The sequence below is a fragment of the Thamnophis elegans genome, chromosome 2, assembly GCF_009769535.1.
Source record: "Thamnophis elegans isolate rThaEle1 chromosome 2, rThaEle1.pri, whole genome shotgun sequence".
Taxonomy (NCBI): Eukaryota; Metazoa; Chordata; class Lepidosauria; order Squamata; family Colubridae; genus Thamnophis; species Thamnophis elegans.
Genome location: NC_045542.1, coordinates 35,951,254 through 36,164,394, shown reverse-complemented (window position 1 = coordinate 36,164,394; position 213,141 = coordinate 35,951,254). Strand labels below are relative to the sequence as shown.

The 213,141-nt window shown below is 43.8% G+C and overlaps 3 protein-coding genes across 9 annotated transcripts; all 3 read right to left on the bottom strand.

Annotated features, from left to right (window-relative positions):
- Positions 1–2,636: 2,636 nt before the first annotated feature.
- KMT2D (lysine methyltransferase 2D) lies at positions 2,637–147,771 on the bottom strand. 7 transcript variants are annotated; one of them, XM_032210729.1, is made up of 55 exons: positions 147,311–147,771; positions 118,107–118,171; positions 115,797–115,929; positions 115,080–115,297; positions 113,868–113,977; positions 108,737–108,899; positions 108,310–108,475; positions 108,095–108,209; positions 105,711–105,859; positions 102,464–102,630; positions 100,368–100,499; positions 98,434–99,341; positions 98,130–98,243; positions 96,619–96,729; positions 95,580–95,684; positions 94,011–94,192; positions 92,380–92,544; positions 90,998–91,107; positions 89,281–89,328; positions 88,946–89,185; positions 84,158–84,304; positions 83,940–84,056; positions 83,026–83,162; positions 81,431–81,614; positions 80,930–81,010; positions 77,454–77,570; positions 76,973–77,134; positions 76,163–76,250; positions 75,808–76,043; positions 68,159–68,232; positions 63,975–64,025; positions 61,604–63,334; positions 61,172–61,348; positions 59,463–59,611; positions 56,491–58,640; positions 53,989–54,112; positions 51,581–51,671; positions 50,762–50,825; positions 49,957–50,189; positions 45,684–48,722; positions 43,830–43,973; positions 33,926–34,090; positions 30,150–30,240; positions 26,899–26,980; positions 25,439–25,611; positions 23,730–23,857; positions 23,094–23,220; positions 22,867–22,991; positions 20,487–21,630; positions 16,844–16,980; positions 15,443–15,573; positions 13,690–13,975; positions 11,312–11,385; positions 8,845–8,953; positions 2,637–5,856 (listed from the first exon to the last, which is right to left on the bottom strand). In XM_032210729.1, exons 2-55 carry the CDS (start codon positions 118,153–118,155, stop codon positions 5,764–5,766), a joined length of 15,546 nt encoding a protein of 5,181 aa, XP_032066620.1. In that variant the 5' UTR covers positions 118,156–118,171; positions 147,311–147,771; the 3' UTR covers positions 2,637–5,763. The 7 variants fall into 7 exon arrangements, with proteins under 7 accessions (XP_032066620.1, XP_032066617.1, XP_032066621.1 ...); XM_032210726.1 differs by having other exon boundaries at positions 30,150–30,306; positions 147,311–147,770; XM_032210730.1 differs by having other exon boundaries at positions 30,150–30,306; positions 77,526–77,570; positions 147,311–147,770.
- Positions 147,772–162,827: 15,056 nt separating this feature from the next.
- RHEBL1 (RHEB like 1) lies at positions 162,828–182,200 on the bottom strand. Its single transcript, XM_032211116.1, has 8 exons — positions 182,120–182,200; positions 177,213–177,284; positions 172,193–172,260; positions 171,589–171,671; positions 170,387–170,443; positions 168,954–169,001; positions 167,151–167,235; positions 162,828–165,864 (listed from the first exon to the last, which is right to left on the bottom strand). Exons 1-8 carry the CDS (start codon positions 182,169–182,171, stop codon positions 165,775–165,777), a joined length of 555 nt encoding a protein of 184 aa, XP_032067007.1. The 5' UTR covers positions 182,172–182,200; the 3' UTR covers positions 162,828–165,774.
- A 9,668-nt stretch (positions 182,201–191,868) lies between these two features.
- On the bottom strand, positions 191,869–211,816 carry DHH (desert hedgehog signaling molecule). Its single transcript, XM_032210954.1, has 3 exons — positions 211,153–211,816; positions 194,788–195,049; positions 191,869–193,586 (listed from the first exon to the last, which is right to left on the bottom strand). Exons 1-3 carry the CDS (start codon positions 211,465–211,467, stop codon positions 192,919–192,921), a joined length of 1,245 nt encoding a protein of 414 aa, XP_032066845.1. The 5' UTR covers positions 211,468–211,816; the 3' UTR covers positions 191,869–192,918.
- Positions 211,817–213,141: the final 1,325 nt, after the last annotated feature.

The following is a 213,141-nucleotide window of genomic DNA, read 5'->3' as shown; positions in this document are numbered from 1 at the left end:
GGACTTCAACTCCCAGAGTTCCTCAGCCAGAGTTGAAGTCCACAGGTCTTAAAGTTGCCAAGGTTGGAGACCACTGCTCTAAAGCATACCAAAGCTATAGCACTCCCATTCTGCAATGCTCCAATGGGATTCTCTCTCTGATAACATTTTCCTAACTACAAAACCAGATGTTGGATGGCCAATTCCTGTTTCATTGGAGCCACTCCCAATGCCTCTTTTCGACACAGCCATTGTTATGGTGAATAGCTTTAAGTGGGGCTTTCCCAAATGTCCCTCTACTAGGGCGGTGTCCACAGAATCTAGGGGGAGCGAGAGGGACCTTTTAGTTGTACATTATTACAATAAATCCATCTTTTCCAAAACTTCATTGTATTGTTTCCATTGTTCATTTTGGTGTTATTTTCTGGGAGGTACTAGGTACTACCATGTTTCTCCAAAAACCGGACCCACCCCAATAATAAACCCAACCCTAATTTTTTGGGCAGTGGGCCTAATATTACCTCTACCACAAAAATAAGCCAGCAAAAGTGGCAGGGCGGGTGGGATAGCTGTCCGGCTGCAGCCCGCTGGCCCCTTGGGGCAGCGCAAATACCATTTTTTTTTCTGGGTGAGCGCTTCTGCTTGTTGGGCCACTTCCCCGAAGCTGGCAGCTCCATGACCAGCTGCTTTGTCCCCCCCCCCTTTTTGGGAGGTTCACGGGAGGCTTTTTGGCATTCATATATACTGATTTTATGAACCCATGATTCTCACGGGATCAATTTGGGGAAGTTATCGCTGCCTGATTCAGTACTACTGACTGCTATTGCACCCAGCGTTTTGATTTTCATTGTTCTGTGAGATTGAATTTTGATTTTCAATGTTTTGTGACAGTTTCCCAGTCAGTCTCACAATCCCTTGCTCTTTTCCCCACCCAAGCAGCAACAACCATCAAGCAGTAAACAATAGCCTAATCAAAGAACCACTAAGGAGAATACAGCCCCATCAATACTGACAGGGCAAGCTATTGTTTATAAACAGAGAGCAAACCCCTCCCCTTTCTAATATCAAAGACTTACCTAGTTAGATAACCAAACATCTGCAACCAACCAACCAAGTTCAGAGAGTACCAAGTACTCCAGAAATCTTAATCCATGTACATCTGGTTATTCTGGCTCTAAAGAAATCTTTGCACAGCTAGCTTAAATTCCCCCCATCCAAAAAGTACTTGTGGTGATAAAACTATTTTATACAAGAAAATAGTGCTAGAAATGCACAAAACTATTTCAAAGGTGATCACCAAAGAGAGCTGCCCTATAAAGATGAGGCTGAAGGACATTTCTATTTTAATTTCCTGCTTGTCCTTAAGCGTTAGTCTTACTAATCTCTTACTAATAGGGGCAGTGTCAATTAACCCAGAAGTGACCACTGTTACAGCAGATGATAGGCATTGGCAGCCCACCAGAAAAATTAAAATAAAATTAAACATTAAACCATTCATGGTGGCTCTCATTCAATTGCCATCCCAGGGTTGTTTTTACACCAAATAGGAAATAACGAGAAGTATCCACTGACTGGCCACCAAAATAAGGTACTGTATTTTTCGCACTACAAAACGTTCTGGACTATAACACACATTAGCTTTAGAGGAGGAAAACAAGGGGGGGGGGGGAATCTGCCTCTTCCTCCCATCATCCATCCCGAATTAATCTGCCTAACATCCTTGAAGCAAACAGCAAACAGAATGGTCAGCTTCAGAACGTTATCGCAGCCCCAGCAGGTGGATTGTCAAGGCTCCACCCTGTTGCAACCACCACCGGTCAACTGAGCTGAGCTGCTGCTGCCGCCAGGAAACACTAGAGCCTTCGCTGCTGACTGGAAGTTGGATTAGCCACCCTGAATACCTCCAATCAGCTGTTCTAGGTGGCGGGGATCGCTGCCATTTGCCACTGAGCGCCATGTGGCGATCTGAGATAAATGGTGGCGGTGTTTGGCAGCGATGGTGACCCACCTAGAACAGCTGATTGGCAGCATTCTGGGAGGCTGATCCAACCGCTAATCAGTTGCTTGGCAGCAAAGGCTTCTGTGTTCCCCAGTGGCGGGGAACCAACTCCTCCCCCCAAAAAAAATATTCACTCTATAAGATGCATAGCCATTTACACTCACTTTTGGAGCGGGGGGAGTGCATCTTATAGTGTGAAAAATACGGTAACTCAGATGTTGTTCCAAATATATGATTATTGGCAAATCAGGCCTGGTCTTGATGTGCTCTCCTGACTGAAAGAGAATTAGTAAGAAAATAACTTACCTGCATTTAACATCAGATGTGAGTCTATTTTCTATCGGCATATGTTAAGCATAAAGAAATCAGACTTGTCACTTAGCATTTTTAAATCTCTTGATTTACAAAGCCTTCCTCAGAAAAGCAATCATGATAATTTTTTTTTCATTTTGAACCCAAATTATATCTATTTTAAAGCTATATCAAATACACAACATAGCAGGAGCAAAAATGGGATTTGATTTTTGATTTTTTTTTTGCTTTTATTTATGCTTTTTAAGGAATACGTCTATTTTGTTTTCAGTTCTTTCATTATGACTAACTTTGCTATACAGAACTCACACACACAAAGTAACAAAATCCCCAACACGAAATATTATTCCTCACAAAGTCCACACTTTATTTTTAAAAAAGTGATTATTTGGGTTCATAAAAGGGTTAAAACTTAATATATATAATATGTGCAACTGTAAACAGATGTATGGGACAAGGCGTCAAATGCGGTTATACAGGCAGAGAACTTTAAAAAATTTTTAGCTTCAAGACCAGGTTATAGTTTATATAAAAATTAAAAATCGTATAGTCTTTTTCTTCATCAGCTAAAATCTACAGAATTATCTTAAACTCTAACCGTCATCCCAAAAAATCTTGACAATCTATTATATTCAGTCATTTTATCATCTTTAAAATCTCTCTCAAGCTTTTAAACCTTTGTATCAATTCTTTAAAATTTTTTTTTTTTTACATCTTTACAGCCTTCCAAATTAATGGAAAGACACACAAAAAACAAAATCCAAAGAGACAAAAATGTATACTGGCTTTAACTCAAACCTTTATTTTAAAACAACGTCCAGTGGTTTTGTAAATGATAAAAATTCCCCCCTTCTCTACACAAATGTCATCTTATATACAGTTTTAATTACTTTAATAATCTATCATTACCTCCTACTGTTTTGTAACCGTCATAGCTTAGATCGGTTTTGCAGAAGCAGCTTTTGCACTCAAGAACATGGTTCTCATCTTGCCACACTTTTTTTTATTTATTTAAAAAAGACACTTTTGCATGCTAACCCTGATTTTAATACCCCCCTCTTGTCCTTCTTCTGACTTCGACTATGCACACGTTCCCCTCTGCACTGTCTGATCGATCATCTGTGAACTGTGGTCGGTTAGATGCCACTCTTATGGGCATATTGGAGGATGTGTGTGTGTTTAGAAACCGGAGAAGGAAAGTGGTGCAGTTGTGCGTTAAATGATCTGAGCGGTAAGAAAGCCTTCTCCATCAAGACCCTCTGACGTTTGCTCCTCTCGTGTGTCAACTTCAGTTCAAGGGTTACAGCAGTCTTCCAGAGTTTCATTCAGCAGCAGGGAGAACGTGTATCATATTTTAAATGGTGAAAACACATTTCTGACGGTCTCACCTGTATAATGCCCATAGTTTGCCTTCGGTTCATAAGAAATTTCCCTATTTGGGGGGGGGAGAGGAGGGAGATGCTGCTGGGCAGATGGCTCTTTAGATACTGGTTATAAACTGATTTTTTTTCTTATTTTTTTAAAAAAGGAAAATATATATGTATATACAGAGGAAGCATAGAAACAAGCTCTTTACACGCTTCCCACCCAAAATTCTGCAAATAAACAAGTTTCTCTCTCTCTCTCTCTTTCTCTCTCTCTCCCGTAGTTCCCGTGCCCCGCCCCCCCCCAATGGAGTGGGAGGCGGGGGAGGTTCTGCAGAGATCCACCCAGCAGTCCAGAAAAACCCTGCAGGCAGGGTGTTCCTCCCCATGCTATTTCAAATATATACACAATATATTTATATATTTATATATATATTTATATATTTATTTATTTATATAAATAGATAAATAATCCCAAACTCTGCAATGTGCCCACATCTCTCAATCTCCTCCGTTTATATATATATATATATACAGACATAATTATACATCCACACTCACACGCATCCACACTGTGAGCCTTCAGAGCAGCAAGTTGATCAGGGGAGAGGAGAGAGGGAACCGGACTGCCTCTTTTACTGGAGGGGGACATGAGTCTTACTGGGAACCAGCTCTCTCCCATCTGACACTGTCAAGAGTTCACCAGTGCTAACCCTTTCCTTCTTCATCCCATGAACATTTCCCTTTTCTGGCCCATGGGCACAAAGATATCTCGCCTCTGGTTCTATCGACCAAGCAGCTCTGCTGGGTATGGCCTCAGGAGACCTGATGTTCTCTCTCCTCCTGGCATAATCAAGCCACCTCTTGCTTTGCAGTGCATCTGGCTCTTCTGCTGACGGATGGGGATTCCCAGCGCTCTGCGGTTCAGCCTCCCAAGAGGTCAAGGAGACTGAGGGCTACCTGGGATTGAAGGGAGACCGGGGAGAGAAGAGGAAAAAAGGCAAAGGACAAGTCCAGAAGAAGACATTTCTCACCTCACCTCCGAGTAATTTCCCATGGATGACAGGGCAACTGTGGCTCTCCTGGGGCTCAAGGGGCTCACATTAGAGAGAAGCGGGGGGGAGAGAGAAAGACACCAAAATCTAACGCTTCAAATGAGGTAGGTTCAAGTGCAGATGCTCCTCGCACATGGAAGATTTCGGGGGTGGGGTGGGGTAGGGCCAGAGACGGGGACGTTCTGTTTCCAATTCCTGCAAGGCAGTGCCTGCTTTCTCTCGGAAACAGACCGATTCCAAAAAGCACACATATGTACACCCGCACTCACACACAGTTTTAAATCCAACACCCAAAAGTAAAGAAAATCCAGAGGGAGGCGCTCTGGAAGGTGGATTGTCAAGCTAAAACAAGTCTCTTTGAAGTCTCTTGTTACCTTGGTAGATTAGCAAGCAATAGAGATTAGGGTTGTTGTGTTTTTTAATTCTTCTTGTGTCCAACACGCACACACACAGAGGGGGTGGGTGGGAGGAAACCCTACAAATTCTTCCCTGGGGCTTCCGTAGCCATGCTGCAGCCCTCTTTCCCCAGCTCTGCTAGACAGAATGCCCCAGGGCTCTCCCCACCCCACCACAGTATATTTCTGATAGTCCATTATATACAGGTGCACAGGGGTAGAAGAATCCCCATTTTGCCCGCAAAAGAAAAATACTAAAAAGAAAACCCTGAGTTCCAGTTTATCCGTTTTCCCACCCCGGGTGGAGTTGCTAGCGATGGCTGACTTTCATCGGGGGGGGGGGGAACGTCGGTTTGCCTTTGTCAAGAAGCAGGAGGCAACCGAACCCAACTGCCAAAAGAACCAACTCGATGTAAACCACCAACGATATTGGCTTGCAGGGGCAGGTAGTTCTGACATCGCCCCCTTTTAAATCTGGGTCCCGGCTACCCCACAAGCATGTTGGGATGGCAAGTTCCAATCATGCTTTCCCTGGGTGGCTCTTGACCACACTGGCTGGTTGGGAGAGTTGGCAGAAAAGGCCTCTCTCGCCCAGCCGAGGGCACCATGTGTGCCAGGCTATCAGGTTGGCCTCTGCCTCGTCAAAGAGCCCCTTGGGGCTAATTCATCCACTTCCTGCAGTTCCAGGCTCCACAATGGCACGGGATTTTGTGCTGATCGTCTTCAAAGTCAAACTGGTAATCATATGTCAGCTGCAGGAGAAAGAAACGAGAACAGAGTAATTCAGGCTTAATTCAGTTTTTTTTTTTCTGGCACCCTTATAATGCAAGGTAGCCCTCGACTTAGGACCATAATTGAGCCCCCAATTTCTGTTGCTAAGCAAAACATTTGCTAAGTGAATTATGCTCCATTTGATGAGCTTTCTTGCCACAGCTGTTAAGTCGATCGCTACAGTTGTTCAGTGAGTAACATGGCTGTTAAGTGAATTTGGCTTCCCCCACTGACTTTGCTTGTCAGAAGGTCATAAAAGGGGATCCCATGATCCCGGAACTCTGCAGCCATCATAATAAATATGAATCTGTTGCCAAATGTCTGAATTTTGATCATATGTCCATGGGGAGGCTGCTATGGTGAGAAGTGTGAAAAATGGTCATGGGTCATTTTTCCTCCAGTGCCGTTGTAACGTTGAATGGTCACTAAATGAACCGTTGTTAAGTCAGCCATTTTTTAAGCGTTCCAAATTTACAACAGCACTGAAAAAAGTGACTTGAGGCTGTTTTTCACACTTACGATTGTCGTAGCATCCGTGTGGGTCGGGTGTTCAAAATTCAGACATGCTCGGCAACCAGCCTGTGCTTATGACAGATGCACTGGATCATGGGATCCCCGTGTATAAACCTTCCCAGCCGGCTTCCATCAAACAAAGTCAGTGGGGGAATGGCTTTGCAGCACGGCTGCTGGCCATGGCACAGGGCTTGAAGTGGCCCCTCCCTTGTGGTGATGGCCCTGGGGCTGAGGTGTGGGATCAATGGTGGCCAGTTGAGGCTGCTGAAGGCGTAAGACTTCTCCTTCAGCCCCAACACCCCACCACGAAGTACTGCTATGTAGGGTGGTGAAAAAGTCAGGTGTGGAGAGGGGAGGTGATACCGCATTTTTCTGAGTATAAGACGCACTGGAGTATAAGACGCACCAAGGTTTTGAAGAGGCAAATAAAAAAAATAACGGGCCCGGTTTTGACAAAAAAAAAAAAAAAATGCATGCATAGCCTTTAGGAGGTTTATAGAGTACTCCTGGGGGCTGGGGCGGGGGGGGGTTGAGCAAAAAACAGTCTGTTTTTCACTCATTTCTGCCCTCCCCAGCCCCCAGGAGCTCTCTGAAAGCCTCCTACAGGCCCTGCAGGGCCATTTTGGTGAAGGGGCGGGGTTTTGGAGGCAAAAATTGCTGTATTCAGTGTATAAGACACACCCAGATTTTCAGCCTCTTTTTTAAGGGAAAACAATATGGTAGGTGGTTGGGCGGTAGTCGAAACACCCCTCAGCCATAAGGGCTTGCATGCTGCCGACACCCAAATTTTGATCACATGACCACAGGGTTGCTGCAACAGCTGTAACTTCGGGAATTGGGTGTAAGCTGGTTTTGTTCAGTGTGACGGTAACTTTGAACGGTTGCTGAATGAATGGTCATAACTCGAGGAATACCTAGATGTTGAAAAAAGTCCAAACATTTCAATGGGTGTTCCCCCCCCACACACACTATAAACATCTGTCAGACAGGCAAGGAAAGGAATGAATGCAAGCACATAAAATGAGGTATTCATAGCTCCATTGTCTGGAATAAGCAAGCCAAATAAAGCCTTTGTGGAGCATTAAAACCAAAATGAAATAAGGTGTAACTTTTTTTAAAAAAATGTGTAACTCTCTTACTCATTTAGGATACCTATGGGACATACCATTTTAAAGCAATGTATTCATTATGGGAGAAAGACAGAAAACTTTCTCTAAAGGATAATATTAAGGGAATATAATGTTGAAATCTTGTTGAAACTTAACAGATCAGTTTTGTCAATATATAAGTGAGAGATCACTGGAAGTGTGTATGTTCTAGATTGAGTTGAAGAAGAATTAATGAAAAATAGAATGCTCTAAGTAAATAAGCTCAGTGTACTAGAATATGAAATCTCCCGTTATCATCAAACAGGCATTTTCTTTGTAACATTTTAAGGGAAATTATGCACCATATAGACAGTCCTCAACTTACAATGGCAATTGAGACAGGCATTTCCATCACTAAGTCATGTAGTTGTAAAGTATAACTGTATCGCTTAGTGATGACAATTCCTGCGATCCTGGTTGCCATTGTTAACTGAATTCCACAAAAGTTTGATGAGGCAACTTCCAGAGGCAGTGGGGAAGCCAGCTGGAAGTCCATGGGCCAATAAGTGGTTGCTGCCGGTTGAGGGAGAGTACAAAGGGGGTGTGTGAGTGCAGGGAAGGGTGAGGGAGAGTATACAAGAGGCACCACATCGGTCAGGGAGGCTGTGGTAGACACAGGGAGAGTTGGGGAGGGTGAGGGAATGTGTGCAAGGGTGTGCCTGAGAGGAGTTGCACAGGTGGGGAAGGTGCAAGTAGGTATGCATGAGAGGTGCAGCCTGGGTTGGTTTGTCAGGAAGGGTGTGGAAAGGTGTGAGAGGTGTCACGCGGGTTGGGGAGTATGCAAAGGGATGGCCAAAAGATGTGAGGGGGTGCATGAGGGGGTGCATGAGAAGTGTGGCGCAGGTCAGGGAAGAGTTCACAGCAGCATGTGAGAGTTGCAGCGCAAATCAGGGAGAGTGCCTGGGGTGTGTGTTAATAGCTGGTGCGGCATGAGTGCAGAAGGGCTATGCAGCAGATGGAATGAGCAGATGGGGGAGGCTTACCCCAGGAACATGTGACCTTCCCTGCCAGCATCTCCATTGACTTCTAGAGAAGTCAGCAGGAAAGGTTGCAAATGGTAATCATGTATTTGGGAGACGCTTGGCAACCAGTTGTACTTGTGAATTGATGACCAAACATCCAAATTGCCTTCCCATGACACGTGGGTGTTGGGATAGCTGGAACTCCGAGGACCAGTTGTAAACAGCATTTCTTCAATGCTGCCATAATTTTGAACGATTGCTGACTGAATCGGTTGCTGTCATAGGGCAGCACGTTCCTGCACATTCATTGTTGTGCTGTCTGTGTGTACAATAATCCAATATTCACCTCCTCTCCTTTGGGTATTCGGCGACTTGAGATGATGATGATCTTGTCTTCCTTGTCGAAAGTCACAACCTCAGCCACACAATTCGGTGCACAGGAATGATTAATGTACCTTGGAGGGGAAGAAGAAGAAAAATCATGCAAGCGGGCCCTGGGTTCTTGTTTTTGTTTTGTTTTTTGTTTTATTAGACATTTATAGGCCGCCCTTTTCCCTGAGGGGACTCAGGGCGGCTTACAGTCAAAAGGGAAGGGAGTGTCAGACAATACAAAAAGAAATGTGCACAAAAGTAAATTAAATAGTAAAACTCAACATTCACTCAACATTCGGGAGGGGCAAAAGTAAACTTATCCCCAGGCCTGACGGGCTAGCCAGTTCTTGAGGGCTGTGCAGAAGGCCTGGACGGTGGTGAGGGTACGAATCTCCACGGGGAGATTGTTCCATAGTGTCGGAGCCGCAACAGAGAAGGCTCTCCTCCGAGTAGTCACCAGTCGGCACTGACTGGCGGATGGAATACGGAGGAGGCCAACTCTATGCGATCTGATGGGACGCAGGGAGGTAATTGGCAGAAGGCGGTCTCTCAAATAGCCAGATCCACTACCATGGAGCGCTTTATAGGTGGTGAGTAGAACCTTGAAGTGCACCCGGAGATCGACAGGTAGCCAGTGCAGCTCACGGAGGATCGGTGTTATGTGGGCGAACCGTGGTGCGCCCACAATCACTCGCGCGGCCGCATTCTGGACTAGCTGAAGTCTCCGGATGCTCTTCAAGGGCAGCCCCATGTAGAGCACATTACAGTATTCCAGCCTGGAGATCACAAGGGCTCGAGTGACTGTTGTGAGGGCCTCCCGATTCAGGTAGGGCCGCAACTGGCGCACCAGGCGAACCTGGGCAAATGCCCCCCTGGTCACAGCTGAGAGATGGTGGTCAAAAGTCAGCTGTGGGTCCAGGAGGACTCCCAAGTTGCGGGCCCTTTCTGAGGGGTGTAAGTTTTGTCCCCCCAGCCTGAGTGATGGTATGTTGGTCAAATTTTTGGGAGGAAAACACAACAGCCACTCGGTCTTGTCTGGGTTGAGTATCAGCTTGTTTGCTCTCATCCGGTCTTTAACGGCTTCTAGACCCCGGTTCATCACATCCACCGCTTCATTGAGTTGGCACGGGGCGGACAGATACAACTGTGTATCGTCCGCATATTGGTGGTATTTTATCCCGTGCCTTCGGATGATCTCGCCCAGCGGTTTCATGTAAATGTTAAATAGTAGGGGGGATAGGACCGATCCCTGCGGCACCCCATAAGTTAGGGGCCTCAGGGACGATCTCTGCCCCCCCACCAACACCGACTGCGACCTGTCCGAGAGATAGGAGGAGAACCACTGCAAAACAGTGCCGCCTTCCTTCTTCACCGAGGAGACCCATTCCATGAAAGATCAAAAGAGCTCAGCATGGAATTTTTCAGAACATTCTTGAAACTCTGGAATGGTGCTTGTTTAGGCTCGTTGTTCCAGGATTCTGGCATTCTGAGCTGCGGTAGCACAGTGGTTAGAATGCGGAATTACAGGCTGCTTCTACAGACTGCCGGCTGCCAGCAGTTCGAGTGTTACCAGGCTCAGGGTTGACTTAGCCTTCCATCCTTCCAAGGTCGGTAAAATGAAGACCCAGATTATTGGGGGTAATATGTTGACTTTGTAAACTGCTTAGAGAAGGCTGTAAAGCACTATGAAGCGGTATATAAGTCTAAATGCTAAGTGCTGTTGCTATTGAAATTTTAACATTAATAGGACTGTGGGTTTATGAAACCAAGAGCTTATGCAAAAATATGTAGTTATTAAGAACCCTTTGCTCTGTGAAGGAACTACCTGGGGAAGGATTTAATAATGATTGCTTAGATTACCTTTATTTTATTATTCTTACTGTTACTATCACCTTGCTTACTTAATGCTTTCTATCTTGGCTTTTATGTTTGGTTTTTCTGTTTTAATTGATTTGCACGCTATTTTATTTGTATAAAATACAATAAAATTAATTAATTTTAATTATCAATAAGGCCAATGAATAAATGAAAATATCAACAATTGCATTTTTAAAAAAGTTTTAAGGAAAGAATAGCTTTTTATTTGAGAGGAACAAAATATGACAATTGGTATTCAGTTGTGAAGCCATGAATTAACTGGCCAATAAGCTATGAAACTCTTAGCTACAGGAGTTCTGAAGTACTTAATGACAGATTTCTTCTTACTGAAATAAATGTTGTAACTAGTAATGAATAAACAGCATTGACCAATAATGAAAAACACAACCAGCATATTGAAATCAATTAACTTTACCTAAGTTGCTTTCCCTATATTTCAAATGAGAACTTGAGAAGTCAAGAAACTATTCTGGTTTAAAATCAATGAAGTCTTTGAATTGGGTCGACAAAGCTAATAACTTTTAATTTTGCAAACGAATACTTATGAATTCAAATTCACTCACCTGGCAGGGCCACCTGTTAAGGTGGCATCGATCACATGCTCATTATTGATACGGAACATGTAGATGCCTCGGTTCTGGAAAAACATGAAGAGAGAAATTATACAGCCTGTTTCATGTTTCCTTCATGCTTCACAGATTTACCATCAATTTCAGCTGAATTTAGATTAACTGCTTTGATAGCACAAATGCTAGGGAACAAGCATGGGATCACTCTCTTTTGAAAAACTCTTAGCCTGACTTCATCCACATCCAGCACCAAAATATTTAGACTGAAATCTATTCATCCTTTGGCTGAAGAAACATCAATGTATGTTTAATGTGTACATGAAACTTGTGGTTGTAATCCACACTATCATATAACCACATCACTTAACGGTGGCACTCCCCATTGTCATAATTAAGCAAGGATTGTAGGTCATTGAATCAGTTCCAGGTGTCTTGCAAGACCCAGGTAGGTTCAGTACATGGTGGGTTGGGAGTGGCTGTTTGATAACTGTGGTAAGAAAGATTGTAAAATGGGGCAAAATTAACTTAACAAGTGTTTCACTTAGCAACAAAAATTGAGGTTGCAAATCAAGGACTACCCGTATGTGACTGCATGGGTACTGTGACAACTGGAACTTCAAGGACTGGTTCCAAGTGTCCTTGTTCAGCACCGTCGTAATTTCAAATGGTTGCTGAAAGAATCACTACTGTGTTTCCCTGAAAATAAGACTGGGTCTTATATTAATTTTTGCTTCAAAAGATGAATTAGGGCTTATTTTTTGTTTAGGTTTTGTTTTGGGGGAATGCATCCGTCTGGTTGACGATCTTAACTGGGGCTTATTGGCGGGGGTAGGGCTTATATTACGGACATCCTGAAAAATCATGCTAGGGGTTATTTTCCAGTTGGGTTTTATTTTGAAAGTAAGCAAGGACTATCTGTGTTTACTTTTACCATATAAATGTGGGAAAAACTAGAACAGATTTAGTAGATAAGCACATGGAAATGTACACAGGCAGAAACTGACTGGTTTCCTCACCTTCAGAAAGCATTGCACTGTGCATTTCTTCACAAGCCAAATATGAGTTCAGTGAAAACAGAATCTGGGTAAGCTAACTCAAAGAGTTAGCACCCACATCAAAACTTTGCTTAGCTTAAAATTGCATATGTTACAATGAAAGCATATAGAAAATCTTCAAAAGAAATGGCATATGAAAAAATGCAGTGACTTCTTTTTTGTAAAATTAGTGAATCTACAGAATGGTAGATATAGGGCAGTGATGGCTAACCTTTTTTGGCTCCCGTGCCAAAAGCGGGTGGGGTGGGGTGGGCGCAGGTGGATCATGTGTGGGCGTGCCACATCCATAATGCTATGCAACACCACCACCACCAACACATTTGGTGTGTTTTTTTCACCCTCCCCAGGCTCCAGAGGCTTTCTAGGAGCCTGGGAAGGGCAAAACAGCACCCCCTGGCCCCCACGGAGGCCCTCCGGAGGCTTCAGGAGCTCCTCTGAAGCCTCCGGGGAGCGAAAAAAAGACCTACAGGGAACCCGGAAGTTCGGGAATGGTGACTTCTGGTTTGTTGTAGGGCCGATTTCCAACCTCCAGAGACTTCAGGGGGCTTTCCTGGAGGCTTTCCTGAAGGCTCTGGAGGGCAAAAAACGGCCCTACGAGCAAACTGGAAGTCTGTTCCTGAATTTCTGGTTTGACCGTAGGGCTGGTTTTTCACGCTCTGGAGGGCAAAAAACAGCCTCAAAAGAAGGCCAAAGTCAGCTTGCCAAAGTGCATTCACGCTAGAGCTGACAGGGCAACACCTAGCGTGCACTAACAAATGGCTCGGCGTGTCACCTGTGTCACACGTGCCATAGGTTTGCCATCACGGGTATAGGGTTTTGATGGTGTGGACCGATGCCACTCATGTGATAATGGCTTATACAACTGTATTATAAACTATTCTTCCCCAATTAAAGGACAGAACAGAATTCAGGGAGAGAACCATTCAAGTTTGCTGTCAATCGAAGATCTATAAATACCAAATATCCAATCAGAATCCAATTCTGATTGAAGACTCTTCATAATCAATAGTTAAGCCAAGTAACTTTCACACTTTAAATGTTAGCCTGGAATACCCTTTATAACAAGGTTTCCCCACCTTGGCAACTTTAAGATGTGTGAGCTTCAACTCCCAGGATTCCCCAGTCATCCGTTCTAGATGGGGAATTCTGGGACTTCAAGTCCACATGTCTTTAATGTTGCCAGGGTTGGGAAATCCTTTTCTACAAAGACCTACTACCCAAGCGAAGGCCACCCATCCTTCCTGTAATTAGAAGTGGATGTTTCTGTTTCCTTAGCACAACTATATTCCAGTACAGAGTCCTTATTCCATGCCTTACCTGCTCCTCGTAGATCTTTTCCCGCCTGTTAGCAACCTCGTTCCGGATGATGGTGCCAATGTATTCAATAACCATTGTGTGCTTCTCAAGATCCTTGGCAGCATAAAGCCCTAGTCCCTGGATGCGGGACCGGGCCAGGTACACATTGTTTTTCCATTCAGTCTTGAGACGGCGGTACTGTGAGGACTTGGAGTGCACAAACTGCTTGCTATAGGGTGTGTTTGTTTCACCTGTGAACGTACTCTGGTAAGCTTTGGACATGCTGGTGCTGTTCAGTGTGTGGGGCCTTCAAAATACATAGGGGGAGAGGGGAGAAAAACAAATTATATGAAGCCCATCCGTAAGTGTAGTGAAGACATAGGATAAAATACAGAGGTTTTGAGAGACAATTGGGACCATGTTGGATATGATATCAGCTTCATCTGATCCCAATTGCTGAAATCCACTGACAAAGGTTCTTTGCTGTTTCAAAGTGGAAAAAAGACTTTTAAACCGTAAACTGTAAAATAAGTTTAAAAGAATAACTTGTTCCCTAACTTGTCTGACAGTTATCAGCTGTCTTCGGAGTCAGACATCAGTGAGGCAGATGAACAGCTGGAGCCTATTTCCAGTGTGCACATGCACAGAGTTGCTAGACGAAGGGAACAGCTACGGAACAAGGGTTGACTTGGGAGCAAGGCCACAGATGGACAGTAAATGGCTCCTCCCATAGGGAATAAGGGGAGCAAAAGGGGAGGGGTGTTTGCAGGAGACAATTAATTCATTCCTACATTCTTGCCAAGTATTGGGGCGTCTGAAAGATATCGGCCTGGCCACTCTCCAAGCTGATAAAGGTTGGTAATTGTGAACTATATGGAAAGTATAAAGTCCTGTGGGCCGGGACTTTGCTGGAGAAAAATTCACTGTAAATTAAATAAAAGGTGTTTATCAGGATGAGGACTTGGCTTCGTGCTGCTGGGGAAGCCTAGGTCAGAACAGGCATCAGCGACCAGTTCTGTAGAAAGAGTGCTCTCCGCAAACCGGAGAGGGCTTCACATGCTGCCTGCATCCCACAGATAGGGCCTTACTTGTTTATGCTGAGCGGTTTCTGACAGGCTGCGGATTGGTGCCAGTCCACAGACCAGGGGTTTGGGGACCCCTGATGTAAGTTAGAGTCACTCACCATATCTTGGGCCGATGAATTCCACAATTTAATTTTGCACTAGCTACCCTCTTTCACTCTAAATCTCCTAATTAGTTTCACTATTGGTATTAATATTGGTATTTTCCTCTATGTCATCCAGGATTTTGTACACAGTATGTCACTTCTTCCTAACCCGAACAGTCCTGCTGTTCTAGCTTTTTTTTTTAATGAAGGAAATCTTTGCTTCCTTTAAACATTTTGGTTGCTCTCTTTTACAGCTGTATTACATCCTTTTCAAAGGTGGTGATCAGAACTGAACATGGTATTTTAGATGTGGTTGTATCCCAGATTTGGAAGAAAAGGTAAGAAATACCAGGTTCATTCTTTGCTTTACAAAGCTTCTCAAGTGGCTCCTCTTGCCTAGGTTCTCCTGGCATTAACATCAGGGCCACAACACAGGAAGCTCCCTTGTTTGAAATCACAAGTGGCTGGTTGTGGTCTTTCCTATCAAATGTGTTTTCTGTCCCAGAATCTTCTGCATACATTTTACTCTCTCAACTTGGTATCTCAATGCAGGTTCTTCACTGAAGATCAGCAATCAAAGGAGCAACATAAATGCTGTTCACTCACCGTTTGTAGTGTGTAAGGATTTTGGGTTCTGATCGAGCACAACCAGTGGGATTGATCATGAGTGGCAGCTCCATGAGTGGATGACGTCCATAGCGAAACAGGTAATTCTGACAGCTCTCTACACCAGGCAGCTGGGAAGAGAAAAGGATTGGGGGGAGGGTGGTGTTGTCACTTAAAAGGCGTTAATGCTTAGAATGGTCAGTGATAAAAGAAAAGGCACAGTGGCTAGACACCAAACCCAGGCAGAACATAAAACAACTGACAGAAGCTATCTAAGATTGGGGATTGTGGAGTGAGTGGATTCATAGAATCTCTGAGATTGAATGGATGGCATTGTCAATATTTCTATTGCATGAGCAGTCCTTTCTCCTGATGCTGATTAAGACAAGTCTACCCTTAATTAGAGTGGCTGAGTGGGTAACTATTTGAATCTCACTGTCACCTTAATCTATCCCACAGGGTTGTCAGCATGGAAAAATAATAGAGGAGTGTTATGCAATCCTACCAGGGTTCCTGGAAAAACCATAGTATGAATGGAGAATAAGCCAGATTGTATTTCTGGGGCTGTGGGACTTTCTATGAGCTGTGGATCAACCCAGACACAAGAATGAGAGCATCTCTCAGAGAATGTAAAGTCCCTTTTGTGAGAACTAAAATAACACCAAAATTACATATTGTGTGGACTCCTCTGAAAAATGGGTAAAATAAGGTTTAAGGGGATAAAATCTGCCTTAGTTTTAAGGCATCTTCAGTTTGCTACTGTCAAGAAAACATATAGTTTATTCAAAATTAATATTGTCCGCTTTACACTAATCCAAGTATGTTTTGTTAAATAAGACCATGTGTCTTGGTAGGCTTGTAATGGGAAGTTAGTCAATTTTGCTACCAAGTTCTCTGTTAATAGAGACTGGAGGACTTATGAATGAAGTTACTATGGTCCATAAAGACTATCAATCTTGCTAGTTATTTTTTCTTAGGGTTAGAATCTGAGCGGCCTATATCTAGTGATGGGTCACAGAGATAAATTTCAGAAGCTGCTAATCTACCACCTACTCTTACTTCACAGCTTTATTCCTGAAAAATGGCCAGAAAAATCCTAGAGGTGGTAGTTGTAGTCTGGGGGGGGGGGGGTGAGAGTGCTTCAATATCCATGCCAAAATTGTTGTTAGCTTGGCATTTCATGGTCTCTACGACAGTTATGGGAACTTCCCTATTCATCATTCTGCCCACACAGAAGGCAGGATACATCCTCAATCTGATTTAGTTGCTAGATTTGAGCCGGTCATAAAAAGAGTTGAATGATCCCTTTAGGATTAGATCATTTCCTGTCAAGATTTGGGCTGCTGGCACCAACTGTTACTTCCCGACTCAGGGTTCCTATTTCTTGCATTTGGTACATACGGATTCCGCGATGCGCAGAACAGCATGCACTGTCAAGCCAAAGAGCTCTTCTCCTTTTAGATACTCGGGGAAAAGTCGCAGCATGTCAGCTTCCTTGCGCATCATAGCCACCGGTTCGATGATGCGGTTCCAGACAGCTGTTGGAACAGAGGAAAAAGGAAGAAGAATTGAAAACGAGACTTGTTCATTCATCTCAGGCAGCTAAGTACACATTTGCTTAGGGGCAGAATCAGAAACCAGACTCCAAATATAACGAAATGCTTGGCTATAGGACAATCCTCTATGGCCGTGATGGCAAACCTATGGCACGTATGCCGGAAATGGCACACAGAGCCATGTCTTTGGGCACACCAGCTGTTGCCTGTTGCTCTTATGGGTTCCGGTGCGTCAGCTGGTCTTCGCGCACACAGGAGTGCCAAAAACTGGAAGAGTAGCTCCCTGACACGCATGCACACGCTGGGAAGCTGAGCTTCCATTTTCTGGTCCTCATGCATGCATGTGCACCAGAAACCGGAAGACCAGGTGACTGGCACACATGTGCACACCAGAAACTGATTTTCCCAGTGTGCGCATGCGCACTGGGAAGCTGCTCTTCTGGTTTCCGGTGCACCCCCATGCACTGCCATCACTGCTCTATGGTTTCAGACACATGTTCAGTAATTCACGCATAAAAGTACAAAAACTAGAGATGGCACAAATGTGCATTAGGCAACCTTCATCAATTGCTATGTAGAGTCATGCAGCTAGCTTTCTAAAAACTGACTGACCAGAGGGCAGAATTGGGCAAAAAGGCTCTTGTCTCATAATGTCCATGCTGAAAGCCATCCACTCTATATTTGTTTCACCAAGACAATTGGTTCTACTTATTACCTGTTTCCTTTATCTAAATATTAAAGCTCCATCTAATATAAAGAGTACGGGTAGTCCTTCAGTTAACAATGGTAAATTGGGACTGGAATTTCCATTGCTAAGTGAGGCGGCTGGAAAGCACAATATCAAATGACTTCATCGCTGAGTGAAAGCAATCTCTGCACTCCCCCTTAAAGGAGTCCCAAGTGATTCATAAGCAGGCCAAAAGGGAGGGAGGTGGCTGCAGCTGGGTAGGGGAGTGGGTGCAGGTGCTGGTGAGGCACAACAGGAGCTTAGGTGGGTTGGCTGTTGCCAGGTGAGGGAAAGTGCAGGCGATTTACCAGAGCTACTTGCAACCTTCCCTTCCAGCTTCCCAGTTGACTTTGCTTATGGGAAGCGGGCATGGAAGATCACAAATGGTGATCATATAACCCTTGGATACCCTTGCAACCGTGGAAAGGGTGAGTCGGTTGCTAGGCACCCAGATTTGATCACATGACTGCAGGGGGGTTGGGACAGCCAGAACTTCGAAACTGGTCATTAGGTAAAGGTTCCCCTCGCACATATGTGCTAGTAGTTCCTGACTCTAGAGGGCGGTGCTCATCTCCATTTCAAAGCCGAAGAGTCAGTGCTGTCTGAAGACGGCTCTGTGGTCGTGTGGCCGACATGACTAAACGGCAAAGGAGCACGGAATGCTGTTACCTTCCCACCAAAGGTGGTCCCTATTTTTCTTCTTGCATTTTTACATGCTTTCGAACTGCTAGGTTGGCAGAAGCTGGGGCAAGTCACAGGAGCTCACTCCGTTACACAGCACTAGGGATTCAAACTGCCAAACTGTTGACCTTTCTGATTGACAAGCTCAGCGCCTTAGCCACTGAGCCAGCCACCACATCCCTGTAACTGGTCATTAGTACCATTCATATAGTGCGGTTGTAATTTTGAATAAATGAGCCATCATTGAACAAGAACTATCTGGATGCTGATAGAACTGCAGACATGGAGTAGGTACTATTTTCTGACATGAACAAGACCAAAAATTTGAACTTAAGTGAAAGTTGTTTTACTTTTAAGGAAACCTGTTCTCTGGGAAATGAAATTGACCCCAAAAGGGAATGACGTTTTGGTATGTATGAATATACAGCTATGCTTCTCAACTAGTAGTATGTTCCATTCTGGTGGGGAAGCGACTCTTCTTCTCAATTAAGATGAAGAGATGAAGAGAAAGCATATGCAATAGCAATAGCAGTTAGACTTATATACCGCTTCACAGTTCTCTCTAAGCAGTTTACAGAGTCAGCCTATTGCCTCCAACAATCTGGGTCCTCATTTTACCCCCCTCGGAAGGATGGAAGGCTGAGTCAACCTTGAGCTTGGTGGGATTCAATCTGCCAAACTGCTGGCAGCCGGTGCTCACCAGAAGTAGCCTGCAGTACTGCACACTAACCAGTGAACTACCTCGGCTCTCTACGCACTAGTTACCTCTCTTTTAATCTGGATGGGGACTGTTTGTTTGCTTGTTTAGGCTTGGGGAAAAGATTGCTCCCGTTTGAAGTTATAATGCCCCTGAAAAGAAGTGACTTGTCCATTTTTCACACTTCCAACTGTTGCAGCATCCCTGTAGTCATGGGATAAAAATTCGGACACTTGGCAACTGGCATGTGTTTATGACGGTTGCAGTGTCCTGGGGTCATGTGATCACTTTTTGCGAAGTTCTGACAAGCAAAGTCACTGAGGAAGCCAGATTCAATTAACAACCGTGTTACTGACTTAACAACTGCAGTGATCCACTTAACAACAATGGCAAGAAAGAAAGTAAAATGGGGGCAAAATTCACGTAACAGTTGGTTTGCTTAGCAACAGAAATCCTGGGCTCAATTGTGGTCGTACATTGAGGACTACTTGTACTGTTTCAGCCTCAGCAAACTCTCAGTCTCCCTGTCCCCACCTAAGTTCCTTCAGGGAGCCTGCCATGCCCATATCCTCTTGTCAGAAGGCTGAAGGTGCGTATACACAGGCCTCAGGCCTGGGCCAAAGAAATGATGGCACAGATTGTTATTTCCCTATTTACTTTACAAAGAAATGGTCACTCTAGTCTGTACTGGCTCTATATGCCAATGTGTTCCCCCCCCTCCCCCAAATCTTCCTGATCTTGAACAACTAATCTCCCTTCTTCTCCCTATGGACTTTTTAGACCAAAAACGTAGAAATAGCACCCCCCCTTAGCCACTTTAAATACTGGTTGTCTGAAAAGCATGTTTTACAATGTAGCAACTATCTTAAAGTGTTATTAATTTTACATGCACCCAAGAGGGCATCTTTGGAGGTCTTTGCTGAGCTATGCAAGGTCCAAGAGTCTTCCTCCTACTTTCAAACATGGAATAAGCTCAGTGCTTCAGAAAACAGACTGATCTTAACATACCCCTAAACTGCTGTGCTTTTTCAAACAATTAATTCTGGACAGAGGATTCTCTCAAGTCAATCCTGCATAATATTAAGACACTCGGGATCCTACCCTGTTTCCCTGAAAATAAGGCCTCCCCGGATAATAAGCCTAATTGGGCTTTTGAGCGCATGTCCTAAAATAAGCCCTCCCTGAAAATATTGCAACACAGCAGCAGCCACGAGGTGATCACACTTACTGCCTCCTGCACCTCAAAAATAATAAGACCTCCCTGAAAATAAGGCCAAGACACTGTCTTATTTTGGGGGAAACACAGTAGAGGAAGAATTCTGGCCCTGCTCTAAAACCCTCAACCAGCAAACTTATGACAACGATGCCCAAGCTGATCCCTACCCTGTGGTGAGGAATCTGTGAAGACCAAATCCTCCAAACCATGTTCCATCACTTGAACCACAAACTCTGGCCGGCCGTTGTTCTCGCAAATGGTGCAACGGTAGCAGCAACGCCGGTTGTTGGTCCGCAAACTCCAGTAGATGCGGGTCGCCTCATAGCCCACAGGGTAGAGTGCTGTGGCGCTGTGGAAGTCTGCCATTTGATGGGGCAAGAGCTGCCCTATGGCGTGGAAGACCAGGCCTCCCACTCGGAACATGTGGAGGCGCTCCCCGCGCTGGATGATGCTGGCAATCTGCTTGACCTCGTCCCGCTCGATGTAAACCCGCCGGAAGACAGTAAAGGTGCTGAGCTCTTGGTCGCAGGGACCCTTGAGCTTGTGCATTGGGCACAGCATTGTCTTGTCCTTGAAGAACATGCACTTGGCACGGATAGCACAAGCAAAGTGATAGACGTTGGGGCAGCGGATACGGTTGCAGCTGTTAGTGGCACCGGTCTTCTGGCAAAGTGAGCATTTGGTGAGCAGGCCCCGGTGCAGTGCTACTTCCACGTTAATGAGGGCCCCACCCTGAGTCTCGTAAACCTCCGTGGACCAGAGGGCGCAGTTGAGGTGCACCCACAAGTCCAGATCAAGATTAAGGAGGCGGGCTGGACCATCCGTGGCCCCGTCTCCTTCCTCATGGCAAAAGCAGCACTTCCGTAAATCACGTGGCACTTTCTCGGGCCGAAGAGTGGTGGCCAAGCGCTCAATGAACTCCGCAATTTCCCTCTCCCCATCACGCTTGGTGCCACCCTTCTGAATGGTAATGAGGAAGCGCAATCGTTTCCATCGCACCCCTTTCCACTTTTTTAGCCTTGGCTTGCTCTCCTCACTCTCTTCCAGGGGCCTGGAGCGAGGCTTGGCCTTAGGGGGAGACTGAGGGGCTTCTTCTTTAGGGGATGGGGGTGGAGGGGAGGTCACAGGTGGAGGTGGTGCTTCTGGCTCAGGGGGCGGCTCAGGAATCTTGGGTGGGCTTGGTGGAGAGGGTGCAAATGGGGACAGAGGAGGAGACGGTTCTTCAGGAAGCGTTAAGAGTTGCCGGACATCCAGATTGGCAACGTTGTTGATGTAGCAGTGTTGAGCAGCTTTTTCTGGAACTGAAGTCTCCTAAAGGGTGGCGGGGGGGGGGGGGGGGGGGGGGGGGGGAGGAAGAAACTTGTCAGGTACTAAGAACCAGAACAATTCTATGAGCTGATCAGAGTTGCTTCTTTATTAAAAGGTAAAGTTTCTCTTTGCATATATGTGTTAGTTGTTCCTGACCCTAGGGAGCAGTGCTCATCTCTGTTTCAAAGCTGCAGAGCCAGCACCGTCCGAAGACTTCTCTGTGGTCATGTGGCCGGCATGACTAAATGGCAAAGGTACACGGAACGCTGTTACCTCCCCACCAAAGGTGGTCCCTATTTCTCTACTTGCATTTTTAACGTGCTTTTGAACTGCTTCTTTATTGCTGCTTGACTATTTACAAGAATCTCCCCAGACTGACTACAATCTCTTGAGAAGCATCAGATAAAGGCTTCAGGAATTCTAGAGGAGGGAAATGGGAGGTGGAGTCTGGCCTCTGTGGCTTCCTTCCCTGCAAGGACTCCAAGCTTGATAGGTTTTTTTCACTTTTCCTCCCATTCTAGCTAGAGATTCTAATACAAACATCTCTGAAAAAGAAGCAGACCCAAGTAAGACTACCAGCCAATTTGCTTGATAGTAGACATCCTACCAGCACAACATATGCTTTTAATATGAGCACTATTCCATCACACCAAAGCCTGTTGGCTATCAGAAATTTGATTTTCCCTTCTTTTTCTTCAGAATTTGGTTAAGAGAGATTGGCTAGGGGAACTGACTGAGTGTCATGAAAAAAGAGCGTGGGTATCCTCAGACAGGAAATAGGAGTTCCACCCTGAAAGCAACAAAGTCTGAGAAAGATCATAAGTGCTACTTAAGGTAATCAACATCTTTTCTCAATGGGGTTCTTCTGCAAAAGATGAAATGGGGGGAATGTGGCTCTATTGTAAAGTATCATCTTCTTTCAAGATCTTTTTTTTTCTAATTTGAACAAAATACATATCAAAATATGAGGCTATGGTGATAATCTGTAATCTATTCTTACATGAAAAAGGAAGAAGAATTACAGCAAAAACATGAACAGAAGATGTTGGATAACCATTTGTTTGAAATGTTGTAGGGTTTCCTGTCCAGGCAGGGGATTGGACTAGAAGACCTCCAAGGTCCCTTCCAACTCTGTTATTATATTCTATTCTTTCAAATAAGCTTATTGCAAGTAGTTAAAAACTATTCAATAACAAATTAGATTTTTTTTTTAAAAAAAAGTCCTAGCTCCTCTTTTACCTGTTTCAGCAAAGTTAAGATGTCCAGTTCATTCTTGAGACTGTAGCCAGGCAACATGGCATCAAACTGTTTCAGCCACTCTGGTCCTCCTTCAGGGCCCTTTGAAACTACTGGCTTCTCTTTGCCTAAGGAGGTTGGGACAGAGAAACAGGGACCAATAAAAGACAGACTGGAAAAAATCAGGAAAAGATGTACTACCAAGAGGCTATCTTGACTGGAATACTCACTTTGTGCATCAGTTTCACCTTTCCTGGGTTCACCGGTGACATTTCGCTCTGGAAACAACACTTCATAAGAACTGGGAATCTTCATGCTCAAAAGCTCTGCCACCGCCACCATGACACCGTTCAGGTTCTGGAGAAGACAATGGGAATGGTCAGGAAAGTATTTTTCAGCAGATTGAGAAAGGGAACCCCCAAACCCTTTAGTGTAGTCTAATCACCAAATAAATGTTGTTTGACGTATCCACAGTGCAGGTCATGGGACAGAAGAATGTCAGCACATTCTTGTCGATGTGGGGGACACATCAACCTGAACACCTACCAAGTGCTTGACAGCGGTTTAGTAATGAGACCCAGAAAAGTAGCAACAATAAAAGATGCTCAGACTCAAGATAAGCTGTCAGAATAGGTGATGGCTATGGCACAAAGCAAAACTAGAGATTTCTTGCATTTCTACCAAATAACGGTACCCCAGTTGATAGGGCTCTGAGACAAACAAGGCAGATAAGTCATGTCCACTTCATGAGGACTTTATCCTGCCTAAAATATCTATACAGCAACTCTTGCCAACTCACAGCCTTCAAATATCTTGGACTTTAATTCCCAAGGCTCAAAAGATGACTTTTGGTGCTCACTCCATACCTTGGCAGCAGCTGCAGACACGGTGAGCATGACGGATACCTCACTCCCTTTGGCTCTCTCCCAGGAAGTGCCAGGTGTCTCCTTTCCCACTGGCTCCACAGTCCCATAGGATTTGGAATCTGGGAAAACTGAAGGGAAAAATGCAAAGGAAAAATAAAAAAGCTGTCAGAAGCTGCCACTCAAGCTCCTATTCCAGAAATTCAAACCACTTATCTAAAGTTAGGGTAATTCAGCGCTCAATCCGGAATCGTGTACCTGAATAGACTTGTCACAGATCAACCAATATAAATGCCGGCATTTTCCTGAAGGCATGGCTCCCAGTGTCAGACTGGGACATTAGAAATTATGCAAAGCAGAAGGTCAGAGATGAAGTGGGGGATAACGACAGCAATGAGCAAGGGGAACTCAATATCTAGGAGACTTCATTCATCATGATCTCATTCACTTCATGTATTACACTTTACATGGGGCTGCCCTTGAAGACAACCTAGAAACTTCAACTAGCATACGATGCCTACAGAGTTGTTGCTTTACTATCATTTAACACTATCTTGCTGCTGTAAGAGCTGCACTTATTGCTAGTATGCTTCTAGTTACAATTCAAAACATTGATTATTCCTTACCCTGTCAAGGGCCTGGCTCAGTGGTGAAATTCAAATTTTTTTACCACCATTCTGTGGGCATGGCTTAGTGAGTGTGCCAGCAAAATCTCCATTCCCTCCCCACTCCTGTGGGAAGGATATTGCAAAATCTCCATTCCTAACCCTCTCTGGGACCAGACAGAGGTGGCATTTGCCGGTTCTCCGAACTACTCAAAATTTCTGCTACTGGTTCTCCAGAACCTGTCAAAACCTGCTGAATTTCATCCCTGGATTGGCTGTCTAACATACTGTTTTTCCCAGATAGATTCTGCCTATCCATCTGAGCAACCATAGAATGCCTGCTGAAGTTCTCCATCTATAATGGATATTGTGGGAAGGATCACAGAAGTCCTTATCCTCTAGAACAGCGGTCCCCAAGCTTTCTGGCTCCATGGGCTGGCAGCAGCAGTGGCGATGGGTAGGGGATGGTTTCGTGCATGCAACATAGATCCTGCGCATGCACAAATGAAACTGCGCACTCACCTGCCATGTACGCAACCTGGTTCCCAATGGGCCAGAGATTGGTACCTGTCTGATTGGGGATCCCTGGTCTAGAATACCTTGTTGTCTGCCATCCCCAGGTGGCACCCATTTTCATAATCTACTGAAGACCTGGCTATTTTGAGAGGTCTGAGTTTATGTCTCATGCCAAACTGGAATTGTTATTGTTACATTTATAGCGTGTATAATGCAGCAGTTTATTATTGTTATTACAGACATTGGTATGTTGTTATCATTGCTCAGGTATGTAACATTTAGAATCTTTTTAGGTCAAAAGAGTTTGGATTATAGGGTACTTTTCATCTGGGAAATGCAGATGCAACAAGGATTAAAGATTATTCTAGCTCAGTGGTTCTCCATTTTTTTCACCACAGACCCCCTTTTAACTTTTGTGGTCACGGAACCCCAAGATTTAACTCAAGATTTATAACATTTCTTCAAGCCTTCCCAGACCCTCTGTGACATTGCAGTCCCCGCCCCCCTCCCAGGGCTTCACAGACCACAGATTGAGAACCACGGTTCTAGCTCATGGGTTATCTTCCCTACAAGGCATTGCTTTTCACGAACCTGGGATGCTGGCCTTTGGAATTATGGGGATGACAGGGGACATGGGGCACTCCTCCACTTCAGAGGCTCCAACCAGCAATGGGAAGCGTGGTATCTCTTCTCCCAAGACACTTTCTGGAGACGATGCTGGGACAATGGTGTCAGGGCAGTCACTCTCCTCATCACTCTCCATCCTGCAGAGATATTGGAGAACGGTTATACAATTTAGAAAGCATCTGCTCTCACCTGGTTTTTGTGAAAGTGATTTAGGGGCATTATGGGAGTGCTGGTGAATATCAACAAATCTTGCCATTTCCAGAATTAAGAGATGGGCAGGATGTAAATCTGGGAATTGGATGAAATGCAGCAAATCAGCAAGGGATTCCAATTACACCCAGACAAGAAAGGACTCATCTCTGGGGGGAATGAGTCTGCCTATCGAGATGAGGTAGACGGGTTGCTTTCATGGTGTGGAGACAATAACCTGGTCCTCAACACCAATAAGACCAAGGAGCTTATAGTGACTATAGTAGGAATAGATCAGACATCCAGCCCTTGCTTATCAATGGAGACCGAGTGGAGCAAGTGGCCAGTTTTGCATTTCTGGGTGTTATCCTAAAAGAGGACCAGACCTGGGGCACTCACATTGCAGCACTGGTCAAAAGGGCCCAGCAGAGATTATACTACCTGAAATGTCTCAGGAAACAACAACTAAATGAAAAATTGCTGGTGACCTTCTACCGCTGCACCATAGAGAGTATTTTAACTTGCTGCACCTGTGTCTGGTTTGCCAATTGCACAGTGGCAGATAGGACAGCACTCCAGAGGGTCAACGTCATTGCCCAGAGGATCATTGGTTGCCCTCTCCCCTCTTTGGAAGAGCTTTATAGCTCCTGCTGCAGTAAGAAAATTCAAAACATTCTTAAAGAGCCATCTCATCCTGGGCACCCTTTTTTTGAACTATTGCCATCTGGCAGACAGTACAGGACAATAAAAAAAAGGACAAATAGGCTGAAAAACATCTTCTATCCCAGGGCAATAACTATATTGAATTCTACTTTATAGTGCAATATTAATGCAGTATCAGGGGTTTCCAATTCAATTGTATAGCATGTGAACGAAGTGTGTTTGTGTTTTTATTTTCATAGTTATAATGTACACTGAAGATGGCGTTTAATTTCATTGTATGATGTGCAGTGACAATAAAGTAAAGTAACTAAATAGTAAACTACTTTATATGTTCCAAGTTCAAAAGATTATGCATGAGGCCTAATTTGCTTCCTATAAACTAAGCAATATCTCCCAATTACATACCATCCAGATCTATGGACTTTGTTATATTAGTTAGGGTGGAGTGAATTAATGATTAACACAGCTGAAGGAAACTGGGTGGGGGAAGATTTTGGATGGCACACTGATAAATGGCTTTTCTTTTCCAGTTTGTCTTTTGTGTTTCTGCTCAATCAGGCTTCTAGTCTCACCTGACGTCCTCAGTCTGGTTGTGTGGTGGGGTAGGCAGAGCTGCAAGCAGATCTAAGCTTTTCACTTCCACAGAGGGAGCATCTGCACACATAGAATAAGAAAGAAAGGATCAAATATCAATGCTCCAGGAGTGCCATTAACCATGCCTATAGCATGAGAATTCACAGCCTGTGGTTCTGCACCAATATACACCGGGAGGCTTTTTTCCCTATAAATTCTCCCAATTCTTGGCAAAGAAGAGGTCAATGGCAAACAAGGATAAGGCCTTTTCAGTGATACCGCAGTACCTTGCAAAATGCCATTCTGTAACCAGGAAGAGATAAACCATCGTTTATGTTTCAGAAATTTGCAATCATTTCCTATTATCCTCTTGGCCACCCTTTATAATTTTTTTATTTCCTTTTTAAATTTATTATAAAATATAAATAAAACAATAAGTGAAGGATCCCCAGAAGAAGGGAATAAACGGTATAAAAAATTGTAACAGTAATTTGTACCATATTTTTTGGACTATAAGAGGCACCATGATTTTGAAGAGGTAAATTAAAAAAAAAGTTTTTGCATTCTGCAGGCCTCCCAAGACATCATTTTTTCCAAAAAAAAGGGGGGGGAGGGGGCATGCAGAGCTTTGGGAGGCTTGTGGAATGCTCCTGGGGGCTGGCAGAGGGGCAAAAATGAGCAAAAAACTGTTTCGCAAAAACGGACCATTTTTTATTTTTAAAAAAGGGCATGCAGAAGGCTTGCAGAGGCAAAAACAGTCCATTTTTTGCTCATTTTTGCCCTCCCCAGCCCCCAGGAGCACTCTGGAAGCCTCCCAAAGGCTCTGAACGTCCATTTTTGCAAAGGGGGTGGGGTTTTGATAGGCCAAAAATGCTGTATTCAATGTATACTGCTCAAAAAAATAAAGGGAACACTTAACACAATGTAACTCCAAGTCAATCACACTTCTGTGAAATCAAACTGTCCACTTAGGTATCAACACTGATTGACAATCAATTTCACATGCTGTTGTGCAAATGGAATAGACAACAGGTGGAAAGCATAGGCAGTTAGCAAAACATCCCCAATAAAGGAGTGGATCTGCAGGTGGTGACCACAGTCCACTTCTCAGTTCCTATGCTTTCTGGCTGATGGTTTGGTCACTTTTGAATGCTGGCGGTGCTTTCACTCTAGTGGTAGCATGAGACGGAGTCTACAACCCACACAAGTGGCTCAGATAGTGCAGCTCATCCAGGATGGCACATCAATGCGAGCTGTGGCAAGAAGGTTTGCTGTGTCTGTCAGCGTCGTGTCCAGAGGCGCTACCAGGAGACAGGCCAGTACATCAGGAGACGAGGAGGCCGTAGGAGGGCAACAACCCAGCATCAGGACCTTTGTGCAAGGAGGAGCAGGAGGAGCACTGCCAGAGCCCTGCAAAATGACCTCCAGCGGGCCACAAATGTGCATGTGGCTGCTCAAACGGTCAGAAACAGACTCCATGAGGGTGGTATGAGGGCCCGACATCCACAGGTGGGGGTTGTGCTTACAGCCCAACACCATGCAAGATGTTTGGCATTTGCAAGAGAACACCAAGATTGGCAACTTCGCCAATGGCGCCCTGTGCTCTTCACAGATGAAAGCAGGTTCATACTGAGCACATGTGACAGATAAGATAGGGTCTGGAGATGCCGTGGAGAACGTTCTGCTGCCTGCAACATCCTCCAGCATGACCGGTTTGGCAGTGGGTCAGTAATGGTGTGGGGTGGCATTTCTTTAGGGGGCCGCACAGCCCTCCATGTGCTCGCCAGAGGTAGCCTGACTGCCATTAGGTACCGAGATGAGCTCCTCAGACCCCTTGTGAGACCATATGCTGGTCCCTCCCAATGCAAGACAATGCTAGACCTCATGTGGCTGGAGTGTGTCAGCAGTTCCTGCAAGACAAAGCCATTGATGCTATAGACTGGCCTGCCCGTTCCCCAGACCTGAATCCAATTGAGCACATCTGGGACATCATGTCTCGCTCCATCCACCAACGCCACCTTGCACCACAGACTGTCCAGGAGTTGGGGGATGCTTTAGTCCAGGTGCGAGAGGAGATCCCTCGGGAGACCATCTGCCACCTCATCAGCAGCATGCCCAGGCATTATAGGGAGGTCATACAGGCACATGGAGACCACACACACTACTGAGCCTCATTGTGACTTGTTTTAAGGACATTACATCAAAGTTGGATCAGCCTGTAGTGTTGTTTTCCACTTTAATTTTGAGTGTAACTCCAAATCCAGACCTCTATGGGTTGCTAAATTTGATTTCCATTGATAATTTTTGTGTGATTTTGTTGTCAGCACATTCAACTATGTAATGAACAAAGTATTTCATAAGAATATTTCATTCATTCAGATCTAGGATGTCTTATTTTTGTGTTCCCTTTATTTTTTTGAGCAGTGTATAAGACTCACCCATATTTTCACCCTCTTCTTTGGGGGAAAAAGATGCGTCTTATACTCCAAAACATATGGTATGCATTCTAGATTTGGCACTTTTCTCAGGGCTCAATGCATACGAAATCATTTTCAGAGACCTCCTCAAAGCTCTTCCTCTTTGCCTTTTCCATACCTGCAACCTTTGCCGTAAATGTTTGTTGTACAGGTAGTCCTCGACATACAACCATTTGTTTAGTGACCCTTTGAAGTTATAAAGGCACTGAAAAAAGTGGCTTGCGATCAGTTTTCATATATATATATATATGACTGTTGCAGCATTCCCATGATCAGGTGATCCAAATTCGAATGCTTGGCACCTGGCATGTATTTATGACAGTTGCCGTGTCCCAGGACTGTGTGGTCACTTTTTACAACCTTCTGATGGGCAAAATTAATGGGGAAAGCCAGATTCACTTAACAACTGTGTTACTAACTTAACAACTGCAGTGATTCACTGGCAAGAAAACTCATAAAATGGGGTAAGAGTCACTTAACAAATGTCTTGCTTGGCAACGGAAATTTTAGGCTCAATTGTGGTCGTAAGTCAAGGATCACCTGCATTGCTCATAATGCATTTCATTGCTAAGATCACAGCACTTTCTTCTATTGGACCAATTTGTTCCCTATTCTCCTCCACTTACAAGCATTAAAACCAGACTCTTCCGGTTTTATCCTACCAGATACAGAACAGAACACATGCTGAATATCCACCATGCTGCAGCATTCAAGTGCCTCCCTGAGTATCTTAGAGCGTAACCTTAACCCCCATGCTCAGCAATCGCTCTTACCCTTCTGTCCTTCTGGCTCATGGGGTAGCTCTGGCTCTTTGGACTGCCCGGTCAGCTCTTCAGAAGACAGGACGCCATTCACCAGCTTCTGCTGCACAGAGGGTGGGGGTGTGGGGGGCAGTGAGGAAGGTGGTGTTGGAGGGTTGCTCAAGTTGTTCTAGACAGAGAACACAGGAATCAACAACCACCACAGTCCCCTGCCTGTTCCCCCTCCCCCCGCTTTCATTTCCAAGGCTGCAGAAATCTGACAGGCTACTCCGCCACATGCTGCATTTGCATTCTTCCTTTTACCGTTTGAGCTGCCCCCAAATTATATTAGGCAAAGAAATGAACACATTTTTAACGCAATGAAGTGTTAAGAGGGATCTTTGTGGTCATGGAGACTTGGCTACAACTGTTCTCTGTAGGCCTGGTCTACCGCTCTACCCCCTGCCTTGAAAAAAAAAAAATTTCTACTCAATTGTATTACATTTACCCCTGAATGGAAACACATGCAAGCCTTCTCTGCACTGACTTATTCAAGCATAGCACAACAAAAATACTACAGTGTTTCTTTCTTTCCTTTGACCTTCCTTAGAAGTTTAGGAAAGAACTAAACTGTAGCCTATGAAAAAAGATGCTAGTGACTTCAGTGTGACACATCTGAAAGAGTACCAATCTTCCTTTATTGACAAACAGGAAGAATCTTGGGTTATAGGGCAGATCAAACACCTATTCAAAGTTCATAATTATTAAGCAGAACTAGTTTGTAGTTTTAATTTGTATTATTAAAAAATCATTAAAGATTGTTTTGCTAACTGTGTGTCTATATAAACTTACCGTATTTTTCGGAGTATAAAACGCACCAAGATTTTGAAGAGGGAAATTTTTAAAAAGTTTTTGCACTCTGCAGACCTCCCAAAAGCGACCCGTTTTTCGTCAAAAAAGGACATGCATAGCCTTTAGGAGGCTTATAGAATGTTCCTGGGACCTGGGGAGGGGGCAAAAAATGAGCACAAAAACGGCCCATTTTCCATTCATTTCTGCCCTCCCCAGCCCCTAGGAGCACTATGGAAGCCTCCTAAAGGCTATGAACGGCCATTTTTGCAAAGGGGGCAGGGTTTCAGGAGGCCAAAAATGCTGTATTCAGTGTATAAGATGCACCCAGATATTCACCCTCTTTTTTTAAGGGAAAAAGGTATGTCTTATACTCCAAAAAATACGGTAATTAAATAGTTTTTAAAATTACGGAGCCAGCAAGTGCAGCATACAGCAAATGCTACTAATTGCTATTTAAATATTTTTATATTTTACTTTGGATATTATATATCCAAAGTCGAGGTGGCGCAGTGGGTAGAGTGCAGTACTGCAGGCCACTTCAGCTGACTGCTAGATCAGCAGTTCAGCGGTTCAAATCTCACCGGCTCAGGGTTGACTCAGCCTTCCATCCTTCCGAGGTGGGTAAAATGAGGACCCGGATTGTTGTTGGGGGCAATATGCTGACTCTGTAAACCGCTTAGAGAGGGCTGAAAGCCCTATGAAGCGGTATATAAAAATCTGCTATTGCTATTGCTATTGCTATATTTTGATTTTTGTTTGAAGATGTTTCGCTTCCCATCCAAGAAGTTTCTTTAGCTCTGACTGGATGGTGGGGAACCCCATCCAGTCAGAGCTGAAGAAGCCTCTTGGGTGAGAAGCAAAATGTCTTCAAAGAAAAACCAGAAAGTCCAGTTGACTCTTGAAAAAGCGCCTTTGAGACAACCATGAGCCATGACTGAGAATCTCTATAGACATTTGGATATTATAGTATTACTAATTTCTGTTTAGATTATTTTGTTGCTGTTGGGTGTTATTATTTAAACAGTGCTTTTTCTTTAAAAATCATATACTGTTTCTTAGCTTGCCATGCTATGTGATATATTGTATATGAGAGCACTTTCTGCTTAAATTTGGTTAATTTCTGCTGTGAATGTAGCTATTTTTTTTCTCCATTGCCACGTAATTCTTCAATTTTAGTCTCCCAATCCTATGTTGATGTTTCTTTTCCAATGTTGCTCCAGATTGATTCTTGCTGCTATCAGCATATATCTTAGTACATTCTGATACATTTCATTTATATTCTCTGAGATCACATCAATAATATTGGTAGTTTTAATTTAAATTGTATTTTCAGATTGTTTTGATGTACTTCTTTCCAATACTTTTGGGTTTTCTTTACACAACCATCATATATAGATGTAAAAACTTCGGAATGGAACAGCATGCTGCCACTCACCACAGCCAGCTTGCTGTGGCCAACTTGCCACAGGATACCTCCACATGCCCAACTTGCCATGAGGACAACTCACCATGGACAGCCGGAGGAGGGCAAGTGGAGCGGGCAGAGCGCGCAGGGTGTTGTGGCAGATAAGCAAATGGTGGGCAGAGAAGACAGGGTGCAGTAAGAGGATGGACCATAGGTGGGGGAGTGAGTGGGTGGACAGAGCGTGTGGGTGCAGAGAATGGGTTGCATGGGTGGCCAGAGGGGGAGCTGGGTGGGTGGCAATGGGGACATTATTCAGAACATGTCTTCTCAGCAACTCAACTTGAAGAGCCGAGGTGGCGCAGTGATTAGAGTGCAGTACTGCAGGCTACTTCAGCTGACTGCTAGTTCAGCAGTTCGGCGGTTCAAATCTCACCGGCTCAGGGTTGACTCAGCCTTCCATCCTTCCGAGGTGGGTAAAATGAGGACCCGGATAGTTGGGGGCAATATGCTGACTCTGTAAACCGCTTAGAGAGGGCTGAAAGCCCTATGAAGCGGTATAAAAGTCTAACTGCTATTGCTATTGCTAACTTCTTGCCAACATAAAATTTGGAAACGAAGCATCCATGGCATCTTACAAGCTAATCTACTGTGACACTAAGTTTGAGGGTTCCTCTTTCCCAGAATGGTTGTTTTACAATGGATGCATACACACACACACACCCCGCCACCCCCGACTGCTGCCACCACCACCGTCCCCAGCCTCTTCCACTTGGACTCCGGTGCAGTGACTCTGCCCACTCGTTCACTTGCCTGCTTGGCTCTCCCATGCGATCCAACATCTTGTTGCAGCCTACATGTTCTGCCTACCCACTTGCTTGCCACACTTTGCGCACTGCCCTCCTACTTGTTCACCCACTGCATCCCGTGTGCTCTTCCCACCTGCTCGCTCTCCTGCCACACCTCACTCGCTCTGCCCATGAGCTTGCTCACATGCCACACCCTGAATGCTCTGCCCACCCGCTCACTTGCCTGCCCAACCCTCCCTCTGGCCACCTCCAGAAAGTTGTCCCCGCAGCTAGTTCGGTATGTGGAAGTATCTGGCGGCAACTTTGTGGTGTCATGGTGGCTGTGGTGAATTGTCCTAGGCTCTAAAAACATTCCTTCTTTGTGGTGGCATTTCCAACATTTATTGTTATAGGATTTAGCCATCTTAGCAATTGTTGGTGGAATTATATGCCATCTGTAGAACATTTTGTACCAGTTTTTCCTCAGATCATAGCTTGGTGTAAATTTTGATTCCCCCGTCCCCCCATGAATCTTCCCATTGATCCACTGTTCTTGCTTCTTTAAACTTTTGTATCCATTTTATAATCTAGCTTTATTTGTTCTGTCTCCATGAAACATACAATGTATTTATAAATGGGTGAAACATGAGTGCTTTTCTTTTTTTACCCCCAGCTTTTTCCCTCTTTCATAATTTAACTTTTTTTTTCTTTTTTTTTCTATATCCAGTTAGCTAAAGAAGAAGAAAATGCCACAGGGCTGGCCTTACTTTGGTGAGCAGCTGTGAGTAGTAATCCGGAATGCTGTCCAAGGCTGCATTGCCAAACGTGCCTTTCAACTGGCTCTTGCCATTGATCGGGCTGCTTCCAAAGGGGGGAAAGAGGTTGAAATTGGCTGTGATTACCGGTTCCATCAAAGGCAGCAAAGAGAGTTCCTGAGGAGAAAAGAACTGAATCAGACCAAGGCTTCTTCATATGCCAACACATCCTGCAAATCATATTAGAGGAATCCTCTGAGATAAAAAAAAGAGAACAATATGAATTCACAGGCCCCGAAGGTCTAATGGACTCCTTTTTGGGCCTATTCTCCCATTACTTTAGTGGGAAAATCTTAAGGTTACAAAGCTCCTCCATGATTTTTGAAAATATATTTCTCTGAATCTACAGTATCCACAGCTGGTGGGATTTTGCTGAAGGCAAGAAGAAGCTACATTACACCAGGGGTGTTGAACTCAAGGCCTGCAGGCCGGAGCCAGCCCAGGGGGTACTTAGATCTGGCCTGCGGGGCTGCCCTGGAAACAGCAAAGGACCAGCCTGTGGTGCCTCTGGCAGCGAAAATGGGCTCTCAATCTCTGTTTTTGGCTGGGATGGAGATTTCACTGGCAGAGTGTTGCAGGAGGCTGTCTCAGCCGAAAATATATTGGGAGCCCGTTTTCGCTGGTGGAGCATTCAGGCCGCCACAGGTGCCCCTGACATGAATGATGTCAAGCTGGCCACGCCTACTCTGGCCACACCTACTCCAACCCCCACCCACCCCCCAGGTCAAACACAACCCTGAAATGAAATGAATAATCACAGCCCTCAATGAAATTGAGTTTGACACTCCTGCATTAGACCAATCCCAACCAGCTCAGGTCTTTCCCTAAGACAGTGTATATTAATGCAGTTGAATTAGGACTTGTTGGGCTGCTTCTGAATTCCTAATATGATACCTGAAAAGGATACCAAATCTATTTTATTGAGATAGGGAAGATTCAAGGTTATGAATGAGCACCAATAGGTCATCTGGTAACAAAACAACTTGTGTCACTTTCTAGTATATTATCTGCACAAATAGACAGAAAATGAGAGCTTCTTGTTGCAGAACATTCTTCTACAAATAAGGTTGAAACATAACAAGAATATAAAATTATGGGCCGTACTTAGAAATCTGTATGAAAAGAAAATCTGGAATGAATGAAAAATGCGTATCGATCTATTTTAAGTCAAAAGCACTGTAAATCTGATGCACAGAATTATCAACTCATTGTACATGACAAATAAATCCTGGTTTAACAGAATTACCGCTACTTTTGGAATTAATTGATTAATTAATTAGAAAGAATCTGCATACCAGTTTGATTCTGCAATAAGCCCAAAATTTATGGAATTTTTCTGAGTTTAAAATTTACAATAATATAGTTTTTTAAAAAAAAAAAAACAAATTGGAACATTCAAACACTTGGTGTGATAAAATTTTACGCAGTTAAGAGCAATTTATCTACTTATATTATTCTACAAGAAAATAATCTGGCCCCGAAACTCTACTGATTTACAATTTATTTGCTTGTACATATTTGTGCATAGCCTACTCTAACAAAAAGCAATTTATGCTGAGTACTTTGTAATTCCGCAAAAGAAATCTGGGGAGGAATGAGCATAAGCTTCCATTTCCTGTTTCGTTCCTCATCTTGCAAATGCCCTTTTATTTTTCATATGTCCTGTATATGCTATCCATTCAATAATATCATGAGGATTTTAATGAGTATTTAAAATGAATATCTTTACATTCATTTTATAAATTGCAATATTATATATTGAAGCATATAATCATTTGCTTAAAAAAATTATACTACTATAATTTCAGAATGCATCTGAACACTAAGTATTCTTTAAGAAAAGTTTCCATCTAAGGTAGCCCTTGCTTAAGCGATCACAATTGGTACCTGCAACTCTGTGACTAAGTGATGCAGTCACTAAGCAAATATCATGTGACTGTAGTGGGCTTAAGTCACTTCTCATTAGGTGGTTAAGTGAATCACCTCAGGTTAGCAAGTGCTCAGATGACTGTGACTTGCAATTTTACTTCCAGCTTATACACTGACTCTGCTTATTTGTAAAATGGCTACAACTGTATCGGTCCATTTATTTTTGCTTTCTGACCAACCAAAAATAAAACCCCAAATGAAAAGATAAAAAAATAATTGACGTTTCACTAGATTCATAAATTGGATTAAAAAGGTGAGGAAAATTGGAGGCGTGCATGAGTTTAGAATAGGTCCACTCTGTACAAAAAAAAAAAGGGGGGGGAGATAACATTCCTAATTTTTATAAATCAATTATTCTCAGGAATAACAACTGTTGACTTACCTGAACGGTCCTTCTATGTGTGCTGTGAGGGGAATCCAAACATGGGTTAACTTTGTCCATTAGCCTAGAAACTGAGTTATGTAATTGTTGACCATGCCTCCTCTGACTGGGATAGTTCAGTTTTGTACGAAGTCTTAGCTGATCCAAGAGATGTAATAGAACCGGCTGGGAATGGGAAGAGGATTAATCAGGTAACCAGAACAATGTGTCCAATGCCCAGATTAGCCGAAGCCGAGGGTGGGTTTGGATTCCCCTCGCAGCGCACTTAGAAGGACCATTCAGGTAAGTCAACCGTTCTTCTCCTGTGCGCTGCTTGAGGAATCCAAGCATGTGACATGCCAAAACAATGAGTCTCAAGGGCAGGAGCTAGGCTGGTCAGGGGCCCTAGGTGGTAATAGAACCCTCTGTAAGACTCGCCGCCCAAAGGAAGCCTCCACCGAGGCATACATGTCCACTTTATAATGTCTGATAAAGGGCGATGGAGATGACCAAGTCGCTGCCCTGCAAATGTTCTCTACCGAGGCTTGCGTCACCCAGGCTGCTGTGGTGGCCACACTCCTGATAGAGTCGGGGGTGATGCGCCTGGGAACTGGTCTTGTCATAAACGAGGGCAATACACACTTTCAACCAGCGTCTGATGGTATTCGATGACACCTTCTGTACCATGGATGCTGGCTGAAAAGATACAAATAGTGCCTCTGACCTTCTGAATGATGCAGTACGTTTCACTTAGTGATGGAGTGTCCTTCGAACGTTGAGGTGGTGCCATCGTCGCTCTTGTGGATGCGAGGGCTGCGGACAGAAGTCCGGGAGGATAAGTTCCTGGGCCCTGTGGAACCATGAATTAATTTTCAGGAGGAATGCCTGGTCTAACCTCAGGATGACTATGTTCGGATGGAAAATACAGAGATCCTCGCGGACCGCCAGCGCCGCCAGCTCCGACACCCTCCTAGCTGATGTAATAGCTACCAAAAAGATGGTTTTTAGGGTCAACAATCTAATGCTGATTGTGTGGATGGGCTCGAATGGTTCCGCCGTGAGAGCCCTAAGTACCAGGGATAAGTCCCATGTGGGGTAATGATGGATTACCAGTGGCCTGATGTTCAAGGCACCTTTTAGGAATGACCAAACCCTTGGATGTTGAGCCAAGGAGCGGCCCTGCCCGCCCCCAACAACAATCGATAGGGCTGCAATCTGGCGGTGGAGGGTGCTGGGTGTCAGCCCCTTGTCCATGCCCATCTGCAAGAAATCTAGTACTTGTGGTACGGATGCCGTGAGTGGGTCAACTCCGGTCTTGCGGCCTCACCTGCAGAAGGCCTGCCAAGTGGCCTCATAGATGTGTGTTGTGGACAGATGTCGTGCCACTTGGATTGTGTCAATGACTTTGTCAGTGGATCGCTGTCGAGTCAAGATAGCCCGCTCATGTGCCACACAGTTAACTGTAATAGTTGGGGGTTCGGATGAATGAGAGCCCCCTGGGAGAGATGTATCTGATTGTCTGGAATTCTCCATGGGCGTGAGATGGACAGATGGACAAGGTCAGCATACCAAGGGCGACGGGACCATATTGGTGCGAACAGGAGAACTTCCACCTGTTCTGCTAGAATCTTTTGGATGACAAGCGGAATGAATGGGAGAGGCAGGAAAGTGTAAAGGAGGCATTCCGGCCAAGGACTATAAAGCGTGTCGGTGCTCTCTGCACCCGGTACGTGAAACCTGGTATAAAACCTTGGCAGGTGTGAATTGTGAGGTTGTGCAAAGAGGTCCACTTCGGGTTGACCGAACCTGCGAGACATTTCCTGGAACAGGGCTGGATGTAGCCGCCACTCCGTCTGGTCCACCATGGCCCTGCTCAACCAATTCACCTGTGCCCGATATGTGTTCTGCCTGAATCGATAGCAAACGGTTCTCTGCCCAATGGTGGAGCCTCTCCGCTTCCAGCATCAGGGACTTGGACCATGTGCCTCCTTGGCGGTTGATGTGAGCCTTGGAGGCCAAGTTATTGGTGAGGACCAACACGTGGTCAGCCATCATCAAGTTCCGAAACTCGGGGAGGGCTAGCCGAATGGCCCACAGCTTTAACCAGTTGATGTTGTCCGTAGTTCCTGGGCAGTCCAGCGTCCCTGCACTACTCGGTTCATGGCGTAGGCTCCCCCTGCCCCGAACGGGCTCGCATCTGTCGTCACTACGATGCAGTCTGGCTCCTTGAAGAGACATTCCTTGAGTAGTTTGGAGGATGTCCACCACTGGAGCGACTGTAACACCTTGGGTGATACTTGTACCCTGGTTTGTGAGTGACTGGTGTGGACTCTCTGGAAGGGGAGTAGGAACCACTGGAGCAGTCATGTGTGGAACCGTGCCCAGGGAAAATGTCTATAATGAGACCATTTTCCCAAGAAGCTGGGAAAGAACTGCCAGTGGAATCGACCTCTGTGATAGTACATGACTCACCAGGGTCTGCAGGCTTTGTCGTCTCTCCTGAGATAGTGACACCTCGCACAACTCCGAATTGATGATGGTCCCAAGGTATAAGAGAGACGTGATTGGGTGCAGGTGACTCTTTGGAAAGTTCAGGACGAAGTCATGGCACTGCAGAGTGTCCATCCATTGGTGAGCAAAGGCTGTTAAACGTCCACCAATAGGCCCCACCCCATGCGAGTCACTGGTATCTATGAAAGGACCAGCTGTTGGCGCCATGAAATGGCCGCCAGGCCTGAGACTGTTGCTGGTTCTGTTGACGGTCTCTATCCCTGGCATTGGCATGGTCCTGGGCCCTGTCCTGTGTCTGTGTATAAGACCTGTTATACTGGGGAATATATGGAACTGTATTATACCCAGAGTCCCCAGCACAAAAGGACTGCCATCTATTGTAAGGTTGTTGTCTCCTGTCTGTGCGTCTGTTGGTCAACGGGAGCACCTTACGTTTGTCCCTAGTCTCGATTAAGATAGGGTCCAACGCGGCACCAAACAGAGTCCCGCCCTTGAAGGGGGTGGATGCTAGGCGCCATTTGGAGTGTAAGTCCGCCTGCCAATGACGTAGCCAAAGGAGGAGGTGGGATGCCACATTGGATGCTACTGCTTGAGACGCGAACTTGGCCGCGTTGAGAGTAGCATCAGAAGAAAACTCTAATGCCACCACCAGTTTGTTGACATCCTGGTGGAGGCACATGTCATCAGGGGCAAGCCTGGCCTGTAGCTGCCTGAGCCAAACCAATTAAGTCCTATTGAAAAATGAGGCCGCTGTAGCGGCTCGCAATGCCCAGACAGCCGCATGGTGCACTTTATGTATGACCAATTTGGCCTTACGGTCCTCAGCCTTAAGACCCTCCGAAATTTTGGACAGAATCAAAGCTGGGGAGGCCAAGGCCGTTACTGGAAGGTCTACTGTAGGGAATTGAAGGATTCCATCTAGTTCTGATGTGGAAGTATAGAGCTTCCTATCACCGTTACTAGGTGGAGGGACAGCAGTTGGTTGCGTCCATTGCTTTTGGACAACGTCCAGGAACAGTTTCGGAAAGGGAATAACATCCTGGACCTGCACCTGTTCAGCAAATAGACGTTCCGTAGAGTCAAGCCCCACCGCAGTACTACCCTGGGTGGTAGCGCCCCCCCCCCCCTTATTGGTAGTAGCCTTAGCCTTGTATAAAAGTGATTTAAATAAGGCCGGACAACAAACCGGAAAAGGTAGGCTTGTCCTGCACTACGCCCTCATCATCTGAAAATTCTTGGTCAGCCACCTCTTCCTCCTCCCCAGCACTGAACCCTCTCTGTAGACCGAAATCCAGCAAAAGCTGACGAAGTCGGGGCGGCTCCAAAACGGAAGGATATGGAAAGAAAAAGTGTTTACAGCTGGTGAGGAACTTTTACTTATAAAAAACTTAAAATTAATTTAAATTGGAGAACAGAAGAATCAAGCGACGGAATTAAATTTGGAATGGTTTTGGACAGTGGTTATCTTACTTTTTAAACGCTATCTTCGTGGATGGAATTTATGCAAGCCTTTTGAAGCGGATGGATTAAGCTTTCTTCTTCTATTTTTTCTTTTATTGTTCTCTGTAACCTATGGGCTAAAGTTTTCCTCTTTCATTGCTGTGGGTGTTTTTCTAATTCATTTAAAGATTGGACTCTTTTTTAAAAACTTGGAATACAAAAACGATACAAAAGAAATAATATTTGTAACGGTAACACTCCTGCTCGGAGGGTTTGTTTATTGGAGTATGTGTATTGGAAATGGAACTTTTTTTTCCCTTTGCTGATTGTTTTGGCTTGGCACTGTAAGGTCTTACTGTTTGGTTATAGAGTGTGATAAGAAGGGAAGCACACAGATGTCCCTTTCAAGTATATCTCTAACCAGAGAAAAGTGTAAACAAATGTTTTTGTGAATCTGTTTAATTTTTTTTAACCTTCCAAGCTAGAGCAGCTGTGTTGCTTAGCTGGAAAGAATGGCACAATTTCAAAAGCAAATAGAAACCTTGAGCTTGCAAAAAATATTTTCAGAAATACAGAAATTATCAAATACATATGAGAAGATAGACAAGAAGTTGGAAGACTTAGAGCACATAACAATAAAATATGATGAAGTTGAAGATGTTTATCAAATGCAAAATGTGGTGATTAAAACTCAAAAAACCAAAGTGGAAAATGAATATAAAGAGATTAAATTTGCTGATATTTATGGTGATTGGCCGGTCTCTGAAAATGGAAAGAGTGGAATACTGAAAGAGGATTTAAAGGGAGGGGAAATTTATCCCATAGGGCAAGTGACAGAAGAAGAAAAAAACAAAGAATTTATGGATTTAAAGAGAGAAATCTCATTAGCAATAGCAGGGATAACACTACTGATAATCAAAGATAAGCTGATTAAGGAGACAGAAGAAGGGCATCAAGATTACATGAGAGATCTTATAAGCAAGGAGTTGCAAAGAGGAGTCCATACAAAGTAGATCAAGGAGATGATTAAAGGACTGGCACCACAAATGGCAAAATATATGAGACTGTTTTGCTATTGGAAAGATACAACTAGTTAAACTTAGTGAAATTTATTGATAATAGACATAGTTCAAATAAATAATTGATAATGTTATTAATGTATACAATGTGTAGTATTATGATTAGTATAATTGGATATGAATATGGAATGGTACCCATGTAAGGAAGATTAGAAATCCCTTTGGATTATATATAAAGGTTAATAAAAAAAATAAAAAAGGGAACCAACTTAGATGCAGCTAAAGTTTCGATTATTAGGGGGAAAATGTTATGATACAGGATCTAGTCAAATAAAGGAGGGATAAGAATAACAACGTATATATATAGAAATGGATATAATATAGAAACTGGATGTAAATTTTAAACAGTGATTTGGAAAGGAAGATTAGAAAACTTTGTTATTAAATATTATGGATGTTTAACTAGAATAGGACATAAGGATTTAGTTAGTGGAGGATGTTAGAAATAGTTACATAAAGGCCAGCATGTGGTTATGTATTAAACTTTAGTATATTTTATGATGAAGGACGCTTAAACAATTATAGTCAAATGAAAATGGAGATATGATGATGGTGACATGTTTAAATATTTGAGTTAAAATTCTCGAGTTAATATGAAGTATGTTTGTTGACTGTGGAAGAGATGTACCAAAGTCTTTTTGTAACCAACTGATACACTTTCTACAGCATGTAAAGAAGGATTGTGTTTGTTTTAAATTAAAAATAAAAAAAATTAAAAAGAAAGGCCAGGGGGAGATTGGGTCCCCAATCTGGGGACCAACCCTGGATCCCTGGCAAATGCAGGGAAGAAGCAGGAGAAGGGCCTTCAGCCAATAATGTAGGAGGAGACCTGCTGGTAACTATAGGTGCCTTGGCCAATGATTTGGTCTTGTCCTTGCACTTAGCGGCCCTATCCGGGAGAGGGAGAGGGAGAGAGGGAGAGGGAGGGAGAGGGAGAGAGAGGGAGAGAGGGAGAGAGAGAGAGAGAGAGAGAGAGAGAGAGAGAGAGAGAGAGAGAGAGAGAGAGAGAGAGAGAGAGACTCAAGCTCACATCCAAATATCAGAGTGAATATGTTGCTCAGAATAGCAAAGCTGGCTCAGGCTGCTGAGACTGAAAGGACAACCGAGTGTGCTGAAGCGGAATAACGGCGAACCGACCTCCTCAAACACAGAAAAGGGCCGTTGATGCATCACCGCAAATTGGGCACGAGCTGTAAGTCGCGCCTCTTCCAGCTGCTTTTTTGGTGTGAAAGCCAAACACCTCCCAAAATGGCCGCCGCCAGCAAGAATGGCGTGAAATTCAAATTCGGCTCCAAAATGGTCATCGCTCCTCGCCAGAGACCTTCAGCGATCCTTGTTATCGTGGCAGTAACGTAGCAGCAATGAGAGCAGTGTGGCAGTGGCAAAGCGACAAAACCACTCTGGGACAGATCATGCTACATTAAGCGGATCGCATCCACCCCAGCCGATGCGAGAGTGGTGAACCGACTCTTAACCGTGGCCACAAGCGAAAGGGAGAGCTGCGGACCTACTCTCATCCACAACATGAACACAAGTCAAACCGCGTGGCTGCGATCCTCTCCAGACGATAGCTCCCCTGGCCGTGAAAGCCTCAAGGGGGCTTGCTGAAAGTTTCCAATGAGGTCGAGGCGAACAGCAAACTGCCGCCCGCCAAAACAGTCAGACAACACGAATTTCAACAAATAATTCAGTCAAACATAGTGAGGAATCCAAAGTTGAAGAAATGAGTTAATTTTGTCTATTATCCTAAAGCAAATTATTTTATGTCTCTTTAGGCTGGACTGAGTTAAAAAACTGAACTATCCCAGTCAGAGGAGGCATGCTCAACAATTACATAACTCAGTCTCTAGCTAATGGACAAATTTAATCCATGCTTGGATTCCCCAAGCAGCGCACAGGAGAATAGAGTAGGAAATGTTTAGTGTTGTATATTGAGCTAGTTGATAACCCAGCGTTGCTCGAGTATTTATTTATAGGGGGGAAATGTCCACACCAAATATAATTTCTAATGTTGGATTTTCCCCCTTACAAGAGGGAGCCCCCTTGTGGAGTACGTGAAGCCATTACCATGACAACTCCACTGAGCTGTACAGTAGTATCCATTTTACAATAGTACAGTAGAAGCCATTTTAAGGCACAACAGGCCATATCTAAACAAAACACCCACTCCCCCAGGGATGTTAGAGGTGTCTTACCCCCCACAGTATTTGTTTCCAGAGAGTAAGTCATCTGTGTACCAAGTCTGGTTGAAATTGCTCATGGGGTTCCAGAGTTATGACACACAGCCATTTTTATATATATATAGAAGAAGATAGATAGATAGGTAGGTAGGTGGGTAGGTAGGTAGGTAGGTAGATGTATTCAAATATTAATGATTACACAAATACTTGCAAAAAAAAAACCCCACGTGACCATGGTCAGAAAAATAAAAGCCCTATTTATCTAGTTAAGACTGTCATGGTCTTTTTCATGCAACACACAAACACACTTGATTATGACTCAGCCTTCCAGCCAGACAAATCCAAAAGAGTTGTACCTGCTTCAGTTGTTTCATGAGGGCTTCATTGGACTTCACTCCATCCTCCTTGCGCAATTTCTTGCGGGAATTGACAAGTCGCTCCCCAGCTTTCTGAGATCGCTTTGGCTTCGGTGGGGGGAGTTTCTTTGCTGCGAGGACATCCTGGTGAAGAGAGGCAGGCAGTAGTCCCTTTCTCTCCTCAGAAAACTGGAGTCATTTTATGGAGCTATTAAAGCTCACCACTCAACCCTCCCTGCCCCAGACGGGCTAAGTGAGTGACAAGCAAAAGTACCAAGAAGCCCGAGCAGGAGGGACAGAATTATGGGCAGCCCTATTTTACACTGCAGAGGAAGAGAAGGTGTTTTAAATATGGCTTCCTCGTATGTCCAGCGGCAACCCCCGGCAGATGGCTATGCCAAACCTCTCATCTTTGCTTTTACTAGAGAATCTACACATTCAACCACATTTGGGGAAGGGGCTTTTTTATTTAAAAAAATGGGATAGAGAGGTATGTTCTTCTTTTAGACTCCTCATTTCAATGGTTGTAGCAGGAGAAGGGCAGAAATCAGTTAGCATTACAGGTAGTCCTCAATTTACGGCCACAATGGAGCCACAAATTTCCGTTCTTACGTGAGTTTTATCCCATTTTACGATCTTCCCTGCCTCAGTTGTTAAGAGAATCACTGCAGTTGCTAAGTTAGTAACCCAGTTGTTAAGTGAACCTGGCTTCCCCATTGACTCTGCTTGTCAGAAGGTCACAAAACGGGAATCACATGACCCCAGAACAGTGCAACTGTCATAAATTTGATCCAGTTGCCAAGCATCTGAATTTTGATCACATGACCATGGGGGTGCTGCAAAGGTCATAACTGTGAAAAATGATGTCACATTTTTTTCGGTGCCGTTATAACTTTGAAGAGTTACTAAATGAACTGTTGTAAGTCGAGGACTACCTGTATAAGGGACAGAAATAAGTTATTTCAAAACCTGAATGAAAGGCAATGTCATCCCAAAACTGCTTCTCCAAAAGGCAACTGGACTTTTTTCCCCCTTGAAAACATTTTGCTTCTCTTCCAAGAAGCTTGAGAACCGAAACATTTTCAAGGGGAAAAAAAAAAACCCAAGAAAGTCCAGTTGCCTTTTGGAAAAGCACCTTTGGGACGGCCATGATGTGGATGACTGAGAATCTCCATTAGACATTTGAAGCCTGTCAAAAAGGCAGAAGGAGGCCCTGCAGCCTCATGTGAGCATCTAGGATTTGCAGAAATTGTACGACCAAGTTGGGTCAGCCCCCCCCCCCCACCTCTCAGCCCAACTCACCTTACAGGCTTGTTGTTATGGGGAAAACGGGAAGAGGGTGATACATTGGGTTTGTTTGCCGCTTTGAAATTATTTGTAAAAATCGTAAAGGCAGGATATAAATAAATAAGTAAATAAAATGAAAAATTTCCTTCTGGGTTATTTTGGGGTGGGGGGACTCTGGACATTCTGACTCAAGCCCCTTTTAGTGACATTATCCCTCTCCCAACTGTGATTGCTAACCACTCCATAATAAAAGGGTGGCCCAAGCTAGCCAGTGGCAGAGAAACAATGCCCATCAAAAGCTGAGGATGGCACTACCTCGTGGCCCTCTTCTTTTATAAAGGATATCCTTCTCCCAAAAGGAGACCTTTTCCAATCGATTCTTCGTGAAATCCATTCCACAATGCCAAAAATACCTTCTCTGCCATTGGGTAGATAGGACTGGCTTTCAGATATAGTTTTCAATTTGGGTATTCATTAACCCCCAAGATATCACAGGAGAAGGTGGGCTCAAAAAGCAGGGGTTTCTGCAACTGCAGCCACCACTGTTCCCTTTCCCTTTATGCTCACCTCCCGAACATCTGGTGTCATCTGCAATCGGCCCTCCGTCCCAGCAAATTTGCCGTCTACGTGCCCGTTGACATCACCCGAGCGCTGAGTCCCCAGCGTGACGTTCTTGGCGCGTAGCAATTTCTGTAGCAAGAGGTGGCCGGCTTCAGTGCGGCTGAGGCTGTTAGTGGGCACCGTAACAGCAGCCGCCACAGTGGCTGCTTGCGAGACGGGCTCCCCGTTTGCTTCCCGCTTGACTGGCTGGGGGCCACTCATCAGTGCACACTGGGCTACCTCTTCCCTGGGTTCCTGTTTGATACAAACAAGGGGAGGGTCTCCCAATTGGGGCAAAGCTTTCCCCACAGCCAAGGAAGCCAATTCCCTCGTCTGCCCGTTGACCGCTGCTGTCTCCATGGGCACTTTGGTGGGGGACACTGAGTCTCTGAAGCTCCCGGGGCCAAGAGCCATTTCCTTTGTGTTTGGAGCGAAAAGCGCTGGGTTAGGTGAGAGCAGGGGACTGGGAGTGGTCGGCTGGTGTTTCTGGCTGGGAGCCGGCTGCTGTTCAGGGCTTTTAGCCAGGAGCAATGGGGATGGTCTCTTTGGCTCTGAAGGGCTGAGATGCTGAGGTGGTAGAGAGGCCACGCCAGCAACGCTCAAGGGAACGGAGGGAGTCTGAGGAGTCGGAAGCCTTGGTGCCCCCTGCTGGTGAGGACTGGGGGCCACCTGCTGGTTCACTGGGACCTTCTGGTGCTCGGCGGATGCAGCAAATCCCTGCTCGGGACGAAACTGGAATACAGCAAGAGGGGGCTGCCTTGGGATCTGCTGCCCCATGGGGCCGGGGAGGGGAAGCTGGGGAGCAGCTGGCCGGCCCTGGTCCAATGACACCTGGGCCTGCCCTGGATAAGGGCTGCCTTGCCGCAATGCTTGGTTCTGCTGCAGCAAATTCTGCTGATGCCGCTGCATGAGCAGAGCTTGCAGTTGCTGCTGCTGTTGAGGAGTGAGGTTCCGGAGCTGTGGGTTTTTAGAGATGACTCCCTGAAGCTGAGCCCGGATCTGACCCATTACAGGGCTGGCCAGGAAGCTCTGGCCTTGGGCTGATGACTGTGGAACCATCATACTTTGCTGCTGCTGCTGCTGCTGCTGCTGCTGCTGCTGCTGCTGCTGCTGCAATGACATTATCAACCCAGGGTTTTTGGAAGTTCCCGCTGGGCTTTGAAGGCGCTGCTGCTGCTGCTGCTGTTGTTGTGCAAGTTGGCCCGGTAAGCCTTTGGAAGCTTGTTCCAGGTTTTGGCCCACCATCCTCTGCTGTGGAGCCATGGGGTTCTGCCCTTGGCTTTGCTGCTCCATCTGCTGACCGAGCAAATGGGGAGGCTGAGGGGCCTCCCGGTGCTGATGGTGGTGGTGCGGCGGTTGCTGGGGAGACACCTCTTGCTGCAAGATGCTGTCCATTGCCGGGTGAGTCCGCAAGGGCTGCTGCAGATGGCTGCCTTGCTGCTGCAGGTTACTGTTTGGCTGCGGCTGCTGCATCTGCATCTGCATCGGGCCCATCAGGCTCTTCTGCTGAGAGTCCAGGTGAAGCTGCTGTGCTTGGCCCAGATCGGCCGGCTGCTGCTGCTGCTGCTTCTGTGGTTCCCCATGCTGCTGGAGCATCAGCTGAGGGGGCTGCTCTTGCAAAGGGGCTCCGTGGCCAGGCATCCCTTGCTGGTCAGGGGGATTCATCTGCCCTCCCAGCTCCTGACCTCCTAAATGAGGCCGAAGCTGTTGCTGCTGCAGGACTGCTCCCTCCTGGGGAAGGACACTGGAGCCTTCCGGCCCTCCCTGCTGTTCCTTGACAGCCAAGCCCTGCTGCTGCTGCGGCTGCTGCTGCTGTGCTGGCAGGGCTGGCTGCATTCCCTGACTTGAGTGCAGGGGCTGGTTCAAAGACCCCTGCTGCGCAAAGTGCTGGATAGGCTCGGGGGCTATGCCCTGCCCTTGGCTAAGGGCACTTGGTGGAGGGGCTTGGGACAACATTCCTGCCTGCGTGCCCTGCCCCTGGCTGAGGAGGGCCTGGTGCTGGGCTAGGGAATTCTGTTGCTGCTGCTGCTGCTGCTGGCCTAGCAGCCTCTGCTGGCCAAGGAGCCCTGCCTGGTGTGGTGTTAGTGGCGGTGGGGGCGGCTGTTGCTGCTGCTGCTGTTGAGGAGACAAAAGAAGCCGGTGCCCCATCATCCCCTGAGTCTGCTGGGCCAGCTGCTGAGGACAACTCAGGGCCCGATGTTGCTGAGGAGTCAACAGCATTGGCCTCTGGGCAGCCTGGTGGCTTAACACACCCTGATGCTGCTGCAGCATGGAGTGCCCGAGGATGACTTGTTGCTGCTGCTGCTGCTGCTGCGGAGAGAGTTGCTGGATCACAGCTCCTGGCTGGCTGTTCAGCAGCCCTTGTGGCTTAGGGAGCAGGTTCTGATTTGGCTGTGGAGTGGGTGGGGGTGGCGGTGGCGGCTGACCCATCAAACCAGATTGGACGATTGTGCTTTGTTGTTGTTGTTGCTGCTGCACGGATACCTGTCCCATCAAGTTTTGCTGCTGAAGCTGAAGCTGCTGTTGCTGCTGCTGCTGCTGTTGCACAGACATCTGTCCCATCATGCCTTGCTGCTGCTGCTGCTGCTGCATGGTCATTTGTCCCATGAAGTTCTGCTGCTGCAGCTTCTGAGCCAGCTGCAGCCTATGCTGCTGCAGCTGTCTCTCCTGTAACAGGCGGTTGCCAGGAAAGAAATTGCCAGCGGGGGTGGCCCCGGATGGGGGTGGCAACGGTGACTGTTGCTGACTCATGAACGGTAAGCCCTGTTGCACGGCCATGGGCGCAGCCTGAGGGAGGCGCAGGCCCCCCGGGACCTGACCAGGCAGGCCTTGTGTCCCCTGCTGGAGGCCGTGTGTAGAAAGCAACTGGCCGGGAAGCTTGTTCATGAGACGAGGGCTCTGGGAGGGGCTGAGGGCCATGACCGTGGAGGATTGTTGCTGGTGCTGCTGCTGCTTGTTGCGGTACTCAGCCATGAGGTTGGTATGTTCCTTCTGTTGTTTCCGCACCTGTGGAGTGGGAAAGAGAACATCAGAAGCAACTCCCCGGCTTATCTCCTTTTCTCTTCCCCAGGAGAGGGCAACTCTCTTTGCTCTGAAGGGTCAAAGATAGAACTCTAATCTCCCCACTGAAAATATACTATCTCCACCTGCTCTTCCGCCTAGCAATTGCCCCAATTCACTAGGCAATTCAATTCCCTCCTCCTCCTCATTCTCATTGGACATCTCAATCTGCAACCTGGAATTAAGGAGAAACTTCCTAACAGCGAGAACAATTAACCAATGGAACGGCTCGCCTTCAGACGTTGTTGTAGTGCTCCCATCACTGCAGGTTTTTAAGAAAAGACTGGACAGCCACCTGTCTGAAAAAGTATAGGGCAGTGTTGGTGAACCTTTTCGGCACGGAGTGCGCGCCAGGGAGCTGCTCTTCCGGTTTCTAGCGCTTCGGTATGTGCGAAGACCAGCAGGCTGGCGCGCACATGCATGCTGGAACCCAAAAGAGCAATAGGTGATGGCTGGCGTGCCCAGAGATGGCTCTGCATGCCACTTCCGGCATGCGTCCCATAGGTTCGCCATCACTGGTGTAGGGTCTCCTTCTTGAGCAGGGGGCTGGACTAGAACAGTGGTTCTCAACCTGTGAGTTGAGACCCTTTGGGGGTCGAACAACCCTTTCACAGGGGTCGCCTAAGACCATCGGAAAACACATATTTTCGATGGTGTTAGGAAATGAGACACCAATTTTATGGTTAGGGGTCACCACAACATGAGGAACTGTATTAAAGGGTCGCGGCATTGGGAAGGTTGAGAACCACTGGGCTAGAAGATCTCCAAGGTCCCTCCCAACTCTATTCTGATTGACTGATCTTTACCTTAACTTGTTCCAACTCTCATTCGTCTTCCTCTGTTGGCACCCCTCACTCCAGAGGAAACAACAAATCTCTTGTTCTTATATTAGTTGTTATTCTTATTTCATTTATTCTATTTGTGTGTGCTGCCCATCTCACCCATTCTTACGTTATTTTGGTTCTGTTTCCATAGGTGGTGATGATCTTTGAGGATCTTTCAGCCACAGTTGAAACCGCACAAACAGCTCTCAGTTACCGGGTGAATTAAACTATCAATGAATAAATAACCTAGGGCCTGCTAATGTTGTGCACGTATGCACAGAAACACAGGGAGGTGTGCCACTTTCTTGGTCAAATCAGGAACCGGGCGTAGAGAGAGCCCCGATACGGGAACATACCTGATCCAGCTGCTTTTGGATCTTGCTCTGTTGCTCAGTTACAAGCTTCAGCTTTTCAGCGTCAGCCTCCGGGAACTCACGGCCGGCCTTTTTAGCCGTCCGCTGCTTGGCACACAGGGCCTTGCGGGACTTGCGGTGCACCCCGATTTGCTCCTCCAGCACCTTCAGCTGCATCTGGAGAAGCTGCTGGGTGTGGAAAAGCCACTCTTCATACTGACGCTGATCAGCCTCATCTGGAGATGGAAACAGAAGAGGAGGATTTGGGTAGCTGGAGAGCCACACCTATGAATCATGCCTTGCATAGGAAAAACAAAAACCGCTAACAACTGCAGCAAGTCAAGACCGAACACTGCAGGAAGCAGCACAGGATAGGTACATACAGTGCAACTCCACTGCACTGTACAAAAGAAGCCATTTTACGGCAGTAGAAGCCATTTGAAGGCACAACAGGCTGTATTGTAACAGAACACACATCCCAAGGAGTCTTAGGGGTGTCTTACCCCTACAGTATTTGTTTCCAGAGAGTAAATCATCTGTGTACCAAGTTTGGTTTTAACACAACAAACCAATACAAATAAGAATTACATTGCTAGCCTTTTGTGTCAACCTTCCACACGTTCATGAACAGAAATATTTTTATGCAGCACAGAAATTGTACTTGGAACCAGAAAGCAATAGCTATTCCAAATTAAGCAATCCAAAATGATCTCCGCAAATAACTGTATTGTATGTAAGATGAGCTAAGAAGAGACTTTAAAGAAAAGCACTACCCAGCAGAACCCAGTCTAGGCGGCCAGCTACTCACTGATGACACCTTGAGCAAAGGTTGGAGGGTTTGGACGAGCCTGTGCTGGATCATTGTTGCGCTCCTGCAAGGAAGTTTAAATTATAATAACTATAAGCAGCCTTATCTTTTTAAAAATATTTTACAATAGCCATTTCATTTATGCACAAAATACCTCAAAATGGATTTTTGAAAAAAAAACCTCCCCCTCCTATACTTTATTCCTTGAGATAACTTCAAAGTAACTTAATAAACTTTTATGGTTAAAATCAGTGGTGAAATTCAATTGTACTACTGGTTCTGTGGGCGTGGTTTGGTGAGCGTGGCAGAGCAATGATACTGCAAAATCTCCATTCCCATCACACTCTGGGGTCAGCCAGAGGTGGCATTTGCCAGTTCTCCAAACTACTCAAAATTTCCACTATCAGAACCTGCTGGATTTCACCCCTGGTTAAAATGAATCTCCACCTACTATTCTCTCTGTAGCATCTCTTATTCTCCACTGCCAATTGTGCAGAAACATTCAGCTTGGCAGGGATGAGGGATCAAGTACATAGTCAGCCTAGAATTGCTGCGCAACAGCAAAAGGGCTATGACCAACACCTCCCCCCCCCGCCCCCCCCCCTGCCTCAAGGTTCCTTGGCAGGGCCTTATGTAATAGCTCCCAGGAGAAAACTGCCAGGCTTGGGGAAGATTCCTGTATTATAGGCAGAATAAAGTAATTTGCTTGAACTCTGCACATGTGGGTTTGGTTGTTGCACCTGACAACAACTGAATCACCTCACCTCCCCCCAAACCCACCAACAGAAAATGTCACATGGCCTGCCGATCACTGCTCACCTGCCCTCCAGTTACAGGTAAAATGTGATTTGTCACTTCAGATGAAGATGAAGCTCCAGATAACCTCTGAGCCAGCAAGGAGACTTGTTGCCTAGAAGGAGGAAGGATGCAAGACAGAGAGTGATTGGAAGATACCATATAAATATAATGGATACAGCTAGTATTAGTCTAGGATTGGATGGGCAACATCTGGATCTCCATTAAGCTTTTGGACTGCAATTTCCATCTCCCTTCATTTAATGACCACATTGTCTGAGACTGATAGCACTAGATAATTCAACAATTTTTGGTAGTGATCTCAATTATGCCTTTGATTTTATTATGGAGCATCCTACCTAAAATGTACTTTGTAATCGGAATTAGAAAATGTTTTATGCTTGTTTCCATGCATTTAATTCTGTATATTTGTCATAAACTTTATCTCACTATAATCCCACTAGGAATTATACATTTACTTCTCATGCCACAAATTTTTTGTGAATATTTTTTTATTTTGTCTTCTATTAGATTGTGTTTTAGATTCTAAGGCTGTTGCATCAGATGAAGCTTCAATCATAGAAACACCAATTTAAAAATGTTAGTTCATGGTAGAATTTTAATACATCTGTGATAATGTAATAATGTAATAATTTTCCTACTTATATTAGACAGCAAATATTATCATTTAAAAAAATGTAATCCAACTAATATTCAGATAATTTGGGATGCATGTAAGGTGAATGGAAGGACCTGGATCATTATTTATGTTGCTTGGTGAGGGAAATTTTAAAATCTTCAGTATCAACAGGAATTAAAGAAAGTTTAATTCAGTCAATGCAAAAAAAAAAACAAAAACCTACCAAACAAACTTACAATGCTTTTATGTTAGCCAACATGGAGCTAGCTGATTTCTATGCTGAGCAGGTTAAACTGCTTTGAGGAGAATTAAAGTTAAATTATTGGGAATCTGCAAAAATGCTGGTAAGTTGTTGGCAATCAACCAAACCAAGAGCGAACAAAATATTTGTTTCCAACTGATACTAGCCTTGGTACACAGGGCCTGTGGAGATGTCTGGGGTGCAGGTGCAACCTCTTGGCCCCAAGGAAGCAAACAAGGTGTGAGTTTAGTCACCTTTTTATTCGATTCATGACCTTCCAGGTTGGTGAAAGTTTCCGAGGAGGCGCATGCAGTGCTGTGCAGAAGCAGAAGGGACTGCTTTGTCAGGCAGCTGCATGATGTGATTCAGAAGCAGCCGTCATTTCCCAAGTGGCCGCATTCAATTTTGATCACTTGGAAAATGGTAGCTGCTTCTGGAAACGTGCCATGAGGTCACTCAAGTTACCCAGCACTGCAGAAACCTCCAGAGCGCCAAAGGTTTTCAAAGTGTGCCATCAGTGACAGAGGGTGGGTGGGAGGAGTCCCAAGCTCTGCAGGGATCTAATGGGGGAGAAAAAGGCTGTGGAGACCCCACTGATGGTGAGGAAAGGCCTAAGTGCAGGGGTGAAATGCCTCTGAAATCTGCTACTGGTTTGCTTCGTGCGCACATGCGCACCACAGGTGCTAAAAAGCATTTTCTAAGTCTGCAAAGGTAAGTAGAACAGCGGGGGGGGGGGGGAAACAGCTGTGCCGCACGATTTAGATTATATATAATAAAATCATGGGGCACAGCTGGTTGTTGCATAACTGATCAACAGAACTTTTTTTTTTTTTTTTTTACTTTTTCTTTTTTTACTACCAGTTCAGGCAAACCGTAGCATTTTTACTATCAGCCTGAACCAGTAGCATTTCACCCCTGCCTGAGTGGACCCAAGGGAGGGGGGGGGAGAGTAGATGTGGGAACACTGCAACATTTCTGTGGTCAGTTGTAGCGACAAACAACCATGGGAGTGGTGCAACAACTGTGATTTTGGGACTGGGTCATAAGTAGCTTTTGAGGGGTCTGCCAGAACCGTAACAACCATTAAGCGATTTTGCTTAACAACTATGCAACTGGTTGTTAAACAAGAACTTCCTTCAAAAGACAGGAAGGGACAAATGGCCTTTTAAAGTTTTTATTATTGCAATGTAAGTATCTCATCAGGAGCCATAATTAGAAAGCCACTGCTTCCAGAATATTCATGTAATATTAATGATTGTCTTCTCAATAATCAAATGAAAATTAAAGACACTCTGCCATGTAAGCTAGAGTAGCCCTTCTCTACTTACTCTGGAGCACAGGCCCCAGTTCAGTAGGCACCAGACTACTATATTAACTCAGGCAGGGAGGCTGGTTCAAATAATCATTTATCTTTTACTTACAAAACTCGCTATTTGAATTTAAATAAAATGAGGAAGAAGTTCAAATTCTGTCGAACAACTGCTGCTATTGTTACATGGGCATCCTGCCTTAAAACCTTCTGCTCCATCAACGGTCCAGTTTTCTGCTTACCTGTTCATGCCCGGAGCAACCCCAATGCTGCCTTGTGCCATGACCTTCTTGATACCCTTTAGAGCTACCATCTTGGCTTTGGCAATGGGATCCATTATGTCCTCAGTAGCAAATTTATCTAGATCTTTACAAGCACATGGGCGACAGGAGGTGGGAGGTACAAACAAGAGAGAAAAGAGACCAACATATGAGGAGGCTATGCATTGCTGATATCTCAACATTAAAAGCACTTGTGATCTAATGCATAATTCACTAAAACAAACAGTTAGTTGACCAGAAAATCACCCCTTGCTGAAGACTTGCTGGAAATATTAAACTCCAATTCTCTGCTGCCATTTAATGATCACCTGGATTTCTATTGCTTGCATATAGGAAACTCAAACAAACATCACCACCAATCTACAGCAGCTTCAGGCTACTATTTCTAATATGGGAGTGAATTGAGCTCACCATATGACAGCTCTAAACTCACAGAGAACTAATTCTTTAGAGCTCTTCTTCATATGTATAAATCTCACCTGACTGATATGGTATCCTCCCTGTACGCACAGTTACATATAGATATGCCCTATGGAATTTTGATGCGTTTTTCAGATGTGCTGCTACACAGCTTCCAGTTGGCTGAAGCTATTTAAGTCAGTAGATAGAAATGATAAGATGAAAATAAAGGCTAGGTGTGATCTAGGCTGATTCGCTCAGATCACCTTGAAAACAGAATGTACACACAGACACACACATACTGTATATTGCACTTGGATATTTGTTATTCATGTTAAACTATGTGCTTTTCTTAGCAGATTAAGAAAAGACTGCCTTTGAATTTAGATCAGGTTTGGCATTGAAAATGCCATGGGATTCAATTCTCCACATATTTCCTTTTCTGTTAGCCCCTTTAATTAGTTATAATAGCAAATTTTAACTTGCAATTAAAGCAGGACTTGCATAATGGCAATTAAGAACTCTACATATCCTGGCCAAAATGAAATAAATAGGCTGATATACAGGGAATCCTGAAGTTATGAATGTAATTGAGCCTGCCCATTCCATTTGTACCTCGAGGATTTGTGAGAGTGAATCTCGTACCTTGAATGAGATCACTCCCTGCTTTCGTGCATGCATTCGCTATTTTAATGTGTAGGTGAATGCATAGTTCATTAAGTGCACATGAGGTATCTCAGGGTGGGGAAGACCGGGGGGGGGGAATAGTGATGGAGCAGGCCCCCAAGGCCTCCCCAACTCACTAAGATACCTCATACTTCCCACTCCTTGCTGCGCTGCACTCACTTATCTTGCAAAGATCTGTCTCCTCTCTGACGATTCTTTTTTTCGCTCTGAGGGAGAGAAGAGTCGAAGGAAGCTCCTGGGCACGAAAAGTGTTTGCGGTGCCTGTCACCTACTCATCCCCCACCTCCTTTCCACCACCACCGGGACATTTTTCATCCAGATGGAGACCTGATGGAGACTGGATGCTTCATCTGTGTGCAACTGTGTGGGGCCTTTGAAAACAGAGGGATTTGCTCCGTATTGAAATGACCCATAGGCACCTATGAGGCCTTTGAAAATCGATGGATTTGCTTCATTTTGAAACGCCCCAGAAATATCTATGAGGCCTTTGAAAATGGAGCGATTTGCTCCATTTTCAAAGGCCTCATAGGCGTCTATGGCGTGTTTCAAAAAAACGCCATTCAAAAAAAGTGAATCCCTCCATTTTAAAAGGTCTCGTAGATGTCTATGGGGCATTTCAAAAGGGAGAGAATTCCTCAGTGAAGCAGCTTTCAATCTCCGTCTCAGCAAAAAGTATCCTGGTGGCAGCAGAAAGAAGTTGGGGAGGAGAAGCAGAAGGCAGGCACTGCAAACAGTTTTCGTGCCAAGAATGAATGTTTCTGTGGTCTGTGATCTTGCATGAGTTCAGGCACCCAGTCACTGCAAAATAGGTGCCTGAACTCGCACAATATTACGACACCCAAGAGCTTCCATCAACTCTCCTGTCCTTCAAAAGCAAGTAACCATGGCAGAGAGGAGACCGATCTTGTAAGGTGAGTCGAGCCCCAGGCAGAATGGGAGGGGAAGCAGCTATGGGGAGCGGGGGAAATAGGGTGAATGTTGCTGGCCTGCAGTCTTTCGTAAGGGTGAACGCTGTGGTGCTGCAACATTTGTAATTTTGGGACTTGCTCGTAAACACTAGGAGGTGCTTATCTCATAACTTCGAATGGGCGCTGGGTGCTAAATGAACCCTCGTAACCCGGGGATTAGCTGTAATTCCCATCATGTAAGAGAAATAATAGCAGAATCTGGCAGTGGAGTCAAAAGAGGAATTAGCCTAGAGTCTCTATATAGTCACAAATGGACCAAATCCAACCCTCTTGAATTCCATTGATCCTTATCTAATGTCAAGTTAGTGCTAACCATTAGCTGAGTAGATGCTTATATATAGGTATAATTAGTAATAAAGTTTAACTGGAATTTCGCATGTGGTCCTGATCTTTTACACCTGATACATACCAGTATCAGGGAAGAAACTGTTAGCCAACTGCTGCTGCTGCTGCTGCTGTTGCTGCTGCTGCTGCATCACAATTTGCTGAGGCTTAAGTCCCATCATTTGCTGCTGCTGCTGGACACCTGGCATATTCTTCTGGGCTAAGAGCTGCTGTTGGGTCTGTTGGCTGTGAGCTGCCTGCATGCCATGCTGGGGGGTAAGCAGTTGAGATTGGTTCTGAGGCACTGCCAGGTGTGGTGCTAGCCCTTGGTTTTGCTGGGGACCAGCCAGACGTTGTTGTTGCTGCTGCTGCTGCATCAGTTGCTGGTTGCCCACCATGCCCTGTGGTCTGGCCACAATGCTCAACTGAAGTTGTTGCTGAGGACTTACTAGCTGCCCATCATGAGGTTGGGGAGGGGGAGCAGAATGTGCCAATACAGTGTGGGGCTGGAGGTGTTGGGAACCCCCTGGCATTTGGGCAGACATCTGCTGTTTCTTCTGCAGTTCCTTCTTTTCATGTTCCAGCAGATCTTCAATCAGGAGAGGGAGCTCACTGGCCACCAAGGAACTTTCCATTTTGTCTAGTTCATCAGCTGGAGAATGCTGTTGACTGCTACTCAAACTCAAGGGTCCTCCATCTAGCTCAAACTTTTCCAGGATGGAATTAGTGTTGTTCGGCATTGAGACAGGAATAAGCGATGGACGAGTTTGGGTGCTGTAGAGGACTTTATCTGATATGGGAGGGTGATTGTTGCTGTGGAACTGAGTCATGCCAAGTTGCACTCCACCAGGACTCATAAGATTCTGGTTGGTTTTGATGTTGACTCCTAAAGTAGCAATCATTTTCTCTGCTCCTTCAGATTTCACAGGAGGCTTCTCTACAGTGCTAGTGTTAAACTGGCAGGGCGAGGATTTTAAACACCCTTCTTCTATCTTGGGTTTGATATCAGCTGGCAGGCTAGGCATTTTGCTGTCCAGCAGGTCACTTTGGGCCTTGAAGGTTGCAAGGATGGGGGATGGAGACACCCTTGCAGAAGATGAACAGGGAACCTGAAGAAGACCAAGTCCCTCTTTCACTTTGGGAACATCATCTCTGGGAATTAATGGTGCCTTCTGTTCATCTGGCTTGCCAACACCAGCAGAAGGAGCATCCTTGAGGTAGGGACTTACGGAGGGTTCTTTTTTAAGCCGATCCTCACGTTCAGCCTTTTCGTTGGCAGATTCCACCAACCGCAGATGCTCATTGAAGATATCCTTCTTATCTCCAGTATCCAGCTCTGGGTCTGTATATGCCAGCAAATCAAACTCATCACCATTTAATAGATCATCGAGGTGAGGGTCATTGGTTTCCAGGTTATCTAGGTTGTCAAGATCATCATCACCCTTGGCAACGTCTGGATCAAGGCTTAAGTTGGCCAAGTCATCGTCATCTTCAACAAGATCCTTGTGAGAATCAAACTCATCATCCAAATCGGGTTCCACAGGGACCTCGCAAGGTAATGGCCTACTGACCAGACTTAGCTGATTCTTGCCAGCGGCTGGGGTAGAATCAATGTTAGTTGAGGTGAGGGGTACATCTTTAGGGACAGATGAAGAGGATGTCCGAGCTGCGATGTGTCGCACCTCCATGTTGCCAGGGGGCAATATCAACTGGGGAATGGCCTTGGCATGAGAGTGATGATTATTGCTCATCTCTGAATCCTGAAGAGAGGATGAAATAGGGATTTTCTGTGATTGTAGGCCTTGGTTTCCCAGGACAGGGGCCTGCACAGGCATAACAGAAGCTTTCAAAGCCTGATTGGTGCTATCGTTCCCAGGCAGGAAGAATCTGGGTCGAGCCTGAAGATTCTGTTGGATGAAGGGAGGGCCAGCTCCACTTCCTAGCACTCCCTTTGGGATGTGGTGCCGCAACTCAATGAACTGGGCTCCCAGTGGGCCAGAGGAAGTCTGAAATTGTTCACCAGGACTGGGCAGGCGTGGCGCCAGGCCTCCCAAAGTTTGTCGACTTAGGTCTTGGGTGGGGGGCTGGGGGAAACGTGAAGAGATTGGGAGACGCATGGATGCTGCTTGTTGTTGTTGCTGCTGCTGCTGCTGTTGCCACATCTGTTGCTGTGTAGGTGGCGTTTGGAAGACACTGCGGGGATAAAAGGGCTGGGAAGCTGCTGTCACCGATGGCCTGAAAAAGGAGACATTTTTTAAAAAATGGGTTGGGTAACCTAAATGGCTTTCTGAAGTCGGTCCAAACAGCGAGATGGGAAATTTACAAATTTGATAGATGAATATCTTTCATAACTCCCCCCTCCTCCCAGGTAATATAAAGGTGCCGGTATGAAGAAATCCTCAAAAATAGGGGTCAGTTTCCCTACTAGGTGGCAGTTGTGACTAGTATCTGTTTTTATCCAGTTTTACTATTCTGCCATCTCTATCCTTTTGTTTGCAACTTTCCCCCCGTTTAAATCATTTGTAAACCACAGTTGCCAAGAATTGGGCAGCAATATAAATTTAATAAATGAATAATATGCACAGCTTACTTCTGCTACTCCATATCATCGTTTTATCACTGAATTTCTGTGGCACAATAGCAATAGCACTTAGACTTATATACCACTTGGCAGTGCCCTCTGTAAGTGGTTTTCAGGGTCAGCCTATTGCTCCCAACAATCTGGGTCCTCAACTTACTGACCTCTGAAGGATAGAAGGCTATGTCAACCTTCAGCCTGGTGAGATTTGAACTGCCAAATTGCAGGCAGTTGGTAGTCAGCAGAATTAGCCTGCAGTACTGCATTCAAACCACTGCGCCACTGCGACTTAATTCTAGAATGCTTTGCGGGGGGGGGGGGGGGGGGTGCATAAATGTGGGTGGAGTGAGTCACAAACAAGCAAGATACCTCCTGTTGGCTAGAAAGTGAGACCTACTGATCAATGATTTGCCTCCTTCCTTCAGTCCATCTTGCTATTGTGACTGGATTGGCTTTTCTAACACCAGCTAGAGTTTTACCTGCCATTGATATCCATGGCAGAGGGTGTTGCTGCTGGAGGTGGCCGGGCGCCTCGGTCCTCCTGTATATAGGATGACTGTACCATCACACCACTGGGCAGCTTGCTGCCTCCTGGAGCGCTCCCCAGGCTGCCAAGTAGTCCCTTGTCCTACAGAAAGGAAGAATCAACATTCAAAACTATTACTGCTTGACAGAACAGTTTGAGTTCTTGGGGTCGTTTGTGTCTCTGAGCTTGGTTGTTTTCTTGCCCGTGTTTTATTTCCAGCTAGGTAACATCAACATACTAGCAGTTTTCAGGAGGCAACTGGACTTTGTTTTTTCTTGTGAAGATGTTTCACTTCTCCTCCAAGATGTCTCATCCAGACTTTTAGCACTGTTGATGTTACGTTGTTGGGTAATGAAACACAGGCAAGAAAACAATCACGTTCAGAGAGCACCAAGAACCCCACAGTTCAACCCTGAGCTACAACTATTGTCTTCTGTTAGTATGAGTTCTATATAGAGTAAAACGCTTTCCAGAAAGTCATAATGTAAAGTCACCTTATAGGGGAGATGGGCGGCATAAAAACTTAATGAATAAATAAAAAATACCGTATTTTTCAGAATATAAGATGCACCTTTTTCCCTCAAAAAAGAGGCTGAAAATCTAGGTGCGTCTTATATACTGAATACAGCATTTTTTGCCTCCTGAAACTTTGCCCCTTCACCAAAATGGCCGTGCATATCCTGTAGAAGGCTTTCATAGAGCTCCTGGGGGCCGGGGAGGGCAGAAATGAGCGAAAAATGGCCAATTCTTTGCCCCCCTCTTAAACCCCAGCACTCTATAAGCTTCCTAAAGGCTATCCGTGCCCTTTTTGAGAGAAAAAACTGACCTGTTTTTGTGAAAAATGGGCCATTTATTGCTCGTTTTGGGGGGGGGCACCCCCTAGGAGCACTCTACATACCCCTAAGGGCCCTTTTTTGGGGGGGGAAACGAGCCCATTTTTGTGAAAAATGGGCAATTTTTGGGAGGTTTGCAGAGTGCAAAAATTTTTTTTTAAAATTTTCCTCTTCAGAACCTTGCTGCATCTTATACTCAGGTGCGTCTTATACTCCAAAAAATACAGTAAATAAAATAAATAATGTACAAAGTTTAGCGCACTCAGAGCATCACCCAATTATATTCATTTGAACATTTATCTCACTAGATTTAACACAATTTAGCATTATAGATTTAACACTACACATTTAACCCACCAGGGCGGTATCAATTTTTTAAAACACTGGACCCAGCAGCATGTGTAAAAAGTTATGCATACAACAGATAGAGCAGATTTCGACCCTGGTAATGTCTCTGTTCCAGAATGTAAGAAAGAGCATCTCTTTCAGATTCTGAATGGAATCTGTAGGAGAAGGAATGGCAGAACCTGAGGGCAGGGTGAAAAGGGACATCAGCCCAGAATCCCTACATAGCTACAAGCGAATTAAGTCCAACCCTCTCTTCGGTGCTGTTGACCCATATCTAACTCTTCCCAGATGCTGACAACTAGTTGAGAAGATGCCTTACCAATACCAGTAAATCGGTTTCATTGGTCCTTCGAACACGGACCCTATCTTTCGTGCCTGACAGAATCCTTTGGGGGATATATCAAAAACAGTATGGAAAGCCAGATTCCACAATTCACAGTGCAGTTGGATCCAGGTCTCCGTCTGGGGCTACAGTCCCTACCTGTGCCGATGGGTAAGGAGTCATGCTGCGGTTGATCTGCTCGAAGCCTGGTCCGGTGCCCTCGGTGTTCCAAGAGGACTGAACACCGGTGGCTGCGGCTGCTGCGCTCTCTTTTTCTTGCCTCAAGTTGTTCCTCTGGATCTGCTGACGGATAAGCAACTCCCGGAGTCTCTGACGCTAGTAGAGGAGCAAAGGAACAGGGCAGAGAGAGTGATGAGTACCTTGTGCTCAGAAGCCCTTTAAGCAAATCTGCCTTTCTTGCCTCCTTCAAGACACAGATAATTCTTCATTACCATCCTTCACTTCATTGCTACACGCTCAGGTAGCTGGACTGGAAAAAGGCCATTAAGGCATTTCCTGTCTCTTGGTCCATCTGCTCTGGTTCCCATAAAGCTGAAATCCAACTTCCCTGGCCCAATGTAATCCACTAACCTGACGCTGTTTTTCCATCTCTGTCTGGGTAGCGTTGTTGCCAACGGCCCCCTCCTGGCCAGACGTCAGTTCTTGCAGCTCCCTGCTGGGGGGTCCTATTGCCCCCTCCTCTCTCTTGTCACTTGAAGGCATGCCTCCTCGTGGCAGAAAGGACATGGCTCCATCTTGCTGTGAAGGGGGCTGCTGGGGCAGCACCGACGGAGGTCGCAACGGGGAGATCGTATACGGATCTGGGGTATTCTTGCTTGGGCCCAGAGGGCTCCCAGCCTGGTGGAAGCCCGGTGAAGAAACGTAGCTTGTGCTTTGAGGTTTGCCAGGAGCAAAATGGCTGTTGACCCCTTGTGAAGGAGAGTTCTTGATGGGCTCATTGGGAGGGAAGGTGAACCGCATCTGCGGCTGAGCACTGGGAAAGACACTGGCGCCAGGAGAGCGGATAAACTGAGACTGCTGGTTGGTCTTTGGGTGGGACTCAGAAGGGGGTGGCACCGCTGAGAAATTCCCAACTGCCAGGGTATTGTGGGAGACAGGCATCGGCTTGAAGCCAACATCTGGCATTTGAGCCCGAGGGGGCTTGTGCAGGGGGGCAAAGGGGTCCCGGGACTGGGGCCGGGAGGGTGGCCGGGAGTAGGGGTCAGGAGACTGAAAGCGAGGAGTGACGGGAGACTGGCAGAAGGCTTCAGTGGAGAGGGGACGGGGAGTGAGAGGGGACTGGGAGCTTGACTGAGACTGTGGGCTGGCAGGTATGCGTGAAAAGGGGTCCGAAGGCAACGAGCGGGGAGGCAAAACGCAGCAGGGCTCTGGGGGTTGGGGCTGAGGCCTTGGGGTCAGTGGGGGCTGGGCATAGGGATCTGGGTAAGGCGACTGCCTGTAGAGATCAGCCTGGCTGGGTGGGGAAGCAGCCAGAGGGTGGGAATCTGGGGGACGATGCCCTAAACCTGGGCTTTGTGGCTCCACCTGAGACTGGCGTGGGGTGAGAGGGGCTTTAAAAACGTCCGGGGCCTTCATTTCATTGGATGGGAGAGCACTGGAAGGGGAGTTGCTATAGCTGCAGCTGTAACTAGGAGAGCCGATCCCGCGACCGGAATCTTCCTTCTTGATATCCAATCCCTTTTTTTGCTGCTCCCCAAAGGGTGGTGGGGAAAGCAGAAGCGCAGCTCGCTGAGGGCTTCCAGGCACAGTCAAGTTTTCCAAGGATCCAGTGGGGCAGCGTGGCTTAAGGAAAGGGTCCGGCGTGGAGGGCTGATGCCTTGGGGTTCCAGGTGGGGTGGGCTGCAACTCTCCAGCTTGCGGGGACGGACGAAGGTTTGGTAGGAGCGGAGATTGTCCAGAGGAGGCAGAAGAGGAAGAGACAAAGCCGCTAGGCACTGTAGGACTCTGGCCCACCAAGGAGGGGGAAGGAAAACCTGGATCTGGTGGGGGGCAAGCAGAGGCCATGCCGTAGGGCTCGTGCAAAGGCACTTGCACAGGGGGCTGGGCACTGGTGGCAGAAGAGGGAAGCTTAAGGAAGAGCTCACTGGGCGACTCAATACCCGGCCCACTTGGCAGAGCTGCAGTGTGATTAATGTAGAGGGACTGTCCCGAGGCTGAAGCAGTAGAGGAAGAAGGTGGCAACGGCTGAGGGGCACCAGGCAGCACCCCCGGCTGAGATGGTATGCGCAGATGAAGCGTGGGGCGGTCAGGCCTTCGCAGCACCTCCACTTTGGTTTGTTTGCTGATCTGGCTCTCAGCTTGCTGTGGAAAAGGGAGAAGAAAGTGCCCCAGAGGGACAAAGGCATTGTCAATGCCAGAAGAGCAGACGCAAAGGCAAAATACGAAGAGTTTAAAGTTTTAAGAGACGTGGGAAGCCAGATATTCCTGGGAAGGCAGGAGAAGAAGAGTATCTAAGTGACCTTTGAAAAACCCTGAGGCACCATCAATGGTCTCTGTCTGTCTCTCTCTAAATTTGATTAATGTGTACTGAAAAATACCGTTTCCCAAAACATAAGACAGTGTCTTATTTTCTTTTGACCCCTGAAATAAGCGCTTGGCCTTATTTTCGGGGAGGTCTTTTTATTTTTGAGGTGCAGGAGGCAGTGAGCACTGTCACCTCATGACTGCTGCTGTGTTGCAATATTTTCAGGGAGGGCTTATTTTCGGGGGAGGGCTTATTTTAGTGCATGTGCTCAAAAGCCCGAAAAAGATCTTCTTTTCAGGGGAACGGGTTAGGGGTCAAAATCCAACACAGGATTCAGCTTTTTGCGGCACAGAATTACATACAACCTTGGTAAGAATATATTCCATACGGGTACCACGGCATGTCAGCGCCGAGTTTCCCCAAATTTCCCTGTTCTGGTTTCAACCAATCCCGTTTCATATCTATTGTCTTACCTACCTTCTGCACCTTGTTGATGCGATGGGCTGCCCGGTTATCTTTGGCCTTTTGCTGTCAGAGAAATAAGAGTAAGGTGAGAGAAGGCAAACAAAATCCCTCCCATACAACCCCTCTCCAGTCACTCAATGCTATTGAACAAGTCACATAATTTGTTATTTCCAAATCATCAAAATATACAGTATGTTAATATTATGAAAGATAGTTTGGGCTGGGGGTTAAGGCTAGAAAAAGCAGGAGACTGTGAGTTCTAATCCAGCCTTAGCCATGAAAGCTGACTGGGTGACTCTGGGCCCATCACTCTCTCTCTCTCTCTCTCTCTCTCTCTCTCTCTCTCTCTCTCTCTGTTCAACCTGCCTCACAATATGAAATAATTGACTATTGCTAATGGCTATCAATTCAAAACACTTCAAAAAAGAAAAAGATAAAATATTTTGTCTCAAAACTTTCATTTCTCTAGCAATAGCATTAGACTTATATACTGCTTCACAGTGCTTTAATGCCCTCTCTAAGCAGTTTACATAATCAGCATATTGCCCCCAACAATCTGGGTCCTCATTTTACCGACCTTGAAAGGATGGAAGGCTGAGTCAATCTTCAGCCGGTCAGGACTGAACTCCTGGCAGTTGGCAAAATTCACTTGCAATACTGCATTCTAACCACTGCACCAGCATGGCTCATAATACATAGTCACTCTAAGTCATATACTGTTAAGTATATAACATCCTTTTGGGATCAAAATCACTTATCCAAAGCACGGTGTAATGTTTTAAAAATCAGATATCTGTCTGCGTTTACAGAAAGCCAGACAAATCCGAGTAAGTATTTGTAGAAGAAGGTGGGAAATAGGGACTCTTTCCTTTAACCCCACTTTCAAACATTCAACAAGGGGGAAAAAGGGATTCCTGAGCAGTTGTTGTCCAGTGGAGCAAATGACAGGGGCTGCAGCTGTCCTCAGAATGGAAGAAAAGAAAGGAAATAAGGTGATAACCCAAAACTATTCTGTTCTGGGTATGCAGAAGCAGGGGAGTATCCAAGAAATATTAGATTACTGCCCAAAATACCGAACAAGATAGAACAGGAGAAGTCCTGCTATTCCCACAGAGCTGGCTAGCTTTGGCTGCATCAGAACAGAAGAAAGGCTTACTAGGAATTTCTTTCGGCAGGCCAAATGGGCTTGAAAGACCCTTGGATCACAGGATTATTACAGAGTACAGAATAACAGAGTTGGAAGGAACATTGGAGGCCTTCTAGTCCAACTCTCTACTCCATCAGGAGAACCTATACCACCCTGGAAAAATGGCTGTCCAGTCGCTTCTCAAAAACACCCAGTGATGGAGCATCTACAACTTCTGGAGGCAACTCATTCCACTGATTAATTAATCTGTCTGGAAATTCCTCCTTAGTTGGTTCTCTCCTTGATTAGTTTCCACCCATTGCTTCTTCTCCTGCCTTCAGGTGCTTTGGAGAACAAGCCCATCCCACCCTCTCCCCGACAGCCCCTCAAACACTGGAAGACTGCTATCAGGTCACCCCAGTCCTTCTCTTCCATAGACATCTAGACTAGATTCGTTAGACTACACTATACTGAACTAGCAAACCTTACATTTATTTAGAATTTTTAAATAGAATCAAAATATAAAAGAGAAGAAAGAGAAAAAGGAAGGAGGAATAGAATTATGACTTCTGCCTTTCTTTTGGTTGAGTAGTTGCCATCTTGCTCTTTCTCCTCCCTCTTTTCTCCCCTCTTAGTTAGTAATTGTTTTCCCCATACCTTTTAATCTTTTCTAGTCCCCAAACAAGTGATCCATCTGTTAAACTACTGAAGTTTGCAGATGATATAACAGTGATTGGTCTCATTCGAGACGATGAAACTGCATACAGACAGGAGGTTGAACAACTAGTGACCGGAACGATCTGGAACTGAACACACTCAAAACCGTAGAAATGGTGGTAGACCATACCACCCTCCCATACTACCACCTCTTACAATACAAGACAACACAGTATCAACAATAGAAACCTTCAAATTTCTAGGCTCTATCATATCCCAAGACCTAAAAGAGACACCTAACATCAAAAACGTCATCAAAAAACCACAACAAGAAATGTTCTTTCTGCGCCAACTCAGAAAGCTCAAACTGCCCAAGGAGCTGCTGATTCAGTTCTATAAAGGAATCATTGAGTCTGTCATCTGCACCTCTATAACTGTCTGGTTTGGCTCTACAGCCCAACAAGACATAGACTTCAGAGATAATTAGAACTGCAGAAAAAACAATTACTGTCAACTTGCCTTCCATTGAGGACTGTACACTGCACAAGTCAAAAAGAGGGTTGTGAAAATATTTACAGACCCCTCACATCCTGGACGTAAATTGTTTCAACTCCTACCCTCAAAATGACACTATAGAGCACGGCACATCAAGACAACTAGACACAAGAACAGTTTTTCCCCGAACACCATCCCTCTGCTAAACAAATAATTCCCTCAACAGTGTCAAACTATTCACTAAGGCTGCATTACTATGACTATTAGTCTTCTCATTGTTCCTATCGCCCATCTCCTCCCACTTATGACTGCAGGACTGTAACTCTGTTACTTGTATCCTTACGATTTATATTGATATTGTTTCCTAATTGCTTATTCGTACACTATGACTATCATAAAGTGTTGTACCTTATGATTCTTGACGAATGTATATTGTCCTTTTATGTACACTGAGAGCCTATGCACCAAAGACAAATCCCTTGTGTGTCCAATCACACTTGGACAATAAAGAATTCTATTCTATTCTACTCTTCTATTCTAGATGATTATAATTTGACAGAAACCCTCTTTGGTTCAAATTCTTCATGTTAATGGATATCCGGCTACTCTGAGTGAAAAACCATTGCCAGGATTTATATTTTGCCTGTTATTCTCTTAATTTATTCATAGAGAACCCTGGAACTTGATGTGTCCCACTCCTAAAACAGTTCAAAGACCGGCACAAGTGCTTTACACATCTACCGTATTTTTCGGAGTATAAGACGCACCAAGGTTTTGAAGAGGCAAATTAAAAAAAAAGTTTTTGCACTCTGCAAACCTCCCCAAAACGGCCCATTTTTTTGTGAAAACAGGCCTGTTCCCCCCCCCCCAAAGGGCATGAATAACCTTTAGGAGGATTGTAGAGTGTTCTGGGGGGGGGGGGGGGGGAATGATCAAAAAGGGCCCATTTTTTGTCAAAAAAAAAAAAAGGACATTAGAAAGCTTATAGAGTGCTCCTGGGGGCTGCGGGGGGGGGGGGGCAAAAGTGAGCAAAAAATGGCCCATTTTTCACTCATTTTTGCCCTCCCCAGCCCCCAGCAGCTCTCTGAAAACCTTCTACAAGCTATGCATGGTCATTTTGGTGAAGGGGCAGGGTTTCAGGAGGCAAAAAAAATGCTGTATTCAGTGTGTAAGATGCACCCAGATTTTCAGCCTCTTTTTTGAGGGAAAAAGGTATATCTTATACTCCGAAAAATACAATATTTGTGAGAGAAATGCAACAGACTTTCAGAACAAATGATTGTTTTCCCCCTCACAAGTTCATAATAGCAATCTATTTTTCCAAGTGTGGATTTCTGCACAATCTGCTTACAAGCAACAGTGGCACTGGTTCAGGTCATTCAGTCTGGAGAAGTATCTATATATCTATATATCTATATATCTATATATCTATATATCTATATATCTATATATCTATATATCTATATATCTATATATCTATATATCTATATATCTATATATCTATATATCTATATCTATATCTATCTATCTATCTATCTATCTATCTATCTATCTATCTATCTATCTATCTATCTATCTATCTATCTATCTATCTATTACCAAATATATATATAAACATTAAAGAGGAAACCCTCCAAAAAGAAAGCTTGGGGTAGGATGAAAATTAGGAGAAAATGAAATAGGGTGTATTGAAGAGTGGCTGTCTGAACACAAATTCTCTACATACAGTACAACATTCTGTAGTAATTGTGCTAAGAACATAGGAGTTGCACTGATATAAGGATACCGAGAATGTACAAACCTCCCCGTGAGAAACCTAAATAAATTCTATTAAATATAAGAGAAAAAATAAAGTCAGTTTTTTAAAAAGCTTCACAAAACATCCAATTCAAAACTCGTATTTACATGGCCCACTTACCAAATATGGGGCTTTGTCTGGAGCTGGCACCTTTCGCCAAAGCTTCATAATCTGCTTGCAACGGCTAGACCAGTCTGGAGGCAGAATGACAAGAATAAAATTGAAATGAAAGGGAAACTCTCATATGCCAAGGCCAGTTAATTTTGTCCAGGGAGTCTACAAAAACATTTTATCGTAAAGCCAGCGTAGGAGTCTACTTAGGGAAAGGTTCACTTTATTCCACTCAGCTAGCAGAATTCTAATCTTATTGCAACACATCTGCCTAGTTTCCCAGTCAGTATCTGCATGATCTCTGCTTATTCCATTCCTATATTTTTAAACAGTTTTGTTAAACGCATCTCAGAAAACGAAAACAGTCAACCCAAGAATGCTACAGGATAAAGCATCGCCTCATCATTGGCCATACTCAGCAACATCTAGAGAACGTTGGTCTTACCTGAACGTATCTTTTAAGAGGAAGGGAGGGAGTGGTCATTTGTGGGTATTCTCAAAGCCTGATTGGTCCAAAGACTGAGAGAAAACTCTTAAATACTGGTGCCTTCCAATCCCGGCCCAGTTTCTCGAAGGCGAACGGTAGAACTGAAACAACAAAACAACAACACCCCCCCCCCCACCAGGAACCACCCGGGTCCTCCCCTGGGCCCCAACAAGGAAACCTCAGGACGGGTCGTGACCACTCCCTCCCTTTCTCTTAAAAGACACGTTCAGGTAAGACCAACATTCTTTTTCCAGAGGAAGGGAGGGAGTGGTCACGTATGGGACATACCCAAGCTTCTAGTCCCAGGGAGGGAGAACAATAGACCCCTAAGCCCCAAGGGGAGCATCAGCCGCCACCCTCTGCAAGACCCTCCGACCAAAAGATGTGTCTGCCGAAGCAAAGGCATCCAGGCGATAATGTTGGATGAAAGACGTCGGAGAAGCCCAAGTGGCCGCCTGACAAATGTCCTCAAAGGGGGCTCTCGTGGCCCACGCCACCGTGGTCGCAGCACTTCTAGTAGAGTGGGCCGTAATGCCCGACGGGGCTGGACGACCAGCCGCTCCATAGGCCTCCGCAATGGCCTGACGCAGCCAACGGCCAATGGTGGCCGAGGACACCCTAGACCCTAACGTTCCCGGCTGGAAGAAAACAAACAAGGCCTCTGACCTATGGACCCCCTTGGTCCGCTGGAGGTAGATCCGCAGAGCGCGGCGCACGCCCAACTGATGCCAGAGCCTCTCCCTATCATTGGACGGGCCCGGGCAAAAGTCGGGCAGGACGATCTCCTGAGCCCTATGAAAAGAAGTGTTCATCTTCAGGATGAAGGTAGGATCAAGGCGAAGCACCACCCTGTCCTGGTGAAAATGGCAAAGGTCGTCCCTGGAAGACAGGGCTTCCAGTTCCGAAATACATCGGGTGAAGGTAACCGCCACCAGGAAAGCCACTTTCAGAGACAAGAACTGAAGATGAACAGACCGGAGAGGTTCAAAAGGGGCCCCCGTCAAAGCCCTGAGAACCAGGGGAAGATCCCACGTGGGGAACCTGTGGACAGGGTGAGGCCTAAGATTAGCCACCCCCTTCAGAAAACGCTTGATCAGGGGAACATGGGAGAAGGAAGAAGACCCCACACCCCCTAGGACCAAAGACAAAGCCGCCACCTGGCAGCGCAACGTATTCTGCGAAAGCCCGTCGTCAAGGCCCTTCTGCAGGAAATCCAAGACATTGGGAATAGTGGCCCTGTCGGGAGAGATGCCAAGAGGAGAACATCACAGGACAAAGGCCACCCAGGTGGAATTGTAGATGCGGGTTGTTGATGGACGCCGAGACACCTCGATGGTACGAATGAACCCAGAGGACAGGTTATCCCCCCTCAGTAGCCGCCGTTCAAGAGCCAGGCAGTCAAATGGAGCCACTGGGGCTCCGGGTGAAGCAGGACCCCCTGCTGCAAGACCACCTCCTCCGTGGAATCCTCCACGGAGGGGCCACCGACAGCTGAACTAGGTCTGCGAACCAAGGCCTTCTGGGCCAATAAGGGGCCACCACAATGACCAGGGCTTTCTCCACCACCACCTTCGTGATGGTCCCCGGAACGAGGGGGATGGGAGGAAATGCATACAGAAGGCCTGAGGCCCACCTGCTCCTGAGGGCGTCCGTGCCCTCCGCAGACCTGGGCTGGAAATGGGTGAAAAAACGGGGAAGTTGTGAATTTGCGGGCGAGGCGAACAGATCCACCAGAGGAGTGCCGAACCTCTAACAGATCCTCCGAAACAACGATGGATGGAGTTGCCACTCGCCATTGTCCAGTCGCCCGACTCAGCCAATGCGCCTGGACGTTGGAGAGCCCAGATATGTGCTCTGACACCAAGAACAACAGGTGCCTCTCTGCCCAGCCTCAGAGCCTCTAGCCAGAGAGCCCCAGAGTGGGTCCCCCCTTGACAACTGATGTGGGCCTTGGTGGCCACATTGTCCGTCAGAAGGAGCACATGACGCCCCTCCACCGAGGCCTGAAAGTGTCGCAGAGCCAGGCGGGCCGCCTTCAGCTCCAACCAATTTATGTTGTGGTGGAGATCCGAGGCCGTCCACCTGCCCTGAGCCATCCGGGAACCCACCAGGGCCCCCCACCCGAACAGACTTGCGTCCGTGGTGACGGTCACCCTGTCCAGCTCCCAGAAGCAGCAGCCCCGCTGAATGGCCAGGGAAAGCCACCACCCCAGTGAGGCCCGGACTCCCGCCGGGAGGCGGAGAGTGCGAAGAGAATTGCTCAATCGCCGCCTCTGAAAGGGGATGAGCTCCCACTGGAGAGGCCGAAGGTGAAGTCTGGCCCACGGGACAATCCCGATGCAAGAGACCATCTTGCCCAATAACTGTGACAGAGTGAGGATTGAAACTAACCGACTTCCACGAACGCTTTCTGCCAGTTGACGTAGGCTGCTCTGGCGCTCCTGGGACAGACGCACCACCCCCGACACGGAGTATATGACCGTCCCCAGGTGAAGAAGTGCGTGGAGGGGGAAAGGTGGCTCTTGGGGAAGTTCACCGAAAAACCTAGGCTCTGAAGACTCCAGGTGGTGAGTTGAAGGTCCGAAATGGCCTGAGGAAAAGACCCTGCCTGAACTAAGACATCATCTAAATAACATTGGAGCTGTACCGGGATGGAGCACAGATGAGCTGCCAAGACCTTTGTGAAGGTCCGGGGGGCCGAGGCCAGCCCGAAGGGAAGAGCTCTGTATTGGTAGTGGTGTTCCCCGTGCGAGAACCTCAGGAACCTGCGATGACCGGGTAGAATAGGGATGTGAAGTTAGGCCTCCGTGAGGTCCACGGAAGCCAAGAAGTCCCCTTTCCTTTTGCCCTGAAGGATAAATTTGAGGGAGGACATTTTGAACCGCCTGTACACCAGGAAATGGTTCAGGTGCTTGAGGTCCAGAATCGCCCTCCAGCCCCCCGAGCTCTTCGGAACCACAAACAGGTTGGAGTAGTGGTCCAGGCCCCGTTCCTCTAGAGGAACTACCTCCACCGCCTGAATGTCGAGAAGGTGGGCGATAGCATGATCCATTAGGCAGCGGTGCTCCAGACTCCGGGACGGAGGGAACGACCTGAAGAGATTCGGCGGGGTGGAGAGAAATTCTAACCTGAGACCGTGACGAACCGTGGCTCGGACCCAAGCGTCCGACGTGATCTCGTCCCATTGATCCGCAAAGAGGGAAAGGCGGCTGCCAATGGGACGACTCGGGTTCAAGTCACTTCCCCCTGCGGTAGGGACGGACGCCTCCTCCACGAAAGGGCCATCTGGACTGGTGCTGGAAATGGTTTCTGTCCTGAAAGGACGACCTGGGAAACTGCCTGTCAGAGTGGAAGGAAGAAAAATGCTGGCTATAGTTGTAATCTGTAGCCCTATACTGCTGCCTACGGTAAGGATGATACCTAGCCTTAGCGTTAGATGGCAGAACTTTCTTTTTTTCTTTATTATCGACCAGAATGGGGTTGAGGGCCTCCCCAAAAAGATTAGACCCCTTGAACGGAGCGGCTACCAAATTCCACTTGGCCTTGTTATCCATCTTCCAGTGGCGCAGCCATAAGAGCCTGCGAGACGTGACAGAAGTGGCCAAAGCACTGGATGCAAACTTACCATGTCCAGGGTCGCATCAGCGGAAAACTGGGAGGCCGCCATGATCTTGATTAGATCCTGGTGGAGCCGCTCATCCTGGATGGAAATGCGCTCCTGGAGCTGCTTAAGCCACATGACCATGGCCCGGTTGAAATAGGAGGCCGAGGCCGCAGACTTGATAGCCCATGCAGTGGCATTAAAATTCTTTCTCAAGGTAAGCTCAGTGCACTTATCCTCCAGCTTCATTTTATCTGCCGCATTGCCCGATACCACCGGAGAGGAGGAGACCAGGGCGGCCACCGGAGTGTCAATGGCCGGTAACTGAATGTCCTGAGCAAAGGTCTGCTCCACATTATAGTGCCGGCGGTCATTACTCCCAGGAGTCGAGAAATTGGAGGGACGCACCCACTGGTTGGTCAGTATCTCCATAAACAAGGGAGGAGCCGGAATCTCCTCCTTGTTTGTGGCCGTGGCAGAAAACATGGCCATGTCAGGATCCCTAGGTGGAGGCACCGAAGGGTCCCCAGTCCCCACCTTGGTGGTTTTCCTAGCCTTGCCCAAGAGAATCTTGAACATGGCTGGGACAAAGAGGCCCGAAGAAGAGGGCTCATCTGAGGAGGCAGCATCCTTGTCCTCCGAGAAACCCATGTCCTGGAGATTTTCCTTTCCCATGACCGAGGCTTCGCTAACCATGGAAGGAGAGGAAGCACGATACTGGGTCCAGCCCAGACCCCCATGTCTGGAAGAAAAAGAGCTCTTATCCCGCTGGGCAATGCCACACGAAATGGCTGCAGAAATAAGTCTTTTAATACCTTCAGGGAGTTGATCCAAATCCTCTATATCGCCGTAAGCAGAACTAGGCCCCTGGGGAGCCAACCTGCACAAAGTGCAGGGTCCCCTAGACGTACCCTCCAAAGGATCACCTGAGGGAGAGGGGGATCCCCTCCTCCTGGAATAGGCATGAGGCCTGTCGGGAGAGACCGAGGGAGAAGAAGGGCTAAACCCCCTAGGGGAAGAACAGCTAGAAATAGGCCCGAGAGGAGATCGAGACCTGTCTTGGGATGAGGGCCCGGCTGACTTGGCCTGCCTCTCTGCCCTTGCAAATGTTTTTTCAATTGCCCTGTGCTACCTGGCCTCCTCCCTGATGGAGGACCGAGATGGGCGCTGGGCAGCCAAAGAACCCGGGGTGGGGGGAACCCTTGTCCCATCCCCTGCTCAAGGTCCTCTCCACTCCTGATCGGGCCCATCACCTGGCCCTGGGGAATCTCCGCACCCTCTTCCATAGCCTACTCAAGTGCCAGCCGCTTAAATAAGGGTTCCAAGGCTCTGTAGGCCCCACCGGGACCTGGGCCTGTTGTCTGCTGTGAAAGGATGAGGCCTGAGCTGCCGCAGGTCGAAGCGCGCTCCTCGCGCACGTGGCGGCAATTCAAAATGGCCGCCGGAAGCCTCTGCACAAGCCTGGCGGCCGAAATTACACTCAGCGTCTCAGCCGGGCTTCTAAACACCCGTGCCACTGCCAGCAACGTCAGGGGAGGCCACACGGCACCCAGGCTCGCACCTCCCTCCCCCAAAAGCCACGCACAGTTCACAAAGGCTGCTAGGAGCTCGAAAACTGCTCCTAGCAATCACTGGCACCGCGAACAGCTCGTGCGCGCCTTGTGGTGCCGCCGCCGGTTGCCGCAATCAAAATAGCAAGCGAAGCTGCCGATTCAGCAGCTGAGAGAGGAGCTGGCAGCCCCGCAATCCTGCGGATAGGGCTGAGGCTCCGGGCCCGCGGGGAGGAGGCAGAATGCCCCACAGGGCCCTCCCCCAACCGCCCAAGGCAGAAAACTGTCCCTTGGGGCCGCAGCTGTACAATTTAGAATTTAGGGGAAAACTTTTAAAGTGCCCAATTAAACCAAATGAGAGATCAGATTGAAACAAATAGAAATCCTACCAGGAATATTCTCACAGTACTTGGACCAAGAAAGACTGAGAGGAAACTGGGCCAAGATTGGAAGGCACCAGTATTTAAGAGTTTGCTCTCAGTCTTTGGACCAATCAGGCTTTGCGAAAACCCACACGTGACCACTCCCTCCCTTCCTATGGTAAACAATAGATTCTGTATCCTGCTACAAGCAGATAATAGACTGCCAATTTTTCTCAATCAGTGGCTTCTAGGTGTGTTGGATTTTTAACTCATAATGGTACTAAAAGCTCCACATCTCTGGAAAGCAACAGATGAGAGAAGAATGCCTAAGAAAATACAATGCAAAACACAAATCAGGGTTTAGAACCGCCATCTCTTTGGAGCAATCACAAAGGTAACACAAGGCTTCAAGCCATGACTCAAACAGTAGAATTTGTTTCACAGATTACGAGAAGCACTAGCATTGTGCATGAAATGGGAAATCTCCTGCTTTGAACCTGGAAACCGATGTTGCATCAACTGAAACCCAGAACACTTTGATTCAGATTTTTAGAAAAACCAAATCTGAACAGGACTAGATTGCTGCATGTCACACAGCTGCTGCCCACTCCACTACTCCAGGTCTGCCTTATTGAGCTTTCTTGAGCCCTCCCTCAGCTGCTATCACCAATATCCCAGAACACCATAGCCCACAGGCCTACGACCTCCCCAATCTTCCCAGCACGTTCCCTATCCTCCTTCCCTACCCCTGAGTCTGCACAGCCATCAAGGCTTCTTCCCAAACTTCACTGCTCCTTCAACCATTTCTGAAAAAATATCCATAACCAGCTCTTCTGAGCACATTGCTACAAATAACCATGGACAACTCCTAGGACTGGCTTTTTAACCACTGGGATAAAACTAAGATGGAATAGTGTCTGGACAGTCTCCTTCATAAATAACCACATTGCAGAAAACTCGGTATTCATGAAAAATACTCTGAGACCAACACCATCATTAATTCTAAAGTTGCTCACAGATCATCTCCTAGAGATCTGCTTAATAGAAAATATATAGACAGTAACTGGGAAAGTGAGGAAACAAATTTGGGATACGATGAACTAAGCAGAGATTTATTTTCCATCTGATGATGAAACCATCACATGAAACTGGTTCAATCAAGGATTTCTTTCGTGACAACATTAATAGTTCCATATATAAGCTAGGAGAACATAGAGCTTAAAGACAGCTGATTCAGACTGACAAACATAGATCTGTGGCTGGTCAGGAATTTTGGGAGTTCAAGTCCACAGGTTGTAAACGGGCCATAACACAATTGAATGAAATGCATTAGCATTTGGCAACAGCGGGTCACACAATGATAATACACAACAATAATACCGATAATGGAAACAGAGGACTCCCAAAGTAAGGATATGGCATTGTAATGCTCTTCAGATTCATTTGATCCTAGCGGCATTACTTGGATTCTTTGAATCACACAATATTTGGTTTCTTGAAGAAAATGATTGGGATTCTTGAGCCGCTGACTTCTGTTGCACAGCAGGCCCACCGCAAAAAGGGAAGCATATTGTTTCCATCTCCACAGATCTGACTGAGAGGTCATTAAAAGGACCTCAAACACAAAGGAAGAAAGGGGAGAAAGATAAGTAACTAACCTGGGTAATCCTGCTTCAGGCTGGGGAAATTCATGTTGGCATAAAGGACAGGTGAAATGGTGGAAAGCTCTCCCAGTTCTTCATCCTTCTCCCAACGTTGCAAGCTCCGCTGGTTATACGAGAGTCCGTCACTTTCCCCCTCTGTGGTGGGAGTAGTTGGTGTGGAAGCTGCAGAGCTGCTGGCCCAAGGACTCTCTGGTTCACACTGCTCAGGGCTGAAGAAGCCACTCCTCTCCCTACACGGAGGTAAGGGAAGACAAGAAAACACATTCACAGTAGGGTGTAATGGGGGGAACTGTCAAGGAAGGAGGCTGGGCTGAGCCCAGAGATCATGTTGTACAGGTAGGTGACTTACTTATTATCAAGGAATGGGGACTGGCAAACTCCAGAATAAGTCTCCATGGGCACAGCAGGCTGCAGGGGCCCAAGAGATGTACCACCACCTATAAATGAGTCGAGACATTGCAGAAATGGAATCAAAAAGAGCTCGCATACATAAAGCACCATCCAGATATTCTGGCAGATATCACCTAAAGCAAGAAGGTGTGAACTTGAGAAGGTGAGGTCTGAAGTAATCTTAAAAAGTCCAAAAAATACATGAGTGTGCAGAAATGGGCGAACCCACATTAAAGGGGTTAAAGGGAAATGATGGTTTGGAATGCTATGCGGTATGGGAGAAATGGTATGAATGGATAGACAATAGAAATAAGAAATGGAAATGTACATAGGGTGAGAACGTTTGGAAATAGAAAGTATATAATGTATTCAATATTGATTCCAGTTGTATGGATAATGTCACAGATCTGTTAAACGTGTGATAGAGATATGTATGGAAAAAATGTGCAATAAAAATATTTATTTTTAAAAAGTTAAAAGTTAATGGATCAAGGGTAAAAGAAGACATAAATATGTACTGTGTACAAAATAGATAATGGCTTTTTGTTTTTATTAAGGGGGAAGTATATCTATTTGGCCAACTGTCCCAGTGAGCACTTATCAGCCAGTATTAATGCACTGATTTTCTGACTGAGTTCTAGCGAAGCACAAGGGATTTAGCCATGATCTAATCCAAACATAGGTACCCTTTTTTAATTGTAGAAAAGCCAAAGTATCTCATTCAGGTAAAGAATCTGCAGAATGCCCCATCTCAGTATTCACAGCTCACCTTGAAGAAAAGGCCTTTGGGCCAGCTGGGAGCAGTTTGGATCACGCAGGCCTCTGGCCTCAGCATCCACCCCAACAGAATTAAGCTGCTGTTCTCGTTCAGCAGAACCCAGGACATCTTTGAAGAGCTGCTGAACATCCTTGCTCTCCATTTTCGGCAACTCTGTTTAAAAAGGGGGGGAAAGTCCCGATGAAATCACAAGTCCATTTGGAGCAAGCTCAGTAATGTAGGGAATCTGAGAGTCTCCCATAACAGCAGGCTGAATTACAAGGGAAGTGAGACATGAATGGGGAATGAGGAGAGCCAAAAACAAGAAACATGGGAAACGAGAACACCTGAGACCGATTTTTTTAAGCCTTTCGCTAGCAGTCAGAAGGGAAGCCAGGAGAGAAACCTAGCTTTCCTTCTTGGCTGCTCTCCACAGAGCAGACACTTGGCAGGGGGATGGGGACAGTAGGGTCTGTTCAAAGACCCGCCTGACCTTCAGTGGGGATTTTGTCAAGGTCGGAGCTGAGCACCCCCTCCCCCGGGGGTGTGGCTGGGTTCTCGGCACCTGTAGGTTCTGGAGAGGTCTTGGGCACCATCTGCTCTTCTGTCCCTGTAGAGAGCAAGCATACCATGTCAATCAGCACACGGCATCACTTACAGTACGAAGTGGCCAGACTGTGGGCAAGAGGTCTAACCTCTGTGCCTTGGAAGGATGGCTTACTCCTTAAAAGGAAAGGTTAAGCCCCCTCCCTTAGCTGGCTGCATTCTTATGGAAACAAGGTGAGTTTGTCCAAGAGGCGTATCCCAAATCTCCTATAGCTAGCTAGGTATTTAGAAAGCAAGGCTTTTAGAAGGAATGACTCTGGGCATCTAGAAAGACAGCCAGGGTCACTTTGGATGCGGAAACAGGCAGCATGTAAATTTAATAAATAAAAATGGCTCTTTATATTTAAAAAAAAATGCTAGAGTAAACGTCTATGGAGATTCTCAGTCATCCAGGTCATGGTTGTCACAAAAGTGCTTTTTCAAGAAGCAACTGGATTTTCTGTTTTATCTTTGAACAGGTTTCGCTTCTCATCCAAGAGGCTTCTTCAGCTCTGACAGGATGGTGGGAAATGAAAGAATTTATATTCTTTGCAGACAGCTGGTCATTTACATTCGTTTAGAGCAGGCATGTCAAACTGGGGGGAGGGGAGACCATGCCCATGCCAGCTCCATCGTATCACCATACGTCACATGACAGCAACATGACACCACAAATTTGGAGATAGATGGTGTCATATCCTTCCCCCTCTGTTTAAAGATAGCAAAGTCCACATTTTGGATAGAGAGGACTGCTGGTTTGAAAGAGGGGTCAAAGAGACCATCTATGCCAAAATTGGACAGCCCTCCCTCAACAGAGGGGGAAGGATACAACACCATCTATCTCCAGTCTACTACACAGTCCTTTCAACAGCTCCAAAAAAGCTCTACAACTATTTGCACCACTCTGGTGTCCCTGAGGACACAGATAAACCTCCAGGTGACCATAACGACCAGCTAAAAGGATGCAAATGACCAGCTGTCTGCAAGGAGTAAAAATTCTTCCCTTCCTCACCATTCAGTCAGAGCTGAAGAAGCTTCTTGGATGAAAAGTGAAAACATTTTCAAAGAAAACCCAGAAAATCCTGTTGATAAAAGCACCTCTGGTACTTGAGTAAATGTTTATATCAGGTGTTCTACAGTAGGGCTACCCCAGGTGTTGCATTTGTGTGTCTTTTTTTTCCCCTTTCACCCTCAGCTGAATATTCTGTTCAATGGAACTTGAAAGGCACCTGCATCTCTCAGCAGTAGAGGGAAGACAAAGACTAAACATAAAGAACAGGGACCAGTGACTGTAATGACAAGGAATGCTTTTTGCTACCTTGTCTCAGAAGGCTGGCTACAGCTACCCTTAGAAAGGAGTTAGCTGAACTACAGATCTGTGCACTGGCAAGACTTAAATTATAAATCTTGATGCCTGCTTCCTATGCCACCATAGACTGCTTTGATGCTCCCTCTAGTTACTGTAGATCAAGGGACCCCAAACCCCCCACCCCCACTCCGTGGACTGGCAGTGGTGTGCAACATGCCAGAAACCAGGCCGCACAAACAAGTGAAGCCCCATCTGCAGGATGCCTGCACCACACAAAACCCCTCCAGTCCATGGGAAAATCTTTCTCCATGAAACCAGTCCCTGCTGCCCCAAAGGTTGGGGGCTGCTGAGGTTGATAGTGCAAATGTTACAATAAAGTTCTTGTGTTTTACGTTTAGGCACTGCCAACTAATATATTGCTGAAAAATGTACATTGGATGTTAAACTGCCACTGGGGCTGGTTTAAGAGTTTTGATGGTAATAATTGTGATAGGAAAAAATTCTTAAAAAGAACGGCCCAGCCGCTATGAATAGCTATTACCTCAGAAATAAAACAAGTGCTGTTCATTATAATTCAGATACTTGCTGGGGAGAGTTTTTTTTAATCTTTCTTAAGCATTTTAGTGGGTGTTGGCTTATATGGACAATGTGATTTTATCGTTCAGCACTGCAGAGATGTTAGGCATTATTTATCCTTTTAAAAGGAACAGTTATGCCTTCCCCCTTAATCATCGGCCAAACCTTTTATAGAAAATGGCCTCCTAGTTGGATTTCTTGACAAAGTGACACTCATTGTGACCATCCTGTAGCCACCCTCAAAAGCTTCCATCTTATTAAAATCTTATTCACTGGCAGACAAAGTGGGAGCCTCTCATTCCATTCCCAAGCCCTTGGGACAAACTGTCAGGAAGGAGCAGGAGCAGCAACAACCAATCAATTTTCTTTCATCTTACATGTCAAAGAAATCCATTTTGTGCTATCTTTCCATTAATGGGAGCCAATGCTGCTGCTACAACTAACAAGCACCAACTGTATGAGCTACAACTGTACTCACAAACTTTCAAATATAACTACAACAGGTATTGGATGTAAGTAAGACTATAAGGAACTATTCTATGTCCTAAGCATCTTGAGTGCATGTCAATATATTCTATAATTGGTGAGCTGCAGGCTTTTAAGCTGTAATGTTTGATTGCAAACTAATCTCTAGATTTGACAACTTAGCTTCCATAGAAGAGAGTGACCGTGCTTGGGGGTAAAACGGGTTTTGAAAATTCTAGTGGCCTAGATGTGCCCCAACTAACCACCCCCATACTAACCTCTAGCAAGGGATGCCGCATGTGGCACCAGTATGACTAAGACCGGTAATCTAAACTTCACAGAATTACTAAAAAGTGTTATTTGAAAACTCTAATAGATCGAAATCACAATAGGAAGGAGTGATCAATACATATAGGTCCGTCTACCGATTTCCATAATATAAGAAAACTGCCATTTAGAATGGAACAGGAATAAAGAGCAGGAAAAAAGATCAATTGAAAAAAAGAGAAAAAAGATATGCTATGTTTTGGTGAAATTAGCTGAAAAGGAAAGTAGGTAACAGATCAGAATAAAAGTAATCTGATCCTGAATAGCAGAGCTGATGAAAAAACAAGCAAATTGTGGTTGGATGGATTTGATGAGTTCTACAACAAGAAAGAGCTAAGACATTTATAAAGAACAAACAACAATATGTGCCATGGTGTTTAGAAGTAAACTAATTTTAGCTGTGTTTTTCTGTCTTCTTATGTCTTCAGATTTTTCGGCTTACTAATTCTTAACTGATTTTTGCGCACATCACATAAAACTTTCCCAGTTCCCCAAAAGAAAGACGTTTGGGTATGTAGCTATAAGAAATTATGTAGATTAATATGCAGCAAATATGTTCAAGGCAATAGAAACAATCACTTCAAGTATTCTAGAGCACCATGCTATCATACATAGGTGGAATGTTATCCCCCCCCCACAAAGTAACATGGAAATATATCCTGAGGACCAAAAGCCTCCTATGTGGTTTTAAAAATCCTGATACTCACCAGTATTCTCAGTCTTGGCATCAGCTGCTTTCAAGTTGCTTTCAGGAGCTGCTGCTTCCCTGCTACTAAGGCATTCATCCCCTAGAGATGGGAAGACAGGAAGCTGATCTGTTAGAACAGATAGCTAAATGTCCTAATACTGGCTCTAAAAAGGATTCCCGGCTTCTGAGGGCCAACTATTTATTTCTGCACGGAACAAATTTCACTTCATAGCTTGCCTCCACCTACGAGCCTGAGGACATTTTATTTGGCCAATGCTTCTTCAAAATCAAATTAATTTTTTTTCCTAAATTCCCAAGCAAATGTATTTAGAATATAAACATTTTGCCCTTCCTTCCTTCCTTCCTTCCTTCCTTCCTTCCTTCTTTCCTTCCTTCCTTCCTTCCTTCCTTCCTTCCTTCCTTCCCTCCCTCCCTCCCTCAGGAGCCAAATCAAAGTCTGATCCCCAAATCCCACCATTTCTCCTCTAATCCCGCTATTTCTCCTCAGCCTTTCACTTACCTTTGGACTGAACTGGAGCTGCCTTTCCATCCTCTGGCCCTTTTTGGAGCCTGCTGGAATCCACCTTGGGCCTGGGAGCTCCCTGACCGACGGGAGGATGGGCAGTTCCATCTCCACCCACACCACCAGCAGCCAACAGAGCCTGTCTACTCAGGTCTAGGAGTGCTTTGCCAAAAAATGCTTCCTGTCAAAGAGGATGAAGAAAGGGGGGGACGGACATGATAAAGGCCCAGATGAATGAATGAACGAATTTCTGGCAACTCCCTCGTTCCAAGTGCATGGGGTAGTGATGAAATTCAATTTTATCTTTACTACTGATTCTGTGAGTGTGGCTTGGTGGGTGTGGCAGGGGAAGGATACTGCAAAATCTCAATTCCCTCCTCACTCCAGGGGCCAGCCAAAGCTGGTATTTGCCGGTTCTCCAAACTACTCAAAATTTCCACTATCGGTTCTCCAGAACCTGTCAGAACCTGCTGAATTTCATCCCTGGTATGGGGGCTATTGCTTTAACTAACAATATACATAGAATCATAGGGCTGGAAGGGACCTTGGAGGTCTTCTAGTTTAACTCCCTATCCAGGGCAGGAGTCCTTATATCATCCCAGATAAATGAATGTCTAATCTTTTCTTGAAAACCTCCAGGATGGAGTACCCACAACTCTAGGAGACAGTTAAGAACAATTCATCTCTGTCCCATAGATTAATTGTTCTCAGGAAATTTCTCCTTAGTTCTAGGTAGGATCTCTCTTTGAGGAGCTTTCACTTATTGCTTTGCTGTCCTGCCCTGAGGTGCTTTGCAGAATAAGTCTGTATCTCTCCCCTCATCTCTGTGATTGCCCCTCAAGTACCCGAAGACAGCTATCATGTCACCATTTAAGCCTTCTCTTCATATGCTAAACATACTTAGCTCTCTTAGGCATACATCATACAATTTAGCCTCCAGACTCCTTATCATCGCTGTTGCCATTCTCTGCAGTCTTCCTAGGGCCTCAGTATCTTTTTTATCATGGCAAGTAGAACTGGACACAGTATTCCAAGTGTGGCTTCATTAGTGCAGTATAGAGCATTACTAACACTTCACACGGTCCTGACTGTATCCCTCTATTGATGCAGCCCAGGAGTGTGTTGGCTTTTCTGGCAGCTGCAGAAGTGGTGATCCACCAGGACACCTAGATCTCTTTCACAGGCAGGGTACTGCCTATCCTGCACCTGTGCATCTGGTTTTTCCTGTCATCTTCCGAGCTATCCAACCCCACCCCCCACAGATTTCATTTTTAATAGTCCATGTAGAGATCTACTTTTTTTTACTTGAAACAGCATCATTGTTTCTTCCACCTTGAGCCATGAGATCAACATCCCTTTTCTCTGCCCTTCCTCAATGCTACTGAAACAAGAACTGGACTCATGGAAACTTGGTAATCCTTGCCCAGAGACATTTATTCCCCACTAAGCTAGCCCTCACCTGGGCTTGCTTTTCTCAGGTGCGTGGGACTAAATCTCACATTATCAACAGCTAAACCAAGCATTTGGGTAACAAGGTTCTGAATCACAACAGAAATGGGAGGTTGGGAAGCACTACACTAAAACACTCTTACCTGAAGATAGGCAGGGAACATGTCTTCTAGCTTGCTCTTCTTCCGACCCCGCCGTTTCTTCTTTTCATCAGCTTCAGCCACTCCCTGTTCAGCCAAGGTCTCAGCGGGGTTTTCAGCAGGTGGGTTAGGTTGCACCCCTGATAAAGAGAGAAAATTGAGTTTAGCATGGCCCTGTATGAACTAACCAAGGCTAGGAATGTAAAGTCATTTACTGACTTTGCTGCTGTAACTTTCAGGGTCAGCAGCAAGTTAGGAAAGGAAAGGAGAGGACGTGCATAGGACACTGATGATTACTGCTCCTTAATAATCTTTCTCCCAGCAGCAAGTTCTGGGGCAAGAAACCTCATCCACTGAGACCAAAAGTCACAGATGATAATCATTCAGCCCAACAACATCTGGAGGGCCAAAGGTTCCCTCTTCCTGCCTTGGATTCCATCATTTATTTTTCTCCTAGTTGTTGACACTCCTTTCTCCCTCTCTCCCCCCCCCCCATTCCAAATTTGAGAATGCAGGTCTGTAAGTCAGAATATGCACTGCAATTTAAAGCAAAAACTTTAAACGGAACACTGATGGAAATGACTCACCCAACAAACTGAGGCATGAGCTCCTTGGTGCTCTCTGAGCTTGTCTCGTACTTGAAGACATTTCATTACCCAACTAGGTAACATCATCAGTCCCAAAAGACCCTTGCTGGAAACCCTTGCTCTACAATTCAATCCTGAACTACAAATAATCTCTTCTACTGTATCTGAGAAGTGGCAATCCTCTTTCTTTTTAAAAAAAAAAAAAAAAAAAAAAGATTATGGCCATTTGGGGAGTTTTAAGAGCCTTCCCAGATTTGCAACCTTACACATTTATTCAAACTATTAGGATGAAGCAAAGGAGAAATACAACTACAAGTAAGTAGCACTTACCTTCTTCCGGTTGCCCTTCCGTAGTTGTCAGCTCCCGAGAGACTTCGGCCAAGACTAGTGAGCCCTTTTTCAAGCGTGTGTGTGATTTCCGCTGTCGCACCATAAAACCTCCAATACCTATTCCAAGGCAGAGGAGAAACAAGCTAAGAGCTAGAAAATGGATCGGTGTGGGAAGAATACAGGCTTTTTGGTGGGTGGCCAAAGGGAGGAGCACTTACCTGGGCGATAGGGCTTCCTTTTCCGCTTCTTGACCTCCTCAGAGTCTTCCAGAAGGCCTTTTCCCGCTTCAGCCTCAGCTGCAGCTTCCCTTTCCGGAGTCGGTGGGGCTTCCAATTTGATCTCACACTCCATGTGTTCAACGCTAACTGCAATGGGAGCAAAAACAAAAACAAGCCGTTCCAAGTCTCCCATTGATAGGGAAAGGTATGCAATTTGTTTAAAAATAAAAATAAAAACCACATAAATTTACAGATAGGTGGTCCTCAGTTAATGACCACTCAGTCAGTGTTCATCTTACAAGAGCGCTAAACGAGGGATGGTTACGGCTCGTCCACAAGGCTCTGGCCATCCCAGCCCCATCAGTCATGTAATCAAGGTCTGGCTGCTGGGCAACCAGCTTGCACTTATGATGTTGTGGCATCCTACGGTCACAGGATGGCAATTTGCAATCTTCCCCATCAGCTTCCCTCAAGCAAAATCAATGGGGAAGCAGGCACGGAAGGTTGCAAGTTGCTTGGGTAAGTCTCTCTCCCGCTCCCCCAGACCCTCTTTGCTCGTGCCAGACCACACCAGCTACCTGCACATCCTGGTACACAACTGTCCTTTACACACGAGGCCTGCTGAATGGCAGTCTACAAAATGAGGTATACATGTGCACTCATAGCTACCGTATTTTTCAGACTATATGATGCACTGGTGTATAAAACGCACCAAGATTTCGAAGAGGTAAATAAGAAAAAAAAGGAGTTTGTCCTCCCTGGCCCCGAGGAGCACTCTGCAAGCTTCAGCAGGGCTGGGGGATGACAAAAATGCCCTTTTTGTGAAAAATGGGCTGTTTTTCACAAAAACAGGGGCATTTCTGCCTTCCCCCATCCCTGCTGAAGCCTGCAGAGTGCTTCTGGGGGCTGGGGGGAGGCAACAACGCCTCAGTTTTTGCAAAAAATGGCCCGTTTGTCGCAAAAATGGGCTGTGGAGGCGGGGCTTCGGGAGGCCAAAAATGGTTGTATTCGGTGTATAAGACGTACCAACATTTCCACGCTCTTTTACGGGAGAAAAAGGTGTGTCTTATACTCCAAAAATATGGTAATTTGGGGGTAGGGGAGGTATAGGGTTGCGGGTCCCAGTTTTCCTTCTACCACAACTCCATTAGGATTAAAACTGTAACTGTAACAATCCTTTATCGAGAAATCAGACTACGTTTGGAAACAAATGAACTGGTCCTAGAGTCCTAAACACTCAAAAACACAGGGTTAGTAGAAACTGTACTGTAGGCCATCTAGCCAAACTCTTGCTCAGGACAGGAATCCAAATTAAAACATTCTGGACAAATGCCTATCCGGCCTCTGCTTGAAATAGCAAGCCTTAAGCTCACTACTCAGAATTAACCACTTGGGGGGAAAAATATTTCTCCATCGCACAAAAAGAAAAGGAAAAACGGATCCGGGGGGAGGAGCCTGTCGCCGAGGAGGGCTCAACCGAGCTCCTCTCAGAGATCTGGTCTGTATATCTAAATAAGATCATAGATATCACCCCTTTTTGGCATAAAGGGGCAGGGAGTAGCTCTGTGTGCTAGGGTCTATTCGTAATTCACAGCCTTTCTCTTTTTTTTTTGGCTGTGGACAGAGATTAGATCCAGCGTGAGCGGAGCTTTTATCTCCAGCCAGTTCTTCTCAGCTGCCTTTTTTTTGCAGCCCTAGACAGGCGACCCCCCCCCCCAGGACAAAGCAAAGTTGTTTGAAGCTAAGATTAATACGGGCGGGTCCCACCCCTGTGAGATTTATGCTTTTATTACTATCGTAAATACCAGCACCATTTGTCTTAGAGGCTTCTTTGTTTAAACGGACTTCAAAATGGCGATTTCTCTCCGTTGGTGACTGATAGGGGATGTACGTAGCCGGTTCTAACTTCCTGCAGACCGCTCCTTAACAAAATAATTTTTTGTTTTTTTGTTTTTTTGGAAACAGAGGGGAGCGAAAGCGCTGTTTATTTGTTTATTTATAATGGCACCCAGGTCAAAATCGAAGCGTCTCTCTACAAATGTGCCTAAAGAATCTGTGAATGAACTTAAAGAATTTACACTGGCATCGCAGCCCTTGTCTCCTACGCCCTCTACTGGAGAATTCTTAACACAGGAATTTTTTTTTCAAATGTTTAATGATTTTAAACAAGAAATTAAGGAATTTGTATTGGAGCTATATGGTGATTTAAAGTCTAAAATTGACCAAATGAAGGCGAATACGTTTGCAGCCGTGTCTGCCCTGTCAGATTATACCGCTGAAATAGAGAATAAATTAGAAAGTTTGGAAGAGGCTAATTCTAATTTGACTACTAATATTCAAATATTACAACAAAAAATTAGAGACACTCAAGAACAGCTCGTTATGATAAACTTTAATAAGAAGGCATTCGCAATAAGAGTCAGAGGATTCCGCGAAAAGGAGCGAGAGAATCTGAAACAGACCTTTGTTGAAGCCCTCAGCCATGCGGTGGGAAGCCCGGGACTTAACTTTGATTGGCAGATTCGGAAAATTTATCGCCAGAATTCGTTGGTAGCGGAACAGCGACAGCTCCCGAGGGACATAATTATATATTTCTCCACAAAAGAATCCAGAAACGCGATCATGCAAAAATTTTACAATAATAGTTTGAGAGTTGATGGCCAGAACTTGATTGTCTTCAAAGAAATACCTTTCCAGATGTTAAAGGCAAGAAGGGACTATACCTTTTTAACTAAAGAGCTTAGAAATCATCAGATTCAATATAAATGGGAGGCCCCAGCCGGCATTACGGTCACATTTGAGAATCAAAGACTTCGTCTCAACTCTGTTTCGGAGGCTCGAGATTTCTATTACAAGACTTTGAAGGCGGGACTTCCTGATTCACTTGGAAAAGAGGAGAGACAAGCCGAAGGAGAAGGCAAGCAACAGACCACATGGCTGCAAGATGGAGGGGGTAGCTCCCCCTCCCTTGGAGAAGCAGAAAAGCGGAGTTTGAGGATTTAGACATTCTAAAATATTCACTAAAGTTGTGGATTGAATGGGGGTTTGCGACCTCTCTCCGGCAGAAAAAGCGGAATTTATTGGTGGGGTGATATTGAATGTATATATGTAAAATGCATGCAGAATGATTTACGCTGTTTAAATCTTGTTAGAAGGGAAAGTTTGAAGAGATTATTTTAAAATAGAAGGTAAACTGATTCTTGCTGAAACTATTATTTGAATATGTGGAATGATCTATGCTATTTAATTTTTATTAGAAGGGAAAGCTTGGTGAAATTATTTTGAGCTAGATTTTAAACTAATGTTTGCATAAATTTGATAGTGGCAAATATTTGAGAAGCAAGGGATGAGGGTAAAATGCATGCGGAATGATTTACGTATATTGGTGGGGTGATACTGAATGTATATACTGAATGATTTACGTTGTTTAAATCCTATTAGAAGGGAAAGCTGGTCGGGATCATTTCAAGATAGAATGCAAACTGATTTTTGTGTAAAGTAATACTTGATCCACGCTGCTTAAATTTTACTAAGAAGGGAAAGTTTGGTCAGATTATTTTGAATTATTGTTTGAAATTAAGGTTAAGAAAGGGAAAGTTTGATTATTCTTCTGTAAAGTAATATTTGAATATGTGGAATGATCCACGCTGCTTAAATTTTACTAGAAGGGATTATGTTTGAGTTAGATTGCATATTGATGTCTATACAAATTTGGATAAATGTTTATCTGAATACAAGGTTAAGGAAGAGGAATGGGAGAGTCTACAGGAGGTCGGGGTAAATAACAAAGAAGCAAGAGACGAGAATAAAATATAGATAGAATGACTTATACTATTTAAGCATAGATAAAGATGGGGGGCTGAGCTTAACACAAAGAGTTTCTTTTTTTTTTTCTTTGTTCTTTTCTTTTTTTTTCTTTTTTTTGGGGGGTTTTTTTTTTCCTTTAATATATTACTTTTATTTTTAATCCATACGAACATAAGATACTTTAGATAGAAGGCAGTGCCAGGTGTGGGCCCTGGGAAGTCGGGAGGAGTAGGGATGGGGATTTATGGGGGGTGGGTGGGTGGGTGTTAACATAGTCGCAATAAGAACAAGAATGCACTTATATACGGTTGTTCTTTTTTTCTCCTTTTTTTCTCTTTTCTTTCTTTATATTTTTTTTCCCTTGGTTTATTTTACTTTTTATCAGATTATAATAAACAACACTTGAATAAAGGAATACACCAAGGAGGGAGGTAGAGGGAAAGAGGAGGGAGGAGTAAGGAAGGAGTAAGGGGAATGCAAGGAGGGTGTGTTGGGAGTAAGGGGAGAAGGAAGGTTTGAGGGGAAAGGGAAGTAGGAGGGGAGCGTTAGAGGGAGGAAAGGAAAGTTGGAGGGGGTAGATGGGGTGTATGGAGGATGGAAGTGTCAGGTGGGGTTGTGAATGATGAGTTGTGTTTTCTTTTTTATTTTTTTTTATTTTTTTTTATCTATTTTTTTCTTTTATAGCAAATACCCTGTATATAAGTGATTGTAAAATGGAATGTGAAAATGAATAAAATAGATTTAAAAAAAAAAAAAAGAAAAAAAAGAAAAGGAAAAACAAGTTTTTCTACTTTGCAACCGTCCAATTGCATCCTAGCTTCTACTGCCTCGCAGAGTCAGGTGACTAGACTAACAGGGTCCGATTTCTCAAGAATTCAAGTATGAAGCTGCGACATGTAATCTCAATCGGTATTACATTACAGAGACAATGGGGCTATTCTACTACTTTCCCAAGGAACTAGTAGTAGGATAAACACGAACCTTCAGCTTTCAGGATCTCATCTGCCTCCACGTCTCCGTCCTTTTTTTCATCTGCACCCAGAGAGCCAAGGCAATCCAGTCCACCTTCACCATTAAGAATGCCTGGCCGCGCCATCATTGGTGTCATTGGTGTGTTTTTGCGCGGCCGACGCTTGTGCAATGGTGACAAAGACAAGTTACGTAGCACCGCCATGCCTGTCTCCGTTAACCAAACACCTTCAAAGCGAAAATACTGGGGCTCTGCATGGACAGGATAAAAGGAAAAGCTTGCTGGTACCTACCTGACTGCAAAGTAGATACATGCAATTTAAGGTATTTAAATTAAAGCAATTTACCTGGTTCCTTGATCTTCACTGGGATAATTTCTGGAGGGGGAACTGGAACTTGGAAGAAAGCAAAAGGCAAATCATTGCTGGGGGCAGTAAATCAATTTATTAAAATGATTTGTGTCCCTCTAGATTGGGGAGGGGGAACACTATGGCCCTTTTATGACATGTGGACTTCAACTCCCAGAATTCCTCAGCCAGCCATGCATTCTGGGGGTTGAAGTCCACAAAGACCATAAAAGGGCCATAGATCCCCACCTCTGTCCTAGATAAATGTAATAAACTCAGACATCCCATTTTAAGTATTTTAAGAGCATACCTCATACCCAGCCTCTCCCCTGTTCTGCTCCCACACACTATTCTGTATCAGTGACATCCAACCACATTCTATTCAGCGTTGCCCTATTATACATGTGTTTTTATTCAATGCATGCCCTCAAAATGTTCTCCCCAAATAATATTTCTGAAGCCATCATGTTCTGCTTCTTTCCCTCCTGTGCCCCAATCTCTTCAAGCCATTTTTTTTAATAAATTTTTATTTTAAACACATAAGCACATCAACAGAAACAAACACATGACTTAAAAACAACATAGGAACAATAAGTTCCATCGTATATCATACAGCAGTTCCGAATCGGTTTCTTTGCAGTTAGTGTTTTCCCTTCTATACATTTCTATCTTGCGTTCATAATCTCCTTATTCGTTATCCATTTTTATGTACAATTCTTTATTTATTTATACTTAGCTACTTATGACCAAATATTATTTACCTATATTGTGCTTTATATTTTTACTGTCATTTATTCTCTTACATACAGTTATAGGTATACATTCACATAGTTATTCTTTTTCTTTGCCATTCTTATATTATTATTATTCAATTTAAAAGGCTATAAGGTATAGTTTGGAATGCTTTGTTTACCATCCTTCGCACCTGCTATGACACCACCTTATTTTCTCTTTCTTTTCTTTTCTCCCTCCCTTCCTTCTCTACTTCCTTCCTTCCTCCTCTCCTTGCCCTTCTTCCTTCCCTTACCTCTCCCCTACTCCTACCCTCTTTCTTCTCCTTCCTACCCTCTCTCCTTCTCTTTCTCTCTCTTCCTCCCTCCTCTCCTTCTCTTTCTCTCCCTTCCACCCACCTCTCCTTACCTCTTTCTTCTTCCTCTTCAAGCCATTTAAAATTAACAATTATCTAGAGAACATCAGTAGCCCTTATTCCTGCATCTGAAACATCTGTCTTAAAGAAGACTTTGCAGAAGTGACAGTAGCTGGCAATCATCTAGATGGGGGTTATACTGTACGTGAAATAGATCCATTCTGCCAAGTCTCTTTCTTAGGATGGTTCCAGGTTCAAGAGAACTTTAATAAAGCATCCCCTCAAAATGGTCCATGGCGGGCTTAGTATGTAGTAGGGAATCTGACAGCTATGAGCACATCAGGCTTCTAGAGCAGCATTCTTAATTGCTTGCAAATATTTCAAAAATATTTATTTATATTATGGGAATCATTCCTAGATTCAGCCTCCAGGCAGTCTTCAAAGTACAATAACAACAATAACAAAAACACAGGGTAAGGCAAGGATCTGTTTATGCTTGCCAGAATACCAGTACACAAGCGTCTTAAAAAGGATGTTATAGAGATCTCATCTCCAGTCCTCTGTCCAATAGATGCTGCCCCTCCCTTTGGAAAAAAGGATCAAAAGGTTCACACCCGTTGCAGTACTCACCAACAGGCTTGACTACATATGGCTGGCATGAAGTGCAATCAAAGCCCTCGTCTGCTGCCTGTTCTACTTCATCCTCGCTGAAAAGGTTGTCACATACAGCATGCATCCACCTGAGAAACAGACAGTTAGAGAGCAGTAGCACCTGCACTCCTGTTTTTTGTGGATGTTGCTAATGTTAAATGCTAAACATAGGTGCTTAAATTTTGTCCTTCTAGGAGTTAGACTGTTCCTGCCATAAATCTTTTTGAAAGCGCAAGGCAAAAAGGAAAGGGCAAAGGGAAACACATATATGCACTTCAAGCATCCTAGTACATTTTAAGAGAGAAGGGAGGAAGCTAAAACATTTGAATCATTGTTGCCAGTCCACACACTGCCACTCACATCTTTCATTATTCAGGTTACATCTCGCTCTGTTCTTCAAGAATAAGACTAAGTCCTCAAAGGACAAATAGACTGTAAAGGAAATGTTCTACAGATGTTTCCCAGAATGACCTCATCTACTGCCAGACAGGGGGACACTATGATGGGATTAGAATTAATCCAGAATTAGAAGCCACGTCAGGACACACTATAGCATGAACCTGTGGTTTCTCCAGGAAATAAACCTGAGGAGTTGTCCTCAGAGAAGAGAGGCAGCCAGGGAGAACTGAATCGTTAAGTGCGATAAATTTTGATCAAATGATTATGGGACCCTATAATGCCTGTAATTTGGGGAACCGGTCATAATTAGCATATTAGTGAAGAGCTATAGATCAATCTTCCCTTTATTGGCAATTGCAATTCTCCAATATATCTTATGTATTGGATAAAAGCTCAGACATATACCATTTCACAGTGCTTTCCAGCCCTCTCTAAGCAGTTTATAGAGTCAGCATATTGCCCTCAACAATCTGGGTCCTTATTTTACTGACCTCAGAAGAAGGAAAGGCTGAATCAACTTTGAGCCAGTCAGGATCGAACTCCTGGAGTAAGCAACGAGTTATCCTGCAGTACTGCATTCTAACCACTGCACCACCATAGCTCTTACATCATCCTTGCTCACATAAATGCCACACACTAAACTTTCTAGAGGGTATTTCCCTTTTTTCTCATTTTCATGGCTTCAATACACCTTCTCATCTGTGTCACTCACCAATGCAATAATGCCAACAAGAATTTGTAATGAATAATGAAAAAGAAATAAAGGAAAATTCTAAGCTATATTAGCATCCTTGAACTTTATCCTTTTGCAAGTTGAAATGTCCATGAGTATAGCAATAAACAAACTACCCTAAAAGAATGTTCCAGGAAACAAAACCGATGCCAGGATCCAAAAGTATTTCCATAAATTTAATACCACGATAAAATGGTAATACCAGGTGGGTCAAGGGATTAAGGCTTACCGTTCACAATGCTGACACTGGATTAAGAGGTCATCCTCAACATACTTCACGTGGCAGATGGGGCAAGTGACAAGACTGGCACAGGGAGCACAATGGGTGTAATTGCTCTGCCATTCACAGTGGAAGCCAGGTGAAACTGCTCCACACTGCACACAGCACACGCACCTGATAAAAGAGAGATGAGTGAATGATTACTGCTGCCTGTGAGATTCAATTTATTGCCCTCCTCGTCTCTCAGAAAAGAAAGCCAGAAATACTTTACAGTGGCAAAAAGAGCTCAGGAATTTTCTCTTCTACATTACAGGTGCCTGACTTCCAATTCTACTGGATGGGAACTACCATAATGCCCAGTCAGTAGAGCTGTCAGACTCCTGAATGCAAAATACTGTGTTTTTTGGAGTATAAGATGCACCAAGATTTTGAAGAGGCAAGTTTTTTAAAAAAGTTTTTGCACTCTGCAGATTTCCCCAAAACAGGCCATTTTTTGTCCCCAAAAAGGGCATGCTTAGCCTTTAGGAGGTTTATAGAGTGCTCCTAGGGGCGGGGGGGGGGGGGGGCAAAAATGGCTTGTTTTTCACTAATTTTTGCCCTCCCCAGCCCCCAGGAGCACTATGGAAGCCTCCTAAAGGCTATGCACTGCCATTTTTACAAAGGGGACGGGGTTTCGGGAGGCCAAAAATGCTGTATTCAGTGTATAAGACGCACCCAGACTTTCACCTTCTTTTTTGAGGGAAAAAGGTGCGTCTTATACTCCGAAAAATACAGTTACATCATAATTACATAGTATGATGGACTAGCAGCGCCAGCACAACATATAACGTGTTCACACTGGTGCAATAGGACTGGGTATTTGTTAATATGATTTATTGGGTTAGGGATTTTCTGTCTTCACTATGAGTTGTATTATGTTGGGGGTGCACTTGAGGGAGCTCAATCAATCTCATTGTACATATGTACAACAAACAAATACATAAATAATTTTAATTCATTCAGTACATTTCATAGTTGTGAGGATGGGTATTTATAAGAGTTGTAAATGCAGAATATCTGGAGGACATTAGATTGTGGAAATCTGGTTTTTCATTACAGTTTGCCACTACAAATTGTGCAACTATATATCAGAATGGTTTTTTAAAAAATTTTAATGGTCCTAGTAAATAAATAATGCATGGAGGTAATATTCTGTTTTTAGAAAATTGGAAGCATGTTATTGGAAAATATATATCTCATATTACTTTATAATGCAATTTGAAACATTTGATTTTATGTAGCTGAAAATGTACTTAACCAGGAGTTAGGTACATTTTCAGCTAACCTAACCAATCAGAATTCCTAATAAGATTCTTATGGAAAATTCAGTGTATCATTCAAGCACAAGAGCAAAGATTGGGAGAGGAAAAAAGGGTTTCATTATATTTAATTTCCACTTTATTTGCAGCAAAATATATCAGATGAGTTTGCATAAAATGTTAATGAAATACTATTAAAGCATGATTCAGGAAATAATCCAAAGCATTGTTCTTGCATATGCTAAGACAACAACCCAAACAAATCCTATGATGTGTTAACATACACACAGTGTAATCTAAGCCCTTTGGAGCACCCTACAGAAATGTTGATCTGTCGCTCACCATTTACATTTCCAGCCACCCTTGGGCACAGTGTTGAGAGGTGGATCCAAGCAGTATGTGTGGTAGCTGATGTCACAATCATCGCAGAGCAGCAGGCGGGAGGGATCAGATGCTTTGCCACACACTTCACACACAATGCATTCCACGCAACGCCAACCCTTCAGCAACATCACCTTTGTAATCTTAACACAGAAAGAGAGGCAGACATGGAGAAAGGGAGGCCTACACATAGTCGAAAGACTGGTGGGTCCTGGAGGGAGAGGTTATTGAGAGCATACAGTGTTGCTTAACTAGGACCCAAGGCATATGGACTGCAGAACATCTGGCACTCCTCTGTGTCAATGGTTCTCAGCCTTGCCTGCTAATAAGGTAAAGGTAAAGGTTCCCCTGGCACATACTGTATGTGCTAGTCCTTCCTGACTCTAGGGGGCAGTGATCATCTCAGTTTCAAAGCCGGAGAGCCAGTGCTGTCCAAAGATATCTCCCTGGTCATGTGGCCGGCATGTTACCTTCCCACCAAAGGTGGTTCCTATTTTTCTACTTGCATTTTTACGTGGTTTCGAACTGCTAGGTTGGCAGAAACTGGGACAAGTAATGGGAGCTCACTCCGTTACGCAACACTATGAATTCAAATCACTGAACTGTTGAACTTTCTGATCGACAAGCTCAGCATCTTAGCTACTAAGCCACCGTGTCCTTTTGCCTACTAATAGTGTAGGACAAAGGATCTATCAGCCTGTGAGTGAGGAGGGTGGAAACTGCAGTGCAATAACAACGGGATGGGGTGTTTGAGACCCACTGCTTGTAAATTTGTTGCATGACTACTCTCCCATAGGGTTTACTACACTATAGATTAGCATAGATAAGCTCTTGAAGTTTGCTAACTGTGCAAGAAATAGAAAACAGGGCAAAAAAAAATCACTTATTTATAAATTTAATTCATCACCCATTTTTAAAAAAAAGTTATTTCCTAATCAATTCCAATGACACAATAGATCGTTCAAATTCTAGGGATGTAATGGCACTTCCACAGGCCAGGATGATAAGTTGACAGGTACCCACAGTTTCCTTAAAAAAAAAAAATCCCCATTCCAATGTGGGATCCTTGGGGCTTCCTGAGCTTGGTGCCGATGATGTTACCTAATGTGATAATGAAATGAAATGAAAACAACCAAGCTCAGAGAGTCTCAAGGACCCCACAGTTCAATCCTTAGCTACAAAAATTCTCTATTCTATTGGTATCCCAACCCAATCTTTCCTGCATACTATTAGTTCTCTCCAAACACCCCAGTCCCCAAACCCATGAGAAACCAAATGATAACTACTTCACTTCAGAAGTAGAATCCTATTTTTCAAAACTTCCCTCCTCTGATATCCTCCAGATTGCTGGATTCTAATCCTCATCCTTGGTTTGCCACTTTAGTTATGGAAGAAGGATGATGTAGTCCACCGTATATTTAGACAAATGGGCAGATCTGATTGCATTGCCTAACTAGGGATGTGTTGGGTAGCATTTTGGGGAGGGGGGAGGAATTTTGGGGAAGAAAAGTAGCTAAAATCAGGTCTTACCTTGCTGTTTACACAATAAGGATGGTAACACTGAGAACATTGAGAACAAGCCAGGAGATGGCCCTCTGCGCCACGGCCAAAACTACCACACACTACGCACATATCCTATCCAGGAAAGGAGAAAAATCAGGATGAGAACAATCAGATCTCCCCAAGCCTAGGGAAAGCGTCTACATATCTACCCTCACTTTTCAGTTATTCTGCCTACTCTATTGATGGTAGGTACTGTGTTTCCCCCCAAAAAAGACAGGGTCTTATTTTCTTTTGACCCCTGAAATAAGCGCTTGGCCTTATTTTTGGGCAGGTCTTATTATTTTTGAGGTGCAGGAAGCAGCGAGCATGGTGACCTCATGGCTACTGCTGTGTTACAATATTTTCGGGGGAGGGCTTATTTTAGCACAAGCGCTCAAAAGCCCGATTGGGCTTATTATCCGGGGAGGTCTTATTTTGGGGAAAAAAGGGTATGTATGTTATTATCACCCCTTCCCATAAACACACTGATAGTTGGCCATAAAAAGCAAATACTACATTGCATTCTGGCTTTTAACTGGTTAAATCATAATATCCAAGTGTATAACATTATTCTAACTGGAAAACTAAATGGAATCTGCCCTTTGCCACTAGAATGCAAAAGCTTGTTTCCTAACAAAGCAGATCGCTCCAAGAATGGAACATAGACACAATTATATAGTGACAAGCTGAATATGTCTCAATAACTTTGAAGGCTATCAGATCTATGTGCAATCTAAGTTTAAAAAGAACGATACTGACTTCAATTGGGTGTTATCAGTCAGCTACAGGATGTCTTATATGAAACAGAAGGAGCCTCATCCTGCAAGGCAGCATCTTCCCTCTTTAAAGCAGTGAGCATGTTCTGGAGCTTTGCATGGTATAAGGTTTATAGTTTTAAAAAATTGCTCTTCTTTGAGCCCTCTTATGCATCCCACTCACACAAACAAAAGAAATCAATCTGGGTAAATCTTTCCTTCCACTGAGGTAATTAATGCAATCGGAAACCAACTGAAGTTAGCCGACTCACCTGCATTAGCACAAACTTGTCTGTGTTGGAGAAGAGCACCACTGTGTTTTGCATTGTGTCGTCATCATCATCTTCCTCCTCTTTGCTTGGGGAGCTGTCAATATCGGCCAGCTTGTAAAAGAGAGTGCAGAAGCACAAAGTAAGGATTGAAAAGCATTTAGAACTGGTGTGCCAAAAGTGTGGCCTGCATCCCATTTCCAGAACAGGGGAGGGGGGGGGCAATTTTTTCAGGGTTTCTTTTTTTTTTGTCCATAGTGGAACTGATTAAAATGGGGTTTGAAGTACCCATTTTATTTCTTGCTCCCAAAATGTATTGTATTTCAGGAATGTGGCCCTAGGCATGCCGCATGGAACCTGCTCTGGCCTTCAACTGACTCCTCCTCAAGATGGCTGCTGAAGCGAGAGGCTTTCTTTCTCTTATTCACGATCTACTGTGTTTGCTGCCAGAGCTGGTCCTTTGGCAGGCCTTCCCCCCCCCCCCCCCCGATTTGAATGGGGGCACTTAGGAATGACCCAAGACTCCGGAAGAACTTATATGCTGCTACTTTAGTAAGCACTCATAGCTGAGGGCACACGGGACAGGTAGCTTCAGCCTGCTCGTGATGCACCAGAGAGTCCTGTCCATACTACAGAAGAGGAGGCCGACCAACTACTCAAACTATCTGTCTTCTTCTCTCACAGTGCAAGATGCCTCGGTAGGATGTCCCTGTTCCCAAGCCTACCCTTGAAAGAGCACAAGAGGAAGGCAATTTCAACAAGTAGAGCTTCTCCATCTCCTTACAATGCACTCCTCCAAAAGGGGAGAAACCCTATCATAGCTAGAAGACAACCAACCGAGGAAGACTCCCCTAGAAAACCTATTTAAAATCAGGAAGGGAGATGAGAAAACTCAGACCACTGGCTCCAGTCATTGCAGGAAGGGCTACAGGACCAGCCAACTGTAGGCAGATCGATAATGCTTCGCGACCTGCCTCTCCATCCGAGCCACACAAAGAATTAAAATGGAGGCCCTTACAGCTAGTCTTTTGACTTATAACCCTTTCATTTTGTGATTGTTTGAAGATACGATGGCACTGAAAAAGGTGACTTACGCCCGTTTTTCATACTCAAAACAGTTACAGCATCCCCATGGTCACATGAACAAAATTTGGATGCTTGGCAACTGGTTCAATATTTGTGATGGTTGCAGTGTCCCCGGACTCATGCGATCACCTTTGGCAAACTTCTGACAAACGAAGTCAATTCACTTACCAACCGTGTTACTAACAACTGAAGTGATTCGCTTAACAACCGTGGCAAGAAAAGTCGTAAAACGGGGCAAGTCTCCCTTAACAACCGTCTCACTTCGTAACAGAAAGCTTGGGCTCAATTTTGGTTGTAAGCCCGTGCTTGCTCTCTGTATTAGCTAATCTCTCATTTCTGGGAACTGTAAGGTGTCTTAGACTGGATCCCACTCATCCCATCCGATCCCAGTCCCAAATATTGTCCTGCCTTCTAAAAGCTGCCCCTACCGCCAGTGTCTCGATGGAAGAAGTGGTGGATTTCAAACGTGATCGGCCCCGCCCTCGGCCCGTGTGAGACCCTCCCCGAGGCCGTCTCCTCCCAGGAAAACTGCTGCTGCGACCCTATGACCAAAAGAAAAAAAAAGGGAGGGAGAATAATGGCTGGAGATATAGGGGAGTTATAGACATCCTCTATTTCACCACCCTTCCTCCAGGACTCCCCTACATGCAGGTGGGGAGGGGGGATTTCAATAGTGTATGAAGGAGACAGCAAACAACATTCAAAATCAGCCGGCCCAAGGCATCCGCTTACCTGCTTGATACGAGAGCGGGCTGGGGAGCTACGCCGCCGTCCCTTCTCACATTCGCCTTTTACATCAAATAGCAGAGAGTCCTCCATTTCCCCCAGAGGCAAAGAGGCTCCGTCTTCCCTCTGCAGACTGACGTCTGTGGAGGTTAAGCCACCCATCTCTAGGGAAAGCGAGCCTCCGCCTTCGTGGTACGGGGAGGCAAAGGGGAGCTCTGAGCCTGGGAAGCTGCTGGCACTGGCGTCCCCCTGACTCAAGTTAGAGATCTCATTCACAATATCTGACTTCACTAGGTGGTGAGGCCTTGGGGACGGGGATGGTGGCCCTAGTTCCTCCTCTCCAACAGCCCCTCCTTCAAGTGGGATGGCAGATCCATAAGCTTCCATTGGAAGAGACGTTCTGTCCAGCAATTCCACCTCTACGGGGGAAGGAGAGCGCTTGGACTCATTGGCAAAGCTGAGGTGAATCCCACTGGGTTCTGGTTCAGCGGTGGCATGCCCTTCATCTAATCCCTCCTCTTCACTCAGCTGCGGGGAGAATCTCTGTTCATGTTCCATCTTAGGTGCTGCTGTCCCCTCTGCCTCTTCCTCCACCTCCTCCTCCTCCTCTTCCTCCACCTCCTCCTCTTGGTTGGGCTGGATTCTATTCCTGTCAGCGCTGTCAAGACCCGAGGCTTCCACCTCTGTGTCCATGGGCTCTTCGCTGGGCTCTCCTTCTTCGACTGTTTCTGAAGAGCCACCCTGGAGCACACCAAGTGGAGGAGGACTCCTTGGAGAGGATGCTGCTTCCTGGGCCAAGAGTGAAGATGGAAGGTGACTCTCTGGGGGCTCTGGCTCTGCGGGCAGCAATTCAAAGGCAGGATGCTCTTTGGCACCAAGTGGGGACTCCTCTGTGTGAGCAGAAAACACTGGATCTGAAGGATGGAAGGATATAAGAAGAAAGATGAGAGGAAGATAAGGAACCCCGAGGAGAAAGGAGCCAAACGCACACAGGGAAGAAGCATAATTTAGAAGATTATGTTTATTTATAAAATTTATTTAGAAGTTTTACATGGCTGCCCAAAGTCACTCTCAGCTTACAAGGTAAAGGTCATTCCCAACTCTAGGGGGCGGTGCTCATCTCCGTTTCAAAGCCAAAGAAACAGTGCTGTCCGAAGACATCTCTGTGGTCATGTGGCCAGCATGACTAAACACCGAACACGGAACACTGTTACCTTCCCACCAAAGGTGGTTCCTATTTTTCTACTTGCATTTTTACATGCTTTCAAACTGCTAGGTTGGCAGAAGCTGGGGCAAGTAACAGGAGCTGACTCCATTATGTGGCACTAGGGATTCGAACCACTGAACAGCTGAACTTTCTGATCGACAAGCTCAGCGTCTTAGCCCTTGAGCCACCGTGTCTCTTCTCTCAGTTTGCATAACAATAAAAACCCCAATATACAAACAATAAAAACAATAACTCCTACACCCTTGGCAACAACCATCAATCAGATAAGCCACTTGATGGGCTCCATCCCACCCTGGATTCCCCAGGCATCCTGTAGTAGAACCAGATCTTCAGCGCCCTGCAAATTGGGGGCCAGTCTAATCTCTGCAGGGATGATGTTCCTGGATGATGGCGGTGGAGAGAACCACCACGGAGAAGGCTCTTCTTTTGGGTCCTGCCAGATGTACCTCCTTAGGAGACCAGACCCACAACACTCTTTGCCTCCTGACTCTAGTGGGTCAGCTAGATGAGACCAGGAAAAGATGGTCTTTCAAATTAACCTGGTTCCAAGCCATGAAGGGCTTTAAAGGCCAAGAGCCAGCAACTTGAATCCCACTAACAGAATCAAAACAAGGAACTAAATCTGTCCTCACCATCTCTAAAAATACTGGACTGTAGGGTGAGGCTTTTTGTGTTCTAGAATTTAGCGCTCTATCCAAGATATGCAACTCACCTGGTGGTACTGGGGGAGGGGGTGGTGGGGAGGGGGCTTTTTCAGGCTCTAATGCCGTTTCCACTTCCATTTGCTCCTGCCCTACAGTGGCCTCCAACTCCACACTGGACAGTTCTAAAGGTCTGTCTGCATCTGGAACAGAAACATGCATCTTGTTTAAAAGAATCTGCACAGAGATCAAATCTAACTCCCTGTCTAGTTCTTCACAAAACAACACTTCAAGGTTTCTTCTGACCTATATAACTCCTGGGTAGATGAATGCAGGAGATAAAACAGGATAGTAGCCAGGTTTTCTTGCTCTAGAGTTGTTCCATGATTTCTGAGCCTATCCACGCAACAGTTTGGCATGTAGCCGCCAAGGCCACAAACAAAAAGCCAAGTAAGATCTGTACTGAACCTCATGTATAATTCTGGCACATGTCATTTGTTTCAGCCTAGCCAACTGCTGTAAAAACATGAACACGTGATGGCTCTTCTCAGATTCAATGTAGCCTACCGTGTTTCCCCGAAAATACAACACGGTCTTATTTTCTTTTTACCCACAAAATATGGCTTGGGCCTTATTATGAGGGGTTTATTGTTTTGGGGTTGCCGGGCGGCTGCTCTCTTGCAAGCGGGCTCCCAAAGAGCCAGGCACAGCCTCATGGGCGAATGGCTGTGTTGTGCTGTCGCAGCAGTGCAACACAACAGCCATGAAGCGACCACGCTCACGAGCAGCCACCCGGAAAACCCCCTTTTCCAGCTACGCACAGTGCCATTCACTGACCTAGGGGTATCGCCAAATCACGTGAGTGCTTGTTCACTGCCGCCCAGCTCCTGCAGCTTGGTGCCTTCCAAATGCCAGTGAAAGGCGCTCTGCACGGCTTGAGGGGGGGGGGGGTACGCGAGCAGCTGTTGCACTCTCGCTCACGCACCTCCCAGCCTCACGATGTCCTGGCCCAGCTCTGCCTGCTGAGCCAGGCACCTCCGCTGCCGCCGCTGCCATCCCAGCATGGTTTTTTCCGCAGCTTCCAAACTGAGTCTTCCAACAGTGGCCGCTCTGGGCATATGCTCTATGGTTGTATGCTCTGCCGGCAGCTGGCACACAACCATAGAGTGTACGCCCAGAGCAGCCACTACCGGAAGACTCGGTTTGGAAGCCGCCGAAAAAGCCATGTTAGGATGGTGGCAGTGCTGGCATTGGAGATGCTCTGGTTCTGGTGGGGAGAGCTGGGCCAGGGCATTGTGAGGCTGGGAGGTGCGCGAGCGTAACTGCCGCTCGCGCAACCACCCTCACCTTAGAGCCAAGGTGGCGCGGTGGTTAAATGCAGCACTGCAGGCTGCACTGCTAGATCAACAGTTCAGCGGTTCAAATCTCACCGGCTCAGGGTTGACTCAGCCTTCCATCCTTCCGAGGTGGGTAAAATGAGGACCCAGATTGTTGTTGGGGGCAATATGCTGACTCTGTAAACCGCTTAGAGAGGGCTGAAAGCCCTATGAAGCGGTATATAAGTCTACTGTTATTGCTATTATTGCTATTATTGCTCTCCAGCCGTGCAGAGCACCTTTCACTGGCATTTCGAAGGCACCAAGCCGAGAGAGCCAGGCGTCAGCGAACAGGCGCTCACGTAACCCCTAGGTCAGTGTATGGCACTATGCCCGGCTGGAAAGGGGGTTTGCCAGGTGGCTGCTCGTGAGCGTGGGCGCTTCATGGCTGTTGTGTTGCGCAGTTGTGACAGCGCAACACAACCATTCGCCCATGAGGCTGTGCCCGGCTCTTTGGGAGCCCACTTGCAAGAGAGCATCCGCCCGGCAACCCCTCTCTTCAGCTGGTCACAACGCTGCTCACCAACCTAGCGGTATCCCGAAGACGCCAAGCAACGCAATTACCTTTGCCTCCCCACCCTGGTTCCCACGGCTTGGCACCTTCAGGATACTGCTAGGTTGGTGAGCGGCGCTCTGCCTGGCTGGAGGTGGGGGATTGTCCAGGGGGCTTATTTGCGGGGGAGGGCTTATATTTTTGCCCACCAGAAAAATGTGGCATGGCCTTATTATCAGGACATGTCGTATTTTCAGGGAAACATGGTACTTCCAAAAGTATAAAGGTGGTGACTCACCAAGGGGCTGCTGGCCAGTCTCCAGTGGCACTTGTTCTTCTTGTTGCATGCTTACAGGGCTGACGTGACCTTCTAGTTGTCCCTGACTGGCCACATCAACTTCCTCTGGGGATTGAGGGGAAATCACCTCGTCGGTTGTGGGGATGCTGCTTGCTGGGGGAATATGCCTGAGTGTTCAAAAGGAAGCATTTGAAATGAATTGTTTGAGGCTAGAAGTTGCATTCACCAGAGTTTTCTCTATAAATATTCCTTATAATAATCCCATGAAGCATGCCTTTATAATTACTTCTCTTATAGCTTTAGAGAAGTGTTTCTCAACCTGTGCGTCGGGACCCCCTTGGGGGGGGGGGGTGTCGAACGACTCTTTCACAGGGGTCACCTAAGACCATCGGAAAACACATATTTTTGAAAAAATACAGAAAACATAAAATAATTTTACGGTTGGCGGTCACCGCAAGATGAGACCCACTGCTTTAGTGGGAGGGAGAGTGGTAGCCTAAGGCTACTTCGTGAATATTGTGGTAGACATAATGACTGTTTATAATGCAGCCTTGTAAGCTATTGCCAAATTTTCTCTCACCAGTCGCTCTCAGTTTGCCATCTTGATGTCAATTTTTAATAACCACATATAGGTTTTTTTCCAGCTTGATCTGTCCCAAACCAGGACCTTCAATTCTTCCTGGTGCACCCAAGTCCAGCCATCATCACTTTAATGGAGTAGTGTATTTTTCAGAGTATAAGACGCACCTTTCTCCCTCAAAAGAGAGGCTAAAAATCTGGGTGCGTCTTATACACTGAATACAGCATTTTTGGCCTCCCGAAACCCCGCCCCTTTACCAAAATAGCCATGCATAGCCTTTAGGAGGCTTCCAGAGTGCTCCTAGGGGCTGGGGAGGGTAGAAATGAGTGAAAAGGGAGCTGTTTTTTGCTCATTTTTGGCACACAAACACACACCAGCCCCCAGGAGCACTCTACAAGCCTCCTAAAGGCTATGCATGCCCTTTTTTGACAAAAAATGGGCCATTTTGGGGAGGTCTGCATAATGCAAAAACTTTTTTTAAAATTTGTCTCTTCAAAATCTTGGTGTGTCTTATACTCCGGTGCATCTTATACTCTAAAAAATATGGTACAGCCACTTCGCTCTTGGTTGCCCTCTTCTTCCCTTTCATTGCATCTTTTCCAGCATTATCTCCTTCTCAAGGGAGCTGCCTAATGTGTCAAAAGGATGATCTCGACAGTCATATTTGGAGGTCAAGGAAAGCAGAGATTTAATCTCTCCCCATTCGTATTGGTGTATTATTTATCGAACGGCATTGGTAATTTGCTCTAACTTGGAGCAAAGAGTGAACTGACTAATATCCAACAAATCTATGTCAATATGAATAGGGGAAACTAAATTTCTGCTTTCCTTGATCTTGTAAAATCTGATGTTTCATCTAAAAGAGTGAAATGTTCCATTCTCCCAAAATCCCTTCAGTCTAAAGTGAAAACCTGAACTTATCATCAATGTCTTTTGTACTCATAAAGCATAGGAAATTCAATTGCAATATGAGAGCTCCTATAGCCAATGGAAGAAGAATTATAAGCTTCCACCAGGGGGAGATACTCTCTCAATTTTAATAGTAATCCAGGTGGAAAAATCAAACCTATAAACTGAGAACATGTGAAAACATAACTTCTGCCAGAAGCATCTGGATGCCCAGTTCCATATGGGCCAAAGGAACCATTATCAGACCATCACTGCTTACACAGAAGATTAAAAGACATCCCTTTACAGCAGAAGTCTCCATGACTTGCTGGCTATGCTGGCTGGAGAATTCTGGGAGTTGAAGTCCACAAGTCTTAAAATTGCCAAGTTTAGGGACCCCTTTACAGGATGTTCAAGTAGCAGATACTTAATCAACCTTGGCAGAATTGGAGTGCCTCTCACTCAGCTGCACAAATAATGGCAATTCTCTCCACATCAGTTAAGCATAGGTTTTTATAATATCTAATGAAATATTTGTGGACGAATATACAAAGAAATCACATGCCATGTTGCCTTTTTATAGGTACCGCAGTGGACGCCACAACATCAGCTGCAAACCCACAATGACTGACCATGAATCTTAAACTGTTCAATGCAACAGTGAACATGGATCTGAAAATTTTATATATCGAAGTGGGCATATTTGACAGGGAAAATAGAGCAAGTAGTTACAAGTTAAAAAATACACTGTGAAAAGAAAAAAGGTAGAATGTTTCATAAATATGTGAGTGCTGTAAATACAGCTAGAAAGTAGTGGAAATCGTATGGTATGTTGTGAAGAGTGAATGTTTGTCAAAAGAACTAAAAACAGTTGGGTATAAAAGTATGTGTCTGCTCCCTCTGTTATACAGTGAGGAAAACAAAAGTACGTTGAATGCTCAGTAGTAGGAATGAAGTACTTAAGTATGGGTGGTAAAACAGGGCAAGAGTTAAGGTCAAGAATAAGGTGGTTAAGAGAATACGGATCAAATATGAAATTCAAATTAAGATACAGGTAGTCCTTGACGTATAACAGTTCATTTAGTGATCATTCGGAGATACAACAGCACTGATAAAAGTCACTTATGAGCATTTTTCACACTTATGACTGCTGCAGCATCCCCATGGTCACGTGATTTACGTTTGGATGCTTAACTACCGACTCACCTTTATGATGGTTGCATGTGATCCCCTTTTGCAACCTTCTGCCAAGCCAAGCCAATGGGGAAGCCAGATTCACTTAACAACCATGTTACTAATTAAACAACTGCAGCAATTCACTTAACAAATGTGGCAAGAAAAGTCATAAAATAGGACCACACTTGGTTAAGAAATGTCTCACTTAACAAGATAAATTTTGGGCTCAAGGGTGATTGTTATTTGAAGACTAGCTGTAGTTTGGACTCAAATACAAAGGACAAATGTATACCAAATCGCAAAACCAATACATGAAGGAAGAGTGAACGGTTGAGAAGGCGGCTTGGACAGAATTGATGAAATCAAGAAAAAGTCTAAAAGCCTAAAAGATAAAACGATCCCATATGACATGATGCATGAATGTGGTGAATGCCAAGGACAGGCGGCCCTGTAACTTATTATATGAGGCTTCGGATTTATTTTCAGTGCAAACATGTCTTGCAATCACCCTCAGCAGCAGAAAACAAGGTAAGCCATCAGTGCAGACAAGCCATTCAACTGAGGCCAAAGACATGGGGATTTAGTTCAGCTGAAGGAACTCACTCCGGACTGTGCTGCACAGTCTCTGTACTGTTTGCTTTGTTGCAGCGCTGCTCGCGACATCCTTCACACAGAGAGTAGTTCTCGTACCACTGAATGCTGGACTCCAATGAGGATGGGCGGAAGCCGCAGTCAGAACAAACACGGCAGCTCTGGAAGAGAAATACAGGCATTCAGAACGGGAAAAGAGCATGGGGGCCAGAGGGGGGGGGGGGCATCTTTAGCAGACAGCCTGATTGCATTGGATTTTGCTAAAAACTGTGACTAATAAACTAGGAGAGAGTCAGGTGTATTTTGATAGTGCAAGTAAATAGACCCCGCTAAAGCACCAAAAAAGAAACGTAGGTTTACTTTGTGTGTGTGTGTGTGTGTGTGTGTGTGTGTGTGTGTCTGTCTGTCTTTCATTCATTGGGGCAATCGATTCCATTTGACTGGATGGGAAAGACTACCCTTAGTATATGGGACTTTTTATTATGTAAGCATTGTAGAATTCATGTAAATTGATCCATGGTTAGGTGATATACAGTAGTTTGGGAATTCTAATATAAAATACTTTAGATATGCTTATGAGAGGAAACAAATTCCCTAGCCTAATCATAATAAAATGGGCTTCCTTCCCCACAAACCAAGAGATTAATTTATCTAAATGTCTTCAATCTACAGAGGCAATAGAAATTTGAGGTTTGCCAAATTTCCAAGAACCCAGCCATGTAAAGAATAGCAGTCTCACTCTTTGAAAACCAATATGCTCTTGAAATGTTTTCTAGAATACCTCTGCCACAGTAAAAGGACAGGAACTTACTTAAAAATACAATTAGAATCTCAAAATTCTGTTCTCCCTACCAACTCTTTCAAAGATTCCAAAAGTTCTATGGGCTTGTCAACATTTTCCAATGCTTCAACAGCAAAATCAATTCTGCTCAGGCTGAAGATAAGAATTCTTAAAGTAAGGAATCACAGCCAAACATAGTGTACTGCCTTACATTAAGCAATGATCTGGGCTCTGGACAATCTTTTAGACCCCAAACCAGGTTGATCACCAGAATAATCTTTTAAGACCATTGAAAATTGTAACATTCACAGCTTGTTTTTATGAAAAGAGAATTTCTGAATGTTTACAGACAGTTCTCTTTGCCACTATAGTCGTATTACTTAAAATCCCAGTGCAACAGACCTATACAACATTCCTTCAGCGTTTTCCTTTATACACACATTCATTCATTCATTCATTCATTCATTCAATGTATATGTCACCATCTCACTACCCAAAGCAAAATACCCAAATACAACCCATGAAAGCCCCAGCCTTGCATTTACACCCCCCATACCCTTGCAAACATGTCATGAAAAAGAAACTAGAAGGATTTGCTGTACACTCTAAACTAAGCAGAGTTTATCATTGTAATAACGCCAGTTAGTTTTAACAATAGGGCATTGTAAGAGCCAGGACTGTAATCCATTTTGTTCCTGGCTTCTTTGAATAAATTTTAACCAATATTAAGCAATGCCTCCTCTTTCTGAATGGAATCCTGAGCATTTAGTTACTTAAAACCTGGACCCAAATGCTACAATCACCTTTTGCAGCCGTGTCAGGAGGGAGGGGGCAGGAAGGAGATGATGGCTTGTTCACACTGGACTATTGTTTAGTGTCATATCCAAAACAGATCAATGGCTATAAACATGACAGGAGCTTAAAGACTGTAATTTACATGAAGTGTATTTAGTTAAGGGAGAAATTCACAGCAGTATAAGAACATGGTTTCTAATCCTTAGGCCAGCAAACATATAGATACATTATGGGATTCCCTCCAGATATCCACTGGGCAGAAAAAATGAGAAGCATTACCACTGATCTCCTCAAACACAGATAATCCTTGACTTACAACAGTTCATTTAGTGACCATTCAAAGTTGTAACGGCATTGAAAAAAGTGACTTATGACCGTTTTTCACACAACCGCTGCAGCATCCCTGTGGCCCGTGATCAAAATTGGGATGTTTGGCAACAGGTTCAATGTTTATGAATGGCTGCAGTGTCCCGGGGACACACGATCATCCTTTGCGTTCTGACCAGCACAAAGTCAACAGGGAAGCCAGCTTCACCTAACAACCGTGTTATGAATTAAATTGCAACAATTCACTTAACAACTGGGGCAAAAAAGGTTGTAAAATGGGGCAAAACTCGCTTAACAAATGTCCCACTTAGCAACAATTTGGGCTCAATTGTGGTCACACATCAAGGACTACCTGCACTTGCCCTGAACAAAATCAGCAAATATGCACATTTCTTTGCCTAACTGGCTGAGATGGGGAGATTCAGGATTAAGGAGAGAAACGTGGTCACCTCGGGGGTTTTTTTGCTTATCTGCTCGAAAAGGCATGGCTTACTTTGCACTTCCAGAAGTCTGTGGGGAGGCTCTCAATAGCAGGATTCAAGCAGTAGGTGTGGTAGCATTTTTCACAGGCTTCGCACACTAGCATCTTGCTGTCCTCACCAGACAGCCTGAAAGGAAGAGACATCACACATCCCAGTCAAACCAATGGGTCCTCATCCTCAGTCCTTCCTGAGGTACTCGGCACATGCCGAGGGCCTTCACACGCACCTGCAGGTTTGGCAAACCTTGCATTCATGACACTGCCAGCCCGAGCGTTTCCGCGGCGTTACCGTGATCTCCAAGCAGGTGCCATGATAGTGCAAGCCACAGCTAGTGCAGAAGAGCAGGTCGCGAAGTTCCCCTGGGGCATCACACACCATGCAGCGTGAATCCTCTGCAGAAAGAAAAGAAGTCGGACTGAAAAAACCACTTTAAAAAAAAGATATGGGGTGAATTCCTTCTCCATTAATCCAAACCCTCTCCTTAGAGCCAAATCCAGAAACACCCCATTCACACTCTGGACTTCTCTTGTTCTAATCCTTTTGTGTCAACTGTACCCATTAAAGTGACTTCTATTTGGCTCTAGACAATTCAAAAGGTAGATTCTGTCATAATCCCAGGAAACTGCTCTTGCCACAATCCTGCAAAGACTTACCCATCTGTACAGCCTGGTCAAGATGCTCTGGACACAGAAGTTTCAAACTCTTCATGGATTGGAAGCAGCCACTAGCCGCGGCACAGGGGAAGTGATAGTGGCGCTGGCACCCTTCTGCGTGGCATGGAATAGTAGCACCCTGCCTTTTACAGTGTTCACATTTCTGAAAAAAGCAAGGCAAGGTTATAGCTAGCAGGACAAAAGCACTATTCCTGCATAGAAAAGTAGCAAAAAAAGAGAGGCAGAAATGTGTCCCATACCCAGTGATGAAATCACTGTGGCCAGGTTGTGCTTAAGGAAGAATGAGTTGTAAATATAATTTAGAATAATACTATTATTATTTCACTTTAGCCACGGCTTATAAAATGTGAACTAAAGACATTCTGCAGACTGGGGATTAGAACACATTACCAATCTTCTCATTGGCGTTTATTAATTGAATACAAAAAGGAAACACATGAACAAAAATTAAAAAGATTATAGCATTTTAAAAAAAGATGGGCCAAAACATATCTCTACAAGTATGTATGCTACATATGCATTTTAATGAATGATAACCATATTCCATCATTATCATACATAGCTAATCTACATTGGTAAGGGGTTTATTCATAAGTTATTAATGAGATCAACTCAGCAGACCATAGTGTAGTTTCCAACGCAGAATAAATAGTGCATGGAGAATCCAGTTTATTTGCCCAGATGGCAATTTCTACGCAGTAGGAATATGAATATCTGAAAATTAAATCTTGCCTCAAAGATGAATTACATGTAACAACTTCCTCCAAAAATGGAACAATTACAGGATATTGGATGTATATTTGAATTAAACAACATATCTTACTACATTTCCAACCTAATGATTTATATAGCTTTTTCTATATAAACACTGGAGACCTGTGGAATCTAATAAATTTCAAATATTATTATTGGTTGCAGAAATATAACCCAATATCTTTTTGAATGATGTTAAGGTTGTTTGGTGTTAACACTGCAAAGAAAGGAATGTCAGTTCTTTATTCTAAATTGGTTTACTACAACAGAATTTTATAAAGAATAATTGCAGGAGAGTAATAAATGTTCGTAGTCGAATGGGTATTTCCAAGGCCAAAAATGCTGCAGGTGCAAACAGGAATGTGGGCAGATGTTGTAAATATTGCCACTGAATCATATTGGGCAGATAATATTTGTTCTTTAAATAGAACATGATAATTCAATTCATCATTTTCATCTAATTAACCTATAACATAAAATGTTAGCCCCAATCCAAATTTTCTGCATGATTGAGATATTTTTTTAAATTAATTTCAAAACCTCAATTATTCAGTCATAACCTAGGATGAATAAAAGCATCCAAAGGTCATTTTCTATAAATAATGTAGCAGAATCTTCAAATTGATGTAATAATAAGAGAAACTATTTTATATCTATTATATTTATATCCTAGAGCATTCCAATTAAGTAAGGGTATAATATACGAATATTATAGGAACACAAGGAGAATTTCCACCAGGGGGAGCCATCCAAAACTTGAGGTTAGCTAAGAGAAATGCAAGATGCAGTTCAAGATTTGGAAAATCAAATCCCTCCTTTTTAATTATCTATTTATCATCTATCTATCTATCTATCTATCTATCATCTATCATCTATCATCTATCTATCTATCTATCATCTATCATCTATCTATCTTGATCTATTATCTGAAATTGAAAGATTCCTCCCTTAAAAATTTATAAAGCAGTATCTCAAAAAAAATATTTCAGGGACAATATAGTAATTCTATGCAAAATGTATAATATTCTAAGAAATACATTCATTTCTAGAGTGTAGTCTTGTTCAAAGGATAAAATTTAGATCCTGTCATCTATCAAGTTCTAAAGATATTTATTTATATTTTTTATTTGTGTTTATGAGCAAAATATCACATGGAGTAAGAACTCTGATAGTTTATATATTTATTTGTTGGTTCAAATTATGTAAGTTATCAAGTTGAAACGGAGTCAATATAGTTATTGGAAAATGAAACTGATCAAATTAACAAAGAGATTTAGCATCAATTCCAACCTGGACCAGTTAACTACCATGTTTTTCGGAGTATAAGATGCACCTTTTTCCCCAAAAAAGAGGGTAAAAATCTCGGTGGGTCTTATAGACTGAATACAGCATTTTTGGTCCCCTGAAACCCCACCCCGCACATCCCATTTTTTGCAAAAATGGACGTGCAGAGGGTTTGGAAGGCCTGTAGAGTGCTCCTGGGGGCTGGGGAGGGCAAAAACGAGTGAAAGGAGGCCCATTTTTCCACAAACAACAGGGGTGTTTTTGCCCTCTCAAGCCCCCAGGAGCACTCTGCAGGCCTCCCAAACCCTCTCCATACCCCAAACCCCCACGCATTGCGTTTTTGCCCTCCCTGGCCCCCAGGAGCACTTTTTGGCCTCCCAAACTCTCTGCATGCCCCATTTTTCACAAAAAAATGGGGCATGCAGAGAGTTTGGGAGGCCTGCAGAGTGCTCCTGGGGGCTGGGGAGGGTAAAAATGTTTTTTTTTTAATTTACCTCTTCAAAATCTTGGTGTGTCTTATACGAAAAAGAAAGTAGGTATTCTGCTATTTCCCCATACACATTTATTAAATATTAATAATTTAATAATTAGGCTAGAATTGAGGTTTGTGATACAGATATAAATAATAAAACATCACAATACAACATTAATTTATATTCTAAGGAATTATTATATAAACCATAAATACTGTAATGTCTAACAGAACTAAGGGTTTGAAACAAGTATTTAAAGTTAAAGGAGAAAGATGTTCTTATCTCTTCCCTTTGAACTCGATGAAAAAAAATCCATTAACTTTCACTCAAAATATAGGAGTAGCAGAATCCAGATTAAATTTATAAATTCTTTACACAATCCAAATTTAGCTAGTTGAAATGTTAGCTGAAAATACAATGGCTGTAACTTTTAAGAGACCTTTCTAGCCCCCAATGATACAGCTGCAACTCTACCCTATCCCGATTTTAAAATTACTAACTATTTCAGCCTATGCCATCACAATACATTGCATGAAAATTCTCAATACAAGCTGCAAGATTCCAGTCTACCTAAAAATATTACCCCAAAAATCTCAAAAACCAGGAAGATACCAGATGCCCGACTTCTGATTTGGTATAGGTTAGTTCATCTAAAATTCATCTGCAGTACTAAGATACTACCCAAAGCTGATAAATGGCTTATTGCCACCTTATCTGTTTTCCAGGCTGCATGAAATAAAAAAAGTATGGATGTTCATCCTAATTATTCTTCAAACAATTCCCAGAATCTGGCATTTTCAGATCTTTTTGCTTCAAAAGAGAATAACACTCTTTTGATGAAAGCTTGGAAGCATTAAAAAAATCCAGGATATTGTTATTATAACAAGTGAACTTGCATACATTAAACAAAATCTAGTTCCAAGTTCAGTTTCATTTTGGAAAGGGTGAACATGTAAGGACACAATTTGCTGGGGCAAGATTGTTTGCGGGAAGAGTTGAAAAGTTAAGAGAACGAGCAATTCTACTTGATTTGTTCACCTGATTCCGATATTGCAATCACTCCTCCTTTAGTAACTATCTCAACCTTAGTGACCATTCGCAAATACGTTAATTTTAAAAAATATATCATTTTCTGACTAATGTGCATTTATGATAAAATTTTATGTGCCTGAAACAATGCATGCTGGAGTAAAAAACAATACTGGAAAATCTGCACAACAAGCCTTTATATGAATGAGATGGTAGCAACCAATGATCTTCATAGCATCTCTCTCTCTCGCACATATTCTGGCTTACATGTTCACTTTGCAACCATTTTGCCTAATGATCTGGTCACTGGAATGGAACCAAGTTGCTAAATCAGGGGTGACAAACTTGATTTCATTGAGGGCCGCATCAGGGTTGTGTTTGACCTGGGGGGGGGGAGCATGGCCAGCTCAACATCACTTGTGTCGGGGGCACCTGTGGTGACCGCGAGCTCCATTTTCACTGGCAGAGGCACCAAGGGCCAGTCCATTGCTGTTCTCAGGGAGGCTCTGCAAGCCAGATCTAAGCACCCACTGGTCTGGATCTGGGTCCTGAGCCTTGAGTTTGACACCCCTGGGATAAATGAAGAATGGGTATATTCCTTTCAAGTCTTCATTTTTAGACAGCACAGCGAATTCAGTTGAATTTAAAGAGGATTTGTATTTGAAGAGAAGAATGTTATATTATAAGACAAATTTAATTATCATAGAACGTAGCAACATGTGGTAGGAAAAAAGGAACCCATTCTGATTTTGATCCCTTCCTTAATGGCAAATGTTAAAAACCACCTAAAGTCCTGATTCCCAGTATAACCTAACCCTAACCTAAAAAAATTGGAAGTTTTTTTAGAAGAGATTGGACAACCATTTGTCTGAAGTGGTATAGGTTTTGCTGCCTGACAGGGGGTTGGACTAGAAGACCTCCAAGGTCCCTTCCAACTCTATTATTCTATTCTATTCTATTCTATTCTATTCTATTCTATTCTATTCTATTCTACTCTGTGTATAAAGACATGTCTGAGGATTACATTATGCATTTCAGAGGAGTATATCTATTTCTTGTTTCTTTGAGTTGAAATACAGGTACTCACAACTTATAAGCATTCGTTTAACGACCATTCAAAGTTACAATGATGCTGAGCATACAACTAGTCCTCACGTTTAGGACTGTTACAATATCCCTGAAGTCACATGATCAAAATTCGGACACCTGGCAACTGACGTGTATTTATGATAGCATTGTAAATGGGGTCATGTGATCACCATTAGCAACCTTCCCAGGGGGCTTCTGACAAGGAGAGCAATGGGGGAAGCCAGATTTGCTTAAACAACTACATGATTTGCTGAAGAATCATGACAATTTGCTTAGCAATCATGCATGACTTACATAATGACTGGATTGCTTTGCGACAGCTATTCCAGCCCCAATTATGGTCACACATTAAGGACTACCTGTACTGATGGTACATGATACTGCATCCTGTGGAACCCCTTTAACGAAGAGTCTGCAAAGCTCTTTCCTTGTTCACTCGCAATTAGCAAGAACCCTCCCTCCCTCCCTCCACCAGGACAGACCTGTGCAATCCCTGAGATGACAGCTTTGTTCACAAGGCTCAGCCATGACCCTTCTGCACGTACAACTCCAGCTGACCACACCACACACCAATGATGAGCCCAGAAGTGCCCTGGAAAAGAAAGGCAAATAGAACAATAGGTAAATGCAAAGATTAACCTTCCCTTGTGATATTAAGAAATTCATCCAAGGAGAGGGACCTATGGTTTGAGGTACCTGATAAGCAGAGGTGGTATTTAGCTGGTTCGGATTGGTTCGAGCGAACTAGTAGTGGAAATTTTGAGTACTTCTGAGAACCGGCAATATCACTTCCGGTTGGCCCCGCCCTCCTGTCCCCCTCCCAATGTTCCCTGTCCTATATTCCCTTGGTTTTTAGCTCAGCTGATTCGCGTGGCAGAGCAGATTGCCGCGCCTTAGCTGAGCTAAAAAAACAGCTCAACTCCCCAGCGCTGACACCAAGGGTGGTCTTTGAGTACTGCATGTGCATGAAGCGCAAGCGCGCTCTGATAGAAGCAGTAGGAAAAGATTTGGAATCCCACCACTGTTGATAAGGTAGACAATTTGGAAGGAACAAGAGAGATATAATTGAAGAGGAGGAATGTGTTATTCCAAGATCTGCTGCTACACTATACAACCAATTTCATTGTATTTAAGTACAATGACAATAAAGATTATACTTATACACTTCCATTCAGGAATTACCGTTTCAAATCCAGAGTTATTCAGAAACAGCTGCCGTTCCCAAACCTTTTCCCCCAAACTATTGACGGGAACACAGGTGAGGGGAGAAATTTAGAAGCAGTTTTATGAAAGTATTGAAAGCTTGGTTCTGGCGTGGGAAAGAAGGCTCCTGGGACTGAGTATATTCTGCTTCTTTAGACATGGTTCCAAGTCCATTATTTGCCATCCGAGTTCAGTATGGAGGCCATGGATTCCACTTAATTGGAAGCTGACACTGTCAGGCATCCCTCTCCTTACCTGACTTACCTACACACACACACACACACACACACACACACACACGAAGTAGGAAAAGGAGAGAGGGAGGGAGAAAATAAAAGTTAAGAAGCTGCAAGAACTGCCATTCCGTTTTACTGATAGCATTTTACACATAGAGACAAGACGGGAGTTTTCAATGGATAATAAGGAGCCTCCTGTGTTACAACTGAACTGCTTCACAGCGAATAGACGAACCAACCACACCTACCACTCACCTGTTGGCTCAAACACCTCCCTTGCTGACACACTGTCTGCAAAGCCAATCAGGGTGAGATCATCATTTCCAGCTTCTGTAGAGGCAGGCTGCTTCCCTTCTGGCAAATCAGAAAGGTCCGCTGTCCAACCAGGTGCAGGATCAAATCGCAGCAGTTCTCGCTGTCCGTGCAAACTCCACTTGCTGCAGTTACAGAACGCACAGCGTTTGGGTGGGAGGCTGCGGGAGGCAAGCAGAGAAGAAGGAGGGGGGGAAAACTCTCATCACTGAGAAGGAATGAAAATCTCTCCCATTCCATAAGCAACCAAAACACCAAGCCTTCTTAAGAGGAGCCATCCAGATCAAAATATCTATGGGATCCCACCAACTCCCATAACACAAAAAACACTCCAGGCTTCTATTATCCCTGGTACAGCTTTGTATAACTTTAGTGCTCTCTGAGCTTGGTGCCTTTCTTGCAGGCGTTTAATTACATCTGCAAAACAAAAAAACAAAAAGAAATCACCCCACCAAGCTTGGAGAGCACCAAGAACTCTGTAGTTCAATCCTGAACTAGAAATGGCCTCTGCTGACAGAACCATTCAGTGCTATAGTGCAAGCAAGGTCCTACAAACCTCAGGTTGAACCTCTGGCATTCATCCAGGCTAATCTACCTCCTAGGTTCAGAGTTAATCAATGAGCCAAAAACTACACTGCTTGGTTTTAAACAACTTCTCACCTGCAAGTCTGGAGTAATTCCTCTTTAACATCCACCGTGTCCAATACTTCTCTCACAAGGCCTTCTTCTGGCGGCTTCAGAGGATCAGCTTCCACACTGCCCTGCTCTTCTGTGGACACAATTCCATCTGCTGCTGCAAAAGGACATCTGTTAAGACTCTGATGTGGCACCCTGATATAAGACTCATGATTTCTGCCACGTTGCTCTGAAGATGTCAAAGCATATGGGGATCTTCCTCCAAATCAGCAAGTTCAGTATCTATTTCAATGTATCTTGACAAATAATGATGGGCATTCCCTTACTTCAGGGTTGAGTTCAGGGTTCAGTTTCACTGCGGGCCGCATCAAGGTTCTGTTTTGACCTCCAGGGGGTCGGGATAGGCATGGGCAACTCGATGTCACTCATGGCGGCCCAAGAGCTCTGCCAATGAAAACGGAGCGGTCCTCGCAAACTCCCTTTTCAGCTGCGTCAGTGAAAACGAAGCTCAGGAAGGCCGCATGCAGCCCTCCCTAGCTGACTTAGATCAAAGGTCTACTTTTTGCAGACTTGGAACATCTAAACCTTTTGACATTTTACTTCTGAAAGAGAACAGCCATCCCTGAAAATTCTAACATGAACAGCACCCTTCTATTAAAGTAGACATAGACCAGGGGTGTCAAACTCAAAGCCCGTGGGCTGCATTGGGGCCGTGGGGTGCTTAGATCTGGCCCATGGGGCCGGTCTGGAAATAGCAAAGAACCAGCCCACAGTGCCTCTGCTAGCAAAAATGGGGTGCAGGCAGGGCACCACCACCACCCCTGCAACCGCTTTTGGCCTCCAGAATGATCCAGGAGGCATTCCAGGCCCAAAACAAGGCCTCCAGAGTGATGCAGAAGGTCGTCCAGGTCTAAAACGGGGCCTCCAGAGTAGTCCAGGAGGCTGTCCAGGCCTAAAACAGGGCCTCTGGAGTCCTTCCAGGCCCAAAACAGGGCCTCCGGAATGGCCCAGGAGGCATTCCAGACTGGTCCAGGAGGCCATCCAGGCCTAAAATGGGGCCTCTGGAGTCCTTCCAGGCCCAAAATGGGGCCTCCAGGGTACTGCAGGAGGCCGTCCTTGACTCAGGTTATAAAAGGGAGGAGAAGTAAAATATTTTATCTTTCAGGCTTGCAGGATTTTGCTACAAGCCCATTGCAATAATTTATAGTTGTAGTCTTCCTATGGAGTCAATTTCTTGAGTTGGTCTCTCTTTCATAAGGTGATCAAGTAGATCAAGTAAGTATTAAAAAACAAAAACACAGAAATGTACACCTCCCTTCTTTTAGAATTTTATAAAACCATGTCTGCGGAGGTGCAGTCCATGTCACGTCCACTATGGCCACGCCCACCCCACACACTCACCCAGCCCTCCAAGGTCAAACCCAATCCTAATATGGCCCTCAATAAAATTGAGTTTCACATCCGACATAGACAATCTCAAGCTGATAGACACAACCCAACCAACCCATCACCCCAGTTTGACACTACTGGCACCTCCAAGAACATTTTGCTGATACCCAGCAGCAAATTATCAAATAAAATTATTTCTGTAATTTCCCGGTGGAAATTAAGGGAGAAATAAAGTTTGCTAACCTCTGATAAGCTGAATGCCCCTTGGGAAAAACAACAGGTAGTAAGTAGCCTAAACGGCCTGTCCCTGTACAAAAGCATATTAAGAACCTACTCATCAGAACTGGTCTGGAGGTGAAACTAACTGAATTCTATTCAAGCCAGTCAAATAATTTGAGAATAACTGTTAATCACTGCAGTTTACTCTTAACAGGGGAAAAGCATACATCATTTTCAACTGTCATTTTTTCAGTATCGAAGTATAAAGCAGGTTGTTTATTTTCTTCGGCCTAAAATATGCCCCCCTCACCATGTCATCTCCCAACTATTTGGCTATGCTAGAAAACGGATTAACTGTAGTCCAAGAGATACGTAAATGTACCCTCTTCATAAGCACAAAATTGTTGCTGACAGCCGAGTGAGCTCAGGTATTAGTCAGAGCGAAGTGGTCATTTCTGTTGGACAGCAAATCTTGGCCCCATAACCTACCCTCTAAACTAGCCTGTGGTCCTCAGGTATGATACATGCTTCTGCCATTTTGCCAGCATCAAAGAAAATTTCTGACTAGCCACTGTAGGTGTAATTTGGAGGAGGATGTCATTTGTTCTATAACTGCGGCTGGTATGTTTTCTAAATACTACTATCCACCCACCTTCATGCTGTGTGATGTAATATATCTGCCTAAAACTGCTCATCAAGAGAAAAGACCAAAATGGGCATACCTACCTGGTGTATCAGAGCATTTGTCCTCACCAGGTGGTTTCTGATCATCCATCCTGTCTCAAAGAGACCTAGAAAACAGAAAAAAAACAGCTCATTTCACTTTCTTTCATCAATTCCATTAAGAAGCTGTTTTAATTTACGCTACACACTTTGTGCTGCTATTGGATGGAGCGTTAATGCAGCAAGGCGGATGTTTCAAATCATTTTTCCTTACACTGTGTAGATCGCTGGGAGCTGTTTAGTTGCATTAAGGTGGTATAATAAATACATTCATATAATAGGGCTATGTTAACACAGGCACATGGTTGTGTCAGGCATTTTATAGCCACTTGTTTTCTAGTCGACTGTCTGAATGAGGAAGTAAAGATACGAAACAAAGATTGGCATGAGCTTGGGACTAGGGTAGCATTCCTTGACCTGGAGTTCTTGTTAGTTGTGATAACTACAACCCCCTTGTTCGCTGGCATGCTTGGCTGCCATATTCAGGAATTGCAGTCTCGCACATCTAGAGGGTATCAGATTGAGGAAGGCCGGGCAACAGCATAAGTAGTGTGACAAAGAACAACAACTCTGGGGGAACAAATAGGAAGATCAGGTCACTGACCTCTCTGATATTGAAAACCCCGATCAATGACATCTAAGCATACCTGGGTGCACATTACCAAAAATAGTACCAATTTCCAGGACTTTTGCCAGGGTTCCCCCCTCCCCTAATAATTCAAAAGGGGTAAACGTCTGTTCTAAATCAAAGAACAATTGGATCAGAGTTGCCTGGGATTAAGAACGCTGGAAGAGAATGTTCTCCTTTCAATAATTAAGGCTTGCCCTAATATGCAGCTGTAGTTGATACAAATGGTGGACTACAAACTCAGTACGGATAGTGCTCGATTTACAACAGTTAGTTTAGTGACTGTTCAAAGTTACAACGGCATTGAAAAAAGTGATTTATGACCATTGCAGCATCCCAGTGGTCATGTGATTTACGTTCAGATGTTTGACAACTGATTCATATTTATGACAGTTGCAATGTCGCCCAGGGTCATGGGATCACCTTTTGTGACCGTCTGACAAGCCAAGTCAATGGGGAAGCCAGGTTCACTTAACAGCCGTGTTACTAATATAACAACTGCAGAGATTCGCTTAACAAATGTGACAAAAAAACTTGTAAAATGGGGCAAAACTCACTTAACAAATTTCCCACTTAGCAACATAAATTTTGGACTCAATTGTGGTCGTAAGTCAAGGACCACCTTTATAGTTATTCTATCCTAATCAACATAAGCGTTAATAACCCCATCCCTTAAACCTTACTTATGGCAACTCTCAAGTTCAAACATTTATGTTGAAAGAAAAATACCATCACAGTTTAGTATCAAGCAGCCGTGTCCAACCTGGGCATTCTTCAATTGAAGCTCTGTCCCGATTGGGGAAGGGTGGTATAAAGGTTAGCATATCCCAGGCAAGAGTAAAATCTTTATGCAATTAGATGTATTTTTGAATTTAGTGTTCAAATTCTAAGGGTTATAGAAGTAATATGTTCATTCTTAGTGTGCTGAGATATTTATCATTTTATAACAATGTTATAATTGTAGGGCATTGTAATAAGCATTAACACAAACATCCACTGTGTGTAACACAGCATATTTATTTTGATATTCTTGCTACTAGATGTCAAGTGCAAATGAAAACTTATAACCCCTGCTTTTAATATTACAACTTTTGGGCTTTTTAAAGTGCATTATAAAATCAAATACAAATCAAATATCTTAAAAACTACTAGACGAAAGAAATCTCACGCTCAAAGGATTGTCAATGGTACAGGGGGAAAAATAGGTTCCCCACCTTTTCTTAACGTTTAATTTATGAGCTTCAGCCATAAAACAAGACTTCACAACTTTGTATTAAGTTCCTTGTATGAAAATAACATTACTCTGCAACCAACACAAAGATATGTAAAACTGCAAATGGTATATACCCAAGCTCTAGGAAGGCAATTCTTTTATTTATTTACTAAAAATTATCTCTATATTATTTTTGAGGAGAAGACTCCACATCCACCCAAGAATTGGCTACAGGCAACAAATATCAAGAGAGAGAAAACAACTGTGCATTTTTAAAAACATACTAAAAATAATAATCTAGGAATCTTCCCAAATGGCAGTAGGTAATAACAGCCTTATGGGAAGAAAAGAAAGCAGCCTAGCTAACAGGCTTCTGAATGTAATTTATTGTAACTAGGTTTCTCAGGTGGATTTTAAATAATATACCATATTTAATAATAATATATATTACAGTAATCCTAATAGATTATGTTTGTCTTTGCCTTACAACATCTCCAGCTTTTAGTACAAGAATATGAGATAAATCCAAATATATACAGTTTTCCAAAGCAGAAATTTGAAATTTTCAGTCCTAAAACTCCCAAATGCTAAACACAAAATTACAAGTGAAAGAAGTTTAGATCACACTATTTCCACAAAAAGAAAAGTATAGAATAATGGAAAAGAGATCACTAAATTCAACAGAGTAATCTCACAAATTTGTCTTCTGGAAAATGGAGGTACTATAATTGGGTGTGTTCTCCATGGCAATTTTGTGACAATGCTCCATGTATTGCCATCCAAATTCCATATGTTCCCATTGACTGAAAAATATTGTGAATTGTACATTTTCACAACATGCGAACAGAGTAAGTGAAAAAACCAGTTTGTTTTAAGAGTCTAAGTTGTTATTGTCACCCTACTGATTGCAATCATAGTTAACTATTTGGGTGATGGGTAAATAAAGCATGCATTTTATAGGTTTCCTGGTTTAATCCCAATTTATTTTTGTATCTTGCCCAAATCTGAAATATTAAAAACATGGGAACTAAATCAGAAATACTGCTCCTGCCAGACTGAATCTGGTTTGTTTAATGAAGTGGTTTAAGTTACGATATCAGGTTGAGCATAGAAATAGAAAAACCACAAATGACTTTACTTAGGCATGCTGCACGTTTTTTATAGAGGACCTTTAAATGGTGCATTGACCAAACTGATTGCTCTAGTAATAGCAGGATGGTCTCTGAAGGTCACTTTCAGGTAATTTATGGGAACATACCTATCAGGGTAAATGGAACCCATTTCCTCATCCTCTTCTTGTTTGCCATAACAAATAGGCATGATTCTTATTTACTGAAGGGACATTAATTTGAGAGCCGCAGACACTGATTCTTAGTATATTGGTCACATTTGTCAGAATGTATTTGGCACTGGTTTGGGATTTTAGGAGTTTTAATCCAACACACAGAATGTCATATGTTTCTGCTGATCTTTCTGACTTTTAACATTGTTAGCTTTTTGCCTACCATTTCTCCATCATTCTAAGCCTTCAAAACACTGTCTATCACCTTAATATATCTTTTACTTTATGGGGCAGATGGTCATGCTTCTAAAGAATTTTGTAAGAATGCTTAGGTCATGTACATAAAGATGATGCTCAAAAACAGGCATGTTGCTTTACAGCAATACTATTGTATCGTTTAATTTTAAAAATAGGAATATAAAATCAGGTGGTCCAGGAATGCAAGTTGGGAGCTACACCAAAAAGCTAACAGGCAACAACTAACTAATCTTTATTGGTTTAAAAATTCCCAAGATCTCTTATAAGAGCATAACATTAAACTTAATTTATGGAGAATGAAAAGCTATTATTAAATTGTGCCCAAACGTGATCAAGGCTATTGAATTTCATGCCATATTTTAACTCTTCTGTACTCTTCTCTAATTATTGCCTCTAAAGTAGATTCTGCAATCCCAACCAAGGAAAATTACCTCAAGGCAAAACCATTCACAAGCAACTGGTCAGTTTAAGACAGCTTCCATTCCTACCTGCGAGAGATAACAAATAATGTAGCTCTCATTCATTGCTATAATCCAGGAAAGCGACACCTGCCTCACAACCATCCTTCAAAACAATAATTCCCAATGGAAGAACTGCCTCGTTAAGGGGACAGGAAGAAGCCATCCATTATCAGGAAGAGGTGGGCAAAGCTGTACAAAGTCTTTTGGCACTTATACAGACTGACTTCAACTCAGAAACACAGAAAGCAACAAAAAAAATATTTCAGCTGATGTTCCCCCTAAAAGAGGCAGGGATAAGAAAGAGCAGGAGACAAAAGGCAGTCCAAAACTGTAGAAAAAGCAGGGATCCCAACATCCTGGCTGCACCAGGAGGATATCTACCACCAAATGAAGATCTGAGAAACTAATGGCCCTGGAGACCATCTCCATCGATGCTTTTTTTTCTTTAGCCATTTTGGTTTGACTATAAGAAATAGACTCCAAGAAACATTCTTCATTAAAAACCATGGTTCAGAAGATACAATAAGATATCGGACTTTCATCTTTATCAGGCCTTTAAGGACTTCAGCAGATATCAGTGTTACATTCAAGGTTAGTATTGTAATTAAAGAGTCAATATGGTGAGGTGGTTAAAGGCACTTAGCTAGAAACCAGAAGAATGGGAGTTCTAGTCCCACCTTAGACACAAAGCCAGCTGCGTGATGATGGACCAGATACTTACTCTCAACACAAGAAGATAGCAAAGGCAAACCATTTTTGAAAATGCTGCTAAAAAAACTCCAGAAACTTCTTTCATGTTGTTGCTAGGAGTGAAGACGACTTAAAAGTGCATATACGGACAGACACATACACACAAAAAGAAAAGTAGCTGTTTAAGTGGTGTAAATAATATGCAAAGCACAGAAGCACCCTAATGCCAAAGAGTCCTACTGTGTAGTGATCTGCGAAAGTGGGACTTGGGGACTGTATGGGTGCACATGTAACATCTGTCAGTAGCATCTTAAAACAGATGTGACTTTTCCTGGGCTCAGGATCAAAAAAGTGCCTGTGCACACTAAGAATCACACAGGGCTCTTGAAATTCGTATCTCTGCACAGCTCTGCCAAACAGGATGAATAGCATAGAGAGTCATGCAAGGAAAAGCATATACAGAGCCAGGCAGAGAGAAGGAAGGGAGAGGGACATGGAAAGCTAAGAGGGCAGTTACTACTGGCTCCCTTTGGATACTTTTGATCACTTTGCAAAGTGTTATACCCAAGCTGTGTTCCCACCTCATTTATTCCTCCAGCCATGCTCTGCCGTGTTCAGACATGGTTCTGCAGGCCTTGTGTAGAAAAAACAGCTTAGCCCTCCTCCTCAAAAAACCTTTTTTTTCCATTTTTCAAAGAACATTAAAGCAAATGATGAATTAATCTGCAGTTTCTTGAGAAGATGTTCTCTTCCTTATTGTTGCAAAGATTTTGTCACATGCTCCCTTAATAATAGTGACTTTATAAAATAAAGCATACAAAAGCTAGTGGCAGTAAAATAAATTCTGGGGCCTCACCTTGCAAGGGTATAAGTCACATGTATTGGTTTAGAGACAATGTGCCCTGTCAACTTTTCAAAGTTGTAGCTGCAATTTTGACAATCTGGATCGCTCCTGAAACATAACTTAAGAGGGCAGCTGCTTAAAACCTTGTGGAGGATGAGGGAGAGGAGACTTTTCTTAAGCTGTCTACTTTAGGGCCTAGGTTCCAGACAAGGCCTTGTAGCTCAAGAGAACCCAATTCTCCTTTAATTATCAGCTACCTCGGGTCTATTTTCTGATGCCAGGATGAATAAAGAGACACGTGTGTTGCTCTCTATCCTTTCTCCTGTCCAAATTGCACCACACCTCTTTCCTGCCCCACTGAAAAAAGTTTGCTTTTTGCTTTTTGTTAGGCCTGAATTGCACTATCACCATAGCAGCGGAATCCTCGACGCGTGCAAATGGAAACTCCATTTTGAAGGAAAGATTGAACTGGGCATCTTTTCAAACTAAGAGGTGGGTGGGAAGCAAACAAAGGTCACCTCTGTCAATCTAGAATTCATTGCCTTGACATATACCTAAGCCAATTCAACTCTTATCTTGTAAGGTCACTGTTTTCAGAATTAGCTTAAAAGACAAAACCAGACCTGTTTAGTTAATAGGTTTATCATACAAATCCTCTGAGCCAAACTAAAATTGGGCTTAACCAAGTTTTAATATAACTTGATAACTATGCTATATTGGTGAAGGTCACATTTAAAAAGAGAAACTGAGTTCAAGCAAGCAACATTATGGCTTGACACAATACAACCACACAGTGTTTTGCAAGCCAGTGAATTGATCCAGGTCTCCCTTAAGTCAAATTTGATGTCTTTTGACTTCATGGACATAGCCATCTATTTTTCTCTCCTGGCAACAATATGAAAATTGTTTGCTATTGTCTTATGTCAGAATGTTTTTTTTAATTCCCAGTTTAGCCTACAGCTCTGACATTCCCTGGTGCTCTTTCATCCAAGTATTAAACAGGCCTCACCACACTCAATTTTTTTCAAATCAGCTAAACTCAGCTAGATACCACCAACTGCTAAACAGCTTAGTGAGAAATACTGTGAATAATTTCATTCTACAAACAAGCAGTACATGCAAATCAATGTAGTTTGGATTTTGGTAATTTCCTAATGAAAAACTAGTGGGTGACAGTTATATTAAAAATCATTACTCTACCTCCAAAGATGCCATACATTTGATCTTTACTTAATGGTCATATCCCATAATTTAATAATCTGAAGTGGGTCATCCCAGCGATGCCATTTTTCTGAAGTTTAAGAGAAGAGGGAAAGGCGGACCTAAGGTACAACATCCAATTTGCAAGAGTTCTGCAGTTTAAAGCTAAATACAAGACCAAGGCTAATAAAATAGAAGATCACCACTCGCACCAAATCATTCAAGTAAAACTGGGATCACATTAGCTACATTTCATTTTAGCTTCCCCACCCCAATCATGCACTGGAATAAAAAGATTGCTGCTCACTTCTGCTATGAGCTTCTTTAAATAAATCAAGTAACATCTTCATTGAGTACTGCAACAAAAAACCTATTTGCCATTTTGTGTGTGTGTCAGGAGGTGCTCAAGATGTTCAAGGACATTTTTGAATTGGAGTAGAGATGAGAACCAGAGCTGAATTCTGTTCCTGGGTCAAAGGTCACACATCATAGGAAAGGTCACTACTCTTCCGATGACTAGTGCTCTCTCCCAGTTAGGCTATTTGCAGCACAATGCTACACCCCTAATGCTACTGGGTCTGTGTTAATTATTTTGAAAAGGACTGCAGTTTGAGGATAAGAGGTAAAGTGTTTTTACCATGCTATTTTGATTTCTTAAAGATGTAGCTACACACATTAATCAAAGTTCACAATTTTCAGTTGGGAGTATAAAATACAGAGCTAATTCTGTAAAATGGTAATGGTTTGGGCTCTAACCATCAGAACCAACATTTGCACTACTATTGCAAATCAAAATTCCAGGAACAACATAGCAGCACCAAAATGTATGGAAAGAGAGGTCCAGCCACAATTAGAAGCGACAACTCCTAACATCTCAAAACAGACACTGCCAGATGCTGTATTGAGCAAGGTGCATTTAAAATAAAACTTGTGACTTAATTACAATTGGCCAACTTAACACAATATGCTAAGCCCGAATCAAATAAACAATATACATACGTATGTACATACGTACGTACGTACGTACGTACATACATACATACATACATACATACATACATACATACATACATTGTATGTCACATTTTTCCCCTCTGGGAAGTCAAAGCAATACACCCTCCTCCCATCTTCTCCCAGCACAACACCTCTTGACAAGTACATGGAGCTGAAAGATATCTAGCCCAAAGCCAGCAAATCTGTTTTGATAGCTGAAGCCTAATTCTCTTTGGCCCTTATGGCTCAGTGAAAACTGTAGACCTAGGATGTGGCTACTTTTAGCACAGCAGGGATCTATCCAATATCTAGCAGGATATCTGCTGACAAATAGGTAAGGACAACTTAGTGACCCAGCAAAGAACTATTTTAAAGTTCTAAATGCAATCTTCATTTATTTATTCATATCTTGCCTTTTTTTTTAAAATAAATCAAGACGGTGAACATATTTAATATTCCTTCCTGTTTTCATAACAACAACAACAACAACAACAACAACACTGTGAGATGGGTTAGACAGAGAGAAAGTGACTAGCCAAAGTCACCCAGCTGGCTTTCATGGCTAAGGCGGGATTTGAACTCACAATCTCCAGCTTTTTAGCCCAGTGCCTTAACCACTAGACCAAATTGGCTCTCTATCAAAAAGTCTTTGGCATCTCCATCAAAACACCAATATGTGTGTGATGACTGCACACCATCAGCCTGAAATCCTGGAGAGGACTAAAAATTTGTGTAGCCCATTTTAGCTAGTTTAGGGTTGCACTACTTCGGCTGACTTGATGAAGGCTCTTGATTTTTGGGCAGCAAAATGAAGGCCATATTCTAAAAAGTAGGTACAAGTCTTTTTTACTTTTCATATTGTTACTAACCAAATATTGTTGTCAAGAAAACACAGAGTCCAGTCCATGATGTTACCGAGGCATCCAGCTCAGTTCAAGAGAAACAGGGCGTTGGTACTTACCTGATACGCCTCTTCTCATAGTGGGGGGAGGAGTATCCAGAATGGGTTTGACCTTATCCTCTCGTGATTGGTTTGAGTCAGATAAGCTCTTTGGGCTCCGCCCCCTGGAGGTGAGCCTGCCCAGTTTTATGACGAAGAGCTCTCTCCGACTCGTTGCATCATTCACTCCAGACTCTTGATTCAGTTTTTTGCTTTTATTGTCTTCAACATCAATAATTAAATAACAATATAAACAATGAACATAACACTTAGTTGTACAAACCTAGTCAGGGAGGGACTGGATACTCCTCCCCCCACTATGAGAAGAGGCGTATCAGGTAAGTACCAACGCCCTTTCTCCATAGTGAGGGGGGAGGAGTATCCAGAATGGGACGTACCAAAGCCTGCACGTCCCTAGGGAGGGAGATCCCTGAGGCCATATGTCCCCCACTCAGGCCTGTTGAGGCACGGGTCCTGCCCTGTGAACCGCCTGCAACACCCTGCTGCCGAACGAGGCCTCTGCCGAGGCAAAGGAGTCCAACTTATAGTTCCTAACAAAGGGAGAGGGGGAAGCCCACGTGGCTGCCCTGCAGATTTCGGCCAGGGATGCTTGTGTGGCCCAGGCCGTGGAAGTGGCTGCACTCCGTGTGGAGTGGGCTGTGATATGATTTGGTGTCTGTAACCCCTGCGATTGGTAAGCAGTGGCAATGCAGGTTCGCAACCACCTGCCGATAGTGGTGGAAGTTACCTTATTACCCAGGGATCCTGGTTGGAAGGAGACAAACAGGGCTTCGGATTTCCTGTTTGGCCTGGTTCTCCTGAGGTAAATCCTCAGAGCCCTCCTAACGTCCAGAGTGTGCCACTTCCTCTCCAATGGGTGAGAAGGGTCTGGACAGAAGTTGGGCAAAATCAGTTCCTGGGCTCGATGGAAGCAGGAGCACACCTTGGGAATAAAGGATGGATCCAGCCGTAACACCACCCTATCTTGGTGGAAGACACAGAGATCCTCCCTGGTGGACAGCGCCTGCAGTTTGGATATCCGCCTGGCGGAAGTGATGGCCACCAGGAAAGCCACCTTCAGGGTCAGGAACTTAAGGGAAACTGTTTGTAATGGCTCAAATGGGGCGCCCGTTAGAGCGTCCAATACCCTGTGTAAATCCCAGGAAGGGTACCTGTGTACCGTAGGTGGTCTGAGGTTGGAGGCCCCCTTAAGGAATTGCCTGACCATGGGGTGGTGCGTCAGGCTCTGGTTTCTGCCACACAGGAGAACTGATGAGATGGCTGAGACCTGTCTCCTAATTGTGTTAGGCGCTAACCCTCTATCCAGGCCCGCCTGGAGGAAGTCCAGAACCTGAGGCACCGTAGCCTGGATGGGGGTGAACCCCCGGGAGTTGCACCAAGAGTCAAAGGCCCGCCATGTGGAGCCATAGATGCGCTCTGTGGAGGGCCTGCGGGCGGCCTGGATAGTCCTTATCACCCTGGGGGAGAAGAGGTCTTTCCTCAGGATGCTCCGCTCAACCGCCAAGCGGTCAACTGGAGCCATTGAGGATCCGGGTGCTCCTGCGCCCCCTGGCTGAGGGATATCCTCTCCTGGGGAATTCTCCAGGGCCTCTCCACCGACAGAGACTGGAGATCTGCAAACCAAGGCCTCCGGGGCCAATGAGGAGCCAACAGAACCACTTCCGCCCCCTCCTGAAGGATCTTCCGTATGACCCTGGGAATCAGGGGCAAGGGAGGAAAGGCATACAAAAGACCCCTGGGCCATGAGCTCCGCAGAGCGTCCGTCCCCTCCGCCCCCCGTGTCCGGTACCTGGAGAAGAACCTCGGGAGCTGAGTGTTGAGGGGAGTGGCGAACAGATCGACTTCCGGGCGCCCGAAGCGCTCGGCCACCTCCTCGAATATTGCAGTCTGTAGCCTCCACTCTGAGTTGTCCACCTCGGCCCGGCTGAGCCAGTCGGCCCTGGTGTTGTCCACCCCCGCTATGTGTTCTGCCCTCAAAGACCGGAGGTTCCTTTCGGCCCACTGACCCAGACGTTTGGCCTCTTTCATGAGGGCCCTTGATCTTGTCCCCCCCTGTCTGTTTATGTGAGCCTTGGTGGTAATATTGTCTGTGAGGACTAATATGTGCTGGCCCCTGACCGAGTTCTGGAACCGTAACAGAGCCAGGCGGACCGCCCTGAGCTCCAACCAGTTTATGTTGTGAGTCCCTTCCGCCTGAGTCCACTCTCCTTGCGCCATCTGAGCCAGCAGATGGGCACCCCACCCACTCAGACTGGCGTCCGTCGTTACCGTCAAGCGGTCTGGTGTCCAGAAGGTTTCGCCCTTTGTGATCGCTGGGGATGTCCACCAAGCCAGGGAGCGGGAGATGTCTAGCGGGAGAAGTACCTTGGTCTGCGAACAGCTCGTGCGCCTTCGCTGGAATGGCAAGAGGAACCATTGGAGATCTCTGGTGTGGAGGCGAGCCCACGGGACGATGCCAATGGCGGAGACCATGGTGCCTAGTAGTTTAGACAGAGTGGCTAGGGACACCTTGCGCTTCCTGGCTATCGAGGAGGCTAGCTGTCTAAGCGCTATCTGTCTGTCGGGTGACAGGAAGACCATGCCCGCCTGGGTGTCTATTCTGGCTCCTAGGTGAATCAGACTAGTAGAGGGGTGGAGGTGACTCTTGGCTAGGTTCACTGTAAACCCATGGTCCCTCAGGACTGTCATGGTGATGTCTAGGTCTCGCAGAGCGCCCCTAAAGGAGGATGACTGCAGGAGCAGATCATCCAGGTAACATTGGGTGCGCACCGGGACCTGTCTCAGGTGTGCTGCCAGCGCTGCCATTACCTTTGTGAATACCCTCGGGGCCGAAGACAGCCCGAAGGGGAGGGCCCATACTGATAGTGGTGACCCATGTAGCAGAACCTGAGATACCTACGGTGATCCTGGGCAATGGGGATGTGCAGATAGGCCTCAGTGAGGTCTATAGAAGTGAGAAAGTCTCCTTGTCTAACCCCCTCCAAGATAGAGTGTAGGGAGTGCATCTTGAACCTCCTATAGCGAATGGAACGGTTCAGGCGTTTCAAGTCAAGGATCGCTCTCCAGCCCCCAGAGGCCTTGGGGATGACGAACAGGATGGAATAGTGCCCCTGACCCTGTTGCTCTGGAGGCACTGGCTGGATCGCCCTGATCTCCAACAGGTGTTGGATGGCTTCCTGCATCAGCAGCCTCCGGGTCGGGTTCTTAGAAACCGGACATATCCGGAAGAAGCTCGGGGGACTGGAAAGAAATTCGAGTGAAAGGCCATGCCTGATGGTCTTCTGCACCCATCTGTCAGAGGAGGTGAGGTCCCAGCGGTCAGCGAAATGCGCTAAGCACCCCCCAATGGGGAGAACGCTGGGCCTAGCTTTAATATTTGCGGAAGGAGCGCCCCCCTCCGCCTCCTCCGCCCCCTCGAAAGGGCCGCTTCTGTTGCCTGCCTCTTTGCTGTCTGTCTGGGTACCTCTGTCTAGCAGGGAATCCCCCTTGATACTGCCTGCCTCCTGAGAAACCTGCCTCTGACCCCCTAAGGAAGTCCTGACCCCGAAAGAAGGAACCAGAGTCCTGACCCCGGGAGTAGGAGCGTCTGGGGTATGGAGTTGACCTGAAGCTGCCTTTCTTCTGGGCAGTGGCGAGGACCTTCCTCTTGTCCTTGTTCTCAACCAGGAACCGGTCCAGAGCCGAGCCAAAGAGGGAGTCCCCTGTGAAGGGGGCTGAAGCCAGGCGCCACTTGTGACGAACCTCCACCTGCCACTGTCGAAACCACAGCAGTCTGCGTGATGCCACCGACGATGCGATCGCCCTGGAAGCAAATCTGGCTGCAGCCAGGGTGGCATCCGATGAGAACTGGATGGCCGCTGCCAGCCTGTTGATGTCCTGATGTGACCGGGCATCTGCTATGGGGGTGCGTTGCTGTAGCTCCTGCAGCCACAGCAAGGAAGATCTGATGATGAAAGAGGCTGTGGTGGATGCTTTCACAGCCCAGGCCGCTGCTAAATGGCCCCTCTGCAAGGTGAGGTCTGCCTTCTTGTCTTCCGCCTTCAAGGCATCCTCTGGCTCTCCAGGCATGTTGGTGGATGTATGAAGAGCCACGATTGGATCATCTATGGTGGGCTGTGCAAGTAAGTAGCTTAGCCAGCTCTTGGTCCACATTAAAGAACATCCTGTCTGAAGAGGAGGGTGAGGGGCCCTTTGTAGGAGATGCCCATTGGCGTCTTATCAAGCCTAGGAAGGTCTTGGGCGTAGGAACAGTGTCTGCCTCGATGGCCTGCTCATCAAAGATGTTCTCTGCTGAGAGGCCCTGGCGTTGGGGTGTGGCCTCCGCTGCTCTGTTGCCTAGCTTGACCGTTGCCTTGGCCTTGAAGAGCAGGGACTCAAACAGTGCTTGAGTTCTCTGAGCTCGCCTTCCTCACTTTCATTGTCACTGTCCTCCTGGGATGAATCTGAGGAGCTGTGAATCTCTTCCTCCTGGGCCTCTGGGAATTCAGGAGCCCTGGGGGTGGGGGGGAGGGGGGCCCCCTGAGGCTGTGGCTGCTGGAATGCTGCAGCCATGCATTGCTGAAAAGCCTGCATCATTAATTCTTGGAAGTTGGGGGCCCCTGTGGGAGGCGCTGGGTTGGGGCTGAAGCCCCCCTGAGCAGGGGGGGGGCTGCCCAAAAGGGGAAAGCCAGTAGGCAAGGCTGCCCCCACAGTAGGGGTGATAGGGGATTGCCACCCCTGAGTGGAGCCCCAAAGCCCCGAGGTGTCTATAGGGATCCTTGTTGGCAGGGCTGGATTCTCCCCTGAGCCTCCGCTGGATAAGGGGGTGCCTGGATTTTCCCCCCCTTTGCCTGGGGCGTTCTGATGGCTGGCTGCTTGGTTGCAAAGCCTCTCTAAAGCCTTATGCCTCCTCCGCTCGTATTTAGAGGGCTTGGGAGGCTTGTGACCCCTCCCTTCCTCTGGATCTGCCCTGGGGGAAAGGTGCTTGGTTTTGCATTTAGCCTTTCCTCTCCCCCCCCCCTCCTCGGGCAGTCTCTGGGGAAGCCACTGACCTGGGTGCTTGTTCTTCTGCCCCTCCGGTGGGGCTGCAGTCCCTGCTTGCAACTGCCTGGGACTCTCCTTCCTGGTAGTTGCTGGGCGCCGCCATCTTGGACCACGTGGGTCCTCCCGGCTTCAAAATGGCGCCGACCGGCTTGCAAAGGGGCGCGAAATTTAAAAGTGCCTGAAGCGAGGCTTGAGCTCCTGAGGGCTTGCCACGTGCGCTCCCAGCCGGATTCTCTTCCTCCTGCCTCTCCTCCGATGCCGCTGTGGCCAGGAACAGCTTCTTCGGCTTCCTCACGATCCTCTGGCCACGTGGAGGCAGCATGGGCGCTCCAGGGCGTTTGAAAGCCCTGGTTCGTCGCTCAACCCTTGAGGGGAGCAACGGAGCGCTCCAGCGACTTACAAGCCTCAGCGGTTGGGGCTGCCTGCTAGAGGCTTTTGCCCGTCCTCCTGGTTAGGGCTGCCTGCTAGAGGCTTCTGCCCTTTCTCCTGCTGCCCGGCCAAGCTCCTCACTGAGAGTCTTCGGATCTCCTCAGTGTCCAGGGCAGCCTGCCGCCCCAGGGGGGCTAGTGGCAGTCCCAATCCTGCAGGAGGAGGCTGTGTGTGAAGCAGGGAGGCAAAACTCGACGGGTCCAAATGAATTTTCCTTTAGATCCTAGTAAATTCCTGGAGCTCTCGAATGAGCAACTTCTCACGATCGTTTTGAGTCAGAAAACTGGGCAGGCTCACCTCCAGGGGGCGGAGCCCAAAGAGCTTATCTGACTCAAACCAATCACGAGAGGATAAGGTCAAACCCATTCTGGATACTCCTCCCCCCTCACTATGGAGAAAGCCTCATATCTCCCTCTACTAAAGAAAAAATAATAATGCTTTTCTTTTAGAAGGGACAAGAACTTTTCAGGCTTTCAGCAAATGTTCAGCAACATGGAGGCAGTATTTGGGGAAACAAAATTTATAAGAACTTTATGAGTTGAAACCGACAAGCAACCAGATGCTATCTATGCTTGTTGCTCTCCTGTGCTCAATGGAAGTGTAATGCAAGAGGTCCTCAAACCTACCATGAAGTTTCAGATTGTTCACAGACCCCCAAATATTTATTATAGGAAAACCATTTAATAAATATGACTTTAACTAGGTAAAGGTTCCCCTTGCACATATGTGCTAGTCGTTCCAGACTCTAGGGAGCAGTGCTCATTTCCATTTCAAAGCCAAAGAGACAATGATGTCGGAAGACGTCTCCGTGGTCATGTGGCCAGCATGACTAAACAGCAAAGACGCTGTTTAGGAGCACTATGACCTTCCCACCAAAGGTGGTCCCTATTTTTCTACTTGGATTTTTTATGTGCTTTCAAACTGCTAGGTAGGCAGAAGCTGGGAAAAGTAATGGGAGCTCACTCCATTATGTGTCATTAGGGATTCGAACCGCCAAACTGCTGATCTTTCTGATCGACAAGCTCAGCGTCTTAGGCACTGAGCCACCGCATCCCTCATGACTCTAACTAGTACTACAATAATAACAACAAATTTTGGAGGTCAATACTGATCACTGTGGAGAACCCTCCTCATGTAGTATGATATATTGCACTCTTCTTAGTTCTGTGAGATGGTCCAATTCAAAATGTTAGGCTTGGTTCTGAAATCCAGGTTCAAGAATTCAATATAATTTTTAAATTTTATTTATTAAATTTATATGCCTCCCATGTTATGATTTGAGGCGAGAGTTAATATGATTACTTAATTGGTTTGTAATTATTAACTATGACAAATTTTATTATTATGGTTTTGTTATGTCTTGTGTTGCTGCTGTGGGGTGCTTACCAGAGTCCTGATGACTGAAGCAGCATAAAAGAAAGCGTAATAGCAATAGCACTTAGACTTATATACACTCATAGTGCTTTTACAGCCCTCTCTAAGCAGTTTTATAGAGTCAGCCTATTGCCCACAACAATCTGGGGCCTCATTTTACCAACCTTGGAAGTATGGAAGTCTGAGTCAACTTTGAGCCAGTGAGATTTGAACTGCCGAACTGCAGCTAGCAGTCAGCTGAAGTAGCCTGCAGTACTGCACTCTAACCACTGCACCATCTTGGCTCATATAAGTAAGTAATAAATAAATTTACCCATAACCAAGGATTCCACAGAGTTCAACAGCGTGTCTGAAGCTCAATCTTTTTTAAACAGATGTCACACCACTGCAATCCCAATTTGGCTAAAGATACACCTGTAGGGCATCACGGTGAGGAACACTGGTGTAGTTTTCCTTTGTTAAAATAAAGGCAGTACCAGCACAAAGAATCAAGACCATACATTAAGTTCCAGGTTAGAAGATTTATTGTTGAAGCCTATACACAAGAATCTAGACAACCAAACTTCAATATTAAATTGGCGCCACATAAGTGTCAACAGAATTCAAGCGGGATTGGATTTAGACTATTTGTGGGAACATAACAATTCTAGGCTGATGACTTATTTAACCCTGCTTTGCTTATTGACTATGTTCGCTTAACAACTGCTGCAAAAAACAAGTGGGTCACGTGGATCACCTGATTTACAACCAACACAATTTATGGCTTTGAGTATTCCTGCTATTTTAAATTGCCTTCAAAATTTAACCACTAATAATTTTCACATTATTATTTTGACACATTAATTTCACCACAGCCAGATCACATAAATTATATACATCTTTCTTTTTTGTCAAATACAACAAATTTGCATTAAAAACTGCCTATTCTTTTTTGATACATTTCACAGAACCAAAAAGTCATCCCTTATATGTGGGAAAAATAAAAAGTATTTCCTTCTAATATGACTTCCACTTTACATTTGCAGGTAATAAAAATGACCCACTACCCAAAGACTTCTATATGCTACTAAAACTGTTTTAGGTGTAACAGTGTATTTCAGGGTAACTATTTTTGAACCAAGGTATTTCCACAAATGAGTTAACTTACAGCAGTGGTTCTCAACCTGTGGGTCGGGATCCCTTTGGGGGTTGAACGATCCTTTCACAGGGGTCGCCTAAGACCATCAGAAAACACATTTTCAAAAAAATACGGAAAACATAAAATAATTTTATGGTTGGGGATCACCACAACATGAGGAACTGTATTAAAAGGTCACACGGCATTAGGAAGGTTGAGACCCACTGACTTATAGAATATGTCCGAAATCTGGAAGCCATGACTCCCATGTAATTGAAATCTGGCAAATGTTCTAAAACATTTAATGTCATTAAAATTATTATCAAACATTTTATGACAGAAAGTCGTAACACATTTTCTATGGTCAACTCCTGATGTTTGGGCTATACAGCTCAACATGAGCTATTTTCAAGACAGATTTCTCTTTGAATATCTCTCTGAATTTTTCAGAACTTTTCCAGTGAAGGCAGTATGTTAGAAGCTCTGCCATGGCTGAAGGCACTGAGGAATCTGGTAAGGAAATATCTCTGAAACGATGACACGATGGATCATGGATTGTCTAGTTTTTGTTGGAGAGGCTGGCTGAGCCAGGGGAGGAGTCAAATGCAGAATTAGCCTGGAATCCCTAGATGGGCAAAAGAGGGCTGTGTGACATTCCCTTGAATGTTCTTGAACCTTATCTAGTCTTACCCAGGTGCAAATCATCAGTCTGAGAAGACTCCTTTGTATAGGCTTGAACAATAAAGCAGCTAATTGAATTATAGGCAGATCTGGTTGTTCACACCTGACATTTTTAACTAAAGCTTTTAAGTGAATTATTTGATCCAGATAGCTGGATAAACATTACAATTTACTGATAGTAAATGTGATTATTTTTCTATAGTGATGTCTTCTTTGAACCAAAATGTAAAACTTTTTCACTTACATGAGTCACAATTAATAAAAATAATGGGAGCTCTCTCTGTCACATTACAATTGCAAGTCAAATCTACGAAAATGATTTCTATGTCACAGAATTGTGATTATAGTAGATCATAATATTGTCTATTTTGGATACTTAAAATAGCATTCATTACCAGACAGTTATGGAACTACAGCAATTTATGCTGTTCTTTAAAAAAAATTGTCTTTTCAGATTATCTGAATTTTTGGATAGTTTTCCGTGAATGCTTTATACAAGTCTTATAGCTATACTATATAAAAGGAGCCTGGATGAACAAATAATACCCAAGTCTGGAAATTATTTTATAAACAAAGTCATCCAACATACAATCTGCCTGTGTGAAAAAGTAATTAGCCTATCTCTTATATTCAGTGGCTGGTTCACTACTTTTAGCTGCAGTAATTGGTGACTATCTTTTCATATCACTACATAGCCCATTTCCTCCAAGACAAAAGGTTTCAAATCACTAACATTTGAGAATTTTCTCACATGAACTACTGTAGTCGTTTCAGATCCTATTAGAATTTTTCTATGGGGTTTACTCTGTCATCTACTGTCTACGAGACTTGTTTACATGCTTGGAATTGTCTTGCTCCATAACCCACTTATGCCTCACTTTGCACTGATGGAAACGTAGCATGATGTTCTCCTGTGAAAATCTGCTTCCTTCAATGATGGCAAGTCATCCAGGAAGTAAGGCAGCCATGCCAAGCCATTTCCAAATGTCATAATTAGTATGAGATTCTCGTTGCGGAATGCAGTGTTTGATTTCTACCAGACATAGGAACATTCATATAGTCTCCCTAGATCAGTGGCCCCCCCACCTTGTGGGTACCCAGGACCAGTTCCATGAAGCTTTTTCTGCAGGCTGGAGGGGGCATGGTTTTGCCTGCTGCCTGCATTCCACAAATGGGCCTTTGCTTGTTTGTGCAGCCCAATTGCTGCCACTGATGGGGCTGATCCAGAGACTGGGGATTGGGGACCCCTGCCCTAGATCACATTTTGAACATATCAAAAACATTTCTCCAAAAATCTGGAGGGTCATCTAGATGCTTTTTGACAAACTTGGGACAAAAATTAATGGTTTTTTTCCCCTGAGAAAGCAATTATTTGCATTTTGCTATTCTTTTTTGCTGATGGAATCACAAAACTTTCACAAACCAGGTTAGAGACCTGCAATTCCCTGGATGTTGGTCTGGGGTTGTGATTTTCTAGATAATTCTATGCCATGTTCTTGAGTAATTTTGAGTTGCCACTGTTGAAAAGATTTACTGTTGTCCCCAATCCTCTCCATTCTAAGTTTGCTTTTAACTCTGGATCTGTGGGACTCCACAGCATTAGAAATAGTTTTGTAGCTTTCTTGGGATTAATAGACTTTAATGACTACTTTAAAGAGGTCTCCAAATATTTCTTGGCAGCGAAGTACGATATGCCTTTAGAATCTCTCGGATGAAAACATCCCTGAGATGGGGAACATCTTGAGAGAGGTATTTATTTATTTATTATTTTATTTATCATATTTATATAGTCACTCATTTGACCAGAAATTACTCTGGCCAGAGTGTAACACTCAAATAAAACCACAATATAAAAGCCATTATTATAAACAATGTAAAAATTATTAAAAGAATCAAAAAAATGTAAATCACAAATGGAAAGAGAAGTATAGCTATCACATATCATCCACAACACAGGCACCATCTTAAAATGTCACTGTTTTCCCCAAGCCTGGGTACATAAGCAGGTCTTGAGGGACCTCCTGAACATTCAGAGTAATACAGCTAACAAAACTAAGGGGTGGGAAGAGAAGAGTTCCATAAAGTTGCCCCCTAGGCATAGAAGGGCCATCTCCTCGGACCTATCAAATGTAGGTTTCTCACAGATGGAACCTCTAGCAAGCCTTAGTATTGGCTAACCTTTTTGGCACCGAGTGCCGAAATGGGAGAGTGTGTGTGTGGGAGCACCGGACACCGGAAGAATAATCTCCCCGACGCGCATGTGCACACTGGAAAGCTGGGCTTCTGGTTTCCTGTGCGCACATTCATGCCGGCCACCTGGTCTTCCAGTTTCTGGTGTGCATGCATGCGGAAGACCAGCTGGCCAGTGCACATGCACGCGCTAGAATCTGGAAGAACAACGGGCGACAACTGGTGTGCCCAGAGAAATGGTTCTGCATGCCACTGCAGGCACGCATGCCATAGGTTCACCATCACAGCCCTATGGTATGGCAAACGGAAGATGACTGCAAAAAGGGAGCTGACAACTGCTGAAAAGACCAAGGAACCAATGAGTAGATAATTCTTTCTAACCTCTCTGAATAAGGAGAAGACAAGAGATCGCTCACATATGTTCCTGATGGCTGCTTCTCACAAGCAGACTATAGAATAATGGTCTCCTTTGGGTGAAGGGATTATCTATCTTTCTGGCAACTGTGGCAGAGTCTTTTAAACAACACAAAGCTCACTTTCAAATCACTTTTGGAAATTGACTAAACTATTCTGGTATTAAGGTATTAAGGTAAACTATAATGGTATTAAGGAACTTTCAAAACTACGGGTTTGGGGGAAAAATCTTCATTGGACGAGTTTATCCTCAACTCTGAACAAAAATTAATTATAAGCTTAGGAATTTAAAGAACTTGAAATAAACAGCAAAAAGTTAAATAAGATTTTGATCCAAAACTTATCAACAGATTAAGGGACCAGATAAATATGTGAATATTGATTATGGTATTAATTATAAAAAATAAACAACTTCTTGGGGAAAACAGACCTATTTTGGTTATCCTGGCAAGCACAAGTCATAATAAAAGATAAATGACAACTTTAGAAACTGGACATTAGAAGGGACCAAAAATTTAAGCTAGATAAATAACAACCCTGATGTCAATTAGTACTGGGACTTGCAGAAAACAAAATATTATAACGTTATAACATTGGAAATATTAAAGCAGATCTTTGAAGAATAAAGCCAGAAATTAGTATCTATAATATCAATACTACCCATAAGGAAGTCTGCTTCTATGAATAGACTATGTCTATAAGGCGTTAATGAAGGAAGGTGGATGTGGAACAAATTTTACCTGATAAGATAAAATACAAAATGTAGCACTATAAATGACAGGCTGAGACAATAACTTGGAAAAAGATATTTTACAGAAAATCCTCAACTTATTATAACAATTGGAACAGGAATTTCCATCATTGAGCAGAGTGGTTGCAAAGTGAGGCAACATCACTTAGCAACGGCCATCCCCGCAGTCTTGGTTGCCTATGTTAACTGAATCCCACAGTTATTAGATGAGGCAACTTCCTGCCAGCTTCCCATAACCAAAATCAGTGGAGAAGCCAGTAAGAATGTGTAAGTATCTGGCCGGCAGGCATATAAGTGGCTGCTGTTGGGTGGGGGAAGAGAGCAAAGGTGTGCAAGAGGCACAATATTGGTGTGAGAAGCTGTCTGGGAGTGTGTAAGAGGTATGGGGCAGGACACAAGAGTGCAAGGGGGTGCATGAGGATGTGAGAGAGGCACAAAGGTTGGAGAAGGAGTACAAGGGGGTGAAGGGGTGTGTGAGAGACACAGGGAAGATCAGGGAAGATGTGCAAAGCAGGAGAGGATACACGAGAGGTATGGTGCAGGTCAGTGAGGGTGAGTGGATGGGGAAGACTTTACCCCAGCAATTTGCAACCTCATTGACTTTCTGGAGAAACTGGCAGGGAAAGTAGCAAATGGCAATCACATGATTGCAGGACACTGCAATTGGTCCTACATGTGAACTGGTTGCCAAGCACCCAAATCACGATCACATGACCACAAGTGCTGGGATGGTGGAAATCCAAGGAGTTCATATCCACCATTCATCCAGCTCTGTCATAATTTGAAATGGTCACTGGGTGAATGATAGAACAGAACAGAATAACACAGTTAAAAGGGACCTTGGAGATCTTCCAGTCCAACCCTCTGCTGAAGCAGGAGACCTTACCATTTCAGACAAATGGCTGTCCAGCCTCTTCTTAAAATCCACTAGTGATGGAACACCCCCAACATCTGAAAGCAAGCCATTCTACTGATCATAGATCAGGGACTACCTGGGCTGGATATGCAACAGAAACTGGTTGAAGTTTTAATAATTTAAAGAGCAATCCAAAGAATAAACCAAGAGAATGAACAAGAAACTTTTTTCTTGTTGGATCTACAAAAAAAGAAATCTGTGCAGATGAAGAATTGAAGAGAAGTCAAAGTCTACAACAATATTTGATTGAACTAAATTTTAAGAAGTAAAAGGAAGGCATATAAAGTGGATTTATCTGATCAAGGTTAAAATAAGACATTTTTAGCAATGTCCTGGCAATTCTTTGTGGACTTTTTGTGGACCAGCAAAATTGAAAAGTGGACGTCTATGGATTTGTTTATAGATAAAGAATGGGAAATAGGAGGAAGAGATAACTAATAAACCTTATAGAGTGAAGAGTTATTAAGTATATTTAGACTTCTTGTGATAAAGGTTGGAAGATATATATAATTTTCTTTTTCTTTTTTTCCTGCACTTTATTATTTATTTCCATTCTTTTCTCTCACCTAGTTTTAGTTATTATTTTTGACTACTGTAATTAAAATCAATAAAAATTATATTAAAGAAAAGAATGTTACTGTGATGAAGAAAGCCATTTATGAGCCTTATATAGAGGAAGGTTTACCCAAACCAACCCTGATTGTTAAGCAATCACACTACTGACCCTAGTTAACTCCTTCATTGAATTAAATGAACTGGGGGAGGAGGTAGTTATGTTTTCATACTGGCACATCATATGCTGGATGACTTGCACAAAATAAGCACCATACTTTAGGGCTGTCCATTCAGTCAAGCGCCCTTCAAATATCAGTAGGATTCAAATGAAGCTCCATTGACACTCAATAGTAAAGTTAGGTAAAAATCAAGAAAATATGAAAGGCAGTTAATAATTTTTTACAGAACTGTACAACCATACCATTGCGTCCAATACCATCTGATCAACCCTACCTGTTCTTAGAAGCTAAGCAAGCCATCCTATCAAAGCTATTAATTGTTTTGTATCACCCTGCCTTTACACATACCCTGTTTCCCCGAAAGTAAGACCTCCCTGGATAATAAGGCCAATCAGGCTTTTGAACACATGTGCTAAAATAAGCCCTAAAACACAGCAGCAGCCATGAGGTGACCACACTTGCCGCCTCCTGCACCTCAAAAATAATAAGACCTCCCCCAAAATAAGACCAAGTACTTATTTGGGGGGAAACATGTCTTATTTGGGGGGAAACATGGTACACGAACACATTTTCTTCTAGATTGCACAACACTTAAGACAATTTCAACAACAAAGATTACCAACTATAATCCAGTCATCCAGCACTTCCTAATCTTCAAGTTCCAAAACCCATTGAAATAATATTCCCAGAATCTCCCACTTCTATATTCAAGAGGATTAAAGTTGTACCTGTGAGCCTCAACTTACTACAGTTGAGCCCAAAATTTATGTTTTTTGGGGGAGGAGTGTAAAGCTACTTGCTTTATATGTGTGCATTGTCTCCTAAAGAAGAATGGTGTATTCTCCCCCATCCCCTACACACACACACAGACCCTTATAGTAAGCAATTGTAACTGAAGAAAGGTTTCCTGGAGCAATGGACAAGACCCTTTTAGAGGTTAGGATGATAGATTCGGACTGAATACAAGTAGTCCTCAATTTACGACAATTGAGCCTAAAATGTATGTTGCTAAGTGAGAATTTGTTAAGTGAGTTTTGCCCTATTTTATGACCCTTCTTGCCACAGTTGTTAAGTGAACCATTGCAGCTGTTAAATTAGTAACAGTTGTTAAGTGAATCTGACTTCCCCATTGACTTTGCTTTTCAGAAGGTCGCAAAGGGTGATCACATGACCCCAGGAGTCTGCAACCGTTATAAATATGAGTCAGTGGCCAAGCAGCTGACTTTTGATCACATGATCAAGGGAATGTTGTATCGGTCGTAAGTGTGAAATTAGTCATAGGTCACTTTTTTCAGCGCCACTGTAATTGCGAATGGCCACTAGACAAACCGTTTTTACATTGAGGATTATCTGTATGCCAAATATTACATTACCCAGAGACCCAACCATATGAAAAGTTGCTTTAAAGCACTAAAGATTTGAGAGTCCTTTTTTAAACACATAAACTATGTCACAAAATACTGAAGGCTCTCACCATTAAAAAAAAACAAAAAACAAAGTTCCTTGTGCTCTGAATATAGCGGGAGAAACACCCGTAATATGACTAGTATAAATCCTTTTAGACAGATAGTTTTAATTGCTATTATCCATTCATTGAAATTTTCCAGGCTGGATTGATGCAGCCATCTGGACATGGAGCTGCCTTTGAAAACTATTCCAAGAATCACTGGACAGGGCAATGAGTGGCATAAAAATGTAATAAAATAAAATAAAAAAATCCAGAAAGATCTAACACTGGCATTGGGGGCAGAGGAGCAGTCTTCATTCCATTCCATAGAAACCTTTTCTCTCCCAGCCACTTGCATGGAATCCTTGCATTCTCTGGGATGCAATTCTATGGTTGCCAGGCTAAAAGTACAAATTTCAAGCTTCCCAGGAAATTTAAACAAAGTCTGCCCAAATCTACCACGGACATACTCAGAGCTCCTGTTTGAGATGCCTCTCTATAAATCAGAGATCGTCCTTCTCTCTCCCAGAGCAATTTTGCAACCATCTTGCGGTCTCTAACTTGGTGCAGGTATTCCTTTTCAATGTTATTTTAATATAAATTTGTAATTTTTCTTAAAAGTTATTTTATTATTTTGAAACTTCAATGAACGGAGAAGTAGAATCCAAGATCAAAGGAAGTTAACAACCTATACAGCACATTAACACTTCATCTTCAAGTAAGGTCAATTTCACACTGTCAATTTATAATTACAGTAGAGAAACTTTGGTTCCCGAGAGATCTTTAACAGAGTTTTTTCTATTTATAATGGCTTCATTTCTCTACTTCTGCCAAAATACTAAGTGTGGAAGGCATCACAGAATTTAGCTATTTTTAAATTTTGCATGTCTAGCCTAGTAATACAGAACCTATGACCCTCCAGATACTAAACTACAGGTAGTTGACTTACGACTGACGGAGTTAGGACTCTCTCAGAACGGGTGCTTTACATCCCATAATTTTGAACCATCATGTTACCTACCCCAAGGTCACGTGACCGCATTTTCAGTGCTCGGCAACCGAGCAGCTCGCCCTTACAACTGGTTGCTATGTCCCATAGTCATATGAACTTAATTTGCGACATTTTGCCAATTTCTGGCGAAAAACACACATTCGGAACAATGATTTGCTTAATGACACCATGAAAAATATCTTAAAAAATGATCTGATCTAGTTTCTGATCTTAATTGTGGTCACAAGTCAAAGACTATCTGTACAACTTCCAGCATCCCCCATCTGCCTGCATAACAATCCAACTCTCTTCCTATTCATATATACTGACCAAGTATACAAGAAGTAGGATCAGTAGATAAAATGCTGAATAAAGATTCTGCTTATGTCATACTCAATTAGGCTATATCAAATTGCTTTCTCTCTTCATTCCGTACTGTGTAAATTACACATGTTATTCTACAATGCTGGAAACATAACAGGACGTTCATCCCACCCAAAACTTTTAAATGGAAAAGATAAAGAATCAACCTGTCATTCCAAAATAATAGTTCCCAGCTTATAGGATAGGCTGAGACTGGTATGCAAAATTTGGCAATAAGTATATGCAATTATCAAGTGTGAAGAAACAAAGAACTGCTCAAAAACAAATTTTCTCTATAGGATCTCTCAATATAAAAACGATTACAGATTTAAACCAAGAACCTAAGGCTGGAACTTTGCATAACAAGTTTCATGGATCAATGCACATTTTAGATTGCAGCACTCTTTAGATACAGCAAGAAATAGAGCAATTAGCATCAAGTTCTGTTAGTAGCAAACAGCTTGAAAACTCTACCTGGCCAAACTTGAATAAATAGCAGAAATTCACTGACATTACATTGTAATGCTTCACCTCAACTACTGACCTCAGAGCCTTGGATTGTGCATATCCATAGAAAAAATACACTATAGTTAATGGTCTGGATTCAGATATAGCCAAAATCCCCAAAGCAAAGGTTCATATTCATATTTTCCATGGAATGTTTCTTTAATATATATATTTTGTTCAAGAAACTTCGGGAGGGATTTCTAGACTTTTTTTTCATTCATCCATCCCTGAGGATTTAATAAAAAGCAGCAGAATGACAGTAAGGTGTCTTCCATTTCTTTTCTGGTTCCCATATCACATCATAAATCTGGTTTCACGACCAATAGTTTAAACTATTGCATTGTATTAATTTATATTCATATTTCCAGAAATTATTGGTTCTGAACCTGGCTAACAAGTAACATAAAAAGCACCCTACAAATCACATTGTCAAATAATTAAAACATTTTAAAATATGTTGGTAATAAAACAAAAAGCAACAATTTAGCAAATCGTCTTGGGACTCCCTAATTAAAAATGTTTTGGCTTGGCCTGGAAAGAGTAACATAAGAAACTTCTCCCAAAATTTAGAAGCAGCCGATGTGAAGACCTTCTACTTCTCTCGTGTGTACCTCAAATGGTGCCAGGACTGAGGAAGGAGGTTCTTTTATCAAGACTTTAAAGGCAGGGCAAGTATAGAGGGAATTATTGTGGTATTTCAATAAAGAGATACATAGTTTACAACTAGTAGCTTGCATTGTCGTTCAAAACAATAATACTCAGTGGAACCGTTTCAGTATAGGAAACCTTAGTGTCTAACCTAGTAGCATCCTTTGGACCACCAAATTTCCAAAAACTTTTCAAAGACAGCTCCACAGTACATGCTATTAGTATCTCATCAGGATGTAATAATCAAGACACAACTGTCACAGTGAAAAGATCTGATATCTACAGTCACTGCAATCAATGCGTTTGAATATCATGAAGCCTTGATATTGGCCCTAGGAGGAATGTGCTCCACCAGGTCTATTCCTTGACCTCCATCCAACTGAACCCAAAATTCACATCATCAGCAGAGCTTTCTCTAACACAGATACAAAAAGAGTGTGTGTATCTGGGCATGTTTGTGTAATCAAAAAGCATATATTATGCTTACAAACTCCTTTGCATTTTTCATACACGCTCTGGAAATACTGATGCCCGAAAAGTTCTACAGCCATTTCTACTAGTAATAACATCGCCATATCTATTTATGTATGCAGTGGGATTTTAAACATCCAGTGCAGTCTCAAGTGAGATCTGTCCCTTCATGTTAACTCTCCTCAAAAACCAGTTGTTGTTCAGCTGCTCTCTACCCACTGTTAAGAAAATCAAAGTTCTCCATTTTTTAAACCCCAAGCAGCATAGGTCCAACTGTGAGTGATCAGATATCCATGCAACAGGTGTGGCCCACAAAGTCCCCTTTGACAGCCAGAGGGACAAAAGTCAGTAACTTTCCTCCTATTAAACCCGAACAGGAAAGCCATCCACTCAATTCATGCAACTCTGCTTTTAGAACAATCTACAGAAAGAATCTGAACTTCAAGAGACGAGTAAAAAACCCGCCACCCTGTCTTGTGCCGAGGCATGAAACCACCTAGGAGCCTCTGCTGGTTTGGGGAGAGAAAAAAAATGCCAATGCAATTTCTCCTCTCCGGGTAAATCTCTTTAGAGTCCTCCATAATCCCATGCAGGCTGCACTGGTGGCTAAAGGACTGCTGGGTAAAGCAGGCCTTTCCAGTTGGCTGCTCTGCCTTTGGAAAAAAGGAGGCTTCTGGCTCACTCTGTAAAACTGGACAGCACTGCTTTTAAGAGGGCAGTTCTATCTAAGGGACAGAAGGGAGCGACTCCATCCAGGAGCAGCCATAACCTCCTGGGCAGTTAAGCTCTCCATTTAAACAAACCCTATCACACAGATGCAGCTGAGTTAAGAAACACCCAGTTAGACGTTAAAAACTGACCCTATCGTTTTAATCCAAATCCCCAATCAAACAAAACAGAAATGTAAATTAATGGAAGAGGAATGAACCCTTCCATCTCTGTGTTAAATGCTTTCTAATTCTATTCCAACACACACACCCTCCTTAGAATAATACAATGAGACCAACCATTTTGACCCACAGACACAAGTACAGTTCCCTCTGGCTTAATTCTTTGTGCAAAACATACCAGCAGATAATGCAATGGACAGGAAAAATAAAAAAACAGATCCTCCTGCTGAAAAATATATAACTTGATTATTTCAGTAAGGAGGATGTAAGGGGAGCCATACCTCCCACCACCACCATCATCCACCACACAGTCACTTATTTATATAAGCCAATGGAAACATGAGGCCTAGGCTTAAAGGGTACACAGACATTTTCAGTTTGCTTGTGATCTATCTAATTCTAAGGCCTTTTTACCATGAATCCTCTTCCTGAACACTTTCTAAACAGATTTCTTCTCCTGCACCAAAAACGCTACTACATAAATCAACAAAGATTGAAAAGTCTGAAGTAAACACAGACTCAAAAGATACAAAGAGCATTGATATTCAAATACAGTTAAAGGAATCAGCAGTGGGGCTAGAGAGAAAAAAAATGCAAACCCTCACCTACCTCTCTTTCTACAAGACGATCCAGAAATTCTCACCCGCCAAAATCCATAGGCAAGACACAGCAGAAATCATTATCCCAAAAATCGAAAAGGGGGGGAGGAGGAAAGATTTGCATTGGTCCCCTCCTTTTAAAAAAAAGGAAAAAAAGGGTGGGGGGAAAAGATGCCCAATAGATGCTGGTCGTTTACTTATAGCCACTCGGGAGGGGAAAACAACAACAACACATCAACCCACAAACACATTAAAAAAAACAGGTTTCGAAAGGATGCTAAATCCAAATATCCGAATATTTTTTTCTCCACCCGCGGGAGGGGGGGGAAACCACACAAAAAAATAAAACCACCAAGCAGCCCAGCCCCCTTAACACAAGGAGAGGGTGCTTCCACCACGACACTCCGGAGTTTCAAAATAAGGCAAAAAAAAAAAAAGGAAAGAGCAACGAGCCCGATCTTCCTAGGACGGCACACAAAGGGAGCTCCGGGTTTGCCTTTGATCTTCCAGCCGCCGCATCCGAGGGGGAAGAGATAGAGATCCCCTGCTTTGGGGGCTGCCTCGGTCGCCTTTCCTAGACCTCCCACTCCCCCCCCCACCCCGTTCTAGCGAGAGAGGCGCCCAAACAGACCGCTTGGGAGGCCGGATGGAACGCCGGAGCCCTCCGGATGGAACGCTGAGGTTTTCTCCAGGGAGGGGGGAGCGAACGGAGGGAAAGCGAACGTTCAGAGTTCCCCGTCCGCTGGAACGTTCATACTTCCCCCCCTTTCCTCCCCGCTGCCTTTTGCAAAGCTTCCCCTGTCGATGTGGCCCCCGCAGCCCCAAACTAACCCCGGAACCTTAGCTTATTATTATCACCACCATCCTCCTTTGCACCCCTGAGCCTTCCCCGAGCAGGCTATAAATGCCCTCATCGCCCCCCTCTCTTTCTCTCGCTCTTTCTTTCTCTCCCCGCCGCAACCCAAGCTTTGCATCGGCCTGAAGGGGGAAGATTTCCCCTTTTCTCTTTTTTTATTTTTGTCCGCCTCCCCCCTTTTTTTTAATCTCCTCCCTAAGCTCCTGTTCCAGGCCTCTTCTCTTTCTTTTCCTGTTTTCGCTCGCTCTCTCCTTCCCTTTTTTTTTAAACTTCTCACCTGCTCCCTTCGCACTCTAATCCTCAGCTCGAGCAGAGAACGGGAGTCAAAAGAAGCACCGGTGGCTGAGCTTTATCCCCCACACACAACTCCGCTCTTCTCCCCACCCCCCACACCCCAACGAAGGGCTTTAAGGAATGGAACAGAAAGTGTTCACCGAGGCAGCCATTTTCAGAGAGGAAAGTAGGTCCTGCTGGGCCAGCTCCGGGTTTGCTTAACCTCCCCCTCCCTCCTCCTCCTCCTATGCAAAAGGGAGGGTGGGATCCCGGAGTTAGGGACTTGTCTCTCCCTCTTCGGGGCCCCCTTTCTCGCTCTGCTTCCTCTCCCCCACTGGACGGGAAGGGGCCCGCTCCGATCCCCAGCCCCCTGGCCTTCGGCGCGAGACGGTGCTGCGGCGCCTCGCGAAAGGAGAAAAGCAGCCCAGTACTTAATTTTGTGTTGGAAGCTCGAGCGGCGGAAGGACACGCCGAAATGGCGCGGGGGGAAGTGAGAAACGCGTCCGTACGGAACCGCAGCGCACGCTTCGTGGTGGGAGGATCCCTCCGCCGATGTTAACCCTCCGAGGCCCGGGCCGGGTGGTTACAAAAGCACGTGGGATGGGTTCAGAGGTCCCTTCCTCCTTTTCTCCACCCTGGCCGAGGGCTGGCGGGAGAGGGCCGGGACAGGTGGACCTTTCGCAGGAGGCGGCGGCGTTGCGGATTCCTCCTGGCAGACGCGAAGGGTGCCCCGAGGAACACAACAATAAAAAGGGGGAGAAGAAGATCCTGGACACTTTGGCCCGAGCCGTGGACGGAAAGCCTTCTTGCCGAGGCCAACAGGGGGCGCACGCTCACTCAGGCGCCGGCCTCGGGGACTTTTCCAAGTGAGGTCCCGCTGCGCCCTCTAGTGGCCGTAGCTTATACAACTCTTCCCCGGGACTCTTGGGGCGGGGGGGATCTGGTGGGCTTGGGAGTTGTCGACTCTGAACGATTTCTCCTGGTTTAAAAGCACGTCGACTCCTCCGGCGCCACTCCAGGGAAACTGATCCACTTCGATCTCGGTTGCCGAGATCTGGGAAGAGGATGCCCAGCCTAAGCAGCTGCGTTAGATTGAATCGGACCCCTTCTTGGTCGGGTAGTACGACCCCAGTTGGCTCCGTACAGAGTTTCCGACAGGACCGATTCTCCCTCCGGTTCAGTCGGGGATCTCCGCGTGGGAAGAACATGCTTCTGCACCGTGCTGTAAAAACTTCTCTTTGAGATGGTGTGTGTGGTGTACACACGTACTTAAGATGGTGCGATGTTGGTGTGTGGGGTATATTCATGTATTTAGGCGGTGCAGTGTTCTGGATTGGACTCCTCATGGACGCTTTAGACCCAGGGCTCTGGAGCCGCATGTGGCTCTTTAATCTCTCTGCTGTGGCTCCCTGTCTACAGTTTGCACCACAATTTTGAGAAGAGCTTCCGGTTCGGGGGTTAGCAGGGCGCGCCAAAAGGAGACTATGGCAAGGGATGGATTTTCTGGTCAGCTTCCCAATTAATAGGGCTTTTGGTTAGGACAGGTAGAGAAAAAAGTAGGTTGTGCTTGGAGGAGGCTCTGTGGTGGGTTTGGACTTCTGGTCAGCTGCACAATTGAATGGGGGCTTCTGGTTAGGACCTTTGTGTCTCTGAGTGTTTAAGGTTGCCAGCCCCTGCTTTACAATGTGCAGACATTAAATGTAGCTCCTCATTGTACCTTCTTAGTGCAGCCAGGTTTCTTTCTCAGCAGGCAGTCACACGACCCCAGAAAAAGACATAGCTGCTTTCAAGAGCTGCAGAAACTTCTTGGGCCTTTGCTCATTCTAACTAAGCCTCCATTCCTAATTCTTTCCAAAACACTGCACACTTCTAATGTTAATATTAAATACTGATGTCATATCTGCGAACAGACCTTTAAAAGTGTCCCCCTTTCTCCTGGCATTCATATTCGATCATCAAAAATTAGAATGCCTTTGTTTTCCACATGTTGCCACTGTGAAGTAATTGGAAGCAGCCAGATATTTTGATAAATGGGATTGTCAAAACCTACTCCTATGGATTAGCTTCAGCCTTTCTGTTCTAGGAATTTTTAAATGTAAATATTATGAAGCACTTGTACTGTCAGGGGTACTAATTTTTGGACATTCTAGTAAGGAATTGTTGAAAGGCCTGTTGGGCCTGGTGCATATAACATTATAATCTATGTCTTGCTTTTATCATTGAAAAAATACATTAGGGTTAATTCATAAAATGTACTTTGTAGATTCATCTCTATTTTTTGGATACTGTATGTGTTTCTGATCAATTGGTTTTATATAAATCAATGTGATGGTTCCGTTTGCAGTCCTGTGGTGGAATATGAATATAGGGAGGAAATAAAAGTTTGATTAATCCTCTTAAAAATCTTAAATGATAGATTTGACTAAAAACATTTAATTTTTAAAAGTAACAAAAGCAAGAGGTTTAATTTCAACCATGAACATAATGTCTTATATAGTTCTACCGTGTTATTTTTGAGATGCAGGAGGCGGCGAGCGTGGTCACCTCATGGCTGCTGCTGTGTTCCAATATTTTGGGGGAGGGCTTATTTTAGCGCATCTGCTCAAAAGCCGGATTGGGTTTATTATCCAGGGAGGGCTTATTTTTGGGAAAACGGTAGTAAAACTGAATTAGACTTACTATCATATGCACAAATATATAATTTTATGCTTTAGGAATCTTCATTTTGGATTAATGTAGCTTTCTGAACAAATTTTCCATTCCCGAACTTCCGATTTGCTTGTAGGGTCATTTTTAGTCCTCCGGAGGCTTCAGGGAAGCCTCCTAAATGTCCCTGAAGCCTCCGGAGGGCTTAAACCAACCCTACAAGCAAACTGGAAGTCTCTAGTTTGCCCATAGGCCTGTTTTTTTTGCGCTCCGGAGGCTTCAGGGAAGTTCCTGAAGCCTCTGGGGGGCAGGGGGCTCTTTTCGCCCTCCCCAGGCTCCTATAAAGCCTCTGGAGTCTGGGGAGGGTGAAAAAAGGCTTTTAAAAAGGCTGAACTCAGCACATGCGCACTGGACAGTTGACAGGGCAATGCCTTGTGTGCCCTGACAAATGGCTTCACGTGCCACCTGTGGCACGTGTGCGATAGGTTCGCCATCCTAGTTATACACTGTTTGTGGTGTTACATTTGACTATACTTGTACAGATGCTGTTAAAATTGATGTGGTTTTCTGAAAATATTACATTATTTTCTGCTATTTAAAAGAAGATACAATAGCACTGGGCCTCTTCAGATCAAGCATTTATTTTAAAAAGCTTCTTCATTTTGCTAAGTTGCCTAGAACAATAATAAAGCAGTCTTTAAAAAATAAGTCTAATAATTTGAACATTTATAGGCATTTATAGTTATTGACTTACCTCCTTGTAGCAAACAGCATGTTTCAGTTTAGCCTGATTAGAAGAAGAAAAAAATCTGCCTCTGCCTCCCAGCAATTTGCCTCATTGCAGCAAACAGCAAGTTTCACTTTCAATTTCAGTTTCAGCTGTTTCAAGCTGCAGGGATTGCCATAACCACTGCCATTTTCTCAGTTTGCTGCAAGGAGGCAGAGGCCAAAGTGTGGGGGCCGGTGGATGAGTTGGTGTGCAGGGCTACATTTGGTGTATAAGTTGCACCAAATTTTCACCCTCTTTTAGGGGGAAAAGGTGCGTCTTATACTCCAAAAAATACAGTATATAAAGTTTGGTACATAATGTATCTGAAATAAAAGAATATGAATGTTACTGAAATCATAAGAGCTGGAAGGAGATTCTTAAGTGTAAAATTCTCATAGCAATTAACACCGGTCAATATGTGGGCTACTGTATTTTGAACCAGTTTCTTTTTTAAAATATATACTGTTATTTTTAGTTTCATGAAATTCAAAGGAAAAAGAAAGTCTACATTAGTGTCAGTAGAATAAAACAAACAACCGATTTTTTTAAAAATGTTTTAACTGGCTGAGCTTTATACTTTTAAGTGATTTTATGTGATTTTTCATTAGGAGCTGCCCAGAATTGGTTACAAGATGGGCTTCTGTATAAATGGTTTAAAAAGATGATGATGATGATGATGATGATGATGATGATGATGATGATGATATAGATAGAAGATAGAGAGGGGGGAGAGAGAGAATGGAAAATTTTCTAATAACTTATTTTCCCCTTCCATTTGTTTTGCCAACAACTGATGGCATCTAGATAATTATTCTTTATGATGAACCATATATTTAGGGATATTGCAACAGTCATCAGTGTAAAAAGCAGTCAGAGGTCACTTTTCTCAGGGATGTTGTAACTTCAAATGGTCATTAAATGAACTGTTGTAAGTCGAGGGCTACCTAAAACATGTTTATATTAGTATAACAAACCAATTTTGTTGTTTTTAAGTACAATGACAATAAAGATTATACTTATACTTTTTGCAATGCTTAATATTCTTTATTATTGGTTATGTTATCCGACGGTGTTGGGTTGCTAATTAAAAAAAATTGATACCTGCAAAAGAATGCAGTACTTTACACTGATTTTGAATATGTTTCTTGTCACTCTCCCTACAGTGGCAAGCTTCAGCAGCCACTAGGATTTACATGTCATTTCCCATGTCACTCATATTTTGTTCCCTCATCAAACAGATTGGTGTATGCTGTGTAGTACTACAGGTACTATCCATGCTGAGTCTTTGGTTGGACTGCAGGCAGCTGGCCTCCCAAGGACAATGGGAATTCATCCAACTCAGCTTGTGTCCAAAACTGGGCTATATTTAGCCACGAAACACCTCCACAGACACACTGACAAACACACAGCACAGACATAGTGATCCGAAAGATCACTACCTAATGTTGGGTCACAGCCTCTGGCCTTCAAATTCTTATGTGGTTGTACCAGGCCCAGATTACTCAGCCACAGTCAGTCTCAAGAGTTTGATTAAGAAATTTTGATCCGATGGATATGCATCTGAGTGGTTTTAGAATTGAGATGGGGGGGAGTTAAGCCTGGTGGTAGTACTTAATAAAGTAAATGCATTTCCTGGAAGACAGCAATGGCAATTTACTTATGCGTTGACGAGAAAACCTAGAGAAATGTGTCCCTGAGGGAGCAGCTAAACTTTTGCTTTATTTTATATGGCTGTTCCTATTAGCAGGGTTGTCATTACAAAATTGGGCTCTCTAAATATTATTTATTATTCTGGGTTTATGACCAGAATAGAGTCTGCAATTGCAGTCATAAGTTGTGGTAGTTGTTAAGTGGGTCATTGCACCCAGTTTTACAACATTTGTTTTGTGGCAGTCATTCAGAGAATGCTGTGGTTGTTACCAGTAACAAACCCATTGTTCATTATGGGTGTTCTTTGCATGGAAAGTGGAAGAAAGTGCCAGTTTCCAGCAAAAACATTGTAAATTGCAATCACACGACTGCAGGGCACTGCAAATGGCTGTAAATGCAGGCTGGTTGCCAAGTGCCCAAAATGCAGTCATCATCTAGGTTGTAACTTTTTCATGGTCCAATGGTCCATCATAACTTCAAATGGTCATTGAGTGACTATTTGGACATCCAGGACTACTTGTACTTTAGCCCTATTCTGTTCAGTGAGACTGACTTCTTGATTTAATGGATCAGATTAAGGTAACAACAATTTAAGCCATGTAGTCACAAGCAACAAGAATCAAATTTGACTCAACAAGTTCCTTCAAAATGGTCCTCAGTATTTTGCAGATATGAAAAATTAGAACCACCTAAAAATTATGTCTGAACAAGCCAGTTTATGAGAACTTAAAACTAGTCAAAGAGATCCCCATAGGATTCTTGACTGAGCTCTAGTCACATCTTGGCCCACAAAAGTATTGTGTTCTAGAAAGTTTATCTGTTGTGCAAAAGTCTGGATTGCTATTCAAGTTTCATAATATAGAATTACAGCATACAGATAGTCCTTGACTTAGAACCATTCACATAGAGACCAACAGCATTGAAAAAAGTGACTTATGACTGTTTTTCACACTTACAACCATTGCAGCATTTCCATGGTCACATAATCAAAATTCTGATGCTTGGCAACTGGTTCATATTTATGACGGTTGCGGTATCCTGGGATCTAAGCGAAGTTAGTGGGAAGCCAGTCCACTTAATAACTGTGTTACTGATTTAACAACTGCAATGATTCACTTAGCAGCTGTGGCAAGAAAGTTCGTAAAATGGGACAAAACTCACTTAACCACTGCCTTGCTTAGCAGCAGAAGTTTTGCGCTCAATTATTGTGGTTGCAAATCAAGGACTATCTGTATGTGTTTATATCACTGAAGCAGCAATGGATGTTATTTGGGGAGAGAGAGAGTCAATTTTTTCAGCTCACACCTACATATAATGAGTTTCCTTATACTATCCTAAGCAACAAATCTTAAAAATAGGCACCAGCAAATCTCAGACAATATATTGGACGTGGTTCTGAAGATTCAAGAAAAATGTTTTCCACCTTCTGAGAATATCCCAGTGTCTGAGCAAGCCGATTTCAGGTTTGCGTATTCAACAATAACCCAGTGTATAATTCTACACCATTTAGCAGAGAAATGCTGTACAGTAGCATACCTAGCATATTTGACACCCAGAGTGGGATCATTTTTAACACCCTCTCCTATGGTGCTGCTGTGCCACAGCGCCAACTGTCAAACAGCTGATCAACATGCTGGCAGAAGCGGCCCATCTCCATCCGCACCATCAATCCTCCAGATAGTCTCCTTGTAATCCCTAAGTTGCAGACAATACAGCCCCTTGTTGCCTGCACCTGGGGTGAACCACCTCCCACTGCCCATCCTTGCTCTGCCACCGATAATCTCCCAATTTATATCCTTTATAGCCCTTTATATCACCTTGCTAGAACTCAAGGTGGCATTTGATTCCATATCCCCAGAGAAACTCATGACAAAATGAACAGCCTCAACAATTGGATCGCCATCTACTTGCATTGATTATACAATTCCACAAAGACCATAAAGCACCATAAAGCTCAATGGTAATACCAATGGGGATCTGACAGAACCTACTGCTACCTGTCAAAAGGCCAAGCAAGGATGCAATCTTGCCGTCTTCCTCTTCAATCTTTATATGAACATTGTTGAGGCTTGTTTTTGACAACCCAAGCTTTCCTCCTCCTCTTACCCCATGGCTACATACTGATGATGATGCCATTCTCTATATATCAAAAGTGGGGCTGCATATGCGTCATAGAGCCTTAACCACCTATTGCAATGGGGAAGAGTCAAAGGGAGGGAAGGAAGGGGCACTTTCAGACTTGCAAGATTCTCTTAATGTAACCTTGCAATAAAGACAGAAGTACCGTATTTTTCAGAGTATAAGCCGTACCTTTTTCTCTCTCAAAAAAAAGGGTGAAAAACTGGGTGCATCTTATACACTGAATACCGCATTTTTGGCCTCCTGAAAACCTGCCCCTTCACCAAAATGGCTGTGTATAACCTTTAGGAGTCTTGCAGAGTGCTCCTGGGGGCTGGGGAGGGCAAAAATGAGCAGAAAATGGGCTATTTTTTTCCTCGTTTTTGTCTCCCCAGCACCCAGGAGCACACTATAAGCCTCCTAAGAGCTATGCGTGGCCTTTTTTTTTTTTTTTTTTGACCAAAAAATGGCCCATTTTCACGAAAGACTGCTTGTTTTTGGGAGGTCTGCAGAGTGCAAAAACTTTTTTTTTAATTTGCCTCTTCAAAATCTTGGTGGGACTTATACTCTGAAAAATATGCATCTTATCTGGACTACCTCACAAGATTGACAGGTAGGGACAGAGTCTCCCATCTCTATTATAAAATTGCTCTTTCATCCTGGGCTGTTCCTTGCTCTTTTTAAAAAAAAGATGATGCATGCTCCTCATAGGAGGCCTTTTTCTGTGGCCTGAATTGATAGATTATCCATCTGGGCTATAACTGGAAAGCATTTTAAGCCTCTGTTATATCTGTTCAAAAATGGAGGTTGAACCAGCATCCCTTGTCCGGTTAAAATGTCCACTCTATATACACTATCAATTAAAACGTTTAACTTCAGTTAATACAATATTTAATTACTTCTCATGATGAGCAGGTTTCCTTTTAAGTGACCAATTTTTAAATGTATCAAGGGCAATAGCAATTTATTTTTATCCGAAGCTGTAGCTTATAAAAAGCAGTTGATACCTTCCTCACAGCTTTGTTGCTTTTCTGTAATTTATACTATATGACCTTTTAAAACTATTATACGTTTTAGTGTTTACTGGTTTGGTCTTGGCCCATAATATAAGTAATGGCCGGGGGAGCAGTTAATGCAACTTCTACAACAGAAATCTTGTGTATGTATTTATAAACACACCCAAACACATACACAGAGCTTTTTGTTGTATAACCCCATTGCTCTAAGCTTTTACTAAAATCTTTTGGGTTTTTTTTTTGTTTGTTTTTTGTTTTGCTTTGTTGTTTTATCTGAAGATGCTGTTTGTATTTCGTGGCTGGATTATTTGTTTTATTGGTGTTTTCTATTTATTATTTGCCATTGTGCTGTGTTTGGAAGCCATTTTACCTTTAAAGCGGTCTTTGAAGTATTTTGAATAAATACATCAAAGTCTAAAACCATACATTGATTCCTACTAAAAGAGAGCTTCCATAAGAACAAGAATTTGATTGTATTTCTGTCTCTTAAGATTCATGCTGCTGATGGTTGAATTAAATAGTCCAATTTGCATTAATATCACGGCTGTAATCTTCTCCTTGCTGGGTGAGCTCCAAGACCCGTCGTGAGAACTGTTGGTTTGGAAGTCCATAGGGTGTAACTTACCTGGGCTACTGGGTGTAATTTGCTAACTCTAAGGAAGTTGAGCAGGAAGGCCAGTGTATTAAAAGGAGACACATTTCTGCTGCTCAAAACGTACATGCAGAAAGGACATCCATGGAACTATTCTGCTCAATAGGTCAACAGACAAACAGTAGGATTAGCAAATGGGATGAGTTTCCTGGGCCCTCTCAGTGGAAAAAGATTAGCAAGCCCCACATCTGCTGTTCTCCCAGATCTCCTGTTTAAATATTAATACATGGATTATTTCAAGATCCAAACACCACTAAGCACCTCTGGCCCAGAGCTTTTTCAGAAAGGATGAGGCTGATTTAGGCAGTTGAATTCTGGAACCAAAACTAATCAGAAATCTGTCCAGCAACAGCAGCAAATAATTGCTAAATTGTATAGGTCTTGTTTTCTTTTTAAATGCAGGGAGCAATTAGGAATAGGGGGGAAAAGATTTTTAAATGGGGCAGATGTTTAGACTATCATAAAGGCCATAACTGCTCCTGATACCTATTTGCTATGAAATAATCAACTATATTTGACAGCTTATCCACTGCAGATAAGCATAGTATGCACGTCTCTGTCACAGTACCCTAATGTGGGTCTTGCAAATTTGATTGCATTTGTTGATCTGATGAGACAGAGGCTTTAGCTAGAAAATGAAATGAGCATGTCTTTCAATGCTGCTTTCACATGGCCTTTCCAACTCAAATCATCCTAATAAATGACTTACCCAACACAGAAGAAGCAAATGATTAGAAAAGTCCAAAGTTGCCCTAGTTATAATGAACAGACATTTGGCTGTCTAATTGTAGAACGTATGTGTGTGTGTGTGAGAGAGAGAGAGAGAGAGACAGACAGACAGACAGACAGAGAACGACACAGAGACAGAGAGAGACATAGACAGAGACAGGGAGACAGAGACACAGAGAGGGGGTGTGGGAGAGAGAGAGAGGTCTTTTTCCTATACCTGTTTTACCCTTTTCCCACTACATCAATGGAGGGATGAGAAGGGGGGGAAACTACAGGTAATCCTCAACTTACGACAGTTCACTTAATGACTGCTCAGCTACAACAGCACCGAAAAAAGTGACTTATGACTATTTTTCACGACCATAGCAGCATCCTCATGGTTACGTGACCACCCTTTGCGACCTTCTGACAAGCAAAGTCAAAGGGGAAGCCAGATTCACTTAACAACCATTTTACTAATTTAATAACTGCAGTGATTCACTTAACACATGCGGCAACAAAATGAGAAAACTCATTTAACTATTTTCCCACTTAATAAAATAAATTCAGTTGTCATGAATCAGTGACTAGCTGTATGAGGCAGAAACCTCCAAAACCTTTAAGTGCCTAGAATTTTGGTACTATTCTGGATTTGCATGTGAGCAAAGTTAAAGAAAGTAAACATGGCTAGTTTGGGTTAAATTGGAAGCTGACCCTGTCTAGACCTGGCATGCATGTGGAAGTGCTATTGTGCTTATTTTATTACTTCTATAACAATGTGTTGCTTAAACTCATCAGAGTTTCCAGTCAGTAAGGTTAATTTACTAGATTGAAAGGATCAGATTAAAGAAAGCGGAACTAGGTTTATATCTGAAGTGATGGTCATTTATTCAAGACGAACACAGTTTCCACAGGACTGATTTGTAAGTGCCTGAACAAGGCTACAGGTCTGTCAAAACCTGAAAGAATTTAGCTTGTAAGAATAGATTTCAGAGTAAGATGAAAGAAAGTCAGTCTTCCTCAATCTGATTCCCCCACACCCATTCTCAAATGATCGGACTTTATTAAACTCAAGGAAGGTGAACACCTTGTATGGGAAGACTGAGACTAAATTGAATTTTTAGACACTAGAGGGCACTGTGTAACTTTCAGATGTGAAACCTCTGCCTAAATCTGTTTTAAGACAAGCTTTCTCCTTAGAAGGGGAATCTTTCTTCATTGGTTGCCAAAAGACCAAATTCCCTTGCAGTTTTTGCTTGGGATTAGCAGCTTTCTAGATCGAATTGATACTTGACTAGTATTAAGGTAAAGGTTCCCCTCGCACATATGTGCTAGTTGTTTCCGACTCTAGGGGGCGGTGCTCATCTCCCATTTCAAAGCCAAAGAGCCAACGCTGTCCAAAGACGTCTCTGTGGTTATGTGGCTGGAATGACTAAATGCCAAAGGAGCACAGAACGCTGTTACCTTCCCACCAAAGGTGGTTCCTATTTTTCTACTTGCATTTTTATGTGCTTTTGAACTGCTGGGTTGGCAGAAGCTGGGACAAGTAATGGGAGCTCACTCCGCTACACACCGCTAGAGATTCAAACTGCCAACCTTTCTGATCAACAAGCTCAGCATCTTAGCCAGTGAGCCACCGTGTCCCTGACTAGTGTTAGAATACCATAAATCTGAAGGTTTTTTTAAAATAAAAAAGTGAAGTCATAAAAAAGACTGTGATGTGCATAATTAGAGATTATGTACAACTTTTTATTCTGCATAGAAAAGGCAACCTATTGCTCTCCAGATATTTTGGAGTGAATGTCTCTTTTGCTGTCGATGCCAATAGCCTATACCTGGAGATAATGGAAACTAAATGCTCAAACCCCTGGAGAGGGTGATATTTTTCTCCATGACTATCAGCAAGCACTTCTTATAAAGCATATTTGGGCCGAGATGCAGATTACACCAGTTAGAAAAGTATTTCTGGAACATCTATATTATAGGGCAACAATATACCATTTCCACTGGATCAAGTGCACATCAGGTTTCGTGCGGTGTGGTAAGGCTTATACTCCAAATATGGGGAGGGCTAAAAGCCTGGGAGATTATTGCTAAGAAATGTATTTGAAGTTGTTAAGTATATCTAATGCTATTTAATTGCCTACTGAAGATAGAATGTAGTGGCTATTCAAATAGTCGGGAAAGCACTTATTTACTGAGGAATGTCATGATCTGAAAACAGCCCATTCTTACAAATCCAGGAGAAAGGAATTTGGTTTTACTTCTGTGAAATCCAAGTGTAATTTTTAATCCCCAATGATTTTTAAAAAACCACAACACCTTCTCACGTTTCTTGTTTTATTTACAGGATACAACAATACAGCAGAGCAACAAATACTGATGTGGAGCAAGATACCACCGATCATTTCAATGTGAAAATCATGAGAAGCATAATTTGACTGCAAAAACTTGTAGAAGCAAAAAAAAAAGTACTCTTGTTGGACACCTATAAAGCTTCACATCAGAAGTTTGGCTTCCACACTGTATTCAACCAAATGTTATTTGGTTTTGGCTCAATCTGTTCCTTTTCATGGCACCTTTCCAGTAATGAAAACTTCCACATTCTTGTTCCATTTTAGTATTAACATGTTAATAGTCAAAATTATAAGATGGGAGGAAACAAAGCTACTTCATCTGTTCCCTTAGTTGCCAGTTGGTTGCCTATCAGCAAACAGGGAGTACTTTAGAACGCATGTCTGCATAGTAGACATATAGGTTTACCATAAAATGAAAACCTAAAACTATTAAGAAGTCGGTTCCAATGTTTAATGTTATATATATGTACCCCAAAACAAAAATGTTTGAATGTGCCTATTTATAACACACAGGTTGTCCTCACTTAACAGGCTTTCAAAGTTATGATTGTAGTGAACAAATGGTGTTTATGATTGTTCTCAAAGTTATGGCTGTTGCAGTGCCCCAAGGGTCACATGATCAAATTCTGGGCGATTCACCCACCCTTGCAACTGCAGTGAAAATTTTTAAGAATGGTTTCAAATAATGGGGGTTCATGGCTCTCTGTTTGTTTCCGGAAGCACTTAATTTTACATTCCCAAGTATAAAGTTTGCAGACTTGTCCTCTAAAAAGCTGTACACTTGTTGCCAACAGATCAGTCCCCTATCCTTGCAAAAGAATATTAGTACAATAAAAGTATTTGTCTATTATGAAAACAGAGTGGATTCTAAGCAAACAACGAGGCTGGCCAGAATGATAGAAGAGCAGAAGAGGTTCCAGGAAGTAAAGGTCCAGTAGAGTTAGTAGACTGAAGTAATTTCTCCATTTGCAAACACAGGTTTGATATTGAAAACTCCCATACAAGGAAAGTATCCTCCAGCCCTTAATGACACAGAGAAAGGTACATGACATGCCTTGCTCTGTCTTGTATCATCCCAAAGCCCCCTTTCCCTACTTTACTATGGCTGCTATCTCTCTAGAACAGGGGTGTCAAACTCGCAGCCCAGATGCGTCACGCGCTGGCCACGCCCACCCCCATTTTAGCAAAGGGGGAAAGTCATGATATGTCACGTGATCACGTGAGTTTGACAACCCTGCTCTAGAATGAAACAATCCCTATTTTGCATCCCTGTGCCCTAAGCTCTAGTTCTTGGCATGATGGTAGACCACCGTAGCCCTTGACAAATATCCAATTCCAAACAGGGCAAGACCTGGGGACCTCCAGATGCTAAAGTACAACTCCCAGCAGGGCCAATGGAGGAATGCTGGCAATTATAATTCAGCCATCTGGAGGGTTACCAGTTGCCGTCTCTTGACCCAGAAGAATAGCTGTCAGCATTGGTGGTCTGATTTATGGGAGAGCGCAAGCCACCCCCTGACTTAGTACGGAGTGGAGCAAGCATAGCCTAATGCATAAGCAAGATGTCAGGGAAATGGGGGAGCTCACCATCCCTGAAATGAATGGCTGTAATCAACTCTCCCATAGCTCTTTAGGTCAGATATGGGAAAGAGGAAGCAATAAAGGTCGGTTCAGGCTGGTTCCCAGGGAATTCTTTAAGACTGTTGATGCTACCTCAAAGCAAGTCAAAACCAGGATAGCAGTGGCTCAATACTAATAATGTAATTGATGCAATTGGCACCAAATTAGTTTTATCCTTGGCAACAGGAAAAAGCATAGCAAGTACCAAAGATGCCTGGAATCCAAAGCTACTTCAATTTTGAGTGCTCAGCAAGGCAGATCATTGCCAAGTTCCCAACACAGCTGGTAAAAAGGTAGAGGTGCATTTGTGTTTGCGTTTTCCACTAGACATAGGCCTGGTGTGCTATGGCTAAAATACGGCAGGAAGTCATTGATCATATAGGTCAGGGGTATCCAAACTTGGCAACTTTAAAGACTTGTGGATTTCAGCTCCCAGGATGGCTGAGGAATTCTGGGTGGGAGCTGAAGTCCATAGGTCTTAAAGTTGCCAAGTCTGGATACCTCTATATGGGCCATGCTCATATTAACCATGAGATTAACCATCAAAACAAGACATTTAGCTGGACCTCCACAGAAATCATCAAGCTCAAGTTGCTTCTTCCAGTTCTCACGATGGTAAAGGAAACCTCCTTTACAATGTCCAACAAATTCAGGTAGCATCAATGACCTGGCCCACATACTGTGCTAGCCCCATAGTGTGTGTCTCTTGTTAAATTGTGGGGCTTGTTAAACCCATAAAACCTTATGGTGAGTCTTAAAACCTGGTTACATGCACATGTTACACATGTATAATGTGCAAATTTAATTCTTGCAACCTTAAACCGTTTTGAAAGTCTTTCCTCCTCCTTTTATATACATAAATCAGAATGTACAGGCAGCCTTAATTAGGAGGCTGAAGTCATAAGGGAAAACAAGAGTTTAATTACAGAAACAAAGCAAAACATGGAAACTCCCTCCCAGTCCTTGTTCTATTGTCTACTGCCATCCCAACCCACCACCCACCCAAATCATATTCTTGATTTCAATACAGAAATCTCATTTAAAATCTTGATTTGTTTTAATAGAATATTTACACTGAAAGTGGGACAAGGTAAAATGGAAAGCTGAGACGGTGTAAAGCAAGACACAAACTCTGGTATCATCTTTATTTCCAGAATGCTTCTTACAATGCAACCGAAGCCTCCTAATGATTTGCAAAACAAAATTATAGACCCACCTTTACAGAAAGAGATGCTACACCACATAACACCTACCATAACACCGATTGGGCCAGGGAATTGAGCGGGCCTGTATGACAAGCCCTTTGAAGAGGCAAGATCTATCTTACCAGTCATAAGAATACCTACAAGACCGCCCTTCACAGACACCAAACAGACTAGATTCAAAATGAAACACATGGATTTATCAAATTCAATCTTGTTAATCACGAGTATCCAGGGCATGGCAGTAAGAGAGATATAGATACCCATGTGACACAGCCTTTCCCAACTGTGTAGTCTCTGTAACGCTGCAATTCACAGCTAGCATTAACAGTTATTTCATAGGAAGCATGCTCTACATTTTCATCATTAAAACAGCCCCAAGGGAACTGGCATTCAAAAGGAAGACAGCTTTGTAACACTAGTTTCTAGGGCAGATAAAGAGGCTGAAGTTCACCCCATTCGGGGCTTCCTCCAAAGAATGCAAGCAACCATGTAACTTGTGTAACAGAGTACAGCTCTTCGAACGGCAAGGGGAACACTCCACAACTAAGTGAGCTTATAGAGGCAGCCTGCACTATTTTAAACATCTCCTCTGGCTCCCGGACTAGACTTTCCAAGCAGGTGATATTGCTGGAAAGAAGCCCTCAGCATCCAAATCCTTGAGAGAGATGCTGGCCAGCAAAGCCAGCCAACATTCTGAATGGCAGAACCTGGATTTGCTAACACCCCTGGATTTCCCCCCTCCCACCCTGCTTATTGCTTACCTCCCATCCCTCTCCTTAACTGACCCACGGTTTGAAAGCAAGGCGTCATGGATGCAAGGACAATTAAGTTCAAAACTCCTGGAAAGCCTCATTTGGAAAGTTCACTTTTAATTAGAAATCCTAAATCTGGCCAAGAAAACGCCATCTATCAGCTTCCGTGAAGAGAATTTGCCAATTTATTTTAGTTTATTGCAATGCAATTTGAGATATTTTGGCATGGAAAGCCACAACTCTCTTCCTACTTAAACTGACAGCCAGATTGCAAGCTGCTACTTTTCTATCCAATAATATGTATAATACAATAATACAGGGGTTTGTTGAGATACTACATCACCATCTGGTTTAATGGGGGAAACGCTACAGGATCCAGAGAATAAGACAAGTGAGGTATTTCAGCCCTGGCTGTAGTCTATCGAAAAAGAATCAGATGACAAAAGATGTGGATCAAGGTATACACGTTTCCCTCTAAGCTAGCAATAATAGTCACATTTATTCCTAACGGGAAGGGAAGAAATCTGGAGTGAAGGTTTTTAGAGTTCAAAACAAGATCTGGGGAAAATAGTCAGCACTGCAAGAAATGGAGCAACAACACAAAGAAACAGGAATTCCTGGAAGTCCCAATAAAATACAAAAGAAATTCCTTATGAAATGGCCAAGTACAGGGATCAGGTGGACTCATTCTGAGAGCCATAAATCTATTGGCTCAAAACACTCATTAAAAAAAAGCAATTTTTTACAACTGAAGATAATGTACAAGGAGACTATTCCTCCCAAACCAGGATTTTCAACAATAATCTTGTATCCATCCATTCCTTTCCCTATCCATGCATCCAATTTCATATATTCTGAATACATAAAAGCATTCCTAATGGGCTTGCAAAAAGCATTCTGGGAACATATTTAAAAGAAAGAAGATTTTCCAAAAAAATACCATCACTGAAACGAACATATGCACTGGCACAACAAATCCAAAAGAAAAATATTTCATCTGGAAAATAGTTTTGTAGGGACTGCAGAAAAAGGTGAGGATGGGCCCAAGGTTCAGGTCCCCTCAGCACAGAGTGCCAGCTTTTGCCAGGAAGAACTATGAAAATAAAGGATGTGCTTTTGATCAGTCTATGGCCGCTGAGATGCACACAACATTCCGCAACATCAAAGCAATTCTCTCCACACTTTTTCTAGATTAAAGTTTATTGTGCTTCACTGGAGAACTCATTTCCAAAGGCTCACTACCCTGCGGTCCACAAAGCTTAGGCACCCTCATTCCCTTCAGTGTTCAGAGCTCAGTTTCAGCCTGGAATCCCATTCCCAGCATTCAATGCAATGCTTGTGTGTGCCCAGTCAAGTCAACCAAAGACGCCAAAGGAAAATCACAGGGATGCTGTTTAGGCTCAGACTAAGCATGTGATCAACAGAGAGACTGGCCATTCCCTAGACCAGGGGCCTCCAACCTTGGCAACTTTGCTGGCTGGGGAATTCTGAGAGTTGAAGTCCGCCAGGCTTAAAGTCGCCAAGGTTGGAGACCCCTGTGCTAGACACGTCCTAGACAACAAGAAACCACTTTAAAAAGCTTCATTTTTTCATTTTTATATATATACATCTATCTACACAAACACAGGCACCTGTGTATGTATGTCACACTATTAAGCTAACATGCCTAATTCAAGGCAAAAGGCAGCTTCGTAAAAGGGAAGTCGAAAGCTGTAAGTTTCAGCTCAAATTGCTCCTTAGCTTTGCTTATGCACCTTAGCATGGTCATGCAGCGTTTCACAGGATTTTATAGAAAAATATTCACAAAAGCTGCCTCCCTTTCCAGTTTTCCCCACCATCAAAGAACAATGAAATATATAATTCTATCCTGTCACCCAGCGTTTCTCAAACATGCCAATTTTAAGATTTGTTTGATTTCAACTGCAAAACTACCCAATGGGGAATTCTGGGAGTTGGAATCCACACAACGTAATGTTGCCAAGTTTTGAGAAACACTGCTGCCACTTTTACAATCCCTTTTACAGCTACCGCCTTACAAACTCCTTTGCAGCATTTCAAAAAGCCTCCAAAAAGAGGCCACAATTATAGGCAAGACATGGAAACATTAGTTAAGCTTGGGTGCATCCATTTTATCTTGCTTTTTTTTTAAAATATACTATTAAGCCAAGCTAGATAGCTGCTATACAAAGAGGCTCAATGCAATTAGGACAGAGTTTAACGCACTGAAACGTAATGAAAGGTTCTCTCCTCCTCCACAAAAAATATCATTCTTAAAAGAAGTTTATATTTATTTGCATATAACCAAAGAAAAGTTGACTAAGCATCGCTAAGACCTCAACCACATTGATTTCTATCAAAGAAAAAAATGACTTTGGATCCAGGCTGCAGCATGAAATTTCACCCTGATAAAAAAAATAAGGCCACGTGTTGCAAGAGCTACAAACTGAAAACTGACTTACGCATCTGGGTCCAAGGCTCAGCTATCACCAAAACAAAACTATCAAAACAAAAGTACTGGTCTTTAGCGGATCCCACTCAGGAAACATTACATTCAGCTGCCTCTCTGTTATGTTGAGTTGTGAACAGTTCCTTTTGTAAACGGGTAGGCTGATTGTAATTTTTGTTATAAATACACAGACAAGTCCCTATATGACAAATCATAACTAGATCCTATTGTGGCTCCCACTTCTGTAAACATTTGGCAATACGTTACACATATACACATACATACATATATGTACAGGAAATACATACATGGATTGCTTCCAGCAAACTAATGTGCAAAACATGGCTGCCTCCCATGGAGGACCAGTGATGAGGTATGATTGTATCTTTGTGTGAGTTACCCGTAAGTTGGTTCAGGCCTGTTGATCAGGATTCTAGGTAGCCACAACACCTGCCCTGATTTGGCCTGGGTCTGTGCTTTACCCCCATCCACCCACTGGCCGAGCAGCATCAGATGGGGGAAAGCAACATCACATTATGGTGCAATTGCGCTGTTCGCCATAGGAATTGTCCACACGATCAATTTCTTCAATGACCTTTGTGAAGATACCTTGAGTCATCTACAGGGAAGAAAGATGGCGTCAGAGTCACTCCAAGAGAAAAGTTTACAACTGTGTTTAAGAAGCAACAGAGAACTTTTTATTTATTTGTATCCTTTTGTTGTTTTTATCCATAACTTAAGATGGCTAACATATCCAGCATACCTCCCTCCTCCTGTCTGTGGAGATTCTCAGTCATCCAGGTCATGGTTGCCCCAAAGGTGCTTTTTTCAAGAGGCAACTGGATTTTCTGGTTTTTCTTTGAAGACCTTTCGCTTCTCATCCAAAAAGCTTCTTCAGTTCTGAATGGGTGGTGGGGAATGCAAGGATTTATACTGCTTGCAGACAGCTGGTCATTTGCATTCTTTTAGAGAGTCTTTGAGGCTATCTGTGCCCTCATCTGAGTAATGCAAATGGGTGTGAAGGTGTGGCGCCTTCTTGGAACTGTTGAAAGGACTGTGTTGTAGACTGGAGATAGATGATGTTGTATCCCTCCCTCTCTGTTGAGAAAGGGCTGTTCAATTTTGACCCAAATGGCCTCTTTGACCCCTCTTTCAAACCAGCAGTCCCCTCTGTTCAAAATGTGGACTTTGTTGTCTTCAAAAGTATGGCCTTTGTCCTTTAAATGCAGATGGACTGCTGAATCTCATTCTGATGGGTTTGTTCTCCTATGTTGTGCCATGCATTTATCAAGTGGTCCAATCCAAACAAGGAAGTCCCATTGCCTCTTGAAAAAAGCACTTTTGGGACTCCCTCCTCCTGTTTTCCACACAACAACAACTTTGTGAGGTAAGTTGGGTTGAGAGAGTGTGACCGGCCCAAAGTCACCCAACTGGCTTTCATAGCTAAGGCAGGATTAGAACTCCCCATCTCCCGGTTTCTAGCTTGGTGCCTTAACCCACAATATTCCTAATATTACTGACCCCTTGTCACATTGGCTGGTATTCTATTGCTATACTATTTTGGTGGTTTCCCTCCTATTTTGAGGCGACAAGTGAAGAGCAACCTCACTCCTTTCTCCATTAGAGGGCCTTGGATTGGTGAAATAATTACTAAGAAATATAACAAAAGAACACAATTATCTGCTTATAGTTAGACATTGGGGAAAAAAAGACTCTTAGCTACATTTTTCTTCAAGGCGGAATTCAACCCATGCACTCATTTAGTTCAAAATTAAACTTGTGAAAAAATCCTTAGTTTGTTGCAGAAAGCACAATGGATTTAAGTGGGCATTTGAAGTGGTATTTTTATGGCTTTTAGATATTATTCCCCACCCCCCTTTAATTTAGGTGAAATCAGAGTAATACCTGGTTTTCTTTTGCTGAGGATTCCAAAAACACAGCACCCCATGAATCAGCAAGTTTCCGGCCTTCATCCGTCTTTACCTGACGACTAAAAATAAATAAATTTAAATAAAACAAAACCTCATCAACACTGTCATATTGCAATCAACTTCGGGAATGGGTGGGTGTTCTATTTATTCATCAAACTTGTATGATGCCCATCTCAGACAAGTCTATAACTTTTATGGACGCAAATATTATAACCTCAACAGCAGTAGGCTATAATCTGAAATACTGATTCACACATGTGCACGATTTCGGCACGTGAAGAGAAAAAGGTTAGCCATCACTGGTATATAGCAAAGATTTCTTTTGTATTTTCTGTATTTTTTCTTGCTTGTTTTCTTCTCTATATGTATCCTGGATTTATGTTAACATCCGTGCCCCTAGGTGTACTGTCATGTCGGCAACCTGATCATAGAAGTGTCTTCAGACAATGCTGGCTCCCTCGGCTAAGAAACGGAGATGAGCGCAAACACCTAAAGTCGGCCATGACTGGGCAGAGGAAACCTTTACTTTTAATTACCTAATTTTCTTTGTTAAAATTTAATTAAAAAAGAATCACGGCATAAAGATCATAACAGATCAACACTATAGCAGGACTTCCCTACACTATTTTCCACTCCGCATAAGGGAGTTTGTAAACACCCAAATCCTATTCTTTCACTCAATGCTAATTTTCAAAAACCTTACATCCATAAGAATTGAGTTAAAAGCAATGCAGAGATAATGATTGTGGTGATTTATGGTAGATAAGAAGCCACTGAGAGTTAAATGCAATAATAGATTGTTAACAGAGGGCTTTGAAGTTTAACTTTGCTGTTGGTTCACTTGTTAAACAGTTTGCTTTTATACATAGTAGATAGATGACAGGTCAAATTGGTTGCAAACAAATGTAGAGGTTTATACATTTTGGGCCTGCTTCCCAAGGGATGGGGGGAACTAATATCGTTGCAATATATTTATCAGTATTCTACTAGAGTGGATAATATACATATGTGTGTGTTTCTGCCTTTTGCCTTTTTAATGCATATTTTCCTTTTTAATATTTTGATTATTTTTGTTTTTGTAAAATTTATTTTCTTTTTTTTTAAAGTTTGTACTTTATCTTAACTCTCTGAATTAAAAAAACCCCAATGTACCTATTTTTTCTCTCTAAAGATTTGATGTAGATAAACATTTCAGAAACACACTGCCCTATCCCTAGAGTTTATTATTATTTACAAAAGGGGCCAATTAAGATAAAATTCTCTTCTTTGGAATGGCAGGAATGTGGATGCAGCCATTGGTGCATACAGTGTGCTATTCATAAAAGCAGAGAGAAAAAGTGGCTGCCCAGGAATGTCAGTCGAAAGAAAGTATGTGAAAACTAATTTGAGAAAAGTTTTTCAGGATTATAGGGAAATCAAAGCACATCCTGAGAGAAGGCAGTGACAACCTTTGTTCTAAGCTTGCTTTAAAAAAAATGCCAGGAGAGATTAGAACTTATGGTGAGAGAATGAAAGAAGGAAGCCCGTTTAGGAATAAGTAACTAAAACTAAACCACCACCAGCCCCATTCCTGTACATTGCAATTATTCTGCAAACATGCTCCAAAACTTCCAAAATTCTTCCAGCCAGACAGGCTGTCTGCTCTGATTCTATAGTTCAGACTCCTTTATAGAAAGGAAAATGACTCAGTTTACAGCCAATCTTTTAAAGAGACTGAAGCTATTTCTATTCTTATTCCCCGGCTATCATTTCTTAAACAATAGAGAAAAGTTCTTACCTTTCTAATGACAGATCAGCTTTATTGCCAACAAGCACTACAGGCATCCTGCCAAACAAAGGAGGAATATTTCTAAAAGTTGCTTCTTGTAATGCTAAACAGAAAAGTCATCCCGCTTCACTCACAACTTCCATAGTCCTATCTAAGGAGGTCACTAAACGCAACAATTCTGCCTATGGCTGGGATAGTTCTGCCTATGGCTGGAATAGTTCTGAATTTCTGGTCAAAGGTGCACCTGGCCCTTGCATGGAGCTGCAATTGAAGGTATAGGTAGTCCTGGGCTTACAATCACAATTGGGGCTCAAATTTCTGTTGTTAACCAAGGCTGTTGTTAACTGAGTTGCATCAGATTTTGCGACTTTTTTTTTGCCACAGTGATTAAATGAATTACTCCAATTGTTAATCACACGGTCATTTAGCAAATCTGGCTCCCCCCAAATCCCCTATGGTTATCAGAAGCAGACTGAGAAAGTCGCAAATGGGGATTGAATGAACCCAGGACATTGCAACCATCTTAAAATATATATGCAGGCTGCCAAGCGCTCAAATTCTGATCATGTGGGGATGCTACAACAGGTGTGAGAACAGACTGTAAGTCCCTGGTTCCAGTCCTGTTGTAACATCAAAGTGTCACTAAATGAATGATTATCCCAAAGGTGCTTTTTTCAAGAGGCTACTGGACTTTTGGGTTTTTCTTTGAAGATGTTTTGCTTCACATTCAAGAAGCTTCTTCAGCTCTTAGATGAGAAGTGAAATGTCTTCAAAGAAAACCAGAAAGTCCAGTTGCCTCTTGAAAAAAGCACCTTTGGGACAACCATGACCTGGATGACTGAGGATCTCCTTAGACATTTAAAGGAATGATTGTAAATTGAGGACAATCTGCATTTCCCAATAAATCCTTTCCTATGCCTTAAATGAAAATACTTTTAAAAATACACCTGTCATTTTACATGTTCTAAGCTTACTCCCTGGTTTAATGTTTCACAACCTCTGCATGTTTTAAGGCATGCAGATTTTAGCTCCCAGAATTCCCCAGCTAGCAGGCTGGCTGGCAAATTTTGGAAGTTGAAGTTCACGCATCTGCAATTTGAAGAGGTTCCGAAACACTAGAGAGGGAAATGCTGTTTAAACATGCTCAGAGGAATCCAGTTCTCTATTGGTATCACTACATTCTAGGCAAAACTTTTGGGTTTTTTTTGTAAACCTAAAAAGTGTCATCATTTAGAGGTAGCTTATTGTACTAATGTTGTTCAGTCTGAAATCTATTTCTGGGAGAGAATTTGTAGTTAACATTTCCCAATGTTTACACAGATTTGGGAAGCCACTGAACCTTTCCCTACCCCATCCTTTCAGACAAGGGTTCCCTAGTAATATGCTTGAATGTCTTGCCTTAAGAGTTGCATTCTTTCCTGACCTGCCATGTTAATGTTTACCTTGTCTTCCCTCTACTTTCGTGTAACTTGCTGTGCAGAGACTTCACCACCTGAAAACTGGGAAAGGCAAGAAAGAAGATTAGAAGAGCTTTTTATATTTTTAGTATGAGCCAAGGATTGCTAGAAAGCATTTTAAAACATTATCCCCAAAATGCCCCTTATAGATAGGAAGCCATTAACCAGGAAAATATAGTGTGCATCTGAATGTTTGATTAGAAGATAACAAAACAAAATGCTAAACAAGCATTTCAAGGTGACTGAAAAACAAGGCAGGATGGTATATGAAGGCAGCATTCCAGTTAGACAAACCTGGGCTTAGAGAGACTAATTCCAAGCCTTTAATATCTTTCGCAAACCCATTTCTGTGGTCTTGCAAATATAGTCTTCAACTTACGACAACTGGGCCCAAAATTCCTGTTGCGAAGTAAGATAGTTGTTAAATGAGTTTTTCCCCATTTTACAACTTCTTGCCAGAGTTGTTAAGTTAGTAACATGGTTGTTGAATGATTTTGGCTTCCCTCATCAAGTTTGTTTGTCAGAAAGTTGCAAAGGCTGATTGCATGACCGTGGAACACTGCAACCATCCTAAATACATGCTAGTTGCCAAGAGCCCTAATTTTGATCATCTGATTATGGGGATGGTGCAAAGGTCATAAGTGTGAGACATGGTCATAAGTCACTTTTTTCAGTGTCCTTATAATTTTGAACGATTACTAAGTCAATGGTTATAAGTCAAGGACTATCTGTATTAAGGGAAGGACCAGCGGTGAAATCTTCTGCAGTGTGCTACCGATTCTGTGAGTCTGCTACCAAGCACACTCTGTATGTGCATGTGTGCTTTGTGCACGTGTGTTTTAGCGGAGGAACATTTTGAAGCCATCCAGATAAGTAGAACAGCGGGGGGGGGGGGGGATCTGCCGTGCTGCACGATTTTAAGACTAGCAAGAAAGCAGGAAATCTGGCAATTCTAGCTAATATAAATCATGCATCACAGCTGATCACTGGAAATACTGGTTTGCCCGAAGCAGTAGCATTTTTTTTTACTACCAGTTCAGACGAACCGGTCCAAATCGGTAGCATTTCATCCCTGGGAAGGACTTCTTTGTTTCAAGACCCTTACAGAATTCAGACAATTCCCTTGTTTTCATCAGGACCTTATTGTCCAACTGCCTTGTAATCACGCTCTATCTGTGCCCTCTTACCTTCTGAGAGATGTGACCGAATAGACCAGCACATAGCCATGGATGCCAATGATAAACGAGTGAGGCAAGATAGTGTATTCATCCTGGACAAAAAAAAAAAACAGAAGAAAAGTCTGTATCACTCTATGACAGGGCCCTCAATCCCTGTTAGGAACTGGGGCACACAGCTATAAGTGAACAGCAGGCAAGCAAGCAAAAGCAAAACCACCCCCCTCCCCCCAGTGCATGGAAAAATTATCTTCCACAAAACCAGTCTCTGATGGCAAAAAAGTTGGGTACTGCTGCTGTATACCAACTAGGGGGAATTTTTAATTCAGGAACAGATCATTTCTAATGCCAAGTGCATATATGCTTTTCTGAATAAGTAATTCGTGAAAGCTGAGTTTAAGTCAGCGGATCGAAGCTCTGAGATGATTGTTTGACCCTCAAGGGACATTATCAAAATTCAGATTAATGAATCTTAAAGAGACATCATCCACTACCCCAACTGCAACTCCAAAGCCAGCACATTAAGATGCAAGCCATTTATGTCTTATGACAGGTGATGAGCAGGGAAGGCCACACTCCCATTTGTACCTGAAATGATGGGGGGGGGGGGAATTACCTGTCCCGCAGTGTCCACAAGCTGCAACTGGAATTCATCTTTTCCCACCATCAACATTTTGTTGTAAGCTTAAAACAAAAGAGAAGGAAGAAAGTATTTGGAATAGAAGAGTATATAAGAATATATGAGTTAGAGTTAAGGAAAATGGATATAAAGTGATATGGAGGTGGTACCTAACACCACGTAAATTAAATCATATAGCTGGTACATATACATATATTTGTTGGAGGTGCAAGAAAGAGGTTGGAACATATAAAGACATGTGGTGGGATTGTGATAGTGCACAAAAATATGGGACATGGTGTTTAGAGAAATTAGAGTACTGTTGAATGTAAATCTAGACATGTCATCAAGGATTGCATTACTGTTGCTGGTGAAAAAACTGGATATAAATGAAACAAAAAAGGAATTGATTGTAAATTTGATAATGGCAGCTAGATTAGTGATGGCTAAATATTGGGGACGAAATTGGGATATTCAAATGAGTGGTAAAATGAAATTTGGAGTATGGCAAAAAATGATAAATTAACAACAGAAATTAAACTTTAAAAAGAGATGATTAAAGTAAATAATTATAATGAAATATGGGGGGATTTTATAAAATCAGTGTTGGTGGAAGGCAAAGGGAATAAACCTACTCAAGAATATGTGTCGTTTTGGAGGGGATAAGGGCACAATTGGAATATATTGCATATCTAAGAAATATAAGGGGGGGAAGGGTCTCCGGGAAGTGGGGGTGCACTGTAATATGTGTTTTTCCCCTTTTTTGTCTTTTTTTGTATTTAGATGTATATGTACTGTTTGTATTATTTGTGCTTTAAAAAAAGTTTAAAAATTAAAAAAGTAGATGATACAGGTGTGACTTGAGCCTCTCAGATCCCTTCCAAAAATCCAGCAACATCCTGAGTTTCTCTGCACTTGAGTCATTTTGATTATGTTGTCTCTGTTTTTCCTTCGCTCAGAGACAGCCTTGTCCTCGAACTACAGGTAGTCCTTGACTTATGAGCAATTGTTTAGCAATCTGTGGGGTCCTTGGTACTCTCCGAGCTTGGTGGTTCTCTCACAGATGTTTCAAACTAGCTAACATCATCAATGCTAGAAGGGAGTGGTGTTTGTTCTTATTTTTGTATACTAGTGGTTTTCCCTATCAATGTTGGTGGGAGTGTTCTTGGTGGTTCCTTGATTGTTTAACATTTGTTTTTGAAGTTATGATGGTCTCAGGAGGGGTGCTTTATAGCCTGTAAAGGCACTTCTATCATAAAATGTTATACTTATCCTACTTATGGTCACATGACTACATTTCAAGCACTTGGTAACCTGTTCGCACTTATGGCCGGTTGCCACCCATAATCATCTGATCATCATTTACAATATTCTTTGCCGGCTTCCCCAAAAAGTCAATGGAGAAGCCAGTTGAGAAGGTTGCAAACTGCTGCCACCTGCTGAGAGAACTCCTTCTTGGGATTGGGGATTAGATGCAAGAATTGCCAGACAAAGGGAACTGACATCCTTAAATCGTGGAGATCGCAGCTACGTTTCTCCACCTGGAAGAAGGGGTTCACTTCCGTTCATGAAGGGAAGTTGAACTCCTCCTTTAGGGTGCAATGGGACTTAAGATCACACTCTCCACTCAATTACAATTGGAATGCTTTGTACAGTTACAGGTCCAAGCAACCTGTGTAAATTGGAAGAGCTTTCCAAATAATTGCAAGCATGGCGCCAGTTGCGGAATAGCATGAGATGACTTTCGGAGGAGGGTTGTGCCCAGGATCGGCTGGGTCTGTGTATCAGCAGCTAGAGAACAACACAAATGTAAGTGGAGCAATTTATGCACATTGCTGGGCCCTAAAGCCAGCCAAGGCCCCCTGATCTGTTACACCTTTGCACATACCAGTACATCCTGTAGCCAGCCAAGGTCTCCCAGCCCATGGAAACTTATGTACACAGTGAGGCTGTAACCAGTGGAAGTTTCTGCTGCTTCACAGCAGTTTTGCCCAACTTGATGAGTCTTGTAGCTGGCTGACTCTTGCAGGGCCTTATGGGCCAAAGAACAGGTTGGAGTCATCAGGGCCTCCTCCAGTCCTTGAAACAATCCTGTGCTCCACTTTACAGCCACAACTGGGAGAGCTATGGAATGGTCACATTGATGTCTCACTTAATGACCACTTCACTCAGCAATTGAGATTCCAGGCCCAATTTTGGTCATAGGTCAAAGACTACCTGTAGGCCTGACAGCTTTTTCCTTCCCCAAGGTCTGAGCTCATTCTGTTTTCTATAACCAATATCATACTGGGGGAAGCTAACAGCACTTTCTTCCAATGAGGCCCATTGGAAGGAAATCTCTCATCCAACAGAGGCATTCAAAAGACAGCAAGCAAGCAAATAAATAACCAAACAAATAGCAATTAAAGAGTGTTTTGTTAATACCTCTTGCTGCTTCACCCGCCAAAGCAATTGTATTGCGGTTATTGTTTGCAAAGCATGGTAGAAATCAGCAACGTTTAGTTGTAGCCGATGTTTCCGAAGTTGGCAAAGCAATTGCAATAAATCTTCAGCAGAAACCAACCTGACAACTTATCAGCTGTAAGAATTTATATCGGGAAGGAAGAAGGCCGACACATCCTGGTGGCAAAATGAAATGATGGGGCAATTGTCTAGCATCTCCAGAGGGTGTCCTATTTAATTAAAATTAAGGGGGCTTGAGTGACATATTCAAGGGTTTAGAGGAGCTACTGTAATGCAACAGGTATGGTAAAACCTAGGTAAACATACTGTTTATAAGAAGCAGAGGAACAAAATTGCAATCTGGTGCTCTATTCATTGGAGAGACAACTAATGGGACTGAAGAATGCTTTTACTACATCCCTGATGACTTGTATAAATAATGTTCAATTTATGAGAAATTATTGGGCAAATGTATACACACATTGACTCTTTTAACAATAAATTGTTAAATAGCTGGGCTCCAGTAAATGCTTTCATTAGTTAAACCTTCCTCTCTGCACATGTGAGCCTTAAGCCTAGAAACTAAATTAACTATTTCAGTGGAGAGAACAACAGATTTATAAGCAAACCTGCTTTCCAACCACCTAAATTTGTTCTTTGAATAAAATGGGCGGGAAGGGTAACCCCCTACAAAAACAGGAAAGGACTGGTGTTCAGGGGAAAAGGTTTGTGGCAAAGCAGGAAATGAGTGCAGAGGTACTACTGAATCTTTGTTCGTCGAAAGAAAACAAATACTCTGAGATGTTTTAGCTCTGCCCCAAAGACATTTTTTCTGATTTTAGTCAAATTTGAGAAATAGCAGATATGTTCTATCTATACCAATATATTATATATGTGGCTGTGGTACAGTCCTATATACTTATAACCAGCGTCATACCTTTCTAGTCTCAGCAATCAAATTAGTTCATACCCAGAACTGTGCTTACGTCAACATGTCTGTAATTTTCTGTTTGACTCTGTTCAAAATTGTTTTGATCAGGCAGGAAGAGAGAAGGTTCTTCTTTCTTATATACTGGATTCTAAGAACGTAAACATCTGGAACATGTAGGGGACTTGCCAGAAGAATAAAAGTACAGGACATGTGCTATTTCTCAGTGATGAGTACCAGATTGTCCCCAACAGATTAAGAGAATGCATTTTGATCTCTCTTTTGAGCTACTTTTGATCTCTCTTTTGAGGACATCTTACTTGAGCATACATCGGCTAGGCCACTGGGTTCACTCTGCTTCCTTCCAAGTTAATGGATACAGGCCCAGACAGTAATTCCTGCTCAATGAAATAATGTCTGAATGACTAAACAAAAGCTGCCCTCCCTTTACACATCCCATCACTGTCTTCCCCAAGTCTCCCTTCCATAGTTCCAGCCAACTGGAAATCTGGGATCTATACCCCTAACACATCTAGAAGGCATCCAGTTATGGAAAGTTACTTTAATAGTATTAATAACAATTTCTAATTGTAATAGGAAGAGTCATGGAATATGTTGCCAACAGTTGCCATTACAGTATTAGGAGATGGTTGGGTATTCTTAAGGGAGATTGGAAAGACCAAAAAAAAAATGCATCCCCATCATTCTTAAATGCTCTAAATGTCTTCTTTGCTTTAACCACATTAAAACATCATGAACTCATCATCTGCAGAACCTGCAGCTCTGGAAACCTCTATCATGTGAATTACAAGGCAGAGCAGGAAAATTCCCTGCAATCAATAGAAGGAAGATGTGGTATGAATGGGTAGAGGTGTAAGTGGCTAAAGGACTCTGGTGCTGAAATGCCTGGCTATATGTAGTATATATAGTTTGAATATAAAAGCTTGGGAGGGGTTTCATTGTGAATTTTGTGTAAGATGTAAACAGAACTTTTCTTGTTTTTTTTCTTTTCTCTTGTTCACTACCACTGGTTTTCCTTTCATCTCCACCCATATGCATTTTCTCCCTTTCCTTTGCCAAACTACTATATCCCTTCCGTTATCCCATCATTTCGCTTATGGTCTCAGCTGGAAGGAGATTCCACAATCAACTTTATAATTGGGACATCTTATTTTACAAACAGTTAAAGAATTAATTATTAATTCACTATATCTATACTTGTTTTGAATCCCGGCTTTCATTTATGGAGAATGGATGCTGGCAGATACAGATATACACCTGCCAATTAATAGGTAAGTGTACTGGAACCATTTACTGGGAGAAGGAATCTTGAAGATTGGATTTAGCTAGAGATGGCAATAGTAGGATAAGAAGAAAGGGAAGTGGGGCATATAGAGGACATGTGTATTTCTCCCTGTTTATTAACTCTTTGGGGATCAGGGTCATCTTCCTTTCCAGCAAACACAACTCTAACATGAATATCTTTTCTTTACACATGCCAATACAGCTTTCCTTGGCATGGAATCGAAGTTACATAAGCCAACTTTATTATTGATCAAGCCCTACACCTCTCTCTAACATATTTTCTTCCCAGTAAGGAAGAGGAGAGACACACATCTAATAAAAGCACAGCAATAGCACACTTACTGCTTTCCACAGTGGGGTCATAGCATTCCAGAAATTCCCCATCAATGAACTGGTGAGCAAGAGATGTCTTACCTGAAGAGAAAAGGTGGCAAAAGAAATTATTGCTGTGGAGATTTATTGGTGATGAAGAATATAATTTAGAACAATAGAAAACATCACCCTGATCACAGCAATGAAAACTGCCCCGTTCAGGGTAACAGGAGAAAAATGCAATTATTAAGATTAACATACCCAAAAGGGAGAATTAAATAAAAAATTGTTTACATTCCATACCAGATTTGAGGGTCTGCCACGAACAGGTTTTTTTTTAAAAAAAAATCTCTACTAGAAGCCTGTTCACTTTGCACCCTGTAGCTTTTGAATTTCATGACTTTCTGATCCCATTGTTTAAAATCAGAAGTATGAAGGAGAGCGGACAGGAATAAACCCATTTTTACTTATTAAATGATACAAACTGCATGCATCTGATAAAATGGGCTCCAAGATGTTTGAACTGGTGACCGATCTGGAATTACTGGGATTGTCTGAGTGACAGCAGACTTCTGATTACCATTCTTTAAGCATAATGTGATTCCTTCTCCTGGGTCTAAGTTACACTACTGGAATACAATACTTGGGACAACTACTGTAATAGTAGTTCTGTAGCCAAATCTCAGGGTTTTTCTCATTTCTGATACTCTAAATAAATCTTAAACATGCAAATAAATCTTATTAAACATGCATGCCACCCATCTCCCAGGTTGGGTCCCAACAATCAAGCAAAAAAATTACAGTAAACTTAATCAAAGATACAGCTGTGTCCTATAATTCTACTGTATCAACCCAACGAAGATAAGGCATTTATTTTTCCAATGGAAAGCCGTCAATATCACAGTGACTTTCATACCATCTATAATGATGTACTTTTTGACTGATAACATTCTCCCCTCCAATTTCTTTTAGGAAGCACTTAAACTATCCTGCTATATCATGAATTATATTTAGAATTTCAATTTTGGAAGATTTAACATCAAAATAAGTATGAAGGATATGTTGAACAGTTCTGAGATATACTTGGCTGCATTTCCAACACTGATGGCTCCTTGGTAATAGATAGGTACACTACTGTACAGTGCTGCATACCAGTATTGTATCTGAATATACCTAAGCAGTCTGTGCTGCTCTCTCACTGGAAGATTAGTTTTGGACACATCATAGGTAATTACAGGTAGATCAAGTTTATGTAGCATGCTAAATCCAAATCCCAGATTAATAAATACAACTGAATTCACTATACAGTATTGTTTATCAGATTTATATCAGGTATTTATTCCTTTATAACTAACCCAAGGCAACAAACATTCCTAATACTTCTTCCTTCTCCTATTTTCCCCACAACAATCCTGTGAGGTGGGTTAAATTGAGAGAATAGGGCTGGCCCAAGTCACCCAGCCATCTTTCATGCCTAAAGTGGGACTAAAATCAGTCTTCTGGTTCCTCTTACCATAATAGCCTAGTTCACATACAACCACAGCTAGGATCTGATATTAAACCACAAACTACTTAACTTTGCTTTATCCTCAGCTAGCAAATCCACCAAACAAAATAGTTCGGACAATTAATGTTCTACCTAAATAAGGTTGTAACGGTGAAGATCCAAGGTCTGTCCATGCACTGCCATGGATCAAGTTTAAAAAAAACATTAGCAACAAAGGACACATAATTCATAAGTTTTGAGACTATATTTACGGTTAAGGATGAGAAAGAAAGTAAATCCCAATATTAGTTCCTCAGTGCCACTGTAGTATGCAAGTACAAGCAGATTTGATTTAGAGGTCTACAGAAGCCATAGGAGCATGAACTTATTTGTGACTCATTAAAGCAGCCCTATCTGTTTGGACAGCTACTAAGGCAGGGGTCAACAACCTTAAACACTCAAAGAGCCACAAAGATCCTAACCGGAAGCCCCCAGTTCAATTCTGGAGCCGACCAGAAGTCTGGTTCCCCCACCACAGAGTCTCCTCCTAGCGTAGCCTTCTTTTTCAACTACCTGTCCTAACCAAAAGCCCTATCAATTGTGGAGCCAACTGGCGACAGGGAGCCACAGCAGAGGGATAAAAGAGCCACATATGGCTCCAGAGCTGTGGGTTGCTGACCCCTGCACTAAGGGAATGTTTCCAGGAAAGAACAGTGGAGGCTTTTCTACTCTCATTCATTCCAATGCCCCTCTTCCCAATCAAATCAGGAGCTCCCCATACTCCTCTAACAGCTGATCACAGTTTTGCTATCCATCACTGTAATTTAGCCAACAGTTTCCAGCTGTAGATACCAAGAAATCATCAGGAGAAGACAAGTATATTTTCAAAGCTTAGTCACACTTAGCCAAGGAACTGTTTAGCAAGATTCACAACAGCTGAATTTAGAATGTTGTTCTTGGCAACCTGTTCCTCTACCATATTAAGCTACTTGGCTCAGATGCACATCTTAGTGTGGCGCATATACAAAATACAAAGAAATTGCAGTATTTAATTCAATAGCTAACCCTACCAAACTTAGTATTTATATTATAAGCTTCCTTTTAGGATATCAGTGCATTATTTTAAATCTCTACACTCTACAGCAAGCTAGGATGCTGAGCTGTTGCATTTTTTTCAGTTGCAGTGAAGATTAATGAGGTGCCCAAAATTTGAGAATAAGTATAGTAATGTTATTATGTTAGAAAGAACTGAGATTGTTTTCTTAGGTATGAACTTCATTGAATTATTGTCTTCCAGACTGACCTTATTTTACAAAACTATTTTAGGGGTGGGATCATGGGGGCTACCCTGGGCTCTCCTGTACGAAACATGGCATAGACATACAATAGTTGATGTACTATTCCATCAATCTCTGCTTATACACATAACTAGCAAAACATGACAGCATCCTCAGAAAGATAAGGCCCAATGTACAATGAAATAAGTTTGTAATTCAAATTCTTAGTCCAAATGTGAAGGGTTTTCTTTTGCAATAACTCACAGCAGCAGTTATGATATATCTCAATCCACCTTCTGATCTGTTCAATGAAGGCACAGATGGTTGATTAATCAACCAAGTGTATACATTACAGCTCAATATACACATCACTTTTCAGCAGGGTCCATAAGTTAGGCATCCATTAGGGCAGGAGGGGCAAAAATCTCAATTCTTTTCAAACACCTTTTCATACTAGAGGTGCCCAGATGAGTCTTTCACATAATCACTTTATGGGGGGGGGAAGCTGTTGCAAATTTAATCCAAGGAAACAAATGATTTCACTATCCAGACACCCATGAATAACCTTTGCCCTCTGCTGACTGCCTCCCACTGCACATAGATTAATAGAAAACATAGCCTGGGTGACTCCTTGCATTTCTCTTCAGGGGAAGAGGAGATCAGATGGGTTGGGAATTGGGTAGGCACAAATAGCTCCCCGAGGACAAACTAGTAAAGGTCAGGAAATAGCTGCCCACTACTTGCAAGTTTTGCCTACTCATGTGCTACTAATGCTAAACCTTGGCCCGAAGAGCAGAAAATCTATCTCCAGAGACTGTTTAAAAATAAGTTGTTCATTAATAAGAAGAGCAGCACTGGATTCAAGCATGTGCATTGTTCAGTCACATTCCTCCCAATTAATTCCACACACACACCCCCCAAAAGACTGTATCTAAAGGTTTCTCCGAAAACGCAAAGCAGGGCACCCGGTGTCTTTCTCAGGAATCTTTTACACCTCTCCCCTACTTTTTCATCAGGCAAATTTCCACCTTTTTAACAAGAGATCCACGGCAGAGAGATATAAATTATCTATATACGAAGTTCAAGCTCAGAGACAGGAAATCCACAAAGCAAGGGAGCATAGCCTATAATATATATACCTAAACCTATACCTAAAGTCAAAGGCTACCATTTCATCAAAGGGATCTATTGTGTATTTGACCGGATCTTTCCACCAGTTTTCATTCTGGCCAATTTAGAAGAGTAATCAAGTAATCAGGGTTTATCCAATCTAGGCTTCAAAACCCTCGGAATCACCTCTTTTGAAATCAAAAGAGCACGCCCTATTGTGGCCGCCAAAATATGGATGCTCGAATAGCGACATACTCTTTTATTACTCTCCTTGCAACCAGACCCCCTACCCCACCCTACCCGTTCTCAGCCCAACACTACAACAATAAGAGCGCTCCAAAGTAGCTGCATCCGGATCCACTCTCAATATTTTTTTAATTTGATTTGCCAATCGTTTACAAGATAATAGGTATAAAAATAAAAATGAGTATGTATGAAATGGGTACGAATAAATGGGGACAGTAGGGCAGGTACGGTTGGCACGACGGTGCGCTTATGCAAGCCTCCGGCTTAGCATCTTCCGCGACTTCACACGCGCAACCCGTTGCTCTTCGCGCCGCCGCCGCCCAGCAACCGGGGCGACCAAAGGTGGGGATCTCCCCGGCGTTCTTGGCACTCGCCCGCCTCCCATTTATCCATCCATCCATCCCCCTCGCCTGCAAACTCCCGCCCCGTTCCAGCCTCTCCGCCGGGCGACCCCCGGCAGCCCCAGACTTGCTGCGCTCAAGGAACGGCGCAAACCCGCCGCCCTTTTCCCCTCGCTCCCCACACCACCCTTTTTTCCTCCCAGCCATCGATTCGGCTTGTGCTCAAAGCCCGGCGCCCGCCCGGCTCCCTTTTCCACAGCGCTCACTTTGTTCCCCGCCGAACTTCCACCAACTATCCCCCCCCCCCAACCGCTTCCAGGTCCACGCCCGCGTCCTCCTCCCGGCCCTGCGCCCGGCTCCCCGGGAGCCAGCTCGGCAAGAGAGCAGCCGCCCCGGCACCTCCTGCCACGTGGTGCCCGCCCAGCGGACAACCACCACCACCACCCCTCCACTCCGACCGGGCAGAGCGCCACTCACCGACCGAGCGGTATCCCAGGATCACCACCTTTCGGTAGCGCACGAACGGCATTGCCCGACAAGCGGCTCCCAGGCCAACCGAGCGCGCGGGGGGGGGGCGGGGGAGGCGGAAGGGTTAGTAGTAGTAATAGTAGTAGCGGAGGGGCGGGGGAGAAAGAAGAGGAAAGGGTGGGTACCGCAAGGCGGGCGGGCCAAGCGATAAAAAGAGCCCGCCCGACTAGAGCCGCAACTACAAACGCCCCACGTGACCAAAACACTGGCCTTAGAGCCGCCGCTTCTGATTGGCCCGCGGCAGGAGGCGCGTGCGCCTTGAGGGCTTCTCGCTTTCCATTCATGAAAAGCGCGAGCGGCTAGAATGGAGAGAGAGAGAGAGAGAGCCGCGTGGGTTCCAAACACAACTGAGCGTAAGCGCGCGCCACGGGCGGCCCGCGCGCCCGCCCATGTTTTGGCTTCTCCCGGGGAGGAAGAAAAGGCGCGCGGGGGGAGGGGTGTTCTTTGCGCTGAACTTAAGCACTGGCTGGCTCCCTTGCGTTGGCTTCGCTCGCGGTACCGCACGGCACGTGTCCCGCTTTGGGCGTGGACGCCGAGGAACGTACGTGGGAATTTAAATGCCGAATAAAAAATGCGCAGCGTGTTTCTCTCGGCCATGTGCTCGGATTCTCCCCCGATTGTCCTTTTCCTTTTGTGGCTTGGCACGCCGACTTGCTCTCCCCCCCCCCCCGGCTCTTCGAACCACTTAATTGCGGATCGAATCTGTAATAAATAAACCCATCGAAGCCAAAAGAGTTAATTCTAAAATCCTAAAGATGTGAAGGGGAGAGGGTTCTCCCTTTGGGTTCACATGCCTTCAAACTCGGACAGTTCTGAAGGTAGCAACACCCTTCCCTGTGTTGTCGAGAAGTCGGGAAAATGCGGGGACCCGCTTTTAGCCAGCTTGCCGGGGTTGTTTTTTAAGAGGGCTCGTAGCTTCTTTTCGCCGACAGTATCCTAAAAATGCAGCCCGCTTCTAAACCTTCCGTGCTTCGCAGGGGGGGAAACTGCCATCCATTAGTTAGAGCATTGGCTGCGTTTTAACGATGCATTAAACCGTGATGAGGTTTCTTTGTTTTTTGGCATGGTGCGATGATGTGTGAAGCAGGTCATTATGGCAACTTCAACAAGCCATTTTTAAAAAAATTCTGGTATAGCAAAAGGAAAAAAAAAAGGTTCCAAGTCTAGAGAAGATTCTACTGTGGGCATTTTGACGCAAAGTTGATTTTCCTCCATTCAGCTGTGATCCCTCTATAACCCTACCGTGTCTGCGTGTTCTCCCCGTTTCAACTCCAAATCTTTACGATGAACAAAGTGTCTTTTTTTTCTTCATCTTGGAGGTCAGCATTATTTTCTTTCCAATAAATATGCCAGAGTAGACTGAGCATGTATATTGTATGTGAGGGTAGGAGCAAATGTATACATACACCCCTATAGTATTAAATGTTTTTGTTCACAACATTTAAAGTAGCAAATACTGTAAAATATGAATGTGCAACAAAGACGACCCCCAATTTTTACCCCATGTTTTTAAAGACTTTCAGGAGAATTTGCTTTGCTTAGTGTAAGAATTTTAGATAGTATTGAAGAGAAATGCTTTTAAATACATATATGCTGTTAATAGTAATTTAAGCTGATTTACATTGTTAGGAGGTGTAGGAAGTTATCACATTTCTTCCAACAGAGGAATGACTTGAGTTACTGGAAACCTATTTAGAGTTTTGTAATCAAATATTTTGCTAAATATATTGAATTGTGAAAAAGTTTATAGTCACAAGTTAATATCTATAAAATCCTCTATCTTCCTCTTTGTTGTTCTGAGTAAGAACATCTGCATGCTTAAAAAGGGAACAAAGACTGGAGGAAAAATTAGGTTATATTTTAGTTTTCCAAATGTCTGTAATCAGCTTTCAGTAAAATTTGAGATGGTAATTTCTTAATATTAGGAGTGGTGCGACCCTGCTAAGTATTCAAATGCTAACAAATTTGTACCCATTAAACATATTAACTTCTAATTAGGTTATCTTAATTGAAAGGCATCAAAACATTGTTTCAAAGATGCTAATGCTTTTTTAAAATTATTTGGTTTCCCTAAATGTAGATTTTTAATGTATAAAAGTTTCCTTTTATTCTATGAAACCTAGTGGTAGAAAACAGAATAGATTTGAAAGGAAACTAACATTTTAGGAAGAACAGCCCTTTTAAACGTAGCTATTCGAAGCAACACTAATGAAAGATGTAGCTGTTGACCTGTGTGCTTTTTGGTTGTTTAAACCATCAAGTACATACATATATACATATTACCCTATATTTTCTTTTTTTTCTATCTGAGTCAAATAATTCTGTGGGTGTAACTAGCCATACAAATGAAAATGTACACATTGTGCAATGAAAGACACCATGGTAGATTAAAAATAATGATCCCCTCCAAGGAAGGGCAAAAAAACACAAACCCAGATTCCCCCAAATACTCCAGCCTTTCAACCTTAGAAAACAACCAGTTTTTTAAAGATTTTCTGAAAAGTCAGCAGACTCGGGCCCATGCAAATTTTGGAGGTGGGGGACCTGGGTGTGGTTTCACAACATCTCCAAGTAATAAATCCACTCATGTTTGCAAAATGATAGTCCTGTCCACTCAGGAGCACTTGACTTATTCTTATGAAGATGTATGACAGTCTTGGTTTATTATGTAATCTAATTTCCAGACTCTGAGCATCTCTCAGTGCAAAACAAACAGAAATACGACAAGATAAAAAAACGTAACAAAGAAAATAAGCTAAGGAAATAGTTAGACAGAGGAGGTGCCAATAAAGATTATCTCAATTTAGCGAGTAATCAAGATCTTTATGCACCTCAGGGTGAAATGCAAACGAAACAGCTCTAATGCTATTAAAATGTAATCAAGGTAATACCTTCTATTGGTATGCAAAAGCTTGCTTTTCCTCTATTTAAAGATAGAGGGCCTTATTGATAAGCTGTGAAATAGCTTAATGCTAGGTTTTTCCATATGGCTAAAAAGAAAACTCGGTTATCCTTTTGGCAATACCTGCCTTAAAGCAAATTAAGTCACAATGTTTGCTCCAAGTAAGGAAGAAGAAAATAGCACTACAATCAAATACTGTGGGGTTTTTATTCAGCCTGGATCCCTCTGTATACTTGGAATTTCAATTTGCATAATCTATCAGCCCCTCTGAAGAATGTTGGGTTCAAGGAAACTGGCTGTATATCATTTTCTTGTCCTGTGAAATACTGCGCTTAATGCATCTGATGAAGTGAGCTGCAATCCACCAAAGTTTAGTTAGTGTTTTAAAGTGTTTTAAAGTGGCTGCCTAACTTAGCATATCTTTTGTTGTTTTTGTAAAAGTTTTTTTTTATTTTTTTCCCTTTTAAAACAAACATTTCATCATTCATTAATCAGTGTGTCGTCTGAGTACAATTTTTTTGTCATAATAGTTACAGCTTACCACCGAATTATTTATATACATCTATTCTTATTTTAACATTACAACTTAACATGTCTCCTGTTATAACATTTCTCTTCCTAAATTATTTAATTTTATAATTTTTATGCATATTCATTTTCTAACCAATGATAAAATAACCCCCATATATTATAATAATCAGATTCTTCCTTTCATAGCATCTCTTGGATGCTGTCCTTTCCCTCATGCCAAACACAGCTTCTCAAACTTTAACACAAGAGCTTCATTTGTTGATATTAGTGTGAAATATTGGCATATTGTTCCCTTTGCATTCTGAAGTAGGTTATAGTAACATTCAGAATGATTAAACTCAAATGTATGACAGCACATACATTTAAAACATTATAATTCTATATTCCAGATAGAAAGAACCATAAAGCAGAACAAAAGCAGCAGTAGGAAAGCCAAAAAAAAATAAAATAGCCCAGCATTGTATTAAATAATGAAATAATTATCAAAACGTTCTGGAGAAGAAAACATAGGAGGGAGGGGAAGAATCCCAAGGTCAGGGGGAGGAAGGAGGCTGCCAGCAAACATTCTACAGGCATATAGCTACTCATTGAACTGCTGGAGGGTTGACTCAGACATTCATGAAACACTTGCTACTTAAAAAGTCCCTCATGGATGGCCTTGCCCTGGTTTTATGTAACAACAACAAAGGCAACAGATGGCAGAAGGAGAGTTTGTGTCATTGGAAGCACAATGACAATCACAGCAGAGGTGGTAACTGGAAAGAAACTATATTACAACTTCTGGAGCAGTGTCTGCTGGCTCACTTTGAAGAAACAGCCTTCCTATCTATCTATCTATCTATCTATCTATCTAGTTAGTTAATTAGTTAGGATTATAATTCTGTGCATGATGTTGGGAATATCCTTTGCATATGCAACTATATTTACAATGACATTTGCAATGATGTAAACATATCAATTATATTTTTTTAAACAATAACTAACACAAGTTTCCCCCCCCCCCTCAGTTGTGGGGTCTTTGTGCTCTCTGAGCGGGGAGGCTTTATTGCCGACGCTACATAACATCATCAGTGCTCTGATGAGCATATAAGTACTGATGATGTTATCTAATTTGGGTAATGAAATGTCTGCAGGAAAGCAACCAAGCCCACAGAGCACCAAGGCCTCCACACTTCAATCCTGAGCTACAAATGTTCTCTTCTCCCAAGTTTCTCCAAATTGAACACAACTGATTCGCTCTCTTATTGTGCTAGAGCACCAGAGGGCAGCAAAAGACACACAATCAAAAATGGTCCCATTTTACTGGAATTCTCATCACCAGGAAGAGGAGAGTCACACAGTAGACCTGCAAGGCTCCAAGAGTCCCAATGTCCACTTTTGATGGATGTTAAATTAATTGGAGAAGAAGTCTTCTTTAAACTTAAATGGAATAGCTGTTAAGCATATTAGAGACCCTAATGTTTTGAGTAGAAGAGAACACCTGCTTTACTGATTCATTTAAATCAGTGGGGTTTAATATAATTTAGTATTAGATCCAACATGAGTTTTTATGGGTTTTCACCTCTGCACTTTGACCTCCTTAGATCAATATTTTACCATGCATGTAATTCTGGACCTTTTATTTGATGTTTTTACTCATAGTTAACTCAGTTCAATTTACCCAAGGCAGGTTGGGTTTTCACAATCTCTTAAATTATGTTGTGGGCACACTTGACATTTAATTGTATGTCATGAACACAATTACAGTGCCCTTCCCCTTTGCATCTGGCAGAAACATGCTTTGCAACATTTTTTATCTCAATTGTCTCTTTTTCATTTCCTGAAAGTAGACCAGGAAATAGATTTTATTTTATTTTTTTAACTAGGATAAATGGGCAAATCTGGAAGTGTTTAGGATAACCCCCTATTCTGGTTATCTCCAGTTTTCAGTTTGTTTGTTTTTTGGCAGATCTCTTATTCATGCCACCCTGAAGCAGATGTCATGTGAATGTGCCATAGAGGAGAGAATTCTTACCTTCCAGTCAGTGTATCTTCTTTAAGGTATTTATATTAATTGCAGCCTACAGCTTACTTGCTGTGATGTAGCTGGGAATTCATTTAGCTTTTGTCAGTATCTTCTTTTTTAAAAAAAATTAACTGTAAGCAGCACGCCACTGTCCTCAGTTTGAGATATACAAGGATTGGATTACATGAAGTCTATCTGAAGTTTGAGATATACTCTTGAACTACATGAAGTCCATCTGAAATTAGGGGGCTGCAGTTCTTATCAAAAGGAAGACGGTGGCTCAGTGGCTAAGACGCTAAGCTTGTCAATCAGAAAGGTCGGCAGTTCAAATCCCTAGTGTTGCATAATGGAGTGAGCTCTTGTTACTTGTCCCAGCTTCTGCCAATCTAGCAGTTCGAAAGCATGTAACATGCAAGTAGAAAAATAGGAACCACCTTTGGTGGGAATCTAACAGTGTTCTGTTCACCTTGGGCATTTAGCCATGCCAGCCATATGACCACAGAGACGTCTTTGGATAGTGCTGGCTCTTCGTCTTGATGAGCACCACCCCCTAGAATCAGGAACAACTAGCACATATGTGCGAGGCGAACCTTTACCTAGTTCTTATCAGCCCTATCTAACCTGCATGACCAAGTCAGGAATTGCAGTTTAAGAACATCTGGATCACAGTTTAACTCACCTGCAATATTTAATGGTTCAAATGATGTTTCAGCTTGGGCTTTTTCTCCATTGATTTATTTATCCCCATTGATTGATTTACATCAATATAGCATCTTGGCAGAAGTTACAACTGCCTGTTACTGTTTTCCTAGAATGAGAAACCTCTTGAATTCCAACTACCAGCAGCCACAGTCACTACAACAAATGGCCATTGGTTCCAAAAGTTGTGGTTTCAGCTATACCCAGGAACTGGTTTTTCCATCCCTGCTGTGTTTGGTGAATCATGGAATTGACCTCCTCCGGAATTTGACTGGTAAACAGAGACATAGCCCTTGCTACAGAGTGCATCTACTGTAGATAGAAGATAAAAAATGAAGCACTTCTGATAAGAATATGGTGCATTACAGGGTACACAGTAAAACTTGGATGTCCTGAAGCTTTAATCCACTTCCATTGCAGTCAATATTTGCTTGAGGGGGAATTCTGTCTCCTATTCATCATCTGCATTTAACACCTGGCTAAATTGATCTATAATCAGCCAATGATTTTGCTATAAAAACCCGGGTCCTGATCCAGTCTGGTGATGACTCTAGCTGGGGAACGGGCTGTTACAGGCAAGCCAGTCCTGGGAGATTAAAGGAGCAGGTGGAGCACCATTGTTAGGCCTCCACATTATTTCCATCTTTCTAATCTCATGTGCTATGGATAGGCGGCTCCCTAAAGCTCTCAAGGCAACACAAAGAGAATGGAGCCAGCTGCATCCCAACATCATCCCACCCTCTGCTGCAAATAAGAGTGGGGGAATCAATAAAGCCCTCTCCCTGCTCTCTCATATAGACAAGGGTATGGGTGCCATATTCCCAATTTAATACTTCTTTTAGGACTCTGGATTCCTGGCTGGCACCACTAAACATTTCACATCCTTCTGTCTTGCAAGAACATGGATTTGAACTTTGTGTGGCTTAATTCCATTGCTGGAGAATTGCTTTTCGTTTTAGTGTAGCATACAACTTATTGGCAGAGTAACACACATATCTGGGAACTCATTTAGCTTTGAATTGCTCAAAACAGTCAGGGAAATCTGATGAAAAGAGTAGGCTCTCACTGCTATCAGAATTTTTCCTCCTCCTCCCCTTGCAAAAAATTATCTGCCTATTTATGCAATCTCAATGTTTATGTAAAAATGAGAGCTTTTCATTTCATGTATTAATCCAGTCAGTGAGGACTACATAAACATATCCACCTCCTACCACCACCCCCAGGCACAACTAATTAGCTTGCGTTCTAAGGATATAAATGTGAGGTCTGGTTATAATTTCCCAGGCATGATTAACAGCAGAGATCTCAATTAAAATTAAGTAATGAAGCTGGATTTCTTTTTCTTTCTTTTTTTTTGTTAAAGCAGTGCAGAAAATATGACAAGCTGCATTTACGTTGTGAATTCACCAGTAGCAGTCTTATTTACTATTAATTGTCCTCCACCGTCTTACCAAAAAGAATACATGCTGGGGAATTGTGCTTTTTAATGAACATTTCCTACAAGGAATCCTACAAGGAAAATTTGCTCTGATTTCAAAATTGACACAGTGTCCAGGTTATTATTATTTTAAATGTATTATAGCTGCCCATTTCCAAAGCAGCTTTGAGCAGTTTTGTGTCTGTCACCATCAACACCTGTTAAGAAGGCCCCCAATTGCTCCCTTGCCAGAAACCCACACTAGGGTGAAGTGTGCAATTCAAGAAGAGTGGGAAGTGGGGCTAGACAGACATAGGGAGGAGATAGAACCAGCCAGACCTCACGCCCACACACCCCAGTGTAAACAGTTGCCTCTGTCAGCTCCCAGCTCTCTCTTGACCTTCATTATACAAATGTCAGCAGTAGGAATGCGAACCAGGATCAGAAGCGTATGAAATGGTGGCACAAAGTCAAACATCCCAGCAGGAGGCAACTGGGTGCCCTCCCAGGCGTGACTAGCTCTGCCAGCAAGCAAGTCGTGGCCCTGCAGGAAGATACAGGCCTGGGTGTTAAATTGGTGGCAATCTTTCTAGCCAGATGTGCTCCTCTGTGGGCCTGATGTGAGTCTTAGCTTCATCGTTATAACTTTTTGCACAAGCAGCAACGAGGACCCACAAATCTGTAAATGCATCAGCACTAAGTCTCACATTGGCACTGAATCAGGAGATGCAGAAATGCGGAAGATGCCATTGAAAAATTAACTGGCCCAAGAGCATTCTGGAAAGGCTATGTGACCAAGAAGTAGAAAGTCCAAAGCTACCCTGATCCACAAACCTGTGTGAATGCAAGACTGCTTAATTGTCTTTCTTAGAGCAATGGATCTACAGTATCTATCTATCTATCTATCTATCTATCTATCTATCTATCTATCTATCTATCTATCTATCTATCATCTATCTATCTATCTATCTATCATCTATCTTCTATCTATATCTATCTAATATCTATATCTATCATCTATCTATCTATCTATCATCTATCTATCTATCTATCTTCTATCTCTCTAGCACATAATAGACCCTTGAGGACAAGAAGTCTCTATGTCTGTCTATGTAGTTTAAAACTCCTATCACGCCAGAACATTAAAAGAACGGGGCAAGCATGGCAAATAAAATATTGCTCTATATCCCAGGTGCAAACCTCTGGCATAGACGCTTGTATAAAATAGAATGTTTTGCCCTAATGAACTAAAAGGTAACGGGATTGCTTACCAATGATGATTGTATTTTTAATATTTTATTTTTCATCTCCCCCCCTCCCCAATCCTTAAATAGCACATTGAAACAGATCCTTCAAGAAACACATCAGGACACCAGAGTCAAAGTAATTCTCTTTAGTTGAAGACACACAAAAATATATTGCAAAAAAAAAAAAGGAAGACTTAAACAGCCTGCAGAAATAACAGCTTGCTCCTTCCATTCATTTCCCTGTCAAAAACATCCAATTAGTATCTCTTACAGTACAAGACAAGAGGTGGCAGACCACATTTAATTTACTACTTACATAAATATAAAAATAAAAACTCTGGAGTGCCAGTTAAATGTTACTCTCATTAATGTACTGCAGACTTCAGGGAGTAGCATGGATTTTAATCTTCATAAGGAAGTATTAATTTTCTGTTCACCTCTTGCCCATAGTGGCAAGAGGAAAATGCAGGTGGATCTTGCTTAAGATCCGAGAGTGTCAGAAAAGAGATGAGGCAGCAAGTCCCATGGCTATGTAGCATACAGATCAGTGTTTCTCAACCTTGGCAACTTGAAGATGTCTGGACTTCAACTCCAATTCTGGCTGGGGAATTCTGGGAGTTGAAGTCCGGACATCTTCAAGTTGCCAAGGTTGAGAAACACTGATACAGATAGTCCTCAACGTATGACCACAGTTAAGCCCAAAATTTCCATAGCTAAGCAAAACAATTGTTAAGTGAATTTTGCTCCATTTTACGACCTTCCTTGCTACAGTTGTTACATGAATCACTGCACTTGTTAAGATAGTTACATGGTTGCTAAGTGAATCTGGTTTGCGCATTGACTTTGCTTGTCAGGAGGTCACAAAAAGGGACCACATCAGCAGAACTGTCATAAATACATGCCAGTTGCCAAGCGTCTGAATTTTGATCACATGACCACAGGTATACTGCAACACTCATGTTAAAAAAACGGGCCTGTCACTTTTTCCCAATGCCGTTTTAACTCCACAAATGGCCATGAAACGTATGGTTGTAAGTTGAGGATGACCTGTACCACCATTCAATCATCATTCCAGCATGGATGGTTATGAGATCTTGCCTTGAAAAAGGTTGGATTTGCCTCTTTTCCTTCTTTCTTGAATCCAGTGCTGAAACTCAGTAAGGAAAGGGATGTCAAGCTATACAGACGCTACCCATGTTCTGCTATAAGCCATTCTTATTTCATATTTGGCCCCCAGCACGTTTCTTGACCTTCTTGGAAAAGCCCCACTGGCCCTGAGTTAGACAGGCCTTGCAGGTTTCCATATCACCTGCCCAAATTGAAGGGTCAAGCCAACCTGTGTGTTACCTTTCTTCTAATGCACAGCACAGAAATACTCAGATACATTTCTGAAGCTAGAGGAAGTTGAAATATCTTCTGGTCATCTAGAAATGACCAGCACTTGTTTTTACTGTACAGTACCTCGCTCTTTCCTGACTTATCCCATTAAGGCAGCTGCAGGGGGATTTTTTTTTTACAGGCATGGCTGACCTTATGCTGGTTTTATAAGCCCAGTCAATCAAGTCACCTATGGGAAATCCATTTCACCTGCTAAAATTAAGACAGTGGGCTTATTGACTTTGTGCTAAATTTAGGAGAACACAGCATGCCTCAGATATTTTTAAGCTCCCCAAACACATCTGTAGGAAGTCCAGTGCCTGTGATATGCAACCTACGGCAGGAGTACTGGTATCAGTTGACCTAATCCCTCAATCCAACTCCCACGTGGCCACAGGCTAGTTTCTCTGTTGCAAAGGTTGATGCTTTAAAGGGACCTCAGCTCTAGAATCATTAGCCAGCCAGGAGGGCAAGGAGATATGGAGCCAAGCAAATGCTCAGGGGTCTCCCTTTGTCTAAAGACTTGATGAGCTTAACTTTGTCTGGCAAACAAGCAGCCCAGCCAGCCTCTTAGGGGCGAAGTGCATCCTGGCCCAGCAAGTCCCACGCCAGATGATACAGAACCTGTGAATACCAGTGCACGCCTGTTTCTTGAGCACTGCAGTTTCTGGAGTCCCCCTTCAGGGACAGCAGTGAGAAGATGCCGTAGACAAAGCGCAAGGGGGCAAAGGCATAGTGAGCCCAATGGTGACTTTCAAGGACTGCGTAGCAGGAGGCCAGCACCTCATTGACCAGGATCGTGCCATGAGTGGTCAAGGGGGCATAGACACCAGTGCCCTCTTGCTGCCAAACACGGACAACTCGGGCAGGATGCAAGGGAAGGTCGCCCCCCTGGTATGTCAAAACGGAGTCCCCCACACATACTCTGCTGGCAAACACAGGAGAAAAGTCCATTGTGCTGTTGACCGGGTCCCGTGCAACGAAGATGAGATGAGAGGATGTAAGTAGCAGCCGGCGAACAGGTTCTTCTGTCTCGATGGCCACAAAGAGGGTCTGCTGGTGTGGCTCCCGGTGGAGGAAGAGCAGAACCTCACTAAGGGTCACTTGTCCGTTCTGATCTACGCTGAATACATAGTCTCCGTGGCGCAGCTTGGAGAGGCTCCTCTTCTCGCCGCTCTGCAGCGTCACGGTCGCATCGCCAGGGAAGCAGCCGCCTGCACGAATAGCCATGGAGTTATCTAGGGAATTTAACAGGCAACATCATGAGCTGGGCTGCGTTTGGGTTCTGGTCCCCTGGGTTCAAGGTTGAGAGCCTCCTGTCTTTGACTGCATTTGGGAGCCTCCTAGAGCAGGGGTGTGAAATGTGCAGCCCACGGGCCGGATGTGTCACACACTGGCAATCCCATCCCCGTTTTAGCGAAGGGAGAAAATTTGCAACATGTCACATGACGACGTGTCATCACGAGTTTGATACCCCTGTCCTAGAACATCTAATTTCCCTGCCAGGTGTTGTTGCAGAGATGGTATTCAGCAGGTTCTAACCAGTACTGGAGAACCAGTATCAGAAATTTTGAGTAGTTTGGAGAACTGTTAAATACCTCCTCTGCCTGGCCCTGCCCCCATCTATCCTCTGCCTCCCGAGTCCCAGCTGATCAGGAAGGAATGGGGATTTTGCAATAACATTGCCCTGCCACGCCCATCAAGCTATGCCACACCCACCAAGCCACACCCACAGAACCGGTAGTAAAAAAAATTGAATCCCACGACTGTGTTGATGCCAAGGCCATTGGAGTCTATGGGCAGTGGGAAGAGCGCTGGACCTCAACCCAAGGATGACCCTTGCTGTAGGGAGAAGAAAAAGGAAGACTCTAAGTGCCAAGGTCATTGCTGGCCTGGATGTTGTGGTTTAACATGTACGAAGGGGAAACTTCCTTTTAAAAACTTTATTTTAATCATGGTATTATTCCCTTGCCAACATTTGTCTTTTAATAGGAATAATAATGGTCTCCTTCTGATTTTTGCTCTGGCTTTATTCTGATTTTACACTTATTTTAAGACTGGCTTCGGGATTCTTGGGGATAAAAAAATAGAAATACTTACTCTAAATAAAGAGATTTAACTCTATTTACGGCCTGGATTAGGAATCAACCTAGTTTAACACACAGTGTTTATTTAAAATATTTATATAGCCGTTCATCTTATATCGAAGGACATAAGAAGACAGAATCATTACAAGTATTAATATGTTGCCTAATTTGGAAAAGTGCCAAGTCTGATGCTCCCCCCAACCCATTCATAAAAACTATTCTCTGGCTCTTTTCTCTGTCCAGGCAGGTAATGGAGCCTAGGAATTCTGCTCTTCAAATGGATTCATGCAAATCCCACCGGCAAATCCACCATCCCCCTTTTTATACTTTGGGGGCAAAGTCCTCTCTGTACCTGCTTTCACAGAAACATGGATGTGCGCCTTGGATTCATAGTACACCCAGTCGAAGCCAGCCTCCACAGCTAAGCGGGCCAATATGCCGTACTTCTCCCTGTCACGGTCAGAGGTGGTGATGTCCAGCGCCCGGCCCTCATAGTGTAGAGAGTCAGGCAGGTGGTGTCCGTCTTCATCCCAGCCCTCCGTCACTCGCAGTCTTACGCCCGGCCACATATTCATGACGGCGATGGCCAAGGCATTCACTCGATCTTTGCAACGCTGCAGGAAGCAAAGAGGTAGATGGCATTAAGATCCAAGCTGCATTGAAACAGAGACTTAAAGGAGGGTTGGGAGATGGAGGAGGAGAAGGACCATCCCGAGGCACCAGCAATTGAACCAGCTCCGGTCCAGAGCCATTTTCAAGCTCTTGGGTTCAACTTTGTCACTAGTTCACTTTTCCCTTTTTTAATTCTTAGTGCTCCACAAAGCGACTGGAAAGTAGCACTTTGGTCGTGATTATTATCTATTTTTTCTAGAACTGTGATGGCGATCCTATGGCATGCGTGCCACACGTGGCATGCGGAGCCATATCTGCCAGCACATGAGCCATCCACTCCAGTGCAGATGAGCATGCCAGCCAGCTGATTTTTGGCTTCCAGAGGGCCAGGAGAGGCCATTTTTGCCCACCCCAGGCTCCTTAGGAAAGCCTCCGGAGCCTGGGGAGGAAAAAAATGGGCCCAAAGGGCCTACCAGAAGCCAGAAATGGATCGTTTCCAAACTTCTGATAGGCCTATTGGGCTCATTTTTCACCCTACCCAGGCTCCGGAGGCTTTCCTGGCATCTGGGGGGGGGCGAAAATGGCCTCCCCCAGCCCGCTGGAGGAAATACCAAGCTCAGCTTGGAGGCAAGTAGTGCAGCACGTGGAGGGGGAGTGTGTGTGGGTGGGTGTTGTGCATGCATGTGCATGTGGGGGCACGCTTTGCATTATGGATGCTGGCACACACACTATCGCGCATACATGCATGCATTTTTGGCACCCAACAACAACAACAAAAAGGTGCCATTGCTGTCCTAGAATGCAGGTAGTCCTCGACTTACAACTGCAATTGAGCCCAACATTTCTGGTCGCTAAATGAGACAGTTGTTAAGTGCGATCCTCCTGAGCTCCGTTTCTGCTGGCAGAGACACTGTGGGCTGATCCTTTGTTGTTTCCAGAGTGGCCCCACAGCCAGATCTAAGCAGCCTTGAGTTTGACACCCCAGCTGTAGATGGACAGCAAAATTTTGGAATAAGTCGAGAAGCTCTCAGATTCACACTCTTATTTGCTGCCAGTGGTTGAGTTTAGTATATGTAACAGAACTCAATTAAACCCCCAATAAAACAAAACATCCTTTAAACATCATTAATCATGTCTTTCTTATGAATTGGAATGGAGCTATCTGCCAAAGGCATTTCCAGTTGGAAACCCGGAGAATTAAAAAAAGCCTTTAATAGTCTATAATAGCTTTTTTCTTTTTATTTAGTTCCTATGTTTGTTAAATTAAATGAACAAAAAGATCACATAATCAGACAAGAAGAAAGCAAATAATTAGCTAAGCATGAAGGCAAGAATAAAAGATAAAAAATGTAGCATGTCTGCAAAAGCGAAAACCAATTTTGCATGAATGTGTGTGTGTGTACATGTATAAATATTCAGCTTTTGAAGTACTTTTTCAGAAAAAAACCTTGGAATTTTTCAATAGTCTTATGCTGTCGTCCCCCCCCCCCCATTTTCTGCACTGTTTATTAAGAACTAGGGGAAAGGGTGACTTTTAAAGTGGGAGGATCGGTGGGCTTGATCTTGGCCATTGACAATTAACCATTAATTCTTTGAAATTAGGCCATCTCTCGCCTGAAGCAGTCAGGTGGAAAAAAACACCAACTCAACCACCCTGAGAAAAATACATTCCAATTCATTACCTGGTTTTTAATTAACCTGAATTTAGAACAGGCAGATTGGGGTAGGCAGATGAAAGATTCCTTGACTGAATAACATCCTGTTAAATGTTCTCTCAAAATAAGTGGGAGGGTTTTTTGTCCTGTTCCAGGGGTGGGTTCCTGCCAGTTCTAACCTTTTCTATAGAAGAGGTTCCACAAATCTACAGTGCTGTTTAGAACCGGTTCCATCTCCCCCCCCCCCCGGCACATAATCAAGATGAAGAGCGAGAGGAGGAATTCTGACGTCCACAAGTCTTAAAGCTGTCAAGGTTGAACACCCCTGGGTTTTTTTTTCTAAAGGGTTAGGGGTGCAAGGTCTTGTAACTTGACAGCTTTAAGACTTGCGTGCTTCAAATGCCAGTTTCTGAGCCAACATTTTGGTTGCTAAATAAGAGCATTGATAAGTGAGTTTCACCAGATTTTACAAGTTGGCCATGCCCACCCAGTCACATGACTGCCAAGCCACTCCCACTCAGTCACGTGGCTGGCAAGCCACTCCCACCCAGTCACATGGCCAACAAGCCACTCCCACAAAGCAGGCCACACCTATAGAAAAAGTTCTAAAAAAATTTGAAACCCACCACTGTCCTGTTCCCTAGAGTGTGCCCTGGTGAAATCAGCTTTTCTTCAAGGGCTATTCCTACCTCATCCTGAATCCTTCCCCATTCTCTTGCCTCTACTTTCTTCCATTGATTTTTAGAGTTATCTCTCTATTATGAACTGTATATCTCATAATCCTTACAAGGAATCAGTCAAATATTCATGGCTTCAACATCTCTTTGCCCCAAAAGACACCTTCTGTGGCTTACAGGAGAGGAATTATAGTTTAAATATACAGACTGCATCGAAAGTAATCTGGAGGGAGGGAGGGAGGGAGGGAGGGAGGGAGGGAGGGAGGGAGGGAAGGAAGGAAGGAAGGAAGGAAGGAAGGAAGGAAGGAAGGAAGTGATATAGTCTACCAGATGATCTAAAGGAAATCTGCAAACATAAGAGAAAATATTCCATACTTAGGAATATTTGAAAGATTGTGTGTCAAACAATAAAGAAATGTTTAAAAGAAAATGGCAATGAATTCAAATATCTGAGGTAATTTATTCAATATATTCAATTCTATGAGACTTGTTTTGATACACCCTGTATACAAACATTGAATAAATTATGCAGGTCGCTAAATTGCTTTAATGGAACAAAATATTCCAAAATGCAATGATTTGTTACTTAAATCTTTCCTTAACATATGGTACTTTTTTAAAAATCACAATTCCTTTTATTTTTCTAAGTACCCAGCATGCTGAATACTGCATTTATGTACAATGAATTACATCACTGAATACACTTTAGGAATTTGTATGTAGGATCTACATATGAAAATATTTGCAAAATGTGTCTTCGAGTAAATACATACATTAGGCTGCTGAAATTATATATAGATTCCTGTTTCCCGTGGAATCACTCATTTTGCTGCTTCATGAAACCTGCCTGCGTGATTTTGGACCAGTCCTTCTCTCTTTCTGCCCAACCCACCTCACAGGGCTCTTCTTGTAGGAAAATAGGAGGAGGGAGGAGGATTAGGTACATTTGCTGCCTTGGATTATTTATGAAGTAATAAAGGTGGAGAAAATAAATACATTGTATATATTTATATTTATTTAATATTTTAATGTATATTATCTATTAAAATACATTTATACATTTAACAGTACCTTGGTATTCACCTGCTTTGAAACTCATTCAATTTGGTAATCATTTTGATGCAAAAATGTCCCGGTACTCATTGTTTGTTTGGTACTCAACACACAAACTAGAACTTGTCGGTGTCAGCTGCCTTGTGACTCGCTACATTACTTCTCATGGGAAACCATCTGTTTGATACTCATCATTTTTGGTACTCATTGCACCACCCGGAACCAATTAATGATGACTACAAAGGTACCAGTGTATACCTAATACCCCTGCCTCCTATTTTGTCTTTAACAATTTACATTATCTTAGGACTTAGAAATTCTGAGATGATGAAACAATTATAGGTTGCCTCTGACCTGTGGGCACAATTGAGCCCAAAATGTTTGTTACTAAGCAAGACTCACTTAATGCTTTGCCCCATTTTACGAGCTTTCTTAATAATAATTCTTTACTGTCAGTGCACAACGTATGTACAATGAGATTGGTTGAGCTCCCACAGTGCACCCCCCCAAACACAATACAACTCACGGTGAAGACAAAGAAAAAAGAAAAAAAAATCCCTAACCCAATAAATCATATTAACAAACACCCAGTCCCTTACACCAGTGTGAATATGTTACACCTTGTGATGGCCCTGCAAGTCCATCGTACTATGTAGTTATGATATTATTTCACATTTAGGAGGCTGACAGCCCACGGATAAAAACTGCCACCATTGTTAAGTGAATCACTGGAGTTGTAAAGTTAATAAGTGAATCAGGCTTCCCTATTGACTTTAGAATAGAATAGAATTACAGAGCTGGAAGAGATCTTGGAGGTCTTTTAGTCCCACCCCCTGCCTAGCAGGAAACCCTACACCACTTCAGACAAATGGTTATCCAACATCTTCTTAAAACTTCAAGTGTTGGAGCATTCACAAATTCTGAAGGCAATTGTTCCACTGGATTCATTGTTCTAACTGTCAGGAAATTTCTCTTCAGTTCTAAGTTGCTTCTCTCCTTGATTAGTTTCCACCCATTGCTTCTTGTCCTGCCCTCAGTTGCTTTGGAGAATTGCTTGACTCCCTCTTCTTTGTGGCAACCCCTGAGATATTGGAGCACTGCTATCATGTCTCCCCTAGTTCTTCTTTTCATTAAACTAAACATACCCAGTTCCTGCAACCGTTCTTCATGTAGTCTCCAGTCCCCTAATCATCTTTGTTGCTCTTCTCTGCACGCTTTCTAGAGTCTCCACATCTTTTCTACATTTTGATGACCAAAACTGAATGCGGTATTCCAATTGTGGCCTTACCAAGGCATTATAAAGTGGTATTAACATGTGAACTTTGCTTGTCCAAAAGTCACAAAAGATGATCACAAGACCCCAGGATACTGCAATTATCATAAATACATGCCAGTTGCCAAGCATTTGAATTTTGATTATGTGACTATGGAGAAGCTGCAACCGTCATGAAACAGTCCTATCACTTTTTTCAGTGCTGTTGTAACTTCAAACAAGTCATTAAATGAATGGCTGTTAGTTGAGGACTAACTCTACTGTCCTCCCAAGCCAGAGATTGCTCCCCACCTGGTTCCCAGATGTTGTTGGACCCTCAAACTAAAGAACTGATTATCTCATGTAAATCAATCCAGTTATGACATGAAGCTACATGGCTCTCTGAGACCCAGGTATGGGCAACCGGAACACCTGGCTGAATAAAGCGACCGGAAAGAGGAAAGAGGTGGTGAAAGGGTGGGGGAACAGGAAGTGAGTGGGAGAAAAGGGCATTTCATTTTTTTTTTAAAAAACAGCCTTGTCTATAGTGAAAAGAGCAAGCTAGAAGCCCAAAGAGGAATGCGAGAGGCTTCCCATGGGCTCCTGGGCCTGAACACAATAGCTGTTTTCCAGGCCCAGAATTACTTAACTCGGCGAGAATTCAAACTCCTCGGGTAATAACAGCAAAATCATCAACTTTGCCACAAAGGACTCTTTCAGTCACTCCACAGGCCCGGGACTGGTGTCAACGCAGGGGGAAAAAGGGCACCGTAGGACGTGTCATAGATGGGACCTCATTGGGTGCCAGCCTTCCCCCCCTTGTGACTCCCACTGGAGGTCTCTCAGCACCCAGCAGGCTTCAGACGGAACAGCTGCTTTCTTGCAGTGGACTTTGAGTGGCAGGGAAGTAGGAAACTCCTGAGCTCCTGTTGGAAGATGGGGAACTTAGAAGTTGCCCATCTGGAGTTAGAAGCTTCCCACTGAGGCAGGAGGCAGATGACTCTTACAATGACCCCTTTGGGCTAGAAGGAGATTGTGAAGCTGGTGGAGGAACTATATACCTCCTGGCATTGCTCCTCATAATTCACACTGGTTGGGGCTATTGGGAGATGTTCAAAAATCGCTACAAGGAAGGACAGAAGTCTATCATCCCCTGCTTTACTCCAGCAGCAACATTCCTAGCCACTTGATAGCTAAAAGCTATCACAACCTTTCTCCTCAAAATATATAATGCAATTTTGCATCGCAAGGGTCTGTTTTTATGATGTACTTGAAAGGAGTACGCATTATGATGAGTCGTTAAATTTATTTAGTCAAGCTGCACTTGGACTTTTCATATGCTGAAAAGGGGAATTTACCAACTTCATTCTTAAGCCTGCAATCCACAGGATTTGAGGTGGCAAGTCTTAAATAAACTAAGGAAACATTATAAATTAGTGTCAATTTTAACAACAATCAGCTTAAAATGCTCCCAATGTCCTTTGCCCTTGCTGGACAAAATAGCAAGAAGGAGGGATATGTTTCCTGTTTTTTTTTACTCTCCACCTTTAAAGTAAAAGGACTGGAAACTTAATACACATGCAAGGAAAAAATACAGATTCAGAAAAATTTAATTGAATATTCATAGGAGAGTCACGTAAGTTTACCTAACCACCCCCCAAAAAATAATAATAAGTTTCCTGCTACAGGTTTTGTATCAGTGAATACTTGGTGGGGAAAAAATTACAGAATACAGAACAACGGAGCTGGAAGGGACCTTGGAGGTCTTCTAGTCCAACCAGTGGTGGGATTCAGCCAGCTCGCATCTATTCGGGAGAACCAGTTGTTAACTTTCTAAGCAGTTCGGAGAACCGGTTGTTGGAAGAAATCTCATTTTGTCTTTTTCCACTTTACAGGGCTAATCCTGTAAGGAAGGCAGGAAGGAAATATTCTGGTGTTTGGAGTTTGGAGTTTTATTAGAATTTGTAGGCCGCCCTTTTCCCTGAGGGGACTCAGGGCGGCTCACATAAAACTGGGAAGGGGGGAACACAAACATCAAGATAGAAGACATGTAATAAAATGGTAGGCAACATACATTCATCATTCGGGAGGGGTAACTACATACATTCTACATACATGGTAGGCAACATACATTCATCATTCGGGAGGGGTTGTTTCTAGCCTAATCTTTATTGTCCTGCTTACAGAAGATGCCTCTCCGGTTAACCCTTATTCCATTGTAACAGCTAAGGCGAAGCGCCCCATCGACTTGAGGAATGTTGAGTTGGCCATGCCCACACAGTCACATGACCACCAAACCCCCTTCTACCCAGCTGGTCATTAGGGCAAAGAACCGGTTATTAAATTATTTGAATCCCATCACTGAGTCCAACCCCCTGCTCAAGCAGGAACTTAACATTTCAGACAAATGAATGTTCTCTTCTTCAAAACCTCCAGTGTTCAAGCACCCACAACTTCTGAAGGCAAGCCTTTCCACTGATTAATTTGTACCCAACCTGTTGAAAAGGCTCTGCCTCATCTCTTGGCAAAGATAATTGCATTTTTTTTCTTGAATGTCCCTTAATGAGCATAGAGTGGAATAGGACAGGAGAGGAAAGTTTTAAAAAGCTTCAGTTAATACATTTTTTTTGCCTTGGCAAGGCAATGTGAGTGCGGGAATATTCACTGCACATTTTTAGGCTGAAAGAGAAGCTTGTTTTGCTTTGTATAAACATGTAAGTAGCAGTTTCAAAGAAACCTTGAAGTTATTCTCATATCAGAAGAGCAAAGCTGATAAAAGAGAACTTTGTTCAGTAGGGATTATTGGGCAGATCTCTCTCACACACACAGAGAGAAGAGGGTAGGATTTTTACAAACTGAAATAAAAAGTTAAAACGGGGGGGGGGGGGGGAGCAAGGAAGGTTATTACAAAAGGCGTATAGTCTCTGTTAAGGCCCATCTTTTTGTTTTTCTTCAAATCTAAGCTGCAATTTTGGACAATTTACCAGGCTTATAGTGTGCACTTACTTCTGCACAAACATATTATGTAGCATTTTAGTCCTGATACAGAATGAATTTGAGAGTAATTGGGGCTCTTGGTCTCAGGTGGAATATAAAGACAATTTAAGGACAGCAATCTAGGTGAAATGTATAAAAAGAAGAGGAAATGGGAAGAACAGAAGATGGAGCCAAGGGGATTTTATTTTTGGCAACTGAGATCATTTGTTATCACAAACCTCAACATATTGGAAATTATTTTCCTAGCTTCTTTGCCCTCCCCCAAAGCAGGCAAATTTTTTGACAGGGGCACATTTGGAATTTTGAGGACATAACTAGGGACATTTCCATGCGCTTGCCACAATTTCACAAAATTAACCACTGCATGTAGTTGTGGTTTAGGTATTTAGTTACAGGTGATCTTCAACTTATGATGACAATGGAGCCCAAACTTTCCATTGCTTTAGCAAGATGGTTGTTAAGTGTGCCCCCATTTTATGACCTTTTTGCCACTGTTGTTAAGTGAATCACTCTGGTTGTTAAATGAATCATGCTTCCCCCAGTGACCTTGTTGGAAGCCGGCTGGGAAGGTTACAAATGATGATCACATGACCCCATGACAGTGCAACTGTTCTACATTTGTGGAAATTGTCAAGCACCCAAATGTTGATCTCATGTCCATGGAGATGATGCAATTGGTGAAAACTGGTCATGGTTCACTTTTTAAAGTGCCATTATAACTTTAAACAGTCATTAAATGAATAGTTGAATAGTTGTAAGTTGAGGACTATCTGTAGTTTCTAGGTCAGTGATGGCAAAACATCACGTGGAGATGTCGTCCGTGTGCACTCATTGGGGCCACGCTCCAAAAAAGCCAAACTTCTGGGTTCTACTGCACATGCACACCCAACGATCAGCTGACCTGCACGCATGCACAGGCTGGTTTTTGGGCGGGTGAAGAGATCACACCCCAGAGAAGCTGAACTTCCTGGTTCTGGCGCGCATGGGCACCCGGCAATCAGCTGGCCAGCGTGGCATGCACACACTGGTTTTCAGCACTGCCGCGTGCAAGGACAGCTGATCATCGCATGCCCGCCAGAAACCCGGAAGACAAACAGGCAAGGCCACGCGTGCCGGGAAGCATGGCTTCACGTGCCACTTTGGGCACGTGTGCCATAGGTTCATCATCATGGCCTGGCCTGGCTCTATCCTCTATCTGGGTAGCATACGGCCTAAGACAATTAAAAATAGAATAATACAAAGATTCTACAAAAGACACCGAAAAGATCCCAGCACCACCCAAACATAGTTGCTGTATAGCAGTGGTCTCCAACCTTGGCAACTTTAAGACCTGTGGACTTCAACTCCCAGAGTTGTGAACTCCCAGAGTTGAAGTCCACAAGTCTTAAAGTTGCCAAGGTTGGAGACCACTGCCGTACAGGATCCATCAGCTGCCTCTCTAGTCCCAGGCCTGAGGGGAAGAACCAGGTTTGCAGGGAGTGTTGAGAAAGAGTTGGAGGCAGGGGGGATACAAGTTTCCACAAAATCCTTTCTTGGTCATCAGCGAGCTTGCTTTCTGCCCCCAACTTATTTTGGTGGCAGGCATGAACAAGGCACGAGGGGCAGTCACTTGCCATCGTTGCTAACAAAGAGTTCCTCTGGGTCTCTCTGAGAAAGGTCCAGAGGCCTTTTTGCAAGTGGGGGCGATGACAGAGGTTCATGCTTTGTTTTGCAGTTGTGAATTCCCAATCAATTTAAATATTCTCCCCAGGTAAACCCAACTACCCCCAATTATGAAGGTAGTGATGTCCACGCAGGTGGGGCAAGGAGCCTCCTTAGCCTGAGTGGAAGTATCTTTAGGCAGCCTAGTTATTGGCATCAATTTTCCTCCTTCTCCCGTGTATTTAAGACAGAGAAAGCACTCCTCCCTTCGGCTGCAAAACTTTAATGGACAGGTGAGCAATGTTATTAGTCAGCTCCTGTGCATGAACAAAATGCATTCCTGAAGTCATTCTAAGGAATATTTATAATTGTGGTGTTTAAGCCCACATCACCCAGCTTCCTGTCTCACCTTAAAGCAGCCTCTAATGCCCCAGGGGAGCCATTAAACCTTCCTGTCATTCTTCTCTTTGTTCTCTGCACACCCCCTTAGCTATTCAGAGTTGAATGACTGCTGCCAGCCCACCCTGCCTTCAGATGGCATGCTATGACTCAGCAGCAGGAAACTGGAAGGAACTCAGCTTTCTACCCACCAAAGGCAAAATGTCATTGTCCCCCAGAGAAGTACCAGCTCTCCTCACCCACCTTCCATGCCCTTCTTTCCCTCACCACCATGTTTTCTACCATCCAAAGGCTTCAGACAGACCTGAAGGAACATTTTCTGGGTTTTCAAGTAAAGGAATAAGCAACTCCTGTCCAAACTCAGTGCACAAAACGGGATGGACTGTATTGAATGCCTGTAGGATGTAGGCACAAAGCCATCTGTCTGGTAGGCTATCTCTGCTGGTATCATGCTACCCATTCATCTTTGGTGGCACTTCTTAGTTCAGGAAGAAGCTGGAAAGTTTGGTACAAAATTCACCTCCCCTCCCAAATTTTATAAACTACATCCATGTAGCAAATGTTCCTGCCAAATGAAACAAGGTGTGACAAAAATGGCATTAAAGATCTGTAAATATTAGCAGTTGGTAGTGTTTTCTCTCTTCCTGCCCAGATGAATGCAATATTTCCTTTTCACACCCTTTTGGATCCATTTATCCACTATTTGTTAAATGTATTTCAGTTCTCCTGCCATCCATTTCTATTGTTCTTTTGAATATTTGTTCTTATTTCAAGGGCATACACCATAGCAACTTTTCAAACAATTAGATCCTCATACTTGCCGTATTTGATAAGCAAGCTGGAATATTGTGGTTCATCCATCACGTCTGAGTTTGAAATTACGATGGTAGATTCATCCATGCTAAGCCAAATGGCATTTCAGCATCAGATACCACAACTAATTTCCACTGTCAGAATAGCCTTCACGTATCTAAGTTCTTTTGAAGGCATCTTAATTGCTGGCCATCACTGTGTTGTCTGACAATAAATCCTATATGTTCATTGTTGCATGATATGAACAAAAGGTCTAGTTGACAATTTATATCAGGGCTGTCAAACTCCCGTCGTCACAGTAATATCACATGATCTATCGGGACTCCCCCCCCCTTTGCTAAACCGTCCATGGGCGTGGCCAGTGCGTGATACATCTGGCTTGTGGGCCAGGAATTTGACAGCCCTGATTTAGATGCATTAGTTACTCTGAGTAGAGAGGCAGAATATAAACCAAATAAATCAATTTTATCTGACAATTCTGGTGGCACTAAGCACTTTCTTAATCAAGACAATATTGAAAGAGATTAATATTGTGTCTGTTTTAAAAAAAAATGAGAGCACTTCAGAATGCTCCATCTGTAACAGATCAATGTATCTAAGAGTAAATGGGAATTTCCCATCCACCCACCCAAATCCCAGCCTCAATCAATTTTTCTATTAGAATTAATAATCTTAATCCACCTACAGTAGGCTATTTCTAAATATTTCTAGTAATGAGTGGAAGCTCATCACAAGAAAATCCAACAAGTGAGAGTAATTAATCTATGGACAGCTTGCCACCCAGAGTTGTAGGTGCTCCATTACTGGAAGTTCAAGATGGCATAAAGATTTCTGCCTTGGGCAGGCATTGGATGAGAAGACCTCCAAGGTCCTTTCCAGCCCTATGATTCTATGATTTCTGGCTTAGAAGTCCTCCACCTCTTCCTGGGTCCCCTGATAAAGCCTTAATCCTTTCTTGGGAAACAACCTGGGCCATGAGGTTGTTTAGGCAACGCTCATCAAACAGCAGCCATTTCATCAGACTAGATGATGCGAATAAGATGGGAAGCAGGGCCTTCCATCAGCCTCCAGAAGGACCATCCCAGAATTATATCAAATATTCCAGGCCATGATTAAAGCACTCCTTTTTTTAACGCTGTACTATATATCTGAACTTGCTATTTTTCCTCTTCCCTCCCATAACTTTTCTCTTTTGTATATTAACCCTGGGGACAGGCTCCTTTTTAAAATTGTATATACTGAGTCCAGGTGGTCCTTGAGTTATGACCATAATGGAATCTGCCCATCATAGTCATTAAATGGTTACAATCATTAAGGGAGACACTCACATGATTGGCTCCAGGGATGGGCTTTAAAAATGTCAGCAACAGGTTCTCTTCCCGGGTGCTGGGTGGGCGTGACCATAGTGGCCATGGCCTAGTTGGCCTCCTGCACCACCGGGGGGAGCATTTTCGCCTTCCCCAGGCTCCGGAGACTTTCCTCAAGCCTCTGGGAGGGCGAAAACTGCCTCCACTGGGCTCCGAAGGCCTTCCGGGAGGCCCATTTTTCCCCCTCCCCCAGCCTCCACACAGCTCTGCACTCACCTCACATCCAAAACTGGCCATGTGGAGACTCCTGGGAGGGGAGGGGTAGGCAGGGCCAGCCAGGGATGGGACTTGGAGGTTCTCCACACCAGCCATAACGTTAGTTATGGGTTTGCCTGAACCTGGACAAACCCATAGCAGGTCACCCGATTGCCTCGGTCAATGATCGCTGTTCCCAGCCCTCTCATGTATGGCCACTAAGCGATTGCACAGGTTGTTAAAGGAACGGAGCAAAGGAACTGCCTACCGAAAGAAAGCAGCCAGTTCCCCTCAGTGCACAGAACCAACGTGGTGGGTCACAGCTTCCTTCTTCCAGCCCTGCGCATCGGCTCCCCTTCCACCGTCCACTAGAACATTAATCCTTCTTTCTAGCTGCCCTGCCTTCCCTACGCTGGAGAGAAGCATACGGCAGAGTGGGGAGCGACCTTCCCTGTTGACTTTCTGAGCAAACCGTCAGGGAAGATTGCAAATGACATGATCGTGGAGGGCTTGTCAATCTGTCCTAAGTCTGAGTGGGTTGACAACAGCCCAGATCACAATCGCATGGCCACAGAAGTGCTGTAATAGCCATAACTTTGAGTACTACTGTGTTTCCCTGAAAATAAGACAGGGTTCTATTTTATTTTGACTCCCGAAATAAGCCCTTGGCCATATTTTCAGGGAGGTCATTATTTTTGAGATGCAGGAGGCAGCGAGCATGGTCACCTCATAGCTGCTGCTGTGTTGCAATATTTTGGGGGAGGGATTATTTTAGCGCATGTGCTCAAAAGCTCGATTGGGCTTATTATCCGGGGAGATCTTATTGTTGGGGAAACAGGGTAGCCGTAAATCCCTTCTTTCAGCATCGTAATTTTGAACAGTTGCTGAACAAACGGTCATAAATCAAGGACCAGAATAAAATCTGCTTTACCCCAATAAACAAAGCCAATATTGCTGTGATAGCACACATGCGTCTCTATGAAGTGGATCTCCAACCACGCCTTGACTACAGTTAACGGGAAACACTGACCAGAATCCTTCCCAGCTCAACATAAAAGGATGGATTATAATCAAAGGATCCCAGGGATCAGATTTGCTGGGGAGAAGCCAGCTTCATTTGCCAATAGATTCTTCTCTTTCTCTGCGTAATGACACCCCCAACATCAAGATTCTTCCTACCCATCAATGGATAATCTGCCTTTGGTTCTGAGAATTAGCACTTTTTTTCACTATTGGTTTTGGCCTTGCAATCACTTCAAATAATGCCTTTGAAGTGGGGGCAGAAGGATTATTTTTTTTCCAGTAGGGCTCCAACTACTGAACTACAAAGTAGCTAACCACATTTTCTCCTAGCAGGCTGCGCAAATCCTCCCCATGTTTTAATGTATGGGTTCAATGTATCAGATGAACAGCAAAAATGGTGGGGGGGGGGGGACCAAGAATACGTGATTCATCCATTAGCCAGTCATTATGGCCATTGTATAATAGCTTCTGATGACCTTCTGGTAATCTGAATCTTTTAGATTAAGAAATGGAGATGGTTTTGAAGTCACTTAAGTTCCTATTGCACAGGATGGAGCAGAAAGGGCATTCAGAGGCCAAAGAGAGAAAGAGCAAGAAAGAACCAAATTTAAAAAAGGCATATTTAGCAAAGGGGAAAACTGAGAGAGTCTATTGCATAAACAGCGTCATGAGCCAGGTTATTCCCAAAGAAAGGATGAGGGCTTTATTAGGGGACCCAGGAAGAGGTGGAGGATTTCTAAGCCAGTGGGGAAATTCAATTTTTTTTACTACCGGTTCTATGGCCGTGGCTTGGTGGGTGTAGCAGGGGAAGGATACTGCAAACTCTCCAATCCCACCCCACTCCTGGGGCCAACCAGAGATGGTATTTGCCAGTTCTCTGAACTACTCAAAATTTCCACTATTGGTTCTTCAGAACCTGTCAGAACCTGCTGAATTTCACCTCTGTTCTAAGCCAAAAATCATATAATCATAGGGCTGGATCTCTTGGAGATCTTCTTGTCCAACACCCTGCCCAAGGCACGAATTCTTATACCATCCTGAACTTCTAGCAATGGATCACCTACAACTCTGGGAGGCAAGCGGTCTATAGATTAATTGCTCTCACTGCCAAGAAATTCCATCTCAGTTCCAAGATAGATCTCCTTGTGAGGGGCTTCCACACATTGCTAGAAATATTTAGAAATGTTTAGAAATAATCTACTGCAGGAGGATTAAAATTACTCATTATTTCCTTTACAGTAGAGACCAATCCTTCAGCCACCTATGGCTGAAATTGAATTCCTTATAATTTGTGTTTTGTCTTAGATTTGGAGGCTGGCAAAACCAATCACCTTCCTAAACCTGCATTATGAGTTAATTGATCATACTATACAGTGATTATGATCTCCATTCAGATCTTCAGAAATGTTCATTTCGGGCTTGGAATGACAATAGCACTTAGACTTATATACCGCTTCACGGTGCTTTGCAGCCCTTTCTAAGCAGTTTGCAGAGTCTTTGTTAATGTGTTGCTCCTTTTTCTGGTGCTTTTGAGATCCTGGAGGTATTCCTAATTATTTGTTTCTAAACATACCAGCCTTAGCTTTTTTTTAAATTACTTTTGGCCTAACATATCACTTGATGTACATTAACCAACTTAATGTTTGGCTCACATTGTAACTGCTAATTGCATTTGGGTTGTTCTGAAGCAATTCCTTTTTTTTCCCCTTCTCCTTCTCCCTCTCCCCCACAACACACAATGTGTGTATATAATCCTTGCACAGTTTTATTTTCTGAACATTTCCCAAAGTGGGTTGTGATCCAAGAAAGCTGGTTAAGATAATAAATGTAACTCTTCCATAAGGTTCCTCCTCTTTTTGCAGAATTAATAAGGGCTGTTTTTTTTTCTCCCTAAAGAACACTAAAGCGACATTGTTTCCCTCACGCAGATTAATTAGATATATATACTGTTTTCCCATTTTTTTCCATTTAAAATTTTCAAGACAACACAACATGCCACTGCAAATCACACTAATAATTCAACTAAAGAATTAAGAATTGCAACGATGCAATACTCCTCAGAAAAGTTTTATGTGCGCTTGAGTAACAAATTAAAATCCAGCAGACAATGGTTTGGTCCACTTCAGGGCAAGCATTTTTCTACCCAAGCAAGCACTTGGCCATTTTCCAACAAAATACTGAAGTACCTTTGAGTTTCTGTGATACTCTGAAGCCCAAGTAGATGTTATAACTGCAGAGCACAACACAGGAGACATTTTAAAAAGAAATGCCAATGCCAGTGTTTTATAGGTGCATACACAAGATTGGCCATTGTAGTGGCATATCTTGCTTTGGTATCAACATGTCTTAAAAGACGGTCTCTCTTATTGACTTGAGAAAACAGAAAAAAAACAGACAGGCTATTTGCAGTATGAAGGGGCTGATGGAGTCCTGCAGCACTTTCTCTGATATGGGAAATGTTAGCTAGGCACTATAATAAAATTTGGTAGGCACATTTCTCCTGGGAGTAGCTTAGAAATTTGCTACTGGTGCTTGTTTGCCAATCCTGTTCTGCCCCCCCCCCCACCAGCCATAAAGACCAAGGCAACCTCCCCCCGCCCAGAAAATTAAGTCCACAGCATCTCAGAACAATGTCTCTGAACGGAAAAATCCTTCTGGAATTAGCCATAGCTCTCTGAGATGGCTCTGTCTAGATTTAGACTCATCTTGTAAGGGGCTATTCCCAAATCAAAGCCTAAAGATAACCTTTTATCGTTTAAGGCCAGCAGCCTGAGAGAAGGGAAGCCTAGCGGCTAGTGTGTATAAAGAGAAGTACTTGGGGCTCAAGCTTGCAGACTTGTTAAATCCTCTGATCTGTTGGGTGCACTTGCTCAGGTTACTCAAGAGTTAAAAGGAGAGGCTGTCATCCTATGCTCAGAGTCACAGTCTGCTTTGTTGCTGCCTCACACGTGCCGGGGCTGAACCGGGCGCCCCAAGCTTGCGGGGCCTCTGGGCAGCCGGGGAGGACCACCCTTGCCCCCGAGGAGCACCCACCTCTGTCATCAACCGGTCAGCACCTGTATTCTCTTCATCCTTAAAGATGATGTCAGGGTTGTAGTTGGGCACCAGGATCTTGAAGCGCTCCGAGTGGCGGCTGATTTTGCCCTCGGCTTTGCCACTGGCCCCCAGGGTCTGTTCCACCACGTTGGGCACAAACTGCTTGTATTGCAGTGGGGCCAGGCTTCTGCGGCTGGACTGCTTCCGTCCTACCGGCCCCCTGCCCGGGCCACAGCCCTTAGCAGGGCACAGAAGGCAGCTGGTCAAGCAAAGCCCAAGCAGGTTGACCAGGGTAAGCCTGCGCCAAGCCATCTCAGCCAGATGCCAGCTTAGCTGGCCCTCTCCTCAGACGCGAAAGTCTCTGCTGGTCTCCAGGAGCGCAGTCAGCTGGGGTGGGCATCACCCTGACCAGGCTGCTGGGAAGCCAAGGGGATTCCTGCGCACTCCCATCCCTTCAGGAGCCTGCTGCTGGCAGGAAGGTCTCTCTGTGCCCTGCGTCTCCTCCCGCAGTGCCACTGCCTGGCCCCCATACGCGATGCTGGCCCCTCCCCGTGCCAAGGCACAGTGGCCCTTTCAAAGCCGCCACCCCAGCTCCCAGCGCTTTCCAGAGACCAGCCCGGCTCTTCCTGCCCCCTGGCGTCTCTCCCTGACCAAAGCCATCGGGGAGCCTCGTTCCCCAATGGCTGGCTAGCGGGCGACAGGAGCCCCAGGCGCGGAGGCGAGCGATGCCACCCTTCTGGTTGCGGACGCGAGGGAAAGGTGGCTCCCGCTGCCCGGATCCGCCTTGAAGTCCGGCCCCCCAGAGTTGCTGTGCCGGCCACATCCTTCCCCCCGGGGCCGCCTCTCTCTCTCTCCCTTAAGCGGCAGGGGCCGATTCCCGGAGAGAGGGAGGCGCACCCTAAGGATTCCAACCTAGCGCGCAATTGCCGCGGCGGGGACTCAGCCGCCACCTCCCTGCCCAACCTCAGAAACAGGCAGCCGCCTCTTAGCTGTGCCAGCCTGCATCCTGGCGCCCCCTACTGGGCAGGCCGGGGATCCCGCGATTTACCTTGCACGGGGAAAGAAAGGGGGGGGGGGCGTGCGGCTAATGAAATGGTGTTTTCGGAGTGAGATTTTCACTTTCTGAGTCCTTTTCTCACCCCCCCCCCCCCGCTTCGGTTCCAGCATTCTTCAGCTACCCTGCGCGGCAGCGCACCTCTGGCTCTTTGCATGAAGATTGTGTTCTCCCCACCCACCCCCGCCGACCTGGCTTTCTTCAGGGGAAATATAGGTCTGTAGGTCACTAGGCTGAAAGGCATCAATAAGAGCTGCTCGGGTTTCCTGCACTTGCAGCCTCGTTTCCTGCGTTCCAGGATATGAGAAAATAAGGCAGAATATCCTTGCCTGAAGCTGCTTTTTCTTCTTCTTCTTCTTCTGAACAGAGAGCAAGGAGCTTGAGTCTTTCCTGGCCCTAGAGCAGGGCTGGCTGGGGAATTCTGGGAGTTGAAGTCCACAAGTCTTGAAAGTTCCCAAGTTTGGACATCCCTGCCCTAGAGAGATGACAAAAGAGAAGAAAACTCTTTCCCGCTTTCTTGGACGATCTGCTGAAATTGGACCTCAGGTGTCAAAACGATTGTTTTAAAAGTTGCTTCTTCAGCAGCATTTTTCGGATGTTCCTTTCCCTGGTTTTGCTTCCGTGGTAGGTTGACTCAACCATTCAAACAAAAAACCCGGATCGTTTCCAGAACTTCAAGGGGGGGGGCAGAGGAAGGAAGGATTTTTATTGCCAAGGCCTCACCATCAATTATGTACGTCCCTGCAGAGAAAGGAGGAGGGAGGTCGACCTTTGGTACCTCCTCACCGATCCACTGCTGCAAGGCATTCATAACAAGAGCCTCAATAATGATTGCTTCCTTCCCTTTCTGAGGTGATGAAGCAGAATGGAATTAAGGGGGCCTGGTGTCAAGGCCGATGCCTGCAATAATTTCCCCTGTACTTGGTACCGTC

What these genes read in the sequence shown, in the direction of transcription:
- KMT2D (XM_032210726.1), bottom strand. Translation starts at nt 118,155, where the DNA reads ATGGATGATCAGAAACCACCTGGTGAGGACAAATGCTCTGATACACCA. An exon ending in CTCCTTACCCATCGGCACAG is followed by an intron (nt 59,612 to 61,171) that starts GTAGGGACTGTA and finishes TCCTTTCTGTAG; the next exon opens with GACAAGGGACTACTTGGCAG. An exon ending in AACCAGACTGAGGACGTCAG is followed by an intron (nt 25,612 to 26,898) that starts GTGAGACTAGAA and finishes ATATCTCTGCAG; the next exon opens with GATGGAGAGTGATGAGGAGA.
- RHEBL1 (XM_032211116.1), bottom strand. Translation starts at nt 182,171, where the DNA reads ATGCCGTTCGTGCGCTACCGAAAGGTGGTGATCCTGGGATACCGCTCG. An exon ending in TTGTGGACACTGCGGGACAG is followed by an intron (nt 171,672 to 172,192) that starts GTAATTCCCCCC and finishes TTTTTTGTCCAG; the next exon opens with GATGAATACACTATCTTGCC. An exon ending in GAAAGTAGAGGGAAGACAAG is followed by an intron (nt 169,002 to 170,386) that starts GTAAACATTAAC and finishes TTTGTTTGGCAG; the next exon opens with GATGCCTGTAGTGCTTGTTG.
- DHH (XM_032210954.1), bottom strand. Translation starts at nt 211,467, where the DNA reads ATGGCTTGGCGCAGGCTTACCCTGGTCAACCTGCTTGGGCTTTGCTTG. An exon ending in CTGACCGGTTGATGACAGAG is followed by an intron (nt 195,050 to 211,152) that starts GTGGGTGCTCCT and finishes TGCTTCCTGCAG; the next exon opens with CGTTGCAAAGATCGAGTGAA. An exon ending in CCATGTTTCTGTGAAAGCAG is followed by an intron (nt 193,587 to 194,787) that starts GTACAGAGAGGA and finishes TAAATTCCCTAG; the next exon opens with ATAACTCCATGGCTATTCGT.